Source organism: Chamaea fasciata, unplaced genomic scaffold (genome assembly GCF_029207755.1).
Source record: "Chamaea fasciata isolate MVZ Bird 193981 ecotype frontalis unplaced genomic scaffold, bChaFas1.0.hap1 SCAF_21, whole genome shotgun sequence".
Lineage (NCBI taxonomy): Eukaryota > Metazoa > Chordata > Aves > Passeriformes > Sylviidae > Chamaea > Chamaea fasciata.
Genome location: NW_027094106.1, coordinates 9,988,659 through 10,241,511, shown reverse-complemented (window position 1 = coordinate 10,241,511; position 252,853 = coordinate 9,988,659). Strand labels below are relative to the sequence as shown.

The 252,853-nt window shown below is 50.9% G+C and overlaps 2 protein-coding genes and 1 long non-coding RNA gene across 12 annotated transcripts; 1 reads left to right on the top strand and 2 right to left on the bottom strand.

Moving 5' to 3' along the window:
* The first annotated feature begins 12,380 nt into the window (after positions 1-12,380).
* MSI2 (musashi RNA binding protein 2) lies at positions 12,381-222,425 on the top strand. 10 transcript variants are annotated; one of them, XM_066202000.1, is made up of 15 exons: positions 12,381-12,489; positions 12,666-12,706; positions 12,835-12,916; positions 13,309-13,393; positions 17,586-17,627; positions 84,978-85,070; positions 136,986-137,034; positions 169,955-170,037; positions 175,518-175,632; positions 181,529-181,603; positions 181,975-182,046; positions 196,521-196,583; positions 213,395-213,549; positions 215,274-215,351; positions 217,540-222,425. In XM_066202000.1, exons 1-14 carry the CDS (start codon positions 12,428-12,430, stop codon positions 215,313-215,315), a joined length of 1,059 nt encoding a protein of 352 aa, XP_066058097.1. In that variant the 5' UTR covers positions 12,381-12,427; the 3' UTR covers positions 215,316-215,351; positions 217,540-222,425. The 10 variants fall into 10 exon arrangements, with proteins under 10 accessions (XP_066058097.1, XP_066058094.1, XP_066058095.1 ...); XM_066201997.1 differs by having other exon boundaries at positions 213,341-213,549; XM_066201998.1 differs by having other exon boundaries at positions 196,521-196,628.
* Positions 218,235-243,777, bottom strand: LOC136299961 (uncharacterized). The gene is made up of 3 exons (XR_010723603.1): positions 243,572-243,777; positions 231,996-232,361; positions 218,235-218,331 (listed from the first exon to the last, which is right to left on the bottom strand). It is a non-coding gene; the product is annotated as an uncharacterized lncRNA (long non-coding RNA).
* Positions 243,778-250,632: 6,855 nt separating this feature from the next.
* On the bottom strand, positions 250,633-252,688 carry MRPS23 (mitochondrial ribosomal protein S23). The gene is made up of 5 exons (XM_066202100.1): positions 252,586-252,688; positions 252,329-252,496; positions 251,741-251,818; positions 251,497-251,620; positions 250,633-251,014 (listed from the first exon to the last, which is right to left on the bottom strand). Exons 1-5 carry the CDS (start codon positions 252,636-252,638, stop codon positions 250,883-250,885), a joined length of 555 nt encoding a protein of 184 aa, XP_066058197.1. The 5' UTR covers positions 252,639-252,688; the 3' UTR covers positions 250,633-250,882.
* Between the last annotated feature and the right edge of the window lie 165 nt (positions 252,689-252,853).

The following is a 252,853-nucleotide window of genomic DNA, read 5'->3' as shown; positions in this document are numbered from 1 at the left end:
CACAGAAACATCTGCTGTCTCCCTGCGATCTCCACTTCCCTATTTCTTTGGAGAATTCCGTGGATCCCGGTGACCTTCTATTTTCCATGACATCCCAGCGTACGCAGCTGTTCCTCCTGCGTTCCCCCGATTCTCCATCTACCTCTTTTTTTTCCTATCAGCATCTCCAATGCATTTGGAATTTCAGCTCATCTGCTTATCAAATCAATATCTCGCCGTCGCCTCTGCGGGCTTTGCCCCCCGCTGCTGGGCTGCCTTCCCTCTGAGCACAGTGCATCCCCCAGCTCCTGCCTGGAGCCTGCGCTTTCCTCATTTAACAATTTAAAGTCCATTTTCTCTGGCTCTTTATTTCGATTGTGTTGTGCCCTTTGGCTGTCTGGGTCTGAGGCCCGTCAGTGCTGTGGCTCCTCCTGAGCAGCGACGTGCCGTGGGAGGGATGGAGGGATGGATGGAGGGATGGAGGGATGGATGGAGGGATGGATGATGTTGCCACTCAAGGTGATGTCGCTGCTGGTTGCCAATGACCAACTGAGCAAAGCTGGAGTGTGTGAGGAGAGGAGCTGTGCCGGGGCAGTGAAGGGGCTGGAGAAATACAGGCTCATCTGCTGATTTTGTGTGACCTTGTTGAAAGAGTGATGAACAGAGATACTTCAGGTTTTATTCTGTTCTGGCACCTTTTATTACTAGGACTTTACTCGTGTGCCTATTCTCTTAAAAAATATTAATTAACATCAGTTCTATAGCTGTTGCAAAATGACTAATAAAACTCTGGGATATGACAGGACCTTAAATCTCTGCTTTGTTCTCTGTCTGAAAAGTATGCATCCCAATTCTCCACCTTCCTCTTCTGTCTTGCTTGCATGGCAGGACCCCAGCCTGGCACTCCATGAGGCTGCAGCAAAATTAATTTTAAAAATATTAAAGCCACATGGATTTTTGTTATTTTAGTCACCTTCAACCCCTGTCTGTGTACATCTGAGCTAAGAATATCCTGTTTCTGAAAGGTTTTGCAGAAGTTTGGCACCTGGAAGGTGTGACAGAGGAGGGGGGAGCAGGTCAGGAGCTGGTGGAGGTAAGGAATCACACAATAACTTTATAGATGGATGGAAATGACACCATGTTTGCATCACAGCTTTTCCTCTTTCAGGGGTGTGTTTATGCAGAGCTGCGTTTTATACAGATCTGCTTTGCGTGTGGGTGCTTGTACCTAAGTAGGGCTGTGAAATCACGGATTAAGGGTTGTAGCCATCCAAAAGGAGGGATGTGGCAGTTGGAGTGGATAATGACTCCCTGATTGAGGAGGAGAAACGCTCCCATGGAGATGGGAAGCAGCGGGTTTGGTGAGGACTGAGCTCTGTATCCTCACCCAGGCAGAGCTGTCGGAGCATCACCAACAGCAATTCCTGTTCCCAGGGGACAAGGACAGGGCACCTTCCCCTGGGCTTTTGGCCCTGTACAGGGCGAGCTGCACAGGAGGGCACAGCAGCAACCTGGCTCCAACACGGGGGCTCAGCTGTTGGGCCAAGTGTGGATCTGGAATGGGCCAAACCAGAGCAAACGAGTGGGAATTGCATGGGGAATAAGTGTTAGAGGGAATAATCTGCATCACTTAACGCTCCAACGACTCTGAAATAATTGGCTGTTTCCTGGGCATATCCAGAAGAGCTAAAGTGTTCTCCCTGTTGCCTTTTGCCTGGTGATCTTCCAGAGACCTGATTGTCTGCCTCTCTCTCACCCATTACCTCCTGGGCCCCCCTCCCTCAAATTTCTCCCAGAGTTTGTATTTCCCCCCCAACAATGTCTCTGAAGAATCACGAATGTGTAATGTGTGTCCCAACGCTTGGATTTTAATAACGTGCAGCAACCCCCATCAGCACAGGCAATTTCACATTCAACACATTATTGCTATTTAAAGCGCCGAGGTATAAAAATGATTGGCAATCCAGCTCTGCCAGCCCGCGCCGCCGCTGCCAGATTGTGATTTTTAATATTGGCTGCTCTGCGCAGTCGTTCCCTCACCTTTGACTTGCAGATTTCCCAACGTCAAAATAGCAAAATCATTTTGGGTTGTACCAGGCACACTGCTCGCTGCTGAAAAGAAGCAATTATCATTAAATATCCCTCTGCCTGGATGTACACAGACACACCCGCACGGGCTGGGGCTGCTCCGTGCTTCCAGCCGAGTGTTTCCCCAGCTTTACAAATATCCTTTAGCTGAGCTGCTGCATTTTGGGGGTTGGGGGGCCACGGGCAGGCGGGATATTGCGTTGTCTCCCTGTTGTGGTTATGGAAGAGGGAGGACGCCTGGATTCGTCCCGGAGGGGCTGCTCCAGGAGGGCCGCTGATTTTCGTGTTCCCAGGGCTGTGACAGAAATCTCACACAGAGCCCAGAGGTGTTGGTTGTGTCAGGGCTGTTCCCATGAACGTGTTGCTCTGGGTTAATGTACAGCGTGAGTAAAGATTGGGCCTTTGAGAATTTCTGTTTGAGGAATCCTCACCCTGCCTACCTGGAGGTGACCAGAAATCAGCCCTTCTTAGGTGGAAACAAGACTGTCTTTACTGAGATAACGGCCCTGGAGAGTTCCCTGTGTGCCACACAAAACCCAGTGAGCACATGACAGGTGGGTAATTTCTCTTCTGCTGTTGCTTTCTGAGGTCCCTACTCCAGGCCCTGCTGCGGGGCGTCTGGAGGAAGGCAGGAGCACCCTCATCCTCAGCTGTGCTCGAGGAGCTGTGCAGGGAGCAGGACGCACAGCGGGCTCCCTGGGGCAGGCAGGGCAGCTCTGGGCTCACACCTCGGGCTCCCACAGCTGCTCAGCCCAGTGCTGACACCGGGAACAGCTGGGGGTGGGCACGAGGCTGGGATGAGGGATCGCAGGGGCTCACCACCACTGGGACGTCAAACAGGGGCCTTTCTCTCTTCTAAAAATACCTTTTCCCTCTTGCTCCCCACAGCAGTGGAGGAGATGGTGTGCCAAATCCACCTGCTCCAGGCAGCTTTTGGGGCAGGAAAGGGGAAATCTTTTGGGAGATCCTGGGGAAATCCTGGTGCCCGGTGCAGATGTGGAGTGAGCAAAGCCCTGGGCAAAGGCGGCCCCTGGAGCCCGGGAGCAGTGGCAGCACTTTGTCACCATATTTACACTTCCACTTGCCCAACATGAAGCGTTTGGCTCTCCTCCACTTGCGGAAGGGATTAGCTACTTCATAACATCTAGACAAGATAATCTCTCCAGTTTTGCCTGGAAGAAGTCCCTGACAAAGAGCAGCAACGCAACAATAATGCCAGATGAAGCAGTAATTGAGTTTGCCTTCTTATTACTTTCTCGGCTAAGTTTGTGTTGGTTTGAATTTTATTTTGTTGTTGTTGTTGGTACAGAACAGCAAAACACTGTCCCTGAGCTGATTCAGACCAGCAGAGTCTCATCTGTGGGGAACTGCAGCCACGCAAGGAGGTGAGCAGAGGGGAGGGGGAATGACCGCAAAAGGTTACGTGCGGTGTCAGTAACGTTACACGCTCCATCCTCACTGGAGCAGTGCTGCTCTGATGGTGCATCACAGGAACACCCCACGAGAGGCACAGAGCTTTAGTGCTGCATCAGTCCAAAATGGCCTCAGCCAGGAAGAACGCATCCAGCAGCCTCTGCCCACTCTGGCTAAGCATTTTTCAGTTTCCCCACGTCTTTCCTTCCCTTGAAAGAGCACCCTAGTATGAAACAGCAGGAAGAATAGCTGCTGGGCTCCTGAGGGCCTCCCGGCGTGGTTCCCCAATGATGCAGAGAGTTTCATTTGCAAAGGTGAAGCTGAAGTGCTCTCAAGTGCCAGCCAGGCAAATGTCACCTCCTGGAGCGCTGCTGGACCGTGGGCCAGGCACGGCTGCTGGCTCAGCCCAGACAGCCCCGGCTCAGCACCTGCTCCTGCAAAATTGGGCAAGCAATGGTGCATGCAGGAGACGTGTGCTGGTGCTGTGTTATCCCAGCAATATTTTAAGGATAACATAAGAGGCTGCTGTCAATCCTGGCCTCGAAGCAAAACACATCATCCTTGTTTCCTTTCTCTGCTCGCTAAGTGATAGCCATGTATATTTTTAAGGGGATTGTCCTTTGGATTCTTTTTATTTGTCACCCAGTATCAAAGCTCTAAAGGTCACATTTTTCAAGTTCTTTCCTTGGAGCTTCAAAGACTATACATTTACTTTAAACAAAAACTAAAAACCCAGCAATTTTAGAAAACCGCTCCACACCCAGGTTCTGGGGAAAGCTCTAAATATCACTGCCAAAGCCCAGTGCTCTCAGCTCAGCTGAAGAGCAGTTTGCTTTTGCTTCACTATAACCAGTCTGAAAGTGTATTTACACTTAGAAATTGCACGTTTGTAATTGTGCCCGTTCATAAGCAAGTAAGCGTGGAGTGCCCAGTTCTCATTTGAGGCAGTTAAATGTTTGGTCCTGCTCGCCCCATCTGCAGGCTCTGCACCACTCCCTCATCCCACGGGGACACCCAGGCTCCAGGTGGAGCAGGGAGGTCCAGGGATGTCCCCTCAGGGCCGTGGCAGGCACACAGCACGCACAGGCACCGGTGCCAGTCTGACCTGGCTGGGTGCCACCTCCAGGACGACACGTGCTGCCCAATCTGGCATCGAGGCACAGGGGAGGGAGATGGTGCCTGGCCCAGCCGAGAGCCTTCAGTGCGAAATTAACCCATCAGCGTAATTTGGGTAAGTCTGAAGTGGCAGAGCAACTTCATTACAGCGCAGTGCTCCATGTGGGATCCCAGCCTCTCTTCCTTCGGTGTCTGGAGCCTGGAAGCCACTTCTGCTGGGCTGTCAGCTGGGCCTCACGCAGATCTTCAAACAGTTCTCAGTGTGAGCATTAAGCAGGTGGATGAGGCTAGAAGGGAAATGAAGGACCCAAAGATCTGGATCCAGCTCAGGAAGAGCGAGGGGAGCATTGTTACAGACCTTGTCATCCAAAATCCCTTTTGGATCTTACTCTCCTGACAAAGCTTGTTGCAGTTATTTGCATAGCTTGATCTTGATATCAATGGAAACTCCAGCTGAATTTTGGCCAAGAAAGGACGGGTATGTCAGGGCCAGTTGCTTAATTATGTTTACAACTAAATTGCTGCAGTACATCTTCACTTCCTCGAAAGTGATTTTCCTCTGCTCTTTAATTTCATAGAACAATATGAAAGACATGAATCTTCATGAAACTCCTCTCCTAATGCAGCAGAGACTCCACAGTGTTTGCAGGCTTTGCTTTTCATCACAGGAGGTCCCAGGGGAGGTTCAAGGTAGGATCCTTGCCATCCCGGCTCAGCAATCACAGAAGGCCAAATAAATAAAGCAGGAAGTTGGCAAAGCCCTGATTCAGCAAAGGCAGAAGCACAAGTTCAGCATTAACCTCTGCTTAAAATGATTTGGTACAGAAGAGTTAATCTCGTGGCTGCCCAAAAGTCAGGCCAGGAATCCAGGGCCTTGACAGCTGGCACATCAGTGCTTTAAATCTAGTGGGAGAGGGTGCTTAAAGCTGAGGAATGCCTTAAATATGGGAAAAGCATTTTCCCTGGTAGGAGGCAGTAACTCAAAGAATGGTTTCCAGTCCACGGCCAGATGTAGCGGTCGGGCGTGATTTTGGCCAAGGCACTGATGCCCACACTGAGTGTGAGGCTGATGTTGGATGGCAGGGGATGGGTGATTCCAGAGGAGGCTGCCCGGCAGCTCCTCCTCACTCCCATCCCTCGCATGGGGAGGCTGGAGATCCCTGCGGGGACTGGAGGGGTGTCGGGGCAGCAGCTCAGGCAGGGGCTGCAGGGCTCCCCCTGCTCAGCAAGCACCGCCCTGGGGAAGGACTGCGCAGGATCGGGCTAAGGCTCCATGTGGGCCAAAATACCCACAGGGGAGGGATGCAGGGTCTGCCCTTTGGGGTGTCACTGGGCGCTGGGTGGGAGCAGAGCGAGGGAGAGGTGTGTTCGTGGTTTACCGTGTGACACAGCCCCGCAGGGGAGAGCGCGATGCTCTCCCAGCCCCGAACGCGCCCGACCCCGCGGGTGCCGCAGCCGGCAAAGCCCGGCTCCCTCCTCGCTCTGCGTGCTTATCTGATCTGCACCTCCGTAATGATGTGGTTCCAATTGAATTATGGCGCTTTAATGTAGTTACGGCTACATTTCCCAGGCACATTTCTCCCTGACGTACAATGCTGGAATTTAGGATGTGGCCAGAGGCTGTGTGGGACGCCTTGTCTCCCGGGCTTGCTGCAGCCTTGCCACGTGCTGCGCCAGGCCCTGGCCGGAAAGGCAAACTGAGGAGCTCGATCCACATCTGCTGCTGGAAAATCGGTGAATTACATGGAAAGCCAAGGAATGACATTGAAGGTGACAGCCCTGTGTGCAGGGAGTGAGGCTCCTGAACGTGGGCAGGCATGGCTGGACAACAGCCCCTGGCACGGCCAGCAGACCACAGCTGGGTCTGCCTTTGTCCTTGTTTTCCAGCTGCAGGAAAATACCTTCAAAGATCCATGGACAAAGGGGTGATCTTTAGCCAGTATATGTGGTAACGTGACTGTGAGGATTTTGTGCCCATTGAAGATCTGGGCTGAGATAGTCTAAAGCCTCATGGAAACGTTCTTGCTCGTGTGTCCTTTGATGTTACCTTAATGACCATGGAATTTGCTGTATCAGCAATAAGAATCAGTTGATTAACTGGAAAGAAGCAAACAAAGTAGTTAACTCTAAAGTCAGACAGGAAATGATGGGTTTGCCATTTCCATCATGCCATAGGTGCAGGAATGCCCAAACTTCAAAACGTGAGGGATCCCCACCATCTACAGAGAGGGAGCTTTGCTTATCAACCTCTCAGGGTGTTTTCATCAATTCTGATCTGCCTGTTGCTAATTTAGAGCGATGGTGTCCTCTGGGGAGTGACTTGTTTTTCCTACCCCTGATTCAGCTCCATACTTGAGAATTTTAAATGCATGTGCATATACAAATGAGTGTCTGTATTTATCCAGATCCTGCCAGCACACGTTTTGCAATAATTCTCCTTGGATGCTCTTGCTTTCTCCCGCAGTCGATTTTTTTGAATGACATGGAACTGATAATGGATGTGGTTTCAGTGTGATCGGGCTGACTCGTCTCATTCCACCTCTCCTGCTTTTGAGCAGGAATGTGAGGACTTGCTGTGTCTATTTTAGATTCCGTCATGAAAGGAATAATTGAGATTGAGATTCTTAGTCACTCAATGCGGAAGGTCAGGGAATTAATGCTGTGTTACACCAGACCATTCATTTACTGGGCCTCCTTTTTTTTTTCCCCTTAACTGTCTGTAGAGGAAAACAAATGTGGCTCAGAGAAGGTAAAGCATCTTCAACGCCGCACACAGGCCCAGCCTCTGATAATACACACTGTTTATCTTTATTTTGGGGGTGTTCCAGGGTAGTTTTATCATCATAATTGATTAGTGGCGACAGGGAGAAAAAAAATCCAGGAGTAACAGGAAGAAATGATTCCAGTGAATCCATTGACTCAGTGGTAGCATTGATCTACTTCTGGGAATTATTTATAGGAGAAGATTCATAGTTAATAATATTAGTTTGGACTTTGGGAGCAGTTTATCAGAGGCTCTTAAAGGCCTTTGGTAAAAATTAATCAGGGAGAGAAATAAGGTGGACAGCCTGGTTTTGGGAGAGGGAAGGAAGTGGGATTCTGGCCTAACTCTGTCCACCCCAGGGTGAGAGACCACACAAGGGTAACGTGGGGTGCTTGGATATGTCCAAACACAGGAAGGAGAGGCTGGATTTCCAGCTGCTGTATCAGACAACAGAGCCGGGGAAGTCTTTGGAAAATGCCCCACTAACCCCCTCCTTCAGGTGAAGCCAAGGTGCCCACAGGACAGTCACCCCCACCAGATCCAGCAGGGAGAGCTGCCCAGGCACAGCACAAACCCTCCTCTTCCCCTTCCTCTCCTTCCTGCTTTGTTTTTGGCTTTAGCTTAATTGATCTGGATCCTGCAATCCTACCCGCAGGAGGAATGACACATCTGAAAAAAGCAGGAGGATTTGTTTAAAGTGAGCTGCTTGGGTTTTTCTCTGTGTGTATATATAGAATTGCCTGGAAGTAGTAAATAGAATTAAACACTGTGGTTCTGAAAAACAAAATTCTCAGGGCTGTCTGTTGATTTCAAAGCTGATGAAAACAAAGCAGGCTTTGAAATCTTTCCTTGCAGAGCTTCCCCCTCCTCCCTTATCATATGAAAGATGGGCCTGATAATATTTGGGTTTTATTCTTCTTTTGAAACAGTTGAAAAAACGCTGTTTTCTCAGTTAAGATGAAAATCACGATGTTTTTAATAAGGTCAGTGTAATGTCTTCATTAGCAAATGCTGAAATAATCTGATGCAGATCTGGAACCTGACGGGGAAAAACTCCAGTGTCTACCCAAAATATAGAGCCACATTTGGACCAGGTGTGAACCAGTACTGCTTCCCTAAAATTACTGGTTCTGGGATAACCTATTCCTGTCTAGAGACTGGCTGCTGTGTTTTTAAGTAACTTCCTCCTGCGCAGCCAGACTCTGTGGCTTTTGTTGGTTTTCCAGCCTGGCCCTGGGCTGCTGTGAGCCCCAGGGCTGGGCAGTGCTCTCGGGCATTGGGTTTGGTGGTTTCCTCTCAGGTGATGGAGCAGGTGGAAACAGCGGGGTTGGCAACGTGGGAGGAGGCGTAGAGCTCACCACGAGGAAACACAGGTGACGTTAATGGATGGGCAGCCTCAAATGAAATCAAAAATACCCAACACACTAAGTCTGCACTCTGTTGAAATTTTGTCTACAAGTACCACAACCAAAGCTGCTGAGTGCTGTGCACTTAAAAGCCTGTCCTCTGTTGTGAATCCCAGGGACACACAGGAAGCCTTTGCCCAGCTTTTTGGAGATGTGGATGGTAGCTCGACAACCCTAACGGGTCTGACACCCCAGACCCTGAAGACATCTCTCCCATCCCCTGTGCTGTGTCTCCTCTGAGGCAGGGCTGGCACAGCCCCTCTCCTGCTGTGGTTCTGTGGGGTGCTGCAGGCACTGGGGTAACGCCCGAGGCAGATGCACCAACAAGACCAATTGTTTGCGCTGACATATTCTGCATTTTAAATGATCTTTGACTTCCTGGCAGCTCCCCAGCATATCACCCCCCGGAATTCTATCTAAATAATGTTTGTCAGGTGAAGCCACAGCTGGGCAGCAGGCAGGGCCCTGCTCCTCACTGGGGACCTCCGAAACCCACCGGCCGATCAATCTCCACAACCTGCTAAATGATAGATGGAATGTAATATAGGTCATTATTTCTTCCCTATGCATGAAAATGAATTATTCAGTAGATTTAGATCCTTTTTATTATGACACTGAATTTATAGAGCATACAAAGCATAAATGCAGATTTCTACAGCCCCAGATAGATGAACTCGTTCTGCAGGCAGTGTGAGGTGGATGCAGCCCCTTGGCATTGCTGCATGGCAAAGGTGGGATGTCCAAGGAACATGGCTACAGCCTGGGAGATTGGGACCTGCCACCTTCCTTACCAGGAACAGCATTCCTAATCCATGCCCAGCTGGTTTAGGAGCCCAAGATCTCATTGTTTCGGACGTCAGGCTCTCAGGACCACCTGAGGACATTTGGGGTCTTATAAATGCTGATCTTAACAAACTCTGCTCTGATATGAAACAGGAGTTGTAAAAATTGAAAGGAAATTGATGAGGCTCAAACCTGCCAATGGGAGCAGGTGCTACGTGAGTACGTGGACAAATGTGATTGTCCTGAATTCGTCTGTCCTGCGGAGCCACTGTGGAGGGTCTGGGCTGGTTTGAATCAGTAACTTTCCTTGTTATTGGACTAAATGCTCCAACTTTTAATTGTGCAGCTAGGGAGAACGTTATCCCTGGCTGGCGGTTACAGATGTCAGCTTTGCAGTTCATTAGCTACTTCCCAAATTCCGCTGGGATTTTTGATTTTTAGCAGGAACATTAGAGGTTGGAGAGGAGGAGAGCAGAGGGCAAGCCTGCAAACTCTCAGTGGGCTGGAGGAGAATCTGGGATTGGGGCTGGGTGCTGGTGGCTGCTGCCAAAGGAGCAGGACAGCAGGTCCTGGTTTATCACCTGTGGGCTACAGGTGCTGAGCATGTCCCCAGAGCATCCCTGGTACCATGGGTTTGGCTTCTGCTGTGACAGCAGAGTGCTGAGAAAGAGCAAAACCAACTGAGCAGATTGAAACTGGTCACCCCCCTGAACCCAGCCTCAGCTCTGGGGGAGGTGGAGAGAGAATGTACTGATAAAGTCTTCCCAAAGCCGTTTGACCTGTAACGTTTGCTGATGGAAGGGATAGCAGTGGAGATTTCCTTTTAATATATAGCAATCCAAATTTCTTTCTGAGCCATAAGCAGCTGCACTGAAGTTTCTTCTGTCCATCAGCAAAATCTGTCTTGTGCTTGTTCATTCTGGAACCCCTTTAAAATTCTGCACCGCTGCCAGGGAGATTAAAGGGGTAATATAACCCCAGGAACAGCTCTCCTGACTAGTAATTTCCCGGTGATTATTACAAGAAATAGCTAAGATCTAAAGGAGGCTAGAAGGGGGGAGAAAAAGACTGTTCTTTAATCCCCCCCATCCATTTCCTTTGCACATTGGTGCTGCTCACCCTGCTGGGGCAGGGCCAGGTCAGCCCCTTTTCCCTGCCCACTCTGGAGGAGCAGAGCCTGCCCCACTGCTGAGCCAGACCTCAGCACTTCATGGCAAAACCAACCAAATAAAGGGAATTACATCCCATTTTACAGTGGTCAGCATCGGGAGGAAGAGGTGTGTTTCTCCAGTGGGCCTGACCTCCCAGCCCTGCGCACGTCCACTCATTCCCACCCTGTTCATTAGTCCCTGCTGGGAAGTACATCCACATACTTCCCCCAGCCCCAGTGAGAACGTTATAATGACTTATCTGGAAATAGCTGGCAACCCCAAAACAGCTCTTGCAGTTTTGGCTGCTGAGCCGGGAGGCCTTTGGTTGGGAGGCACTCGGTGCTGGACAGGTGGAGGAACTCAAAATCCATGGATGTCTCTGAAAATGAAGGGGAGCATGGCTCAGTCCCAGTGGTCCACGCTCCCACCAGCCCTCCTTAATTTAGGCGAACATGATTGCTGTAGATAATTGCACCAATACCTGGCAGCCCCATGCCGCTCCTGCCTGATGCCAAGCACTGGCCGAACCCCGAGCGGGAGCTGCAGGAGCTGAGGGGGAGCGCTGGCTGGGCAGTGCCGGCGGGTCAGGGGTGCTGCTGGAGCCTCGGCGTGTGGGGATATCAGGACGCGGGAACACCGGCACGGGGGAGCAACAGGAAACAGGGACCCGGGGGCGCTGGAGCCCTGGAGCGCAAGGGCACTGGCATGTGGAGGAGCCGCAGGACATGGCGACGCAGGGGCAGGGGGGCTCTGGGGCGCGGGAGCTGCAGGAGCACCGGGCTGCGGCCCCTTTCTCCGAGCAGCCCCAGAAAGCTGCCGTTTAAACCCGGGCCGTTGGCAGCGTCCGGCCCGCGCCAACGGCCGCCTGAGTGCGACGCCCAGGCTTGGAGACGAGATGACAGCTCTCAGTATCGCCCCAATTCTTCTCGAGTCCCTCAAATTTTATTTTCCTCTCCTGGACACCCAGCAGGCACTTCCCTGCCTCTGGAATTCTCTCCTGACGCCCGCCTGGGCTGTGCGGTGAGTAGGGCAGGGCGGCCGGCGGGGAACAGCCAGTTTCAGCGCCTCGGTGGGGCCGGGGGGCCCCGGGGCAGGGTGTCCCTGGCCCGAGGGGACAGTCCCGGGTGTCACAGGCCCGAGGGGACAGTCCCGGGTGCCGCGGACCCAGGTGGACAAGCCTGGGGGGTGTCGTTGGCCCGGGGGGACAGTCGCGGGTGTCAGGGACCGGGGGGACAGTTGCGGATGTCCCTGGCCCGAGGGGACAGTCCCGGGGGGTGTCCGGACCCGAGGGGACAGTCTCCGCTGTCGCGGACACCCGTGAGGGCCGGAGGCGCGCGGGGCGGGGCGGGAGCTGCGCGGGGAGGGCGCGGGGAGGGCGCGGTGACGTCACGGTGACGCCACGGAGGGCCACGCGCCGGCGGAGGCCCCGCCCCGCGAGGGAGGGGCGGCATGGAGGGAGGGGAGGATGGCGGCGGGGGGAGGGAGCGCCGGCGCGGCGCTGAGCTAAGCCGATCCCACGTGTGACGGATCTGGCTGCTGCCCCAGCGCCTCTCCAGTGAGATCCTCCGGTAGCGGAGGGAGGAGGAGGAGGAGGAGGAGGAGGAGGAGGAGGGGGGAAGGGAAAAAGGGGCAAAGCAAGCGGAGCGAACCGAGCCGGAGCCGGGCCGGGGGGGGCGGGTTGGGCGGGCGGGGGGGGGTTCTCTAAGGGGCTCTCGCTCGGCGCGGCCATGGAGGCGGACGGGAGCCAGGCTACCTCGGGGAGCCCCGGAGAGGCGCAGCACGACCCCGGGTAAGTCGGCGGGGCGGCGGGGGCGCGGAGCGCGGCGGTGAGGGGCGGTCAGGCGGGCCCGCCCCGCTCCGCTCCGCGCCGCTCCGCTCCGCGCCCCTCCGCCCCGCCGGGAGCTGCCCCGTCAAAATGGCCGATCCCGCACCGGCGGTCAACTCCGCTCTGCTCTCTCCCTCCAGCAAGATGTTCATCGGCGGCCTCAGCTGGCAAACCTCACCAGGTAACCCCCGCCCGCCGCCCCCTCCCCACGCGTGTCCCGCCCCGCGTGGGCCGCGTCCCGCCGCGCCGGGCCCGGCCCGCGCCCCCCCAGCCCTGACCCTCCTCTCCCTCTCTGCTCTCTCTCCGCAGACAGCCTTAGAGACTATTTTAGCAAATTCGGAGAAATTAGGGAGTGTATGGTCATGCGGGACCCCACCACCAAGCGCTCCAGGTAAAACCGCCGCCCACCCCGCTCGGGCTGACAAACTTCGCGAGTTGCGGTCGGGGCGGGTGGACCCGCACCCCCCGATCCCACCCCAAAATCCCGGCCCCGCATCCCACCCCAGGCGCGGGGCGCTGCGGGAGGGCTCTCCCCGCCCGCATCCCTCCAGCCCGGAGCAGGAAACAAAGCGGCCGGTGGAGCCGGAGAGGGGCCGCGGGTCGGAGCCGGCCGCCCCCCGCACCCGGAGCCTTCGGGGGAGGGGAGGGGAGAGGAGAGGAGAGGAAGGAGGGGGACCCAGCGGTTTATTTTTATGACTTCTCCCTTTGGCTGTAATTCTCATCACCACCCCCCCCGTTCCCCCCCCCACCCCCCGCCATCCCCTCGCTCTTTGTCTCTCGCAGAGGCTTCGGGTTCGTTACGTTCGCGGATCCGGCGAGTGTAGACAAAGTCCTGGCTCAGCCGCACCACGAGCTGGACTCCAAGACGGTAGGTGCTGCGTGGGGCTGCCCGCCGCCCGCCCGCCTCGGCGGGGCCGCCCCGGCCGCTCCAGCCCCGCTCGGGCCGGTGCCGCGGGCGGTGTCAGGCTGTCATTGAACCGGCACCTTGCCTGGCTCCGCTTTTCCTTGAGATTTTTTTCCTAGACTCTGCCTTTTAACTTACCAAAAGCGGTAACTTACTTTCTTTTTTTTTTCCCTATTTTTTTTTTCCCCCGAAATCCTGAATTCGCCCATACCGACCGCTGGCTCCTCCCCCGGCCTTATATTTTATTGAGCGGTGACATTGAAAAAGCTGTGGAGTAAAATCCAACTTTTTTTTGGTGTTGGGCTGCGGCATGCTTTCTGCAGGGAACTTTGTGATTCTTTTGATTGATTATTTATGTATTGTTGAGCGCGTTTCAAGGTGCGAGTGACTTACTGTCAAGCGGTGAAAGCTGCTGCTCGTGTCATTTCCCAAAGTCATTTTTCGGAGAGGTCCCCTCACCTGTGATGGCAGGGCCCCTGCGAAATGCACGCGGTAATTTATGGGAAGCTCTGCAAGAGCTGGAGAGTGGATGTGGTAGAGAAGCACAAGTCCTAATGTGTTGTTTTTCCTCCAGAGCTTTTTGCTGCGCTCCGGCTCCTGTGCATAACATAAAGAAAAAAAATGCTTGTGAGATGCAGCCGATTTTTTTTTTCTTTTTTTAAATAAACATTACGTTTGTTTGGGATTTTTTTAAACAAAAATTCCAGACCTGAGTTTGCCCCCTGCCCCAATACGGTGTTTTCAGTGTTGGGTCAAACAAAAGGTGTGGGGCAAGTGCAGCTCTGGGCCCTGTTTTCTCCCCGTGGTCGAGGCCAAGCCAAAAGATGAAGTTTTGTGCCTCCTACTTGGTTGTAGTTTTCAACCTCGGCAAGGCTGGGAGGGGAGGGGGGAAGGACACTGGTAGAGGTCATCAGTGCTGCTGGCTCTGGAGGGGGCTGTGTTTTGGGAAGGGAAGGCTGGTGCTGGTGGAACTGTCTGCAGAGACGTTCTGCTGGGCAGATCCAGCGTGGTCCTCACTGCCACTGGGGTTTATAGGCTGTGTTCTGGGGCTTAAGGGTTTTATTTTAACCTGAGCCTGGTGTTAGGAGCAATCCTGTCTCGGTGCTGCAGCATCTCGTGGGTGCCTGTGTGTGCGAGATTATAGTTAAATGAAGAGAGGGAGAAGCAGGAAGCAAACGTGAGGATATGTTTTTTTAAAAACGTAATTTATATGGAAACAAAAAGCCTAAAGCTCTTGTAGAAGCAGGTGGAATCTAGTGTTTTAATTCGACCTACAGATTCTGCTGGGCTTGCCTGAACACGAAGCCCATGCTTTCACATGCCTTAATAATTTGATTTTAGGTTTAATCAGATATGGTAAGATAACTGATTCAGCCGTGCTCCTGAAATTAAACTCACCAGACTTTTCATGTACAGCTATATTCTCTATGTGTTTTTAAAGATAAATTTAGATAAGAAGAACAAAGGCAAACAGTATCTTGAACGAGAGTTTAAAAAAAAAAAAAATCATGGGAGGACACCCTGTCATATTTCTGACTATAATTAGGTCCTCCCCCAGCTTTTTTCTTGTATCACAGTCTAGTCCCTGCAATGTATTAATTTGCTCTTCTCTGGGGGAGGGGTGAAGAGCTTCACCAGGGCGAATCTGCCTGGGTTTTGGTTGTGTGATAATGACTGTATCAATCCAAATACAAAGCTGACCTTAGAATCAGTAACGCAGCTTACAGGTGAAGCACAGAGCCAGGCAGGTCCTTCCAGGCGTGTATTTGTAGAGTATTGTAGTAACTGTTGTGCAGTATAACAAGGCATTTGACTCTGTTTCAACGTTCAGCACAGGAGGCAGATCGGTTGGGTATTGGCATGGAAACGTCGCTCTTGTTTACAGTTACGTTAAAAGCTTTGTTTAGGTAATGGCCATTCATATCAGAAATAGTATTATAGTCATTTCCTAGAGGACTTGTAGATACAGTAAGTAGAATTGTACCTAACTAACTAATTTTTTTTTTTGGTAGAACTTTGATTTTTTTTTTTGTTTTGTTTTGTTTTTCCTTTTTGGTTGTTAAAAATAGTTGACAGGGTTATGCAAAAGGTATGGATTTGCCACGTTCATTGCCAGTGTTTGTCTTCAAAGGCTGAAGGTGTTTATCCAAAAGGTTTTGGGAAGGAAAATTCAGTTCTTTTAGAAAATCTGTCGCTGTGGTGCAAGGGACTCCATGCTCTTTGAACTGACCTTCAAAAATGAATGTGTTGCTTTGGAGTTTAATGTCTCTCCCAGCTTTTTACCAGCAGGACTTTGCAGTGATGTCCCTCTGGTGGGCCTGGTGTTCTTTGGTGGGAAAACTTGTAGTTTTGGAGCAAACATAGAAATGTGCACATTTTTCCACCTTTGGGTATTGCTGTGGAAAATCCGTACCTGTTGTATTTCCCCAGTAGACAAATGCCTAGTCAGTGCTGAATATATTTGTAGATAATGTTAATCTCTATGAAAAGGTTAGCTTTCTAGATAAATAATTTTACTTTTTATGCTTTTTGAACAATAAAGTGGCATGTAATCGCTCATTTCTCAGGTGTGTCCTAAAAAAAGATGCAATATTTGTATCTGATGGAGGCAAATCAGTTTATCAGTTGCACATCAAATGTCTGCGGCATTTCCCATTTTGACAAATTAATTGAGTAAAGCTGCTTTTTAGGAGAGGCCCGTGGTTATTTAGCAGTGACAGGAATATTTATCACTACAGGAATAACTATACCAAATGGAAACATCTCCTCTTCTTCATCAGGGTTTGCTAGGGGGAAGGAAACACAACAAAAGCCAAACCCAAACTCTGAAAGAAGCCTGTCCTTCTGAATATACCTAACACAGTCAGTTATTAGTGGCATCAGTTGGTTGTGCAGGCAGCACCGAAAGCAGTTGCAGGTTGCACAGTTCAGGTAGGATCTAGTACTTGAAAACATCCTTTTCCAGACCCTTTATGCAGAAGATGTCTGTGTGCAGGTGCTGCTGAGACCCAGAAGGGAAACCAGCAGCACACGGGCGTTTTACTGTGATTTAGGGGGGGCTGTTGTTAAGGGATCCGGTATTTTTGTTTACATCCAACCCTCTGCCTGCGTGCTCCCTCCAAACACCGCCGGGTGCCATTTCTTTGCGTCTGCGGTGGTGCCTTTTTGGTTTCTTGCAATTTTTGAATGGGAGAGAGGAGTCCCTTTTTAGAGATGACCCCTGGGGAAGTTGCGTGCGAGGTTGCAGAATTAGCATTTTGGAATGCAGAGGGGACGTGCTAATTCATGCAGCGCAAGGGGAGCCAACGCTGCATCTTTAAACAGGGCGGGGGGGTAAAGCAAGGATTTTTTTTTTTCTCCCCTGGTGACGTGCTTCATTCACGGATAGTTCAAGTAGCTCCTTAACGGGAAACCTTTTTTAGGAAGTTGTTTACTTCTGATTTCAGTGTATATTTCACACACATCAAACTCGTTTGTAACTTGCTCTCCTCCCTTCTCACCCCATCCCAGAAATGCCCCTTTGGAGTTTTCCATTGCTCACGTGTTTTCTTTGAAAGTGGGCAAATCAGATCAATTGGGCATATTATTATGAAGGAGACTTTAGTCCTTTGAATGTTTCAGTTTTAGTAATCGAAATGTGAATAATTTGACTTTGGCTTTGACTTTCCTTTTTTGTGTGGTGTTGCTTGTCAGTTAGCAAAACAAAGCAGAAAAAAAAAAGAAGTAAACCCAAACCCAAGTGCAGGAAGGGTCAGGTGTCGAAGCTACCAAGTTAAGATGTTGGTCAGGAACGTGCAACTCTTTCTGTGCAACCTCTAGGGGCTGGGGATCATCCTCAACATGCAGTTTTGGTGGTGGAGGCAGCACCCAGGCACTGATCCTGAGCTCCCTGAGCACCCATGGGGATTGCTGCCCAGAAGATGATGGAGGAGAAGTGCAGAAGAGATGTTTCCTTCCTCTCTTCCCATCTCCCTGCCAAACTCCCCAGACAAACCCAGACTGTGACCTATCGTTTCCAGAGTAGCTCTGGATGACCCGGTGTGCTGAATTACAAGCCTGAGAAATGAGGGATTAATAATTCAGTGATTTAAAATCAAAATAATGTAAACTGACAACCAAAGCTACCCTGTTGATTTCCCCCTTTCTTTTTCCCCAGATTGACCCTAAAGTTGCGTTTCCCCGACGAGCACAGCCCAAGGTAAGTAGGAGGATCGATAATAGGATTTCAGGCGCACAGAGGATCTTTGTTGCCAGGCCGTTCGGGTTTCAGCCGGGGGATTGGCGGTGAAAGCTTCTAAAGCCGAGTGCTGCTCTGGGGGGGTCAGTGCGTGGCCCTGGCCCCGGCGTGCTCCGCGGCCGGTGCCGGTTCTGCCGGAGCTGCGGTGGCCGCTCGGTGCAGCGGCGTGCTGCGTGCCTGGTGTTCGTGAAGAGTGTTTGGATTAAGTGCAGGCTTTGGGCTTGTTTTGAGCTGAGCTGTCAGTTCTGTGGTTGTGATGGATGGGGAGACATCTCTGCCTTTCATTGTTTGCAAGTTTTCTTTTGTGTGACTGAGGGATGTGTGCGGGGTTTGTGTGCGAGCCTCGGGTGGCGAGTTTGTGGTGAGGCTCCCAGCTCTGGGGGCCGCTGGCTGTTGTTCTGCGGGAGCAGGGGAGCAGTGAGGTGTGAGTGTCCAGCTGGTCAGGCTGGCCGGGGCAGTGGCCTGGCCGTGGTGTGGCCAGTCCTGGCGGTGGCACGGGGACACAGACGCCTCTGCCTGTGCGCTCCCTCCTGGTGCCACTGGGTGCCATTTCTCCTGGAGGAGCTGCCTGTGGAATACAAGTGCTTGTTGCTCTTTAGGTCCCGCCTAATGAAAACGAATCGCTTTCAAAGCCGTGTGAATTTTGAAAGCCAGAGGCTGAAGGAAAACTTTTGTAATTGACTTTCTAAATTTGTTTTGGAGAGTCTTATCGGAAAAACTTAATTTAACTGATGTATGGCACTTGTGTACACGCTTGTCTTCTTGGGTAACTTCAGTCTTCTGGTAAAAACGAGGAAAAGGCTGCAAAGTTGTAGATGCAAGTCAGTAAGGACAAGTGGTTTGAAGTTGGTGGTGGGAAGCTTACCTGACCAACTGCCTGAAGTGTTATTGCACACAGCTCCTCATGAAAGCAGGCAGTGTAACTGCGTGTGTTGAACCATGATGTTAAGTATCGCACAGAATTGGCATCTAGGAAAAACCCTGTGTCATTGAAAACCCCCCAGGCACAGCACAGGAGAGGTGCTGGGGAGTTCTTAAAAAGAAAAAAAAAAAAAAGAGACAGCCTACTTGCAGAATTTTAAACCAGACTAATGTAGGCAAATGTTTAGAGGTTCTTTTCTTCCTAGGACATATCTAATAACTAATTGGTGAATAATAGTGTGCCTGGCTTGCTTCTGCACTGAGCAAAGAGTTTATAGTGTGTGGGGCTTGTGGCTTCTGGATTATGTTGTTGGATTGAAGCCATCTGTAACATACAATTTAAAGTTACCAGAATTTTGATCCTGTGCTTGAGGTGCCTATCCCCCTTCCCAGTGCCTCTTAAAGGTTAACTTACATTTTAAACTGTCTTCAGTGCCAGTTTTCTGTTTTTCCAGCGTTATTTGGAGAAGTTTGTAATGCTTACAACAGAACTGTTAAGCTGTCCCATGTCATTCCTTCTCTAACAATTAAAAAAAACCAGGACATATTGTACATCGAGGATATTAGTGAGTTAAATTTTTGTGTTAAGGAATGCAAAATCAGGTCGTATTGACAAAGGGGATTTTGTTTTTCTGCACGCAGGGGGGATTTTTTTCCTTGGTTTTTGGTAACAGACATCTCTCAAGCGTGGGGCAAATGCTGGAATGGACGTTAAATTCCACTCTTAGCAGGAACTCGCTCTCTCTGGAGAGGTCAGCAGTGTTTGTTGCTGCTTTTTACACATTTGTCCTTTCTAAAGTGTTGGGATTTCTTCGGGGCACTTGAAAAAAATCTGAAGATTGAAAACAGCCTAATTTGAAGACTGAAGAAAATCAGATGCAATAAAGAGCAGATTTTACATCAATTATGATGTATTATTCTGGCAGGCATTTCATAATCTGAATATTTTGTTTTCTGTTTTTTTAATTAGATACTGAATTAAGGTTTGGGACTTCAGTTGTTCATTTATCCCAGTTGAATAGCGAATGTTCAGCGTTAAAATGTGACTGTACTTTAGTCTAATTAACTAGCTAATGCTTGGGTCTGTGGAGATTAATGGCATTTAATGAAATGTCTCTGTCTCTCTCTAGGTGCAAGAGGAGAATTGGGTTTTTGTTTTGTTTTACTTTTTTTCCTCGAGTAATCTTCCTTCTTGGTATGTTTAGCAGAGTGGGGATTTGTTTGGGGTTTTTTTTCTTTTCCTGTGGTTTTCGTGGCGGTGCTGGGGGCTGAGGTGGAGCAAGGCTGGGGGTGCATTCCCCATTCCCGTGCTTCTCTCCATCCATCCATCCATCCATCCATCCATCCATCCATCCATCCATCCATCGCTGTCCTGACCTCCGTGGGCACAGCTGAGCTTTGCTGTGCCTTTGCTGGTCCCTGTGGGGTCACCCTCACTTGTCCCTTCCCCTCCTGCCCTTGCCAACCCCAGCCCAGTAAAACCTTTCTTGGGGCCTTTTTAAACCCCATCTCCGTGGTTTGACACCTGTCTGGTGATGCAGATTGGCTCCTGAGCAAGCAGTGGCAGGTTGTAACAGCCCGGCATTCTTCCCTGATTTCCTTAGAATGACCCTGGCGGAAAATCCTCCTGATTGCCTCCAGTGGATTACCGGGATGTGTAATCCTGCTCTCCTCGGCAAGGCCAGCACGGCTTGAAGCCATTGTTTTAGGAAATTCGCTGCGGGGTTTGACTCGTTGGGGTTCTGGTGAATATATGTCTCCTTCCTCGGGGCTGCTGTTCCTCGATAAAAATCGGTCTTGCTTCCCAGTGCTGGGAGGCACTCTGTAACAGGAGATCATTTATAACTCTGCTCACTTAAAAAATCCTTTAAAACTCAGCAGTGATGGGGCAACCAGTAGCTGTGTACCCCCTTTTGAATATTGAAGACTACAATAATTTGATTTACTATTATACACAGCCTGCCATTTCTGATGTTACCTGCTCTGCTAGGTTGGAGAAGCCTTATCCAATTTAACACGTTCATTAGATATTTTCAACTGTAAGCAAGTTCTTCTCTCACGCCTCTGCCTCAGGGATTTATTCCAAAAACAAACCAAAACAAGCCTGAAGAGCAAAAGGACAGCAGCCTCGGTCAGTGAAGCAGCTCCTTGGCCATGAAAATGTCTTTGGTATAGGAATTGGATGCTTTGTTGTGCAGGGCCACGTATGAAACAGAGGCAGGTAGAACTTGAGCCAAAGTTTGCAGTTAGTGAGCTGCCCACAGAGATGTGTTTTGTGCTCAGGTTCCTCCAGGGTGGGCCTGAGGTGCTTGTTCTTCCTGCACTTACTGCAGGAGTTTGACACGTGTGGTTGGGAACGGCTGCCGGTGGCACAGGCTGTAGTGAGGTGTGTGGCATCTGTGGGCACTGTGGATGTGCCCTGCTGGCTGTGGTGTGCAGCCTTCCTGCAGTGACAAGGGCAGGGAGGTGCCAGCTGCTGCTGGAGCTGCTCCAGGGATCCCTGGCGTGGGCTGGCCCCGTGTGTCTGCTGTCCTGTCTGCTGGTGACCCTCAGTGCACGTGGCCGCTGCGTATTTTCATTTGGGCTCTGCTCTGCGTGGGTTGGGTGTAGGGCACTGGTGGCCATTTGGTCACCAAAGAGCAGGAGGACTTGATTTGGTGGGAGACGTACTTTGTCTCATAATGGGCCGGAGATGCAGGACACCGGTGGCTTTATTGGCCGTGTCGCTGTCACAGGTCGGTGCAGGACTGGCCTGGCCCCGCTGTGCCCCAGCTGGGTTTCCTGTCTGGCTGGGCACGCGGGCTCTGAGCAGTTGTGCACATCTGGTCCTTCTTCTTGGGCAAGAGGCAGTGTCAACAGCTCTCCTTTCTTGTGAGAAGCCGCTGGTTAAAGCCGTGTGAAGCTGCCTGTTCCAGAGCAGCAAATGGAGGGCATGCCCTTTCGGAATAACACCCAGGCTAACCTGGGATTTTTTTTTTTAAAGCTAACCGGTGGATTTGGATGTCTGATTCCAATTAAGTTAACTGTGGGTGGGGTGTCTGAGTCCCTTGGCTGTCTGATAAGCATCAGCCAGAGTAGCAGGGAGAGATTTTATTCCAGAGCAAATGATGGACCTTGAAAATCAAGAGCTGTTTGTTTTCTCCCCTGCTTCTGCCTGTAAATTCCTCCAGGTTAGTCCTACTACTTCCCATTTTATTTTAGATGTTAGGTAGACTTTGAAGTTGCTTTTTTTCTTTCTCTCAAAAGAATGTGAACTGCACACAGTAGCAGAACTCAGAATTCTTCCTTTCCTGCCACTCTTCCTTCCCCACCAGGCTGTAAAGAGCAGCAAGGTCAGACCTTTTCCCGATGATTTTTTAAATTCTTTTTAGATTCCTCTGCGTTTGCAGGTCTGAGTGGAGCAAGAGAGGATGTATTTCCTGCTCATGGCATCAGGCATGGATGTGATAACAATCGTGGTGTCGTGTGTGCAGAGTAGTGTGAAGCCCTTCCCAGATGGTGTGGGGCATTTCTTTGGGTGCTCCACAGCTGCTCTTTGGGTGTCCTGTTCAGCCAGCCTTGTCCAGGGCAAGCTGCTCCAAGAATTTGCTTCCCTCTGGCATTGGATGGTCCAGTGGAAAAGTTTCAGAGTCTGAGTCTTGGCTGATGAAGGCAGCTCCAGGCAGTGGAGGATGAGGGTTTGGAAAGGCCTTGTCTCTGGGCTGGGGTTTGTGCTCTCTGTCCTTGGATGTCACAGCCAGAGGAGAAGGGGCTGTGCAGGGCTTTCTGTGGAATGCAGTGGGTTCTGTCAGAAGCAAGAGCTGAGCTCGATTTTTGTAACTCTGTTGTTTTTTGGAGATGTAAACATTTATTTCTTCTCCCCAGTCACTCAGGTAGATTGTTCATGTTGTCCTGAATCCCCACAGACTGTCTTGTACTTGTTAAAATGTCTGTATTTCCATTCTCATTGCCTAAGGATGTCTTTCATGTTAAAAACAGTCCTGATGTACTTTCCTTCCCTTTGACATTGTGCTAACTAAAAATTAAAATTGGACAGTGTCTAACGTGGGATTTTTTAAAAAGGAGGTTCTACATTGCCTGTGTTTTCCCGTGTTGTTGGATTATTTTTAATGGCATCTACCAGGTGACTTTTGTGCACTTGCAAATGCCAGGAAAGGTTCCGAGGTGAGGAGGTCAGGGGAATGGAAGGAGAGCAGCATGCTAACACCCCTGTGCATCCCCCTCTGCTTCCAGATTGAGCACATCTCTGCAAAGTGCTGAGCCTTTATCAGCCCGGGGGTAGGTCTACTAATGACTGATCTAAAACCATCAAATTCATTTATTTGTCACTGCCAGTGACAGGCCAGTTAATGCTAATGGATTCTTTTTTTAGCCTGTTGACTCTGGTGATGGTCTCATAAATGTTGTGAAATCCAAAGCATTAAGGGAACTTGGAACTTATTTTTAGAGGAGAGCCACTGAAACAGGGCAAGGTGGGGTGTGTGCATCAAAGATGTATGTTGTGCTGGGAAGGAGAAAAGAACAATTCTAGTTCCTTAAGCTCTGCCTTGAGTCTTTGCTGTTCCTAAGAGTTATTTGACTTCTCAGTTGTATTTTAGTGTTCTCTTTAAAGACATTTTGGGTCATGCTATGAAGAGAAGCTGTAAATAGTCAGTCATCTTAGGGAAAAATGGCTTGTTTCAGAAAATGGTTCATCTCAGGGCCTGAATCTTCTCTGCCCCCATTGTGTGGAGGCACTTAAGCATATACTTAAGTTGGCATAAGCGTGTGGGTAAGTGCTTTGCTGAATCAGCATGGGCTCAAAGCACGTTATTAAGTGCTTTGTTCAACTGTGAAGCCTGTAGCAGAAAAAGATTAAAAGATTACTTTGTGTATTTGACAGTACTTTGTGTATGGTCAGTTCCATCACTTCTCCTTCAGAGAGGCAGTTTCATCTCTCTCATATTCCCCCTCCACTGGAGGATCTCACTCACAAGAAAATACTAATCTGCTGTTTCCTCAAAAAACTGATTACCAGATCAGTGTAGCATCAGACTTTAAGAAAAAAAAATCATTATTGAAGCTTAATTTAGTCTCTAGCCTTGAAATCACACATTCTGTTTGCCTTAGTCACTGGAATAGTTCTGTAAACTCTGTAAGTAGTGTTCAACGTGGCCTATGATTTTTATGATATTATTGCTGTAGAAATTGTGGTTTGCTGAGTAATTTGAAAGTTACTGTGAAACTTTGTAGTCAGGTCAGCATGCGGTATTAATAAGTTACTTCTAAACTTTGGCATTTTACTGCTCTCCTGTTGAAAGTATTTCTTCTGTTTTTTGAGTGCAGAGAAAATCTGAAGAATGTTGGGAAGTTGTTCTCCCCTGCTCAGTCATTCCCTGTGCTGGGACATCTGCAGCTGGATGTATTGTTGTGACTGAGTAGGCTTAAATTAAGATTGTACTTTGGGAACTTCGTATTATAAAGAAGGACCCTGCTAAGGCTTTTGCAATTCTGCACATGAGGAGTAGTCCCAGAGACCTCCGTGAGCTCAGTGAAATGCAGACAAGGCTCCTTAATATGTTGGTGAAGTGTCCGTGGCAGGAAGGGTGAAGGAAAAGAAGTATTGACAGCAGCAGAAAGCGTCCTTGCCTCTGCCCTGCCCTCCCCCAGCAAAGACTTGCATTAATTTCCCATTGACTCTGATGTACAATAGGGAAGAGGTTTCAAGCTGACTGAAGGGGCAAAGGTCCAAGAAAACTACTGTAGCAAGAACTGATGCAGAGTGACAGTAATGAGGTGGCCTGGCAGGTGGGAGGGAAAAATGGTGGGGTGGGGGAAAGAAACTAATATCTGGTGAATTAAGTAGTTCCCAGGGTTTGAAGTTGTTAAGTCCCCCGGGTTTTATTTTCCTTCATGTGTGCCACGCAGCTCTGAGGTGGGGCTGAGCAAAGCTCCTTGGCTGAGGACATGGGTCCTGGTGCAGCTCCAGTCCTCCTGGCTCAGGGCTGGCTCCCAGAGGGTACAGGATTCCTCTGAACTGCTCCCAAACCTGTGCTGTGCTGGTTCAGTCAGCGTTTTAGTATTCCTGCCTCGGAGCTCATCTTTACGTTGTTTCTGTGGGTCAGTGTTGCATCAAAGAGAAGGTGAGGAGCACAGGGTGAAGAAGTGTTTTGAAGTTTTGGTTTATTTAAAATAGGGACTGTGAAGTGCCAACAAGACTTGCGGCTTTCTGAGAGCTGGTGTGAAGAGAATGGCTGCTAGGTAGAGAGTCTGGGGAGGCTTTAACTGGTTGCTGGATAAACACTGGTCAGGAGCCTTCCCAAAGGGTTGTGTGGTGCGAAAAGAGGTTGCAAGGAGCTGGGCATTTGTCCTGAGTATCCGTGAATCCCACGGGGCTGGGAGCTGTTGCTCAAGTCAGGGGCCTGGTTTATGGCAAAAGCTTGCCAGCTGCAAGCCCTCAGCTCTGGCAGGTTTGGTGCTTGTTGCACTGCTGGAAGAAGGTGTTGCTGAGGGGGATGTTGCCAGGGATTCTTCTGCAGTGCTTGCTGAACGAGTGAAACTCCAGTTCTCCTTTTGGCTGTGTTATCAGTCATTTATAACTCTCATTTATGTTCAGAGCTGTGTTGGTGTGATTCCCTGCTCCAAGCTGTGTGCCGGGCTCCGTATGTACAAGGAGCATTTATCCTTTTGCCAAAGGTTTGCAAAGTGCTGTAAATGAGTGTAAAGATGTTTCTTTGCTGGTGAAATTCACCTTCTTCTGCTGTTGTATTTGGCAGACCTGCAGAGCCTATAGCAGCATGTTGTGTTCAGTGAATTCTGGGAGGGAACAGAAAACATTGACAAGAAATCCAAAGGTAATGCTGAGATGGGAAACACGATAGGAATTTTCTGAGGATGGAGGTATTGCCCCACTTTTCTGCCTGGGATTGCTACCAGCCGTTGTGTTGGGTGGTGTCAGGTCTTGTTCCCTGCCATGTCCTCAGGATCCCTGACACATCTCTGAGTACTGAGCAAGCCCTGAGACCACCACAGCAAGAAGTGTTGGCTTCTTGCAGCAGGAGCTCCCTCTCCTCAGAAAGTCTCTACTGTAAAGTGCTTGGGGTAGTTGTGATTGATTTGCACCAGACAGCTCATCTTCCTCCCCAGTCACTTTCTGTAGGTCAGCTCTGAGCCCCTGGCCCTGGACGGGTGAATGCACACCAGACATTTAACTGTACCCTCCTCGTACATTTCCTGATGAAAAAAACCCCTCATAAAACCTGCTGTGGAAATGTCCCCGGCCCTCTGTTGGCTGGGGTTGAGAGCTGAGGAGGCAGAGTCGCTGTTGGTCAGACTCCGGTGGCCTTGGCACGGCGTGTAGGAACCCAACTGAGGGCCTGCTGCTGATGCTGCCATCGGGCCTGGAGATGAAGGGTCAGAGGAAGAAGGGCAGCGGGGGATTATCCAAAGATCTGAGTGTGGCAGAGAGCGCAGCCGCTTCCTGGCACCCCGGTTTGGTGCCACAGTAAACGGCTGCCTCTGTCTGAAGGGGATGTTGGCAGCATCCCTGCGCGCTGGGGAGGAAGTGTGGGAGGGCAGAGCGGCACTGTACGCTGCCAGCTCTTCGTGTGACTTGTCTTCGAGGGGTTAAACTGTTTTTTTTTGTTGTTGTTTTTAACGACTTTTGACTGTAGAGTTTGTAAGGGAGGCGCTGACTGTCGTGGCAGCGCTCTGGTTCTGTGCTGAGGTTCCTGCTGTACCCCAGCACTTCCGAACTCCGGAGAGGGGAAGCAAGATAAGGATGCGAGGCCACAGCGTGTGAAAGGTCTCTGGTGGTGTGAATTATGGCTCATGCTGGTCTCATGGCCCCAGTTAGGGGAGCGGAGGGGGAAGTGTGCTGAGGTGCAGGTGTCCTGGAGGGCTGTGTCTGCAGATCGGCGTTGGTGGCTCTGACGCTTGGCCATGCCAGGTCCTGGCTGGCTCTTTGTGCCGTGCCCGCTCCTCTCTGGGGGGCCATCCGAGGAGCTGGGGCCTGGCTGCCGTGGTGCCTTGTCCTGTTTATCCAGGGATGGTGTCCTGATGTGTTTCCAGAGCTCTGGGGATGGGCTGCCCCAGCCTCCTGAGCCTCTGTCCCCGCTGTGCCTGCTGTGTCATCTCCTGCCCCAGCCCACCTGGGACCCCAGGGGTGGGTGGCAGTGAGAACCGCCTGCCACAGCACCTTTTGTGCTCTAAACTCCTGCCTCACCTCATCCCAGGAACTGGGACTGAAGCAGCAGGTTCTGTGTGTGACATGCCTGGCAGTTTATGTATGAGGAGGGAATTGTGATAGTTCCGTGTGATTTTTATTTTTTTCCCCTCTCTTTCATCTGGTCACATCCACTATGCCATTAATCTTCCCGGTCAGATACTATGATAGTTGAAAGTCTTCCACAGTTACGATTCCCCCAAAGTTTTGTGAGCATGGCTTTGATTTTGTTGTAGTCATAAGAAGTCAGTTTAGATTTCTGGACCTCTTTTTCTAGGTGTTTCCAGTGGATATTTTAGTGGAGTCATTTGTCTTCTGTCTCGATTAAGTATGAATATGCAGTAGGAAAAGAACAAAATATGGAGTAGAAAAAAATATTAAAACAATTCAGTTACCAGTCCAAAAGCCTTAGTGCTAAAGAGCCATGAAGAAGCTTTATTGGAACTATAATTGCAGACATAAGCAGTGATTATCTGTCTTCGTGCCTTTATAGTCCCCATCACTGTCATCTGAACGCATGAAGCTGATGATAGTGTGAGCAGAACATTGTTCAGCTGGTGCTGTGTAATCCTGATCTCTTGCAGTATGTGGAAAGTAACATGGAGAGTCAATTCATTTGAAAGCGATGGGGAGAGAAGCAGGTAGGAGAGGACAAGTATTGTTGCAGAACACCTCACTCATGAATCTTATTTCGTCCTGGTTGCAGCTGAAGGAGTGCAGGGGCAGGGTAAACTTCTTACATGGACACGGTTAGACAAAATTTTGCTGCCTCTTAATGTTCTTACAGGTCTTGGGCAGGTGCAGCCCTTCATCGCTGAAGAGTGCCTTGGTGTGTTTCCTTGAAATGCTTTAAATTGGCTCCAGCTGAGAGAAGGGCAGCAGCACCTGTTTGTCTTGCGTTCCTGAGAACTGGAGATTGTTGGATCAAGGCAGACAAACAGATGCTGCCAAGCACTTCTTCGAGGTGGAACAGAGATCAGAGAGCAGGTCCTGAATTTCTTGGCTGATTATTGGTGCTGGTTATGCAGGTGGAAATGTGCTGTGGGCTGTGAAGAGGCAGAGGGAGGAAGAGGAGATTTGGTGGTTGGGCAGCCGAGGCGGTGGAAGGAGCAGGGTGTGCAGAGTCTGGACTTTGCACTGCCTGAGAAGATTGGGCACAGGTGATCCGAGTTACCCCAGTCAAGGCAGTGCTGGGGCCCTGCTGGACAGGCAGAGTCTGGACCTTGCAGGGATTGGGGAGCCCAAGGTTGGGCACAGGTGATCCGAGTTACCCCAGTCAAGGCAGTGCTGGGGCCCTGCTGGACAGGCAGAGTCTGGACCTTGCAGGGATTGGGGAGCCCAAGGTTGGGCACAGGTGATCCGAGTTACCCCAGTCAAGGCAGTGCTGGGGCCCTGCTGGACCCTCCGGTCCGTTGCTCCCCTGCTGTGATGCTCGTTAGCAGGGTGTGTCCCTCACCTGATGCCAATTATCAGGGCCCAGTGTTGATTGCCATCACCTGCTCTGGGTGAGGGTAGTCACTGGAGGACTCATATAGGAGCCAGTAGTGCTGTGCTCTCCTTACCGACAGTCCACGGTGGTCTGGGGCTGCTTTGAGCCATGAAAAGGTAACGTTTTGGGGATGGATTTTAGGGTGGGGGGAGGCATTTGTTGAATGGGAGACTGGTTATGCATTTTTTGCCTTTTTTTTTTTCTTTTTCCCCTGAAATTTTGAGACAAAATACAGCTTTTTTAAAGGAAAATAGATGCAGGGGAGTCCAAAACTTGTAAGCCTGCTTTTTTACTCTTGCACTGAATTAGGACTAGGTGAAAACTAGACCTGATTGTGCATGTTTTTGATGGGCTTTTCTTCATTTCTTAGTGGTGATTGTCTTTGTTTCTGTTGGAGTAGCAGGTGTTATCCACTGATTTCTGTTAGAGCAGCTCAAAGCAAAGCTTCTAAGTTGCTTAATGCACTCTAAGGGCATTTTGAAAACAAGACCAGAAATCTGCTAGCAAAGTGTCTGGCTAGACAAAGAATAGGGAGTGCAGTTTTTGGAGGTGTGTGCCTGCATGTCCACTATATGAAAATAAAATGAGATGGTGATGGTTTGACAGTTTCTGGTCTTGAGCTGAGCGAGCTGTGAGTGAAAAAGTGATTCTTGGAAAAGTTTTGTTCAAAACGTTAGTTGATAGTCTGTGGTGGTATGTACATTCCTGGAGGCATCAGCATCCTACTTTCACGAAAGACTTGAGTGCTGAAATGGCTTAAACTGGTTTAAATATGGCCCTTGTTCTCATCTCACAGAGATGAGGTAAGTGATTGCCATCACCCTTGTTTTTTGCATGTGCAAAACAGAACGCTGCTCACGTGTTCAGCAGTACTTGAAACAGGGAGTCGCTGGTGCCTCAGAGCAGGGTTATTCCAAACCTGTTATGTGCTGGGGCCGCGCTTGGCTGGGCTGTGTGTTCCCAGGTGCTGGGGAGGAGGGGACCTGCGGGCCTTGGGGCGCTGAGGCGTCCTGGCTGGGCCCTGGGCAGTGCTGGGTGAGGAACTGCAGTCCCCACGAGGCGATGGGGCCGCGTGTGGAAATGGCCTGGGTGTTGCATCATTGGAGATGGAAGTGAGTCAGCCGTGAAACCCTCTGTAAGAAGGCTTTTGCAACCAGTACCGGCTTATTAGAAACAGTTGTTGAGGACAGGCCTGGCCTCGCCGGGCAGTTGAAGCATCTTAAGAATGGTGCAAGAGGTGCTCTGAGTCTGAGCAGGGCACGAGCAGACACAGGGGAAGGCTACAGAGTGTTTAAGATGGAGGGTGAGAGCCCAGAACAGACTGGGCACGGTGTCCGTGTGACATGTGCCTGGAGCTTCCAAACCTGTGGTGAGCTCTGGTGGCATGGGGTGACAAACGGGCCAGTCCCGGGCTCCTGGCTGGGCAGCAGGGCCAGTTCCAGGCTGGGCAGCAGGGCCAGTCCCAGGTTCCAGGCTGGGCGGCAGGGCCAGTTCCAGGCTGGGCGGCAGGGCCAGTTCCAGGCTGGGCAGGGCCAGTCCCGGGCTCCTGGCTGGGCAGCAGGGCCAGTTCCAGGCTGGGCAGGGCTAGTCCCGGGTTCCAGGCTGGGCAGCAGGGCCAGTCCCAGGCTGGGCAGCACCAGTCCCGGGTTCCAGGCTGGGCAGCAGGGCCAGTCCCGGGTTCCAGGCTGGGCGGCAGGGCCAGTTCCAGGGTGGGCAGGGCCAGTCCCGGGTTCCAGGCTGGGCGGCAGGGCCAGTTCCAGGCTGGGCGGCAGGGCCAGTCCTGGGTTCCTGGCTGGGCAGGGCCAGTCCCAGGCTGGGCAGGGCCAGTCCCAGGTTCCAGGCTGGGCGGCAGGGCCAGTCCCAGGCTGGGCAGGGCCAGTCCCAGGTTCCAGGCTGGGCGGCAGGGCCAGTCCCAGGCTGGGCAGGGCCAGTCCCAGGTTCCAGGCTGGGCGGCAGGGCCAGTTCCAGGCTGGGCAGGACCAGTCCCGGGTTCCAGGCTGGGCGGCAGGGCCAGTTCCAGGCTGGGCGGCAGGGCCAGTCCCAGGTTCCTGGCTGGGCAGCAGGGCCAGTTCCAGGCTGGGCAGGGCCAGTCCCAGGTTCCTGGCTGGGCAGCAGGGCCAGTTCCAGGCTGGGCAGGGCCAGTCCCGGGTTCCTGGCTGGGCAGCAGGGCCAGTCCCAGGCTGGGCAGGGCCAGTCCCAGGTTCCTGGCTGGGCAGCAGGGCCAGTTCCAGGCTGGGCAGGGCCAGTCCCGGGTTCCTGGCTGGGCAGCAGGGCCAGTTCCAGGCTGGGCGGCAGGGCCAGTTCCAGGCTGGGCGGCAGGGCCAGTCCCAGGTTCCTGGCTGGGCAGCAGGGCCAGTTCCAGGGTGGGCAGGGCCAGTCCCGGGTTCCTGGCTGGGCAGCAGGGCCAGTCCCAGGCTGGGCAGGGCCAGTCCCAGGTTCCTGGCTGGGCAGCAGGGCCAGTTCCAGGCTGGGCAGGGCCAGTCCCGGGTTCCTGGCTGGGCAGCAGGGCCAGTCCCAGGCTGGGCAGGGCCAGTCCCAGGTTCCTGGCTGGGCAGCAGGGCCAGTTCCAGGCTGGGCAGGGCCAGTCCCGGGTTCCTGGCTGGGCAGCAGGGCCAGTTCCAGGCTGGGCGGCAGGGCCAGTTCCAGGCTGGGCAGCAGGGCCAGTCCCAGGTTCCTGGCTGGGCAGCAGGGCCAGTTCCAGGGTGGGCAGGGCCAGTGCCGGGTTCCAGGCTGGGCGGCAGGGCCAGTTCCAGGCTGGGCAGGGCCAGTGCCGGGTTCCAGGCTGGGCGGCAGGGCCAGTTCCAGGCTGGGCAGGGCCAGTCCCAGGTTCCAGGCTGGGCGGCAGGGCCAGTTCCAGGCTGGGCAGGGCCAGTCCCAGGTTCCTGGCTGGGCAGCAGGGCCAGTTCCAGGGTGGGCAGGGCCAGTGCCGGGTTCCAGGCTGGGCGGCAGGGCCAGTCCCAGGCTGGGCAGCAGGGCCAGTCCCGGGTTCCAGGCTGGGCAGCAGGGCCAGTCCTGGGTTCCAGGCTGGGCAGGGCCAGTCCCGGGTTCCAGGCTGGGCAGGGCCGGTTCCAGGCTGGGCAGGGCCAGTCCTGGCCAGGCTCTGGTCTGTGGTTGCTCTGCTGGGAGCGCTGGGTGCTGCTGGGCCTTGGTCTCCTCTGGCAGCAGCGCTGCAGAAAGGAGGAGTATCATTGTGTTTTATTGTGGCTTCTAAGAAACGCAGCGTGTTTGTGCCTCGGGGAGCCCCAGGGGCTTTGTTTTTCACCGGGCCCCAGCTATTCTTCAGCAGAGCCTTCCTGGAGCGTGAGCCAGTTCTGCCCATTAGGGCCGAGAGACGGGCCTGACTGATTTGTGCTCCCTGCTGCATAATAAATCTGATACTAAAATTAGTGTTGGTCTCCCTAGGCCATAATTCTTGCTGAGATTATAGAGAATTGTGTGTGCAGAGAGGAACTGTGGTTGTGTGTGTTTGGGGTTTTTTTATAACCTTGAGTGTCCAATTTCCAGGTTTTTTACTTAACCCTCCCATCTTTTTCCCCCTTTCCTTTCTTTTGGGAAGTGCTTAGCCTTTCTGTGTATTTTGGCTATTTAAGCCTCTGTCACTGCAGGCAGATGAGTTCCTTGGGAGCTCTTCTGAAGGTTTTGTAATTGAGTCTTTTACCACGGCGACAGGATATTATTAACCTTCAGTAAAGCAATTTATTTCATACTCCTTTGTGGGGATAAGTCTTTTTTCCCCCAGGAAAATATGTATGTGGAAAGGGTTTTGCGTACAGAGGTAGCTGGACTTGCAGCAGTGATTATGATTTTAGAAAAATTAATAATTGACATGAAAAATAGGCAGTTTTGTTTGCATCAGTTTAAAAGAAACCTTTGATCCTGAATGATCCCACGCCTGACCAGTGTTTTATTTCCAAGAACAGACTTTTTGCCTGTTGGTGGCTTTGAAAAGAGGTTGTATTTCATTTTAGAGCTGTTGATATTTAGCCTGTGTGAGCAGTAAACCATTTTGTTGTCGTCTTTCAGATGGCCTTAAGAATGACCTGAGAGCTGGAGGGAGGAGTTCCTCACGGGGTCTCCCTCTGGGCATGGCCTTTGCCCTGAAATCAAATGCAGACTAGTCCAGAAGTCGTTAAAGATTGGATAGCTCCTAGAATAGCAATTTCCAGCCAGCGGGGGGATGCTGGATAAGTGGCCAGCCTGGCTGAATCCCTTGTGCTCTCTGCTGAGCGTGCTGACAAAGGCACTGCTCTGGGAATCGGGGAATTCCGGCTCGGGTGTCGCTGCAGCTCCCTGCACCCCGATTTTTATTTTAAAAAGAGCATCAGAATATTTCTTTCCGCGTGCCTAGTTGGACTTTTTACTTCAGTATTCTGTTAACTTAAAAGAATTAAATTAACAATGCGCTTGTCCTGCGGTTCTAGATACTTGAAAGCTCTGCGCTGTCACAGCGCTGCTTTCGAAGGAGCTCCCCGCACCTTGCAGTAGGAATGTGTTATTTTGGCAATTACGTTAGATGAAGTAGGGGTATTATTCCCACGTCATACAGCGGGGCTCGGATGAGAGGAGGAGTGCTTTGTCCAGGGCTTTGCGTTTATTGCCGCGCTCGAGTCTCTTGGCGCCGTGCGGAGGCTCTAATTGCAGAGTCATCACTTCCCCACACTCTCCAGCTGGATGCTGCTGCCTTGGAGGGAGATGGGAGTCCTGGGCGGGTGCCGTGTCCCCGGGACTTGTGGTGGCCTTCAGTAGGGCTGCACGGCCGCCTGACCCTCCTGTGCTCAGCCACCTGCTGCTCTGCTGTGTGTGCTGTGGTTTTGGGGCAAACTCCCGGTGCCTCTTTGGCGGTTCCATCCTTTTTCCATGGGATGGGCTTTTCCATCTGTGTTAGGAGGCTGCTCCTGTGGAGCTGGGGAGCGCTCACCTGCTGCACCTTGGGGCGCAGGCTGCCTGTGGCACGGTCTGCTGGCCCCAGGGTGGGCTCACCTGGGCGCACCGAGGTGGGTTCTCTGGGGTGTCCTGCTGGGAGCAGGTTCTGCTGAGGAATGTTGAGTGAAAGCCCTGGGTGCCTGTTGTCCTGTGGCCGTGCTTTGTGGGCTGTGCCTGCCCCTTCCTCTGAGCTCCTGGGTGTCACTGTGTTCTCTGGGGAGCAGTGAACTGAGACTTGTAAGAACACGGATAAACAGCACGGCCTTGCTTTTGTCCTGCAGCCTTCACGTGTCCCTGGCTGGCCGGGCAGGCGGTGATGGTGGCTACAACTCAGTAATATCCCATTAACGGTGCTGCGGGAGGGCCAAAGGGCTTCTCCAGAATGCGCTGGTGCCCGTTCCGTCAGTGCCTCTGCAGGGCCCGTGCTCAGCCCCGTGGGAAAGGGCCCTTGGCTGTGTGGTCCTTCAGCCTCCCCTAAAATTCCAGAGGCACGTTACACGCAAGAAAACGTTTTTGTTACGGAAAGACTTCCCGGTCCCTTCACATGCTGGTTTTGTAAAACTTTGCAGCTGGTAGATTTATTCTTAACTCTTCAACCAGAGAATCTTTCTATTTTAAAAATGCTTAAAATACATTTGCCCCCCCCTCCCCTTTTCTACTCTGTTGTTGCAAATGAGCCCCACAATCTGAATTTTTTTTTTTCTTTAAAGCTTCCCCACCAGAGATTTAATTAAAATATTGTGAAAGGCAGTCATTGAAAATGAGAAACCTTTTGAGTGGAAGGCACCCTGATTTCCCTCTGCAGAGCTTTTTGTCACCATAGAGATGAAAAGAGAAGCTCAAAATTGCACTTTCCCCTTGTGTGTTGCTACTGAGGGGCCGTGGCTGCAGGTAGCAGCTGCACCAAGATCAGCAGGGCTGGCTGGGGCTGAGGCTTTAACTCTTTGCAGGGCACAAGCACTGGGTCAGGATTTCCTTCCCCGCTGGCAGCATTTTCCTTAGTTTATTGTTCTGTTTTAATTTCCTGTACTTCAGGGCTGGAATTTATCTGGGTCTGTGAAGGGAAGGAGCGCAGAGGCCCATCCTTTTGTCTCCATAAAAGCATAACCCAGCACCTCTGAGCACAGCCTTGGGTCTGCTCCGAGCACTGCCAGTGTCCTGAGGTGTTTGGGCACTCAGGAAGGAATGGCGTTGGAATCCCACTCGGCCTTTTTAATTTTCTCTTTTTAAAATTTTTTTGGGCGTATAAGTCATAATTCCTCTTTAGGGTTCAAGCCTGTCTGATTCTCACATAAAATAGCTAAATGTTGGGCTTTTTTTTGGTTTTCTTTTTAAAATCAATGGGTTAATGGTTGTGGTTTTTTTTTTTTCCTTCCAGTAACCCCTCTGGAAGTTTAGGGATTACTAAATCAAAAATACATGCTGTGAGTGGTAAAACTGCTCTGCTACAGTTTCAAAGACAGTCCCACAAATTGAAGATTATTGGAGGGGACATGACACTGGGCAGTGTTACGCTTTTAATCATTTTAAAAACAAATTTTTCTCCCTAATCGAGTGAAGAGCAGGCTCAAGTGGATTCTTGGCACAAACATCTCAGACAAATGAAAGTAAAATGTATATTGAAGCTGTCTGCTGTTGTATATTTTATACCTTACCTGTCTTGGTGACTGATCTCAGATGGGTGCCATGGTTTAATCTTCAGCTGTTTGCCTGAGACCTGTTGTGTTTAAACTTTCAGATCGAAAGTGAACGTAACCCATGTAATGGCATTATTAACGGGGAGTAGTACTTAATTGTAAGTTCCAAATTAATGGTTTTAACTCTGAGACTAAATATACAGCTGTGTTCTTGTGTAACGTTACAAGACAAAATTAGATCAAGCATTTAAAAACAGAAGGGCCTCATCCAAACCCAGCGGGTGTCTTCCCAGGGGCTTCACCAGGCTTTTCCACCTGCAGCGAGGGTGCAGACCTGCAACCCCAGCAAAGTCACTAAAATGAGTGTGTGCCCTCCACAGTGGGCTGTTGACATCTGACTACCCGAGATACTCATGTATTTGAAGCAAAATAATAACATTACTTGTTTCTGTGGCGGTGGGGACTTGGTGGGGTTCAGCATGTACCTCATGGAAGCAATGCTGTTGTGTGTATCTGAGCTCCTGCGGGATTATATCTTAATTTTTAAATGAAACAGTGTTTGGGAGCTGGGCTTGGCTCTGATGCAATTTGTCCTTGTGCTTTCCTTGACTGTTGCTAATAAGAAGTGCTGGCCTAAATCAGCGCCTTGAAGAATCATCGATTTGCTAATTGCAGATAATCAAGTCCCTGCTCCCTGCTCACGCTGAGACCACTTTTGTTTCCTGCCATTCTGGCAGGATTCGGGCAGCGTCTCCCAGCCTCTGACGTAACCAGCAGCGTGGGTCTGGAGCACTCGTGGTGTTCATTCTCGGAGGTGACGAAGCTGTTGGTGCTCAGGCTTGATGGATGACGAGCTGTGATACCACCGACCTTTCTGGCCAGAATGAGCTGGGGGGCTGAGTTGGGGATGTTCAGAGAGCTGTGGTGGCCCAGCTTTGCAGTGCTCACAGGTTAGTGCACTCCTGGGCAGTGTCTGCTGACATCGTTCTCCTGAAATTGTTCTGAACATATGAGGTAGTTGCTTGTTATTTTAATTTTAATGTGCTTCCTCCCCCTCTGCGTTCAGCTGGACGGGGTGTTTCTGTGAACTGTAGACTGTGCAGAGTGTTTGAAATGAAGCAGGGGCTGATGGAAATTGGTGTCCCACGGTTATCCCAGTCAGGAGAGTTGAGGACAGGAGGCTGCTGCTCTGGTGGCTTCTCCCAAGCGTCCTGGCCTGTGGGCATGGCAGGTTGTGCATGGGTGCTCTGTGTTCTCTCCGTGTCCACTGGAGCCAGCCGTGCTTTGCCCATCAGGCCTTTTTTAGTCCCTGGCTGGATCAAGTCTCACTGAGGGCTGTGAGCTTTTCTGACGACTTCGTGTGGAACAGTAGTTTATCTCAGACCATGAAAAAACAGGAGGGAAGTAAGAGCCTTTCTGAGGAGGACCCCATTAGGTGATGGGCACTGTCCTTCCATAGGTGTTGGTCCTCTGGGTCAAGGAGAGCAGGGCAGACCTCTGAACGCCCCTCCTTGGCAGATGAGGAACTGGAGCATATTGCCTTGGCTGCAGCGTTTTGGCAAGGCGAGGAGGGTTTTTCATGTTGTCCGTGAGGCTGGGAGCTGTGGCTGTGTGCAGGGCAGGCTGTGCCTCAGAGCTGCGGACAGCTTTGCTTTGGCCAGCGCTGGCTGCAGGGATTTGCAGCAGGGATCGTGTTCAGAGGGCAGAGCCCAGCTGCCCCCAGCCCTGCCCCATGCTCTGTGTGTGGGCGGAATGCTGTGGGCTGTGCTGGTGCTGCAGAGGGGCTGGCAGTGCCCAGGTGTCACAGGGACACCGAGTTGTCCCAGCCTGGGGGGCTGCTGGAGCCGCTGTCAGCCCCGCTGCCGCTTTAAAGCCACACCAGAGGAGCAGATGATCACTGGACAGCTTAGGTTACATAATCTCTTTTGGGTTTAATGTCAGGCCTCCCTGAGCCCCATCCAGTGCCAGCTCCCAATCTGGCTCGTAATACTCCTGAATGTCCTTTTAATTTTTATTAATAGCTCTCTTACTGTAGTGTTCCCTCTGCCTGGCTTTGTGTGCTGTGCGTGCCTTGGAGTTCACCGCTCTGCCCTCCGAGGCATCCGCTGCCTGGGCTTCCTGCTCCTCCACCAGCCTGGAGCCATTCCCATGGGTTTGCTTTGCTAGTTCCAGAGGTATTTTTCAAAAAGTGTTGTGGGGAGGGAGGCAGGAGGACTGTCCAGGGTCATAGCCTGCGTGGAGTTGGCTCTTCTCCTTCATGAGCGAAGCTGGGGGCACAGAGCCTGGTCAGAACAGACCAGGACAGTGGTGATGAAGGTGAGACAGCAGAGACCACAAGCTCTGGTTCCACCTGGATGGGATTCTTCTCTTTGCAAGCACAGATTTGTTAACTGGACTAGCTTTTTTCCATGTTTAGCTTGTTCATGTCTAAATGAGCTGGTTTGTGGAGACAGAGCACCAGTGATTTGGGATGCTGAAGAGTTGTGTGTTTCAGAATACCAGTACCTTCTTCCTCATCCCTCGCTCCATAAGTAGGTGCCTCTGCAGGTATTCTCCACTCCTGGTAGGATTGGTGCTAATTCTGTGTGTGTCCCCGATGGTTGGTGTTTCTCTGAAAGCACTGATTGTTTGTTTAGTGTTTAAAAGAATGACATAATTAAAATATATGCAGAGGGGAGAAGGAGCTGTTATTTCACACCTGAGTCTAGGAATCGAACAGAAATCACAGATGTGGTTAAAGAGGACATGGTTCAGCAGCACCATCGAGGCTTTGGAATACTTCTGCATTCCCTGGGACAGCTTCCCTTACATTAGCCCCTCCGTGACATTCCGTGCCAGTTAAAAATTATTGCAGGGAAGATATTTAATGCATTGTGAACATCAGTGTGTTGTAGCAGCTGTTTAAAAAATGAATAATAAAGCCCTGAGGAGCAGAGTGCAGTACCCAGACTGCTCTGTGCGGCTGCTTTGGGACCATGCTGGACCAAGGCAGGATTCTGAGCTCCTGGAGTGTTTGACTCCCCCCCTTTGGTTTAATTTTACTACTTTAAATGATTTCTTTGCTGGGAGGGAGGCAGGAGGTAGGTAGCTGACGGGAGCAGGGTGGATCTGTTCACTTTCTTTGGAAACCTCAGTAACCATTGGCTCTGGCCACCTTCCACACCAGTAGCTGGTACTTCCTAAACTCATCCTGTAAGTAAACCATGGAGCAGAACTGATAACGCCATCATGATCTTGGCTGTGAGCCAAACCGTGCAAAATCCGGTAGCGTGTCTGAATGGCCAAATAAAGCCCAAAATAAATCACAAAGTGCTGGTGATACAGTCACTGCTGCTGTTTGCCACAGGGCTGGGTTGCAGTCTGTGATCCCTGGGTGAGTAAGTCTGTAGATTGTATTCAAAGATGGTGTGTGGCATAGCTGGAGTACCACAGCATCACTGCTGTGTAGCATCAAGGAGCAAGAATCCAGTACTATTGTTGTATTTTGCTTGTTTAATTTTATTTATTTACTTCTGTTTGTGTACTTTTTGGGCTGTGTCATTTTGCTAGTAGATCTGTGCAAAGGAGAGTCAAGACCAAGATGTGTGGGGAACATTAATTTTATTTTATCTATAAATATATGTATGAGCACACACATAATGGGTGCCAGAATCTCTTACATATTCGTGTTTGTTCAAGTGTACAAGAAATGTGATTGACACCGCTGAAAAGGGAGAGGGAAAACAAAATGAGTTATAGCTTTTGGTCCCTAAACTGCCATTTCTTAGTGTATCCTAGAAGAGCCTTCGCCCTAATGATGCTGAGCAATAAATAACACAGGGAAGAGTAATAGCTGCCTATGGTAGCAAATTATAGTTGATTTATTGCACATAATATATACAGGTGCAGCTAATTTAATTAAACACAAGACCTTTTAAATGCTGTAAAGACATCCCTCTCTAAAGCCAATCAGCACTGTGGGGCTGTAATAAGGCTTTAAGTGAAATAAGCAGCATTACAGGCACAGCTCTATTGGTCTGATCAGCCTCGCATGTGTTTGAGGGAGGGAGTATTTTTCCATAACCATTAAAGCCACTTTAAGTCAACTTATGCCATGACAAAGTCCAATTTAATGTACTGATGGAAGTTATCCCATTTCTGCCTCATCATGGAACAGCAGCTCCCATGAACCAGCATATGTAGCTTGTTATTTTCTTGGCCAACTGAGGGGTGCTGTGCAGGGGTGGAGGCTTGGATGGTGTGGGATCTCATCCTGGGGATGGGAACAAATAATAAACAAGAAGTCATGGCTCCCTGGAGCCTCTCTGCTTGCTAGTGGATTGTCTCCTATTCGTCCCTCATCTGAGATGGGGAAAAGGGGGCTGTGGAAGCTCATGTAGAAGAGCTTGGACATCACAGAGTTCTGAAAAAGGCTTGGGGGGGAAGGGGCATTATTAATGATCTCCCACTTCCAACCTGGGAATGCCACTCACTACATCAGGTTGCTCCGGACGCTGTCCAAGCTGGCCTGGAACATTTCCAGGGATGGGGCAGGCCCATCTTCTGTGGGCAACCTGTGCAGGGTGTCCCCACCCTCAAAGGGAAGGGTTCCTTTCCAGTGTCCCATCTAACCCTGCCTTCTGTCGGTGTGAAGCCACTGCCCCTTGTCCTGTCACTATAAGAAGTCCCTCTCCATCACACGGGTGAACGGGGCCGCACTCTGGGCTGCCTTGTCTGTGCGTTCACTTGTCTGGGGTTCTTGTCCCCGCTGCTCCTTTTTTTCAAGTCAGAAGTTGCAGTGGGTGTGTGTGTGTGTGTGTGCATAGAAACACACCTTGAGGCTGGCTCGGAGCTGCTCCCTGTGCTCCCTGCTGCTGTAATTTCCCCGGAGCAGGGCTGGTGCCTGCCCTGCAGTGCTGCCTCCCTCAGCTCATCACGATGCTGAGCTGAATCCCCACCCTGGGATAATGGGGGAGATGCTCTACGATACTTTGCCACCATTACTTGATTATTTGTGAAAGCGTAAAAGGCTCAAGTAGCTGATTGATTAATTTTTCTCCAAGTTTTTCTTCCCTCTGTTGCCTTCATTTGGAACATGTAATCAGGGAAGGAAGAGGCATTAAGAATAGATGGGTATGCATATGAATGCTTAATTTTTTTCTAATTCAGGCATTCATGTGGGCACATGTATCCCGCTGCACGCTGTGCTAAACAAACCTCTCCCAGCGCTTCTGGAGGCAGATGAGAGAGTTTGGTGTGGTTTTCTCCTTCAGTGCTGGAGTGTCTCTGCTCTGTTCCAGCGACTTGGGGAGCGTGAGGAGTGTCCCTGGGCAGGACTGGGGGTGGCTGCGTGCTAGGCCTGGTATCTCAGAGCACAAATCAAACATCTACTTGACCTTTTTATCCCTCAGCACCGGGAGGAAGGCCAGCAGCTCTGCCGTAAATCTGCCCGGTCCGTTTGCTCTGGTCCAACGCTCCGGTCTGTCGCAGTTGGGGCTTGCAGTTGTGGGTTTGAAAAGGTGTTTGTTGTCAGCAGCTGCTGGGGGAAGCGTGGAGGGAGGCAGGAGCATCCTGAGCTGGGGGAGGGAACCAGGACGTGGTTCCACAGGACGCTGAGTAGCTGCAGCCACCTGGTAACAGGTTTGGTGTAGAGGCTGTGCTCAGTGTCGGTGGAGAGTGAGTTGTCTGTGAGTTAAGGTGTAGTAGGAAGAGAAGCCCCAGATAGCTGCTTTGCAATTCGGCAAAATGAGTTATGATAATTATTTTTCCAAAATATGTAGAATTCCTAAGTAAAAGAAAACTAAACCAAAAGCAGCTTCCGTGTTGGTTGATGGGGTGGCTCCATCGAAGGAAAATCTTGGATTTCTTTTATTCCTTATTTTAAAACTCTTTTTTTGAGCAGTCCTGTCTCTGTCTGTGGGTGCTTTCTGGATGAAGATCTCCATGCCTCAGTTTCTTATCTGTTTAATGGATAGAGTAACAATTAATCTCACTTCTCAAGGATTCTGTCGTGAAGTGCTTTTGAGAAATCTGGCCTCAAATGTCACATTTGATAAGGCTGCTTGAGAGCTTCCATAAAAACTGCTTTTAATTCAAGTTATGTTTGATGATAAAATATTGCACAATAGATTGCTCCTTCTCCAGGCTCACTTTCTGTGTTAGGGTGTAGAAGGGAGCTGAGACCTTGGAACCAAAACTGGGGCAATTTTTGAAACCTGTAGTTTATTTAGTGGTTGGGGCAGAGGGGAGAAAATTGTCTGAACGTTGCCCTGAGAGCGAGAATGCTAACTTCATGTTTTAATTTCCTTTGGAAAAAAAAATAACACTCTGTTCTAAGTAGGTCCAGTATTTGCCCTTCTGTGCTGTACTAATTCTCTTCTTGTACTTGTAGTTCTGATTATGTTCCCTCAGCTGGTACTTCAGGAAACGTGTTTGTCTTTGAGCATGTCTGGTGACTCAGAGACACGTCTCCATAGCATCTGGTGAGCGTAATTGTCATTATTAATCTGCCCCATGCCAATCTGTCCTCGGAGCAGCAGTGGGAGGAAGGGAAGGTGCTGCATGACTGCTGTGCTCTGCAGAGATGGGGCTTGGGGGAAAGCTTGGCTGAGGGTCGTCTGCTTCCTGCCACTGCCTCCAGAACCATCGGAGGCTGCAGTCAGGGCCTCTGCTCAGCTGGGGCTCCCAAGGGAGAGTTCCTGGCTAAGGTGGAATCGCTGTCCTGTCCGCCAGCCCCTGTTCTAATTATGTAACGCTGCTATTTCCAAAGTTGTGGGTAAGTGTGTTGTAAGTTAATACCTGACTGGAGAGTTCAGGGATTCATTGGAACCAGATACAACTTGGCATTGTCTCCAGAGCTTTGTGCATTTTCCACTTTCAACGCAGTTGAATGAAGTCTCCCACAGTCAAGTTCCTTCTTCCCTCTCTGGCTTGTGTCAGGGCTCTGCTGCCCTGTGCCCTAACCACAAGGTGAGCAATACATTCGTTTTAAAATGATTTTTTTCTTGGGCCCAGATGCTCTCTGTCCTTACGGGAAGGCTCTAAATGCTCTTTCTGCTCTCCATCTTCAATACACTTCTTCTCTGTCTTCAGTAACTCTCTCTTCCCAAATAATTCAAATAATCACAGGCTTTTCCTTCATTCCTGTTATTAATCAAACTTGACTGCCTGCTTTTAGTGCCTTATTTTTTTTTTTTCTGATGTGGTGATTTTGGTTGTTGCTTCCATAACCGGATTTTGTTGCCTTTGGCTTCACAATAAACTGAGGAAATTAATAGTGTATGATTGAGAGCACATATTTTAAAATAAGTTACATGAGAAATAGATATTTTTTGTTACTATTAAAAATACCTTTTTTGTCAGTCCCTTTGTTTTGAGCAAAGGGCACACTCTGCTTTAACTATTTTATCATATGTGTGCTATTGTAATTTACATAAATGAATTTTAAATACAGTTATAAGCTGTGGGAAGATGTTATTGTCTCTGCACAATGAATGCGGAGATTTATGCTGTGCATACATCTTGTGTTAGATTAACATTTGTTCCCTCGTCTCTGTTGGATAGTGTCATGATGGAGCCTTGAAATCTTTACACAGGTACTTCTCATGCTTATTTAAAACAGCATTTGAATTCTTCTTTTTCCAGTCCATTCATTTCATGTAAATATGCCTTTGGATATTTGACTCAAATCTGATGACAGTGACAGAAATAATAAAACTTCTGTTAGGAGGGAGATGGGAGCTGCTGTTCTGCCTTCCCGCCCCCTAAGTATCAAACAGTTCCCATTTTTCCAGGATTTGTGTGTGTGGAATTCAAGCTCTTGAGCTGTTGCAGTGAAGTTGGTCCAGCCGTGTGCTTGGACTTGGGCTGGGACCTTCCTCACAGACATTTTCTGCAGTGTCTGTCTTTTGTCCAAGGCTGGTGACAGGCGCTGGTTGAGCTCCTGCCAGGATTATTACAGCCCTCAGCTGTAGTGCCTGTGACCTGGAAGGTGCTGGGTGTGCACATCCCTCTCTGGAAGGAAACCTATGGATGTGCTCCGAGTGTCCCGGGGGAGGTGATGGCAGGGTTGGGAACAGAATTACAGCAATTTGGATTGAGGACCTGCTCCCTTCCCACCCTTGCCAGTTCTTGCTTTTCCTCCGATGGAGAAACAATCTGAAAAAAGGCAGTTTGTAAATTCTGCAAATCCTTTTTCAAGGGGATGTGCTGGTGAAGCCAGGGTGGGGAAGCACACTGGGGAAGAGGGGTTTTTACCTCCTGGAGCTCTAGGCCTGGGCAGGAGGGCTGCACATGCCAGGATGAGTAAGAGAACCTTTGGAACACGTCTGGAGAGCGCAGCTATCGAGCTGGAGCAGGGCTGCTTGCTGACTTGCCAAATACAAGCCTCTGGTAAATGCTCTTGTGGGGGCACTTAGCCTGTGTGTTGTGGGGGAGGAGAATAACAATTTGACTTGGGGCTGGTGATTATTCTGTGGCTGTGGTTGAATTTCGCTCAGCTGTAGTGGTGTTTTGAGTTCTGGGGGCAATTACCAGCTCTTCTAGATGTCTCTTTATTTCCACAGCTTAAAAATGGCCTTTTGGGGCAGATCCACCTGAATGACGCGCCTTTCTTGGAGGCTGCCTCTTGAATCCTGACTGTCAAGAGTCAGATTTTACTGCTTCCCTGTCAAGCGAGGGCCTGTTGCCGGGAGCTGGGCTGGAATGTGTGCACAGGCACGCAGAGGGCCGTGGGGGATCCTCAGTCCCAGTCAGACATTCCCGTGCCGGAGCCCACGATGTGGGCGTGCGGAGCTGCCCAAGCCAGTGGCAGTGGTGGTGTTCGGTCACAGCTTTGCTTTTCCTGCCAGCTGCAGTCTGTTCCCGTTGTGATTTGAGGGCATTATACTTACCATAAATGTTTCTTCCCAAAATAAAAATTGAAACGAGGCGAGCAGAGCAGTGGGGCTGTGCCGGAGGGCTCGGTGGTGCCGCCTGGATCAGTGCTGGTCACCTCCTGGAGCCCAGAGCCCACAGGGGCTCCCGGTGCTGGCCACGGGCTGGGGACAAGCAGGCAGTGCCATGTCCGGCCCTGCCAGCAGCTCCTGCCCGTGGATGTCACGGGCTCGGCTGTCACCGTGTCCCCAGCACTGTCAGGGCTGGGGCGTGAGGGCTGGCCCGGGCTGAGCCCCTGGGTGTGCCAGAGGTTCTGTTTTCCACAGGGGCTGGGGCAGGGATGTGCAGGGAGCAGTCTCTGCTCCCTACAGCCTCAATTCTCTCTGCAGGCTCTGCCAGCCCTGCTTAGGGAGGGAGCAGTGTTCTGCAAAGCCATGGTTTTAGTCTTTCCAGCTGGTTTAGAAGGATGGGGGACAAGCAAGAGTAAAACTGCAGTTGGAAAAGGGGAAAACAACTACAAATAATCCACGTATTTTTTTGTTCTTGCTGTTTTTCTGTTTAAAAAGGAGTTCATTTGTTACAGGTGTGAGTAATGACTGGTTATCTGTGAAGCAAAATTTTTTGAGGAGGTTGTGGAAAATAGAAGATGTTTGTTTTCAAGGGGTGGGTTGTTCCTTTTTAAAAATCTTGGCTGAATGAATTCTGCTTCTAAAAATGCGTGTACATGTTTCAGTGAGGTTTGGGGTTTTTTTATTATTATTATCCAGTTGCTACAGTGAGAGTTTTTGATGCTTGAAGCTTGCATTGTTGCTCGCTCTCTCTCCCTGCTTTTGTTGTTGCCTCTCATGTCCAAGGAGTGCTCCAGTCTTAATTTCTTGCTTCTGGGCTGTTGTTAGCTTTCATGGGAAAGGTATGAATAATGCTTATTGTTAGGTAAATATAGGTGCTGTGTGGTTTTCCATGGCAACATGCTCACCTGGAGGTGGTTTCAGACCTCTGAGGACTCCCTGGAGGATTTGGCAAATGAATCTACGGGGAGATGTCCTGCTGGGCAGACGTGGTCAGGTGCTTGCGGTGTCCCTGTAGCCTGGCTGATGTCACCTCAGCCAGGGAAGTTATTCATTGGTGGTGTATGAGCTGCTGTGTTTTTTTCAGGTGGCTGTTACTCTTTCAGGGGTCGGCTCTCTGTGGTGTGGGCTGTCTGTTCCAGCTTTTTCTCAGATTAAGCCCTTTGCTCCCTGAGGCCCATGAAGGAAGGCAGCTCTGACAAGAAGTTTCTAGGCCAGAGTTGCAGCTATTTCCATACGACAGTGATGATTGAGCTGCTGAAGAGTAAGAGACCAGAGGAGTGTTGGTGCACTGATGGTCCCTGCCTCGACCTCCTGGAGTCATTACAAAAGCATGATGAAATAAATGTTTGGAGTCAGAAGCTTTATCTTAGGAGACAGGGATTGTTGAGCCTTGCCACAGAGGCACAGCACAGACTGGGAAGTCAGAGTTGGGATTGTTCATGGAACAGCAGCAAACCCCTGCCACGGGCAGGACACTTTGCACAGGAAGGTGGTTATTGCTGAGGTGGATGCTGTGAAGAAGAGATTAATCAGAGGGGGTTGGTTGGATTGAGAGACAGAGCTGCACGTGTGTGGTGCCTTTAATTTCCAAAGCAGTGTGCAGCCACTGAACCCCCCCCGGGAAATATCCCTGCCTGTTCCATGGATGTAGGAAACCAAGGCACAGAGCTGGCCAGGTGGGTGACACAGCCTGACAGTTGATGCTGGAGCTGTGTTTACAGGAGTGCCTGGTTTGGAAATCCAAGTTGAGTTAATTAGACTTCGTCATGATGGCTTGAGCTAATCAGCTGTGGTGGGCCTGCTGCAAACCATCCAGCGGTCTTTTGTTTTCTTTTCGGCTCTGTTAGTGACTGACAGCAGCACAATACTGTGAAGTTCAGGAGTAGTCAGACTGAAACCAAAGAGCTGCTTCTGCTCAGAAGTCACTGCTGCTGGAGCTTGAGACCAGTGCTGTGACTGAACTCAAACCACCTTCTCCCCCTCACCTGTAAATTCATGTTCCATAACATTATTCGCTAAAATTCCAACGTGGATAGTTGAAGCTGAAATGTTGTAATGCGCAGCAGAGCAGCTTGGGCATCCCCAGGTTGACCTTTCTTCCCTGTCTGATAGCTGAGGGAACGGCTGGGCCTTGAAGTCGATGCAGAAATCATATTTTGCAAGCTGTTTTTGAAGGATCCAGCTGGTGTTTCTGGCCAGCCTCACCCCTCCCTTGGGAGAAAACATGAGGTCATTCAGCCTCCATTTGCAAGGGCACTGAGCAGGGCAGAAGTCCGGGGTTATTTTAAGCTTTTACTGACCAGTGCAAGATTTTAGAAAATAAAAAATAGTCGTGTCCTGCTGCCTGCTACCTTCAACAGCCCATAGTCAAGGTTTTACATCGTCTGTGTGCGAGTTGCCACGCAGGAGGAAAAAAATCAGCCTGGGAGTAAGTTTGTGCAGCTCTGTATTTTTGGTAGGTGTTTTTATATCCTTGGGAAAGCTTGGCTGTGACAGCTGCGCGGGGTGATGCAGTGTAGTGACAGCTTTGGGTTGTGCTGAAACTCTGCCAGCGCAGGAGTGTTCTCCCTCTCGCTCAGAGCGCTGCCATGGGGTTTTGCGCGTGCTCATTTCTGGAGCTGTGTCAGGGCAGGGTCAGCCTGGAGATGCGGAATGCCTCCCGCCGAGGGTGCTGGGCGCTGCCCGAGGCTGCCGCGGCTCCAGGAGCCTTTGGACAGGGGTGCCCAGGCTCCGCTTTGCAGAGAGGACTGGGCTGTCGAAGGTGGGCCCGGGCACGGGGCAGCAGCCGGCGTCGGCGGGCAGCCCGCTGCGCGGGGCATCCAGGCTCTGCTCAGCTCCTCCTGCGCGAGCTGCGGCCTGTGCTGTGCCCTCCGGGTGACTCCAGTGCTTTCCTGGCTCCGTGTCTCCTCTGCCCTCCCCTGAGCTTCCTGGAGCAGGAGAGGAGGGACTCCTGCCCCGTCCCCACACCGTGCCTTACCCAGGGAAGGGCCCTGGCGTCCCCCGGACCTCTGTGGGTGCTCCTCTGTGTCATGAGGAGAACAAGGCTGCTGATGAAAGTGTCCTTAAATGCCTTTTGACACGCACGCGACTCACATTCCGCGTATCCCAGAGGAATACATTGTAGGCAGTTTAATCCGTAATGCAGGAAAATGGTAGGGAGTTCTAAAATATCGCAGTAAGGAGCTGCTGGCGTGTGGAGATGTTGGGATTGAGAGAAGTTGTATGTACTTGGATCCACATCTTTTTTTGTTTGTTTGGGCTTTGTTTGTTTGTTTGTTTTGGGGGGTTGTTTAGGACATTTCCTGATGGCATTTCGGTTTTTAGCAGAGCCTTGTTGATCCAGGAGTGGAAGTTAAAGGTTGAGAAGGGAATGTTTGCAATTAGCTACTTCCATGATAAACATATATATCATAGTGACTGATCTATCTATCATAATATGATTTCCATCACTTTGATGTATTTGGGCGATACTGAGGGGAGAGGGAAGCTTGCTTTCCCTGAAAAATGAATCTGAAGCACATATTGATGTTGTTTTCTGTCCTTCCAGTCTCCTCCCTGGCGGAGTGTAAAGTTTGTGAGGCAAAGTAGCTTTAATGCCATCACTGTCATTCCTTTGCGTCTTGAAACGTTGCTTGCAGCTGCCATCCTACAGATAAAAACTTGTTTCCTGAGCCAGCAGGACCGCTGTTGGAAGATCTGCTGCATTCCCTCTTCCCGGCACTGAGAAGTCCTCTTTCCCTGTGCCTGAGGGTCAGGAGCCCTTTGGGTGGCGGTTGTGGTTCCAGGCCCCTCGTGCTTTTGGCACAACCGAGTATTCCAGTGAGGGAGTCCCTCTGTGAGGGGGAAAGTGCACTTTGGCTTCCGGGAGGAGTTCCGCGGGGGAATGCTGGTGGTGCGGGGTGAGGGCCTGGCCTGGGTGCTGTGGTTACCTCCTAGACCCTCGTTTCAGAGCTGCTGATGTGATGGAGTGGCTGGATTCTGGAAGCTCAGCCTGTGGAGTTACAAATGTGCCCTGGTGTTGGAAGTTCAGAGAGTCTGAGCTGCATCTCCCCGAGGCGGGAGCGTGGCTGGGCAGCGCTGTGGGCAGGCAGCCCTGCAGCGTCCAAGAGCTGCCGCCGTGTGTGGGTGATGTTAAGCAAAGAACTCCTTCTCTGCTCGCTGTTTTTTATGGCTTTTCCCTTGTTTAAGAATGGACGCTTGAACCACGTGTTTTCTGAGATCCTGTTTTGCTGGGTGATCTGAACGTTTGCCAAAATCTAAACATGAGTGACCTTGGGATTTGGAGCAAGGATCCGGGAAGGACGAGGTCTCTGCTGAGATGCTGCCTGTGACTCTGTGCAGCAGGGAAGCTCTGCCGGAGCTCGGTGTCACACCAGCCTTGGCATCCTGCTCAGCTGCTTCAGGATGTGCCTCGATGCACGAGCCTGTGTAGTCCAAAGGAGGAAAGTTTGCCTCCTGGATCAGGAGGGGAATACTGTTGAACAAGTTGCAGCCTAAAGGACATCTCTTGTTAATGAAATTTGAAGGGAAGCTCTTACTGGAAGGAATCTCTTGATCTGGTTTTAATGAAATGTGAGGAGCGATGGAGTGTGTTCTCTAGCAGGGAGAGCTGGGTGGCAGGCCCAGGGAGAGCACTCTTTGAGGCCTCGGTGCAAACTCTCCTCTCTCTTGTTCCTGCCCATCTCCAGCCACCTCGGCAGTGTGTGGTTGTGCTGTTCTTGCTCCAGCCTTGTTTGCACAGCACCAGAGTCTCACCAGCAGAGCTGGTGCTCTGCCAGAACAGGGCTTCTGCACACATTGCTAACGGCGAGGAGACCCAGCCCTCCCCAGCGTGAAATGGAGGAGACTGAATCAAATCTTCCTCCCTGCCCCATAAAATGAATATTTTCTTTTCTGCCATGAGAACCTGGGTGATGTTTCTCTTGTGTCGACTTCTGTAAATCACGTCTGCACGAGCAGCGGTCTCCTCCTCTGCCATAGATAAGCCTTTGATCATTGGTTTTGCTTCTCAGCAAAGTGCCTCCGTTGCAGCAGGAGGGCGGCTGGCAGCAAAGGCTGATCGATACGGACTTTTTTTAAAACATTTCTAGTTTCAAAGATTAAATATTGTACTAGACTTTATGATTTGAGGTCACTTTAACCTCCTACCTCTGGGCTAAGAGAGCTCATCTGCCTCTCGTTTTTCAGGCTTTGTTACATATGTATTTGAAGCCATATGTAGAATAGTAAAAGCTTGTAGCTCTCTACTGGTAGCAGTTAAAAAAGGGAGGGAGCAGTGTGAGAGCCACGGGCTGTGTGACAGCTAATACTCCCCCAGCTTCTGATTGGAATTCAAAGTGGGTTTGCACCATTTGCCTTCTGTCTTATTTCCCCGCATTAGTGGTTAACCTCAGCAGGACACTCCCATATTATTGTTATTTTCTTGCAGGAAAATTGCCCAAAGAAAATGAAGTTCAAGTCATATCAGGCAGATATTTTTTCTAAGCCCGTATGGGGAATTCCTTCTGAATGGGGCGCTCCTGGGGAAGGAGAGAGGCACAAGCCTTATTTAAGACAAGTCAATCAGGAGAACTGTCTCCTCCCACAACCTGCCAAGGCTGGGAGATGTGATGGTGAAAGAGGTTGATACTTGTCCTCCTTTTCCTTTTGCACATCTCCTGGTGACATTAGCCAGAGGAGATAAGTAAAGACTATTAATTCTGGTGCCACTGAAGCGAGCCTGAGATGTGAGGAGACCCTGGCACTGCAAACTCAAGCTGCCTCTCTTCCTCTCTTCACTTTCTCAGTAGAATAATCTGCCTCCTTGAAATTCTTCCTCTACGTCTTTTCTTTCTGGTTGTTTGGTTTCTCATTAAAGCAGTGGTTGTGTTTTGCTTTGGGGATGATTGTGTAGCTCTGATCATGCTGCATCCGATACGTTTATTCACTTTGGAAAGCAAGTGGGATCCTTTAGGATTAAAAGCCTGCATGAATGAATGGGATTTTCTGGTTTTGTGCATGTGTGTATACTTGTGTGTGTAATCTGGTCTATTTTTGTGCTTTGGTTTTTTACCGTGCGTTCAGGATGGTTTCAGGCTTTTTCTGAGGGGCATTTCAGAGAGCGAGGCTGATGCTGGGGGTGAGCTGCAGGTCTGTGCCCTGGTCCCTCTCCAGGGGGTGTTTAGCATTCCAGCAGCAGGCTGTTGTGGCTGAGTGTTTCCAGCCAAACCTGGAATGCTGCTCAGAAGTGCAGGTGGTTTGTATTGATAGGTATTTCCATTACTCTTAAGCTGGATTCTGATTTCAGCAGTCGGGTCTCCATGTCCTGAATTGGTTTTGGTGATGGAAATGCTTACTAGAAAAAGTGATTTGCCGTGCACTTCTCTACCCCCTAAAGGAACGTTGTCAAGAATTGCAGGGGAAGATTAAACACTTAGTCTTGCTCTCCTAATCTGAATTGTTCTGTGAAAGCTTAATTTAAAGAGTATGCTCCTGATCCAAATTTGCTGCTCCCCACTGGCGCTCAGCTCCGAGAGCGTATCTATAACACACAGGATGGTGAGGGGGAGGCATTTTAACCTCTGCCAAGATGAAAACACAACAGTTGGGAGAGGCACAATGTAATGGTAAATATTTTATTGACATGTTCCAAACATATTGGATGTAAATTTAAACACTATCTGAGATTTGTTAAGCTTCCTTGTTTGAATTTTTTACGTTCCCGTAAATCGCGGTTCATTAATTGGCTGTAAAGTAACGAACATCTGAGGCAGTGCCTTGCCAGCAAGGGAGCCTGTGTTAGACGTGGTGGGTGGTGGCAGCCCCCTGCCACGGCAGAGCCCCTCAGAGCAGCCCTGCTGTGTGCTCAGTCACACCTTGGGAGGCCCTGGCACGGGCACAGAGGGCTTGGAAACCCTCTTGGCTCCATTCCTCTCCGAAAGGCAGGGGAGATAAACCCACGCTGTGTGAGTGACGGGTCAGGAGGTGCAGAACGGGATTTTCTGGCTGCTGAAGGGGTGTTGGGGTCTCCAGAGAAATGGCAAGTCCTGTGTAGACTTAATAAAGATAGTAAATCCTTTAAAACTGTTATCTTCAGGTGTTGCCACCATCTTGTTTCCCTTACTAGTTAGTCCTGATGGGGCTACTGGTCTTGGGCAATCTCATCTTGCAAGATGATACCAACACCAAGCCCTTGATAAGGACTGAGGTGGAATTGTCCCTCTGTGGCTCTGGAAACCTGAGTGTTTGCCCAAAAAGCAAAGAGTAGAAAAAATAGGATCATCGGGTCTTTAGCTTGCTGTAAATGTTGCACTGAAATGGGATTTTATTGAGATGCATCCCACTGGCTTTTATCAGCACCCTCATAAATTGAAGGTTCTTCATTAGATGTGCAATAAAAGATTTTACTCTCGTAACATTCTGAAAATGTTTCTGTTACCTACCCTTGGCTGTCGACTTTCTAATGGCGATCAGTAAAAAGAAAAATAAATCCGGTTTTGGGTATACAGTTTGTCTCCAAAAGGTTGTACAGCATTTATTTCGGTGCAGTTCTTCTAAAATTCCTTTGCTGGAGTATTTTGAGGCTCGTTTTGATTTTCAGTCTAGCTAATTAGATTTCTGGGGCTCAGAGGACTTGGCTGACTCTGTCTTTGATGCTGTGAGGAGTCCAGAGACAATGATGAGGTGTGTATTTCAGCTGTTAGCTGCAGAGCTTTGCAGGAACCAGTGACTCAGAAGCTTTGGCTTTCCGTCCAGAGGTGGCCTGGTTGTAGGTGTTGCTCTGCTGAGTTTGTTGCAGTGTTAGGGTGGGATATGTGTTCCTTTCATAGACTTTCCAGGAGTCAAACCTTCCATTCAGGTCTAGGGTTGAGAAAGCAGCTTTTAAAAAACAAACAGAATGGGCTTATCTGCTTTAGTGGGTCTCCCTTTTTGGGACCTCGAAGTAACTGAGTCGTTACTAAATTTTTTTGAAAGATGCATCTTCAGAAATTAGCAGCTTGGTCATGTGAATAAATTACTGGCAGTGGAGGTGCCTTAAGGTGGTGCAGCGCATCCCCGCTGTGGTGAACACGTGCACACACAGGGCTGTGGTTGTTAAACCAGCCCCTGCTGCAGCCACACCTTCCACATACCGAATCCACAGACTTGTCCGTCACCTGCACAGCAAGACTTGAAGGATTAAGACTTGAGCAAGGCTTCTGGGAGGATGTTTACAGCCTGGAACACCTGTTCCGGTTCAGATTTGGGTGCTGCCTGGTGAAACGTGAATTTTCTGATGTTTATTGAATTGTTGCAGGCAGGAAACGTGTATGAACGTGTCTCTTACCCTTCATTTAGTAGCATCTCATGCATGGAGGTGCTTAGTGATACCCATTTGCTCAGAGTTTACTCTGGAGCTTTTTTTGGGCGAATGTTTTGGAGCCTTGCCCTCCCCTCTGCTGTTGCTCTTCACCTGCCCTCCCTTGGTTCGTTTTCCCTGTTATCTCTCATTAGATGGGCTGCTGGATTAGATGTTAATGATTACAGGCTCCAGCTCTGCCTGCTGGAAGGAGGACTTGTGGGTAATCACAGGAGAACAAAGCTGTTAAACTTGCCAATAGCCATAGGAAATGTTGCTTGGAAGGAAGCAGGAAACAAGGCATCTATTATTATTATTTTACCTACAACCTTGATGAGAAGTCTGTGTATCCTGCAGAGATCTTCTCCTCTGTACCCACCTGGGATCTTACAGGGTCCTGTTGAGGACACGAGTCCATGCACTGACATCCAGGAGTGTGGATCCCAGCCAGATCTGTGGCTCAGCAAAGAAAACCACTTACAAAATTCTGTTGCGGAGGATGAAGGGAAGGATCAAAGGAGCCAACCTTTTGTCATCTTGTAACAAGCAAAGCACTCTCGTCAAACGTTAGTTATGGAAATGTCCCTTTTGCAGAAGGAAGAGTGGTCCTCCCAGCATTGTGTGTTGGATCTGTGCTTGACCTCAACACAGCAAGTCTTCTTACCCATGGACTTCTATTCCACCTGCATCTGCTTTAATCTTGCCTTAGCTCCCCTGGCTCAAGTGGTGTGTGCAGATGTGCCAGTGCAGATGTGATGGGACTTGAAGAGAGTTGCCAGAATAGCTGAGCAATGCCTTTTTTTTTTTTTTTCTCATTTTGCCATTTTAATCTTGGTTAAACCTCTTAGTCAGAGGGTGATTTCCATTTCATCTTGAGTTTTGTTGGGCTTCCGTGCTCATTTCAAGCTATAGCTTGCCTCCTTAAATTTCTGATGTAACCCCTGTTCCTGCATTGCCCATGGCTGCAAGGAGCCATACCTACTCCTGGGTGTATAAATATTTTCTATTTTTTGTCTTCATTTGTCAGACGTTTGTGTTTGGTATGAGCAGGAATGGAAAAGTTTATGCTTGTTTCAGGGGGAAGGCAACAAATGTTTATCTGAATGATCAAAGCAGAATTTATGAGGAAATACAATGGAAACTATTCCTGGCTGTTTAGAAGCTGATGTACAGGGGTGAGCCAAGAGGAACAGAAATGAGAAGAAAAAGTGAACTGAGTACACTCAAGTCAGACTTCTCCTGGGCCTGAACTGCAGTGTGTTCCCACGAAGCAAATGCTTTTTCTTCACACGTATTTAATACTCGCTGTGGATTTGCGATGTGTAACAAAGGACTGGGAAGAGCAGTGGCTCTGCTTGTTGTGAAGTGCTACCTCAGTGAAGCCACAGAAAATGGTATTTTTATCCTGAAACATTTCTGAAACACCTAGTATTATCTGGCTGCTTTCCGCCTCCCTCCTCACCTGGCCTGGCTGTTGCCCAGGGTGTGCTGCAGGGTCAGAGCAAACGCGGCTCTCCCAGGCCAGGTCTGGGGCCATGGTTGCCCTGCTGCATTCCAGGCTAAGGAGCCTCAACTTGTGTTCTCAGGCCTCCATTTTGTGTCTCATCCAAAGCCTGCTCTTCCTGGGGTGAGGACAGCGTGCCCAGCCCGCTTGACCAGGCTGTGGTCACTGCAGCCAGGCTGCAGATCTCGTTAGGGTGACTCTAATGAGCTGTGACAGCCTGACGAGTTCAGGCAGCGGCTGCTGGAGGGGAGCCGGGGCTGGACCAAGCAGGGGCTCCAGCATTTGTGTTACCTGGCCTCAGCAAATGGCTTTCAGCACTTCAAAACACGACAGCCAGGCTGGGGGACTGATGGGGGACACACTTGCCAGGAAGTTGGAGTAAGTGTGCTGGTACCGCAAACCCGTGACTGAACCCGATTCTTTCAGGTGGGTGACCTGTATCCTGGGTGCTCCTCCTGTGCTGGCGTCCCCAGGTGGTTCTGTGCAGCCTCACACACACTGGGGTGTCTCCCTTTCCCTGCCAGCCCGTTTGGAATGACTTCTCATCTGCAGGAGGTTATCTCTGCAGGTCCTGGTGGCTTCCTGCCTTGGCTTTGGCAGTCCGAGGCCTCTCCTTCAGAGGACACTGAGGCCTCTGGATCGCTCTGAGTTATTCCCGAGGAAAACCAGCTGTGTGTGCGTGGCTCATTTGGTAACAAACCCCGTGATGTCTCACTGCTGTTTGTTTCACTGAGAGTTAGGATCTGTCCCCTTGAGGCAGCTTTCTCCCGTCTAGTTGACGTGCCTTTGGGGCCCAAGGTGGGGCAGCCTCTGCACTGCGGGATGGGCTTTAATGTGCGTTTCACTGGGGGGTGTCTCTCTCTGCTTTCTCCAGTAGTCTTCCTGCAAGTTCTTAATTTTGTTCATTAGTCCTGTGGATACGGATACTCCCCTGTTTGCCCTAGGCAGGATCACTTAGGGAATAGTTTCTCTCTTATTCCTTGCAATGGCAGCTTCAGGCTGTTGCTGAACCTTCGTTCTTTAGATGGAAATCAATGCAGTTAATGTCATGCCAGCTAAAGCTATGCTGATACTAGAGGACTGTGTGCTTGAAAATTGCAAGTCTTTGGAGTTCAGAGACTTTTGTTGCTTTCTTCAAATTCTGACTTGGTTTAGGCTCCTCTCAGTGAACAAAATGGGTGGTTGTATCTATCCATAGTCCTTGTGTCTCAGAAAAACCAGGTTCCAAGAGTTGCATCTGTGATGAGGCTGCTCTGAACTGGTGAATCTGGCAGCATGTGTCTGCTTTTCTGCTCACAGAGGTGATGGGGAGAGGATTGTCCTGGTTTAGAAGTGCTTTCAGAGACAGCAGTCTTCAGAAGGTGTGGGAGATGGGAAGGTGCTGGTTCAGCTTCTCAGAGAGGTAAACTGAGCTGTGGCACTGTGACTTGGGCAGAGCTGCCAGGGGCCATCCAGGGTTGGCCTCTGAGGCTCAAACAGGCTGCTGTGTTTATATTAACATATATTTAGAATGCCTTCCTTGAAGAGGGTTCTCCAGGCTGTCTGCCGTGGATTTATACTGCAGGTCTCAAATGCGAGCTGGGTGACTCCTCTTTGGAGTTTTTTAGTTCTTTTTGGAGTTCTGTGATGCATCTTGGTTACCAAGTCTGAAGTTCTTTATTTTGCCAGTAACCGAGTACTAAACAACCGTCTCCTGCCGCAAAGGGAAGGAGCCACATCTCTGCTGAAAGCCTTCTTTGGGGCTGGACTGTGTGTGTAGCATTAAAGTCAGGTTGCACATGGCACGGTGTTAAGTTTTTTCCCACTCTAGTTGCCACAGGTTGTGTTTTAAAAGGAATGTTCCATTGCCTGCTCACAGCAGTAGGATTCATTGAAGCCTGTTCCTTCCATTTCAGCCGTGGGTTTAGGCAAGGCTGTGAGACTGGTAAGGCTTTGTCTTGTCTGCTTGTCCTGCCAGTGTTGAGAGCATCTCCTGGAGCCCACCCGTCACTGTGCTCTGTGCAGCCTGGGGGAAGAGCTCTCCCCAAAGGAAACAGTGGAGGAGTAGCCACTGGGAGTAAAGAAAAGGGATAAAACTTGCCAGCTGAGTTATGTTACTGGCTTGCCCTCCGCCTCCTCTGGAGGAGTTGTTTGTTAACAAAGGTGCTCGCAGCTTGGGGAGTGCACCATAATCCTTACAAGTCATTTAAAGCAGTGTAGGCAGTTAAAGATTAATTTTGCATGCAGTGACCTCTTTATTTTTAACTGCTTTGCCTCCTGCATCCTCAGAAATAACAAACAAATGCTCCAAACGTACCAACCCCCTTGGAAGACAATGATTTCATTGTGGCTGTGAACATGACATACATTACATAAATATTGGTGCTTACATGCCTGCTGATTCTTTGTCCTTGGATGCCGAGTCTTCCAGCCCCGCTGGTCATGTTTCGTAAGAGCTGGGGAGGAAGCACAGCAGTGCAAGACACTGACGTTAGTGCTTGGTCCAGGCTCCTTTCCTAGCTCAGGCTGCTTTGCAAGGTGGATATTTTTCAATTAATGTGATGAGGCTGGTTTTATCTGTCACTTCTGTTGAGCGGGGCACAGCTGCTGTGGCACTCGTGTGCGTTTATCTTGAGCTTTGAGGTGTGTCTTTCTGCGGGTTATTGCAGGATGCAGAAGGGCTTTACACGCACAGTTCAGGCCCTGTGGCATCTCTGGAAGAGGAGCAGCAGGGCCTGATCCCTGTGAAGGCAAGGGAACGATGCACAGAGCACTTGTCCCTGCAGCACACTGTGAAGTGTGTTGGGTTCTGCCCTTCTCCCACGTGGGGCCACTCAGGGCAGCGCAGTCCTCCCACAGCCACGCTGCTCTTTTAGCTCCATGGTGGTGTTTTGTGCGAAGGAGCTGCAAGTCCCAGTTTTCAAACCCTGCTGATGGCTGGTGCTAGAAGTAGTTTTAATTTCCTGAGGGCTACATATAACTCCAGTGGAGCTACGAGTTGCTCTCTGCTTGTTTCTGTAGCTACGCCACACTTGCTTGCAGAGAATGAAATCTAAATCTCTACATGATCTAACAGTAGTTTCCTAAAATATGAACAAAATCAAAGAATGAGGAATGTGTGTTGTTCAGAGCAGCTTGAGAAGCTGAAATACTGACTGAAGGAGCTGAGAGAAAACAAAGTAGGGGGTTTATGGGGTTTTTCTCAATTGTTTAATGTGTTAAATGAATCTTTGTAGCAGAGCCTTTTAAATTAACTGAAAGTAATTGCGTATATGTGCTCCTGTAATTGTGAGGTCACTGCCTGGGTACAGGCAGCAGAGAGGATGGTTTTGGTTCAGTGTCTCAGTGCTTGGATCAAAGGTACTTCATCAGGCGGAGGCTGTGTGAGAGAGAAGTGACGTGTAACCTGCACAAGGAGCCCGGGTGGGAGCAGAGCACGGTCAGCTTGTTTAACCTTTGGATGCCTCTTGCCTCAATGGCCCTTGGATACTGCCACTTCATGGAAAAAGTTCTAAATATAGTACTTGTTTGTTGTTGGATAATGACTTTAGAGGGTGGATGCTGGGGTTTCCAGCTCCTCGCAGGGCCTAAGCTGTGCATGAGCAGGATACTGGAAATGAGACCATTAATGCGTCCAGTAATACTGCTGAGCACTGATGCAACTCGTTGATCTATTTGTAGAATATTCTCTTGATAGTCTGTTTGTAAAAAAAACCAAACAAACCAAACAAACTCCCTGTGATTAAACCTGAGGGTCATTTTTAACCCATTTTGTTGACTTTTCATTCCTGTCTTTACCTGGTGTGGTCAGCTGCCAGGCATAGGTGCTGTTCATAGGTCAGCTTGTAAAGGGGATAAGATTGATAAGATTTTGAAGGTAAATAGATTGGGCAGGAAATGTTTTGGGATAGAGATCAACAAGATCATCTTTCTCTGGAAGAGGGAGAGATGAAATCCAGGGAAAGGTGAAGACATTTGCCTGGGGACCCCCAGGAGGTCAGTGGTGAAACTGGGTTCTGAAACTCTTATCAGTCCTTTAACTAAGATGTCATCCTTTACTGGAAGTCCAGAAACCCTCTTTGTTTTAACCACCAGCGAGTGAATCTGCTTCCTTTGTGGCTCTGTTTCCCCAGAGCTTTTACCTCAGAAGACCCTAACATCTTGAACAATTTCCCCGTGCAATGCTTGCTTCATTGCTGTTTCATTTCACTAACTTTCGCTTGAAAATCAGATGCTTCCCTATCTTTTCTTTTTACTTCCTTGTACAGCTTTTCCCTGTTGCTGCAGCTCATTAAATCCTGCAGCTGTGTGTTATTTAACATCATAAAGTGGTTAGAGATATCATTCATATAAAAGGATCCAAAATGAATGTGCATTGTAATTCCAGTCTCGAGGTAGCAAACTTCTCTCCGGAGTTGTGACTTAACTTACGGCTTTGTAAGAGCTTTTACTTGCCTTTATTTAGCTCTTTTCTGATTCCTAATGATTTGTGTGTAGGTAAATATATTTATAATGCAGTTATTAAGCAATCTGTATAATTATGTACACCAATCTAGGTATGAAGGTTGCTGGAAGCGTCAGTTCTCTCTCCTGCCCCGAGTTCAGGTGCTGAGTGCACTGCTGCCCGCTGGCGCCGCGCCACGTGTGCGCCCTGACCTGTGGTCACAGGGCTCCTGTTCTGCTGAAAACTCCTGCAAATAAAGCCGTGTACCAAACCCTCCGGGGAGGCAGGTCTGCCCGTGCCAGGGGCCAACCTCCCAGGAAGAGGAGAAGGTGGCAGAGCTTTGCTTTGCAGTGATTTGGTGATGAGAACCTTGCTGGCGTGTGGCGCGGGGGTTTGTCGCAGCCGTGGTGGCAGCTCTGCCGTATTGGTGTTCATGGCTCGTGGGTGGAATGGAGCTGGCCCTCGCCTCTGCTTTCTTCTTCTTTTGTTTTTCCAAAGCAGGTTCCCTAGCATTTCTGTGCCTGCCTTTTCGGTTCTGGAGGTCTTGTATTTCCTCTCCAGGAACGTGGTGAGACTTGATGGCTGTCAGTCACACAGGAAACCAGGGCTGATAGGATCTGCTCTGCCTCGGTCTGATTTTCTGGATGGTTTTGTGTGTGTTTGTGTGGTTAGTTGTTGTGTGGGCTCTGCTGCTTGTTTGTTGTTTTTAAATCCAAGCGCTCGTTTTGGGGCCTAATTGCCATTGTTTGTGTGTGCATTCTGGATCTGTGTCGGGGGGTTTGGTGGCTGTGCAGAGCCTTTCTGTGAGCAGGAGCGCTCCTCTCTGCGGGGATAGCCGGGCTTGCGGTGTGCCCTGCTCCTGGGGAGTGCAGCTTTCCTGGCTCCTGGCAGGATGGCAAACCCTCTGCTGCCTCCCATGCTGCTTCCCCCGTGGGCTCTGGCCGTGGTTGCGGCTGGGCGTGTAGGAGCCCGTGTGTGCTTCCAGGGCAGCGGGAGCTGGGGGTGCGGAGTGTGTCCCACGGCGTGCTCCGCTCCCCTGGCGCTGCTGTGGAACGTGTGCCTGCCTGTCTCCACGAGGCTGGTTTGCAGCCCCTGGCCTGACACCCTCAGCTGTGGGCCGCGGGACGTGGATCTCCCTCCCCAGCTCCACCATGCGTGTGCCAGCGCTGGGCTGTGGCCGTGCCTTGCGCAGTGGCAGCAGGATGCCTTTAGGACTGTCCTTGTGCCTCGTCTAGTAATGCCTCTTCACATACTCCCTTGAATAATCATTAAAAGCATTTTCTCTTTTTTTTTTTCCCCCCCTCTCTTTTTTTTTAATCATCCTGGCCAAAGCAAATAGGATAAGGAATTAGAGCAAGCTGAGGCTGGTATAATATACTAAACTATGACTCTAACAGCAATTAACGCAGAGGAATGAACATTTACAGTGCCCTGCAGTTATCCTTACTGCTCAGTGGTAAACTGAAATAAGCCTGGTGTCTATGGGCTCGCTAGACCAACTGCCATTTTTATTACATTACAGGGATTATTGCTCATTTTTCCTTCCATTTTCAGGCTTCTCTCAGGCTCCCCTCCTTCCCCCTAATAGTGACCCCAAAAGAACAAGTGCTATACTTAGTGCAGCTGATGCTTGCCACAGTTGAGGGTGTGGAGTCTCCCTCAGTGGAGATATTCCAGGCCGGTCTGGCTGCAGCCCTGTGCTCTGGGACGGCCCTGGCTGGGCAGGGAGGTGGAACCAGGGGAGCTCCTGTGGTCCCTTCCAGCCTGACCTCTTCTGGGATCCCAGGACTCTGTCCTTTTGCAAAGGGACTGGTTGTACCCTGCTGCTCCCACACCTTTGCCTTGGGCTCTTGAGCTCGTAGCAAGTTCTGGGCAGAAACTGAACTAAGAAGAGCTTGCTGGGGAGGTTGGTTTGGTGGTGGACACACGACAGCCCCGAGCTGTTCGTGCTCCCCAAATGGAGGTTTACCACGTCCTCGCCACTTGAGTGAGGAGAGGGGAGAGAGCCTGAGCTACAGCAGCTTGCTGCACATGTATAGTATTGGTGTATGGAGAACATCTGTGTGAAATACACGCTTGGGGCAAGAGAAAGAGTGTGTAATGTAAGAAAATACTGTTGCTTAATACAGTTTTTGCTTGGAGGCTACAGTCAGCACATGCTGTAATACTTCTTGCTCGTGTGATACAGTAGCAGCGTGACGCTTCAGATTTATTACTTTTGGTTTCTCTTTAAAGAAATCTTGAATCTGGAATCAGAAGAATGCTTTTTTTTTTGTCTTGAGCCACAGAAGGGAAAATGTTTCAAAATGTCATAAATCAAAAATATATTAAAGGCCAACAAACCAGATGAAAACTCTTTTGGAAGATTGTATATAATACTTGGCAGAAGAGTCTAATGCGCTGTGGTTTTTGGCTGAGTTTAGAAATGTGAAATACTCTAGGGTCCTTCTCCTTGAAGTGAGCTATTTTTATGTATTTTATCTGTCTATATATTAGAACAAGACCAGAGGTGGTTGTGTGTGTGATTTATGTTAAGTATATTTAATGCATTATATAAATTCAATTGCACTTTGATATAGAACGTTCAATTACAAAATGATTTCTGTAGTGCAAGCACTCACTGGATACCTTGATCATAGCCAACAAATTCTGTATCCTTGTTGACTGCAGGGCTGGCAATATGGCATTTTTTATGTCGACTCCGTTTCTCTCAGCTCCACATACTCGCAGTCTTCACAACAGGTGTGTTGCTCTGTGTGTGTGTGTGTGTGTGCTCTCTTTTCCTGATAACCCAGAGGTGCACCGGGAACCCCAGGGAAGCTGAGGTTCACCTGCAGCTGCCACGGATGGAAGCATTCAGCCCTGGTGGGTCTGAACGAGCTGCCTTGGCGTGTGTTTGCTCTGGAGTGAGCTTTAATGGCACGTTCCTTCCCCTTTTGGCCGTGCTCAGGTTGGGCTCTGTGGTTGTGCTCAGCGTAACCGAGGTGCAGCGCAGAGGACGTGGTGTGGGGCGATCTCTTGAAGCCGCCGCTTCCTCCCCCGGAGCTTGGCCTCGTGCCGCGGATTTCGAGGAGGTTTCTGGCGTTTCAGCAAGGACAGCCACCCTCGAGACTCTGCTCCTTGGCTTTTAATCTGGGCAGGCTGTTCCAAGTCAGAAGTTTGTACAGCCCTTTCTCCTGCCGGGATTCTGGTACCAGCGCTGGCCCGTGACGCGCGTGCTGCATGGATGGGTTGTTCCCTTTTTCTCCCCGAGCGGAGGCTGCGGGTTTTTAGGGATGAGCTTCAGATCCTCACTCCCTGGTCATGTCAGCGATTGCACACCTAAACACAGCTGCACTCTTAGGGCTCAGGTCATCTTACAGAGATCTACAAATCCCCAGTTTAAAAAAACCCACATTTTTTTTGTGTAGAGTTCCTTGCAAGGCCCGTGTAGGTACCAGCAGGCTGCTGGGAGGGCTCGCTGGAAATAGCAGAGGCTTCTCTTAAACCCCTTGGGGTCAGCGTGGCTGCTAGAGGCAAGTGAGGGCTGAGCCCACACCTGACCGGCAGGCTCTGAGCCCTTCCCTGGCTGCTCCCAGTGGTAAAAAAAGCCACACAAAACCCTGCAGCTCTTCACAGCCCCTTCCCTTGCTGCTGAAACTCTCCCCTCGGTGCGGCGATGCTCATAATGCTCCCGAGTTTTGCTGTTTGCAGTGGGGACGTAACAACTCAAAGCTACATGTAAACAGCTTTGTTGGCTACTTTTCCTTTCCTTGCTTATATTGTACACCTTAAATGTGCTATTTCTTTTGGCATAATGGCAAAATCACTGCTTATGGGAACCGCGGTAGATAATACAAAAAGCTCTTTGAAAAGAGCTTTATCAGAGTACAAAGTACTTGGAATTGAAAGCCCCTAGAGGGTTGCTTTATTTTCCCCCTTCATTCAAACTTGTAGTGGTGCAGGATCGAGATACATCATGCCCTATTTTCAGCTGATTTGCATGTTAGAGAGAACGGAGTAATTGGTGTTTAACCAGAACAAAAGAGGATCTGTTTGCTAAAAGAAAAAGAATTCTTGAAGTAGACCCTAATACATATACTGCCTTTGTCTCTCCTCTCATTAAGAATTGAATAGGATGGCCTAGTAATTAGAATGTGGAAGGCATTGCTTTGGTGTTGATGCTTTTTGAGCTAATTGGTTTGAAAATTATATTTGATGTAGCTCTAAGGGATGTTGGCACAACACCTTCTTGGGACAGGGACATCCTGTACTCCCGTTTCGCTGCAGAAATGGGTGCTTTGAGGCAGGGTTTTGTCTTCTGGTTTGGTTCTTTAAAATTTTATTTATTAAACCCATATTTGCCTTCCCAACTGAGCACACAGGATGCATTGTCACATGTAAATAATTCTCCTCTCGCTGGTATGAAAACCTTGAAATGACCTTGGAAAGAGCTCAGCTCTCCTTTCCCAAATAAGTGCGTAGTGCAGCCTTTAGTAGAGTTTTGAGCTGAACTGGGTTTGGATTTCTGCCCTTCTGCATTCTTGGAACGGTTTTGTTGTTGTTGCTTGTTTGGTTGGCTTTTTGTTTCATTTTTGTTTTGACAAAAAGATTAAAGCAAATGTTGTTCTTGAGCAAACTGAAAGAAGACAGGTCTGGAATTGTGCAGGAGGCTTTCTGTGGTCAGTGTTCGTGCTGGTCTTCAGCCCCATCCCTGGTGGTGAGGACATGGGGCTTGGGGAGGGTGATTGTTGCCTCCCTGGATCCTTCCCTGCATCCTGAAATTGAGTTGCCTTGGTGTGAAAACTCGTTAAGTTAGAAACATTTTTGGTGTCTCTTGAGTTGCCAGAGGGAGCTTTGCTTTGGACAAGCCTTTGGAATGGTGTCCCCTGTGCAGGCCCTGGATTTTGGGTGTGTTGGGGGTACCGGGGAACTGAGAGCAGGGAAGTGCATCTCTCACACGGAGACATACATAGGAGTCAGCTAAAGAGAACCTAAGGGTGTTTTATTTGCTAATGCTGTTGTTCTGCGGAACAAATTGAAGTCTCAAGCCTGTTGTTGGTTCTCTGCAGAGTCCTACACAATCATCTTAATAAAGTATTGCACTGTGGAGGAGTCATTGTGTTACGGGGATGAAATGAGCTTCTAAAATTTCCCCCAAGGTTTCAGTGATAAAAAGAACAGTTTTAAAAACGACTTTAGGTTCTGGGGAGTATGTATTTAGCAGCGTATTTGTAATTTAGATGGATTCAGTCTTGCAGTGAGCTGCAGCGTGTTTTCTTTCCTTTCCAGGGGTGTCTTTTCTCCCTTCCCGTGGTGGGTGGGCACGTGCCTGCCCTTCCTCGGTGGTTTTGTTTGGCTGCTCACCAGGGTGTGCGAGTCAGTGCCGAGTTTGGTCCTGCTTTAACATCTGTGTGTTTATTGTACTGCGGCTTCGGGGCCCTTTGGTGTCGGGAGGCTGCGGCTTTAGATTGCCTGGGTATCTGAATGTCTTAGATGTCTTGTCTTGAGATATCAGTAAGTGGCACTAGACAGTGTCAAACCCAGGGTGGTGGCCACAGTGTCCCAGTGAGGCCCAGGGGTGGCACTGACGTTAGGATGATTTCCCTAACCCAGACTCAAAGGTGCTGGATGCTGCTGGGCTCCTGCCTCTGCTCCCTCCCACCTGGGCATTGATATCTTCACCAAACTTCCATCGTTCCCCTTCCCGCATTCTCCGTGTTTTAAAGTGGCCCTGGAAGGCAAAAGGTTTAAAAGGGGTTAAATAAACTGAAAAACCTGCAGTGTGTTTCCGCTCAGAGTTGAAACAAGATGTTGTGGATTGACTCAAAATGAAATTTTTCTTTTTTTTTTTTTTTTTTTTTTTCCCTTTTAAGTTTTGCCAAAATGAAAACATGTTTGTTTAATCATAGGCAAATTCGTCCTTCTGGTTTTTTGGTTCTGTTTTGTTTTCAGTTTAGCCAGCAAATTGAGAAATGAAACTGTTCTGCCAGCACTGCTTCCAGTTCAGATTGCTCTGAGGAGCTGGGTGAATCTCCCCCCTGCACACTTTATCTAGGAACCATCAGAATTTCTCTGATTAATACCTTGGAAATTATAAATTAACCATATGGAACTACTTCAGTTGAAGTAACTTGTATGTTCTGAGGATAGCTAATCCCCTTAAAGCGTGGTTTTAATGACCAGTTTGTTTTCACCTGAGGTCATTAATGCTCTAAACCCAGCTGTTAACTGCACCGAAGAGGTTTTTCCTGCCCAGGGAGCAGTGCTGCTGGGCACCCCGTTTAATGGGCCAGTAATGCTTTATTTCTGCCCTACCTTCCGGACATACTGGCTGTTTTTAATGGCCGTGTTGGAAAAAACCTGTGTATTTTCTGCCTGCTAAGGACTGATCTTGCAGCCAGCCGGGGGGAGCGGCGTGGGGGATGCAGGGCACTGGGGCAGGGGTGTGAGCGTGTAAAAAGTGCAAGTATGAGCCTGCAAAGCCATTGCCTTGGGCACATGGGGAGAGGAGGGGTGCACAGCCCACTGCCTGCTCCCGTGGCTCTGCCAGACTGGGAATCGTAAAGTCATTAGGAATATTAAAACTTCAGACAATGGGCTGTAGTAATTCTCCTGCTCCTTCTGCTTAATTTTTGTGCTAATTTATTGCTCCTCTCTGTTCCTACTTCTGTCACCTAAATGCAAATGCCCTGGCAGCCTGCTTTATGGATAACACTTAAAAAATAATGGTGCAATAATGAGTGGTGAATTGCAGCAGAGATCCTGCTGAAGTGCCTGCAATATTCGCATTAATTCCAAATGAATTAATTGCAGTTAATACTATTGTATTTAAAAGCTGTCAGAAGCCATAACAATGATTAGGGTGTAATAAGCAAAATGTTATTTCAGAGCAGCATCAACGTGTTTTAAAATAGCTGTTAGATGGTGTTAAAGTGTGTCTGACCTAATGACCATCCGCAGCAGCAGCTTTTGTGCGAAGCCAGTCAGAGCAGATGAATCAGAGGCATCTGAGGAATGAGGGGCCCTAAACCCATTCATTTTTCCCCTTGATTGGGAGCAAAGGGATTCTTTGCCCCAGTGCTGTAGGTAAGAGCAGAGGTAGGATGAAGGAGGGATTTTATCTGGCAGGGCTGTGGGTCCGGTTGATCTCTGCTGCTGGACCTCATCTGTCACCAGGGGCTGGTTCCAGGGGAGGGTGGGAACAGGTTGTGTGTGGCTGTGAGAGAACACAGCTTTAGCGGTTATTTCCAATCCAAGTTGGTGCTGTGGCAAATAGATTTATTATTCAGTAGTTCATACTTGTAAAGTAAAAAGCATTCCAGAGCCTTTTGCTTGAGTCCTTGGTGAGGCCGGAACTTCCTTCAGTTTAACCGCTTGTATTTGTATTTTAGTTCTTAGTGTCTGGCTTTGAGGAGCTCTACACCTGCAGTTTGTCTGCTGATAGTGGAAAGCACAGAATATAATCTGGCAGATGAAGACAGCTGCATTCTGTTCATCTCAACCATGAGTTCTGCTTGACGATTTCTAGATACAGTTTCCATCTGACACAAAGGCAGGGACTAATTCTGGCATGTGTGGGACGGATAAGATTTCAGACCAGATCTTTCTTCAAAAAAAAGGAAGAAAAACCCCTTGATGTGTTACATAGTGCAGTAATAAGTTTCCAGGTTCTTTAATTAGATCTGTACTTTAGCTGACTTAGCTGCATGTCTCAATACACAAACGATTTATAAACGGGGAAAAAAAGTACGTGTTAATCTTGACTGAGTGATACTCTTTGCACTGTTTGTATTACATACCCTACAGCATTCAGTCTTTAACATGGAATCGGACCTAATTTCTTAAAAGAAATTACAGAGCTTTACAGCTGTATTATTCACAGCTTTTTATTGATGTAGGTTTGTACGTGTGTTTACATTTATATGTAAATGTAATTATTTAGTGAGGATTCGCAGTCAGCGAGGCCCTCTCTTTCCATTTCGTGTGTTGCTAGTCATTTGCAAATTCATTTTAGTGTAGGTCAGAAATTATGGTTACTGTTATATTTAATGCATGAGGTATCCAGGATTCACCGTTTCCTTGGACAGCCCTTCTGCTCCAAATCTCACCTGATTTCTTTCAAAAGCTGCAAAGATTCATCAGAGTCTCTCCTGCTCCGTGGCATTTTGGAAGCCGTGTGCTGGTGCTGAAATCTGGTCTGTGGAACCTGTTGAACCATAGCTGAGTCTCTGTGTAATGGATGAACTGACGGTGGGGACTTTTGGAGTGACATCAGGTGAGCTCTGGGTGCTGGGCAGGGCTGTGGCTGCCGCATCAGAGAGCCCAGCTGAGCTCAGTGTGCTGCTCACCTTCAGCCTGTGCCAGTGTCACTCCTGGCCTTGGTCCACCAGCTGCTCCAGGAACGGGCAGAACAGCTCTGCTTCCTCCCTTCTCTCTAGTTAGAATAGAGCTTGGGGCCTGAGGGTATCCTGGCTCCCTCTTGTAATTGCATCATTCCCACTATTAACTAAAGAGAGCAGATTCTTTTTTTAATAAAAGCTTCCTCACATGCGTTCTGGAGTGTTGTTTTAGTTTGCAGCTACTCGCGTTGGAATGCATCCAGACTCCAAGTCCTTATGTTTCCTCCTCGTCCCCAAACTCTCTTCTGGGTAATTTGCATTTCAGCACTGCTCAGTTGTACTTTGCTCAGTTTGAGGGAGGGAAGGGCCGGGCAGCAGCATATGCTGATTTGCATATGCTAATTGTGACGTGGATGCTTTGCTTCCTTCTGGCAGCCAGACCAGGATATTTTTTGTTTTAATATCCTGTTGGTTTAAGGTGAGAGGTAAATCAGAGCTTGTTCTGCTTGATTTACAGCTGGAAATCTTGATTTGAGGTTTGGTGGTAAAAGTCTGAGATGCTTGGAGGATGTGATCAAAACTCAGGGAGGTGAAGGGCAGGACTTAAGAGTTGTTGCAAAACCTTAGGGAAACAAACTGTGGTTGGCTCACGGGGAATAGTAAAGGAAGGGAAGAAGCACTACAGGGCAGTGCTGGGTAGCAGCTCGTGTCATTTGATGCTTCAGCCTTCAGCAGACCACATCTGCAGCCCTCTGCTGCACGGGGTCAGATTCCCCGGGTTTGGTTTGGTGAAAAGGTGCAAGTTCCCAATGTCAGATCATGCTCATTAGTCTTCCGTGATTTTTAACAAAATCAAGATAGGAGGGGGAGGAGAGATTTTGGGAGGGGAGATGAATAAAGCTTCCCCTGAAAAGGTGTTCCCTGATTAGCTTTGAATTTGGGGATTCCTTCCTAGAGCTCGTGGGGTGTCAGGGAGAGCTGGCAATCGGCACAGAATAAAGCAGAAATGCACACAAAATGTGGCAGAAAAGGCTGAACGTGTCACTGGTAATTGCACTGTTACTCTCAACAAACAAACTGGCTGTGCTGGCTGGATTTACGTCCAGGATCCTCAGAGCAGCAAAAAGGTTTTGTGTGCTCTGACTCATGAAGCTGATTTTAAAGAAAATGGGCATTTTTAAATCCTATTTTCCTTCCATTTTCAGCCTCCTTTGATGAAGACACTTGAAACACCTTTTTAACTCTACGTTTTAAATGCTTTTTTATAGCCATGAAATATACCCTTCTGTGGTTTTCAGGTCTTTTTAATTTTTAAAAGCCCTCCTTATTGCTGCTGCATAAGGAGAAATTTTTAGATGATGGGGAGAAGCAAATGTGACGTTCTGTTCCGTATTAAAAGTTAATTTAGGGCAGAACTGCAGACCGAGAAAAGTGTCTTTTCTTTTCCTATACCTCCTTGTAATGTAATTGACCCCTAATACCTCTGCAAGATCTGGCGCTCAGACAGGGAACCAGCTGCCCAGGGGCACGGTGTGAACACAGCGGGAGGAATTGGCCCGACTGGAATCAAACTCGTGATATTTTAAGGGTTTTAAAGCATGTTACAGCATGTTTTTCCTGAAGCGGGGCTGCTGGTTACCAGGTTTGGGCAGCAGTGAGGTGATGTAGGCTGCCCGGGAGGGCAGAGCAGGAAGGTGTCGGGTCCAGAGGGGTGAGCTGGGCGCCAGCCCAGATCCACATTCCAAGTCTGGCCCTGGGGAGTGTCGCTGAAGGGCAGAGCTCAGTGCCCGGGGTGAGCCCTGAGCTGGTTTGTGGGCAGGAATACCTCGGTCCCGTGCCGGCTCTGGCCACACCAGATTATTGAGAATGACGAGTTAATTCAGATTGTGGTCATGGAAACAGGGTTTCCCCAGGACAGCTCTTGTCGTGGCTGCAGCTGATGTGAGCCTTTGATACCTTCTCCTCTGGAGAGAAGAGGTTTGTGTAAACAGACAGGTGGGAGAGACACAGGTGGGTCACAGCCTTGTAGAAGACAAAATACAACTTTGTGTGAAGCAGAACCTCTCTCAAGTCCTTCTGGAGCCTGAGGCAGCCACAGGCATCCTCCATCCCTCGGAGCCTGGGGACGGAGCCACGTCCTGGCACTGAATCAGCCGAGTGCTCCTCATCAGAGGTGGCAACTGGAGGGTTGCTACTGGGGCTTAATTATGCAATTGTAATTTTCGGTAAAATGCATCATAAAACCTATTTGTGCCTTATATTGGCATGGAAGAGTTACTCCAGCCTCGCTGGCTCTAGAATGCCCACTTTAGGAAATTGCCTAAATCTGTATTTTTCTTGGAGCAATGCTAGTCAGCCCCACAAGTTGCTAATAAATATTTCATAACCTTCTGTGAAGGATTATGAAAATAATTTGAATATCTAAATGACTGGCTCTGCTTGGCCTAAGCAGAGCCCAGAAGCAGGCTCTTGTTTATTTCTCTGACCTGTCTTGGTTTGCCATTGGATTTCCCAAAATTTGAGCCCCTACATAAACACTGCCTTGTTCTTACTGGCTTTGAATTTCTTTTGCCGTTAAATCTGATTTATATTTTTTTAGCTCTAGTGGGTAAAATAGTTTTGTACTCCAACACCACTTAGAGTGAAGGATTTAAAAATATCTCACACGCATTGATTTAGCACAAACTACTTCATCAGGGTTGAGGAACCGCTTTGCACTATTTCACAGTTGGAAGGGTGGGAGGAGAACCCGTTTCCACCTGCCTCAATCCGTGCAGTTTTTATCTGTCCCGTACAACAAAAGAGAAATCAGAAGGGGAAGAGAGAGGGAGGGTGAGGTACTTGGGGGGATCCGGCAGCCTGGCTCCTCCTCACCCTGAGGTTTCTCACGGCACCAAGTTGGATGCTTGATGATATTTGTAGCCTTTTAGGGCTCTTCACTCCGCTAATTTGACATCATTGAAGTTGTATTTCCCCAACTGTGCTGTGGGCTAAAGCGAGAATGACAGCTTGCTTGTTATTTGTGCGTGCAATATTTATGTATGCAAATGACTGGTGTGTTTGCCTTTATCCCTCCCTATAAATACAAGAGATGTATACAAATATAATGAGGAGGTACAGGAAGCTCGTTTTGTTGAAGCAAAACGTGGCACATTAAGCCGTCATGCCCTGACACTTGTTCCGTGCTGGAAGACAAAAAGGGAAGCGTCTGGCTTTTGTTGGGAGACGTGGAAGTTGCTGCTGCTTTCCATGTCGGGTATTATGGCTTCAGCACGCCGGAATCATTGGGGTTTTTATTACTATTATTTTTCCTTGTGGTGAAGACTGAGAAAAAGACAAAGACTAAAAATAAAACCCATAATTTTTGATACAACTGTGGAAACATGGTTAGTTCTAACACAGCAGGTGGCTAAGGGACTCGATCGGCAGAAACCAGCAGTGCTTTCAGTGCAATCAAAGTTAAGTGCAGAAATTTAATTAAATGGTAGCAAGGCTGGCAGAAACTTTGTAAAGCAGCAGTGCATTGTCAAATCTAACAATTATTCCAAGGAACACAATCCACAGATGGCGTCTAATTGATAAATTAAGGTTCTGGTGCCTGATTCCGCTTACTCCTAAAGGTTCACTTTTCTTAAACAAAACCTTAAAAATTTAAGGCTGCATCACTGTTCTGAAAACATAACAAGCTGGGCTGGGTTTTTGGCTTGAGAAAAGCACGCTTTGTGTTCAACGGAGGAGGCGTGTGGCTTCTGTTTTCCTTGTGTGACTCTCGTTCCAGGGAGGATGTGGTGTGTTGCTGGTAAGGTGCTGACCTGGAATCTCAGGTATTTAGACCTCCCGGAGCTCCTGGGACAGGTAGTCCCACAGTCTCTGCCAGCTTTCGCAACCTTTCCCCTTTGCCTGTCTGCCCCTTGAGGCTTCTGTCGGCTTTTGGGCATCGTTATCAGCAGATGCAAACCCTTCAGAGCTCCATACCCTGCCTGACACGTCCTGTCCAGTGCTGGGCTGGTGACCTTGGAGGGCCAGGCCTGGGGGTGGCTCAGATCTCAGTGTGGGGTCACGTTGCTCATCCTTTGGAAGGGGTCCTGGGCTGCTCCCGTTTCCCCCTGGCCTGGGTGTTGGTGTGAGGGGACCCAGAGTGTATCTGCCAGGTCCTGCAGCCGCCCCAGAGGAGCTCCAGGTGACATCCTGGATGCCTGTAGAGTTTAGTAAAACAAACAAACAGGCTTTATTTTCACTCTTTCTGAACTCCAGATGTATCAGGGATGTTTTGTCTCTGTGTGTTTCTGATTTCCATGTGTAAATATAGTTCACTTCCCAGGGTTTAGCGCAGCACTTCAGAGAAGGGGCAGGAAAGATTGAATCCAGCTCTTCAAATACACTTGGCATGTTGTCCTCTAGCGCTGGAGAGGGTCTTTTCCCCTAAGCTAGTGGCACTTTCCCTCCCAGTGTAGTGTTTTGAACAAGGATGGGAGTTGAAAGGGCGTCAGAGCACATAATAGCTGTGTGGAGTATGGAGATACACACACACACACCTGTGTGCACAATGCGTGTTTATCCCTTGCTGAAAAAGGAAGAAAATTGTTGGCCTTCCAATTCAGTGTTTTCCTCTTTCTTTAGGCAATTTTAGAAGATGGATGCAAGAGGGAAATGATCGTTTCATTGTATTTGTCGTAAACCCGGGGCACAGATGCCCTAATTGCTCTTGTGAGTTTTTATGTGTGTTTTTTGGCATTGCCCTCGTGGTAGTAAATTCTCCATTAGCTGGGTTCTCTGTGACAGAGCTGAGGCCCTTCTGAGCAGTGGAGCTGAATCAGTGCTTGTTATTTTTGGTTACTAACAGTATACTTGAATTCAGGAACTCGCCTTCCCCCTTTCTCCCCTCCTGTGCCTAAATATATCCCACCAGTCAATCAGCACTGGCAGGCATCAATGCTATGGCTGTCAGATCGAGTTAGCTGTGGAGAGCCAGAGCTACTGGCTTGGGTTTTGGGCTTGAAAATGTATTCAAATAGTGGCATTGTCATTTGACTTGCAAATAAGTATAGTCTGGTAATGGGGCCCTTGTATGGAAAGAATGATGCAGCACTTCAGACAAATGTATGGCTTCTTCCCATGAAGCAGATCAGCAATCATACGATCCACGCTGGTGTTTATGGCTGCACGCTCAGCGAACACAGACATTTCTGAATTTTCATTGATGGAGGATTTGTAGTTTTTAATGGAACAAAGAAAAAACACCGGGAATCAAAGAAATGCTAATGCCTTCCTGAGAAACTTAGACAACATTTGGTTTAGAGGCAAATCTGCTCTGGTTGGCATTTTCCCTCTTAATTCCTCTCCCCTTATCTGGGCTTGTTGGGTGGTTGGTTGCTGGAGAGCAACACTTAAGTGAACGCGTTATCTTTGTCGCTGCTCCTTCCCAAAGCGAAGGGACTGGCCTTTGGTGACGGCATAGCGATTGCCACAGCAACCAGGCAGGATGTCACAGATTCACAAGTGTGATTTTACATTCAGAACAGCAGCAGGAGCAGATGGATATTGGAAACAAAGTCCCCGCCCCCTCCCTGCGCCTCCTTGCACTCCTTTGGAAAGCAGCGGCAGCCCTGCTCAGCAGAGCTCTTTGTGGCTGCTCCTGCCTGACTTCCACCGGAGTGCCGGGGTGCGCTGCCGCTGTCCTCTGTGTGGCTTTGGGGCTCATGGAGGGAGAACGAGCTCACTGGGGAACTCGGGCTCGGCCTCAGCCTGGGTGTTGTTTCGGTAACTTTGTCAGTGGCTGTTGCGTTCGATCTTTGAGCGCTGGACGCAGCGGGACGAGCACAGGCAGCCTCGCCCTGGGGAGGCAGACGCGTTTGGGAGCCACGGCGCACAGAAGTTGGTTGTAACACCCACCCACCGTGTGGGCAACAGCCCCGGGAACATATGCTCAGTCTGTTTTCCCAAAAAAGACAATATTGGAAACAGATGCAGGGAGGGTTTTGCGCTCAGTAAAATTCGAGGTCGGGGCCTCTGGTTTGAAGCACAGGGATCTCATTCAGCATCCCGTCTCTGGGCAGGCTGCAGAGTCACCCCGGGGCGGGCACGCAGCAGCTACGGGGGCTGCAGGAGAACCCCGAACTCCACAGTAACCCCGTCGCTTCCCTGTGAGCCTGGCTGGTGTCCTGGTACTGCAGGGCAAGTCCCTGGGTCCTGGTCGGGGTGCCAGAGCCTTGCGGGGGCCGGGGCACCTCTGGCTGTGCCCCCAGGGCCCGGCCAGGTGAACGTGGGACCTGCCTGCGCTGCCTCCTGTGTTTCTGCAGAGCCCTGAGCAGACCCTTCGGCCGGACTGCCGCAAACTCTTGGGGCTCCTGTGTGTTACGGCCACTTGGGTGCCGATTTGATTGAGGAACAAAACTGAGAGCCCGGGAGCACGGATGACCTGCCCAGATCTCCTCAGACACTCCTTATTCTGGTGAAGATCGTAGGCTTCGGTCTAGTGGGCCGAGGCACTCTGAAATTATGCTCAAGTTTAAAGTTTCAAAGGAGTTAGGTGTCAAATTTGCACTGACTTAGATTTCACTAAGAGCAGAGTATCTATTTTTGTCTTGCAGCAATAGGGTTGCAGACCAAGATCCCCTTGTATTTTTATTTTATTTGACTTTGAAAACACCAGCTGTGATCCTCTACACAGTTACTGGTATGAAGCACATGAAATTTTAATTAGCTTGGGTGAAGGGAAGGGAAATTCTGGTAATTGATTTAATATAGAAATGCCCCTCTGCTTTCTTTGGTTTATGTGCTGGAAAGATTGTGTTAGAAATTTTCCAGTTACAGGGGAGATTTAAATGCATTTTTAGGACTGTCTTGAAATCAAAAAGTGAAGTGCCTCTAAACTATTGAGATGAAAGGTGCTATTGATATTTCACTATTTCTGATAAAAGTAGATGATATCATTACTGTTATTTCTGTTATTTTTACCATTAGCGTCTTAATGGAACCAGTGAGTGCTGCAGAGGGAACAAAGGAGCATTAGTGCTGTATGCCCAGGCTGATCAGACCGTGCTGGTGTCACTGTGGTCGCGGGAGATCACAGGAATTTCCCTTGGCTGGGGCTCCCATCTCTGCTTTTCCCTGACCTGTGCCCGTGCTCTCTGCTCACCTGTCAGGTCCCGAAAGCCTGCAGGCAGATCCTCCTGCTCAGGGGCACGTGCCCAGGCGGCAGCTGGCCGTGTCTCTGCAGGTGCCGTATCCCAGAGGCCAGGCTTGTGTCTCAGTTCTCTGCTCACCTGTTCAGAGCTTTTGGCCTTTCCTTCTGCCCCTGCAATAATTTCTGGTTTTCTTCTCTGCGTTCTTTTGTGCTTCTTACTGAAACCCTGAAAGAGAAAATCCCTCCGAGCTCTCCCGGTAGCTCAGTGGGAAGTGCAGTGACGCTGAGATTGATACCTGCCCGGCCTGGGAGAGGCTCTTGGTGCTGGGAACGATCTCGGGGCTCCCCCAGTATTTCACAGACACGCACTGAAAAGCGTCTTTATTCAGTTTGACTGTTGCTATTATGTGGCGAGGCATTCAATAAAAGTTGTGATTTATGAGATGTGTGTGGCCGTTGTTGTTTTTTGCTCTGTCATCTATCAGGGAGAGAAAAGCCAGGCCTGATAATTCTTGGCACTTGGTTTTTTCAGTTAAGAATGTCAGCTGTCAGGCTGTCAGGAGAAGTTATTTCTCTGGGTTTTTTTGGGGTTTTTTTTGAAATAGGCAGAGATCCTGCTTCATACTGTGCTGGGTTGATAAGGGAGTGCTTTCTGTGCTGCTGAAAAGTGTGTCCCATGGTAAGGCCCTTGGTGTGTGCCCACTTAAACTTCAGTGCTTTGTGTTTTCAGTGTGTGACAGCACTTGATTGCTTAATATACAAATGCATTCACTTTCGGTTTTTGTAGCTTCTATGTGGTTTTTTTTTTCTCCTCCTCTCCCTTTCTCTCTTCCTGAATGGAATGGGGTTTTTTTTTCCCCTTCTCTGTGACTAGGTATTTAAAAAGTGCTCTTTTGCAAAATATGTGCACATTAGATAATCTGGTGTTGCATAAAAGCTCTTTCATATTTTGGGGGCTTCATGCATGCATAAACCAGGCCTAATTGAAGATAGAGGCTGTTTGTCACGAATGTGAATATAAGGATAGGGGACAGAGGGGAAGAATTATGTTAAATACCGGAGTGCTGTGGTTTTTTTTCTCTTTTCCTTATTAGTTATTTGCAAAAATGTATCGAAAAGTCATTTTGATGCAGTGCACAATAGTATCACAAACTTGTGCTTTGCATCCTAAGTGTCTGGTTAGAGCACAGTTAGAAGCTGAAATCATTCCTCCATTAGTCCCTGGAGTCCTGTATAAGTCTTTAACTCTCAGCATGTGGTCTGTAATTTAACAGTGGATGAAGGATTGCTGAGCTGCAGCTGTGCGGAGAACCTCAAATTTCCCAATCTGCAGCCTCTCTCCCCTTGCTCCTGCAGAGGACCCATCCAACCCCTGGCACAGCTGGCAGCGTGGTTGCCTCCAGGGCAGGACTCTGGAGCTGGCAGACTCTGGTGGGTAGGAAATCACTGTCAGAGGAGGCAGGAAAGGTCTCTGGTGGCCACGCAGCTCTCGGGTGCTGGGACGTGGTCCTGGCTGCAGGTGCATCTTGTGGAGATCTTGTTTTGGTGAGTCAGTCTCCATGGAAAAGGAAAACATTTCCTACGTGTAATTGAGTCTGGACAGCTCACTCACGTGCTTTACATGGTGTTGAGGGTGCGAGGCTGAAGAGGTGGGATGAAAGGTCGGACTGTTAACCTGCGTGAGCTGTTCTGCTGTACAGCACCGTGGGTGTGCCTTGCAGATGGTTCGTAGGTTCCTACAAATATCGTAGTCCTGTGTGTGTCTCTGTTCAAGTCAAGGCACAGGGCTTCTAGACTTCAATTAAAATTTCCAGTGTAGTTACAGATCTTGCAGCTCTCGGGAGGAACAAAATCTCCAGGTAGGCAGCAGTGGGGGCAGGCTGAGGTGGGTTTGTTCCTGCAGTGGCGGCGGCAGCCCTGGCTCTGGAAGGGCCCTGCTGGCAGAGGTGCTGCTGCTCCCTGCACGGCTCAGCCCCGTGCGTCGGGCAGGAGGCAGATGTTAACGCTGCTCGCATTTGGCTGGAGTCACGCTGCACAAGTGCCTGTTCATGGGAAGTTGTCCCAGCTTTTCACATCCTGCCAGACCTGGAAATCCAGTCATCTCAGCGACTTGGCCTTTTTATGTGACATTTTTGGCAGTGTTGTAATGATCTCGGTACTTGAAAGTCTGTGAGTGTATTGAGCTGTGATAGGCTTTGGTACTGGCAGTGTTCTTGTGCTGGGGAAGATGGGGAAGGAGTGTATATCCAGGCAAATGTTTATTTTCAGTAACACCATTATTATTGGAGACCTGTTGGCATTATAGATCAGGTAAGAATGAGTCCCTCCATCGCAGCTGCCGTTGCTCTGTGAGCCAGTCCAGCACCTGCACAGCCCTTCTGAGCTGCTCACCTTGAACAGGGAGCGTGGTGGGGCATCCTGAGGATCACCTGGTGGTGTTCACAGAGCTTGGCTGTGCCTGCTGGGGCTGGGAGTGGGCTCCCAACGTGTGCCCCAGGCTGGCATGGGCTCAGTTCCCTCTTGTTTGGATGAGTCCCTGAGCTGCTGCGGGCAGCCCAAGCCTGTGGTGACAGTGCTGGTTGTCCTGGCACAGCTGCCTGTGGGAAAGGAGCACGAGAGGTGGCCTGTTGGGGTGGACAGGTCAGCCTGAACCCACCAAGGTGTTTCTCAGGGTTTCCTTCCCCCCTGGCTGCTGCGTGTGTCCTGCCCCCAAACACGAGGCACAGACACATCCGTTCTCGCAGAACCTCCTGCCAAGTGCTCGGGTTTACAGTGTTAACAGCTTTAAATAAATTCTTCCTGGAGATAACTGATTTATTAGGCTGCTGGCCTTCTGAAGGCAAAGCTAGTCACAATTAACAAACAAAGCAGCGTGAGGCAGTTATCATTGGGGGTAATAAATCTTTTGATGTTGGGTATGACTGGCTGATGGGCTTGGAGAGCAAAACTCCACTTCAGACAAAGTGTGTCTTCAGCACGGGGCAGTGGCAGGGACTGACGTGACACGTGAATGGTTCCGTTTGTGTGCCCAGGTGTGTGTTGGAGGGACCATGGCGTGTGCTGGGCAGGGGCAGCTGTGCCCGTGTCCCTCGTGGCCCCATTGCTGGTGTCAGCGTGTGGGCAGCACCTTGGGCTGTGCTTCCTTCACACTGCGGTGGTTTCAGTGTGTCTGCACTCCTTGCTCTCAGCAGGACCTACAGGTGCAGAAACCAGTGGTGTGTCAGCTTCAGATGGCAGGAGAAGGGCCCCGTGTCGTGATCCAGCTCCTCTTTCAGCCTGCCACCCCTCTCTGCCTCTCGGTTTTGGTGGTACGTGGCTGAGAAATGAGCCCTCCAAGTTCTGCTCGGTGGATGTTGTTGTTCCCGGGTGGCTTCTCTGTTTGAATAAACACTTGGTCCCAGACCTGTTGGCGTGGTTTCCAGCGCTGGGGAGATATTTCTTGCCGGGTTTGTAAAAATGATCTAAATGGATCCGACATTGTGGCCATAAAACATCTGTAACATTACACATTTAGTTATGTTACTAGAGACTTGAGTTCATTTTGATGGGCAGTATTTTATCTGCTGCTTTTCCCCTTCTGAAAGCAAAGCTTTCTGTAGAGGAGGATTTATAGAAATATATTTCTAGCACAAAAAAAGTCATGCACATTAAGATGTTGGAGTAAAGGAGAAATAATGTCTTTTTTTGGAGACCTTGGCTGATTTATCTCTTGCTTGGTAGTTTGATATGGCCTTCCTAGCTAGGAACAATATTTTTTTTTATTCTTCCTTTAATAACAATAATGTCAGTAACAATGTCTTGCACTATTCCAGCTTCTTCAAATCAGACTTTCAGCAGGTTAGGCATTTAATGAGTGAAGCCTCACAGGCTGCATTGGGCTGTGGGGATATATTTCTGTTCTTTTTGTGGAAATCAAGGCACACAGCACTCGGTTGTGCAACGCACTCAACCTAATGAGGCTTCCCCAAATGCTGCGAGTTCAAATGTGTGCTTAAATGCTGAGCCCTGCAGTCTCCAGCTGAGCTTCTCCCAAGACTCTTTGATACATCACTGCTGTGGAGACTGAAATGACTTGCCCTGTGGTCACTGAGTGAGTAAACATCACACAAGGGAGACAAGCTCTTGGAGCTGTGAGGTGCTGCCTTCCTTTGGAAAAAGTATGGATGTTTTTCTCTTGCCTCGCTTCCGCTCTTCATTTGTGGTGCAGCTCCTCAAGGGCCCTTTTATTCCCAGTCAAGGGTTATTTGATCTGCTTTAGAGTGACAACCATGTTGGTTTAATAATGGCTGGTGGGTTCCCTCCCTGGCTAAGGGAAGCATCTCCCCTTTGTGAGCTGGAGGTGGGAGCGCTGCAATTCCTGTAATTCACCAGCCCATTTGTGTGTGGGGGCAAGAGGATAAAAGCAAACACAGCGTTTCATAAAGCCGTGAAAGCGTTTCAGCGGCAGCAATAGGCAAATCTGGGCGTTTTGCAAGATTTCAGTGGCCTGGCATCAGAGGGAAAGCTCACCCTTGTGCAAAGGCAGGCAGTGCCTTGCAGCTCCACGGGCTTGACTCAGCAGATGCAGTCAAACCTGCTCATCAGTAACTGATTGCCATGTGCAGCTAGAGTATGTAGATGAAATTAATCAAGGCTAAGGGTTAAAGTTTCCATTTGTTCTTTTCAGAGAAATCATCTGGAGTATGTTGGGAAGGAGGTAAATTGCTTCACACATTTCTTATCCCTTCCTGTGAATTTGTCTTGTTTTAGCAGATTATCTAGAATCTTAACAGAGCTCTCGTCGCTGATTTGACAGGGTTATCATGAAAAATTAGTTGATGCTAACTTAGAAGCATTTAAATTATGTCATGCTCTCTGCACTGTAGAGGCAATAAATTTCTTAGAACTGGCCTCAGTGTTTGGAGCTGGAAGAATTTACAAACTCTGGCAGAATCCTTTTTGTCTCCAGTTCAGGCTGTGTTGTTGGATTTTGTTGAACACTGAGTTAAAGGACTCTGAGCTTGCAGGAGCCTTTTGTCACTCGTCCTGGGGCAGGCTGGAGATGTCAGCAGGTCTGTCCTGGCCCAGCTTCTGCTCCTGTGCACAGGAACGTGCCTGTCACTGCCGTCCTGCACGCCCCTCCTGGCTCTGGGGGAGCAGGGACAGCCAGGGCCCTTCTCCTTGTGTTGTTCCAGCTTAAAAAATAAGGGCTTGGGCTGTGTTTTGGGGAGCTGATTAGCCTGCTTCCCCACTTCGGTCCATGCTGCTTCACCTGTAGAGCCACACCACAGACCGACCTTGGACGTGCCCTTGGGAACGTTGGCTGTCACAGTTGTATGTCCTGTTGGAGGACAAAGGTTTTCTGGGGGTGCCACAAGGTGTTTCCTTTGAGAAGATGCTACAACACAGGTGAGGAATTGATGAGATGGTAATGGCCAGGTAATCTGTGTTCCCACTGAGCACTGCTGCCACCGCTTCCAGAGGGAGGTCCCTGGGCAGAATGCATCTCCCCCTTCCTTCCCTCCCACTTCTCCCTCCCTCCCTCCCTCCCTCTCTCTGCCTGCACAAGATGAAGTTTTGCCAGTAGTCTGTAGATTTAGGACCAGAGGCTTAATTGCTTCCCACTGGGGCCTTTGTCCCTCATTACTTGGGCATTTTAAAAATCCCCCCTCCCAAGTCACATTGGGCAGTGCTCTCCATTTGTGGCCCCGAGATGTATTAATTTAAAAATAATTATCTTCGTTTAAGGTTATTAATGCAGATTTTGAGCACTGCTGAACAGTAGTCAGGCAGGCAGGTTGGATAAGTTGTCTGCACTCAGTGAATATTTAGAGTTACCTTCCTACCACACCATGTTGGAGGAGCTGAAGCAACCCAGGGAATCTAAATGGGTTTGCTCTGCTCCCCTGCTCTTGCCTGTGCTTCTGTAACCTGTAAAAGAGTTAACTGGAGCACAGGAGGTGGGAGCAGCCCTCAGGGATGTGATCTAACTGGTTATAGTGAGGCTGTGGGGCCGGCAGCTATTCCTGGGCTCTGGAGGGGGGCAGATCTGGCTCTGCTGAATTTTACTGTACCTTTTGATACGAAGCTCGAAGGCAGATTTTGCTCGAAAGGCCTGCTGAGCTCTCACAGCTGGGGCTAATTTTCAGGCTTGGATCTCCCTTGCAGGGAGCTGCGTGTAGTGGTGCAGGTAAAGGGGGTGCTGTGCCTGGAGAGCCGAGGGGGCTGGATGGGATGCTCCTGCCTGGACAGCAAACCCTCCTTTAGGGATCAGCCCCTTCCTGAGGGGTGCCTGTGGCCCATGACGGGCTGCCGTCACCTAACTCTACCTGTGGGTGGGCGATGAGAGGCTGCTCCTCCAAACCAGGGAGTTAAATCCGGTAGCAGTTGGGAAGACTGACCAGGGAGGGCTTTACCTGGCCCCTGGCCAGGCTTGCTCGTGAAACTCCAAGGATGGCTTTGGCAATTGCTGCCAGTTCAGTCTGTCTTGGAAAAATCAGTTTGTGCGTTCTGCCTCCTGCTGATGCCACAGCCATCGAGGGAAGGAAATGCGCCGCCCGCCAAAGCCCACCCTCCCAGCAGGAAGAGCGGAACCCAAGGCAGCCAAGACCCAGGAATACAGCGGGGACCAGGTTAACAGTTCAGTTTCTGAGCAGGTTGGGAGAGTATAACCCTTGTGTATTTTCCCAGGAATCGGGGGAACCGATTTGCCCCGCTGGGAATGTGTGCCGGTTGTTTGGATTAAAGAGCTCTTTCATTCCCGCGTACCTTCCAGAGCTCGAGCGCTTCTCCCAGGATGACATGAGCTTACACAGGGGTCAGGCACAAGGTATTTGCACTGTTTAAGTCTTGCAGAAATCCTGATTTGAATCCTCGAGCGTGTTGTACGTGGCACGTAAAGCCGCGCTGCCTTTGCGTGGGATTGTGCTGCCGTGGCTCCCGGAGCCGTCCTGGGATGTTTGCTGTGGAGCCCGGGCTCAGCACGGCTCCCCCATCACCTGTCAGCTGCACAGAAATACCTGGAGACAGGGTGGTTCTGGGGTGTTCCCTGTGAGCAGAGAGAGGTTGGCAGCTTTCACTGAGCGCCGCCTTTTTCATCGCATTTCAGTGGAGTTTTTAATAGCTTTTTGGAACTTCCTAGGAGGATCCCAGAGGCAAAAAGCTAAAAAAACCTGGAGAATTCTTACGGTGTGTGCTCTGCCAAGGAAGCCTGGCTGTTCTGTTAACAAGATCACTTCCCCTGTTACATGAATTATTGTTGTTTTTAATTAGAAGTAATGCTGTAGTTAGAACGTACAGCACAATGGGGTATAAAATGCAGTTCAGCACAGATACCAAAGCTGGTTTTTCCAATTATAAACCTATTTAGGAGGTGGATACACTAGAAATGATGGAATGCCAAACTGCAGATGAGGTGAGCAGGCTGGGATACACGTGCACCCCTGCACACGCCGTTGTACGAGAGAGAGGAGTGCTCTGGAAAATGGTTACATATGCATAATTAGCTTAATCTGAAATTAATGCTAATTTCAGCAATTTGCGATGCAGATTCACTATTAGTACTCCAGTCCACTTCCACCATATTGAGAAGTTGAGGATGCAAAGCCTTGATGAGTTCCACACTAGAGTGTGCCAGAACCGGGTTCAGGCACAGGTTTCCGGGGGGTTCCTCGAGCCCCGTGTGTTGGGTCTGTGTCTCTGTCCCCTGCTTTGGGATTTTATGTGGATTTTACTTCCCAGCGTGGCCTGCCAGTGGCACACTCGGCTCCTCTCTGTGCCGGCTGGGTGTCAGCACTCATCCTTTCCAACCTCACCATCCTGAGCCAGGAGCTCTGCACTAAAACTGGAGGCAGGGGGGCAGCTAAAAGGCTCCATAAAGAATGGGTGGGAAATGATACTAAAGGCCACTGCCCTGAAGTTAAATGTGTAACTGTTGACAGGGCCTTGACTCGCCTAGAAGGAACGGTGGATACTTACTGCTTGAGATTTTTGAAATTCTGGGAATCCTGCAAAACGTTTCATGAGCTTGAAATCTTCTTGTTCATTTTCACTAGTCAGGATAATAAGATAGTTTTGGTGGGGAGGGAAGAACCACAAGAGGAGGATGAACAGCGTTTCTGTTGGGAGTGTGAGGGATGTTCAGGGGCTCGGAGCTGGAGCCCCCAGCTCTGCAAAACCCCATTCCTTCATTTCATCCGGGTAGGCTGGGTTTAGCTCACATTTGTGTTGACGTGTTTGAGTGGGACAAGACTTCTGTTCCCAGAGACTGCATCTTCATCCTGTTGTTCAGAGGAGATTTACCTGATCCGCCCCAAACTGCTCTAATTACAACCACAGCCTTGCACAAAATGGCATGAACTCAGCAGACTTGCCTGGCTAGGGCAGGGAAGGTTTTCTTCCTGCTCCTGCACCTCCACAAGTGTTTGCTCAATTTCAGAACACAAAGGCGATTATATTTTTCAAAAGCCAAGCCAGTAAAGAGAATGTAACCTTGAATGCCTCCTCGCAGGAGTAGTCACATGTGTTTTGATTAACTCGGCACCGGCACCGTGTACAAACAGAGCAGTTCTGTGATGCTCACAATTAATGGGCCTCACACCAGCCTCGGATCTGCAGCCAGACAGAGACACCTTCAGTACACAAACCCTCCAAATCCATCGTGCTGCCACGGTTTGCAGAGCCCTGCAGCAGCCAGGGGTGGATATATCACCCTGCAAATGAAATCCAAAGACACGGAGCTGCGAGTATTGTGGTTTCAGAGTGACCCAGACCTCCTGGAGTCGTTAATAAAACATGGGCTTGTGATTGATTCACACAAATCGCTCCCTCTTACCCAAAGGTTCCACCCGGGGGAGGGCGGCTGGGGCTGCTGGCACAGGATCCAAACCCACCTGTGCCTCGGTGACCCCATCGCTGGGGGGTGGCCCCGCTGTGAGCAACCTCCAGAAGGCAGATTCTGAATTTGCTCCCAGGAAAAGGTGAAGATCCTCGGCGGCTTTGGCTGGGGGAGCTCCAGACTGGCCGAGCGTGCCCCGAGTGTCGGGGCCGTGTGTCCCGTGCCCTGCTCTGCTCCCAGAGCCACGTGCTCTGCACTTCTCCCTGGGGAAGCCGTGCCCTGTCTCATCTCTTTGACTGCTGGGCAGGGATGTGCAGGCTGGAGCAGAGTCAGAGGCTGTTTCCAGCTGGTCCCAGGCCCACGCGCCATCCAAGGGCCGCAGAGTGGTGAGGGCACGCCAGCGCGGGCAGGTGTGGGGAGCAGCTCACCTGGCAGGGTGATGGGGAAGGAAAGGGGTGATGGCAGCTCCTGGGCAGGGGCTGAGCCCCAGCTGGGCGTGGTGACCTTCGTGGCTCTGTGGTGAGGGGGACGGGCTGCTCCTGCTGCCCGTGCCCCTCGCGCCCCGCGGCCGCATCCCCCGGCTGCCGGGCTGCTGGCCTTGGCCAGGTGAGGCCGCGGTGCCACAGGTGGAGGGGAGGCAGCAGATCCGCTGCTGAGGCGCCGCAGGGCCGGCTCGGGCTGTGCCTTCTCTCTTCTGCTGCCGGGGGAGTGTGGTACCGAAGCGATTGAACCGTCTCCTCAGGGAAACGTGGATTGGAAAAGCAGACTTAATTTTGTGCTTCGCTTTGGTACCAAAGAGCTGATTTCTGAAACCATTTCCCAGCTCGCAACACATCTCTCGGCATTAAAATGTTGTGAATTTGCTTGTCATTACCAATATTTTCTTTGACTGAAGCTTTTGAAACAAAGTGGTCTCTTTTTTTTTTTCCCCTGTAACCTTCAATCTTGCTTCTAAAAGCGGTACCTTGCTTTTTCTTTCTTTCTTGGTCAAATATAAAAATGATAATAATTTGAAATACTGCTTTAGAATAATTGCTTTCCTCCCTCTTTTGTATGACAACAGAAGCTTGGCCTGATCTTAAATCAGATGCTGGCAGGCAGAGGGCTCTTGACAGCCCTGCAGAATCCTTTAGTTACAAGTCGGCTTTAGCCAATTCTTTATTTGTAAATGACAATTTTCTACAGAAAAATATATGCTTGGGCTTCAATTTCGGGGCCCTAGATTGCAGCCAGGAAAAAATAATTGAATTTTTACACTTTTTTTTTTTTTCCCCTCCTCTCTTTTTCTTCCCAACTTAAAAAACCAACTCTGAAGAGAAAAAGTGAGGCTGTGTAAGGTGTGCCTGGAGCTGATTGAGGGGAATAGCTGCCCTGGCCGGTGTGCACGGCTGTGGGGACAGGAGTGATGGTGAATTTGTTCTGTGCCGGGAGGATTTGGGGCTGCCCCAATGCGTCCAGTGCCTCAGCCCCGCGGAGGCTTTGCCCGTGGGCGTGCTGTGACGGGGCGACCCTCGGTGTGGAGCAGCTCTGGGCTCTCCCCATGACCCCAGCAGCCTCATAAAAGGCATCCTCGGAGGCTTTGGTGGAAAAACAAGGAAGCGATCAAACCTGCAGGCAGCAGGCTCGCTCGCTGTGCCTCTGCCGGGCCGTGTTGAAGCAGGCAGGTCCTGGCTCTGGAGCTGGGGGCGCTTTTCCCTTCAGTCTCTGGAAGGTGGCGGCTGCCCCCAGTTTCCAGAGAAGGCTCCTTTCAGCGCCCGGGGTTGTTGCAGAGGTGTTTGTTGGTTTCCTGACCTGGGCACTGTTGACTCAGACATCTCTCCGTGGTGGGTTGGCTGCTGCTGAGCTGCGTCCAGCTGCAGGGCCGCGGGCTGCTCTGAGCCCTCCCCAGCCCCGTGGAGAGTGTCCTGGATCTGCCTTGGGTCGTGGTGGCCCACGGGGACCAGGAGGTTTGGGATCAGCCCGCCGAAGGCACCGTGGGGTTTGTGTCCCTGGGCTGATCCTGCAGGTCAAGGATGATGGGTTCTGCTGTGCTGCCTTCTCTCCAGGGGATCCTTGTGGGGCCAAACTCGGGCACAGCTGGGGCAGCAGGAGGAGCTGGGTGCTCCGCTGGCCTCCGGGAGCGGCGATGGGCTCCTGGAGGGGCTGATCCAGCCCTGGCCATGGTGATTCCCTGAGCACGGGCTGTGGTAGCTCCAGGATGCTGCCTCGGCAGCTCTGGCTGTCTTTCATCATTTGATTATTTTAAAAGTAACTGTGCAAGTTCCTTTTAAACTGACCCGTGGAAACTTAATAACACATCACTTCGATTTGATGTAATTGCCTTTCGCCTGCCAAAGAGCGTTCAGCCTGTCTGTAGGGAAAGGAGGGGCAAAGGCGCCTCTGTTTTGAGACAGTAGCTATGAAGATACAGTGCTTGGACTGCTTTTTCACTTATATTTGCATTGAGAAGCACAATAAAAATCATTTATTAAAAAAAAATATCCGGGGGCTAGAGTTGTTATTGAGAGCCTTTACTCAGCCATCTCTCAAACAAAAACAAAACAAGACAGAGAAAGAAGCATCTAATCAAATCGAATTGAAATTGCTTTTTGTAAAGAAGTATTCTCATTATCTGGGTTAGGGATGGGATCTGAAAAATATTTCTTTTTTCCACATGTTGTTTGAAATAATCTGGTTAAACCATATGCTTGTCTTGTAATTTCTTACAGATGGTCACAAGAACAAAGAAAATATTTGTAGGTGGATTATCAGCTAATACAGTAGTGGAAGATGTGAAGCAATACTTTGAACAGTTTGGCAAGGTAAGTTCTGCCCAAGTGAGCACTACATAGTTGTTCTTTCTTCCCTTTCTTTTTTAAGTGTGTTCTGAAAAACAAAAGTGCATTGAGGACTGAGCTCAAAGGAGGGCCAAGTTTTTGCTTTTCCATGTCATTTCTTGAGGCCTAAGGGATTTCTTTTCTGTTTGTTGCTTGTGTGAAGTACAACATTGCCAACACTGTTTACTTCCAGTAAAGAAAAAAAGCATCACTGGGAGGTGAATCTGTGTCTGTTCAGGAAGAGTCTGACCCTTAGCTGAATGATTACACAGTTGTCTTCTCCATAAAATCAGCCTTCTGTTAGCCCCGATTCCAGTGGCAAAAAGGGCAGATAGACGTATTGGAGAGCTCATTAATTTGTGAAAATGCCTGGAGGAACCACGTGAAAAGCAAGAGTAATGTGGAAGTCACTAGAATATCCACTTAATTGCTTACTAGAAAATCCTTCTGCAAGTATGTGTAGAACGCTGGCATCTTTGGGGTAAAAAACAAAACAGCACAACAAAAAAACCCAACCCCACAGCAAAAAGCCCTCACCAAAGCCCCAAGGCAAACAAGTTCATGCAGAGAAGGAGATCTGAACCTTGCCAGAGTAGTCTTTGCTGTGATGTCACAGCTCAAACCCCACTGCTCAGGCTCTCAGGGGCTCAGTGACACTGACTTCCCTGGAGCTCCCTGGATCCCCACGGCTTCTGGACACTCGTTCAGGAGTGCCCCGGGTGACGAGGTCACGGAGCTGCCTGCTCTGAGAGCAGTTCGTGGTACCACCTTGTGCCAGCCCCACTGTCCACGGGACTCCAGCTCCATGGATTCCAGCCTCACAGCTCCATTCCTGTCCTTTAGAGTGCGGCAATTGATGTTTTAGATGCGAGATTGCGTGAGGACGCAGCAGGGTATCCCAGAGCAAAGCAGCTCCCGGTCCTTGGAGTTAGTTTATGTTTCTTTTATCTGCCCTGAAAAGCCTGAGCCAGGCAGGATTTTGTTGAGGGCTGAGGAGGCAAGTTTATAAATGGTTCCTGTGCTGAATTGATAGTTGTTTTGCAAACCAGTCATTTTATTTTCAATAATAATCTTCGATTCCGGCAGGATGTTTACAGCCTGCTGAGCCTTTTATTAAAGGATTACATGAGCTTTTGGATGTTTTTTCTGTAGTTACTTCTAATTGCAGAACTCCACTAACCTGTATTTTTCAAGTTAATAATAGTTTCAATATAAGTGCTTTGCATATTGTCTGGATGTTGTCTTAATATAGTCTTTTTAATTTCACCATCTGGTAGTTTCATGCTTGCAATTTTACAGTCCCTGAGAATGCAGCAGCCAGGCTGTGTCTGGGGAGTGACTGGGGATTCGGGACGCTTTGGTTCTGCTTTCATGCTCTGCCATTCTTGAGACAGCTTAGCAGAGGTTTGCCTTCCCAAAGGCAGTACTTTGGAAAAAATCAAGTGGGTTTGTTGTTGTTGGGGTTTTTTTGGGTTTTTTTGTTTTTTTTTTTTCCCCCAAATGTTTTAATTTTGCAGTCTAAAAAATATAAGAAGCTGAAAATTGCACGAGTTGGGATTAAGATGGGAGCCCATTCCCGTGGTCAGCACAGCTGGGGTTGTCCCACTGAGGCTGCATGTCCAGACACTAGAGCTGAGCTCCTGCGGAGTCAGGCTTGCAGGGCTTGGTCCCTGTCACTGCAGGTGTCCTGTTCCACAGTCCCCTCTTCCAGCTTGAGAAGAGTTTGGTGAAGTTGGTGGTGTTTCTGCAGCAGAGGCTGCTTGGCTGTGTGCTGACCCCGCCTTGGTGCAGGTGTTTGGGTTCTCCCCACAGCACTGTTCTTTATCAGCTGGCACAGTTTGGTTTTGGGGTGTTCTGAGGCTCTGGTTGTCAGGAGGTGGTTATTGACCCTTGGTGCAGGGTCAGCTAAGTTAGAAGGCTTGTTAACATGCTGTGGACAGTGGGATACCGTGTTCAGGTATAGGACTGGTGCTGCAGGACCTTGCAGGAGTCAATCCTTCTGCATTCCCCTTTCCCTGCCCCTCCAGGACTTCCTTGCTGAGATCCAGCCCTCTGAGGCAGGGCCTGTCCTCGGCACACATTTCCATCTCCGTGCAAACAGTGATCCGCATCGATCGGCCAGCTCTGCCTTTGCTTAGAGCTTGCTTAAAATAAAGCAAATTGCATTACATAATTAATGTGTGAGGAGCCACCCATGTTTGATAAGAGCATCTCAGGTGATTTGCTCTTTGAAATTCTGAGCTTATTTATCGGCATGGAAAAAATTGCTTACAGACCTCTGCGATTCCTGCAATCCTGTTGGTACTCGCTGTGGAGAGGAGCTTTGCGGCCGGGGAGGTTTTTTTGGGGACTGGAGGCAGCTCTCAGAGCGCAGGATGTGGGGACAGCAGCCACCAGCTTTGGGGCCAGGCGGGCTCGCTCGTGTCACTGGAGTTGGCAGGAAAGAGGTGAAGTGTTGAATTTGAAACTGCAGCTTTTGGAAAAGTCAATGCCAGAACCTTTGTCTCCAAGAAAAGGAAAAGTAAACCCACCAGTGAAGATGCCTGATGATACAGCACCAAAGTGGGTGGTAATGATAATTCCTGAAACTTAGCTTGTGAAATTTCTCATAGTGAATGTTTTTTCTTTCTGAGAAAGCCCAGGAGCCCCAGATTCCCTTCTGGGAAGGTGGGCATCCTTAGCTGCCTGAAGTTGTGGAGGAAAAGGGGGAAGAATGGCCTGAGCGAAGCCAAAAGCCAACACAGAGCGAGCACAGAGCAGAGGAAGGAGCAGCCTTGTGACTGCCTAGGGCTGCTGAGGCTGGTCCTGTGCACCTGCAGTTGTAGGGCTCCCCAGAAAGGCTGAGTGGGGTCTGGGGGATGAGGAGGGGAAGGATTCTCCTTCCAGTCCTTTCAGGGAGCAGAATCCTTGGAGGACATGAAGGGGCTAAGCTGGGAAAATACCAAACTAAGCCATAAACATTGGCCATCAGAAGAGGAAGGGAAAAAAGCCACAGTGTTACTCCTGATCCTGACAGTCTAATGCAGTTGTTTGTGGGATCCTCTCCTATTTCAGTCAGAGATGTTTCAGACATTCTTACAAACAAAATAAATTCGCTGCCCGTGTTGACCCGTCTGGGCTCTGAGCATCAGCCTCGTGCTGGCTGCGAAAAGCTGCTGAGGCCAGGCTTTAAAAGAATTCAGATGAGAAGTGTTCGAGCTGAGGAGATCCAGGGGGATGCAGAGGGGCTGGCATTCCTGCCCTCCGGGGAGGCCGTGGTACTGCCGTGCTGGGGCTGCACATCTGCCTCTTTCCTGGCTCTCTGGAGGGGTAGGAAGTGTGGAGCTCTGAGACTGGGGCGTGTTGGAGCATCGAAGGCATCAGGCAGCATTCAAAAAAGGAGAAAACCACAACAGGCTCCTCAAGCCTTGCCTGGAGTCCTGTGAGCAGCAGAGGAAAGCTCTGAGCGCTGCTGAGCTGCACTTGTGAGGACCTGCAGGTCCTGCACCCGAGGCTGCAGCAGTGGCCCCGAGGGCGGGGAGGGCTCCAGGTGTTCCCAGGGAGGGCTCCAGGTGTTCCAGGTGCTGCTCCCTGCGCAGAGCAGCTCCTGTGGGAGCAGCCCAGGCCTTCGCCTGCACCTTGCAATTACACTTCACATGGCCAACTGTGTAATTAGTTTGGAAGACTTATGCCTAGTCATTGGTTTATCCTAATCGGCTTTGGCTTTTCCCAACAACAAAGTGAGCTTATTTTCCTAAGCTGAAACAACTCTGCTCCCTTTGTTCCTCTCTTTTATTGTCTCATTCCTTTCATTCTGTTTTACTGCCAAAGTTTTGTTTCATTAGGCCTACAAGTCATTTCCAATCCAGTGGGCTGCTACAATGAGGCCTTTATAACTCCGCTGCCCTGGTTCCCATGTCCCTTCTGGTCCAGAGCCAGGACTTGCTGTTTGACACGGGATTTTAACCCTTTGGCTGCCCCAGCTGCTGGTTCCCCTTGGTGGGGCTGAGGCAGGCGGAGCCCCGATGAGCTCCGGGATCTCGTGATTGCGTGCGGCCGTTAATTGATCGGATCACGGGCTCCAGGTAACGGGTTCGGGCCCAGTCATGGCCGCAGAATTCCCAGCAAAAACCTCCTCACCGTAATGAGTCCTGGTGGGAACAGTCCTTGGAATGAAAAGGCCGCTGTGTCCTTCCAGCAGGGCGGGAACGGGGTTCTGCTGAAGGTGTGTTCCAGTTGTCCTGAGCTGTTAGATCAGCACGTGTAGGACTGTTCCTGTAGAAAACCCATGTTTTCTGCTCTAGGAGAGAACACAAATTTAAATTTATCCTTTGTTTTTTGAACCAGAGTGCTGATGTCTGGAGGAGATGTGTGAAGTAGTGTTTTGAACAGACAATACTTTTCCATATTGCTGTTTCAGACTGCTGGAGGAGCAGGCAGTGCCGGTGGTGGTGGCCCCAGATGTTTTATTTTCAGTCTGAGAGCGTTGGCTCTTCCATTGCCCTTTCACAGTAATCCTAAAGTGACTTTCAGGGAAGGGGGCGCTCTGGCACTTGTTTTTTGTTTTAAATTTCCAGATGGAATTGGACCAGACCAGCATGCTTTCATTTTGTTTTCTGTTCTGGCTTGCTACGAGGTCCCTCAGACCTATCCTAGGCATGTTCCAGCTTCACTTGGAATATGTTGTTTCCTCAGGAATGGCTTTTAAGAGTTGGAAATTTTGAGACAAGACAGGATTTCTGAATTACCTCTGTGGGTTTGAAATGTTTCGTACAGTCACTTGTTATTTCCTGTGAGACGCAGAACAGACCAGTGGAATAATAATAATAGTAATATCTGGGTTCTGAGTTGGTTTTTTATTCTGTGTAACTGTTGAGACTTTGAAAACATGTAGTTCTCTCATGTGTTCCTTCCGTAGCCTGACCTGGTGTCTGATGTCAGGTAAGAGAGAGCAGGCGCCTTCTCACACCTGTGCTGGCTCCAGCACCACCTCCACAGCCCCGTGGTGCTGCCTCACGAGGAGCTGAGGCTGGAAGCTGTGAACAGCAAAAATGAGAATTTCCTCCTTTGGTTGGCCCATGCCCTGCATATAACATGGACCCTGGTGCAAATAAACAACCAGTTTAACCTTTTTTGAAAGAATAACCTTTGTAACGAAGTGCCCGTGCTTTCTCCGTGTAAGTGCGTCAGGAGGGAAGGAGGTGGGATCCGCACGGAGGATTTCAGCCTGATCGGGTGGTTTACATCAGTCGCTCCCTCTGCTCTCCTCCCTGACAGCTGTGAAAATATAAATCAGGAAAAACGGGAGAGAAAACTCCTCCTTGTTTGGCCAGGCTGTCTGGGTGGGAATGAGTTAATGCACTGCTGTGGTATTAAGCACTCCAGCGGTTTACTTTTCCCCGAGACCTCGAGTATGGCCTCTGAAGATGTTTTTACAATAAAGTTGTTAGCATGAGAAAAGGTGGTTTTCTCACCATGGGTTCATTTTGGGGGGATTTGGAAGTCTGCATGGAGCTGGGGCTAAGGCCAGAGTCAGGAGGTGCAAGGAATTCTGCTTGTATGAAATTGAAAGCTCAGTTCATTTAGCCTTGGCAGAGAGTTTGAATTGTATTGTCACCTCAGTTGGACATTGATATGTAGATTTAACGGTCAATAGGAGACATGGATGGGCTGTCCTTAAAGCATTTGCTTTGCAGAAAAGTCATTTTTCAGTTTGACAGGTTACCAGCCTTTCACGTTTCTCAGCGCTGTATTTCCCTGTTCAGTACATGGGAATTGGTTATGTTTTATGAAATGAAGGGACAAGTCTGGACTCTTATTTACGTTGTAGTCTCTAATAGCCAGAGTTCCCAAAACATTTGTAATGTGCAGTAAAGCAGAGAACGTGATGGATTTTTTTTTACCCACTGCTGCCCTCAGCGTTCCCTTCCAGGGTAACGCCAAGCTCAGAGCTCGTCCCGTTCTTGTTTCTAAGTTATCTGCGTGCACCTTGGCGGAAGCTGCTTAATTTGGGTCGCCTCATCTCCCTAAAACAGAACCAGCAATAAACAAACACGTCATTGTTTGCAGCTCCCGATGAGTTTGGGACAGGGAAAGCAGAGTTTTTGGGGGCTGTTCTGTTTCAGGAGCAGCATCCACCTCCTCCACACCGCTGCCTCTGCCCTGTGCTCGTGCTCTAAAATTCCCCTGCTTCCACATTTCCACGTTATGTCCAGAATGTGCCAAAGGATAATGAATGTTCCTTTAAATTTTAGCTTTGGCATGTGACGAGGGATCTGGGATATAAGGGTCCCTCATGGCCTAAAGCACTTTTTATTATTTCTTCTCCCTCCCACACATGCCTGATTTATTATTTTTTTTTTTTTAAACAAACTGAGAAACTTGATCGTTGCTTGAAAAGCAGCCACTGTGTTCATCCTGCCAGTGAGAAGCTGTACACAGGAAGTCAGTTTTTAGGTGGTCTGTAATAAGCCACATGCTTTGTGGAAGTGGTTTTGTTATAAATTAGATGTTGGTTTCTACCTGGGTTTTATGAAAAGAGGAAATGTTAAGGCGGGATTTGTGGGCACGAAGGCGGTATCGGAGCCCAGCAGAAGTTTGAAGTACAGTTTTATTTCCTTTTCTCCTCTGGTTGATGAGGTGCTGAGGAGCCTTTGTGCTGTAGCAGTGCAGCCTGTGGGAGATGAGTGAAATCAATCATTACTCCGGGGCTGTGTTTGGGGAGAGAAAAGTTACATCAAAATCCTCAGGTTTCCTCCTTCGACATGCGTGTGAATTTTTTTGTGTGTGTCTTTGTGTCAGTTTTACAACGGAGCCAAACCCCTGGAAATTACCTATATCCTTTCTGAGACCCCAGAGAAGTAAATTTTGGTTTTCACCCCTGCTTTTATTTCTTACAAATGCAATAGGCTACGTAAAAATCCCTAACAAATTGAGTTAATCCTGTTTGGTAACATCTTTACGTTATCCCTGGAGCGTTCTTGGATTCAGCCCCAGTGAGTGGGGTTGTACAACTTCCCTGGAAAGAGGAGATTTGGGTCTGCAGTGCTTGGTGGCATCTCTGAGCCCCGTTTGGGCCCATGGGTCTGGCTGGGCTGAGAGCAGAAGTGGTGGTGTTAATCCCCAGCCCTGGGAACCAGGTAAAATACCTGATGGACATTTTCAATATCTGCTGTGAAATTGCATCAGATTCCACTTTGGCACTTGTGTGGAAGCGCAGCCTCCCGGGCGCTCCAGGAGTTATTTATAGGTGTGGGTGCTGCTCCTGCCATCCCTCCAGGGCACTGCTGCTCTTGGAGGAGCTGCAGCTGAGGGGCCCCAAGCTCAGCTTTGGGAAAACCCGTTTTAGCACTGGTTCTCTAATGAAAAACCAGCAGCAGTGATTGAAACTCGCAGGTTTGGGGAGGCTCGTGGCCCCGGTGAGCTGGTTAAAACATAATTGCTTGGAGAGTCAGCATTTGATCAGTGCCATCATCCCCCGTGACGGGCACGCCAGCACTGATGGGGTGGGAGACGTGAGCGTGGTTGAAATGCAGCTCCAAGTCTGGGCCGCAAAGAAAAGCGCCCAGGAGGAGCTTGCCGGGAATTGTTCCAAATGTGGGGAAGAGCACACGTTACTGGGAGCAGGTGTAATAATGCTTTTTCCACCTGGAGATGAATGGCCATATTGATCACTCCTAGAGGGGAAATATCTGAGTTTTGCTCACACGTGGAAAATTGAAGTGAGACCAGTTTAATTAAACTGAAGTTAATTCTGCAGGGGTGGAATGTGAAATTCATTTGGTGTCCATGATACACATGTCTCTCTCTGTTAGGAACACTTAATATATTATTCTCTGGGGGGAATTAAAAGTGCCTGCACATGTTTGGGTAGAAAGGGAGTGGTGGCCAAGCACAAATCACATCATCCTATCAATAATTACCATTCCTGGTGATACCCGCCAGCCCAGGGAGGGAGAGAAGGGTACAGTATATGTCTGTATAAATATAACTGCGGGAACGGGGACAAGGGCAAAGTAGCTCAGATGAAGAGCCAATTAAGATAATCTAAGCGGAGTGAGGATTAACTGCCTCTTAATCTGAAGGGTACCCAAAATGCATGTGGCCAGTTTAGATCAGACAGGTGTTCGGGACCCCCGCGGGCTTTGGGGTGAGCAGGAATGAACACGGAGTGTCCTCACGGTGCTGTTGGAGTGGTTCCGTGTGGCACAGAAGGAGCCTCTGTGCTGAGGTGTCACCACCGTGGAAGTTTGGAGGAGTATTGGATACGTCATAAAGAAATGATTGCAGGTATAAGGGGAGTTAACACCTTGTAGTTTTTCTTTCCCAGAAAGAGGAAAGCACTCGTAACTCTGTCAGCGAAGGAGCTGCTCTGTGTTCCCTGTTAAAAAACAGTTTAAAAAGGCATTTTATTTAACCATTTAGCCCTTGTTCCGTTTGCTGCTGCTGCTCCAGGTGAGGCACTTGCAATATATGTGCTGGGGAAAGGGGGCACATCTGCCCCCGTGCTCCTGGAGACTGATCTTAACTTCCAGCAAACAGGATCGCGGGCAGGACTCCACTTGGAGCATCCCTTTATTCTGCTGCTGGCCTGGCAGGGTGTGCTGGGGTGTGTTACCTGAAGTGAGGGCTGTCAGCTCCTGCTGGCTGTTTGTTGGGATCAGGGGCTGTGCCCAGACCCTGTTTTGGGACAGGAGGTGCCCAGACCCTGTTTTTGGGACAGGGGGTGCCCAGACCCTGTTTTTGGGGACAGGGGCTGCCCCAACCCTGTTTTTGGGACAGGGGCTGCCCCGACCCCCCCGGCTGTGCCCCGTTTGCAGGACAGTCACCCTGTGAGCCCTGGCTCTGCAGATGAAGGTGCCTGTGTTGAATCTCTCACTCTGCTGAGTGGTTTAGCGAGTTCAGATCCGTGCCATGTTAATTGTCAGGACTGGGAGGGTGGGAGCAGATTTCACCGGGGGCAGTGGAAGAGATCCAATGAATTTCCACTCTGTTTCACTGCTTGGCAAACCAGCACTTACTGTCACTTTGCATAAATAGGTTTATTTCAGAGGGTCAGCCGGCACCACTCCCCCCTTCCCCTGCCGGCCCACCCTCCCCTGAAGGAGAGGAGGCCGAGGAGCATTTAATTTCCCCAGCAGCAGGTGCTTGTCATCCATCTGAAGAAAGCTGCCAACATCTGGTGCAATTGCCTCGGCGAACGCAGTAACAAGGCGCCTGCAGTTCAAACGCAGAGAGAGCATTGCCTCTTTAATGATAACAAGCTGTTGGCTTCCCCTCTGAGATGAATTCATCTCACAGATGTTTGTCTAGTTTTGGCAATCTTATCACTATAGCTTTGGTGATTATGCTCAACTGGAGACTATTACTATAAAAGAAGTTTGAACTTGTTCCATTTTTGCATTATTTATTTATTTAGCCATTTATTTCTCTGCTTTCTGGATATAATTTGTATCAACAACTGTACTGTTGGTCCCATTACCCACGTACCCTCACGATTTGTGTTGCATCTGCTGAACAGTAGCTCGCTACTTGACTCCCACCGCTGGCAAATGTCTTTCAGCCACGCTGACGTTTTTAACATTCCCCATCAACAGCTTTGTGGTTTGAACCCTCTATTTAACACTACATTTTCTGGGATTACTTGGCGCTCGCTCTGTCTGTTCTCTCTAATAACTGCAATATACTCACTGTTTCTGCAGAGCGTGAGGCGCCAAGAATATTCTGGATATTCTGTTTGGACGGCAGCGCTCTGGTGACCTTGGCAGGGCTTTGTAATGACAACTCACGACCGTCTTCATTGTTGGATCTTAAACATTTCCAGCCTCAGCGTGATCCTACGGAACGTGGGGACCTGCAGGCTGAGGGCTCCAGAGCCTGTTTGCTCTTGTTTGCTTTTCTAACATGCCTGGGTTTTTTGTTTTTTTTTTTTGAGGAGACAATTTCTCCCCAAACGTGTGGAATTTAATTCTGGTAAATAGGATTTATTTTTGGAAACGTGCTTGTGAATAGGTGACTCATGCCTGAATGAAGATGTGTCACTGTTGGTGGGGACACCACGTATATAATTTCTTGGGCTATAAATAGATGCCAGTCCAAGTACTGGTGACATGGTGATGCTTCACACCGACTCGTTAGCTCAGCCTGGCTGCTGAGGAGAGTGTTTAGAGTGTCAGTCTCTCCTGCTGGAGCAACAATTTCTGCTGATGCTTATGGAATAACATCAATAGATTTGTGAAATCCTGGGAGTACTTTAATTGGCACAAGCACGTTCCCCTGCTGCCGTCATGGGGTGTACTCGTGTTTCTTCTCTCGTTGCGGAGGTGGAGAAAGGGAGTTTTGGGGTGTTGGGGTGCTTGTCAGAAGCCAAGGGTACCACCTGCAGGGTCCTGAGACTCAGAAACTGGGTTTGCTTGTTTGTTTCTATTCCTGAGCAGCCTTTGAGCTGCACTCACAGGATCAGAGCTCGCTCCTATTTTCAGATGCTGGAAGTAGCAGTTCCTTGTTCCCGTTGTTGATGCTAAACTGCGGTTCCATGTTGTTGGTGTTTGCTCAACACCACTTACCCACCAACACAGCACATATGGTTTAATGGCTGTCTTTTTTTCTGCTTCTGCTGTAGTTACAGTATTATTAAAAATCCATTAAATTTTGATGTACATCATAAAGTATGTGCTCCTGTGAATGCGAGCCCAGATAATTATTTCTGATGAATAAACCAAAAGGACAAGTATGTAAGAAGTTCATCCTGCAGCTTTCAATTTTCATTATATACATCTCCTGCAGGGGCAATCGTTGTGATGTTGCAGCTGGTTATTTCCGAGGCCTGCCTCTCCCCGGAGAGGGTTGATGACAGTGCAAACTTGAACTTGCACAAGTGCCAGTGGTTTTGTGGGCATATTTGTAGATAAATGGTTAAGCAGGAGAGGTAACCCTCGGGAAGGCGGAGGGCGTGAAGAGACTGCAACACAGCAGCCACTTTCTCCGTGTTGGTTCATTGTGCCTGGGCTTTGTGGAATCTCAGAAAGTAACCTAATTATTTCTCATTAAAGTAACCCAGAAATGGAGCAACAAGCAAGGTGTCATTGCTAAAACACCACCAGGAAGCTGGGCAAACTCTTCCCGGTGTCCAGGGTCTGAAGCAGGCAAGGGAATCATTAAAAATAATGCATTATAGTGTCCATAAAGTTTCCTGCAATATATAATAGCCCACAGGGGCCTCACCTAGTTTTCTGTATATGATCTGGTTACAGCATCTCATTAACTTTCCCATAACACCAAATATACTTCTCTTGAACACCCCCTTCAGGCTTCACAGGTTTTGCCAAGTATTTCCTAATAAGCAGGAACTTCAGTGTTTCTCATGCTTGCCTTTTATCCCCACTGGGCTGAAGAAGTGGTTGGCCTCTCTGCTGCCCCTTTAATTTCCTATTCCTGAACGCTCTGGGCAAGCCCAGCTCTGGCAGGATCCACTTCTCTCACTGAGAAGATTTCCCTCAGTTTTCCCAATTCTGGTTTTAAGAGTTGCCCCTGCTATTTCTTCTGTTTAAGAGCATGTCTGCACCGGGGGATCAGTCTTGGTACAGCACATGAACTCTTGCAGAACCCTTGGTCTTGGAGGCAGCACGCAGCTATCCCAAATGAGAAAGCCAAATAAGTCCTGGAGAGATCCCACCAAATCCTTTGAACCTGTGGTTTCTTTGCGCTTGGATCTTAGGGCCAAAGGTGCCTTGATGGGCTGTGTGTGGTGACCTGGTTGCTTCCAGCCCTGGAAAGGCTCCTTCAGGGCTGGGCACTGCTGCAGCTTTAGCTGAGCTCAGGGAGATTGGTCCTGGGGGAGATGATGTTTTCAGCTGGCGTGGCCTCAGATGAGCTCAGGGATAAAGGGAGGGATGGAGTTATGCCTCTGCTGGGTTTAGGAGTTCAGCTCTGCAGACGTGGCACTGATTTGCTGTGTTATTTTGGTCTTATTCAGGTCTCTGTCCAAAATCTGGGACTAATAGTGTGGCTTTCCTCTTGCTGCTGTAACTGCAGGCTGTTCCGAGGGGGCTGAGCTGGCTGCGTGCAGCACCTTGCAGCGACCTTGATCAAAGTCACAGTGCTGCTGCGAGACCAAATGATGACAAATAAATTCACCTTCATACAGTTTAGTCTAGCTGGCTTTGTTCCTTCAGCCCTGCTCCTCCCTGCAAAGGGTTCTGTTTACTTTCCCTGAAATGGAAGAGGCCCTGCTACACAGTCCTCTTTCAAAAATAAACCTCTGAAAAGGAAAACAAAAGAGAAGGAACAAAAATCAGACATTGTCCGATTATACAGAGCAGATCCTGGTTCTGAGTTCCAGGCAGCTGGAGCCAGAGGTTTGTTTAAGTGTAACACAAATTCTACCATTTTTGGATGGTTAGAAACTCTCTGCCTCTCCCTCCTGTACTTTCAGAAAACAATCGAAAAAGAGAACTGCCCATCCTGTCAAAAAGAAGAGCTGCAGAGATTCAACACCCGGGATGGCAAAAGCAAATGAAGGGCCAAAACCATTTCCCACCTTCGTGCTCTGCCTCCCTGAGAGTGGCCTGGAAGCTGCGGGCTCTTTGTGCCAGCCAGGCTTAAATGCCTTGCTGGCATCAGCAGATGCATCTTTAGCAGTTTGCAGTCATGTTTCTGAAGTAAATAAGCACTAAACGTTGGTTGTTCCCACCCTCAGAGGGCTGGGAGGGGTAACTGGAAACCTCTGTAATGCCAGAACTGCACTGTGTTCATCAATAATTAGGATACGGGCTCCTGGTGGGAAGTAAGTTTTGTGCTTAGTTGACTTGCAGGTCGTGTTTTTCATTTCTTTGCTGTTTGAGTGGAGAGGTTTATATACTATTCCTTGACCTAAAAACTTCCTCTGTAAAAGGCACAGAAGGTGCAGGCTGAGATAATGCATCTTTTGGGACTGGAGGCTCACTTCTGACCTCTGTTTACACTGTGCAAATCAAACTGGGCTAGGGCTGTGCAAACAGGCCAGGGCAGCTCGAGCACTGGGGGCCATTCAGCCCTGCCATGGTGGTGATGCTGGGTGAAAATGCTGCTGCCTGGTGCAGTTTTGCCTTGGCCTTCGGGGATCAGGGAAGGGCTCAAAAGGTAAAAGAATTAGAGGTCACTGGAGTTGGTTTGCACACCAAGCGTGGGAGTGAATGTGGTCCAGGTGTAGCTGTGCTTATCTACACAAGCTGTGAGTTGGACACCTGGTTTTGAACAGTGTGGGCTGGGAGAGGCATCTTGAGGAAGAAATTCTTCCCTGTGAGCATGGGGGAGGCCCTGGCACAGGGTGCCCAGAGCCGCTGTGGCTGCCCCTGCATCCCTGGCAGTGTCCCAGGCCAGGTTGGACAGGCTTGGTAGGCAGTGTCCCTGCCCATGGCAGGGAGTGGAACAGGATGCTCAAGGTTCTTTCCAGCCCAAACCATCCCAAGGTTCTGTCTCAGCTGAGCGAAGGGTCTGACTGTGCTCTTCCATGTGCCATTCCCTGGCTCCTGTGGCCTCCCAGGCAGGTGGGAGTGTTGGTGCTGGCAGCCACAGCCCCATCAGCGTGTGCAGCCTCCAGGTGCAGTTGTGTGTGCCACAGCCCGGGCAGGAATCCCTTCCCTTGCTCAGAGTGCTGCTGAAATATTAATGCAGAACAAATCTTGCAGTTTAAACCGAACATCAGACGGAGGAGGGAGCGGTGGGGTGTGATGCTCGCCGTGGTTTGTACGGGGAGATGTGCCTCCACTGCTGCTGGATCCTCCTGGCACAGTGCCCTGAGCCAGGTGGGCAGGAGGAGGATCTGTACCAACCGGGTCCTCTTCAGTGCTGCAAGTTTGGCTCCTTAATCCTCCCCAGCTCCTGGGAACTAAGGTGAAATGAGAAAAGGGGCATCGTCTGTGACTGATGGGGAGGGTACTTGGAAAAACTTAACTGCTCCTGGGACTTTCTCACGAAGACTGTTTTAAATCAGTTATTTTTCCCAGATGGTAAATCTAGTAGACTTCCTTAGCAGCCTGGTGATAATAATACTACTTATATAGCACTTTACATATTCCAAGTGCTATCCAAAAAGCTGATCTGTCTTGTCTTCTGCAGTGATGTGTAGTTAAACTTGAAGGATATTGGCCTGAATTTGTAGTTGTTTATCAGCCATCCATCTGTGGGTGAATTTACTTTTCTGATGGCTTGTACCATGCGAGCAAACTCGTTTCTCCTGTGGATCTTGACATTAATTCCAGTTTTTCATCTTGGTAGTGGAGATGATCTTTAAGCAGAGCAGAGAAGAAAGATGTCTTTCTGGCTATTGCACTGCAGGAAAGATGAGCACAGCTTTGGAGAAATATTTCAGCCTGTATAATGTATAAATGAAAGTAGGCCCTGAGGAGGAGTGTGGGTTTTCCCCGGGGAATGACCTGGCTGCCATGTGGCACATGAATGGCCATTGCCTCTCTTACATAATCTCCCCAAGGCTTTGCTGTTCTTTAAAGGTGTTTCCAGGGAGCGTTTGGCGCTGGCAGAGGGAACAGGTTTGCACACCTGCCTGCAATTAAGGAGCTTGTTTTCATTCCCCTTGGTGGTTTATGGCAGTCCCAGGGACAGTCTGTGCCCTGTGGAATTGTCCCTCAGCCAGGTGTGTGGTGCTGGAGGCTGAAGCCTCCACACCCAGCGCTGTGTCCCCTGCTTGGTGTCACCTCGGGCAGGTGGGAACCGAGCAGAGCCGAGGGCTGGCGCGGGCTGGATGTGGAATGGGGAGGCTCAGGGGCTGGGTAGAGGCTTGTGGGAGACTGGAGGAAGGAAAATATCCTCCGTGAAAGGGGCCAGGGAGAGAGCCAAGTTCCTCGAAAGAGGACCTTGCAAGGAACGCGCAGATGACATGAAAAAGTAATTAAAAGGAAAGCCCTAATGGGACGTTAGGGGGAGATGCAGCTGGAACTTGAATAAGCAAATGTAAAGAGGGAATTAAGTTTGTAAGCTTTCCTCCGAGGAGCTGCTGGGGAAAACAGGGCAACAGCTTCTGCTGATGTAAATCAGCGTTGAGCCCGCTGCCGAAGAGCTCCAGCCTGTGAGCGTGGCTCGTTTGATATTTGTTAGTCCTAAACCTGGAAAACACACGGGAAGGAGGCTGTGGTGTTCCGCAGAGGTGACGTGAAGGACGCAATTCCAAAGTGAAGGATATCGACTACAAAAACAAAGGGAAACTGTCGGTAATGTGGTTTGCCTGGGGCAAATTGGTAGTTTGCGATAAGTAATATTAATTTAAGTGTATAATGCTTTAAATTCTTTGGATAATTTAATCTGTGTGATTTTAAAGAAATGATTTATCGGCTCTGATCTTGAATAAAAATAAAATAAACCAAATGAAACAAAACCCTTCAATTAATATTAGCACTTTCACTCTGGAGAGTAATACGCAGCAGAGACGTTTATTTTTAGCTGTGAAGAATTTGCATGTGTGTTTCCAGATGTGTTCTCAGACTTGGTGCTGCTTAAAATTCAGCTACCACAGTACGTAGATCCCAATTTTCTTTTCCATAGCAGTCTCTGCCACCGTGGATGTAATTTTTTTCCTTTTTTTTTTTTTTTTTTCCTTCTTTTTCCTCTTTTTTCTCTTTTCTCCCAGCAGAGGTGGGTGGAGGGGGGTGTGATGATTAAGGCAGCCGGTAAGTCTCTTAGCTTCCTCTGAACTTTACTCCCTCTGCCAGGAGTGACCTATTTAGACGAGGCCCTTTGATGCAGTTGGGGAGGTCAGGTGAGGTCAGAGCACTGGCCGTGCCAGAAATCCCACAGATGCAGGAAGCCAGGGACTCGTGGAGGATGCGGGTTGAACAGGCAGTCGTTTCAGCGCGCTCCCTCTCTGCGTGCGCGTTTGTTCTCTCTCTGAATCCCTGGAACACAGAGGGCCGGGTGCTCTGCAGTGCAGAGAGCGGCCGGAACGCCCCTGCGCTCGTGGGCAGCCACAGGATCCTCGTGGCAGGGCCGGCAGGGGCCTGGGGCTGGATTCCCTCTGCTCCGCTCTGGGATCGCTCAGCAGATGCAGATGGCAACCCTGCCTCCCCAGCTCCTCCTTCCCCGCGTCCTCGCAGCCTCCCAACAAGGGGCTGCGCAGATGTGTGAGATCCTCCAGCCTCTTTAATTCCTCTAATTGCCGTGTGGAAGAAAGGGAAGGAGGAAGACTGCTCCTCTCAGCTCGGTTGTCCCAAAGTAAAATCCCAGCTGAGCAGCTTAAAATAGATGGTCAGCTGGTTGTGAGGGCCGGAACTAGCCCCGGGAGCATGGCATCTGTCTCCCAGGAATGCTGCCTGGTCGTCAGGCTGGATAGATTAGGACCAGAAGGGTGTTTGTGTGGGATGGGGAGCAGGCCGGGACGTCGGCGAGGCTGGCGTGCTCCTGTCCTCCGGCAGCCGCCGGGGAATGGATAACGCGGCGATCGCGGACAGCGCAGGTCACGGCGTGGCTGTGCCCGTGCTGCTGCTGCTGCTGCCCAGGGCTGCCCTGCCGGGCCACTTGCAGTGGCACATCTAATAACTGATCCAGCTTAAAAAGGGGGAGAAAAAGAGATTATGCCAACGATACCAGCACGATGACCAAGTCTGTTCTACCTTCTGTGCTTTCCTCCCGCGGCCGGGCTGGGTCCAACGGCAGCGCTGCTTCTCCTCGGGTGCAGCACAAAACAGATTTTTCTAGTGGCTGAATTTAATCACTTAGATGCAGAACACTGATAGACTGAATCAATTTAATTCCTATTGCTCATGACTGGGAGGGGAGAGAGGGGAGGAGGAAGGTCATAACAATTTAGCAAACAACTTGGCTTAAAAACACAACCGATAGGTCATCAGTGTTGGTTTTCTTTGGGTTGGGGTGTTCTGGGGTTTTTTCTAAACCTGCCCGGGCCAAGAAACATGGGAGCCTTGGGAAGAGGGGGAACACTGTGTCGTGCAAGGTGGGACAGGTCATTTATTGGTGTGTGAAGTCTGAAGTGCTGGAGCTGCCACGGAGCTGTGGGATCGGCTCCATCAGCGAGGAATGTGGATGCTCCCCCCTCTTTTTTTTTGAGGGAGCTGCTGGAAAAGGCGTCTCGTAGTTGGGCTGTGAATGTCTGGAATGGCGCGTGGTGTCTGAGCATTTGTTTGCTTCAGAGCATCTCGGTGCTGGGCTGTGGGGTGCCTGGGTGGTGCCAGAGCTCTTTGGGAGGCTCCAGTTACCTGCTGAGGCGCAGTCCTGCTCGCAGAACAGAGGGATTTAATTGGAAACGGAGCAGTCTGAGTCTCCTTGTGACACAGGATCCTGCCGCTCCTCGGGTCTGTTGCACTTAAAATTGTGCCCCTTCCATACGAAGCCCAAAGGGCTGGCAGTGCTCTTCTGCTGCCATTTCCAAGGGGGTTGGCTCTGCAGAGCATGGGCTGTGCAGGTTCTGTACAGCCCCTCCCTGGTGCTTCTGGCCTCTGTTGCAGTTTCAGTGGTCCCAGGAGATCAAGCTCCTGTGAAGAGGTGCCCAGGACTGGCCTGGCTAAGCTGTCGATGTCACATTCATCCTTAACAAGCGTCCAGGCGTCCCAAGAGAAATCCCAGACCCCTCAGCCAAGTGCCAGCCCTGGGTGTTGTTGGAGAAGGATCTTGAACGGTTTCTCACGCTGCGGGACGTGGGTGACACTGTCACCTCCCGGGGGACACCGTGTGAGCGATGCTGCGCCGTGCTTTGCAGGGCTCCCCGTGGGTGCCAGGGCCTCCTGAGGTGCCCTCCAGCTGGACAGGCAGAGCAGCACGGCCCTCACCCCACTGCTGCCATCCCCAGCGAGGCACACAGCAGTGCTGCAGCAGTGAAAGCAAACTTGGCCAGCCTGACGGCAAACTTGGTCGCCTGCCACAGCCATTGGCCCATATGCACAGTGGTAAATAAAAGCTGGAGTTGAATTCCTTTCAAGTTTTATATAATGTTCGCTACAATATGGAGCAGGGGGGGGGGAATCCCTCTTCTGAGTAGTTGTACCAAAACACAAACCTGAACTTGTCTTCTGTCAGGGGCTGTGCGGCCGGGCAGTGACAACGTTAACAGAGAATTGTGGAGTTCGTCGCAGCCTCCCTGCTGCCCCAGCGCTGCCCCGAGCTGCCCTTTGGCTGGTCTTCAGTGGGAGGCTGGTGGCACGGCAGGAGATGGCAGAGGAGAGCAGCCCCAGCACCCAGGCAGTTCCCTGGGAGCTGTTGGCTGCCTGCTGGGCTCTGGCTGGAGCCTGGCGCTGCGTGCGCAGCTGGGCAAGGACGTGAACCAGAGCAATGACAGAGGGAGCAGGAGGGGAGGAAGTTCAGCTGCGCTAAGCGATGGTCAACTTAAAAATAGACCCGTCTATTTATAGCCTTGGCAGCCCTCTGCCCCCCCGAGTGCTCCAGCCTGTCTGCAGCCACATCTCAGAGACACACGCAGATATTTATACACACACACACGCAGTGGTGGGCAGAGGGGACCCTCCTGCCTGCCCTGGGGCTGGCACACGGCGCACGGACCCCCAGGCTGTCGGGGAGCCTTTTCCCTTCCTGCCTGTGCTGTGGAATGCCCAGCTCGTGGGTGGGTGCCACCGCTTCCCTTACAAACCCCTGCTCAGAAAATACCTGCTCCTAGTTAAAACTTAATCAAATTGAATCTTAATTATATGGGGCCCCAGGACAAAGTTACGATTTTTTAATATACATTTGAAGAAGAAAAAAAGGGAAGGAAGTGTGTCTAGGGACTGTTTCCTTTGAGATTGTCTGTCCAGCACTGAGGACTTTACTGTTCGTTATCTGCATGTCTATATTCAGTTTAATTCTGTGACCTATCAGGTCACAGATATTTTTGGTTTTCACTTGTACAGCCCCTTGCATGTTCAGGCCTGACCCTGTAACTGGTGTTTCTGCAGTGGAAATAATCAGCAGAATAGATAAGCTGTGATGGATGGCACTGTTGGCCAGAAAAGCCAGCACCTCTGGGAATAGCAGTGGTTTTAGAAGGTTCCTGTGGCTGTTCTGGGACTGGGATGTCAGAGTGGTACTGCTCCAGCCTTTGGCAAATCCTGACTCTTCCTCAATATATTTGTACCTCAAGGCCCCTTTGCCTGAACTAGACATGAAATTTAGTAAGAGTTTGTGAGGGAGTTTCTTGTACTTGAAATGAAACCAGCTGATTTTATTCCAGGGAGCATATTGAGGGAGATTAATGTCTCTCTATAAACAATGCCTGTAAGGGCAGTTGTGGGTTCTTTTTGGGCTTGGTTTTCTTTTAATGGAAGACCGATTCTATTTTAATGTTTCGACTTTGGGCTTCCAGTTCAGACTCGAAAGCCGAAGCTGCTCTTGCCCTCAGTCGTATGCACTTAAGGGTGGAATTTCTGCTTTAGTTTTCAATCTCTTGTGCTTTTGTCATTTTTTTTTATCACAACCTTATGTGTTCTTTAAACAGTTTTTTATTTAATCATTTATTCTTTTAAGTGGGCTTAATTGTATAAAGATTATCATGCATAAAGAGACGTCTATAATTAGAAGGGGGGATTGGTGCTGTTAGACAGTGTTTTAGTGGGGAAAATTACAGTGTTCATAAACTGTTTGGAGAATGGAGGCAGCATATATTAACACTCAACAGGTTTTATGTAATCCTAAGAGAGGATTGACTCTTGCTCACTTGGATGAGTTTTAAGCCCTTCTCCAAGCTTAGTGCTCCCTTCTCTTCCTTCTCTTTCTCCTGGTGCAGAAGTGGAAACAGCCCTGTAATCTGCTTTTCCTTTTTCCTTGAAAGCAGGAATTACTAACAGTAATTGACAGTTTTGTGTTGGTTGGGCTGTGAAGAGATTCGCCTTTGGCTACTCCTCTGCCCTGACTCTGCTGCCCCTCGCTTGTGCCCGGGGGGGACCTGGCACTGTTCAGATGGACGTGCCCTTGGGACTGTCCAGGTGATTTCCAGCTCCAGGGATTCAGCTGTGGGATGCACTCAAGGTGGTTTAAAGCATCCTGGGATCCTTCTACACCGAGTTCTGCCCAGCTCTCCTGGAAAGAGCACGTCACCACTGCTCCTCTTCTTACTGGGGCCTCCTGTTACAGTGTGGTTGCATGAACCTACGGATAAACACACAAAGCTCTTGTGGTGGTGCTCCATTCCAGGTAGGGAATTGATTGGGAAGAATTCCTCCGCACATCATTTGTGAGCTGAAATGGGCAGGGGAAGCCAGTGTGCCATGGCTTGGCAGCCTGCCTGCAGTCCCTGGATTGTCAGAATTTCTTCTCCCTCCATCTCCTCCCCTTCCCCATTGAAATGACATGGCCACAGGGGACCATTGATTTCTGCTCTCCACATTGTTAATGAAAAATTCCTTGTTGGCTCCTGGTTCTCTAAATCCTTTGAGACAGCTGCAGCAGCTCAGATACTTCAGGAGCAAACATGCCAGGCCGGGAGACGTACGACTTAGTGAACTTTAAAGGGACAAAAGGGTCAGCTTTGGTTGGCCATAAACCCCAGCGAGGCTCTTACCCGTGGGATTATTGCATTTTCTGTAGCCAGTTTGCTGTGCATATTTTGATAACTCAGTACACAGTTTCCATCTCCGATGGCATACGAGATTTATCGTGCTTCTTAATGCTTAATAATTGTGTTTTGAAGTCCAGTGTCAGCTGAACAAGAGCCATGAGTCTCAGTGATGCTAAATAAAGCCTTCTCACGGTTTCTCAGGACTCCACATGCGGTCCTCCTTTCCTTCCCGTTGCCAAGTTCAAGCCATTAATTTTGAAGGAAGGGAAGTATTACTTTTAGATCACCTTGTAATGCTTTGTTGCCGCATTTTACGTTCCTGGACAGCGCGGTAGTGGAACGCTCTCCCTTTATGAAGTGCAGGGTGCAGATGGCAACTCATTAAAACTTTAGTGATAATCACCCTTCCTATGGAATTACCACTTAAATCTGGTTAGTGGAGGAGGAGGAGCAGTGTCACAGAAGCATGCTGCTTCTGGGTGATTTAAAAGCATATGGGATTGAGTGTTTTATGTGTGCCCCTTGTCGGGAGCCCTCAGAGCAGATTGCCAGAATTGTTGAGCAGTTACAGTTTAATGGAGGTACAGGAGCTTTTGCTCTTGATCCCTTTGACAGTTAAGCTGTCGTCTCCAAGTGCATTTGGAAAAAAAAAAAAAAAAAGTCTTTTGAATGCAGCTTTTTTTTGCAGAACAAACTGGAGGCAAGAACAAGTATGTGAGGCAGCTGGTGAGGAGCTTTTTGGTCATTTCAAGGTTGGGAAGCATTCTTTGGGGAGTGATGCATCATTGTTACATGGCCTCAAAGCAAAAAAGGTACTTGCTTGTTTGTCCTCACTTGTGCAGATGGTAAGAGGAATGGTCCCAAGGGCCAGCTGAGAGCTTGGAAGTGCCTGGCAGTTAGAAAAAATATCTGGATTCAAGTCTCAACACTGTCACAGGTTTTACTTTGGGAGTAAAGTCGCTTAGTCTCCGTCTTGGTTTCCCACCTGTGGAATCTGGCTGAAGTGTCACTGCCTTCACTGTAGCAAAGCGTTGGAGATCATGAAGTGTTTGGATGTGAGCAGGACTGAATATTAACTGTGAGTAGAGAGGGGGTCTTAGCATGTGTTTTGTCGTGGAGCTGTTGAGGGTAACTGGGGAGCTCCTGATTTCCAGAGGCAGGTAACGACGTCTCCTCTTCCAGGCAGCTGCAGCCAGGTAAAGAGGGTACCAACAGATTTCAGCCTAGAGGTGTCTGTCTAAAAAGCTCCCCAAATAAACCACCTTGCCTGGGTAGCTCAGATGCAGGAGGGATGGGGGATTGTTTCTCACTGTTCTGAGGACTCATGTCCCCTGTCTGTGTCTGCCTTTCCATGAATCTCCCTGGAGGGCAGCCAGCGCCTGGGCTGTGCTCGCCGCTCCTGCTGCTGGCTCTGTGGGGTGAGCCACCAGCCAGAATTTGGCCACTGATTCCTCTGAGTCACATCTGTCTCGTCTTCCTAAAGCAAACAGAGCAGCTTTCCTGCCTTTTTGGTGCTGCTGAGCCCAGGTCTGTTCCCTGCTTGGCTCCCGCCACGCTGTCCTGGCTGTGCCTCGGAGCAGCGCTGCCCAAAGGCTCGCACCTTGCGTGCCAGGGAAATGGGATGCCTGGGAGGGAAAAACAAAATGTTTCCAACAGTGTCCTGCCTTCAATCACTGTTAGGTGGGAAAACCTTGATGTAGGGTGGGACACAGCAAGATCTCTTAAATGTGGCCCTTCCTCCTCATTAAAGCTGTGTTTGAGTTGATAATTGTGTGTTTAGTGCGTTTTAATAAATTCCTGATTCTGTCCTTACACCCAGCAGGGCCTGACTGGGGCTCAGTCCCTGCCATGGCCCTCAGCCCCTTGCTGGGGGATGGATTTAAGTGCCTTTAGGTGCTTTTTGCTCCTAGTTCATTTTTTGCCTCTGTTTTGGCAGTCACACCCTCGCAGCCGGAACGCGTCCTGGCGGTGCTGAGGTGGACGAGGGACAGCAGAGGGGCAGCCACACTCTCTGGCATCACTGCAGGGCTGTCCTGAGGGTCTGAGAGGAGCTTTGGCCTGCCCAGACCTCTCCTCTGGCCATGGGCTGGACCAGGACGTGGAGCTGGTGGGTCAGGGCTGCCCATGAGGGACAGGCTCCCCTTGCTCTGGGATCAGCCTGTTTGCCCTGTGCTCACACTTCAGCCTTTCTGCTTTGGGTTTTACAGCTGCCTTTTCAAAAGCAGACCAAGGCCTTTTTTTCTCTCATCTCCTCTTTAACAGCCACTTGAGCTGTTGGGAGACACTGGGCACATGTTTACTGGTAAAGTGTTTCCCTCTGCACGGCTCGGTAGAGTTACTTGGAAGTACTTGAAAATAACTGACTGTAGCTCACCTCATCTCCCCTCTGCCCCTCATAGCTCACACAACGTGGCAAATTTTACATTCAGCGCCCTAAAATTTAAATGCACATCCTATATCTGTGGGTTCTTGAGGGACCCCAGCTGTGAGGAGCACTGCTGGGTGTTGACTGCTCAGCATCATGCGGACCTGGGTGAACCAAATGGACAACGAGGGGTTTCTGGTTTGTATATTCACATGCAGCACAGTGAGGGAACAAAGAACCCACCCTCCTGGAAGGGTTTCATCTTTTGAACAAGGCACATAAACAAAAAGAAAAACCGCCACACTAAGATTTGTGTGCATTTGTTCCAGTACAAACACACGTGTTCTTCTGCAGCAGCTGTGGCTGAGGAGCTGCACTGGGCTGCTGTGTGCATGCTGGAAGTACTTAGTTCTGCTTTACTGCTACCCCTACCCCCCTGAAAAAACAACAACAACAACAACAACAAAAAGATAAAAGAACATCTGCTAATGCATAACTCAGAACAAAAAAGCTGCAGAGGGAGGGCCACTGGCTTGGCTGCTGCTGAACTCGGTGAGAAGTTCAGGGGAGCACCTCCTCCCAGCCAGTGTGCTCGTGGCCCTGCATGCTAGGGTTTATACATGGTGGTGGTTTCTGTGTCATGATAGCACGGGCAGATTAATTTTGGATACAAATCCGTAACAGCTCGTGATGCTGGAATATGGTGTCTCTGTTGCCAATTGCTATTTTTGGTGGAAGCAAACCCTGAGGCCTTTGCAGTGCTGCTGTCTGTTGAGACTCTGCTGTCTGCAGAGGGGAAATGGGGCTTGCAGCAGCTCCGTGAGGAAAGGGATTCTTCTCTCTGATGTAACGGAAAACTTCAAAGTCAGGGGTTTGGACCAGTGGTTGCAGTACTTTGCTGTTAAGTTCCTTTTGGTCTCCTCATCTTTTTAAGTGCATTTGGCTCCCAGGTGCACAGATGGGGGGGAGTGGGAGTGGTTCAGAGACCCCCCCCCTGCTTTGGGGTGCTTGCTCCAGCAAAGGTTTCTCTGTGAAATGCTGGTCTTGGAATGTGTCCAGGAATGCACTGAGGATTGTAAGCACAGCGTTTTGTTTGGTTTTGTGAAGGAAGCTCAGTTTACCTTGAATTGTTTTGTGCATATTTCCAACTGATGCAGTTTATTTTCTTGCCAGTGGCTGCCTGTGCTGGGAGTGCAGGAAGCTGGGAATGTGGCAGGCTGGATGCTTCCCTGTCCTCGGCCAGAGCAAGACCTGCCTTCTCTGCCTTCTCCCAACACCTTGCACACAGCTGGTCCCCAGAAGTAGGCTGTTCAATGCCTGGCTGCTAATTGCTTTTGAAATCATCACTTTAAAGCTCTTGGTGGGGGACTTTTGATTTTTATGAGGCTTTTTCGTGGAGAGCAAGAAACTTTGATGTAATTTGAGTGTGTTGGTGCCAGGTACTGGGCAGTGCCAGGTGCTCCTGTTCGCTCCCATGTACCCAGAGCTGCCTGTTCCCACTGCCCAGTTGTATTTGTAGCGTCTTTCTCGGTGGTCTTTGTGGATTCAGCTGGCCGGGGATGGGTGGGAGCAGGCTCCATGGAGGGCTCCTGTGTCACTGTTCCTTGTCCCCCAGGTGACCAGGGTAAATAGACACACAACATGTTATTTATGCGTTCAGTAATTGCCTGTTCTTTTGCATTCCCATGTTCCAGCTCTTAACTGTGTTTCAGTGATTTGTTCTCCTTGCCTGGAAATGAAAATTCCTGTTAGCTGTTCTTCTAGGAATTGTTTTCTCCCTCTTCCTGGTGACAGTGCAGAAGCTGCTGGAGGCTGATACCTCCAGAGAAAGTGTGGCTGTTTCCAGATGCTTCAGCCCCTGCAGCATCCTGCAGGGAGTTCTTTGGTTTCTGCTGGGGCTGTGCAGGCCCAGCTTTTATTTTTACCTGACAGAATTCTGCAGGACGCTTCCCAAGTGCCGGGAGCCGGTGCCAGCAGCCCCAGTTCTGCTGCCTTTCCTGGTGGAAGGGTTTGGGTCTGAGTTCCACTGGCTGCTCGCTCCTGCTCCAGCGTTACTGGAGAGAAGGGCTGGCACAGGAATAACGGATGTTTCACGGTGAAGGTGAAGCTTGCAAGTACCCCGTGTGCATGTAGCTGCGGCTGTCGTTTATTCGTCTATCAAGAGGGTTTGTTTTCCCAAATAACCCTCTGAATTATTCTGTGTAATTAACTCATGAACTTATTTAAAATGATAACGGGGTAGGGAGGAGGAGAGGCAGCGTTGTGGAGCTTAGCAGACCGATAGGATTGCATCACTTTTCCCCACTGATCGCAAGGTCGTCTCCAACAGCTGTTCCAGCGTAATTACCCAGCCCGGGCTCCATGCTTGGAACAATTGAAAAATTACAGGGGTCACTGGCTCGGTGTCTTAAATTTTAATAAGTACATAAAAACAAAGTGCTGAGTTATTAAAAATTAATCCCGCTAAGCGGTTGTTTAGGCTTTTTTGGAGATGGGAAGCCTTGAGGGTGTCCATTTGTCCACCGGGGCCGGAGCAGCGCGGGTGGTTATCTCTCCGGCCCGCGCCGCTCTCCGGCTGCACTTTAATGGGAATGTTAAGTTTGATTATTAATTTAATCAAGGTCGTATTTTGTTTATGCAGAAGTAGAATGAACTGTGGCCCTCAGTAATCCTTTCTCTCCTCGCTAGCTCAGCCTTTGTAATTCCTGTAAGCTGCTCACAGGCGCGGAGTTGGGATATTCACGCAGCCAAGTGGATATTGTGCAAGTGTTGATTATCGCGCGCGGCTCCGGCTCCTCCTAAGCACAGAGATGTTCTATTAACACGGAACCTAAATCTGCCAGCATTAACATTATAAGCCTAATTTCTTTTCCCCCTCCTTTTGGGGCTTTGAATCCTGGTTATAAAACTTGGATCAGAGCTGAGAGCACGGCGAGGGAGCGCGTTCTTCAAAGAGCGCTTGGCCGCGGCGCTGCTGCGGGTGCGCGTTCGGGAGCTCCTGCTCGGGTTCTGCAGCGCTGTGTGTGTGCACAGCCATGAGAACTTGCCACAAAAGAAAGTTGAAACCCTTCCCTGGCCCACCTGGCATTGTTTTCCGAGGCAATTCAATATAAAGGGCACGCAAAGCAGGGAGGATAGGCTGAGCCTGGGGGTGGGCTTTGGAATGAGACGTTTATTTCCTTAAGTTGTGTGCAGGAATTTGTAAAGGAATCCAGTAGGAATATTTACTTTTATTTAAACATAAATAAAGAAGATGCAGGCTATGTGGTGCCCCAGGGATAGCTAGAGAAAATCATGAGAGGCATTAGATGTAATCTGAATTTTCAGATAGCTGTAGAATAGGATATTGGATCTTCTTCCTCCATCCCAAGCTCAGGCCCTTGAGTTAGCCAAGGTTATTGCTGGCCAGCTTTCCAGCCTGCATAATGGGGCATTTTTTATAAAGCAGGTCTAAAACTTTGCTGAAAAAGTGCAAACTTGGGGGACCTTTTGGCTAAGCTGCCCCTTGGAGGAGGAGAGCTCTGGAGAGAGGGGCATCCTCAGGCTGGGGCTGAACTTCACAGCCCCGCTCCGCTCCCTCCCAGCGTGACCTTGAGCTGCTGAAATCCACAGCCAGGAATATTAAGATTAAAGTGATGCTGATTTTCTGTAATTCACTGGGCTGTAATTTATGGCTGTAACTCGCAGCTGAGCAGTGACCATGTGAGTCTGCTGAGAGCCAAATGGCAGGGTGCCACAGGCAGCCCCCGTGCCCCCCTCCTTCCCTACACCCCAAAGAAACAGTGGTGAGTTTTTCTCCCCTCCTCAGTGAGGACTAGAGGGCAGGGCTGCTGTTAGCATACAGGCCTTGGGGTGCTGGAGGGGTGGTTGCATCCCTCTGGAGCAGTGCTGCTCCCTCAGCCCCCTGCACGGAGCTGCCTTGCGCTGTCTCCCCTTGTGTGAGCTGCGAGGGTGAAAGAATAGCACGAGCCTTGTTAGGATGTTTTTAGGTAACGTTTGCTCAGCTGCGAGACGGCAAAAGATCTTTCAGAGTCTGTTAGGCAGCCAGTGCTATGGAATCTTAAGGTTGATTTGAAAAATTGGCACCTAATGGTTTGCAACTGGAATAAATTTCCAGAAATTGGACGGGGGAGAGAAACTTCTGCCCGTGCGTGCGGCGTGGCGAGCCCCCGCAGCAGCGAGGGGCCGGCGCTCCCTCCCAGCACTGCCCAGGATTTTTCCCTTCTAATTAGGGGATGCGAAGAGTTCAGATCGGCTTCTATTCATTGCTGTTTTGACAGAGTTGTTTGATGAGGAGAGGGCTGCTGGGGAGAGACTCTCCTCCTGCCTGGAGTCTGCTTCTCCCCTTTCCTCCTCCTGCCGTGTTTTGTAAAGGCCAAAGCCTGAGAACCCCTGAAAAATTAATGGAGCCTCAGTAGGTGCTTTGCACCCGCTGCTCCCCCCTCTCGGCACCTACTGCCGCTCCCTGCTGAACAATCCGCAGGAGAGCAGCTCCCAGCAGCTGCTCTTTTGTCTGCAAAGCTGACCCAGAGCGGTGTGGGGTGCCCTCGGTCGCCCCGACCGCCGGCTTCGCTCTCGGAGCCGCTGCGCCGCGATGCTGCAAATGTCAGGGCAGCTGTGTCCCCATCCCGCTCCCCGGGTGCCGCCAGCCCGCCCCAAACCTCATCAGCGAGCTGCTGAATAATTGAAGGAGTTGCCTCAGAGGAGCTGGGCACAGGGGAAAGGTCTCTGCCTTCAGAAAACATGAAAAAGTCTCTCGTTTTGGTGTTTGAAATATTCAGAGGGATCCTGGAGGGTTCTGAACCCGTAAGCACCTGCTTTTTTGTCATTGTAGAAAAGCCCTCGGTGGTTTTCATCATCATTATGCAATTTCCAGTTAGCTGGTGCTTGTTTTCCAGGCTGGATTTAGCAGGAGAGACGTTGGAAGGCTTAGTTCTTAGGTTGGACCTGGCTGCATAAGTCATCTCTTCTCCTCCTGTCTCCTGAGGTCTCAGGCTCTTCCTCCAGGACAGGGAGACACTTGCTTCCCTGTCCAGGTTTGGTGCCTGGCTGAGGGTGCTGAAGTCTTTTCCTTGAGGACCTCAAACATTCCTGGTTTGCTGTGGCGATGACTTGTCTGCTGCAGAGAGCCCCCAGAAGGGCAGGAGCCCGAGCCTGAGGGCTGCGCCGTGTTCACCTTCCTGTGCCCTGCGCAGCTGGGACGGGGCTGTGCTCCTGCATCTCCTGGGCTTCCCTGCCCTCCGGGACTCCCAGAGAAGGTCAAAGGCCTCCCTTTTTCCCGAAGTAGGTCGGGGTTGTTTTTATTCCCTTTGTTGATGGAACACCGCCCCTCCTCAAGGAAAAAACAAAATAAAGTGAGAAGTCTCCTCCATTTGGCGGTGTGTAAAGGCTTTTTAAAGCTAAACAAGAAAACCAATTATTTTTCTAACTGCTTTACTCCTTCAAATCTTTCACTGTAATGGAGATTTAGAATCCATCACTGTTTAGCTATTATTTCTGTGTAAAGAGTCATGGCCTATTGCACCAAGCAAACAGTCAATTTTTTCCATTATACTTGGCTGCAAATAACAAGGGTATGGAATAAATGACCCATTTTGGAGCAGATTTCTCGCCATGTGGTGCCTGTGTCCCTGGAGGAGGGCAGGGAAGGGTTAAGGCATTCCTGGGTGTTCTCTCCATTGGTGGGAGCGGCCACAGGCAGGGCCAGGGCCACCGCTCCCCCATGTCCCCAAGTGCCACCTCCACACGTCTGTGCCAGTGCCTGACAACCCCCCTGGTGGAGAAGATTTTCTTAATATCCAAACCTAAACCTGCCCTGGCAGTGCTTGTGGTCAGAACCTTTCCTAGAGGCGCTGGAGGCAGCGTGTGCAGGGTCCCTTGGGAGCAGGCAGGGATCAGGAGGGTGGTCCTTCAGTCTCCTGGTGCTTGTCTGACTTTTATTTAAATGCAGGAGGCTCGCAGGCGGGTGTGTGTTGTGTGAAAGTGTACTGCACAAACATGTAGCCAGCAGCTGCTTTTTTAAAATTAAACAGACACTTGAGGTTAAAAAATCCCCAAGTTCAATGTAAACTTCCTTCTGTGCTATTAAGTTTGGCTCACATCCAGAAACTCGATGATTTTATTTTATGTCATTGAGCCTGTTTGTTTACGTTTTGCGTTTCATTCACATTTCACTGCCAGGGGAGCAGCTCTTGCGTTGGAGCTTTCCGAGGGGAGGGCCCGGTGCGAAGACCAAAGCTGGCTTTGATTTGGTGACTTCCCGTCCGTTTGAAGGCATCTCAGTGGAAGCGGCGTCCGCGGCAGCTCTGCGGGGCTGGGCAGTGACCGGGGCTGTCCGGGGCACTGGCTGCGTCCCGCTGCCGCGGGCTCTGGAGCGGCATCCTCGGCGCAGAGGAGGATCCAGCTGTCTCGCGGGAGCAGCTGGAAATGACAGTGAAGGCTGAAACAGGAAAGTGTGATAAATTAATGGACTAAAACACCGTGAGGGACTCGTTAAAAGAAATAGCTTTAGGAGAAGCTGTGAGGAGGATCGGAGTGTGAAGGGGAACGAGCTCTGCCACAGGCACGGGTGTTTCTGGGAAAGAAGGGGAAGGGCTGGTGCCTTTACACAGTCTGGTCATTAGGAGAAATTGATCCTAATGGGGAAGTTACGGCTTTTTAGATGGTTGAGAGAAAAGGGAGGAAGCTGGAAGAGTTGATTTAGGCTAGCGGGAGAGGGGTGGTGCCTCTCTGAGTGTCTTGGGGTTCAGCACCTGCAGAGAATTATTTCACTGAGGAGCAGAAACAACAGGGGAAACAGAGGAAGTAAGATTAATAGATTTAGCCTGGAGGTTGAAATTAGGTTTAAGACTATCAGTAAGTGAAAGGAATAGCATAGGCTGTTGCTTAAGACAGTGAAGGTCTATAAGACACAGGATGTCCCTTCCAGTGCCATATTCCCAGGATTTTCACGCTCATATTTCATTCCTCTTCTACAGTGTTTGACTTGCATGACTAAGTAAAGACTTCTTCCTTTCTCCTTCCTCCTCCCCCCCCGCTCTCTTTCTTTTAAAGCTATTTTTTATATAGCCTGTTCCCAACTGAGGCTTTTATTGAGAAACAAATGCTTCTGGTTAGCTTCTGTGTGGAATCTGTCCAGCTTTAAACCATTGCCATGAGCAAAATCCATTGACAGAAAAAATCAAAACAAACATTCCCCAAGATGGGGCACTTCTTTAAAGGGAAGGAATTTTTATATATTTAGGTGTGTATGTAATAGCTGCACGTCCACGGCGCACAGAGACATTCCAGGCAGTGCCCTGGGGCTGTGGCCGTGTCCGAGGTTACATAAAGCCCAGCTGGCTGCAGGGAGCCGGGGAAGTACCTTGGTTGGGAACGGGGAAATGGTGTGTGGGGTCGGTGTGGTTTGCAGTTCCGGAGGGGCAGGAATGCCCCCCTCCCAGGGACGGTGCACACAGGGCCCCCTGGTTTGCTGGGGAGCTCTGAGGGGCACGGCTGGCAAACAGGCTTTGGAGTTTGGAGTTCTTTGGTGATCTGGGGTTTGGTTTTGTTTGTTCCTTCCTTCCCTCAGCTGCCGTAGCTCAGGGGAGCACAATTTGAGTGAAATCTCCTGGGTAGTTGTGTCCTTCTCGTGCAAGCCTCTGTTCCTCTCTCTTCCCTTCCCTTCCCTTTGGGCAAGAGCTTGTTCCAGCTTCCCTTCCACGCTGCGGGCCCGGCAGCGCCTGCAGCCCCACCTTTGCTCACAGCATCCTGTACCAGAGCAGGGGGAGCACTGCATGGTCTCTGTTTCATCGGCCACATGTTGTTTTGTGCTCTCACTGACCTTGACCAAAGCCAGGTGCTCGGGAGGCAGAGCCCAGCTCAGCCTGTCCCCTGGCAGTGCTGTGGGCTCTGCTCCACCGTGGCCCTGGGGAGGATCTGCCCCTGGCAGAGGAGCTGGGGCTGTGGCAGGGCTGGGGTCCCCAAGGGGTGCCAACAACTAAGGGAAGGCCGAGGAGAACCTCCTCTGGTTTGTGAACTTCTCGTCTGCCAAAGCTGAGTGCTGGACAGCTGCTTTCTGCTGCTGCTGCTCTCCTCTCGCCCAGCTCTTTTTTTAATTCCAGAACAACAGATTGAGGGGCTTGGTTTGTTCTTGTTCTTGCTTTTGTTTTTCCAAGGCACTGAACGTGTTTTAGACAAACATAATGAAACAACTTAGGAAAATAAAAGGAATGGAAATAACCTCATATAAAGTGGCAGAGGAGAACCACTCTTGGCATCATCAGCTGCGCTCACGATGAGGCACAAACTATCTCAGCATGTCAAAGACACTGAAATCTGCTTCGTCTGAGAAGCCCTTTGTGGAGGCAGCACTGCAGAGCAGCTGCTGCTGGTGGGGTACAAAGAGGCTGTGGTGACTCCTGGTTTGGTCTGGTGTCTTGCAGGATGGTTCTGGCCAGAACTTTCTTATTGTTTCCGACCTGTTGGACTTCTAATCCGTCCTTTTAAAGAGTGCTGGGTGTAAAGAAGCAACAATTAAAACCCCAGAGCCCACACCAGCCTCCCACCTCACTGTTGAGTTCCTTCACTGAACTGTTGGAAGAACTGGGCTCTGCAGGTGGCTTTGTCCTGCTTTGATTTCCAGAGCAGTGGTACCTCTGGAACACTGGCTTTGGGAAAGCTTGTCTGTGTGGATGTGGGGGCTTTGGGAGGAGGATCATTTTCTGATCTGCCTAGAGAAACCACTGTCTTTTATCATGGTTATTGCTGGGGAGTCTTAATGAACTAAAGACCTCCTGTCACAGGAGTCCTTAGCAAGATGTTTGTATTTTTTTTTAAAGGGAAGAAAATTGTTTCTTCCCTTTTTTATTAAACAGTAATGCAGGTTCAGACTGCGTTCTGGTGAGTCTTTAATTGGCACAAAAGGGCAGTTTAGCTTCATCTTAAGGAAGAGTTGTCAAACAAGCTGGAATTGTTTGGCGCTCAGAAACACGCTGAGCAATAGGCCGTGATTTGCATCTTCTCAAACATCACATAGTGCTGGAAGTTACTTCATTGGCATGAAACGAGCCTCTAATGAAGACACTTCTCGAACGCTGATGCTGCCCCTGCAAGAAATAGATTTCTTGTCAGAAACCTAATTTCTGGGCTGGAGAAGGCAGATTTAACTCCCTGTGCGTTGTGGCTGCGTGAGGTGCCAGCTGGAGGAGCTGACTTGGCAGGAAGATGTTCGTGGAGCGGGGACAGATTGGGCCAGACCGGAATGTGCTCTGTGTTCAGACAGCCCAGGCCTGTGGCATGTCCCTCCCTTTCCCCATCCCCTGCATCTCCGAAGATTATAAACCCCCAGATCTTGTTTTGATCAGCATGCGGATGTTCTGGAGCATCTTGAATTGAATCAAAGCAGCAAGAAATTGGTTTTTGCCAAGAAGCTTCTTAAATGAAAGAATTCCATTATGTAATTTATTTTTTTTTTAAATCCATGTAGTAATTCCTTTAAATTCTGCTGTGTGTCTCTTGTATAACATTGTGGTTTGGGCCATTACTGGAGCATATTTCATTAACAATGTTATTTTACTTCCTGAGTGTTTTCTGGGGTTCCTTCTCCTGGCTGGGAGCTGGTGCTGTGCTGTGCCGCAGACCCTGGTGTGGGTCAGTGATGCTCAGGAGGGGCAGGTGTGGTGTTGGATGGACTGTTCCATGCACACCCAGGGGCTGGAGGTTCTCCCAGGTGGAACTGGCAGCCCTGAGGGTCCGGGGTGCTCCTGTGCCCCACCAACCTCACACTGCTGGCCAGGAACGGGGCTGTGTCCTTGTGTGCCGAGCTTTTTGCCTGCGGGGATCAAACGCACTAGGAATTAAACTGGAAACCCTCTCTGAGATTCTCTTTGTTCAGAGAGAAGAGCACGAAGCAGAAGGCTTGTGCTGCGGCTGTAGGAGGTTTCTCCTGCAGGAATGGACTGAGGGGGCAGGAGGACACTGGCGTGGGCTGTGCTGTCCCCTGGAGAGGAGGGAGCTGCTGGGGGCTCTGCAGGCTGAGCAGCCCTGTCAGGGTGACGGTGCCACCACCAGCCCTGTCAGGGTGATGGTGCCACCACCAGCCCTGTCAGGGTGACGGTGCCACCACCAGCCCTGTCAGGGTGACGGTGCCACCACCAGCCCTGTCAGGGTGACAGTGATGTTGACCAGCACTGGGGCTGATGGCAGAGCCCTGCTCAGTGCAAACCCTTCAGAAAGCGGCAGTTCTCCACCCGGCTGTTAGTTTAACCTTTTGTTCCGATCCCTGCTGTGGCACTCAGCATTTGGGGCGGCCCAGGAGGACAGGGCAGTGCTGCTCTGTCTGCAGGCCAGCCCAGCAGTGGCAGTGTGGGGTGGGAGGGCGAGGAGGACGAGGGCTGAGGAGCCAGGGGGCCGAGGTCTGGTGGGCCCTGATGGCAGCCCGCTCTCCTCCACGCTGCCTGTGAGCACCGGGCCCTCCTGGAGTGATTGCCCGGGCAATCCCCCTTTTCCTGGGGGTTCCTTTTCCACCCTGCTGAGGGATCTCATCAGAGCCCTGCTGCCAGCACGGGGCCGGGTGGGGAGTTGGCCCCACAGACCCGGGGCAGCCCCTCCTGCAGCCCCAGAGTCCGGCCTGGCCTTGGGCACTGCCAGGGACCCAGGGGCAGCCACGGCTTCTGCCAGGGCCTGCCCGCCCTGCCAGGGAAGGATTTCTTCTCAGTATGGGACCGAACCGTGCCCTGCTGTTTGTGGAGTGCTCAGGAGTGTCCGTGGCGCGTGCTGTGCTCCCGTCACCCCGCTGAGTTCCCGTGGCTGTGTTTTTGGCTGGCAGTGGGGTGTCTGTGACAGCCCGAGCCCTGCTGCCCGCTGCCAAGAGCGCCCCGTGGTCCGGGGGGATTGGGGCTTTAGCTGCAAGGAGACAGCTTGTAGGTCTCGGCTTTCATTTTGTTGTTGTTATTGTTGTTTTCCAAATTCCCTTCCAATCCTTCTGCTCTCCTCACATCCTTTTTATGTTGTTCAGAAGACGGGGAAGGAGTTGTATTGTGAGCGTGGTCAGGTCAAACTCCTCACTTTTATCTCTGCTCTCTGGTAGGTGATGGGCATTTGGGGAATAAAACACTAAAAACAGGGTTTAACCAGCCTTTGTTTGCTATTGTCCAGCTGGGCTTGAGACAGCAACAGAAATGGGAACAATAAACAGGGAGAGGAAGGAGAGATTTTAAACAGAACTGTGCTTTTTCTTCCGATTCCGGCGTTCCTGGAATCTGACACATTTTGCTTTTTACTCCCAACTGTATCAGTAAAAACAACACACAAGCGAGGTATGTTTGGTGCAGCTCAGCACAGTTCTGGCTTTTGCTAAGTTTTTTTGTGCATTTATCTCCATCTCTGTGTTTGTGGAGGGTATCTGTGTGTTCTGAGAGTGCTGAAAAAGAAATAATTACATTTCATGACTATCCTGCCTCGCGTTGATGGATTTAGCCCACAGCGCCCGGTAGTCCCTTGGCCCATAGTGCTTGCCACGGGCCTTTGGGATCACCATGCTGGAAGGGGCTCCGGAGCTGAGCTTCCTCCTATCTCAGGCAGCCTCACCCTGTGGCTTTTCCAAAGCCCCTGGAGTACTCTGAGGTGATGTTGGCTTTTCTTACCCTCCCTCGGACTGTTGAGAGCTTGTTTGACACCTTCCTTGTGTGATGGACAGGATCTCGCCAGATTTATCCTCTCATTTTCTCGGTGGCTGTTTTATATCCACTCAGTTCACTTGCAGCTCTGTGGGAACGTGGGACGCCTTTGTTGAAAATCCCGTCTCCACGAGTCAGGCAGCAAACGCCAGTCTCCCTTTTTTTCTCCTTGGCGCTGGCTCAGTCTGTGCTCACCACGGTGTGAGAGGTTTGCAGGTTGGTTTATTGGTTTAATATTCTTTGTAAGGATGTTTGCAGAAGGCTTTGCTGTCTCTGGTCGCTGTTGGGAATTTTTTCTACTCAGTTGTCGTTTTGTCTTCTATGTTTTTGGGGGCTGGTTTCTCAGTCCCTGCTCCAGCCCTGTTTTCCTTACAGCTGGTGACTGCTTTTTACAGCTGATGAAAAAATGAGGGAGCCTGGCAGAGAGCAGCGTTGATGGGCCGGTTTTGTTACGCTAAACAGCTTTTACTCTGTTACATGTTGTACTCTCCCGTTTGAACCCTTCTCCACACCAGCTTTAGTCTCTTGTTTTGCTCCTCTGGAGCATCCCTGCGGGTCACGGAGGGAATGGCCCGGGATTGCAGCCGCAGGGTCCTGCCCCCTTTGCCCACATTATAAAATCCTGTGTAATGAAGGAGAATTTCCTCCCTGGTTTTGTTTCAAATCATAAGTACCAAGTAAGTAATGTTGTGCTCTCCCCTTCTTTCATCTGTTCTTTTTTTTTTTTTTTAAATCCAGTCTCCAGGTGACTTGCCTGTTGGATGCCTGTGGACTCTTGGGGGGTGTTGTTTGTGCTGGCACCACAGGCCATGCCCTGCTGTGCTGCAGGGCACCAGGCACTTGGGAGGAGTTTTTGGGAGGTGCAGGTGAGGCCGGGCTCTGAGGGAAGGTTTGCCTCCCCCCCTCCTCTCTGGGCTGCATACCCACCCGCCCTGGGGGAAGTTATCTTTGAAAATCTCCGCCTCCTTCAGAAAGGCTGATTTGAATAGCTGCACTGCTCTTAATTTCTAAACCTCGGGAGGAGCTCTCCAGTAGGAATAGAGCCTGGAAAACAAAGCAATCAAAGGAAAGCTGTCCTGCTCTCTGGGCATGTTTGGTTAGCAGTGTCTCGGGGGATGCTCAGCGAGTTCTCCTGGCAGCCTGTGAGGGTGGGAAGTTGCACCCGCAGCATCTCCAGCCCCTCTGCGTTGAAAGAGTTGAAATGCTCTGACTGCAGCTGCTAATTTTGTTACTTGGTGTGAACTTTCTACTGTTCGAATATTTGATTTTCACTTTTTAGGGTTTTTTTGTGTGTGTGATGTGTCTCCAGTGGAGATACCCATCCTGCACACAACAACAGCAGCCCAACCCATTCCACCCAAGTAAATAACTCTGGAAGTAAATCTCTTGTCATACTGCCTTTATAAATACCTTTTTAGGTTGAGGATGAGTGACAAGACGTGGCTGAGGCACTGGAAGGGCATCTCTGATAGGGGTGGAGGAGCCTTTTCAGATCTGTTTTATACCTGCTTGTCATTGCAGCCGTAGGAGCTGCGCTGCCCTTCACTGGCTGCGGGTCTTAAAATGACAGCTGGGAGATTGAAGATGGAGATACTTCTGCGTGCTGCCTGGGGCTTCCTTGTTTGGGCCTGGATCACTGGGAAGGAGGAGAGGAAGGGGGGCTGGCACTGCCCAGTGCAGGGGACCAGGGCACAGCCCCCAGGGAGCACAGGAGCTGGCACATGAGGGCACACGAGGCTGCACACCCTCGCCCCAGAGCAGGACTCCGGATACGCTTATTAGATTTTCAAATGTTATTTAGCTTGATTGCAGCCTTTATACAAAAGGAGTTAAGACATGGGTATAGAAGATAATAGAACAATAAATTGCAAGTCAGGTTCTTATGAAATCAGTAAATGATTCATTTAGCAGTTGTGTGTGTGCTAATTCCGTGTTGCTATGGTACCTCGGGGTGGAGCAGGGAGGTCAGCCTGCGAAGCGGGGAGCTTTGGGGGGACAGGGAGTGTGGCACACAGCCTTCAGCGGGATGAGAAATTGCCTCTTTATCTGCTGTTGTCCAGGGAGAGCCAGAACAAGCCACTGAAAGAGGTGTTTCACACCAGGTAGCGGGTTTTGGAATTAGACCAAAAATCGCACGTTTCAGTCTTGGAATGTGATTAAGTGTGCTTTGTCTTTGTGCCATCTCTGCTCGGCCTCCCCCTGGAGACAGACAGATCCCAGCTTTGGGGCTGCCTCCCTGGTGTAGGGGAAGGTGGAAATGAGATGATCTTGCACCCCAAACCACTTTGTGGTTCCATGGTCCTGTGATCCTGCCTCTGCTATTGCTGGGGCCAGCGAGAGCTGCCTGTGGAAAATGGATTTTTGTCCAGCTCCTACTTTCAAGGGGACGTGGTTTTCTCTTGGCAGAGCTGGCACCAGCAGTGGTGGGTGGCCAGGCAGGTACTGACCAGTGTGTGATGTCCGTGAGGACAAAGTGAAACACCTAAATTAAATATGTGGCCAAGACTCTTTCATTCCAGACCCAGTATTTTTGGGAAGTGTGAGTCTTCCGAGCTATCTCGGGTACAGCAGCCGAGGAAGACAGGATTTATAAAGTGAATGTGTCTTGAGTGTTTCCCAGAAAACTGGGAGGAAGGAGAGCAAACCCCCCGAGTCTCCCAGTCCAGGTGTGTTCAGGCAGGGAGTGAGGGCTCCAGGCTGCCACTGTGCCTCTCCCCACCACCTCTGTGCTCCAAATAAGTTCCAGGCATCTCTACACCACTGAAGCAAATCTGGCAGACTTCGGTACAAATGACCTGTGAGGCTGCATTACCCAGAGGGAAACAACAACTCTCCCACAGCTGTGGTACCTGCTCTGCTCTGCCTGGTTAATTGAGCCCACTGTGGGTGTTCAGGAGCGTGGGTAGCTGATTTTATTCCTGGGGACACTAAACGCATGGAACTTGTGCATGTGGGGGAATGTTTGTGGTCTTTTTGCACTGGGCAGTCCTCAGCCTTGCTGCTGGCCCACGTGCTAAGTGCTGCTGCACTCAGGTAAGGAGATAATGATCACATCATTAAGACACTACTAAAGCTGGCATTACTTGTTAGGTCAACATATCGATCTTGACATTACGCTGCAAGATTTTTTTTATAGATAATGCCTGTCCATCCTGCCTCTTGCTCCAGGAGGAGGAAAGAAGAGGGAGAGAGGAAATGCAAAACTGGAAGTGTCTTGACACAGATCTTTCCCCCAGAATAAAAGCACTTTGCTCCTTAAAAGATTTCTTGTGCTGTGGAGACTCCAGCCTTGTTGCTGCTGATGGGATTACTGGCAGATTTCCTTTAAGTCCATAGAAATCCCGAGGTGGTTGCTGGGCTCCGGGCAGATGACTTGGTCATTCTAAAAACAGAACCTCCTTTAGCCGGGTGTGTTTGGGTGCCCAGCGCCTTGCTGGAGGCAGATGGGTTGGAGGGAGGCTGACCTGACCTACGCTGGGGTTTGGCCCCAGTTCCTCATGGCCATCCACCAGCCAATGTCCCCTCAGTTCACTCTCCAGATGACCTCCCTGGGATGGTTCAGCTTTCCTTCCCAGCTCGGTAGATATTTGCATTGTACCCATCCTGTGAGCAGATTAGGAATCTTGGAAATGCCTTTCCTATCTCCCTGCAGAATAAAACACCTCTCACTTTTTAATAAATTCTTGTCTCGTTATCTTTTCTGTATTGAAGCTGTCCAAGCCAGTTTTTCTCATTTCATTGGGCTCTTTATATTGTGCTACTTAAAGACAATTTATAAAAATAGCAGCAATTTTGCTTTATATATGTATGTGTGTGTGTGTTTGCTATCACTAAAGCTTTATTTGGTATTTTAATCTGGGCTTACTGACTGTACTTTGAAGGACTTACGAATCAAAAGTGATACTTCCAAAAATGCGTGATGTTTTCTAGTCCCTGACTTGCAGAGAAGCAGCACTTACACCAGTGCTGAGCTGGTTCACTATCCCTCTAAATATATTTCATTAAGAACATAAGTCCATATGGTGTGTTAGGGAGAAGGGGAGTGCAGAGCAGAACCTGTGTCTGCCAAAGAAAACTGTTTTGATCTAATGTTGAGCATAGTACAACTTTGGGGGGAAAAAAATAAACATTGTCAGATGGGTCCTGCCAAATTTCATGATTTATCAAGAGTTTCAGGCTGTTCAGTGGAATTTTTTTTTCTTCTGACTACTCCAGTTTCTGGAGTCTTGTGATTTACACAAGACTGTTCATTTTCATTTTGCGAGCGTGTTGTAGGAAACACCCTCAAAACATGGAACCAGGAAGCTGCAGTGTCAGCAGGTTAATGAATACTTTGCTGTATTATATTGAAGGTCTGGTAGGTTTTTAGTGCCTCTTGTAGTTTGGGAATGGTGAGCTGTGGAACTTCAGGGTCCGAGTGAAAGAGGAACTGGGAGAAGGTAACTTTTTTAGGGTGTTTGGTGCATGGGATTTTCCAGGGTAAACCCATCAGACCTTTTCTCCCATTCCCTTGGAGCTTCACTGCTTTCACGTGCTGCTTCTGAGGCTCCCAGTAACACCACTGGTGAGCTTTGAGCTTACTGCACTGAAGTAAATTTTAAGGAATAAGACGGGGGGATTGCAGTGGAAAATGAGCTGAGGATGAGGATGAGGAGGAGTCCAAGGGCCGGTGTCCTCCAGCCGAACGGCAAGGTTAAAATCTGGCTGCTCCAGCCTGCTGTGGATCTGGGTGTGACATCAGCACTGTGGCCGTACTTATGGGAGGGGATAAATCTAATTTCTAGTGTACTTAAAAGCGGGTTAGCAAAAGCACAAGCAAAATACCGTAGAGGACATTTTTTACCTCAGCCTTGTCGGGTGCAACAGAGCCTTCCACTTTCTCTTAAATCCATTTCCCAGCTTGCAGCCACCACTTGGAAATGCCCAATTACAAATCTGCGAGTCTTTCCCTTGCTTGTTTCCAGGTTATTTTTCTTTCTTTCCTTTTCTTCCCCCCCCCTTTTTTTTTCCCTTTGCCTATTTTAAGCCTTGGCTCCAAAATGAATGCTCCGCTTCCCACAGTCCTTCATCACGCAATGTTTTCAGCAGACACTCAAGAATTAAACATGTACAATTTCCATAATACTGATTATCCCTGTTTAAGTGCTGTTTTAGAGGGTATTAATTTCTGTTGCAGTAGCAGCCGCAGCACTTAGCACCACCAGCCCAGTTTTCCCTCTGTGCCTTAGGCTCGGCTTTGGCGTGAGCTGGGATTTGGCTGGAATTGCTCTCCACTGCTCTCAGCCCCTATTTTGGTGAGAAGGGAGGGAGGCAGAGCCATCCTGGAGAGGAGCTGGTGCTGGGCTGGAGGAAGGCTGCCTCTGTCACTTCTGATATTTTCTGGTTTTTTGTATTGCGGAAACACAAAGCACAATTAGAATACAGTTATATATCCTCATCGTTATTAAAGCTTGGATTAACATGACATAAAGTTTTGTCTGGGGAGCCTTTTGCTATGGCTCAGGGAGCATTTTTGTGTGACAGTAATAGGCTACAGTTAATATACTTGAATGATACCAGAATCTGTGTAATAAGACAGAACAAAGAGGGTTTATTTGAAGCTGAATTACAAAGGTGGAATTATCATTGTGAACAATCCACCAAGATCGCAGCTTAATTATTGTATCTGGCAATATTTCGGCGAAATAATGTGGAGTCGGGGAAGCAAAGTTAAAAAGCCTCTCTCCCATCTCAGAAGGGCATCTTGTCAGTCAGGAGGGATTGATGTGTGGACCTGTCACCTCATTCTTAACACCCAAATCCTCTCTTTGCCCGTTTTTGCCGTTTGTTTGATTTACCGAGCCTGTTTGCCGTGATTCAAGAGGCTCTTGTCACGTTTCTAGGAGAGATTCATCACTGGGACATAATCCATTCAAATAGCTTTTGGGCGAGAAATAAAAAGTGTTTGAAGGCGAGAGGTTTCAAACAAACCCTTCAAAGGCAGCTGTTGGGCCCTGTGGAGAGGGAGGAGGGAGAGTGGGATTGTTCTCCAGGGCCTGGGGAGAGCAAGGAGTGAAAAGGTGGGAGCTTCCCGCAGGAACAGTTTGGAGGGAGGCAGAACCTGGGAAATGGGGAGTCTGGACTAGACAGGAGAGAAGACACGTGTCCCGTGCATGTGGCCACCACAGGTTGAACACACATGGAAGTGGCACCTTCGGAAAACTTGGGGCCATTTTCACGTTGTGAAGCATTATTCAACCCTCCTGTGTTTGTGCAGACAGTCCTCCCTCTCTGCCTTTGCCTTGAATGCTTGTTACACAGATAATAAGAGCGGGGGAGTCGGATTCTTTTTTAAATTTTCATTTATAAACTAAAGAACATTACTTCTTTCTCACAGAAATCACTTCGGTGGTGTCGGGAGCTGCAGGCGGTTGAATTGACTTCAACAACAAAAAACCCCTCTCACGAGAGAAAACCCTTGTTTTCTCTTCAGCAGGCTTTAAAAGAGGAGCGCTGTGGTTCCAGAATCCCGGCTTCGGTGATTACCCTGTAATCCCCGTGCCGTCCAGGGGTAATTAAAAATTGCAGCTGAACCTTGGTTCCAGATGCCTGGGTGAGGCTCTGTCAGGCTGATGAGATTTGGCGTTGTTGACACGTGTAAAAACTCAATTTAGCCAGCAGTGCCCGTCGTTGGGTCCCTCTCCAAACAGGATGATGGAGAGCGGGTGCACGCACCTCCGAGGGCTGGGGAGGGCAGGGGGGAGAGGAGCTGTGCCCAGCACAGCAGCACCACTAATTGCTTTCTTTTTAATATTATATTCAGCCTTAATAGCCTGCTCTCCTGGAGGATTGCCTTTCCCAGCATTTCTAATGGCTCGCTCCAGAGCCTGACCGGAGAGTGGGAAGGGGTGGAGCTGCAGGGAAGAGAATCAAGGTGGTACATTAAAATCCCATCCCGGTGTTGCTGTCTGAGTGGCCCGATTGAGCTGGGCTGGAGGGGCCAGGCTGCAGGGAGTGTCCCCAGGTCCGGAGTGATGCCAGTGGCCTTTCGAGTCCCGTGCTCCCCGTTCCGTAAACCGGGACGGCGGGGCAGCGGCGCCGATTGCAGCCACAGTTAACATAATGATGATTTCTGCCCTCAACAGGCTTAAAAGAATCATTCCCTCAAGTGCTTTGGGCTCCTGCCCTCTCATCAGGACTGACTGGGGTATTTTTAAGAGGTAAAGAGGAACCTGAAAAGCCCTGAGCAGCAGAAATCAGAGCAAGTGCTTCGTGTTGGTTATTTCTCCTCTCGAACTCGCTGTGGTGTGGGTGGTGCAGGGATGTCTGAGCCGGGGGAAATCCACAGCCCAGGCTCCGGCTGTCGCATAGCTCTGCTCTGTCCGGGCGGGTTCTGAAAGCGAAGCCAGGGACTTGTCCTCCCCCGTTCTTATCATTAATTTGTGGCAGTGGGAGAATCACTCGCGCTTCCTGCGCGTGGGCGCTGTGAGTGCCGGAGCGAGCAGCCTGTCTGTGTGGGGGACTCTGCTCCAGCAGCCTCAAAGGCGTTTCTAGGAAGTGGTGTCGGTGTGATGAGTTGGGTGAGAGCGCAGTTCTCTGACCCCTCACCCCGGCTGCAGCTGCGCGGCGGGGGGAGGATGTGGAGTGTTCTGCACAGGCAGAGCTGCTCCAGCCACCATCCTCCACCTGCTGCAAAGCCGGGGTTGGAGGGTGGCCTTGGACCCCCAGGCCAAAAAAACGGCACCTTCTTGAGCGCAGCATCGTCGCCACTTGTCACAGCAAGGCTCTGGTTTGCAAATGGTTTCTCCGTAAATTAAAACAGCCCTAAATGTGGAGAGATAAGCTGTGTTTGATTTGGGGTGGAAAAACAAGGGAGGACAGTTCTGTTTAGAACAAACAGCCCTGGAAAAATATTCCTTAATATGCAAGTCAGTATATGAAAAGAACAATAAAAGGAAAAAGGATCCAGCAGGAAATAAAATGAAACTTTTTTTCATTACAGTCAAAGAGAACTTAGATGAGTTTTCCTTTGCTAATAAACTGCAGTTTGATTCTGCAGCTGAGCCTTTAGCTGGAGCTGGCTGTGGCAATTGTTCATCTTTTTTTTTTTTTTTTCAAATCTGGGCAATAAAAAAGCCCTTCATGCATCAGGAAGCCTCGTAATGCAATCCTTGTCTTATCTTCACACTTATTCAGCAGGTATTTACGAAAGGGCAGCAGGAAGCTCTTTAAACCCGATCCTGTTACTTTGCTCAGGATGTCTCTTAATCAGATCTGTGTCCCTGAGCCTGGCCTGCCCTGGGACTCTGCTGCAAAGGCATCTGTGAAAACAGCCTGGCTTTCTTGTGAGTAGAGCTTTTCTCGGTGTTCTCAGTAGCAGGGAAGGCCCTGAGCTGCGGTTGTGTGTGTGGCTTCAGGGCACTCAGTGGGAGCCCACAGGTTATTCGTGGCATCCCGGGATGGTCTGAGTGCGGAGGGGCATTAAAGCTCATCCAGTGCCACCTGCTGCCGTGGCAGGGACACCTCCCCCTGCCCCAGGCTGCTCCAAGCCCCGTGTCCATCCTGGCCTGGGACACTGCCAGGGGTCCAGGGGCAGCCACAGCTGCTCTGGGCACCCTGTGCCTCCCCACCCTCAAAGGGAGGAATTTCTTCCTAATATCCCGTCTAAACCTACTCTGATCACCTTGGTGGCCTCCTCTGGACTTGGGTGCTGTGGCTGCAGGAGGGAGGCTGGTGCTGAACCGGTGCTGTGGTGAAATGAAACGACACCTTCCCTCTGGCTGCAGGCGGGAAGGAGGAGCCGTGTTCAGATCTGGCTTTCCAGGCAGGGGTGCTGCTGAAGCCCATCGGGGAGGAGGCTGCCCCTCCCTGGCACTTGCAGGCTCAGCTCCAGCCAGGCCTGGTGGGCAGCACCTCCGAAGTATTGTTTGGAGAAGAAAACAGATTGCAACTTTGCAGCGCTAATATGCAAACGAGCACTGTGAAGGGAGGAAGAATTATTTCTGCTGACGGTGCCTAATGTTCCGTGAAAGTAAAATCACCGACGCCTGGCACCTGGCTGCCTGGAATGCTGAAGGAGCAATGTTCCAGCGATGATGCTGCCGGAGGGGAGGGGAGGAGAGGGGTCCTGCCCTGCCCCACGGCACCCCTGGGCAGTTCCCTGGCCTGAGAGCACCTGCGGGAGGAAAGGAACTCAACTCCTTTGAGCTTTGGTCCTGTCGACTCTTGTGGTGTTGGATCTGTGTAAGCTTCAGCTGAGTGATGCTGTTGCATGGAGCTCTCAGCCTTTGCTTTCCAAAGAGCAGAAGTTCTCCAGCCTTTCAGCATCCGGAGCTTAAACCTGTAAAGCCCAACAGCTCCAGTGTGAGCCCCAAAAGAATAGTTTAAATTTATTGTGCGTGCATTTGAAAAGCACCCTTTGTGTGGGTTTGCTGTGTGTTTTCATCTGGTGGTCACTCCTTCAGGCAGGTGGGGAGGGCACGTGGAGCGGGCTGATGGAGCTCGGGTTCTTCATTCAGTGGTGGATCCCACAAGAAAACACTTGGCAGAAGTTCTTCTGTTCTTGGGGAAGTCGGTAGAAAACAGCGCACAGTGTGTGCACAGTGCAGGGAGATGGAGGCCTCAATAAAAGATGGAGAAGGATGAGTGTGGGAGGGGGATCCCCTGATGCCAGCAGGGAAGCAAAGGCAGAGTTCCAGGATGGTGCTTGGCTCTGGGGCCACGTGTAGGTCACTAAAACGCCTGTAATTCAGTTTCCCTTCTAGTCCCACCCTCTTCCTTCTCTGTTGGATGGGTAAAACACAAGGATGTTTTGAGGCAGGGTGAATTAAGTGTTTGTAAGGGAACCTGGATCCTCTCCAGCAGATGTTTGGAACAGGATTCTGTTCTTGCCTCTCTGGGGAAGGGCGGTAGCGGGAGCTCCGTGATTTAACCCCGGTTTCAGATTGAATGACTGGTTTTAGCTGCTGTGGCTCCTCTGTCTGTGGCCGGGTCACTCTGTGTGTGTGTGTGTGTGTTACACTGATGGGTACAAAACGTGTCATTGTAGGAGCCCTTGATTAACTTAGAGGACATGTGCCGTCTGTGTCACCGTCCCGAGCTGTTTCAGGCACGTAGGAAGCCCTGGATGGTGGCACTCTGGGACCTGCTGCTGTCCCTAGAGACACTGGGGCCGTGAGCCTGTGGGCAGTGCCACACCCCTGCCCGTGGTTCCCGGCAGGACACTGCTGTTCTGCAGTGGAATCTGAAGTCTGTGGTGCAGGTCTCCATCGGTGAGGGGCTCTGGCAGCACCTGGCGGGTTGTTCACGCCGTCCTTGGGGGTTTGTGTGTCCGTGGTGACCTCGAGGAGCGGAGTCTCAGGTCCTTGCTGCAGGGTGTTGGAGTGTACCCCCCATACCCTGTTCCCCCAGGATCCCAGGGCACTGGGCTGCGGCTGGACATTCCTTCCCTGTGGCACTGCTGGCCTGGGAGAGGGGCAGGAGCAGAGGCACAGGGACGTCCCTCCGGCTCCGGCGCGCTCTCGCTGCCGGCTCCTGACTCTCTAAATCCATCTCAGAAATGCACCACTGGAACCTATTTTCCCGTCAGGCTGAGGAGACCCAGGGGAGGGCAGCCTGTGCTGCGGGCAGGGATCGTTCTGGACAATTAGACCTGGCTGCGGGACTTGATTGCAGAGTCACCCCTGCCCGGGCTGGGCTCTGACGAGGCAGCTTCTCTGTTCCCTAAAAGCACGGCAGCGAACGCGTGCCCTGCAGCTGGGAGAGGGCAGCTCTGCCTCTCTGTGTTGTCTTCAGCTTGATTTCCGTGGTGAAACGATGGCCTCCCTGGAGTAGCTGGTGGTTCAGGTAACTGGGAGAGGAGGGACACCTGCCTGTGTCTGAAGGAGTGATGAGCTGCTCCCAGGGTGGTTTGGTCAGTGTCCCATTTTCATGCAGCGACCTCCCTGGATGCGTGGGTGTCTCCTCCCCTCTGGAGAGATGTCCTGGGAGTTTATCCACTCCCAGCCGTTCTGCTGCTGGAGAGGTTATTACCTTATGCCACTGGCCTGCCTTCTTTCCCTTCCTCTTCTCACCACCTTCTCTGCTGCAGCCCCAGAGGCTGAAGAAAGAACTGGTTTTACGTTTCTGAGTCGTTCATTGCTTTGGTGGGGTTTTTTACAAGAACCTGTGTTCCCTGTCGGTGTTGTTAGCTCAGGTGCTGGAAATCTGGGGAGCACAAGGGAAGCACTCAGTCAAGACAGCAGGTAAAGGAACACTCCAAGAGTCCTCACACAGTTTTTAACTCGATGGGAGCTTTGCTTTCATCAATACTCCATGTTATTAATGCCAGAGAAGGAATTAATGAGAAATCGTCTATGAAGTCATGTTTAATTTGTCCTGCTGTGGAAAGCTGTTTTTTTCTGGAGAGCATTAGTCATTCTTACATCCCCCTTGGTAGAGTAAGCGTTGAGTAACGTGCTCATGTTTTGCAGGAGCATTTTAAAGCCCAACAGTAGCCACAGTGCTTTTTGGCAAGTGTTGGGGATGCTCTTTGCCATGTCACGGCTGGTGAGCGAGCCCTGAGATTAACGTGATTGAATGACTGTTTTAATTTCAGCCCTGATGGAGCAAAATTAGTTACAATGATATGTGTGTGTTGAATAAAATTGTAGTTTTATTAGCTATAATTGCTGAAGAAGACTTTTTAAAGCCTTGACTGCTGGGGGGAAAAATTGCTAGCACTGGAATTTGTGCTTGCACAGTATGGCATTGATTGTTATCGTGGTGCATAATCTGTCAGCCCGCAGTTGGGAAGTTGTCACCAGGGCACACTGGGGAGGGCTCAGCCAGGGACCTCACCCTGAGCCCCCAGCACCCCAGGGAGCACAGCCCACATGGTGCCTGCTCCACAGAGGAGATGATGCCCTCACCGGGGAGCTGAGGGCCAGGGCTGCCTCGGGAAGCTGGAGCAGCACTCCCAGCCTGGAGGTCCCCCTTTGCTCCCTGGGGTCAGCAGGGTGGGGTGGTGGCAGAGGGACCAGCCACGCTCTGGGGTTGGGTCTGGTGTGGTCATCCGTGCTGGGACACTGCAGAAGGAACCTGGGGGATGGTCAGGGGGGCTTGGGCAGGAGACCGAGCTGTGCTGGGAGGAGGGGAGCGTGTGCCGCAGAAAGAGGGGGGGATAATTTGTTTCTTTGTTTAATTCTGTTGTAATCAAGCCCAGAGGCCTGGTGTGGGGGAGCCGTTTCAAATTGTCTGCCATGCAATAGACATTTGTCTTAATTTATGTGGGGGGAGGTTGTAAATCTGCAGGAGCGCGTTGCCGACGCTTGGATTTCACATGCGCATTTAAAATAACAGCACCTGACAGTTCACTGGCAGCTAAGAGCTTTTTCTGCCTCAGAAAACAAAATATTGGAGGAGTTGTGCAGTGTGGATAAATAATTTGAGGAATTAGGCCAGAATATCCAGCACATTTTTCTTAGAAGAGCAGAAGAGGTGATAGACCTGTAAAGTTCACGAGTTGGGGATGGAGGGAGGAGAGGCACAACCGAACTGTGTGGGGCTGGAGGTTGTCCCTCAGGAATTCCTTCCCTCCCCAGACCCGGCTGGAATTGCCACTGTGATCCATCCCAGGTGCAATGCCGTTTGTCTGCCCTCATTCTGCTTTACCTTGAAGGGATGGAGAACATGGTGCCAGATCTGCTTGGGAGTGTGGAAAACAACCCCTCCACCCCAGGGAGCAGGGGAACACCTCAGCCTGCCCTGGATGTGTTGGAAACTCAGGGTTTGGATCAGGAAAAGCATTCCTGGGCTGGACGAGGAGGCGTAAAGGCTCCTGTGTGTCCCTTCAGTGTAGTTATGGTGGTTTCATTGTGGAAGTTTTACTCAGTGAGTAAACTAAACTCCAGTGGAGGAACGAGAACATGGAGGTGTGGGGTGGTGGTGGGTGTTGCTCCTGTGCACACAGGCACCTTGTACAGGAAGATTGGCCTCACAAGGATGGTCCATGGGCACCTCTTGGGTCTCTGTCCATGCAGGCATCATGTGGATGGAGAGATGCAGGGTGAGGCTTAAAGTTTTCCAGAAGAAAAAAAAAAAAAAGGTTTGGTCCTTCCACTTTCGGTGGCAGCACAGTGCTCCAGTTTCTGCAGCATCACCCTCCAGATTCTTCTGGAACCACTGCTGGGTTCTGCCTGGTGGTTACAGTGTGAGTGACTGTGGGCTGTGCTGGGTCTGATCAGCTCCTGCTGCCTGCTGGAAAAGAGGGGTTGAAAATCCCAGAGAGGAAAGTAGGAGGAAAGACTGGAGAATACTGTGTGTTCTTGTGCTGGGCTAGATCACTTGCATTAAATTCAGAGACTTTCTGAGTACAATTAATAGTCATTTTATTTAGGTCACCCTGGTTTTGTTGCTTTAAATGTATGCCTCCATTAAAGTGGAAGAAAATCAAATAAATTTATCTCCGTGGAGCCTTTTGTGAACTGGTTGGGCATATTTTAAATAACCCTGGGAACTGTTAGGATTATTAAAGCCTTTGGCTCCTCCAGGTTTTTTTTCTTTCCTCCTATTCTCCCCTATTCCTCCTTCCAGGCAGTGAGTAATGAAGTGGTAGAGCCCTTCCTTTTCTCAGAGCCCCAAGTGGATTGGAAAAAAAAAGAAGTTAAATAAACTGAAGCCCATTAGTTAGGCTTTATGTAAGAAACTGGGTCTGCATTGGCTGTATGGATGGGCTCTGCTGGGACAGGGGAGTCTGGGGGCCTTAAGTGACCATTTGTAACCAGTGTCCACTGGCAAGTCTTTGTTTTCTTCTTTTTTTTTTCTAGTTACCCTGAGACTGTTCATTTTGTAACTCGCACTTGATGCTGAGAATGAGTCGGGATTATTCAGCTGCTTTAAGCCTCCCTGTCGAGCCTGCTGGTGTCTGGGTGCCCTGGGTGGAGGTGGCTCAGCCTCCCGCTCCTGTGCTGGGGCATCCAGGGCTTCCCTGGGGGCTGAGGCGTGGTGGGTGATGGCCGAGCCTTGCAGGTGGCAATTCCACCTTCCAGTCCTGCTTCTAACCCTGCAGAGACCTTCCTTGCCTTTTTATGCAGAGTGTGAGCGGCGTGGTTTTGAGCTGAGGCCTGGAAAACTTGCAGTTGAGCATCTTTAAAGCACTGGGCGAGCAGGGGGCTGGAGGAGAGGGTTAACTCGGGCAGTCACAGCCCCTGAACGCGCTCGAGTTTCGGCTGTGGGTTGGGTTTGTTTTTTTTCCCTTCCCCTGAAACAGGGATCAATTTGCTTACTACAGGGTTTACTGGCGGTTACCTTGACTGTGTCCCTTATTTCTCCTTGATGAAAACTTGAACAAGCCGCTTGTGTTTGCTTCACAGAGAACCGTGAGAAACGGGCTGTGTGTGTGAGGCAGCGTGGTTTGCTCATTCTATTCAGCCCTTTGTATATTCAAATTCTTCTAGTTGGAGTTCTTGCTGTTCTGCCAGATTTCCATACCATTGATGGGTTTTCTGCATTAATAAGTTTCTCTCCCCCCTCCCTCCCATACCCTCGCCACCTTTTTGCAACTGGTGAAAAGTTTTTCTAAGCGCGCTGCCCTCTCCATATTGATTTTCTTCTCCTGCTTGTCTCACCAGCTCTTAGATGTTTTATTTTGCAAAGCGTTAATAGAATTTTCCTTTTGCCACTGCACTTTATCTATTCAGGAGGTTTCAAGAAGTCTCATTGTGTCACCGGACTATGGAGGAAAGAGGCTATTCTTCTGCTACAATGGCTGCCCTAAAAAATAACGCAGGGTGGGGTAAGCACAGAAAGGGCAGAGACGGAGATAAAATGTTCTGACCTTAGGAAAGAGAAAAGATAACCAATTAGACATTGTTGAAAGGGCACCAGCTGGCTCAAAGAACACCCCACTGATGATTTTTTCTTCAAGGCATACTTGGGCCGTGTCTGAACTCGGCTGCAGAGACGCTCCCCCCGTGCAGGTTTCATATGTGGACTGTCAGGGCTGACCCTTTTTCAGGGAGCTGCTGCCCGGCCCTGATCCCAGCAGTTGGTGCTGTTGGAAGGGGGGCAGCTCCGGGGTGCCTGTGCTCCTCGGGGCCCCAGGAAACCTCCCTCCTGGATTAGCCCCTGCAGCCTGTGCTTGTTACTGCTAATAGGGATTTATTTGCATAAAAAAGATTCCTGCCAAGATCATCATTCCAGCTTGGTACACATGGCACAGAGCCGTGTTTGCCCAGAGGATGGTGTTGTGTTGGACAGGTGGGAGAAGGGAAGGGAACCGCAGAGCCCAGTGTGACCAGGGGCTGCACCCAGAGCCCCTCACCCCTGCAGTGCTGCGTGGTGCCAGGACCAGCCCCTGCTCTGCCCTGGCAGCTCCGGGAGGAGCACGATGAGGCTGCGCAGGAGGTTCAGGGCTGTGCTGCTGCTGCTGCCAGCAGTGGCTGAGACGTGGCCATGCTGGAGCATCTCTTCTCTCCCCAACCAGCACAGCAGCCCAGTAATGTCCTTGCAGGAGGAGGTGTCGTTTTGGCAGGGCAGTGTGGGTCCAGCCTGGAGAGCCTGCACGCAGGGCTGGGGGACAGGGACCTCCCTGGGCTGCTGGGTCTGTGCTCCTGCACATCCAGGAGCTCTGGGGGCTCTGGAGTGGGATTGGAGGGAGAAAAGTTCCACATTAAACCTTTTCAGCAGGGATTGAGTGGGGACAGGGTGGCTGGTGCAGGGACCAAGCTGCGATGCCCCAGGAAACAGCAGCAGGTGCAATGTGTAATTTTTGGTTCCAGTGAGGCCAAGACCTGTGAGAATGAAAAATAAAGATTGCTGAGCAAACATAACCCTGGAGCAGAGATAAGCGGCGTGCAGGGCGAAGGGCAGCCGGGTCCTTATCTGCCTCCTGGTATTGCTCATCCTGGTGAGTTTTCCCCCTTGGAGGGAAGACAGACAGCAGGACAAACGGCTCCGTGCTTAATGCACTTTGGGTTTTTCAGTGCATCAGCGTCTTGAGGGCTCAGTCAAGATGGGGATCAGGAGACCTGCAGTTCTGCACTGTCTCAGGCCATTGCTAGCACTTCCTGCAAACCGTTTTGGCTAAAAAAGTTAACAACAACTTAAGCAGAGACAGGTTTTCAGAGGAATTTTAGGTGTCATGTAAGGTTTTGCTGCACTGTATTTTTTTACAGTCTCCTGGAACATATTTCAGTCCTTCAGAACCTCAGGGAGGTTCAACTTGTGTTTTCACCACCTTCCCAAACTCTTTCTCCCCAGCCAAGGCTGAGAAGTTTTTCACAGACATAGGCTGGATGTTTCTCTGTTGCCTTACGAGGACATTTGGGGGGACAGGTGGACCCTTTGGGGGCACTGTGCGAGATGAGGAGAGCGTGGAACTGCGTTGTAAATCACTGAGCTAAAACAAATGATTTCTAGAAAGCCAGAGTACAAACCCAAGGAAGTACAGAAAAATTACTGGTGGAAAAAAAAATCCAAAAACCTCAAACAAACAGACAAAAAAATCCCAAAGCCACACCCCAGACAAGAAGTGGAGTCCTTTAGAGGATAAAACCTTTTCTTTGAAGTTCTTCTCCCTTCCTGCAACACCTTCTGTAATTCAGTGTCACAGGTTTTCATCACCCCTGAGTTTACTACAGGGAATTATTGCAGGTCTGTAATTCCATCTCAGAGCTCGGCCAGGACGTGTCCAGGGGCACACAGGACCCACCTGCCCCCGCTCCTGCAGTCTCAGAACAACGGCTCAAGGTGTGACGATGCTGGCAAATCAACCCCAGCACAACATCCTTGTGCAATAAGTGCAAAATTTTAGGTGTGGCTGCACAGATTAAATGGAGGTGGAATAAATCATGCAAATCCTAATGAAAGTTGAAAGCAATTTGGTTGCACTTCAATACGTTTCATCAGTCATCTCTCTTCTGAAGTGGAAATGCCGAGCCTGATGCGAATTAAACCTTCTCCCTCCTCCCTCTCCCCTCTTTCCTCCAGCTTTTCAAAAGCCCTTTTGAAAACCTCTGAATACCTTTCTTGGCTGACCAGATTTTACCCTGCTCATACCTCTTTTAACCTAATTCTCAGCCAAGACAGTGACTCTAGTTTGGAGAAGTCGGGCTTGATTTGCACCCAGACTTCCTCCCTTGGCCCTTCCTGGTCTCCGCACAAAAGGGAGATGAGGCATGGCCAGGGATGGATGTGAAGTGGAAGAGCTGCTGAGATATTTGGCTGTTTGGGGCCAACACTTTCACTGGTCACTTCTCCGCCTCAGGATCAGATGTCAGACAGGGCAGGGAGGTGGAAAGCAGCAGGTTTCCGAAAGGAGAGGCTGCCTCTGGCCAAACCCAAGGAGTTGTGCTCCATGCAGGCTGCTCCTGCCCGTGTCCCCCGTCCCTGGTGTGTGTCTGAGTTGCCAGCGTGTGTTAAAGCACAACTCTCCCCTCTTTGTCTTGCAGGTAGAGGATGCCATGCTAATGTTCGACAAGACGACCAACAGGCATAGAGGTAAGAGGGGTTGGGAGCTCTGACCTCACGGTGTGTGGCAGCTTCTGCAAGGGGGAGCAAAAACCAGGTTCAGCGAGATGTGCCGGTGCTGAATCCACGGCACTAAATCCTCTGTCCTGCAGGTAGCAGAGGAGGGGCTGGTTGGCATGGAATGCCCCGTGCCCGTGGATTTTGCTGTTCGAAGTGACTCTCCTGGGCAGTGTGATGACCTTTCTTTGGGAGGAGCATTGTCAGGCTCCCTGGAGAGGAAATCCCGTGGAGCTGGGTGTGCTGAGGCTGCTGGGAAGCCCTGGGTTTGTACCGAGGTGGCTGGCATCAGTTAAGCTGGGCATAAGTGCAGTTAAGCTGAAATACCAGGAAATGAAGGTGCTAAACCCTCCACTGGGATTGCAGGTGTGCTGGAGTTGCGGAGCTGAGTGAGGGCTGCTCGTCCTCCTGTGGTGGTAGCTCAGAATGGGCAGGATCTCCCGGGGAGGAATTTCCCTGCACATATTTCAGTGGAGAGACACGGTTTCATCGTTGCCCAGCTCTGTGAAAGGAGCTGAGGGTTACTTTCTGTGTTACGGCCGTTCCTCTCAGTGGAAATCAACGGTGCTGCTGTGTCTCTTGGGGAGCTGGGGCCGTTCCTGCTGCACTCCTGAGCCCTGGCAGCACTGCACTCTGCTGGGACAGAGGCTGCCCTGGGGACAGCACGGCACGAAATCCATCCCCATCCCCACGGCCCCGTTCCCTGCCCTGCCATGGGGATGGGATGGGATGGGATGGGATGGGATGGGATGGGATGGGATGGGATGGGATGGGATGGGATGGGATGGGATGGGATGGGATGGGATGGGGATGGGGATGGGATGGGGTGGGATGGGGTGGGATGGGATGGGATGGGGATGGGGATGGGATGGGGATGGATTTCGTGCCGTGGTTTGGCACGTGGCTCCTTCCCCCGTGCCACGGCTGCTGGTGGCTCCAGCCCCTGACTTGATGTGGTGGCTGTCTCAGGCACGGAGGTGTTGGCTACTCTGAGGTTTGAGGAGGCTGCCAGCGGTGGGAAGGAGCCTGTGCCCATCCAGGCTGGGAGCCCCGGGAAGGGAAGAGGGGAGCAGCCGTCTCCACCGCCCTTCATCTCGCGCAGGGTCACGGAGCGGAGCCGGCGGGTCTGAGCCGCTCGCTGCTCTGGTGTTGGCTCTAACAGGGGACTCAGGGGGAGCAGAGGCTCCGGGTGAGTCAGGCAAGCCTCCCGGACTGCAGTGCCTCCCTCTCCCTCCAGCAGCTCCCTCCCAGGCGCTGATTCCTCTCCCAGGGCAGGGGCTCTAGTGCCCTGGAAAGCTCAGCAGCAGTGAGCAGGACTGGCTCAGCAGGATCAGCTCCTCCGAGCCAGGGAGGCTGTGTGAGCAGCCAGTGCCCCTTCCCTTTGTAACAGGGACCTGTTCGAAGCTCTTACTTAAGTTGAAAAGTTCAAGCCCTGACAACTTTCTTTTACATCCAGGGGGTTTTCCACCCTTCTCCAGGCAGTGACCCTTAAATGGGCCATAAATCCTCCTCTCCATTCAGGATCTTGGCACGTTGTTTGTTGCATTTGAAAGCTGCCTGACTGGGGCTTTGGTGCTGGGCACAAGGTGGGGGCAGCTGGGGCGGGGAGAGCTGGGGGGCTCTGCTCCCAGCGGGGTGTGTGCTCAGCAGATTTGGCCTCTGACACGGGGGAGGTCGTCTCCGTTGGCTGAAATGTCCCAAATCCCGGGGCTGGGCTCCCCCCTGTGCTGCAGTGAGCTCTGTCCCTGCCCTCCGAGCCCTCTGTGGTGTGCGCACCGTGTGCCTGCCCTGCCCGGGCTCTGCAGGGCCAAGAGAGCGGAGCGGTGCCTGTGAGCCCTTCCTGCGGGATGCCTGTCTGGTGTCCCTCAAGGTGACCCCTGCCGTGTCCCCTGCCGTGGCTCTGTGCTGCTGTAAGCACTTCCCCAGGCAGGAGGGCCCAGCCAGGGTTGGTGCCTGTGCTCTGCGAGTGCTGAGCTCGGCTCCTGCAGCCCTGGGTCAGCGTTTCTGCGCTCTTTGGGGAGCCTGCGGGTTTGAGCCTGGGTAATGAGCCCCGCGGGGTGGATTCCTTGTCCAAAAACATCTTTTCACTGACTTACCAGGAGTAAAGGTCTGCTGGAGATGAGGGCTGCAGCTCTGGGGGGCACCTTATTTGCCATGAAGTCTTCTGGGTTTTCCAGAAAGGGCTTTTTCCCCACTCTGTGTGTTGAAGACGAGAGGCAACAGGTCATCCTTTCTTTTCCCCCCGGGAATTCTGTGAATTTATTTCGTCGGCTAATTTTGTTAATAGCTTGTTTTTCGTACATGCAAGCCGTGACATTTTGCTCCACATTAGCATCCCGGTGTAAGCTGCTGGATGGGATCTAAGTGGAGAGGAACTGACAGCCCCAAAGGACCAAAAGCAGGCTCCGAATGCCACGGGGTGGAGGTGATGTTACCCCCGAAGCTCCCCTGTGCTCCCTGGAGTCAGACTGCAGCCGGGTCTGTCGCTCTGGGGACAGGTTGGGCTGGAGTCCCTCTCCTGGTGAAGGAAGGAGTTCTCTGGCACACACAGAGTCCGCTCTGTTTGGGAGGCTGTATCCCAGGGAACAGGCTGGACCAAGGACAGGGAACGCTGCTGGGCGAAGGGCAGTGCTGCTCGTTTGTTGGGATTAGCCAAAATTCCTGCCAGCCTGTGCCCAGGGGCTGCACAGCTGCCAAAGGGCAGGGAGGGCTGAGCTCCGGGCCCTTGCCCCCGCCAAGCGCAGGTGGAAGGAAAAATCAAGTGTAAAAGGCAGAGTAAGAATCCTCTTCATCTTCACACTTGAATCTCTCCAGCCTTTTGTGGGATTTTTTCCTGCTCCGTGCAGGTAGCTGGTGCTAATCAGCCTAATGAACTGGCTCAGGGCTGTGGTGATGAAGTGAGTTCTGCCGCCTCGGCCGCCGATAAAATCACCCCAGATTTTACAAATTGTGACACTCTGATTGTGTTGGAAGCGTGTTTAAAATGCAGTAGCGTGCAGCAACAGTGTTAATGGCAATTCTTAAAACCACTTGTGGGTTGCAATCTGTATCTTCACATTAGCCACGGGAAAGAGAAATGGCAGATAAAATATCCGCTGTGGTTTGCTGCCGTTAGTCTATGCCTGGAATAATCATCGTGGGCATGGGAAGGGAAAAGGATTAAAATTCACTCCCTACTGCTAGAAGGCGAGATAAATTTCCTTGCAAGAAAATGGAGAGGCTTTGTTGACATAGTTCTGGCACGTGTGCGTTGCTCCTGTGAGTGTGTAAAGCCTGCACCAGCGCTGCTGGGCGGAAATGCTGGGATTGAACCCGGCGGAGGGAGAGGGGTTTTCAAACTGCTCCCCCTGGCTTGAGAACCCCACCCAAAATAAAACTTCGTGCCTGGCGTGGAGCACTTCGCCTCTGTGGTGGACTTGGAGGTCTTTTCCAACCTTAATGATTCTGTGATTCTATAACCTTAAAAATGCCATCAGGCCAGTCATGCTGTGCCTCTGTGGGAGTATTTTAATGTCCAGCTATTCCTGGATGTTCTCTAAGGAAAATAAGGCTCGGCTCTTCCATTTCATGCTGATGTGTTTAGCCATCTTAAAGGCAGGCTGCAAAATCTGGGTTTAATTGGAGTGGTTATTTTTTGGTGTATTGTAGGCAAGACAGCCCCTAGAATCACTGGGATGTCTCCTTCCAAGGGTTCTTCCGGCTGTGACAGTGGGCACACAAAGAACCAGTGCTTGATAAACAGATATCCCTGGATCAGCTTGTTTAGGTGCCTTTTTTTCTTTTTTCTTTTTCTTTTTTTTTTTTTTTGGAAAGAAATAATTTTTCTCTATTTATTATTCTGTATTCTCTATTTCTGTATTACTGTATTCCTGCAGTCTTCTAAAACCACACATGAAAGTTCTCCCACCATTCTGGCAGATCACTTCTGTCACTTTCTTCACTGCCTAAAATTTCATAGAGCTGAAAATTACTGGGTCAATCTTGAAAGGATTCAGTAATTGGAAAGAAAGAATGAAAAAAATGAGGGTGGTGTTATTTTGTTACCCTTGCAAAGTGCAGATAAAATCTGGAGTTCAGCATTAGTTATTGATCTTTGGGGGTGTAGGGAGCCTGGCAGGATGATGATGTCCTTCTAACTTCATTATGGAGAGGAGCTCCAGGAAGCATTTCAATGTGCTGGGGTGGGGGCCGTGCCCTTGGGCTGTGCTCCCGCAGACAGGGAGGGTTTGTTGTCTCCGGCAAAGCTGAGAGAAGCACTGGACACAGCAAGGCTGCATGAGGAGGAAGAGGGAGGGAGGGACAGTTGCATCAGTGGAGGGTGCAGGAGTGGGCTGTCCTGAGCTGATCCCAGCGTGAGGGAGAGGTAAGCCAGGAGAAGGAGGTGCAGTGGCTCCTTATCCCAGTGGGATGCTCGTGGTCCCAGCCCCGGGTGGTCCCTTCCCAGCCTGTGCTTGTCCCCTGGGTGCCTGCAGCCTTCAGCCACTCCAGCAGCTGTGCAGGACCTGCATCACAACAGCCCCATGGCCTGGACTCACAAAAAGTTTAGGATTTTGAGTGAGTGAATCCCCCGAGCTGTAACTGCAGGTGTTGAGTGTAATACTCTGTGTTTTTCAAAGCCGTCCAGCCCCCAGAGTTATTTTCATATCAATGAACCCTCTTGCACAGCTAAGGATGGCAGCAGAGAGAGGAGGGAAGTGACAGCGTGTGGTTTGGACTCCTTTAATCTTAAAACTAAACAAAGTTAAAGCGAGGCAGGCTGTCTGTGGGATCCAGACAACATCCTACAGGTTAGGCATTAAAACATCTCCAAAATCGTCCCACCAAACCACACCCCAGGACACGGGCTCTCCCATCCTTCCCACAGCTCTGCTCTCCAGGGGGACGGTGAGGGTCCAGCTTCATGTCTGTGCAGTGTCCTTCCAGCAGGTTTCAGTGCCTGAAAGTAATTGTCGGGGTGGAAGCAGTTGGCATAATGGTTGTGTTTATTGGGAGCGTCAGGAGTGATGCTGTTAGACAGGTATCAGCTGTGCCTCGGCGAAGGAGGCTTTTCTGGGGGAAAAAAATAACCTTTTGTGTTCTGTCCTGCTGCCAAAACCTCAGTTCTGGAGCTGATCTCTGAAGTTATAATTGACATTTTTATAGATGAGATATAAATATAATTGAGTCACTGCAATTATTTGTTTATCACCATCTCCCTCGGGTCAAGCAAGGTCATGTGCATTTAAAAGTACATCCCCAGGCGGTTTTGAGAAAAGAGTAGTTAAAATATATAGAAGTAATTGCCTAATTTGGTCATTTTGAGCGTAGCCTTTCTTGGCAGCAGCCTGGCTATAGCACCGAGTATCCTTAGAACTGCTTGAGGGAGCCTTGCCTCAGCTCACACACTGTGATTTTTAGGAGGACGGGGCTGAGGGAGAGCTGCTCCAGCAGGTTTGACCCCCAGATTTGGGGAAAGCGTCCACGGACACGGCGATGATGCTTTTTTAAAACATAAAGTGCTTTAAGGGCTTTGGATGAAAAGTGTGACATAAGCTATAAATGGAGGCAGTGTTATTGTTATTGCTTTCCGAGATGAGACGGGCTTTTATTCCCCTGTCAGCTGTATCACTTCAGAAATGGGACTCCAGAGAGTGCGGCTGTTCTGCGGGAAGCGCCGGCTCCACGCCGCTCCCTCCCCATGAAATCCATCCCAGGGACCTGGCAACGGAGAGGTTTAACCCTTGCTGACAGAGCTGAGCAGCGTTTATCTTCTCCAGGGGAGCAGTAGCTGCACACGGGGGGTTTGGAGAGATTTTTAAGCAAATATTTGCTTCTAAAACTTCACGTGAGGGCTGCGAAGATTCATTAGTTAATATTATTTACCATTTACACACCTATCAGTGAGCACCATCAGTCACACCTGTCTGTTTGGATTGCAGCAGTGACATGTGCCATGTTAATATTTTATATGTGTGTGTTTTTTAATATTACATCCCCGCTTATAAATATTCATTCCTTAAACACATTAACGGCTGCGACGCTGCAGAGCAGCCCTGACATCTCTGCTCCGTGTCACCAGCTCTCCTCCAGGCTGGGGGATCCAGAGTGGGGGCTCAGCAGCGTGAGGAGAGCTGCTCTGCTCTCTGGGCTGGGGGCCACTCCCCAGCTTCCCCATTTGGCACCAGTTTGTCCCAGTTGGGCCCTTACCAGGTGCTGGGGACTGTGAGTGTCCCCGTGGGGCAGTGCCATGCCCATGGCTCGCCCAGCTCTGCCCTGCTCCTCGCTTCGGTGTTAACAAACACCAAACAAAACCGAAAAGCTGCCGATTCTTGGATCCATCTCCCTTGTCTTTTCATTTCCTGGCCGGTGCCTGTCGCTGCCGCGTCGGGGCACCTGACGTGAGGTGTGAAAATGAACGGAGTCAGGGCGGCGTGAGCCCCGCGTCCCACCAGGCTCCAGGTGGGAACAGCACGTCCGGCTCCTGGCCACGCTCTTCCAGGCGATTATGGAACGTCTCGGGTGGTTACAGCCACGCTGCCCCTGGCCTCACGCTGGATAATGCCACCTGAGGCTTGCGGTAATTGCCCGGCTCTGTGCTGCCTGTCAGACCTTATTGCTTAATTTTATACCTGTAATGAAAATTCCGTCCAGAGCAGTGAGCAGCTGCCCTGGCTGGGGTGCACCCCAGGAGGAGATGTCTGTGCATGCTTCCTCTGAGGTGGGGGAGAGGCTCCACTTGCAGCAGCACTCAGGAAAGGGGCTGGCATTTTTATTTTCTTGTTTTCTTCTATTCTTTAATTTTCTTGTTCAGCAAATAAACTGCAATAGTAACAGTAATTAGTAATAGGGAAGAGAAGTCCCTCCAGCCTCCAGTAAAGGCTGCAAACTCAGCCCAGCAATTAGTTTGGAACCTGTGATATCAGAGACTTTACATTAAATACCAACTTTAAAGCACATTGTAAAGGACAGTCAGGTTGTACACTCATTTGTATCTTGTTTTCACGGCCAGCATGGGGGAAGAAATCCCTTCATGCCCTGTGCCCAGGAGAGCCCTGTGCAGCCTGACCTTTCTGACTGGGTTTATCCAGGATCCTTTCCAGCAGCCTTGTACAAGTTGAGGAGGTGGTGGCCGAAGGGCTCAGTCCCTTCAGCTGAACTTCCTGGGGTGCAGTAAGGGATGGTTTGTGAGGCTCATACCTCGGGTGGGAAAGCAGAGGCACAGAGACGGGAGAGGACAGTGCTGCTCTTGCAGGTGCCTGTGGTGTCCGGGGCAGCACCACGAGCAGGGGCAGGAGCAGGACATTTCCTGTGGAACTGTGATTCATGGTCTCTGGCTTGAAGTGAAAAATCTTCATTCACTTAGTCCTGAAATGCATCGATAACAGCGCAGCTAAGCCACACTTGTACTGGAGAGGGCAGAGGAAAATCAGCACAGCCTGTCTGGTCTCTGCAAGGTTCTTCAGGAAATGTAAAGCGAGGGTTGTGCAAATATTTCTGAAGTTTCCTAAGTGATGATCACAGCTCTGTCACACTTGCAGGGGGTGAGCTTGTGTTAGAGACACCACGTCGTGTGCCCGGCTGAGGCTGCCTTGAGGAGTGAGGTCATTTAGTACGAGCTCAGTTTGCCTTCTCACTGTCACTGCCAAGCAGCCAGCTTGAGTGACAGAGAAATTAGCACAAATCCTGATGATCTCTGAGCAGAAAGAAACCCTAAAAGCCACGAGTAAGTTCTTGCTTATGAATCTACCCAGCTGATGAAACCCAGCCCCTTTTGCTTCCCGAATGCGGGAGCCAAGTGATTAGCAGGGAGCGCTCTGAGCCTTGTGGGATTGTTTGGAAATGTTAATTGAGGAAAGGCCAGAAACAGGAGGAGAACAAAATGCAACATTTCCATAGACGGGCAGTCTGCATACAACAGGCAGAATGAAAATCAGCGTGGTGACCTTGAGAAAAGAGGCAGCTCCTCGCAGCGTGCCCAAAAATGTGATGTGAAAACAGGGAGAGACGCTGCCTCGCTCCCTCCCTGGTGTGTTGGCTCCTTCTCCCCGTGGATCACAGGGAGCAGACTGGGCGAGAACTCTCCAACGTGCACGGGGGGAGCTTTTGTTTTTCACACACCTGTGCTTTCTGTTGGAGGGGTTTGATTATGAACCTTTTGGAGCCCTTGCAGTGAAGATGAGGAGGATGCTGCAGCAGAGGGGCTGGTTTGTCACCCCGCAGTGAGTGGCCCCTGTCAGCTCCTGAAGCCTTCAATTGTACAAGGTCACTGCCATATGTAACAGCCTCCTGGTGATCTGTATGAACAGATAACACATCCCCTATCCCCTAAACCTTGAGATTCAGCAGAAACAGAGGTTACACGGATGATGCTGGTAACAAAGCTCTCCCCCCTGAGCCGCCGTCAGAGCACGCTCCACCACTTGCTCTCCCCATCCTCACATCCCTGGCTGTGGTTCTGTTCCTGGACGTTGAAGTGTTGAGAATTTGGGGGAGGGATGCTGATGCAAGCTGTAGGTGCACCTGGGCAGGTACCTGAACACGTGCTCAAGTGTGTGTCCCTCCCTGGGGAGCAGCAATTGCTGTTTGGGTTGTTTGTGCAAGGCAGGAGCTCCAAACGACTCTGCTGCCGAAAGAGGACTTGTCAGGGGGGTAGAAATGGAAGATTTCTTTAATTAGTTTGATTAAATGTCCTGGCTTAGAGTGATTTTGCTTATCCTGTATGTTTTTTGAATGTATAAGCTGAAGTAAGAACATCTGGCACTTTTTTCACCGGATCCGATAGAATAAGTTGAAAAACGGCTTCTTTCAGAAACCTGCAGGTCGGCACATTTGGGTTGTGGGTTTTATCTTTTTAATTTATTGAGTGTTTTCTGGACCAGAAAACTACCTTCAGCCAGAGTAGTAATTCACAGCTTGCTCCCCATTTTAAAACACCTTCCCAGTTCTAAGAGCTTCCTGAAATTCTCTGCTGTGGGAGGAGATGAGGAGTGAACAGATCCAGTACCATTAACCCTGCTCAGCGCTGCCGTGAGCGGTCCCAAACCCCTTTTCAGCTCTGTGGAGGATGGAGTCCCCCATTGTCCCAGGTCAGATGTGGGAATGGGAACGCCGGGCATGGATCCAGGCTGGGTCTGCGGCTCACACTTCGGCCACAGAACCAGCTCTCCATATTAACTCTCACTGGGACCACTGCCAGCCCCAGTGTCAGTCAGGTGGGAGTTGAGGGGTTGGCTTCAGTCACAGCAATGCCCTGGTGATGGAAATCTTCCTCCTTACCCCTTGCAGGAGTCACACATGAACACGTGTGTTCCACAGAGCCCTGGAAATCAGGGCAGGATCCGCAGGGAAAAGCCTGGCAGGAGAATTTGCTTCGTTGTGGCAACAAAACTCCCCTGTCAGCTCGCAGGGAGTTCGGATGAGCTAAAATCACTTTAAGTCTTGGTAGGGGCTTGGCTTTTGCCATTTCTGTTCCCGTTCTAGCAGCTCTGCTCCTCCTCACCTTAAACCCAAACTAATAAGGAGGTTAAAATATTTGCTTTCGTGCTGCCTGGATGCAATAGGAGGAAAACAGAAAAAATCAGACCACGGATTTGTTTCCTGTTCCCCTGCTCCTGGTGGTATCCCACAGGTTTTCCATGGCCCTTTGGCCTCATTTTGTTCCATCCCTGCCCCTGTGGTTCAGGAGGGTTTGGGAGCAGCAGGAGGGTGGGTGGGAGCTGGAGATGGGCTGCAAACCTGCCTGGCCGCCCGGGGAAGGAGCAGCTGCAGAGGGAAGATGGGAGCAGCTGTGGGTATGAAATTAGTCATTCTATGAAGAAATGGATTTGATAAATAATAAAACAGTGGTATTAACAACAGATGCTTTCCAGGTCAGATGACTTTGATAAAAGCACCCAACAGCCGTGGGTAATGGTATGAAAAATATGTATCTATATTTATAGATCTATTTATATGGAAAGGCATATAAATAAGTGTGTGTGTATATGCTCTCTGTAAATGTACCTGACATTTTATTTCTGGTTTAAAATGACGGTGGAAGTGTCGCTGCTCCCGTTCCTCACAGGCTTTGAGACTTGTCAAGAAAACCTGAAATTTGATCAATTCCCCGAACCCGGAGCTCCCTCCCCTCCTCTCCACAGCACAGGCTCCATTTGTTTTTATTTCATACCTTTTCATTTTGATAACTGTTTTGATTTGTAAAATACTACGCCTTATACAATGTTTCCTTTATGATGATGTAGTGTGCTCTTCTTATCTTTCACCTTAAATCTTTGATAAGAGCATTTTAAAAATGAAATTGCTACCTGGCACCATTACACGCTCCTGGCTGCCTGCCAGCAAAGACGGAGCTGCTGGAGGAGAGAGGAGAGGAGAGAGGCTCTGGAGAGCCTTCCCGAGGAGAGCTGGGGCTGGGCTGGGATGGAGGAGGCCGAGGAAGGGGAGGAAGCAGGGCAGGGCTGAGCCCTGCTGGCACTGGGAACGCGGTGGCCTGGGCAGCACCACAGCTTTGCAGGGTCAGTGCCGGCCCTGTTCCTGCCATGAGCATTCCCCTCTCGTCCCTCCCTTCCAAATTCCAAATTGCGTGTTCATCCCATGAGTGCCCTCACAACCACGCTGGGGGCAGAGGAAGCCTGCAGGGGTCGCTTGATTTTCCCCTGGAAGCTGTCAGGCTGAACTTTGGGAATGAGATGTTTTGGTAGGGTAACCCGGCACTGCTGGAGTTTCCAGCACGTCCGGGTAATTGGAATGTTTCTGGCTAACTGTTGGTTGTGCCGCGGGATGTGATTTATCGGGGGAGGCATCAGCAGTGGGAATATCGGTAAATAGAACTGTCTGACGTGGCAGGTCATTTTTATTTTAATGTGGTAGATTTAATGAACTCTGGTTGTTAGAATTCACGGCAGTGGTGGAATGCATCCATCCCCCTCCTGATGACATTGGTTACTGCTCTGTCCTTCGTTAGTGCCGTTGTTGTGGCAGGAGAACTCAGCTCTTCCCTCGCATTCCCAAAGTGCCGGGGGCTGCCTGATAAATCGTTGCCTTTTACATTCAATACTAGTAGCAATAAACATAGATGAAAACTTCCCCAAGTAGTACAAGCATTATAAATTATTATTTATTGAATCTCACGAAAGGGTGTTTGCAGAGGCTGGTGAGTGTTCTCCAGGTGCTGGGGACGTGGCTGTGGCCATTCCTGCCCTGGCACTTTCCTGGGACTTTGGGGGCTTGGAGAGCATCGAGGCCAGAGCCACGAGCAGCCCCCATGTCTGCTGTCAGGTGATTTAATAGCATTTGTGTCCAGCCTAACCCAATCTACCTCACCTCGCTGAGAAGAGGAAAAAAAAAATAATCCTGCATCAAAATTACTGCTTTTGGAACTGTCTTGTCTCTTTTGAGTAGGAACTGGAGACAACTAGACAAGCTTCAATGGAAGCGAATAAAGAAACGTTACTTTGTGAACACAATCTTCTGGTACCAGTCACTTCTCAACAGCCATTCAATCAAAATGCTAATGGCAGAGGCAACAAGGGAGCGAGGTTATTGTAATCCTAATTGATAGGCTGCGGGGATGGGGTTTGATAAGTGCTGTTGAAGGGATGTTTTTGAAATATGATTCCCTTTAATTACAATGATACTAATAAAAACTGAACAAATGATTTAATGATAGTTTTCTAGGTAACGGCCCGAAGGTTTTTGTTCCAGTTATTTTGGAAGTTGTTTTTTGTTTGGGTTTTTTTTTTTTTCTTTTTTGAACCAGAAATTATGGAAATCACCTTAAAAATGAAGCCGTAGTGGCAGGTAGTGACTTTATCTCGACTTGCGTGGCTACTTTGCATCAGAATTAATACTGTCACATCTGAGGCTCTTGAAGAAGAAATCCAGTCATTTATTTATACAATAGACTTTGCTGAAAGCCCACAGTTGAAGCCACGTTGCATGCGGGAGCGCATTTACTATCTAATGCTTATAATAATTAGGATCAATTATGCCAGCGAAGATTTGAAAATACATTTTGAGGGAGGGGCCGAGGGACATTTGCGGGGGTTTTACAGCACAGCAGGAGCACGGGTTGGATGGTGTGAATGGAGATCCTTGGCATTCAGTAACGGGAAGCTCCAGCCTTTCCCAGGGCAGCAGCGTTTTCCGTGTCCCCTGGCGGGTGGGAGAGCTGTGCCAGCGCTCCGTGTTCTGTGACTTGCATCTTGCCTCTGGAAATAGGAGCACAACGAGAAAGGGGAGATCTGTCACTGACAGGCAGCCTCTGTCTCAGCTAATTTTTGGTGATTTAATTGATAACAAAACAAATAATTTGGCGGGGGGAGTTGTTTTTTGCTGTTGTTGGTGTGGGCAGGGGCTCCTGGGACGGGGAGGATGCTCTCTCCTGCCTTTCAATTTGTCAAGCTCTCTCTCAAAGATCTGCCAGAGAAGAAAGGGTAATTAATAGGCTTGAAGTCATTTCCGATGTGTCAGTATTTCTGCCTTGCTTCCAAGTGATAATGTTCGCTGGCTCTGGGCCTCCGGGGAGCCTTCCATCTTATTAACTTGTCTAGGAGAAACAGTGAGTGGGGACAGCTTGGGCCAGTGGGTGACATGAAATAAGGATTTGTGCTGCAGCGAGCTGTAAACACGGGGGCCAGCTGAGTAAAAAGTGGAAAGGAAAAACAAAAATAAAGGAAGAAAAACATATTAAAAAGGCCACCGGTCGCAAGTGCAGCTGATGGAGGGGGAGATGTGCTTTATTTAGGGCAGCCTGTCCTCGGCGCCTAGAGCTGGATATTGTGCTGCGTCACCCATGGCCAACTTGAGCAGTACCAAGGCTGGGTCCTGGTTCTGTCTGGGTCCCTCTGAGTCACCTGTGATCCAGCGTGTGGCCTCTGCTGCTGGAAAAACCTCGTGTCAGACGGGCTCTGGGGGCGTTTCGTTTTAACCAGAGGTGACCGTGGAGATCTGGGGCTGTCCCGTGTGTTGGGCCCATCCCGCTGAGCCCTGCCTGGAGCCGCCGCGCCGAGCAGCTGCGGAGCCAGCAGTGGCTTTGGGATGCTCGGGACAAACAGCAAAGGGACCCGTTTGTCACACGCCGAGGACCAGGGCCACGTCCTCATCACCCTGCTCTTTGCCAGCTCTGTTGGCAGCTCTGCAGCGTTTCCCGGCCGCGTTTGGGACCTTCAGTGTGACACTCGGGCGTGGAGGCGCCTTCGTTGTCAGAGGAGCCGCGGGGATTGAGCAGTCCTGCGCCCTGCGCAGAGCTGGGACACGGGGACACCTGCACAGCACCCGGGGCAGCAGGGACAGGGCCCTGGGGAGGGAGCAGTGCTGTGCCGTGTCATCCGAGTGCGGAGACGGGGGAGACACCCCCTCCTCCCTCGTGGTTCCAAAGCTGCTCCTTGGAGCCCCTGGAGTCCTCCCTCACCTGGGGGAGGTGTGTGTGTGTCCGGGGTGCTGCAGGAGGGGCTCAGACCCCGGGCACAGCAGAGCCCTCGGTGGGCGCTGCCCCAGCCGGGCTCCTTCAGGACTGCCCGCTCCGGCCAGGGGAGAAATCAGCTGGTTGTGGTGGGACCTGCTTTGGCTGTGCGGGGCTCCCAGCTGCCTTTGCCTTGGAAAAGCTGGGATTCAGGCTGGAAAGGGGCAGAGCGACGAGGGGGTGTCTGGGTGCAGCCAGCCCAGCCCGGCCCTGCTGAGCACCACCAGAGCTCTGACCTTCACGGCAGAGCTGCCCCCACATCACCGGGGTGCTGCAGCTGCAGTTTGACCTCCTCTGCTTTTCTTGGCTTGGTTTCCCATTCTCCCGCACCGCACAAGCGTGGCAGCGGCTCCGTGAGCCGTTCAGGAGGCCCCGGTGGGTCGGGGCCGGGCCCGCCGCGGGCGAGCTGTGCCTGGGGACTGCTCCTTCCCCTTGTGATCCTCTGAAGTGGCAAACCTCGAGGTTTGGGTCACTGCGAAGGAGCAGCATGTGTGTCACGTATCGACAGGTTTTTGTTCCTTCTCTTTCCTGAGCTCTCCCCGGTTGGTCAAGCTCACTTCTCCCGTTCCAGGGAAGTTATTATTGCTAAACACCTCTGGCGGCCTCTTGGCGAAGTGTGAGGTGGCCACAGTGAAAAAAACAAGGAAGGCACCTCAAAGTTCTTCAGTGATTAAGCCACTGAACTGGCAAGTTCTTCTCTTCCGCTGCAGAGCATGTTTCTGCCCAATGGAGCTCCCCTTGCAAGCACTTATTAGGGAAGCTCTGGTATAATCTAATTAAAATTTGGTTTAATATTCTGTGAAAATGAAAACTGAATCCTCTCTGCTCGAAAGAATGACCGTGCATGTATTAGTCCTCTGTTTTGTTGTTGTTGTTGGCTTATTCAAATATTAACACTGCCTGCACGCTCGGAGTGATGGTTTGTGTCCATTAACGGGGCTTAATTCCCAAATTTAATGATGAGTGATACACAGGAGTTGGTGAAAGCTGCTTGCTGGATATTTTTTATTATGTTTTTTATGCTAATGTTCCTTCCTGGAGGTAAATAAGAGTAGGGGATGCTGGGCAACATTATTACTGTGAAATTAAAATAAAGTCTCATTATTTGAGGATGGAATTTAGTGGCTGAAGGTTTACTCTTCATCTGCAGCTTCATTCTGAATTCTTCCACCTAATTACCTGCTGATTAGTTGAGGACAGGCATTGCTCACCTTGGCCTTGAGCATCAGGTTATCTCCTGGGCAGGGTGTTGGGGTGGATGTATTTGGTGCATGTGAAGAAGGTACTGACCTCCAAAAAATAGGCAACAGCAACTTCCCTGCATTTTCTGGTCAGACTTAACTCTTCTTTAGGGAAAAGCTTTTTTGGGAGGAAAAAAATACAGAATTTAAAGCTGGATTTCAGCTTAAAAACACCCAAACCCTTTATTTTCTTGCATTGAAGAGGGGAAAATTGCCAGAATGTCAGAAAACCTCCAGCTGTCGGAATGTTTTCTTCCCTTTCCTCACCTGTCTTTCTGAACTTGATTTTAAACGCGGAAATATCTCTGTCCCTGATCTGCTGAAGGTTCCCATCAGTGACCAGCAGAAGGGCTGCTCTGATGTGTGTCTCCTGCGGGCAGAAGATAACTTTAAAAAGCTCCGTGTTCATCTGGAGAAGGCAGAGTGGGAGGCAGGAGCCACGGGGTGGATCACCAGAAACTTTCTCTGCACAGCGAGCAGGGATGGGAGGATCTGCCAGGAAAACGTGTCAGGAAAATCCCCTCAGAGCAGGTGTGGGGATTGCAAAGTCTCCGGGTGGTATTCCCAACGCGGGCAGGGCAGGCAAAGCCAGCACACCCCTTCCACCAGACCCTGCTCCCTCCTCCTCCTCGAGGACAGGACAGAGTGCGGCTGTGCCAGGCTGGAGGGACCGTAACCAGTGCTCTGTTGTGATGGCAACTCGAGAAACAAGGGCTGTGTGGAGTGTTTGCAAGGAGAGCCCTTACTCCTGGGAGTTCAAAGGGAAGGTGCTCAAAACCACGGGGAGGCTTGGCAGGGAGAGCAGCCTGGCTGCGCCCGCGGTCGGCGTGGCAGCCACAGGCTTGTGGTGTGTCCACCCTCTGGCTGAGAGCACAGAACCACCCAGCAAGGAGCCCACAGGCCCTGGGCTCAGTGGGGTTTGTGCCATGACGCCCCTGGTTTGCACTGTCCCCCCAGCCCCGTGCTGGGGCTCTGCCCGCGGGTGACCACCGAGGCCCTGGATTCACCAGGCTGGGGGGGCTCTGGCTGTGTGGCGCTGGCATCAGCTGGGGTGGAGGGATGTTGGAATGATCCCAACAGTCAGGAGCTGGTTTCATACCAGTTTCCTGGCTCAGGCAGCTGATCAGAGATGGTCTTGGCCTGGCTGGAGCAGTGGCCATGCAGGCACCTCTGGGGGGCTGCATTATTTCCCAGTCCCTTTGCACTCCGTGGCAAAGGATGAATCGTCCGTCCTGGGATAGATGGGTGGAACGTGGTGTCGGGCTGGTGTCAGCCTCACCAGGCTGAAACCACAGGGACATCATGGAGCAGATCAAAACATTAAATCTTTAAAGCCATATGTTCGATGTGTCGCATCACAAGGGCTTTCCAGCCCTGCTGATAACCATCAGCTGCACGTTATCTGGGCTTCCTCGCCCCTACATTTCTGACAAGCTGATAAACTTTGAGCTGGATGAGAACCAAGTGTGCCACGTTGGTGATGTCTGGCGTGGGGCTGGAATAGCCTGCCCGGGGGCTGATGACGGAGCAGGACCTGCTGTTCCAGAGGATTCTCAGCACCTCTGCTCCAGGTCCTGTGTCCAGGGGTGGTGGGCTCCCGGTGCTGCAGTGATCCTGCCAGGCAGCCACCGTGGCCAGCGGGAGCAGATAAATACCAGAGAGCTTTAGCGTTTCAGGAGTGGGATGCCTCGCTTCACTTAGCATTTTAATCTCTTCCAGCACTAGGTTGGAATAAGCACTTTTTTAGTGTGTGGTGATTTATTTTGTTAAAAACCAAGAGCATTATTCATAATTACGCAGTTTTATGAGAGTATCCATAGCAGTGTTCTTCCTGTGGTTGGCTGTGGGAGCTGGAATAATATTTAAACAAGAGCCCTGGGGAAAGGACACGCTCACATTCGGCGCAGGGCTCAGCCGATTGAACTGGTGTATAATTACCTCTATTCAGCACCACTGCTCCAGTTATCAGCCGGCGTCAGGGGGAAGGCCGGCGCTCCAAAATGACACAGCTTGTTAGAGAACATCAAACTTTTTTTAATACAGTTAATGATCCTGGGCTATAAATAGCCTGTTCCTGGTGACTGGCACTGAGGGTTTGTGCTGAGCTCCGCGGTGCTGCAGTTTGTTGGGTTTTCTTCCCTCCTCCCACGGTTACTGGAGGTCCTTCCACCCAAATGCTTTACGGACTGGGTAAATAGACCCTTTCTGGGTTGGGAGGTGAAGGTCCTGCCAAGCAGGAGTTTTCCTGAGGTTGTGTAGGAGGCGGGAGTCCAGCAGCTTCATCCTCATGGTCCTTTGGACTCTTGCCCCCCACCGTGGACCAGGATGGGGATGGCTCTTCTGGGGCTCCCCACCTCTCCCATGCCACTGAAGAATCCTCTGGGAATGGCCAAGTCACAGTTTTTGGCAAGACAGGCAGGTTTTGTATATGCTGTGCCCCAGAAGTTTCCTTTGTCCTCTCTCCAGTTAACTGGGCTACAGTCCTGCATGGACTTCAGGTTCCTGCAGGAGAGTTTGGAGATGGGACTCTCTGCCTTTGGTGGCAGCTGCAGCCCAAGACCTTGAAACAAGAAGGACTTGGTCCGAAGGAGCCCTTGTCCTGGCAGCGCCCTGCTCTGACCCAGTAAATCCCTGAGCAAGTTCAAATCTGCTGAGGGGAATTGTCTGCAGGAAGCCTGGCCAGAGCATTTCTCTGTGCTCGGGCTGCGTCACGAGCAGTTCCTGCTCCCCGGGAGTGCACAGGTCCCTGTAGGTTGCTTTACCCTTTACAAAACGGGATTTGAACCAGCCAAGAAGTCCGAGAGTGGCACGTGAAAGCTGGGAGTGCCACAGACACGCTGAGCCAGTCGCTGGAGGCAGCGTGTGAGGCTGGGACGGGACATCAGGCTGAGCTCTAGAGGGTTTCTAGTCAGCAACACTGCGGAGCTGTCCCGGCAAGATAATGCCCAAACGCTGCGCTGGCTGCTGAACTTCAGCAGTGACGGAGCGGCCGCGGTGAGGCTCTGCCACGGCTTTGTTCTGCCTGCCTGCAGGGACCACGGGAAAAGGTCATCGCACACACGCTGCTCCTCCGCGGAGAGCTCTTTGTGTGCTCGGAAAGCGGGGCAGCAAAGGGGACTCTGATGGAATTCTCCCCCCATGCCTTCCCCGTGCCAGGCTCAGCTCCGCAGCTGCTCCGTGCTGGATCCGTGGCCTTGGCTGGTTTGGTGTGGCTGGGGATGGAGCCGGAGGCCCGGGCACCGTGAGAACACCCCGGGGAATGCTCAGGGTGTGTAATTAGTTCCCCGTTCCCTCTGCCTGTGACTGCTGCTCCTGGCGCTTTTGTTTTTAAGGATAAAGATTTCCGCGTTTTCCCCGATGGTTTGAGCAAAGGTTGAGCGTGGGGGGGGGAATCCATAAAACAATGTCACCAAACCACGGGGAGGAGAGGGAAGCTTTAATAAAGCTTTGCTGGGCCTGTGCACCTGGGAATCGGGCTGGGATGGATTGGAGCAGGAAGGAGGCGCTGGAGAAGGTCACCTCTGAAGGCGGCAGATGACAGAGCAGCGTGGCTGCGCCTCTGGGGGAGCTTTGGCAGGAACCCGTCCGTGCCCTGGGTGTGTGTCCGTCCCACCCTCCAGCAGGTGATTCCCTGGCATCCTGGGGCTGGCCGGAGCTGAGGAAGGTGCTCGTGCTTGGGTGGGACAGGGATAGATGAAAGGGAGAAAATTTCAAGGGAGCCATTCGCAGCAGGGAGTGACTCGGCTGTAGCTGTCACAAAAAGTGAGAAGACAGCGGTGAGGCACTCAGTGAAAACAAATCATGGATTTTGGATGGCTCAGCAGAGAAAGTCCCTCTCTTCTTACCTTATCCGTCTGCGCCTGATCTGCAAAAGTGGCTGCAAAGGAAGGGAAGCACCTGCTGTACCTGAGGAGCGTCGGGAAGCCTATTTTAGATGTGATACTTTAAAATTTAGATGTCATTATTAGCAAAGGGCTCTGGGTTTTGTGCTTGTCTCAGCCTTGTTTTCTGTCTCCTTTCCCGGCAGATCCCTTTTACAGAGCTGCTCTGCTCTGTGTGGTCCCTATTAAAAGTTTCCTTTCCCAGGGTGATTCTGCTCCTTTGTTGCATCTGGTTCTTGCACACTTTATACTATCAAACAGCAAAACTGCTTTTATTGATGCAGCAAAGAACAATGGGATTTCTCCAACAGTGCTCCCAAAATAACACTCATTGCTTTTTTTAATATTGCTGGCTTCCAGCAGTGGAAAAAAAATGATTAAGATCTGCTAGGTTTACTCTGGTCACTTCAATGGGAGATTGGTAATATCAACAAACGACTCCATAAACGGATTATCTGCTGTGCGCTGGCAGGGCTGAGGCACTGTGCTGCTGCCCTGCCCGTGCTCCTTGGGTGAGACAGGCAGCAGGGAGAGCAGAAACATCCCCAGTTTCCCGGAGGGTTGGGCAGAGCTGCGGGTGCTGGGCTCGTGGAGATGTTGGGATAAGCGTGTCTGCCATATAAAAACCAGCTATGCCGTATTAAAAACGTGATATATGCATTTTAACGGCTGCTGTCAGCCTTGGCCCCTGGACGTATGTAAAATCTGATCACTCCTGACTATCTGGAGCTATTACTGTGGAAGCAAATCTGTTTGCCCTGTTTCTGGGGAGGAGTGTGGAGCTTGGAATGAATGCTGGGGCCGGGAGCATCCCTGGTGTTAGTGAGGAGACACTGGGATGCTGCGAGGCAGTGGATGGGGGTCTGAGCAACCTGCTCTAGTGGAGGTGTTCCTGCCCGTGGCAGGAGGCTGGAATGGGAAAAGCTTCGAGGTCCTTCCCAACCCATTCTGTGATTCTGTGGTACCTCACTTCACCTGTGGTCCTGGACAAAAGTCAGATATCAAGCTGACATTAAAAAGGGTGTTTTCCCCCAGCTCATGTACTTCTATCAGAGCTTTCCTGGGAACACTCACCCAAGCAGTTTCAACTTCCTTCCTTGTTCCCATGCACAGGGGGGAAAGCTGGGTCAGCATTTGCGGGGATGTTTGAAGCTATATCTCACACCCTCGGTGGTGGTGGGAGCTGGTTTCCAGGAATAGCTGAGCAAATACTTTGCTCTTTACATGTGTATCCAGAGGAACAACTGGTGCGTGCATTCAAAGCATCTGTCCTGGCCAGGCTCTCTCCCTCACAGCAGTCTGCATTGTTTGCTTAGGCAAATCCTGATACGGTGCGTGAGCAGCGGGGATGGAGTCCTGGCCAAGGATATTAATAATGTCCAGGAATGTTGTGTGCTGCCTGAAGTTTTAGCCTGGAGGGGTCATACTGCACAGCTAAAGGGGATTAGCTTAACCTGAGGCTAAGCTGCTCATTTTTGCTGGTATTTCCCTTGACCCTAGTCAATTATTTCAATTCCTTGAATAGTATTTTTGTTGTTTGGTGCCTGGTTTGTTATTCCTTTGCATTGTGATAAATGGAGCGAGCAGGGCAGCAGAGGGTCCGTGCTCTCCTTCCCAGGCAGGGCTGGCAGTGCCTTGGGATGCAGCCCGGGGAGGGTGAGATCCGTGCAGGCTGCAGAGCTGCAGGAAAGCGTGTCGGCGGGTTGTGGGTGCAGCAGCAGCGTTTCACCTGGGCGGGGAATGCAAATCCAGCAGCTAAAGCACAGTGAGGAGAGACATGAATGAGGGTGGGGGGCTTTCTGCACTCCGTGGGGGAGTACACCTGTAGAATGTGCCCTCATGTCCTCGTTCACCTGAGCATTTGGCTTGGTGGCTCCTGCAGTGCTTCCCCACAGCGGTGCCAGGGCTGTGCCAGTCTCCCACTGGCAGCTCCAGTGGGGAGGGAAGGAGTGTCTCTGCCTGGGGACTGCAGTGACAGCTGCCAGCAGTGTCACCAGCTCCCCTCCTGGAGCCTGGGCTGGAGCCTTGGCCTCTCACCTGCCCATTTATCTTGGCTGGTGCTCGCGTGTTAATGAGAGAACGACACCTGCACGCTCCCAGCAAAGTGCCCTTCACTCCGCCTCCCATCCTCTGCAGTGTGCAGGGAGGACTCTGTAACCTCTGCTGGCAGCCTGGAGCCCAGGGCTGCGTGTGTTTTGGGGGGGCTCTGTCCCCCCAGCCCTGAGCTGTCTCTCTGCTGCTGCTGCTGCTGCTGCAGGATGCAGGTAGGCAGGAGTCACCTTGAGCGCGGCCGTTCAGCTGCCGGAAACGTTTTCCCCCTGCAAAGTCAGTTCTGGAGATGCATCGTTTCTCTGGGGGCACCTCTGGCAGCTGCTGCACCCCGGAATCCACCGTGGGGGGGTTGCATTTCGGCAGCACAAACGGGGAAGGTTCTGGGCTTGGCAGGTGCTTGGAGGGGAGCAGCAGCAGGGGCAGGTTTTGGCCTCGTTCCTCCGCCACGGAGCTGCCTCGTGCTTCTCCTCCACTTGCTGAAATCAAGCAGAAATCCCTGTCGGTGCAATCCCTTTCCGTCTGGGGGGAGGGATGGGCTGCAGGGACACAGCAGCTCAGGAGGCAGCGGGGCAGGAGTGAGCCCTGGCCCTGTCACCAGCCAGGGGACTGATTCCCAGTGCCTTTTGGTGGCAGGTGTTCTGTGGCAGAGCCTGAAACTGGACCATTGCTGAGCTGTGGCACAAATGGGCCTGGGTGGGGGCAAGCTGGGGGTCTGCCCCTCCCAGCCTCCCCATGTAAGGCACCCACAGCTGCCCCATTGCAGGTGGGCACACACTGTCCCCCCTCTTTGTCACAGGAAAGACAACTTTGAGCTCTCGGTTGCAGAAGAGACAGCTCTGGGAAAGAATACTTGCACTTTTTAAATAACCTATTTCTATAATTGAAGGATTTCAGATTTCTTTTGTAGGAGCAAGCGCCTGCTTAAACATGGAGACAAATACAACCAATAATATGTACTTGAAATTTAATGCAGGCTAATTCATTTTGGCACAGTCCCAGATATGCTGATTAAATGGCCTGTGAAGTGCTACAATATCTTGATAATGTACATTCCACATTTGATTATATAATCAATTATGTTGCACCTAATAACATTTAAAATTAGTGGAAAAACTGTGAGCAGATTGTATCAGGTGCAGAGCGGGTCTTGGGCAGCTTTAAAAGAACTTCTGCCAGCATACACTGCGAAGGAGCAGGCGTAGATGGATCTTCAAATACTATTCTTCAGGAAACCAGAGACTTGATAAAATTTCTGTTAATTTAGTGACTTGTTTTGGAATAAAATAAGCTGTCTGCTGCTCCCCTGGTTTGCTGCTGGGAAAGGGACTAATATTTTCTATCAAGAGATGACCTTGCACCACGTGTTTACAAGAGCCCTGGTGATGTTGGCAGTAATTCTGCGGTGGCTTTAGCCCCTGGGCCAGACCTGTGGGGCTTTTCCTGCACCCACCAGTGGGAACCAGAGCTCCCCTTCGCTGGCTCTTCCCTGCCTGGGGAGCCTGAGTGTTCATTGCTGGGGACAGCCAGTTCCTCCATCATAGGAGACATTTTATTGTGCTGCGGATTCCAGCTGCGGGCACTCACTGCTCCAGAGGGATTCCCCACCTGGGTGATGACTGTGATGAGTAGGGAGCCCGGAGCTGGCACCCTGGAGCAGCCAGGATCATTTGGGAAAGTCATTGTCATTCCATTTTTGGAAAAGTGAGTGTTTTTTGGGTGACTGGCAATGGCAGGTTAGGGGGAATTTGGCCTGGGTTTTATGGCCCTCCAGTAGAAGAGGGTTGATGGGAAACAAATGTGTTATGGCCCCAGACAAGCTGTTACTCCATTTTTTGTCCTGTTTAAAGCAGCACTATCAACCAGTTGGAATATAGGCTTGGAGTATCGCAGGGAGTAATCTAATTAGTATGAAGTCAATTCACTAGTTCCTTTTGTATCTCGTGATTAAATAAGTGGGAAAATGGCTTGAAAATTAGGTGCTAGAACAACCCAATTACATTTCTGTAGCTTTTTGTATTCAATTTCATAAACAATTTTGCTCTTCGCTGGTTAATCAGTGAATGCCTTTTTCCAGTTTGAAAAGCACTTTTGAAATTATAATGCAATTAAATTGTGTGTGGATGTTCTGGCATAGCGAGCGTGAGGGCTGGGGGCCTGGCAGCCAGCCACGCTCTACCTTGACAGTAATGAGTTCCTGAGCTGGCAGCTTGCTGGTGTCATTCATAATATTGTCCACGCTGGGATGCAGCGAGAGGCAGGCTGCTGGGATGCTGTGAGAGGCTCTGCTCGCTCCCAGCCGGGGCGGCCGGGACGCGGTGCCGGATCCCGGGCAGAGCCGCCGCCTCGGCGCTGGCAGGGGCTCAGCCAGCACATCACACGTGCCAGCACTCACTGGAGTTCATCACGGAGCTGTAGAGCAGCTGCCTGTGTGCTTTGGGCTTTGCCTTTTATTTCCCCTCTTTTTCTCTTTTCCTTCCAAACGAGGCTTTGCAAGAGTGGAGGTTGGCGAGGGATGTAGGGGGGGATTAAGTGTTTTCCTGGGGACACGTAGGAGAACGCCTCAGTGTCCTGTTACCAGAGAATCACAGGATGGTTTGGGATGGAAGGGGCCTTAAAGCTCATCCAGTGAGAGTGTCTCAGCGCTTGCTTTTTGTGCAGTGTTAGTCTTGTGTCCAGCCTGCTCGGGGTGAGTGGGAGCTCAGGTCATCCTCCTGGGGAAGGGTGACCAAGCCTGCGGGATCCCGGGATTTACGGCCCTGCAGCACGAGGGGAGAGGCAGAAAGCTGTGTTAAGAGAAAAAGAAATAGTGTTGGAAATAATGACTTGCTTGGCAGGTTTTAACAAGTTCAGTAATGGTATTAGGTGCCCTTGGCTCAAGATAGTAACCTCCTCTTAAATGATCATTACCTGGCTAATAAAGAGCTCCGAGCGGGTCATTACAGCTTAATTTAGACGTAGCATCCTGTTTGGTTTGCACAGCGTGGCCATCCCTCAAGTTGTTGAATCTATTGCCTGGCTAGGGGGTTGGGATATGGGGTTGCTTGGGTTTTCACATGGGGACTCTCCCCCAGCCGTCCAGGACACGGGTGACCCTTCCCAGCCTCGGCTGGGGAGGAGGAGCTGGTCTCAGCACGGAGTGACCACGGGCAGGCAGGAGGATGTGCAGGGGCGAGGGTCCAGCCTCATGCCCCCCACACTGTCCCAGCCTCTGCTCCCTCCTGGTGAGCCCTTGCGCTTCTCTCGCCCCATAAGCGGCAAATAATTACCACAGCCAACCCCCACACATTATTAATATTTGGAAGACATCTCTTTGATAAGCCCGTCTTTTCGGCCAATTTCCTATTTCTTCGGAAAGCAAAGCATCTTTCCTCCCAATTTCGTAAATCTGTTGTTAAAGGGAAGAAAAGGAAATGGAAAAAAAGAATTCCCCCCCCTCCAAAGCCTGACACCAGGCTGGGTTCTGCGCCGCCTTTGTCAGCCCTGGATGGAATTATGCATCATGAATAAAAACTGCTGTCAACATGCATTGGGTTCGAAACATTAGAGCATATGGTATGTGATTATCTGTATTGTCAAATGCAATAAAGTGAATTTGGATATAATAAAAAACGTAATATTTTAGAAATTTGGTAATAAACTGTGGAAGAATTGACAGGCAGAGAGTATCTGATGCCTGTGGGCAAACAGATAAAGATGGCAGGACGTGGCACTCGGTGGCTGAGGCAGCATCAGGGGCTTGGTTTTCTGTCGGGAGCCTGAGTGGGCTGACGGGCACCCAGGGTGGTGGCCTTTGTCCCTGCCTGGCTGCCAAAATCTGGAGCTCTCACTAATGAATAGACAGAAGCACAAGGTTCCCGTTCTGGTTGTAGGTGGATTAATTGGATTTTATGAATACTTGGGGTGTTCTTCTCTGATAGCAAAAAGAAACCTGTTGGAGTCTGCTGTATTCTCCCACCCAGCAGCATTCCCAGCATTTCCAGACTGTTGACTCCTTATGAAGCTGGGAAATCTGTACCTGAGTAACAGTGAGAGCAGCGAAGGGCTGTGAGGGTGGGGCTGCCCCCAAATACTGAGGAAAGAGAAAGAGGTGGAGGTAATTTTCTCCTGAGTATCTCCCATTCCAGCCTGATGCTTTAATTCCTGAGCTGCTGACAAATCTGTGCCCGTTGAGATGTGGATGTCCTCAACAGAGGGAAGCTGAACTGGGAACAAACTTCAGGGCCTCCTGTGTAGAAAATTCTGGTGGAAAGGTGCAGATCTATCACACGTACCTGCAATTTTTCTTAGGTCACCGCTAATGCCTCTAAATGATCTGTGAGCACATTAATCGTTTCTGTTAATTAACAATATGATAAAAGTGGCATTTAGTAAGCTCTGCGTAGTGTGCGTCTCAGTCATTATGTACTCAGTGCTTTGGTTTGATTTCAGAGCGTTAATAAAATAAAATTTTAATGAAGATTTGTTGTTATGAAAAATTTATTACCAGCTCAGGTGCTGCTGACACGAGCATGGTCTGTGACATGCACCGGGGTCCCTGGGTGCTCCTGCCACTGCCGGGGCTTTGCCTGGGACCCCATCCCAGCCCTGACTGGTGCCCTTGGAACCTGGAAACCCTTGCTCAGCATGGCTCATTTGAGAGGGGGACAAGTCCCTGTAGTCTTCATCCTCCCCTCAGGAAAATCCCTCCCCGGAGGCGGTTTGGGTGGATTTTGCCCTGTTCGGGAGGACAGCTGCCACGTGGCTGCTCACCCCAAGGTGTGTTTGCCCGTTTCTGGGCAGTTCTCACTTTGGAAATGCCAGGCAGCCCGTGGCAGGATGGAGCGAGGAGCCTGAACCTTGCAGCCTTCCCAGACAAAAGCAGAGGAGGATGGTGCTGGTGCCCTTTGTCCAGCTGTGCGCTGACCGCCGCTCTCCCGCCACGCCTCAGAGCGGGGCTGGGCTCGCTTACCTGCTCATTTAATTTTGAGAATTCACTCTCCTGTCCTGGAGAATATTCTGACACTTCAAATAGCTGCCTGTGTGTGCCAGGAGAACCTGTGTTCCATACCCGAGGTGTACGTTAACACGCAGTGGATGTGCGGGCACACCGTGTCTTGGTGGGTGTCGGTCCCAGCAGCAGGGCTGGAGAGCACATGCTACAGTTAAATGAGGATATTTTCCAGCCTGGACCTCAGGTTTTAACCTCCTCCTTCCCCTTCCATCTGCTGGTGCATCCCTCTCCTGGTGGTAGCCACAGGGATGAGGTGAGATCCTGTTCACCTTGGAGCAGGTGGTCACCGAACCCCTCCGTGGAGATCAGGAGGTGAAATCTGAGATGCGTGTCTCAGATTATGGCTGTGTTCTCTGAGCGTGCAGAGTTGCTCCTTTGGAAACCAGAACCTCTCTTCCCGTGTGTTTGCAGCACAGGAAATTGGAATAATAGGAAATAACAGCTTTTGTCAGCTTTCATCCTGGACAGTTTTTGGCTCTAACAAGCTGAGTTGCAGTTTGAAAATTTGGAGGAAGGGACAAGGAAGTGAGGGGGGAAGGAATGTGGGATGCAGACCACAGGGAATATTTAAGTGATTTCTCCAAAGACACAACATGAGGAGGTGGCAAAGTCAGGGCTGAGTTTTCAAGTCCTGGCTGTTGGGTTCTGGGGCTGAGGGATGAATGGCTCTTCCCTGACACAGGATTAAACCCCCAGATCCCCATTCCCAGACTCTGGGAGTAAGGACTTGTTGTGCCTTCACAGACAGGAGTTAAAAACATCCATGGTTCACTGTCTGGGTGATTAAAATGTCCTGTCCTCTCTGCTCGCTGTGCTCTGTTCATCCACAAAGACAGGACTTGGTGACGGGGATCACAGGGCTTGGTTTGACATCCCCCTCTCCACCCCCACTGCAAGTTTATTACTATTATTATTATTTTTATTTTTATAAGGCGACTTGGCAGGCTGGGAGCTTACTAAGGAACTTTTTCCTCTCTGATTACAAGGGATGTGTGAATAAAGTAGAACAGTATTGATTCACACCAATCTATGCATCGACTGTGTGGGAGCCACTTGCAATTCCCAGCAGCACCGGAAAGCTTTGCAACAGGGAGAAATATGACCAGGCAAGTTGAGAAAATAAATTAAACTAGTGTCAACTTTTCTTGTTTCTTCCCTCATTATTAATGGATGGAATGGGGCTCGTTTATCAAGAAGAGGAAAAATTAATTGACACGGGCTTTAATGTTATTATGCCTTGCTTGTCTGGTCACATTTCTTCATTTTTAATTTTTTTTTCTTTCTTACTTTTGAAAGGCATTTTATTACCTTTCACAGGACCAGCTGCCAAAAGTATGGGTATAAACAGGAAAGCAGGTGCATAAATAATACCCCAGCAGGACTGGACTTCCCTGCGTGTCAGAGCTTGAGTAGCTCAGATGTGAGGAGCGGAGCAGACACGGGTCAGGTCCAGAGCCCTGACACGCAGGGGGAGCATTGCCTGAGCTGATGTTTCCTCCTGATGCTGCTGGGAGCTGCAGAGGGTGTCAGGCTGGATTTGCCCATCTGTCAGCACAGCTCCATGGGCAGCTGCCAGAGCCAGGGGGGCCGGGGACCCCAGGGACTCAGCCCAGCACTGAGTGGGTGGGAGTCAGGAGCAGGATGGTTCTGTGGAGCTCTCTGTGTGGGGGGAGGACTGATCCTGCACTGATGGGTGACTGTGGGGTGTTCCTGCACTGACTGACAGGTGACTGTGGGGTGTTCCTGCACTGACAGGTGACTGTGGGGTGATCCTGCACTGACAGGTGACTGTGGGGTGTTCCTGCACTGACTGACAGGTGACTGTGGGGTGATCCTGCACTGACAGGTGACTGTGGGGTGATCCTGCACTGACGGGTGACTGTGGGGTGATCCTGCACTGATGGGTGACTGTGGGGTGATCCTGCACTGACAGGTGACTGTGGGGTGATCCTGCACTGACTGACAGGTGACTGTGGGGTGTTCCTGCACTGACAGGTGACTGTGGGGTGATCCTGCACTGACAGGTGACTGTGGGGTGATCCTGCACTGACAGGTGACTGTGGGGTGTTCCTGCACTGACTGACAGGTGACTGTGGGGTGTTCCTGCACTGACAGGTGACTGTGGGGTGATCCTGCACTGACAGGTGACTGTGGGGTGATCCTGCACTGACTGACAGGTGACTGTGGGGTGATCCTGCACTGACAGGTGACTGTGGGGTGTTCCTGCACTGACTGACAGGTGACTGTGGGGTGATCCTGCACTGACGGGTGACTGTGGGGTGATCCTGCACTGACTGACAGGTGACTGTGGGGTGTTCCTGCACTGACAGGTGACTGTGGGGTGATCCTGCACTGACAGGTGACTGTGGGGTGATCCTGCACTGACGGGTGACTGTGGGGTGATCCTGCACTGACGGGTGACTGTGGGGTGTTCCTGCACTGACAGGTGACTGTGGGGTGATCCTGCACTGACAGGTGACTGTGGGGTGATCCTGCACTGACAGGTGACTGTGGGGTGATCCTGCACTGACAGGTGACTGTGGGGTGATCCTGCACTGACTGACAGGTGACTGTGGGGTGATCCTGCACTGACTGACAGGTGACTGTGGGGTGTTCCTGCACTGACAGGTGACTGTGGGGTGATCCTGCACTGACAGGTGACTGTGGGGTGATCCTGCACTGACTGACAGGTGACTGTGGGGTGATCCTGCACTGACAGGTGACTGTGGGGTGATCCTGCACTGATGGGTGACTGTGGGGTGACCCTGCACTGACAGGTGACTGTAGGGTGATCCTGCACTGATGGGTGACTGTGGGGTGTTCCTGCACTGACAGGTGACTGTGGGGTGTTCCTGCACTGACAGGTGACTGTGGGGTGATCCTGCACTGACTGACAGGTGACTGTGGGGTGATCCTGCACTGACAGGTGACTGTGGGGTGATCCTGCACTGACGGGTGACTGTGGGGTGATCCTGCACTGACTGACAGGTGACTGTGGGGTGATTCTTGCTGAGCAGCAGGAGCCAGGTTTAAGCAGAGCCGTGTTGGTGTGACAGGGGCTGTGTAAATCTCCTCCTTTGTCCTCTCCCTGCTCTTGTCTCCTGCCCTTGTTCTTTGGGATTGCTGTGCAGGACAAAAGAGCCTTGGTGATCCCCTGGTTCGCAGAATATCTTCAGGAGCTCTCTGGTTGCTGCAAGTGCAGGACAAGGCTGTCCCTGCTGCAGGGACCCTCAGTCTCCCCCACAGTGTGGGCACAGCTCGGGCAGAGGCAGCACAGCAGATGAGATTGAGTGACTTGCTCCGCATCATCAAGTGACCTCCGGACAGCTTGGGACTTCAAACCGGCTCGAGCTGCAGTGCCTTCACCCAGCAGAGCATCTTTCAGGTGGCTGGAGAGCCCCTGGGAGCTGTGCCTGCCTGGTGAGCTGGGTTTGGCTCAGGCAGCAGGAGCTGATGGAGGTGCTGGTACCTGAGGCTGGGTCCTGCTCTGCCCATCAGAGCCCTCCAGGGTTAACCCCAGCATTAGCCCGGGTTTAACCTCTGTGGCGTGGGCTGCAATCACCTTGTTTTGCTTGTTGTGAGGCGAGCAGAGGTTGGACAGCGAGACCTTTACCCGGGTAAGCCGCTTTTGTGTAATTGTGCCAGCAGTGACGTCCTCAGTGTGCAGCCACAGCTGTGACACGGATCACTGTGCAGCCAGGCCTGGGGCTGTGGGAGTGCTGCTGCCAGCCAGGGAAAGGAGATGGAGTTCATAGCCGTGGTGCCGTCATCTCAGCTATATTTTACCAAGTTTGACGTAAAAACTCTCAAGTGATGACAGAAGCGTGAAATGTAGTTGGTTAGAGTGTGAAAAAAACCAAAGCACAGAACACGGGAGCCCTGACATTTGGTGTCTTCAGTCTGGCTTCTTAATAGTATTTATGGCTTCTGACTGTTCTTCTACAGTATTCTAATATTTTTATAGTTTCAGTCCTTTTGTCTGAACAATGTTTGTCTTATTTCTGGAATACCGTGGCAGAACATGCTGAGCTGACTCTGTGGAGCCACCTTCCCACAGGCCTGGGCAGCTTTGGTGGCTGAACAAGGCTTGGGATCAAAGGAGGTTTTTCACAGAATCCCAGAGTCATTGGGGTTGGGAAAGACCTCCAGGGTCACTGAATACAGCCTGTGCCTGATGCTCACCTTGTCCCCAGCCCAGAGCACTGAGTGCCACATCCAGGCCTTCCTTGGACACCTGCAGGGATGGAGACTCCAAACCGCCCTGGGCAGCCCCTTCCAACCCTTTCCATGAAGAAATTCTTCCTGAATTCTTCTCCTTTCTGGTGTCACGTTGTGGTGCAGGATGTGTCCTGCACCATTGGATGGGTGTCGGGGCTGGCATCGTTTTGGTGCCTGTTGGTGCCCCCTAACCAGCAGGTGAATGGAGTGGGCTGACTCCCTTCTCAGCAGATGAATGGAGTGGAATAACTCCTCATTCCCAGTGGATACCAGAGGAGGGTTTTTCACCTAAAGGTCGTGGATACATGTCTCAGCTTCCTTTAGTGCTGGTGCTTGGCTCAGAGCCTCTCGTTTGGGGCATCTGTTTGCCTCTTACTTTATTTTTCTCCCTCTTCTTTGTCTTTTCTTTTACAGAAAAGATTATTCAAATGAATATTCAGTTTTATTCATTTGAATAAAAAACCCAACCATTTGACTCTGTTAAATGCTTATCTCTTAAATAGAGCTTGTTAGCTTCCAATAATAGCTTCATTCAGAAGGATGCAGTATAATTTCATTTTAAAACGTGTGCTCCTTGACAACCGGAATCCTATTTCTGTCACCGTTTTCAACAGCCGCCTTTGTTTTGGGTTAATCTTTTCCATACACTTCCCGAGAACCATTTTTTTGTTGACTCTTAGTACCTCTCAGAAGAAATAATTGTCTATTTAGCCCAGGAAGGTTTCTGAGAGTTTTGGTAATTTAAATATGAGCGTGTATTCATTATGGGAACTAATAAGACCGTGCGTGCGGGGGGATCTTTGTGTGGGTGCAGTTGTTAAAAGTTGGAATCTGATAGCCAAAAAGTGAAGCAGGAAAAGAATCACAGAATGCCTTGGGTTGGATGGAGCCATAAGCTGCCCATTCCATCCCCAACCATGGGCAGGGACACTTTCCACCACCCCAGGGTGCTCCAAGCCCCATCCAGCCTGGCCTGGGACACTTCCAGGGATGCAGGCACAGCCACAGCTGCTCTGGGCACCCTGTGCCAGGGCCTGCCCACCCTCCCAGGGAGGAATTTTGGTGCCTGCGTGCCTGCAGGTGGAAATGCTCTGGTTGCTCCCACTGGGTTTGAGGTGCTGGGCATTGCAGAGGTCTCGACCCCTGGTTTTGCTCTCCTTTTCCTCTCCAGGCCAGCCTGACCAAGTGCCACAGATCTTCCAGAAACCTGCAAACGCCTGTTAACACCTACGGATTGTTATTTTATTGTTACAAAATCTGGAAATGCAGAAAGCTGGGTGGCCATCTGATTTAATCAGACAAATAATTTCTTGATAAACCTGTGCTTAAGCCATATGGAGTGGGATGAAAATGGGGAATTTGTTCAGACACGTAATGACTGCAGCAGCTTCCTCGTGGTGTTCGAATATTAGGGCTAATCTCCTAAATTCCCTCTCCCCTCCATCCTGGCACCAAGACCTGACACGAGTTGAAAGAGAAATCCTCAACTGCAGCACTCGCTAATGAGCTGTTAATGATGAAGATGTTGGTGGTGCTCAAACAATTAATGACTTGTAGCCCCAGCCCGGCCATCTCATCGCTCGGCCCGGCCACACTTTGCTCCCAGCTCTGGGATTCCTGGGATGCCAGATTGAGGCAGTTAACCACAAAAATCTCAGGTTTAACTGCAGGTCTGTTTGAGGTAGATTTAAATGGGGTAATTTAGAAGGCAAATGAAAGACGTGAGTTATGGAAAAAAAATTCAAGCTGGTGCCTGCTCTAAGTGCGGAGCAGAGCGGTGCTGTGAGCCTGCTGTGCTGTGCTGTGCCTTGGAGGAGGGCTGGAACCCGTTCCTGGTGATCTTCCCCCAGTGAGAGGGTCTGAAGTGGAAAGGGAGCATTCCCCATGGGCACAGGTACCCAAAGAGCTGCCGGCAGCTGCTCAGACCTCACCTGGAAATGCCCTTCTCAGCCAGAGGTGAGGCTGGGGCTGTCCCTGCTCCAGCACGTGTGGCTCAGCCTCGTGCAGTTCTCCAGCAGTTTCCAGTTCGGGGGATGGAGTTCATCCTCTTACTGGATTCTTCAGGTTTCATTAGCATAATTGGTGTGGATGTTGACTCGTGGAGCCTTCTCCAACACACGACTTCGGGGTTTTTCTCATTAGCCCGAGGTGGTGTGGTTGAGGCAGGAGCAGGGAGCGCGGTGTGTAGCTGTGGTGGGCTGCCAGATTCCTTCGGTGCAGCCCCAGCCGAGCAGGCAGTGTACAGCCACAGGCAGGCAGCAGGCATCAAACAGCCTCAACCAGCCCAAATCCTCGGCCCTTTGAAGCGGCAGTGGAGAAGAGAGGAGCTATTAGATCAGAGGCCTTGAATGGAATGGGTTCCTGGAGGCCTCAGGATGTCCTGATGAGGTATTAGAGGAAGTAATTCAGGAAGAAAGGGACAAATAACCACCTCCGGAGCAGGGCTGACCCGGCACGCTGCAGAGCACACGGAAACGCAAAGTGCCGCTCTGTGTTTGGGAAGCTTTGGGGTTTTTCTCCTTGCCAGGGGTAAATGAGGAATCATCCTCTGTCTTCCCAGGTTTTTATGGTTTTTGGGTCGTGTAATGAGTCAGCTCTAATGGAGAAGTCCCGTGGAATTAAACGAGAGATGAAATCAATATGGTTCCATAGAAATATAATTGGGTTTTGTAGAGATTGCTCTTAAAAACCTATAAGGTGTAAAAGAAAATACGGCCTTATTGTAGTTTCCGAGCCATCATGTAACTGGGGTGTAACTATCCATTAAATTCTGCAGGATGGATCAAAAAATCCATAAGGAGGTTTTAATTCTCCATTAAATCCTATGGAAGAGCTGGGACAGAACCGTATTAATTTTCCCTGAGACAATGCTTCTTCCCTCCATTAGGCTGCAATAAGCTCAGGAGCAGCTCCATAGGCAGCAGTTGTCGTCACACGTGCGCGTTGTTACGGAGGTTTTCCAAAGTCCCAATGGCTAAATAATGCTTTATGAAAATCAAATTGTTACACCTAACTAATGTTTTCCTTAACCCCCCCCCCCCTTTCCCTTTTTTGTATCTTTATTGAATAGGATTTGGCTTCGTAACTTTCGAGAACGAAGACGTGGTGGAAAAAGTCTGTGAGATTCATTTCCACGAAATCAATAATAAAATGGTGAGTGCTGGTGCTCCGCGCCGAGAGCTCTGACCCGGGTGTGCCCCGTGCCCAGGGATGGGGCACACCCCTCTGCGAGGGTGCTGAGCCTGCCCCAGCCCCTGCTCTGTCCCCCACAGGCTCAGGGCGGCTTCTGGTGTGAAGCCCCAGGGCTTGGGGAGGGTGTGAGTTCAGCTTCTCCAGCAGAGCACCCAGCTGAGGCTCCCCCTCAGTGCCAGGCAGGTCCCAGGTTGTGGGTTGCCCTGAGCCAGATGAAAAGGGGCGTTTGTATTTCAATTGCTGCGGTAACTTTGATATTTTCAGCTAAAATATTCTTTTTCCCTTTGTCAAAACATCCTTTGCTTCTCAAATGTGTATTCAGATATGCATTGTATACTGGTCTGATATGTGTTCACAGACTTTAAATTTAATAATAGAGCTTTTAGTGTGGATAAGATCAAAGCAATCTCCTTGGCATATGCTGGAGGCCCGATTCAATATTTGACTTGCTAATTTTTCCCAGGGCACTGAAATAATATTCCTCATGTTGTTCCTCCCTGCAATATGCATCCGAAATAAAAGTGAGGGTCCCCTTGGCCAAATGTGGGGTGGTGGGGCAGGGCTGGGGCAGTGCTCCTGGTCCTGTGGGAAGTCTCTTGCTCCACTTCAGATGGATGCAGTGGACTTGGCCTCTGCCTGTCCCGTTGCCCCCAGCCCCTCCTGCACTGGGGTCTCCTGCCTGTCCCCACAGAGCCTCACCTGAGTGCCTGTGGGGTGGGGAGAGCCTCATTCCCTTTATAGTTTCTAAATGCTGTTAATCCGCCTTTAAAACAGAAGAGCAGAACAAACCCCAACCAGCCCCACACACCAGACCCAAGGACAAATTAGAAATGCTCGGGATGTAAATTTAGGGATTGGCAGGTGGGAGGGAAGAGCTCCCCTCCAGGATTTTCCTGCCCACAGCAGGAGAGCACACTCCACAGGTTTGTTTATTCCCCACAAGAGGCTTTTCTCTGGAGCAGGGCTCAGGATTGTCCTGGGGGGAGCAGCAGGTGCTGGTGTGCCCCAGGCAGGGACAATGTTTCATCCCTGGATCTGCACCCATGAGCTGGAAAAGCCTCACCTGGCTCTTGGCATCTCCTGGGAGGGGAGGAATAGCGTAGAGCTCTTGGGGAGGATTTCTTCCCAGGTGGAAGGCTGCACAGGAAGGCAGCAGGGAGCACGGAGGATGGGACAGGGTGAAAACACTCAGGGAACATCACAAAGAGCAAGAGAAACCGTTTTGGGTGTTGGTGTTTGTTGCTGGGTAATTAGAGTATCCCCTTCCCACTCCTGGGCCCACTCAGTGCCCCCTCCAGGTGCCACCATCTCTGAGCGTTCTCTTCTCGTCACTCCCTCAGCAGGGATTCCGACAGCAGCCCATGAGCCAGGGGATGAGACATGATCCTGTCTTGGGACTGACTCACGGCCCTGCTGATGTGTCTGCAGCTGAACCCCGGCCCCTGCGGGGGCCAGGAGCCGTGTGTGCGTGTGCCAGGGAGCTGGGGGTGACACAGCGGGCCTGGGGCAGGGCTGGGGTCATGTCCCCCTGTGTCCCTGAGCCGCGCAGGGGACCGGCTCTCGCAGCCCCAGCCCGAGGCCGTGGGGTTTGCAGCGCCTCGGTGAGCTGGGACTGGGACACTGTCCTCATCCAGGGATGCCCCCATCCCTGTCCTCATCCCTGTCCCCATCCCTGCCCGCTTCCATGTCCCCATCCCTGTCCCCATCCCTGCTCTTATCCCTGTCCTCATCCTGCCCACATCCCTGTCCCATCCCTGCCCCTGTCCTCATCCTCACAAAATCCCTGTCCCCATCCCTGCCTGCTCCCCTGTCCCCATCCCTGTCCCCATCCCTGCCTGCTCCCCTGTCCCCATCCCTGTGTGTATCCCTGTCCCCATCCCTGTCCCCATCCCTGTCCCCATCCCTGCCTGCTCCCCTGTCCCCATCCCTGTCCCCATCCCTGCCTGCTCCCCTGTCCCCATCCCTATGTGTATCCCTGTCCCCATCCTGTCCCCATCCCTGTCCCTATCCCTGTCCCCATCCCTGTCCCCATCCCTGTCCCCATCCTGTCCCCATCCCTGTCCCCATCCCTGCCTGCTCCCCTGTCCCCATCCCTATGTGTATCCCTGTCCCCATCCTGTCCCCATCCCTGTCCCCATCCCTGTCCCCATCCCTGTCCCTATCCCTGTCCCCATCCCTGTCCCCATCCTGTCCCCATCCTGTCCCATCCCCAGCTCTGTGGGCTCGGGCTGGCCCTGAGCTGGCTCCCGCTCCTCTCCTGGACTCTGTGCTTTCCCCAAACCCGGGGCCAAGCAGAGGGCAGCGGGGTGGCTGCTCCCCAGCCTATTCCCGGCTCCAGCCTCCCTGCGGGCTATTTTTAGCTCATCCATTCTGCTTCTGTTGCCATCCGTAAAACTCAGAATGTCAAATGTAATACTAAACGAGCGGTAGGACAGTGAAAAGAAAATGCCAGCGAGGTATTTAACAAATGGAAGTTGGAATTTACGTGGGAGGCCAGAGATGCTCCAAACATTGCAGGGGGACAATAAACCCAAACGAGCTGTCCTGGGATTATTGTTCCTCTGACAGGAGCAGGCTGATTTGCAGAGAGGCGTCTGTTTTTCTAAAAAAAGTAAAAGTAGCTGGAAAGGAAACGTGATGGAGTAATTATTTTCCCTTAGATCCCACTGTGGTGGAGTCACTGACATCCTGGGTACAGAGAGGGGTGATGAGCTGGAGTCAAGGTCTCCTGTCAGGCTCTCGAGCAGCTGACAGAAATGTTGGGCTGCTCTAGAACAGGCTGGGACGCTGCCCAGCACCTGTGGCTCTTGCTCCCTCTCAGGGTGGGATTCTGCAGGTTTTGTGGGCCTTGGGCACGTGCAGGGATGGGGCAGGCACGGCTTCTCTGTGCCTGGGCCTGTTCCAGACCCTTTAACTCCAAGCCCCGGCCATTGATCAGGAATGTGGGAAATCGACAGACCCACGACTCAATGCATTTTTTAAAATCAGCTTAAAACCTCTCTGCTGCTGCCTGCTGTGGCCTGCCACGGTGTGAGTGACGCGCTGTCCCCAAGGTGATGGGAGCCCACCAGGCTGCAAATCACACGTTGCTGGCCCAACAAAGTCTCCTTGTCTTTGAGTGGCTCAATGGGGGTTTGTACATTGTGGACATTGCACGTTCTGCTTTCCTCAAAATAGCCCTGGTTTTCCCTGGAAAGCTGTTAACCAGGGGTTTGTGAGACATCCTGGGCTGAGAGCTGACAGCCTGGTTTGTTGTGCTGGGTATAAGAGGCTTTTCACTCGCAGCTCAGCCCTCCTGGGTTCCCGTGACTGAGACTGCTCCGCTTGACCCAGGAGTACCCCAGTGTAAGGTTAATTCTCCCAACTAGACTAAACAAAAATAGTGAATTTTAGTTTCCCTGCCTTTTTTTTTTTTTCTTTCCTTTTTTCCTTTTTGCCTCAGAGTTAAACCTTTCTTTGTTGGGCTGCTGGAAGTGTAGTACATCCTCGTACGAGGAGGTGGAAAAAATCTGGAAATTATTAAGATGCCCAGCGACGCTGAATTGAAAGTTTGAGTGAGGTCCAGATGTGTGTACAAAGCCCCTTATCAGGCAGCTCTCGGGGGCAATTCAGTATGGAGCTGAGCCCTGACTCATAAATCCATATCCGTTTCCTCTTGGAGAAGCCCCATTGCGTGTCCTGTCACGTGTGACATCCCTGCTGCCTCCAGGGTTTTTTCCCTTGAGGTAACTGTGGCTTTGGAATGGTTCTGGCCATCTCCATCCTCCCGTTCCCTGTAAGGGCAGGGCTGGATTCTGGCAGAAGAGCAGCCAGGCCCCTTTTCTTTCCTTTCTGCTTTTGCTGTTGATGGAGGGGCGCCACCCAAGCCTCCAGTGTTTCCACTGTTGTGGTGCTTCCCTCCTGTTCTGACGCTGTCCCAGTCTGCTGATGGGATGGTGCATGGGCAGCTTCCCAGAGCACCTCGCGGTGTGACACTGCTGCCTGGCAGTGTGACAGTCCCCTGGGGCTGAGCTGGCAGGGCTGGGCTCCCTCAGTCTCTTCCCCAGGACAGCAGAGCAGGGCCACGCTCCCAGTCCCGTATCCCACGTGTCATCCCTGCTGTGGAGAGAGTCTGGATAACAGAGAATCTTCCTGCCCTCCATATGGGGTATATTTGTTTACAGAGGCTTAGGAATTACTTTTCTTTCCTACTGGTGACTTTTCCTTCCCCTTTAATCCCGGTTTAAACCCTTCAGCAGCTCACTGCCGTTCGCTTTGTATCCCCGTGTGCTGTGGAAATCAGAAGTGGTGCCAGGCTCACAGAAAGCAGCGGTGGGCTGGGTTATGGTTGCAGAAGCTAATTACCAGGTTATTGTTTCTAACGGTGCTAATCCAAACTTCATTTCCCAGTTAATTGTCCGTCCATCCAGGCTGGATGGGTTTTATCATCCCGACTGCCTGGGGTGTAACCAATGCTGCCGCGACACCGGGAGCAGTGGCCCCCCCAAAGGATGTGGCTGTGAAATGAAGTGACAGGGCACACTCGTGGTGCTCCCCCCGTCATTCCACTGGAGGAATCTTCTGGGCAAACTCCTGTCAAATGACAAAGTTGGAGGCACAAAGGCTCAAACCTGTGGGTTCAGCCTGCAGCCCGTGCAGTGCTGGCTGCACCGCTGCACATCACCCTCCTGCTCAGAGAGTGCGCTGAGCCCTGGAGCCGCAGGAATGGGTTGGGATAACCCCAGTTAGCTTCAAACCAGCTGACTGGGGCAGCACCAGTGCCTAGGGGAGTGCAGGAGCTCTCTGCTGGGGGTGAGATTACAGTACCTGAGCAAGAAGCCGTGGAGAAGTGCTGTATTTCTCCTTTTTCCTTGGGAGAAAGAGGCTGGCTGGGGGTCCTGGTTGTCCCGCTGGCAGCAGGGCTGGGCTGCTGTCTCCCAGGGCATTGGTAGAATTGCCACGTGGTTCCAGTGGCGTTGAGCAACTTCCAAAGGCGGCAGGAGTAACTGAAAGTGAAAGAATGCAGATCCTTTATTAATAGGGTTTACAGAAATTTTCTGCTGGGTAGAAATATTGATTCTTTATTCCTATTTTAAAAGGAGCTTTTTGTAATGATCACTGGGAGTCGTTCTGTGTTATCGATTGCAGTGGAGCTGTGCTGGAGCCCTCCCTCCATTCATCCCGCTCTCACAAGTGCCAGGTTCCCTTTCAGGAACACAGAACTTCTTAAATCAGCACTTCTGTCATCTTCGGGGGGCTGCAGTGGGTGGTTAAAGAGACACACACGTTTGCTCTTTCCAGCGTGGTTACGCTGTTCTGGAAGTTCACCTTTGAGCGGGAGGAGGTGTGGGGAGGCAGAGGCTAAAAATAAACCTCCCCCCCCCCTTAAGTAGATCAGTTCTGCATTTGACATTTACATGGAATTCATTTGCATCTCATTTGTACGTGTTTCTGCTCAATAGGTAGAATGTAAGAAAGCACAACCTAAAGAAGTGATGTTTCCACCAGGGACGAGAGGAAGGGCACGTGGATTGCCGTACACCATGGACGCTTTTATGCTAGGGATGGGAATGTTGGGTAAGTGCCACAGCCACCACTCCAGAGCCCCTGCTGTCTCCCTCATCTCCAAACCCTTAAGCCACAGGGGTGAGCAAATCCCTGCACCTGTGTGGGTGCCAGGCTGAAAGTTTAGCAGGGGTGGAGTGAAGAAAATAATCCTGTCTGTGGTAAATGATTAACTCCCCCCACCCCAGCCCCGCCACCCCACCCCCCCCCCAGCCTGGAATATAAAAAATTTGCATTTAAATGGATGTTTTAAATAGGCTGTTTTACTCTTACTGGCAAAAATAGAATGATGAAAGATGCAGTGTGTTCATTCTGACTAAAAATGATCTCTCCCCTTTTTTAGAGGAATTGAGTCACACATTATTCCCCTTCTTTTAAAGGTAGCTTTGACAGTTCAGCACAGATAATTGAAAATCTTGCTGGTTCTTAAATGGCATGGATGGAGGAAGTGGGGGGGATACGTAACAGGACAGGTCGCAACAATAATTACAAGTTTCAAGGAGATGGAATGGTATTTTAGTCCTGAGTATTGTGTCCAGAAAATACTAATTAAATGGGATAAATGATATTTAATGGCAAATTCCTATTTGTGCGCGAGGTCTATTTAGTTATAATTGGCTCTCATTTGTTTCTGCCTAGATAATTCTTTCTAAATAATGTGACAACCCCAGAAACTCTGTCCTCCGCCAAAATGCTGCTTATCCATTGCCAGTGTTTTTTGTAAAACACCACATATTTTAAACTTTCTGCTCCCTTTGTATCCCCGGGCTTCCCCTCAGTTATCACCTCCTGTGTCCATGAAGCATTTGGGAATGGGAGGGCAATCCAGAGATGTCCCCAGGCAGCAGTGAGCCTTTCCCAGGCCAGTGGCCCCCTTTAGGATGCTTTGACTTCCCTGTCCTGGGTTTAGATGATCCCAGAAGCTGAACACAAAGCCCAGCCTTGGGATTTGAGTTGCCCCAAGCTCTGCTGAGCAGATTCAGGGGCTGCCTGAGATGCTGGAGGACCCCCAGAGCCCCTGGGGTGGGCGCCAGGTCAGAGGACTCAGTTCCTGCGAGGATCAGGCTGTTACACTGAGGTGTCTGACACCAGGCACTGCTTGATTTGATAGGGAAAACTTGCTGCCATGTTTGCTTTATCTCTGAATTAATAGTACTTCTGTTCGTGTGGCTGGAGCGATCCATTTCTGGGATGTGTAATCAGGTTATTTCAGCTGATCATCTGTTTTGCTGTCCCCACGCTCCACTGCCACCCTGCCCCATAGTGTTTGGAAATCACATTTTATGCTTAAAATATTTATCTTGCTCTAGTCAGTCCGTGATTTCGTTACCTGTGTGCTCCCAGGGTTCCTGAGCCAATGTACTTGATTCCTGCTGTTTCTCTTCCTGTTCCACCTGTGCTGCCCGAGGTTGGGGTGGTGAGGTGGAGTGTGGAGGTGTCTGTGCCACGGTGCTGGCCTGTCCTGCTGCCTGCAGGAGGAGACAGTGCAGGACACCCTGGGAAGCCAGAAAGATCCATGGCATCATCCTCCACCGTATGGCCTCAGCCCTTTCTCTTCCAGCTGGGCACAGAGTGAATGGAGCTGGATCCACCCCCGTGTCCTGAAGGGAAAATTCAGCCCCTGGGTGCAGCGTGAGTCTGTTCCCACTGGGACTGTCTCTCTGGAAAAGGATCATCTCAAAGAGTGGGAATTAAGGAAAGAAGCCCTCAGTGAGTGGAACTGCACAGAGCTGGGGCACCTGTTGGACCTGTTGGTCCTGCTGCAGCGGGGGGCCTGGGTCACCCTGGCCAGTGCAGCTCCAGCCAGTCCTGCCCTGCTCTCCGTGCATTTCACATCGGGGGGACTGGCTGAGCATTAGTGATTGATCCATGCTGAAGGCCAGATGCTTCATTATCCACTCGAGCTGGTTTTTCATCTTCCAAGTTCCTGCTTGCTACCGTGGCACCGTGTTAAATAATTAAGTGCTAAACAAGGAAATTGCAGCACGGGAGAGCAGAGCTGCTGCATGGCCATCAGAAACCCCGTTTCAAAGGCTGCAGGGCCCATCCCTACGGGAAGAGGGGCATAATTAACCCATCAAATGATCAGACACAGAGTTCCATCGCTGCCGCTGCCGAGCGTTGCGTGGGGTCTCACGAGGCCAGGTCAGGTCTGCCCTGTGACTTCTGTTCCGTGCCCGACTGGACTGAGCCAGAGCGACTGGGGGTGCCCTGGAAGGATTTTTATACCTGTTTCCAGGAGCCCTTGCTCAAGGTCACCTTCTCCAGCTGCTGTTCCTGGGCAGAGGAGGGAATCGGAGGAACAAACGCACGAGACAACCCAAAGGAAGGAGCGGGGAGCGACTCCCTCCAAAGCTATTAAGGAAGTTGGTCTTTTTCATTAATCACAGCCTCCCCAAGGAGCCTGCAGCAGCCAGGGTCTAAAGGTGCGCAGGCAGCCGCTTCTGTGATGATTTGGTTGATTGGAGTAAAATTAAAGTGTTCTGGAAGGATTTTTTGACTCGGAGAGCGTGGGCAGGCCGAGCCTTCTGCCAGGACGGCTGCTGGGCTGTCTGGGGCTCAGGCTGCTGGTGGGACATGCAGGGAGAGCAGGAGCTTTAATGAGGAACCTCTGTGCACAAGAAGTGGGGCAGACTCGGTCCCACTGATCTCCCTGTCAGCCCAGCCAGCAGGAAGAGCTGCTCCCCAGCCCCTTGGGTGCTCGGGAACAGGCCCTGTGTGCCCCCCTCTGTGGCTGAGTGGGAGCAGTTTGGTGGCCAAGAAAACTCTGTTCCGTGTACCTGGAGCCTCACACTGGTGTGCAGAGCAGGAGCCCTGTCGCCCAAGGGCGTGTGGGTGTCACAGCACTGCCCCAGAGCTTTTTGCGCTCTGTTCAGGTCTGTGCCTGAAAACTTGTAAAGAAGAGAGCGACAGGAAGAGGAGAGGGTTTCTGCCTCCCCTCTCATCTGAAGCTGCTCTCTGTCTCTGGGGCGCTGCAGTCACGACAGCGGCGGCACACAGCTCTGGAGGTGACTCTGCGCTGCCTGCCTTGAGCTGGGGCTGGCAGCACTCGCTTCTCCTGGTGGTGGGCATCATCCTGGTGTTCAGTGTTAAAATTGGGCTCCTTTTAGCTTGCAAACCCCTCCAGAGATGGAAGCCCTCAGCCCCCAGGCTCACACCCCGTAGTGCCGGAGCGATGAGTGGTGGGAACACGGATTTGGGAAAGTCTCTGGCAGGGCTCTGTGTTCCTGCACACGCTCAGTCTAGGTAGGCTGAGCTCATGCATAAAGGAAGCTTGTGCCCTTCAAAGAAAGTCACTCCTTTTTCCACCAGACACTGTTCAGTGGAGTAGCAGCTGCAACTCAGAGCAACGTTTGGAGACAGCAGCTTCCTTGCATTTCCTGGAGCATTTGAAGGAATTTTGCATGGGTCCCCTGGCTCCTGTGTGCTCAGCGTTCCCACGTATTGACCATGAGCTTTTGTCTACCCCATCAGCAAATTTTAGAGTAAAAAGACATTTCCACAGCCTGGACAGGAGCTGGGTGGAAGCAGTGTTGTGAAAGTGGTTTGGCTGCTGGTTTGAGTTCTGCTTCCATGGACAGGAGAGTCTTCCCTTGAAGGAGGTGATCCAGTCAAAACTCGGATTTTTGGTTTGCCTACAAGGGATTGGTCACTCCCCAGGACGACCAAGGCAAATCAGCTTCTGGGTGCCCGTGCAGGATGAGGATGGCACCTGATGGGAGCGTTGGGTCGGTCAGCTTGGCCATCACTTGGCCTGGTGAAGCATCCACGTGGGCGTGGTGTTCAACACCATTGATATTCAGCCAGGCAATGTCCCCAAGAGGATCAGGCTTCGAGTCATTAGAGCAGAGCTGGGCACTGCAGCAGTAAATGAAGAGGAAAATTGAAGTAATGTTGTATTATAAATTTATGATTTCATCTGCCTGACTTTGAGAGCGCTGAGTGCTGGCGGTGCCAGCAGAGCCCCCGGGCAGCTTGGCTGGTGCTGTGAGTGTGAGGCACAGGCAGGTTTGGCCAGGGACAGCAGGGCTGCCCTGGGGTCAGGGCCAAGACCATTCCAGGGCAGGCAGCAGAGGAGGTGACATCCAAACCGCTGCGGGCAGCTGCCATCCCCCACCGTGCCGATCTGGCTGGGGCCACAGGTAGCACACCTGCAGAGCTCAGGTGCTGCCCAGCACCTCAGTCCCTGTGCCCTGACAGTTGTGAGCTGACAGATCTGCTTCAGAATTGCCCGAATCGGAGTCAGCTGAATTCTTCCTCTTGGCAAGGAGAGAGGGGCTGCAGTCGGACACCGCAGAGCGATTTTTTAGTGGCGTTAATGGCGCTACTTACTTAGCAAACAATCCATTTATCAATAGTGTTGTTAAAAAAAAAAAAAAAGGAAGGAAAAAAGGTTTGTAAAGCTTAACTGTGAAAGATCTGATTTAATGACAGAGGTGATTAATTTCTAAGGGAATCCAGCTGTTGAGCTGTGAAAGGAGGGCTAAGCAGTGTGCACGTATCGCTGAGCGCCGCGTGCTGTCCGGGCGTCGCGGGGCTGCCACTGCTTAATCCCATCATCAGAATTCATCCAAGCATTTTTATCTTCCAGTTTTAGATTATGATTAATAGTACACTGCATGTATATATAAATCTGATCGGAAATGGAGGGACTTGCTGCAGCAGGAGAACAGCCGGGTGATGGATGAGTGTATTAAAGGATAAATAAAAGCAGAGATAGGAGCCCCCCAGAAGAGCCATTCGCCTGCTGAGCGTGTTCTTGGGCTCCAGCCCAGCAGCTGCTGAGATTCCCTCTGACTTCAGGCAGCAGGAGAAAACTTGCCCTGATGGTTTCTTGGTTTGGAGAGGCCTGGGCTGACGCCGAGGCTCAGTGGGGACGGTCTGTAGCGTCCAGTGGAACTGCACGGGGTGGTGCCTGTTACTGGGAAAACTGAGCGAGGAAATACTGAGGATCCATGTGAGGTTAGAATTTTAGGAAACCCCCTGAGTGTACAGGACACCTTGGGACATTCTGTCCGACACCTCTGACGTGCAGGTCAGAGCAAATAGCCACTGTGGGAGCAGAGGGAAGGGCTGTGGGGAAGTTAAAACCGGGGTGCCACAGCCTGTGACCCCATGGCTGCTGCCAGCCCGCGCTCGGCCAGGGATCAGCGGGACATCCAGCACATTCCCAGACAGGAGAGTGAGGCCAGCCCTTTGTGCCTTCACGGAGGTGTTTTTATTCACGAAATGCCCTCAAGTGAGTTTTTCTCCTAATAAACCTCCCAGAGCTGCCCGAGGTCAGCCATTCTGCCTCAGAAGGGGCTTTTGGAAGCACCTCGCATAGCTTCCTTTTACTTTCCTGAAAAATTAAAAGCTCTTTGACTCCCTGGCTCGTTGCTGCTGCTGCCTCCAGCTCTTTGATGTGTTAACTGTTGTCCTTCACACTCCCGGGATAAAGAATTACTACTACCTTAATCTCCAACTGTCAATAGCTCTGAAGCAAAGTACATTCATTGTAAGCTCTCCAAATGTCAGAGCAAACCCGTGTTATGTGTTTAGCCTTAGCATTTGGCATTTACTCTTGCAGCTAACAAGTATGCACAGTCCTTGGGCTCCAGACACCAAAGTGCATGTTAATTACCGGAGTGACAGGGCTCCTGCTCGGAGCTGGGCCAGCGCCGCCAGCTCGAGATGTTTCTATTCAGGATAATGATGAAACCTCTCTGCAGTTTGGCATGAGCAGAATAAATCTGGGTTTTTAAAACCTTCCGTAAAATTAGGTCTCACCCATCCTCCCTGTCGTTGTGCATTGTGTTAAAAAAACAAACAAACAAACAAAAAAACCCTTCAAAATAACCCTTCATTAATTCTCAAACTTCTCTCTGTTTTGTTTTGTTTTTTTTTTTTCTACATTTCTGTGATCAAGGTTACCCGAATTTTGTTGCAACATATGGCCGAGGATATCCTGGATTTGCCCCAAGTTACAGTTATCAGTTCCCAGGTACGTACGTCTCATTTGCAGATTTGCTTCGTTTCCCCTCTTTCCTTCTTTTTTTTTTTTCTTTTGGTTTTTTTGGTGGGTTTTTTTTTCCTTTATTTTAAGTCCGTAGCTGCAAGCTGAGACAGGCAAGTCTGCAGGGAGCATCTCACACAACAGCAGTATGGTGTTTTTTTTATTTTTTACTATTTTAAAATAGACCTTTATAGCGACATCTTTTCAACACATCTTTTTTTTTTTTTTTTTCCTAGTGTATAAATTGGTACTGGTTATTTGAAAACAAACTTCTTAAATTAAAAAAAAAACAAACATAAAAGCAAGAGAGATCACTGGAGAGCTGTTACCCTCCCTTTGATGGGTTTTTCCTTTCATAGATACTGTAGAGCTACACACAGACACGCACACGCACACAGGGACCCGCACACTCCTTCCCGTGCTGGCCTGTGGTAAGTGAATTTCACTTGTGGAGTGCAAAGTCCCACCTTGCTGTGTTCCGTGCTGGCCTCTGGGGGTTCCCTGCCAGCAGCCGAGTGCAGCCCCGTGGGGATGCTGGATTTTTGGGTGGGGTGCCCTGCTCCAGCCCTGTGTGGATGCTGGGGATTGGTGTTGGTTCGGGGGGCTCAGCGGGCTCAGGGAAGATCAGCTGATGGAAGCAGAGAATAGAATGGTTTGGGCTGGAAGGGACCCTCCAAGGTCCAACCCCTGCAGCGAGCAGGAGCTCCTTCCACTAGGTCAGGTTGCTGAGAGCCCCGTCCAACCTGGCCCTGAACACTCCAGAGGTGGGGCAGCCAGCAAAGCCCATCCAAAACCTTTGCCCTTTCCAGCACATCCCGCGGTGGGACTGCCACCACACCGGTCACAGAGTTTCCTTTCAGCCCAGGGTTTTCCCAGACAAAGCGGTGGCTTTGCTCTGTTTGTGGCTGAAGCCCCACCCGGCCACCCCGGCGAGGAGACCCCTGAATTCCTGAGCAGCCTCCTCACAAGGGTCCTGTGCTCCTCAGGGCTCACAGCGCAGGGTGGGAGCTTGGGCTGACAGGGACACCCAGTAACGCTCCTGCAGTGAGCGGGAGGGGCGGGAGGAGAACCAGCATCTCACAGGGAAGTTCTCTAGGATGGGTGAGGATGTGGACAGTGCTTGGCTACACCTGGGCCAAACGTGGAGCCTTGTGTCCAGCCCTCGGTCATTCAGATGAGACCCTGCTTTGGAATGATACGGATTGTTGTCATCTGTAGGATAGGCGGTGTCCTTGTGATGGGGTTGTTGTGCAGCTGTTTTTTGCAGGGCTGATAACACCGAGGGGAGCAGCGCTGTGAGGGTTTGTTTATTTGAATTCACAAATGCCAGGGCTCCTCTGAAAGCTGAGCCACCTCTTCCCACCTCTGGTACATTTTCCCACCTGGACCAGGCCAGGTCTGAAAGAACTGGGGTGTCAGGCAGACAGCAGAGCTGCTGGGGTGACATGGTGCTGGTGGGGACAAGGCACCCAGATCCAGGTGACACCAGCTCTGGTTCCCCTGGAACCAGCGGGACAGTCCGGTCTGGCAGGATTGCAGCCAGGGGTTGGAGGTGAGGAGGAGGCTTCAGCAGGTGTTTGTTTGTGTGTTGTCTCATGCTCTGACTCCTCACAGTTCCATGTACCAGCTGATTCATACGGAGGCACTGAAGGAGAGACGCCTTTGATAGGTTTAATGATGGGAATCGGCAGAGCTTAGATGAGTTTAATTATTAACGTGTCTAATGCAAATGTGTTTGCTCACTGACAGCAAAGGCACCCTTTGACTCGACCCCTCCTTAGATGTATTTTTATCAAGGGCCTGTTTTTATCAAAGCAGGACTTCCAGTTACTGCCGGGTTATTTTCAGCCTCCTGCAGAGATGGAATATGGAAAATAAAATCCAGGTGGATTGTCCCCACCAGAAAGCCGTGGGGCCCAGGGGAGCCAGGCAGCTCCAGGAGATGCTCAGGGTCCTGTCTCACCTTGTTGAGTTCCCCTGCCCCAAAGCTCTGTCCCTGCTCCCCTCCCGCTCGGATCAGTTGCTCCTTAGCAGCAATCAGAAGCTTTCCAGAGTTGTTGGGGGTTTCTCAGGTGATCTGGGGCTCTGGTCTCCCAACCCGCCGGAGCACGGGGGGCACGGGAGCGTCCTGGCTGGAGGTGCGGTGTGAGGAATGGTCCAGCGGCAGGATGTCCCCCGTGCAGGAGCAGGAGGTGTTTGGGGCAGAGCCCAGTGCCCCAGAGCACAGCTTGGCACCAGGGAGCCTGTCAGGAGAGGGCAGGAGTCAGTTGTCAGGTGTTCAGTGTCAGCGTCGTGATCTGGAGGGAGAAGTACGCGGCTGTTCCTCAGGAGCATCCCGGGTCCGAGAGCTTCCCCTGCCCCGATGCAGTGGTGGTGCAGCCTCAGGACAAATACACGGAAAGATGTCCAGTCCCACTCTGGGCTGCTCTCAGCAGCTGTGCAGTGCTGTGCTGCCCTGGGCGGGGTGGCCGGGCTGGGGTCACCCCCCGGGGCTGTCACAGGCACTGTCCCTGCTCAGGTTGTGCCGCCCAGTTGCTATTTCAGTAAATCAGGGCCAGGAAGAGGAGTTCCTTTCTGGTTGAACTGTCCTGATGGTTTTTCCTGTTGTCCAAGTGAATGAGGTACAAATGCCAGGACCCAGCTGTTTGCATTCCCGTTCCCTTGTGGCCCCTCAGGGGCTGTCCCATGTCCTCTCCCACGTCCTCTCCCACATCTTTTCCTGTGGCATGGGACAGCTCCTGGCCCCAGGGGCAAGACACACAACCCTTTGGCAACTGCTCTATCTCCTCCCATCCCGTTGTTCCTCCCAGCCCTTCCTCATGCAGTACATTGCCTCTTTTCTTTTTATTTTAATTGCAATCACTCCCTTTCTGTGTCTCTTCTTTTTTTTTTTTTTTATTTCTGGGACTTATCTTTTCAGTTTAATCTATTAATTTCTGTTCTTATTTCACTTTGCAGACTATTTGCCGATTTCACAAGACATAATTTTTATCAACTAGTTCTTAAAGATGCATAACAAATTAATCGGGGTTTACTACAGTGCTAATGAGAGAGAGACAGAGAAAGCCTGGGTGGTCCATGTTTAATATCAATGTCCACTGAAAAATTGCTGCTCTTACTGGCTGGTTTGATTGACTGGACTTTTTATTTTATTTTTATTTTTTTTAAAGGCTCCATATCCTCACTGCTTTGAGTTTGCTTTTTTATTTTTTTTTTTAATTTTTTTTTTTTCCTCTGCTTTGTTATGAGTTTTTAATGCCCACTTGGAATGTAACTCACAAGGATGGGGTCAGGGGCGTTCCGGAGGCATGACTTCTCACAAACTTTTTAGAAATGGTTTTATCAAGGAAGCAAGAAGGACGATTGGGTTGATTTGGTCTCACAGACAGCCCCACAGAGAGTGACTGGCGCTTTTTAACGTGGTGACGTCCAGCAGTAGCACAAATCCCACCCAGGGTGGAGCGAGTCGGGAGACTCCTGTCCCTGGGACCCTTGGCAGCGCAGGGCGGTGTGACCCCGCGGTGTCACAGCCCCACACGTGTCCCATCCCCTTCCCTCTGGCCTGGGGGCTCTTTGGGAGCTGCCACCATCACACCAGGTGAGGTGTCACCAAGAGAGGGGCTCAGGCAGCTGCTGCTCCCCACAGCAGTTCCTGCTCCCGGAGCCAGTGGGGCTTGGAGCAGCCTGGGACAGTGGAAGGCGTCCCTGCCATGGCAGGGGTGGCACTGGATGGGCTTTAAGGTCCCTTCCAACTCAAACCGTTCTGGGTTTCTCTGATTCTTTGATCCCAGCTCTGACCAGCGATGGTCCTGCACACTCCCTGCAGCTGCTTCTCCTTCCAAACTTTGCTTGCAAATCGTGGGCAGATTTCCTAAATTTCTGGCCAGGCTTTCCCTGCTTAAGCTGCATCACACTGCGCCTCTTCATCTCCACCCAAATGGCAGGAGAGCTGCAAACCTCCACCCATTGGCTCTAACAAGACCAGATTCTGGACTTTGGGGTAGAAAACACACCTTCTGATTCAATTCTGCTCTTCTTGAGGTGTTGCTACCCGTTGGATAAGTTTGTGAGAAGTACGTTGCATGCTTACAGTAGAACTGTAATGCATTTTAATGTTTGTTAATCCACTTGTTTAAAATGTTGGTGTCAAAGGCTCTACGATCCATGGCTGTGCTGTTCATTTCATTAAAGATGCTTGATGTAATACTTGGGTAGTTTTCTTTTGACTTTTCTGCAGGCAATAGCTTTTTTTAATCTGTATGGCTTCTTATTATTTTGTTTGGGGTTTTTTGCTATGAATTGCTTTGCTTTTGTGAACTTGTCTTAGTGTGCATGATTTGCAAACATTTCAGCTGTTGTGAATTTTCTCATTTTTTGTAAATAGTCCATCTGTTCTTTTCTTTTTTTTTCTTTTTTTTTTTTTCTTTTTTCTTTTTTTTTCTTTTTATGACTTTTTTCCTGTAAGTAACTGAGGTAGAAAATAATAATAAATTGTTTACAACGGATCTGCTGTGTTGCTGCTCTCTTAGCTTGCAATTTTAATCTTTTGGTTTGGACGGCCCAAATAACCAGTACCAATGACAGTTGAATAAAAGAATAAAACAACCATCACTCAGAGCGTGTGACCCACTGTTTGAAGAACCTGCAGAGGAGCAGTTACATGTGAGCTGTGTTTACAGCAGAGATTACACCCCAAAAAAAAAGACAAAATGCACTCGTAACTGGTGGGAGAAGAAATTGCAGCATCCCCACTGCTCCTCCACCACTGTGGTGGGATGTTCCTGCTCTGTCTTTATCCCAGTTGTATTTTCTCCTATCATCACCTGAGTGTTTGGGGATTGTCGAAGTTTCATAGAAGCCTTCAGGTTAGAAATTTAAATTATTTATTTTAATTAAGGGTTTGTTTGCTTGTATGTTTGTTAAAGCTTATTAAAACCTTTGTATATGGTGAGAGGTGAGAAAAGCAAATATTTTCACAAACTTTGCAGAGCTCAGGGAAATATATTTGCTTATTAATACTGGTGCTGCAGAGGCCACCAGCTCAGCCTTGGGTCATGCTCCTGCAGTGCCTGGGGCAGTGGAAATGCAACACAAGGTGGTTCAAAGTCTCAAACTGATGGGGTTTGTTATTATGAGGGCATGTAAACCAACTTTCTGTTGAGCTTAATTCAGTTTCTTTCCTGGTGCCAGTCCCACGGTGTTCACCCATCAGTGCTGGGCAGGGAGGTTATCCTGTGTAGGAGGTAAGAACTAGAAAACAGGAATTTTCCAGGTGAGGAGAAGGAACTGGTGGCAAAGATAAGGGGAATTACTGTGTTATGCTTAAGGCTTCTTTGTCGTAGTGTCTTGAGAGGAGGAGGAGGAGAGGGAAGGAGGTTCCTGTGTCTGGGGTTTAGGACACCCCAGTGCAAGTCCTGTTGCACAGGTTCCCCTGGTTAATAACCTGGAAGGGGGTGTGCAGTGGGGATGGAAAATGGTGTGGTTGCAGCATCCCAAAAAGCCAGCCATTGCCTCTGTGCCTTGTGCAGTGGTGTAAAGCACCCAGCCTGGGGCATATGGTGCTGCGCTGACCCCAGGACACGTGCCCCTGCACTGGAGCACCCAACTTCCTACTCTGCTGAGGTGAAGTGATTTTAAAGAGCTGCCTGCACATGGCTTCTGTGCCCACAGGGAGTGATGAAGTCTGTATTAATAGGGGTCAGCTCTGTAAAGCACTCTTCAAGCACTGTTACACAAGTGTAAGGCTTGTAGAACATTTACTAATGGGAGCAAAGTTTGTCTGGTCGTGATACTGGTATGATCAAACGTAACGCTCAGAAAAGGAGGACCTGGTGGCAGCTGCAGAATAGGAGGAGGAAATGTAAAACCTACTTTAAATTGTTCAGTTAGTTAAGCCTTGTAACAGCAAGAGACGTGGAACAAAGCTGGAGGTTTTTCTCACTCTTTTGTCTAACTCTTTCTTAACTGCTTAAATCTGCCCGGCTCTGCCCTGCACTGCATGCCTTGTTTCCACCTAAACACATCACTGCATCTGCATGGCATCACTGGTTTACAGAGTGCATTTGGGATCTGTTGGAGCCACCTGAGTTACCTCTTCCCATCTCTCCGTTTCAGCCTCCGCCCCTGAAAACAGAGACTTTAGACTGGACCTGGTTTAACATTAAATTTTTGGGTGTTTTGCTGAGGAGGGGCCGTTCCATTGCAGGCACATCCCTGGAGGGAGGAGCAGCTGGAACTGCAGACAGCAAACTGAGAAATTAATATAGCAGAGCCCGTAAATCTCCAGCCAGAAGGTTCTCCTTCAAGTTCTGCTTAGACGATTGTGTTTTGATGCAGGAAAAAATGGTCTCTAGGGCTGTTCCCTGAGTCCGAGCAGAGCTGAAGCACCTTTGCCCTTTAGGCACAGTTTTTCTGAGAAAGGCTGTGGTTTTTTGATGTTGCAGAGAATTGTATGAAAGGCCTTTTTCAGCTTCTGTTTCCCCCTACCCCTTAAAATAATCTCATTGTTAGATTTAAGGTGAGATTTTCCAGAGGAGCTGTTGCTCTGTGTTGATGGTCCAGCTCCCAGCGCTGGCAGTGGCAGCAGAGTGTGGCCAGTGGAAGTGGAGCCTGTCCCCCTTTTCCTGCCTCATCCTCTCAGTGTGAGGGAGGCTGCTCTGGAGGTTTAAATAAATATCTTGTCTGGCTGAGGCCCAAAACTGCCCAGGTCCTTCATTAGGTTTTTCTCCACTTATAACTTGAATAACTGAGAAATACGAACATCTTGAACGCTGAACTTGAACGCTGATTGTCCTGTTCTTGGCTGCTCACTGATCTGTGCCTGGTGTTACAGGCTTTAAAACTGGAGGTTCATTGCCCTGAAAATGAGTGATCCTGAAGGGGCAGAGAGGAGAGAAAAGGAAAAAGCATCCAAACGTGCTGGTGTCTGTAGAGGGTTTGTGTTTTGGGGTGATGCTGCAGCTCCAGAGCGATGGTTTCAGCTGTGAACAGGCCACAGCTGCAGTGACCAGGAGGGTTAATGAGAGCAATTTCTCACAAGAGTAAAGAGGCGTAACACAAACACTGGTGTGTGGAGGAAAACATGGCTAACCCTGCAGGAGGAGGAGTGTGGTCTGGGAATGCCCATCCTGCTCCAAGGAATTTTCTGTGTCCGAGCCAGCCAGAGCACGATGGCTCCCCTGCCTTCCTGCCTTGTGCCCCACTGCAGACAATTCTTAACAAATTGGAGCTGGGATTGCAAAGAACTGGACAAGATCGGTCTGCTTCTAGCACAGAAACCTTCAGATGTGAATGTTTTAGCATTAGGCTTTCCAGCTGGCCATTGAGGAGCTCCCACATCCTGCCTTGCCCAGGAGCAGTGATGGTAGTTGCTGCAGCAATGCTTTGAAGGTTTCCGGGCTCAGCATCCCAACCCTCTCCTGTGACCTCTTTCATAATTAGGATTATGGGATGCCCAGTGGCAGTTCCCCCAGCGAGGCACTGGGAAGGTCCCTGTCTGTGATGGCTGTGCTGGGTGAGCTGCACATGAGTGCTGAAGAGTTCCCCACCCTCTGATAACCTTGCCCTGTGATTTACTGCCTTCTCTTTTATGAAGTTGCCTCTTTGTGTTGAATTTTTCCAGCTTCGGCCTCCAGACACGAGTTCTTTTTATGCCTTTGTTCATCATCAAGGACCTGTCTTTAAATAATACTTACCCAGGTAGTTTAGATCATTCATAAAAATGGAGACAAGCAGCTTAACCAAATAGCTCATTTTCTTTACCATCGGAGCAGCGGAAATGAGGCTTGAAGCAAATCAGTGCCACGTTGCTGAGCTCCAAATAGGAGCCTTAATGTGGTTCCATCTAACCTGCCCTTGTTCATCCAGCAGCAGGTGACTGAAACGCAGGAATTCAGAGCTCTGTGCTGCAAGGCAGCGTGGGGCCAGTGAGCTCCTGGGTGTTCCTGCCCCTGCAGCCGTCGCTCCCTTTGTACTTACCTTGTTGATGAAAAATCTGCGGTGGATGCTTGGCTTTGGCCTTAAAAAGGAGCTGTAGTGAGTCCAAGGGAGGACACCAGGGTATGAAAGGGATGGAGCACTTCTCCTGCAAGGAAAGGCTGAGAGGATTGGAATTATTCATCCTGGAGAAGAGCAGGCTTCAGGGGAGCCTACAGGAAAGATGGAGATACTATTAACAAGGGCCTGGAGGGACAGGACAAAGAGGAATGACTTCAGACTGCCAGAGGTCTGGGTTAGGTTGGATATTGGATGTTGATAACCTAAATCGGCTGCCAGCTTTTGCTTCTTGGCTTGTGGTTTTTTGAATAAATAGGGTTTTTTAGAACAAACCCTTTCCCTTTGAGAAGTTTCCCAGTTTTCAGCATAGTGAAATAACTGCGAAAGGGTTATTGCACTTGAAATGCCACAGAATGATAGTTTGGAGACAAACAAGGCTTTGTCTCACTGATGCATAAAGTAATTACTGGGCAGAAATGCACCATTCTCATCCTAAAAGCCACGGCCTGAGAGTCCCAATAGCTGAAAAATGGGTCATTTACTGTACATAAAGTGGAAGTGCCAAATTTTAAATGAACTATATTTGGGATTTATAGTTTTGTTGGAATTCCAGGATGGGAATATTTGCTCATCGTAACATCCATCGGCAAACAGACATAGGCCTCGTGCAGGCTGTGCCCTGGATGCTGCAGGGGCTCTGGGATGAGGGTCCACGATGCACGGTTGAAATTTCCTAATTTGCTGGAAGAGATTTTAACAGGGTTGAGGTAACACAGTGGGAAAAAAACAAAGGGAAGCACTTAAGGGGCTGTTGCAGTGCAGGGCTTGGAGAAGCTAAAAGTGTTAACGGAATTGATCAAAACCTTAGGAGAGTAGTGTCCTGTTTCCCTGGAGCTCTGCCCCGCTGTGCCGGGTCCTGTTCACCAGCTGTGGTGGGGATGGCACTATCCCACCTCTTCACAGGCAGACCAGGGTCGCTGGGAAGCTCAGGACGTTCCACGCGGGGCTGGTTGCTGCCCCACGTTCCCATGGACTTTGAAAAACACTTCAGAGTCTGCGGTCAAATCCCAAGGAATTAATTGCTACTAAACCGTGGTAATGAGCTGTGTATGATGTGGTAGAACCCCGATCTTTGATCGGTTGTAGGGAACAGTTGATTTCTCTGGGTGTATGTTCTTCTCTTAAATATTCAGCACTGAGTTGTTCATCTAAAGCTTGGAGTAGTAGGAGGTTTTTTTTCTATCTCATTCGTGTTTCCTTATGGAAAGGGAGGGGGAGTGTGAGACAGAGAGCCTGGAAGATGAAGGTTTTAAACATAAAGGGATTGTTTTGGGACGGAGCTTTCCCTTGTGTGTGTTCACCATTAAAGACGACATTTTTGCCCGGTAAATTGGACCCACGCCTGCCTGCCTTCAAAAAAAAACTGCCAGGCTCTTCTGCTTCATGGTTTTGAGTCTCTGATACTTTTGAAATGAAGCCTAAAGATCCTCCAAAGAGGATAACACAGCCTAATGGAAAGAATAATGCAAGCGAGAACCCATCTGAAATGACAGCTGTGAGCCTGGTGCAGCTTTTCGGGCTGATCAAAGCTCTGGGATCGCCGCTTGAAAAGAGGGATCAGCCCCTGGGAGTGCCCTTTGGAAAAGGGGGATCAGCCCCTGGGAGTGCCCTTTGGAAAAGGGGGAGCAGCTCCTGGGAGTGCCCTTTGGAAAAGGGGGATCAGGCCCTGGGAGTGCCCTTTGGAAAAGGGGGAGCAGCTCCTGGGAGTGCCCTTTGGAAAGGGGGGATCAGGCCCTGGGAGTGCCCTTTGGAAAAGGGGGAGCAGCCCCTGGGAGTGCCCTCTGGAAAAGGGGGATCAGGCCCTGGGAGTGCCCTCTGGAAAAGGGGGATCAGCCCCTGGGAGTGCCCTTTGGAAAAGGGGGAGCAGCTCCTGGGAGTGCCCTTTGGAAAAGGGGGAGCAGCCCCTGGGAGTGCCCTCTGGAAAAGGGGGAGCAGCTCCTGGGAGTGCCCTTTGGAAAAGGGGGAGCAGCCCCTGGGAGTGCCCTCTGGAAAAGGGGGAGCAGCTCCTGGGAGTGCCCTTTGGAAAAGGGGGATCAGCCCCTGGGAGTGCCCTCTGGAAAAGGGGGAGCAGTTCCTGGGAGTGCCCTTTGGAAAAGGGGGAGCAGCCCCTGGGAGTGCCCTCTGGAAAAGGGGGAGCAGCTCCTGGGAGTGCCCTTTGGAAAAGGGGGATCAGGCCCTGGGAGTGCCCTTTGGAAAAGGGGGAGCAGCTCCTGGGAGTGCCCTCTGGAAAAGGGGGAGCAGCCCCTGGGAGTGCCCTTTGGAAAGGGGGGAGCAGCCCCTGGGAGTGCCCTTTGGAAAAGGGGGAGCAGCCCCTGGGAGTGCCCTTTGGAAAAGGGGGATCAGGCCCTGGGAGTGCCCTTTGGAAAGGGGGGAGCAGCCCCCCAGCTCCTCTCCCTGCTCAGCCTGCACATGAATTCATGTTCCAGCCTTTGCACTTTTTTCCTGAGAGATGAAGTGACCTTCCAGAAGGGCCAAGGTTCAGGTCAGCGCACTGGGGACCACCAGGAGTGTAAGGATTGAAGTGTTGGGGGCTGAAGGAGCCTCTGGGCTCGATGCCCTGAGCACAGGGACCCCCAAAACGCCCTGCACAGACCAGTCAGTCTACTGCTCGTGTCTGAACACTCCAAACACCCCATGAACACGGAGCGAGGGGGTTGCTTCCTAGGTGCAGTTTCATGGTGGCTTTTCTTTAATTCTCCGTGCCTGTTCCACGATTTTGGCTAATTTCTGAAGTCAGGTGGTGATTTGAGCATCTCAGCTTGCATTTTCTTGTTTTAAATCCCTGTGCTCATTGCTGAAGTCTGAACATGTGACCTCGGGTGCCTGAGTGCTTTGGCCATTAAAGCAGAGGAAATTCTTTGCACGATTTTTTTTTGATGTTAGAACTAATTTCATGATCTTTGTGCCCTTTTTTGGGGTTGATTCCTTTTGTCTGACTGGTTGTAGAGGATGGGGTTGTGTTTACTTTGAGGATGCAAGATTTTGGGGTCTTCAAAGGCTGATCAGAGCAGGGCTGAAGGAGTCGGTGATTTCTCTTAGAGCCAGAGCTGCAGGAGGAGGATCCTGGCAGCAGGAAGGGGTGAATGGTTCTTGGGTTATTCCCTTGTGGTTGCCTGGTAGCCAAGCCCAGGCTGGAGGGCAGCAGAACTCGGTGGTTTAAGAAGGGATGGTCCCACCACAGCAGGAGATGGAGCAGGGCAGAGCTCTGGTGAGCCCCTGAAGCCCATGTGAAGACTGGCCCTGCTCAGGCAGCGTCGTGCTTGCCAGATTTGTTCACAAAGCCCCTGGAAAATCTGCTCAACCCTGGGCTCCCACTGCAATGCCCAGAGCAAGACAATGGGGCTGTGTGCTCCAGCCCAGACCTGCTGCTCATCCTGTGATCCCCCTTCTGCCAAACTCACCTGTGCCTTGGAGAGACAACAGCCGTGGACTGAATCTGGGACCTCAGGGCAAAGAATTTAACCCAGATCTGTCCATCTTCCCTCAACTGCTTCACTGTTTCAAGTGAAACTATTGATGCAGGAAGCAGGAAAATTTATCTGTGAAAAATTGCACTTGGAACGCTGGTTTTGGCTCATTCTGAGCAACGAGAGAGCATGAAATTGCTGTGAATCCTCAGGGCTTTCCTGGACAGCGTGTGAGCCCAGTGCAAAACGTTTATTGTGAAATACCTTCTAATTGCAGTGCCTAAAGTGGGCCCTGCTGGCCTTTGCAGTGCCTCTGGGCTTTGTTTGCTCTGGGCAGCTGGGAGCAGTGGGCACACAAAGCACAGGGGTCATTTGAGCAGGAATCGGTGCCTTAATCAAGCTCCAGGAATGAATTGATCTCTCCCTCCACCCTTTGGATTTTCCAGGTGACTTCAGAAGGCTCAGAAGGAGTGGGGCTGGTGCTGGCCGTGCTCCTGATTGTCCAGGGTGGGATCCAGAGATGCTGCCATCAATGCTCCCCTTGGCTTCAAGACGCTGTTGTCCAGGCACCCATTCCTGGCACCCAGTTACCTTCAAGCTGCCTGTTAGAAATGAACTGGGAGGCTGGGAGCCCCTTGGCAGCTGGCACAGGGAGCACAGGGCCTGCTGGCACCCCACAGCCCTCTGTGGTCCTGGGGGTCCCCCACAGCAGCAGTCCCCAATGCCGTTGCTGTCTCCTGGAGGTGCCTGCACTTGCCAGGCTTTGCTGAGGGAAAACAGTGGCACTGGGCCACTGTCCTCACACTCTGCTGGCTGCAAGTTCTCCTTGTCCCCTGCTCCAGCTCCTTGTCCCGGTGCCCCGTGCTGGGGTCCCCATCAGGCAGAGAGGGATGGTGTCAGCTGCCCGTCTCTGCTGAGGGGGTCAGGAGCAAAGAGCCACAGAGGCACCGGAGTGAGGTGGCACAGTGCTGGGAGGTCACGCAGCCTCGGTGGCTCGAGGGTCAGGAGCAAAGAGCCACAGAGGCACCAGAGTGAGGTGGCACAGTGCTGGGAGGTCACGCAGCCTCGGTGGCTCGAGGGTCAGGAGCAAAGAGCCACAGAGGCACCGGAGTGAGGTGGCACAGTGCTGGGAGGTCACGCAGCATCGGTGGCTCGACAGCAGTGACAGGGAAGCTGTTCCCAGCTGAGGCAGCCGGGGACACGGTGCCTGGCAAAGGGCATTTTAGCAGGGAATCGATGGCTTTCAGTAGGTTGGATTGATCGGGGGATCCTCCAGTGATGGAGCCGTCCTGTGAGTGTGTCAGTGAGGAGGCTTTTGCCAATGGTGGTGATCAATCCCTGTTTCCATCTCCTGCTCCCGGAGCCCGTGCCGCGGCCGCTCCGCCTGCGGCGTTCCCGCACGGAAGCAGCCATCACACTTGAGCGGTTTGGAGTGCCATGGAGCAGGGATGCTTTTATCTCACAGTTGGGATAAAAGCTTTCTTCAGGGGCGGAGGGATTAATTTTTCACACATCTGTCCACTGGAATGCAATAAAGGAGCCTTTGTTCAGGCTCTTGCCGTGGAGCGCCTTCCCCACCCTTGTTATTTCACTCTCCTTTTGCATGGCAAAACTTTTTGTCCTGCATTTCAAATAGATCCTGAGCGTCCCTGGCAGCTGAACAAGAGAAACAAACTTTCCAGCCCTGTTTTTTGTGCTGTTCCCAGGGGATGCTTGGTGATTTGAAGGGTATTTGATTGGTTTTGGCAGAGGCGTTTTATTCCGCAGCTTTTTTATGGAAAATCCACGGCTCCTCCGATCCCGTAGGGATGGTGTAGGGAGCCCCTGGAGCCTCCAAATGAGAGATCTGCGGGCAGCCAGCTGGTGGTGGAGGTGCCATGGGAACGCTGAGGACACTGCTCTTGGGCCGTGCGCCGTGGTGGGCGGGGGGGACAGGGGACTGTGCCAGCTCTGCTCCTGCCTGAGCCGCAGGGGGAGGGCCCGGAGCTTGGCCCTGCGTGAAAGTGAAGCCCCAGAGCCTCAGCCCTTGTCCTGCAGATGCCTTCCTTGCTCTTTGGAGGTTGGTTTTACTCTTAACACCAAAGTCTTCCCACTCCAGCCCTAATCACGTGTCGGGTGACCCGCTCAGGGCTGATGGCTCCATCACCAGCCAGAGGGAGTTTAGCATTCAGGTTCAGCACTGGTTTTAGCATCCCCCAGTCTGGATGTGCTTCCCCCCACACCCCACTGCACAGAGGCTGTGGCAGTTAGCAGCAGACAGGTTCAGCAGGAGGACCAGGGTTGGCTGTACGGTGCTGGTGTCTGTGCACGGGGAGCACCAGCCTGGGGATCCTCTGCGTACATTTACCTGTGCTGTTTTTTTTTCCCCCCCAACAGCCCTATTACCATATTTAAATGCAAGTATGTCCTTTTTTGATCGATGTTTTAAGTAGCTTCAAGTTATTCTAGCCTAGTTCTCTGCTCCTTGCCCTGGTAGCTGAGCTGTAGCTGAGCCATAGTGCTGAAGGTAGTGGGCTGTAGTGTGCTGGGTTCTCTGGGCTCGCTCTCTCGCTCTCAGGCTCACTCTTCTCTTTCTCAGTGCCTCAGTTGTTCTCCTGTGGTTCCTCAGCCTTGCAAAGCAGCTGTGATTGTGGTCCTGGTGCCTGCTCAAGGACCAGGTTCCATCGTGGTGGCCACCCTGGGCTTGTCCTGTCAGGTGGCAGGAGCAGTTGGAGCTCCCAGAGACCAGGAACCTCCCTGGAATCATTGACTTTGGGGTTCTTGCTGATTGCCTGGACTTTGCCATTGCCCTCTTAAAATACTTGTATTGAAAGTCAGAGTCTCTGGCAGTTCTTTTGAATATTAATTAAGTAACTCTGCAATCTTGCTGGCAGCATTCCATTCCTCTGCGAGGGCTCGGCTCCCTGGAGCAGGGAGGATGTCATAGAGCTCCTTGATCTGCGGCTGGTTTGCTTTCAAGAGCTTTTTCCTTTCTTTCTTTCTTTCTTTTTTAAACCACATTCCATTGAATTTTTTCTGCTTGATCCCAGCAAATTTGTGATCTTGACACGAGGACCTCCTCATATTTTCCATTACTGCTTTGTCTATGGACCAGCACGTTATTATCACTTGCAAATAAGCCCGGAGGAGAATTCCCTGGTTGTTTGCGGAGCGGGCTGACCCCGCTCCTGCGGGAGCGTGGAGGCACGAGCCGAGTGCTGCAGGCTCTGCCTCCAGCCTGTCCTCCTCGGCTCCACGGCGTGCCATGGCCAGCAGCCCCGTTCCTCCCGTGCCAAGGGGATTTGTGCTGGCAGGGACCCCTGGCAGCGGGCAGCTGGCCAGGGCTGGGCTGTTCCCAGGCACGGCGGCACAGAGGATGGCGAGCTCCGGATCCCTGTGCCCCGCAGAGACTCGTGGTACCCGCTGGCTTCTGTCTTTACCCTTCTCCTTTTCTCCACGGCCAGGTTTCCCAGCAGCGGCTTACGGACCAGTAGCAGCGGCAGCCGTGGCGGCAGCAAGAGGATCAGGTAGGGGGGCCCGTGGAAGAGCAAACCCTCAGAGTGCAGGGTCAGGTAAAAGCTCTGTCGGTATTCTGTGTGGCTGCAGCTCTCCATCATTTCTCTGATTTTCCTCACACTTAATCCTGGGGACCTGAAAACAAACAAACCATCAAAAAAAAAAAGAGAAAGAAATTAGAGAAAAAATAAGTAATCAATCCCAACCCAAACCCAAACTACAAGCAGAGGCCACGGGGGCTGGAGCACCTGCAGGAGATTGGCGTGAGAACTGCCTAAACCAGGGTAGATATTCCAATTTGTTTCTTTCTTTATTCCTTTATTGCGTTGGTTTCTTTATTTCTTTGGTTTAAATTCGAGGCTCTAAAAGACACCCCCGAAAAGATAAATTTGTGTTTTCAGAAAAAAAGTTTTGTTTTCTCACAGGAAGCTGGGGTTGGGTTGAGGGGGTGGCAGCAGCTCTGGGTGCTCCCGCCGTGCCCGGAGCCGCTGTCACCTTCTCCACCACGGCCAGCACGGGGCACCCCCGTGGTGAGGGGCCGTGTCCCTTGGGATGGCATCACTTGTGCCATTGGCACCAGCACACGGCTGGCAGTTCACCATCCCTGCCTGCTCCGGCCCCACTGCTTCCATGAGGAACGACAAAGCTTTTCTTCTGTCCTTCTGAAAACTTTTTACTTCTCTTTTTTTTTTCTTTTTTATCCCCTTAAGGGAAACAAACCGTTGCCAATTGCCGTTACTGCCTTCGGTTTAAATTCTGCCGAACACGTGAATCAGCGCTTTGCTCAGGTGGCAGAGTTCAGAGCAGCCCTCAGTGAGCCGTGGGGCTCCCAAAGCAGGTCGGGCTGGAGCCGCTGCCGGGCTGGAGCCGCTGCCAGCCCCGTGTCCTGTGTCCCGGTCAGAGGACTCGGGGCTGGCAGCACCTCCCAGCCCTCTCCTGGCTGAGCTGGGGGCTCGCACAGGCTTTCCAGGCAGTGCCCGTGGTTAACGAGGCTCTTCCCGAAAAGCCCCGACTGCTTTTGTGAGGGAGTAGGAGGTGGGCGCAGGCCCAGGTGTGTCTCGAGAGAGAGCCTGATGCCATGGAGGCCAAAGAAAGACACCAGGAGAACTCCGTTCCATGCAAACTGGCACTGCTTGCAGGCTACAAAGGACTCTCTGTACCAGTTCCATCCTGTGGCATGTAGAGAGCGCCTAAGGGGTGACTTGCCAGCCTGGTTGTGGGGATCCCCCAACTCCCAGCTTCTCCTACTGCCCCGGCACAGAGGGGGAAAAACAAACCCAAAGAGGAAAAAAAAAAAACAAAACAAAAACCCAAACCCAAACAAAACCCAAGATTGCTTTTGCAAATGCTTCCAGGAGAACAGACCTCATTGTTTCTGCCTCTTCCTCATGTTTTGCCCTTCAGGTTTTGTTTTACGTGCAAACAGACCTGGTGAGTTGCCCCTTAGCAAGGCACAGAGGGTTTGGCTGGATTAACGTTGCTTCCCTGATTATTATTATTATTATTTTTTTTTTTAATCTGAGTGCTTTTGGTGCCCATTACAACTGAACTGAGCATTGATCAATTCTGTGCCTGAAAATCATTTGTCTTTGATTTGAGTGTTTTTTGGTTTCTCTTTTGTTGGGTTTTCTGATTTGTTTTTTCGGTTCTTTTGTTTTTTGATTTGAACTTGCAATACGAAACTAAATCTAACCCTAAATTAACAACACCCTTTCTGGCAAGTTTAAAGAGCAGTATGGTGTTTGGAAATGTCTTTTCAAGCCTCAAAATTGCCTGCGTGCACAAAACTGGCAAAAACCCCCAAAACTGAATCCAAAGAGCCCCCGTCCCCAGCCCCGAGGTCTCAAGGAGGAAGGTGGGTTTGTCACCGGCCCTGCTCACATCTGCACCAAGCCGTGGTCCGGGAATGGGGGGGTTCTGTAGAGTCATCTCCATCCAGAGCTGGTTTTGGAAGGGACATCCTGGGTTTGCCACTCCATCAGCAATGGTAGTGAATTGTATCCAGGAGCAGTGGAGTCCGATCGATCTTGCGCTGCAGTGTACGGGCCCGATTCATTACAAGAAAAAATGGCTGGGGTTTTTTTCCTTCTTTCCTGTTCAGTTGGGTTTTTGTTTTTCCTTCACAAATTCGCACGGCCCTCCTTCACGCGTGCCTGGTCCAAAGCACAGAGCACAGCACGGCTGGCCCTAACTGGCCCCTTTCTGCCAGGAAATGGGAAAGAGCTGGGAAACACCCGGGCAGGCGCTTCCCACCACCCCCAGCTCACTGGGAGAGCTCAGCCCAGGGCTGCTGGAGCGGCCCCAGCACAGAGCAAGCATTGTCCAGGAGGTTCCTGGAAAGCATTGATGACGATCCATGTCATCAATGTCCCCATCACTGCTGCCTCTTCAGCAGCTCTCCGGCCCCGTCCCGCCGGCTCTTCCCCACCTTCCTGGCATCGGTGCCAGCACGGAGACTGAGCACCCACAGAGAGCATCCACCTTCAGCTGCGTGTCTTGGTCTCCCCAGGAAGCTGCAGCCCTCTCACTCCAGGCCCCTGGGCGCTGACCGCCTTGGTTTGTCCCTGGGGTGACATTCCTCCTCTTGGGACACCTGCACGTTTGCTGAGTCAGCAGGGAGCCTGCTGGGGGCAGGTGGCTGCTCGGGGCCTCCACCCTGCCCTCACCCCTTCTTTTTCTATGGCAGCTATGCCACCAGCTGACCTTGCTAGATAAACAGGTTCTTCTGTGTCACAGCAGGTCTGTCCTACAAGCAGCAGAAAGGGACGTGTCCCTGTCCCCGTGCTCAGCGCCACCGTAAATTGACGTCCCGCGTCGCTGCTCGCGTGCCGGCAGGGTGAGCGCGGCGGTGCTGCTCGTCATAAATCACGTCCCCAGTCGACATCCCAGTGATGAGGTGATAGCCGAGGTCCTTCGAGCAGACAGAGGTCTGGCCACATCCATTCGCTCCGGGTGGGGCTGCGCTGCCGAATCCCTCCACTGGTTTTGACAACCTCACCCATTCTTGTATTTTTTTAATGAATTGGGACCTGAGCCACGGAAAACGAGCAAAGTTAAAAGTCTGAATGCTGCAAACTCCTCCTAGACAACTTCACTATCAGTGTCACGTTTCTTTTGAATCCACCTGACATATTTTACGTGTAAAACATTTTTGTCGTGTAAATGCTTTTTTTAAAATACAGTCATGGGGAGGGGGGGCACATTTTTCTCTTGCATTTGACATGGGAGGGGTTCATCTGGCAGGAGAGCGAGGCGAGGAAAATTTGGCAGGAGAGGGTTTTCGTTCCTTCCTCTTTGGTTCATTGACAAGCCTGAGATTTTTCCAGTCCCCAACCTGTTGCTGCCAACCATTCCTCCCTGAGGACTGGAGACAAAAGCCATAAGGCCACACTAATCCAGCCCTGTCCCCGCTCCCTCGGGCAGGCTTTGCCCGCCGAGCCGGCCGGCGGCACTCGGCGCAGTGGGACGGCGCAGTGCCACGGCGCCAGGGGCTGCTCCCCACCCCAACCCCTGGCACATCTGGATTTTGGGCCCCAGTCCCGGCTTGCCAGTGCTGCCTTTGAGCCCTGCTCCCCAACAACCCCTTACTGGACTTTATACTTGCCAGCTATAACAAATCTCGTAACGTGAGCTACTGACCTTGATGGTGAGTGTGAGCAGTTATGTTTTGTTGTTTTCTCTCTTGCTTGGTTGGGGCTGCTGTGAGAGAGGGTGTCTCTGAGGCAAACTTTCCGGCCTCTCTTACACTCGGACGTGCACACCTCCTCTCAAACACTCTTCTGAGCGCTCTCAGCGGGAAGGTTTGTCCACACCTATTAATCCTCTCTCAGTGTCCAGCTTCTTGTTAGTAGCAGCTGGTTGCATGTTTTTTGCTTGTTCGGACGAAACGGTTCAAGAAACGACTCATATCAACTCTTGAGAAATGTCTCTATTTTTTTGTACACTTTCTTTCTTTTGATGTTTTTTATTAATTTCCCTTACTTAAAAAACAAAACACCTGTCGTCCCGTAAAACATTTCACATCTCCCCTTGCCTGTTCTTAGAGTGTATGTATCTGTGGGACTGAACTAAATGCATGCACTGTAGTAGTCGTACTGGTAGCAGTAGATGTAGTTGTAGAACATGCATTGTCGAGTTGATATTACAGGCACCATCAACGCGAACGAGCGTGGCAGATAAAAAGCAGAGCCTTGGTCTGATTGAAAGCGTAGGGATAACACAGCAGAGAGCTGCTGATGGCTTGGATCCATAGAGCCCTATTCGTTAAATCCCATTATCTGGAAGTTTAAATTGAAGCCGGCTGTAGGCAACCTACACCCTCCATACAAGAACCCGCACATGCTGTGATGCTGATAGTAAAACTGACCTTATTTTTTTCTTTTTTCAAATTAACCCCCCCTAGGATTTGAAACACTGACTACAATAACTGTAATTCTCTTATTTTTATTTTGTATCCAAAAGAACTTAGGGTATTTTTCAAATCATTTTACAATCATGGTTTCTCCATCAGCCTGTTACTCGTCCATATTAGCCCATAGACTCATTCCTTGGCGGTCGTAGACCAGATGTGCCACACGCAAATCACTCCATTTGGGAATCCAAATAATTCCGTGTCTGTGAGGCGGCTCCCCGCTGCCTGTCCTGAGCCACCAAACGATTGTTTGTAGGTCATAAACCTTAAATCTTATTATGCAACAGAGACTCCGAGCTAGTGATGGGTCGTACTCATTGCCATGTCACCCAGCTTAAGGGAACATTTTTAAATGAAGATTGAACATTTCATAAATATCAGCATGAGGAGTTCGAGGCGAGTTCATCCTCTCTGCCACGAGCCAGCAGTGGCTTTGCTTCTCCTGCCTGGGTTTCTGTGCTGAACTTGGAAAATGCGGAGACGGCGCCGCAGTCAGTAAATTCAACAGATGGTAATTGAGATCCCGAATTAGGCTTTGGTTTATTTGTTTCGTTTGCTGCTTGTCAGAAAACCTCCTGATGGGAGCAGAAAAGCTCCTCTGTGGTGTGGTCACCCCTCCCCTCCTCCCCACGCCCTGGCCATCCCCAAAACCAGCTGTGCTGGGTGGGAGAATCTCCCTGCTCTGCTCATTAATGCACATAAGGCAGCAAGGGCTTTCAGAGGAAATAAAACATCCAGGATGGGCTTTCCAGTGTAATTAAGGATTTGTATCTGCTCCTAACCTCTAATAGAGCATTGAGTAAATCAAGCAAACAAGCACTGAGGCTGACACGGTGCAAGGTGAGCTGAGCTGCCCCTGGTGCTGCCAGGGAGCTGGACCCTCGTGTGCCGAGGCAGGGCTGAGGTTCCCTTGGGATCTCAGTCTTCAGGGAAATGGGGAACCCGCCGTTCGATGCGCACGATGAAGTGAGCAGTGTGCCTGAAAGTCAGCACAGTGATGAGTTGCGTGGGGTTGAGGAAGCCTTGCCTGACACTTTAATCTGCTCATAGTTTAGCAAAATCATGGCCATAAAAGGGGGGCCAGTGGTTGGTGTGTGTGTGAGAGGGGAGAGGCGCTGCCACGGGCTCATGGAGATGTCGGGAGGAGATTTCAAAGATCCAGCCATGAACCAGTTTGGGATTTCTGTGGCCTGCTGGGAGGACTCCCTTGTGGCACGGTGGCTCTGGTGGAATTGCTGTCCCTTTTTTATTCTCCGCTATAAAAGTACATAAAGTTTAATCCGGGCTATGTAATCTCAAAAGCCAGAACCTAACAAGTGGCCCACTTGGGAGCAGCAAGGGCTGGAATTTCTCACTCCACTGGAACCGCCAGTAATTATGTGACAGAGCCTGGCGGGTGATGCATTGGGAAATTAATGGCTGCGTTGGATTTTATCCTTTGCTTATCTCCCTGGCAGAGGCAGCGTGTGCTGGGGGCACGGTGGGTGGCCAGGCAGGGACCCGACACTGCGGGGCCTTCGGGGAGGGGTGGGAGCAAGGAAAATCATCCTGGTTTGAGCAGGGATTCCATCGGCCAGGCCCGGCACGGAGCAGCCCCGGATGGTGAATGCGCTCTGGAGGAGCCACTCCACATTCCCATGGGTGGTTTTGGCCTTGTTACTGACAATACTGGGAGCCCTGCAGTTACTTGTCTGTCTGTTACCCCAAATTAAAAAATAATAATAATAATGAAAGGGGCATCATTTCTGTCTGGCTCAGGGTTTTGCTCCAGGATAGGAATCGCACGGGTCCTTCTCAGAGCAGGCTCCAGGCAGAAGAAACCCTGTGTCTTGTTTTACTGTAGGATGCCACTTTTGAATCTTTCTTGATCCATGAGGGACTGAGCTTCTTCCTGCAGTGCCAGGGAGAAGAATCAGTAGATATGAAACAATTTGGTGCTGCTGCTGCTCGACCTTGGCCACAGCGGCCGGTGTTTGACAGGGCGCTGGGCTGAAGTCTATTGAGGTTAAAATACATCAGCTTTAATCAATAATTTTGTAATAGGAAATCTTGTGCGCTTGATAAATCATCTCCAGTGCAATTAGTGACCACCTCTGAAGTGCAGTTGAAGTTAATCTGTAGCGAATTTAGCGGGTAACTTTTAATAGTCTTTTCCACCGGGAGAATTATTTTCCACGGGAAAATGCTCCTCAGAATGCTCATCCAGAGCTGTTTAATTTAGGAGGAAATTCTTCTCTCTGAGGGTGGCGAGGCATAAGTTGCCCAGAGAAGCTGTGGTTGCCCCATCCCTGGAAGTGTCCAGGGACTTGGAGCAGCCTGAGACAGAGGAAGGTGTCCCTGCACGTGGCAGGGGCTTGGAACAACTTTGGCACCCTCCAAAGCCCTGCCACAGCCAATTATCCATGTTTTGCTCCCTTTCTCCCAGCAGAAGCTGGGGGACAGAACTGTTGGTGGCTGTAGTTAGACTTTGCTCCCCTCAAGATGCAGACAAGCTGTTGCAGAGTTTGAAGTGGGGTCTCAGCACATGCTCTCCAGTGCATGAGATCTTTGAGCTCAGGATGGGATCTCGTGCGTTTTAATCCCTAAACAGGTAAAATTCTGCCAGAGCTGAGGGTAGCTCGTCTCTCCAGCAGCAGTTGCAGGCTGTTACCCATTAGTGGAACAACTGCTAACTGTGAGGCAGTGTACATTGGACTGACACACTACTGTCAGTATTTTCATGCTGATTCTCTCCCCAAATGCTTTAAAAGTAAATACATAATTACAGTGATGTTTTTTCTCCCTCTCTTCTTTCTGAAATAGAAAGCTGCCAGAGGAGCAGAGTAGTTTTTCCTTGCAGCAGATGTTGGTGTGCATCTGGGTCCGTGTGAGCTCGAGAAGCACGGTGGGTTTTGAGTTGCCAGAGAATGCAAAATGGGTCTGCAGGTATATAAACCTGAGCTGTTTAAAAATAATAAACTCACACGGCTGGGGTCTTTGTGAGCATTCCCTGATGGTTCAAAGAGGCCAGAACTCTGTGCCCTGACGAGGCGCTGGGGTGCCAGCTGCCCACAGTGTGGCTGGTGCCACCAGCTCTCCCCCAGGCACCGTGTGCCGGGCAGCAGCTTGCCTGGTGCAGACCCTCCTGCAGGAGGGGATGGCTGCACAGGGCTCGGGGTTTCCAGGCTGGATGCCTCTTCTGTTACCTGGATAAGCCCCCTGTGCTCCTGAGCATCCCCCAGCCCGTGGGTCCATCAGCAGCAGGAATGTGCCCCCCAGGCAAGGCCCTCCTGCTGCTATGACTTGAATTATGCAGCAAAACAAAGACCCGTTTTCGGTTTAATTTTCCTCCTGTATTGTCTGTTATTGTACAAAAGGCTTCAATTTCAAATTACAGGAGTGATAGCCAGTTAATGTGGTACAGTGGGAGGCCGGAGTTGCTGTTGCTATGGCAATGGAGTTCGGCTCATTTGTTTTGTAGATGAGTAATTACTACGCAATTAGAGTAGGCTAAAAATAAAGGGGCCTTTTGTTCCCTCTTACTCATTAATATTAATAAAAGACCTGTCCTGGCTGTGGTAAACAATTAATGCAGATGTGGTTTCCCATGGTAAAATTAACAGCAGCTTTCATGCTCCTTGGCGTGAGGTGAAGGCGTCGGCATCACCTGCCTCAGCTCTTCCTTCATTTTAAATGGAAAAATGTTACAGAGGGGTCTGCGATATCCCAGCATCTGAGCTTTAGCTCTTATTTGCCAGTTGGATGGGTGGTAATAAGTGTTAAAGCTTCGTGTGCAGGCACAGACAGCAGGAGCAGCGCTGGGGTCGGCGCCTGCGACACAGCGAGCGCCCGCAGCCCGCCGAGGGCTCCGCCAGGAACCCGGCAGCAGCAGTTCCTGATGCAGACAGCTCCTCATTCGTCCCCCTTGGATCAGTGCCTGGGCTGGAGCAGGAAACTTGCCCGAAAACCTGAGCACAGGCGAAGGACAAGCGTGGTGCTGCTGAAATGACTCCAGCACGGCACGTTGCAAACACGGATTGACGAAAAGGAGTTTAAGGAACAGTCCCAAGCATTCGGTGTGAAGTAAAAAGATGACAGTACACTTAGCCTGGATATTAGGAAGAAATTCTTCCCTGGGAGTGTGGGGAGGCCCTGGCACAGGGTGCCCAGAGCAGCTGTGGCTGCCCCTGGATCCCTGGCAGTGTCCCAGGCCAGGTTGGACAGGGCTTGGAGCAGCCTGGGACAGTGGGAGGTTTCCCTGCCCATGGCAAGGAATGGGACTGGATGTGTGGATTTATCTGCCCCTTTGCTTTTATTTGTGAGTTCCACCAGAGCTGGTGAACATCCTGTGCCTGCAGGGAGGGACAGTGGAGCAGCTGGGACTCGGGCAGAGGCTGATGAGTGGTCACCTGCTCCCTGCATCATCCCTGGGGTGCTCAGCACCCCTGGAAAGCACCGTCAGGAGCGCAGGACCTCTCCAAAGGGCCAACACCCCAGCCCAGAACCCTGAACCCTCTGCTGGGGGGGCTGTGGGTGCACGGAGCCGCGTCCCTCCCAAACTGTTTAACTAATGGAGGGAATCGTAGCAGAGCCTTTGTAAGGTCGACATTTGTTTGTTGTTAAGGATCTAATTAGAAACATGAGAGGAAGCTGAATGGCTGCTTGCTCGGCTAATTAGCGACATGCACGAAGACCACTTTGAACTTCAAGGACACAAAGCTATTAGCGCTTACATCAAAAATGGATTAAACTTCTGTGCTTTTATAATGATTAAAGATGAGCCGCTCGAGAGGAAATCCTTTTGTAAGGCTGTGACAAGAGCTGGCTCCCTGACTGCAGCTCCTACAAGCGGAGCTTTGTGTGGCCCCCGTGTCGCGCTCGGCCCCGCGCGAGTGACACCACCGACGCACGCTGTGGAAAATGGGATTAGGCAATAAATATTGATCGTTGGCAAAAAAAAATTACAGCCGAGCTGCAAAGTGCAGTTATTTGTCCTGCTGCATAACTGCAGGAATTAGAACGGCTGGGCTTGAGCGCGCTGGATTTTGTGTCTTGTCTTGTGCAGATTGGTGCACATCAGTATCTTCCAGATGTGGCGGATGCCTTGGGTGTGTTAGGTGCAGTACTTAGCAGAAGCAGGGGCTCACGTGCAGCAGCGAGTTTGTAAAACACCCGCACCAGGTGAATTTTTATCATGCCTAAGCTTGTGGAAGCTGCCCAGCTCTTGCTCCTGGCTCATCTCAGGTAGTCCAGCAGTTGGTTTGTGTCGTGCTGCGGCTGGAGGAGCAGCGTGGCAGGAGGACCCTGAGGCTGCAGCAGGAGCAGTTGCCACAGGATCCCAGGTGCCATTATCACCCCCGTCTTGCCCAGCTCCAGGAAGGTGGGCAGCACTCAGCCCTCCCTCCTGGTTCCCACTCACTTCCAGCTGTAATTGCCGAGCGGAGCCAGCTCACCACCCACTGCTTGCTGTCATTACCCTGCGATATTTTGATGTGTGAAGCCGTTTCCGAAGGGGCTGCAGAGGCAGAACAACCTTTGAAAGTGTGACTGCAGCTAGAAAATAACGTACAAATAGTACCTTGTTAGGGCAGATCTCGGTGTGTCTCAGCCTCATCACCACTTATTTTGCTGATGAGCCCGACAAGTTGTTGTATTTCCCTTTTTCCCTGCAGGGCCAGTGTAGCTGCAGGGGAGGGATAACCTGGGGCAGCCCGGCTGCTCCCCATTATGGAACGTGTCGAGGTGACAGGGAAGGCACAGCACCCGCGTTTGATTTCCCAGTCAGGACTGAGCCAGCTGTCATCTGTAGCTCTTCACACTTGCAGAGGAGCCGCATCTGGCACAGGGTTCTTAGAGAGAGAGTTTCCTTTTCAAGTCTGCTTGGGAAGAGCAGGAGCAGAGGGAGGCAGGTCCCCATGAGAGATGTACAACATGGCAGCTCTCATCGTGACGCCGGCGTTATTTGTTTTTCTGGTTTGTCTCCCACTTTCTCTTCCAGCGAGTTGGGAGCTGTTTGTACCTTGTTATTCTCCAGAATATCTGTGTGTTTCCAGCTCATTATTTCGGAGACGTTTGTGAGCTGGAGCATTGATCCGAGTTCGAGGTGGGCCACACGCTGCCTCCGACAGAAACCACGCTCTGTAAAAGCTCAGACACAAGGAAGCGATGCTTCCAGTGGCACAACCTGACCACAAATGAAGGGGTTTGGAGCTCTGTGAGGTGATTGCTGTAGGAAAAAAGAGCCTGAATATGAGCTTTTATTTCTCAGTGCTGTGCCAGTGCACTCCTGCAGCCTGAATAGGCCACTGAGAACCAGGAGCACCGATGTCTTATTTCAGACTGGCATTAATTTGTACATCCAGTCCCGGGTAAATGACATTCTGGTTGTTAGCAGCTCTGAAAAGCAAGGTACAAACTCCATTAACTTCAGCCCTGACTGCACAAAGAATTAGCTTCGGCCAAGCGATCTGTAACATGGGTGCAATGCTGCTAATTATATTTATAAGGCTCTGAGCACTAATGATGTAAGATTTGCATGCTGAAGTTGCGCTGGTTATTTAAAGTATCAGCGTCACACGGTGGGTGCTGCTCTGTTAGTCATGCATGTGACAACGTGGCCATTAGTGCCACGCTCTGGGACCCTCGGCGTCCCCAAGGGAGGTGGGATTGTCCCCACACCGCTCACTGTGGTTTTGCTCTGTGTCCTCTGCAGCAGTTGTGCTTGGGTGGTTGCAGAGGCTGGAATGCTTGGGAACAGGTGACACTCCTCCTGTGACAGTCTTCTCTTAAAATCCAGCAGTAAATGGAGCCAAGTGACTCAAATTCATGAATTCATAGAATCCTAGAGCGGGTTGGGCTGGAAGGAACCTCAAAGACTGTCTGGTCTGACCCCATGTCGTGGGCAGGGACACTTTCCACTACACCAGGTTGCTCCAACCTGGCTTAGAAATGAAATGCCACCAGGCTGTGGGGCGGTCCCCTGTGCCAGCTGGGCTGCTCCGTGCCCTGCCCAGTGCCCCCGTGCCCTGCCTGCTCCCATCCCTGTTTCAGCATTTGATGTTATTACATCGTTTACTCCTTCGAGCTGGAAGATGATGTTTGCAGCATGTTCTATGAATTTTTCATAAAGATAGAAAAACAGACTAATCTTGTGAGCTTTGAGTCTTGGTGGTGGGTAATGGCTTTGATTTAAAGCATTTTGTCTTAATGATAGTTATATTGAAAATTTCCTGCTGCTTTCAAGCACGTTTAGTTATTATCGTAAACATTGATGGTAGAAAAGCCTGCCAAATTGTGCGTGGCTGTTTATGGCAGATGAGAGAGTCATCCAGAAATTAGAGCGCTGGATCAACAAGTTGTGAAGAAACCTGTTTGTACAGGAATCCAGCCTGAGGCCAGTGGGACAGGGCAGGAACAAGGAGGGTCTTGAAGGAGAAGAGGGCTGGAGATGACCAGCTCCAGTTGTAGGATATGCTTGACAGCAGATGAAAAATGAATTTCTGATGAGAGTCATAGAATCAGTTACGTTGGAAAAGACTTCTAGAATCAGTGAATCTTACTTTAACCCCACACTGCCAAGCTCCAGTGTCCCTGCAGAGCTGCTCACCCGCGTGCATGGCTGCCCAGGGACAAGGAATATCCTGCCTCTGCCCTAAGAGGAAACTTAGTGAATTGTGGTGGTTTCTTTCCCTCATGAGGATTTCCTCACCTGTGCACTGTGGCAGGGAAGGCAGACACACATTCTGCACTGTTCCTCACCTGGATTTTTTAAAAATTTTTAAAATACTCATGTTTGTTATGAGTCCCCTGCAAAGGTGTTTAAGTCCTTGGGTTTTGGTGCTGTAGGAGAGGGCAGGGTGTCACCGAGGCTCCATGTGGGCAGTGTGCAGGGAACAATGATTCCCATGCAGTGTCTGTCTTAGTCCTCTGTCCAGATTACCCCTGGCTTGTTTCCTTCGAAATACAGTATATTTTAGTGGTGCCTAAGTGGGCTTGTTGTCATCAGGTCTCATCTACTAGTCCCTAAGGGCCTGACTGTCATCCCAGTGCCGTGTGAGCTCCTCTTGTAGGACAGTGATGTCAAAATCCTCACGTTTCTTCTCCTTTTCCCGTCCTCCTTCCCTCCATCATTCCTGGCTGAGTTTATTTGGGTGGGATTCCAGCCTCCAGCCTGTCGTGCTTTGCCCAGGCCCAGCGGCGTTCGGGTCCTCGTTAGCGTAACGCTGCTCGTAAGGCAAATGTCAGCAGGAATCCTGACTTAGAAATTTCTCAAGAGTTCATCGAGGGAGAGTTTATCTTTCAGCAATGACCTTTCTTGTTGAACACGGATTAAGGTGTGAGCAGGGTCTGTGTGAGCGTGGCAGTTTGCAGGAGGAGGCTCCAGATGCACATCCCTGCCCTCCTGCCCCTCCCTCAGCCTGGGCTGCCAGGCTGCTCTGGGTTCCAGCTCTTGGCTCCTTGACATAAATCACTTGGCTGAACGTGGAGAAGCATCTCACATGCATGTTAAATGGGGATAAAGGCTCTCTGCTGAAGGATGGGTTGGTGATAAAGCCTCCCTGCCTGAAGAGGTCCAGCTCTTGCTGTGCCAGCGCTGCACAGCAGCTCCCAACTCCACCGGCGCCAGTGTTGGCATTAAAAAAAGCCTGCTGGGGCTGCTTTATGAACCCACACTTTCTATATCATTCTGCGTCCCTCCTCACTTTCCCTCACTGCTTTTCAGTGCTCCCCAAGCCGCTGTGACACTGAGCAGAGTAAGCCTGAGTCTCCCCAAAGCCTGTCCCTCTGGCCCGCAGGCAAACGTTCGCCTGCTGATCAAAATTCACTGGCTCAGAGTCTTTTCTGTAAGAAAAACCACAACAAATTCTTAGTGAAGCAAGCAAGACATTTACCTGCCCCGTTCCATGACTGCCAGAGCTCCTGGCTGCTGGCCCTTGATCTCCATCGGCGCAGGAAGGAGCTTCTGTAGCCCAGAGGAGGGAGGATCACTGGGGCCGAAGATAAAAGGTGGTTGGCTCTGACTTAGAGGCACATCTAATCTTTCCCACATCTCTCCTGACCTTGATCTATCACAGGGCTTCCTGGGGAAGCTTGGGACTGTGAATTTTGCATAGAGGAAGCCTTTGAGCTGGAGGTGCTCAGGCACAGTCTCGGAGCTGTGAAGTTGCCCAGGGTAGCTTCCTGTACAGTTGGCTGGGAAATGGGAGCTGAAGTGGTCCTAAACCTGTGCTGCCAGCACTTCCTGAGTGCTGGCGATTCTTGGAAGGAGAGAAGGTGGCCCTGCCAACCCTCAGTCAGTGCTGAATCAGTCTGATGGATCCAGAGCCAGGGGATTCGGGGTCAGCTCAGCCCAAGCCTCTGCTGGGACCAGGCAGGGGGTGAGGCTTCGCTCCTGGTCCTGGCATCAGGTCACCGTCAGTGCTTCGCTCTCCTCCATGGGCAGCACAATCCCCTGACAGTTTTTCAGCATCAAGCTTCCAAACATCTGCCCCAATTCCTGTTCTTGCCGTGGGATGTTGGTGGCATGGAGAAAGCCTCCAATTCCTTCCAGCCTGCAAGGAATTAGTGTCTGCGTTCTGCCATTCCCACAGTTCACAGCAGCCTTGGACAGCTTCTGACAACCTCCAATATGAGGAGTTTCATCATAAGGACACAGGTTTCCAAAAAGTATGAACTTTTCTTAGTGATGCGGTCTCTGGAGTCTAGGGGATTGCAGGCGTTTTTCCTTCCTCCTTTTAGTCTCAGGCTACTCCAGGTCTGTGTAAAACAAACTTGTTTCCAGGTGATTCTTGCCGGCACACATCAGGATTTGCGTGTTGGGGAAGATGTTCAGGGTCCCTTTGCTGTTGTGATGGTAAAGGTGCCTCACCTGAGCTCATGGAGGAAGACAAATACTTAGCAACTAACCATGGCTGAGCAAGTCATTAAAATACGGCTTTCTGAGGCTGCTGAGCTCAGAATTCTGGGAGCTTTCCGTTGCATTTATAGGGTCTGGAACGAAGTGTTGGCTCTGGAAAAGCTTCCAGCTTTTTCTGTGGAGTTTTTCAGACACCACATGGAGAGTTGCCAGGGCATCTCAGCCTCCTCACAGCACTTCCCAGGCGGTGGAGCAGCCTTTGGCGTGCCCGTTTTCCCTCCTGTGAGCAGTGTTGGAGTGTTGAACCCCTGGTCGGTAGATGAAAAATTACCTTTTCATTACCTACCTGAATAACCCATTGCCAGCTCTTCTGCAGGTGTGAAAGCCTTACTGCCAGTGCGAAGAGATGCAAATGAGAGTGGCCGAGGTGGGGTGTGGGCTGTGGGGGCACAGAGAGTCTCTCTGGTTCCTCACTTGGTTGTTCTGGAGGTTTCTGGTGCTGCTGTGGGATTTGCAGGAGTATTTTACTAACAGGATGCTCGTGGCCGTGCCATGCCCTGTTGTTGCTTGGGGCGGCCAACTGGGTTTTCTGTGTGACTTGGCAGGAAAATACACATCCATTTTATTGAACCGAAGGGAAGAAAAGGGGGGGAAAGTGCTGGCTCCTAGTAATAAAGGGCTTTGGAACATCTCAGCTGGATATTTTTCTTCACGAGCGAGAAGGCCAAATGTTATCTTGACATTTAATCTTTAATAATAAAAAAAGGCTCTTTGTTTGCCAGCGAAGTCCAAAATCTGTTTACTCTCTCATGCCTTATTTCTTTTAACTTACTAGCTTAGATGTCCTACTTACCCTCCCCTGCTACCAGTTCAGGGCTGTGGTGAATCACTTGTTGTCCAGAGCTGACTTCCCCTGTCACCACAGAGCCACCAGCTGCCGGGTTTACTTCTCTTGACCTGATCATTCATTCGAGAGCTGGGGAGCCCTTGGGTGGGCAGTGCAGGGGAGGGGGCCAGGGCAGGCGAGGTGCAGCCTGTGCCCACCACAGCACTTTGGTGAGAGCAGGGGGCTGGCTCCAGGCTGCTCTCCAGGCTCGGGAGAACCCTGTGGTCACTCCACGCGGCTCCGTGGGCAAAGGTCGCTCCAGGCCACCGGAGTTCGTAATTCTAATGTTTAGTGAAGATCGTGGGAAGTTGGCAGCCAGAGGAAAAGGCTGAAGTAGCCTTGGGGCAGCCTGGGAGGGCGGGATGGAGGTGAGGGGGTCTGGGGCAGCCTGTGCTCTTGGGCCCACGGCCGGCCCCTTGGCCGTCGTGTCGTGGCTCTGCCCACGGTGGGGACGCGGTGGGGACGCAGTGGGGACACGGTGGGTGTGGGCAGACCAGGCTCCCTGTGCCCCCCCGGGACCTTGCAGGGACCACCCAGGTGTAGCTCCAGCTTCCCGCAGCCATCTCCATCCAGCTCCTCCCAGTCCGCTGACTTTTCTTTCGCATTGAAACTCCTTCCTCATAAATTCTACATCCAAGAGCAGCCGTGAGAAGTGCCAGAAGCCTGATCATCTAACATGCTTTAATATCTAAATTTCTTCTTCAGTATCATTCTTATTTACATTGTTTTTCTTTCTCAAAAAAAAAAAAAAAAAAAAAGAAATTAAGGGAGGAAAAAAATTAAATTTTCTTTTACTTCCACGTTAGGAGGTGAGTTGTCATCCACCCTCTGGAATTCTTTTTTGCTTTTGATCTTTATTTATTTGTTTAATTTTGGTTGATGTCCCAAGCATGGTTTTGGAGACGAAGGTACGTCTTCGCTCTCCAAATCAAAAGGAAAAAAAAAAAAAAACTAAATAAAACAACACTCTCCTTGGTCATATTTAAAAGAGAAAAATCCAAACTGTTCCATTCCATATCATTTAAAGAAAAAAAAATCAAATACTGAACTATTTCTACAGCTTACTGATCTAAAAGGGCGGGTTTTTTCCAAAAGTATCGAATGGATCCAAAAACCGATTTTCCTAGACGTGATTCAAGTTATTTGCTGTCAACATTTTAATATCAATATTACCACAATGTGTAGTCTCAAACTAGTTCCTTTGTAGTTTGCATGGGATGTGAATGCTGTCTCGGCGTGCCCAGACCTAGAGAACTTGTTACTACTGCATGAGCATCAAGTCAGATGTTGAAAAATACCTATTATATTTTGTGATAATTTGGTGAAAATGAGCACCTCCAGTCTCTGGTTGCAGTAGTGTGTTGAATGATTGTTCTTTTTTTTTTTCTTTTCTTTTTTTTTTTCTTTTCTTTTTTTTTTCTTTTTTTTTTTATATATATCCATATATATATTTTTGGAGCTCTAAGCTTCGTAGTAGTCCGGGCTGACTCTTCTCCAGTACTTGCTCTCCTCTCGCATGGCCTTGGTTAAGTGTTAGAATTTGGGCCTAGGCTGTTTATTCTGGTGTTTGGCTTTTGTAATACCGGTGCATGCCCGGCGTCTGGCCTCATACCCAGCTTTATTCTCTGCACACCAGTCTTGAATAGCTACAGTGCTCAACCGAATTTTGGCGCACCCGCTTCCCCGGCAGGCTCCAACCCAGCGCGGCCCGGAGGCTTCCCCGGGGCCAACAGCCCCGGGCCCGTCGCGGATCTCTACGGCACGGCCAGCCAGGACTCCGGCGTGGGTAACTACATAAGTGCTGCCAGCCCGCAGCCGGGCTCCGGCTTCGGACACGGCATCGCCGTAAGTACCCCGGCCTGGCTCGGGGGGCTCCTTGCCGCTGCGGGGTGTGGGAGGGGGTTTGGCGATGGTGGTGGTGGTGGTGGTGGTGGTCCCGCGGCCAGCGCGGCGTCTCGCTGATGGAACCTGCGACGCACGGCTCTGTGGAGTAATCAGTAATTATCAGGATATTCCAGCTGGAATTGCTAAGGTTGGGAAAAAACCTCCAAAGTAATCCAACCTTGGGGCAATCGCCACCTTGTGGACCAGACCATACCTAAATGGCCACATTTCCAGGCGTGGTGACCCCTTCACCGCCCCGTCCAGTGATTAATCACTCTTACACCAAAGAGATTTTTTTCCTAATACCCAACCTGAACATCTCTTGGTGCACATACTCCTTTTTGGAGCCGTCTGCAGCCAGGCATGGCTTGTCTCAAAGGGCAGTATTTAATAAAAATGGGATTTAAATCCCTGCTGGTCCATATGGGCTTTATATCAGCCCAGCTACCCCTCCTGGCTGATGCACGCTTTGGCAGGCAGACGACCAGTCCCTGCTCCCACCAAAGCAGCAAAATTAGCTCATTAATTTGGCTGGTGGGACGCCCAGGACATGTCCTGCTCCCCTTCACCTGTTTGCTGACCTTTGGGGCCACTGGCAGCCCCCGAGAGGCGCGGGTTCTGAGCGAGGGGCCGCGCTGGCCGTGGGGTGACCGGGAGGTGCCTCCCAACGGTGGCTCTGCCGTGGCACTAATGAGGGCTCAGATTGGCTTAACAAGGCTGCACGTGGCTGTGTCACCTGTGTGTGAGCATGAATGGGGCTGGCCTCCGCCCCGCTGGCACCCCCAGCACCCACTGACCCGGGGGCTCCTGCCCTTTTTGGGGCACAGGCAGGAGCTGGGTTTTATCTCCTGGATGATGAGGAAGTGCAGAGGCTCCCCCAGAGGTCCCTCAGACCGAGAGGAGAACTTCACTCCCTGATGGAATTGGATGGGGGGAGCGGGAGTGTAGTGCAGACAAAGTTACCCAAATTGTTATTTTTACTGCCAGAAAGACAAATAAACCTTCTGCCTCGGTTTGTGCCCGTGTGCTCAGTTGCCATCCCGGGCCTGCCCCTCCCGTGGTCACACCATGGGCTCGACAATCCCTGTGGATCAATTCTAGCACAAACGTGGAATATTACTGCTCTGCAAGGAGCGACATCAGTTCAGACTGCCACCTCTCACCACTTACAACACCTCTTATTTCCATTTTTCACCTAAAAACCTGTTTGTGCTTGAAAACTCGGGCACTTTGGTCTCAGCAACGTCCTGATTTTTCAAGTGATAGGACACCAGGTCCAAGCCTGGGTCTCCAGATTTGTCTGCACTAACACTTCCCAAAGAACTATTTTATAATTGACTTGCAGATTGGCAGCCTCTTAATTCCCCCAATAACTGCAAAGAATCCCATAGCTTTTATTAGATATATATTTATTTAACACTCTCCATTTACTAACCCTGGTTTAAAAATAAAAAAAAAGGGAGAACCCTAAAGCTTATTTTCTGCACCTGGGGGAATGAGAAGATGATGGTCTTGGAAAGGTGACCATAGGGTTGAGCACTCCTGGTGACCAGAACAGCTCTCGGAAATCCCTATTCATGCTGGCAACACAGTCTTTCAAGTCCTTTGATAATTTCTTGGCAAAATTAATAATCAGCTGTTCCCATGTATAGAGACTGATGAACTTAACAATTGTACAATTTTAGGGACCTTTGATTGCAACGGCTTTTACAAATGGATACCATTGAAACGTTACACATGGTTGGTTGCCATCTCACTTGGAGGTATTACAGTATATCCCATTTGTACTTTGTGCTGAACTACCATCTCCCCTATATTTACTTTAAGTGAACAATTTTTTTTTATCTTCATTTCGTCTTTCCTTGGCCTTTAATCATTCCTTTCTGTGATTTGAGTTACTCAAATCAACCTCACGGGCTGGAAACTGGAAGACAGATCCAAAGCTAAACCCCCCCAAAAGTAATTTGTTCATCTTCAGGATGCTTCATGCAGTAATTTGAAGAGGCAAAAAACCCAGAAAGCTGTGGGGAATCACCCCCAGTGCCAGCAGCCAGAATCCCAGTGGGGTCAGAGGTCTGCTCCCAGAGCACTGGTTTAAAAATAGCTGAGCCCCACTGCTTTAGTACTGAGAAACCATCATTCTTAATTAAGTGCTGTACCAAATATTACAGCTAAAAGATAACATTGTAACTTGTAACCATAGAGCAATTATCAAGATTAAAAAAAAAAAAATTAAACCTGAGCAAATTAAATTAAAGGCATTACCTGAGCACCACAGCCCTGGATCGCTGCCAGTTTCCTACCCTTTGAACTAAGCTCGAGTTAATTAAATGTTTAATTTTTATTTTTTATTATTATTTGGCCTTTGGCATATTCATCTTTGCAAACAAATACTCTTAACACTCGGAATGGAACAGATTAGAAAATGCAATGAAAAGCAGAAGTTATCCCAATTAAATGGCACGGGTTCGCCTCCAGAGCTCCGAGCCCGGACAGGCAGGGGCCATGGATGTGACAGATTTTATTTCCCTGCCTCTTGCCCACCACTGCATGAGCAGTGTCCCATCATTTACGTTCAAAAATCAGTCTGTGAAATCAGAATTAAAGTTAGTCAAGAGGCTGGGAACTGTGGAAAACGTTCGGACACTTTAAACTACATAAAAACAGATTGATACCTAAATGCTAGTGGATAAAAGGGGTTTCTGTTTACTCTCCATCTCCACATACACCCCCAAGATTACCTGAAATTGTTCTGTCGATTGATTTTGCTCCACCGAGGAGTGTTTTTTATGGGAAAAGGAGAAAAAAAAAAAAAAGTGCCATAAGCACTCTTGCTTAATCCCAGCTATTACTTGCACCTCGCGGCGTCCGTTGGCCGATCAATTTGTCAGGATCCCTCCCGTTTCCTGGGCCGTCAGCCTTTGGAATAGCGAGGTGGTACCCGGGGCCAGCTGGAGCCCGAGCAGCACATCATCACTCAGGCTAATAACGCGCGCTGGCGGCGGCCGCGCCAGATTGATGGGCTGTAATCACTCCTCACTCAGCACAGCCCATCACTGCAGCCATCACTTGCTGGCCAGCGTTGAGGCTCAAACCGTGAACGACTTAAAAACAAAGTGCTTTTAATGTTGCTCATTACTAATTAAAATGGATTTTGAGAGGAGGAAATGAGCCTTATTATTAATTCCTCAAGGAACGCGGAGTTTGAAACTGCTCCGGGCAGCGGCTGGTCCTGGCATCCCCGGGGCAGGATTTGGCTGAGCCGCAGGTTCCCGGGGCAGGGATCAGTCCCCACATCCCTGCAGGATGCTGCTGGGACCTCACCCCGGGCTCAGCCATTTGGGGATGGGTTTTGGAGGTCATCCCAAAAGGACCAGGGAGCATTGCCTGGCCGGCCCTGCGAGCGGCTGCCTGCAGAGCCAGTGCCCGAAATATTTCTGTCTCTTTTATACATTATATATCTCAGCTTTAAGCACTGGCAGGGACGGAGCATTGGAGGCTGAAGCTCCAGTGTCAAATCAATCCTGGCTCCCTCGGTGTGCCCAGGTAGAACTTGTCATCTTCCAGGTACTTCAGAGAAAGCTCGTTTTACCGAAACCGTGTGAATTGACGGTGTAACAGATGCCTGAGGAACCGTTTCTGCCCTGGCCGTACATCAACTCACATTTTGCTGTTCCTAAACCAGCCCAGCCCTCAGCAAAGCCCCCAGTCCAGGCTTAGCTGGGATGGAGCTGGAAATAAGAGCAGGGAATCCATGAGACCCCCTCCCTTGGGGGCTGTCCTGGGAGCACCTCGGCATTCCAGCCAGTCCCTCGGGGTGGATCAGGGCAGGCTGTGGCTGCACAGTGTTTGCAAACACTTTGGGTTTGTTTTTTTTTTGTTAAAAATCCTAATTGACCTCAATTAACTGTCCCTCCTCTCCGTGTCCGTGTCCACCTTCTCCCCACGCAGAGTCTCTCTGGATGTCCGGGCAAGACAGGGCGAAGTTTCTGAAGGGGCCCACGGTTGGGTGATCTCATCAGACTTTGAGCACTACATCATCATCACCATCACCATCATCATCATCACCGCCAACGCAAACTGGAGGTGGCACTCGAAGGACTTGGGTTGTTTAAAAAAAAAAAAAAACAAAAAAAATCTCTTTCATCATCTCATGAATCTGCTGTACTATAAAAACAACAGCTTTTAAAAGTATGTATATAAAACCCATTTCTTGTTCGTTTTATTTTCTCGATGGGTTCCCCCCCCAGCCCTCTTTTTAAGCCTCTCCAAACCCACATCTTTTCGTAGCCTTTTTGACATAGTCTCGTAGCCACGTAGTCGGAATTCTTTGTGTATGTAGCGAGAGCCTAACCATAGTGTAACTGTTATATTACGGGGTTTCTTTTCTTGCTTTTCTTTCCCTCCTCCTCCTCCTCCTCCTCCTCCCTCCTTCTGTTTAATGTAGTTATTGTTGCTTAAAGGATGCTGAGATGGTGACAGGAGCCTCGGGCACGGGGGGCTGGCAGGGCACGGGGAGGGGGGAGCAACAGGTTCTCTGGCCCTTCTTTTCCTTTGTGGCGTCTTGGTTACTCTGATTCTCTCTCTATTTTCGGCAATAAGGCGAGGGCGACAAACTTTTTGCGCGTCCTTTTTTTCTATATAAGTGCTTTTTTTTTTTCTTTTTTTTTTTGGTCGTCGTTGTCGTTGAAAAGAGGTGATATAAGGTTGTTTGTTTGTTTTTTTTTTTTGAAATCGCGAGTTCTGAAAAAAAAAAAGAGAAAAAATAATAATTAATAATAATAATAATAAAACGCTGTAAATACGATTCCATTAACTACATAGAAACTATTAAGAAAGAGAAAATACAAACCTATTTTTGTGATGGAGTCAGCCTAAGGCGGTTTCTCTAGGAAAAAGGATGGCAAAAGACAAGGAAGTTGTAGCCTTTCGGAGCGGCTGCCGGCGCTGGCCGGGGGGTTGTGCTGCTGTGGGACCCTCCCAGTTCAGACCAGCAGCCTCGCTCTCAGACGTGCACAGCTTACAAAGGAACAGGCTAGTGGTATTTTTATTTTAATTTAAAACCTGCTTTTCCCAAAACTGATCTAAAAGCTACGATTTTTTTTCCTACTTAATGCATTTACGGTTCAAAGCACACCTTTATTTTGGTTTTAGGTGTTTGGTTTGGTTTTGGTTTTTTTTTTTTAAGTCATTGTTTTAAACTCGATCAACTTGCTGTCCAGTCATTTCAGCTGCTCTGGGCCCCCGTGTGGGCAGAGCAGTGTCCAGCTTGCATGGTTTACTTTATTATCCATCACTTTCTGTATTATCAAATTAGAAAGCAACTTTGGTTGGTTTTGATTTCTTTTTTTTTTTTTTTTTTTTTCTTTTTTTTTTTTTTTGGGAATACCTCAGTGCTTACAAGTTTCACCCTAGAAGCAACGGAAGATTTTAATTTATTGTAGTTGTAAACAGAATTTAAAAGAAATAAAGTATAAAACATCATTGCACTGTGACTGGTAGGGGAAAAACTGACAGTTTCCTATTTGCACATGTTTAATATTTGGCTGTTATATATATGGTCCTCTGTTGGGGGAGGAAACTTATGAAGGATATTTTTTAATTTAATTTTTTTAATATTGGTAAATAGGCCTGCAACAGCAAACTAGAAGTACAACATGGTAGGTGGCATTAAGAACATACTGTAGTGTGGATATATTTCTTCTTTTTTTAACGTAATATTGACAAGTTTTATTAATATTTTTTTAAATTGTTACGTTTATAAATTTGGTACTTTAGGTACAGCCAGTATAAGACACTGAATGCGACATTTGTTAAAAAGAGCTGCTGCACTCCTATTTTTGTAAATTTTACTAACAAGTAGACTAACGTAGACATTCAATAGACAAGGTAGAGCAAGGCATCTTTAACAAAACAAGGCACCATACTGCTAACTGAAAGGAGAAACCTTGTTTTTCTTGTTTTTAAAAAAAAAAAAATCATGCTTTTTATGTAATATTTTAGGTTTTTTTCTTATTTCAGAACAACCAGGTTTAAGCAAAATGCTGGACGCTTTTTAAATATTGAGACTTGATCAAGTAATAAAAGAAATAAAACCGAATTCTTTAAAAAATAAAAAGGTAAAAAAAAAAAAAAAAAAAAACTACTACGAACCAAATTCCCTGCGATTCAGTGTGCCGTCAGGGAATTTTTTATTGCTATTTTGTCAATGTTGATGATGTACTGTACTACCAGTTGGTTTTCCTCTCCATTCCCTGTCACCTCATAGAATATTCTTTGTTGATCATTGTTGTATGTTAATAGTGTATAAAATGGCTTATCTTGTAAGAGTGCTGTCCTGATGGTAGTGTAGTGAATTTCCCCCCCCTCTTTCTCTCTTCCTCTTCTAGTACATATTGGTAGGTGTATCGTAATTAAGGTTAAAAATTTAGATGTAGTTATTCAGATTTAGGACCAGTAAGGATAGAACTTTCTCTTATTTAAAAAAAAAAAATGCTAATAATTTTGGGAAGGTTTTCCTTTTTTTTGTTTTTTTTTCCTTCTCTTTTTTCTTTCTGTGCTTTTTCTTTTTTTTTCCCTCTCGTTTATCATTTTTCTTTTGTTGATCTGATGCGGTTTCAACTAACCAAAGGTCTCACAATGTTAAAAATGCTGGCAAACTCTTAAGGCATTTGTAGATCCCCACCCTTGACTTTGGAAAGGGGATGTGCCATACTACCTTAAATGCTAATGCTAGATATGCAAAACTGGATTTTTTTAATTTATTTTTTAAAAGAGGGAGGCACGGTATATTAAAACGATTTTACTAAGAGAAAAAAAAAAAAACATATTTTTTTAAGAATGCTCAGAAGAAATTGCTAATCTGTGTGAATATGTTTTAGATGTTTATATACCTTTTGAGAAGTCCCAGTGGCCCATAGCACAAATGTCGTGGAATCCAAGATGTTTTGATGTGGCTACCTAGACTAAGGTTCACGTTAGTCCCCCACTCATCTAGAAATCAATTTTGAAGGATTTTTTTTTTTTTTTTTCTCCTTCGTTCGTTTGGGGGTTTTTTGTAAATTTTTCAGCACAGAGGTTCAGCTCCACCTTTGTTTTACTCAAGCCCAGGGAGAGGAGGATGGTGGAACCATGGACCGGTTTGGGTTGGAAGGGACCCTAAAGGCCGTCCAGGGGCAGCCCTGCCATGGCAGTGACACCTCCACTGTCCCCGGGGGCTCCAGCCCCAGTGTCCGGCCTGGCCTGGGACACTCCAGGGACAGAGAGTCCACAGCCTCTCCACACCCTCCCTGCCCTTGGCCTTCCCGGGATGACCATCACCAGGGATGTCCACCACCGCGCTGGCTGAGCTGGGCAGGGCCGTGTCCCAAACCACACCGGGGACATTTCCGAGGAGCCACAAGTGCTTGGGACCCTCCCCCTTCTAATAACCCGAGTCCTTTGTGATCGGCTTGATTAATGCAAAGCCTGATCTGTCCTTTGGGGTTTTTGTTTTTTCTTACACTTCATAAATGTTCATTTTGAGTTGAATTTGTAGCTTGGACTTTAAGGTAGCATGGCTCTCTTTGCTGTAAGTTGATTTTTTTTTTTTTTTCCATTGTACAGCAGCGTCTGCTGGTGAATGTCACACATCTTGCTAGGCTTAGTTAAACCATTGGGTAATTGTGGGTGATAACGACCTGAAAGGTGTTGGGATTTCTTTTCTTCCCCGCTTTCATCTGTAGTGTGAATGAGGGCTAGCGACTCCAGCCACACGTCCCTTCCTGTTTCGTTTCTGCCATTCACTCAATGCAACATAATCAATAATAAAGCAATATAGTTTACTACATTTTTACTGAAGGCCAGCCATGGTTCTGTATGATATTGCATATGAAAAACTGTTTACAAAAACAAAAAAAAAAAAAAGAAAAAAAAAGAAAAAAAAAAGAAAACAACACTAACTCATAGCTGTCTTTTATGCTATGGCGATGTCTCTTGGGTGGAATCTTCTGAATTCTTTTTTTTAGTGGTTTGGTTTGTTTTTTTAAAAGCGACATAGCTGAGAGAGAAGGGAGAGCTGAGGTTTTAGTGTGAGAAGAGACAGGATGCATGGAAGACACACCGGCAGATCCCGGTCTGCACACAGACACTGTAGAGTTTCCTACGTACAGAATCCAGTCGACCCCGTGCGAACACTACGTGAGGAGATTCTGTAAGCTAAAGCAATACTTTAATACTGTAATAAAATTACCAAAAAAAAAATAAAAATAATAATAAAAAATAATAATTTTTTAAAAGAGGAAAGAAAATAATAAAAAAAAAGTAGTTTGAGAAAAGCAAATCCTCGTGGTCGGGTGTCGGCCCCCCCTCCCTCCCCAGCAGTCTGACTGTGTTGTGTGGAGAGCTCGGTGTCCGAGCAGGGCCTGGGGGTCAGTGGGGTCCCCCCGGACCCCCCCAGGCCCCCCGGGCCCGTCTGTCGCGTGGCCGTCGTAGGTAGAGCACCCCCGTCATCCTCTGTCGTACGAGCTCTGAACTCCCATCAGTACTAGGATGCAAGTGAGCATTTCAGGTGGTCATAAATGTACCTAAATAAACTATGGCACAGTGGCAGGCCTAGCCCTTCCTTTTATACTTTAGTATGAACTGATGAGAACTTTGGTAGTGACTTTTTTTTTATATATATACATATATATATGTATCTATATATATCAAGCATCTTTCAGGTCTCTGTGTATGGCTTTCTGAAGCCCTGTTGTAAAATACTATGTGGATGGGGGTCTCTCACATCACAGATGTGGAAAGTATAATTTTATATTTGTATTTTCAAATAAATAAGTTTGTGAAAGGTTTCCATCCTCTACTGTGGTCCAGAAATCAATGTGTTTGTCTGACGAAAAAATACAATAAACTGTTTTGAACAGATCCGTGGAGTCCATTTCATTGGGGGCGGGGGAAATACTTATTCCTGTGGGGTGAGATCAGCCCCATCACCCCCAAACTCATCACCTTGTTGTCCCTCCTGCTCCCACAGGGTGGGCAGCACGTCCTGTCCCCCTGCCCAGTGTCCCAAGGCTGGTCCCTCATCCTGTGCCCTGCCGGGCACATCTTTGGCATCAGCAGCACTCATCCTGTTTCCAGGAGGGGCACTGGGTGGCCGAGTGTTTGCAATCCTGCTGGATAAATTCCCAGTCCCCCAGAGCGTCGCTGTGTGCTTTCCTCAGCGGAGTGACGGCTCTCTCTGCCTTCTCACCCTCTCTCAGCTCAGATATTCCGCCAGAGGCCGTTTCCCTTCGGCGCTTGGCCTGGAGCGGAGCCAGCTTCCCCCCAGCCCTCCTTTAAGGTTGTCAACATTCCAGGATGAGCCAGGTTCCTTTCCTGGGGAGATCAGGCTGAGGGAATTGGGCAGGGACGGAGGGGATGCTCCAGCCCCAGCAGCACCTACAAAACTTCCCACTCCCCCGGTCCCTCCGGGGCATCCGTCCCCTCGGGGGTCCCGGTGAAGGTCAGCGCACCGCAGGATGCAGGACGGGCTCTCTGGAAAGCAGTCAACACATCAAGCCCTTAATGGGATTGATGATTAGTGGAGCACCGAGGGGAAAATTAGATTAGAAAAACAAATGAAAATAATTTCGGAAGTCATGTTTGTTCGGGGTGGAAGGAGCTTCCACTGCGAGGGCTGCAGGAAACGATTTGACTGCAATCCAGAAGAAAAGGAGCGCGGGTCTGGAGTACATTAGTGTGGTGGGAGGCCGGGAATAGCAGCCACTTAACCCTGTCATTCAGCAAACATTAGTGAATTATGAGTGTATTATACGTGGGTGATGTGTTTTGTGCAAAGCCCGCGGGCCTGCTGTAGCAGCGCTGAAATGGGAGTGGGGGTCGGTGTCAAAATGTAAATTTTTATACCAGCTCTGGAATAAAAATAAGATTTTGTGTTCGCCTCCCAGCTACTGAAATCAAATTGCAGCCGAAATCAGAGTTGTAAAATAAGCAAAAATTTCCCTTCCCTGTCAAATTAGTGCCCCAATAAAGAAAACAAGGGAGATGAATGTGATTTACTTCCTCTCCCTCCTGTCATGAACATTCATGGCCGGGCTGTAAGGACGAGCTGCGGGAGGCCCCTGGGGCCAGTGGGGTTGTGCAGTGGGGTCTTCGGGCACCCAGCCCCTGCTGTGGCACCCATGGGGCAGGCGAGCCCCTGCCACATCCCATCCTGTGCCCCTAATCCTGCAGCTCTGACGTACCCCAAGCCACAGGTGGCTGTCCCAAAATCTCGGAGTAAATCCCGGGTTTGTTAACGTGCTTGGAGGACTTGAGCACCCTCCGCTCTTCGGCAGAGCCGCGCATCCTCCGCCGCGCATCTCGAGGCTGCAGTTCAGCAGCAGAAACCAAGCCAGCATTTATTAATTACGAGCTTAAGCTCTCTCCCTTTCACGGCTATTTACGAGGGCCGCCTCATTGCTAAAACAGAATAATAAAACAGAGGGGTTTAAAGCTCATTTGTTCCGCTGGGTACCAGTCCCTGCGGTGGCACGAGCCCGGATGCCACCCAACCTGAGAGCGCTGAAACCCTGGTGGCGATGGAACCCACCCCGAAAAAAACCCCACTCCTCTTTACCGTTCTGCCTTCCATTATATCAGATGCCGTAAGAAATGAGCAATTCCAGCAGCTCCGCACGGCGAGGGCTGCGCTTTGCAGCCGGTCACGAGGTGGTGGCAGCGCCTGGCTAAGGAGAGACACTTGTAATTCATTAGCGCTTCGCAAAGGGCACCGGTACTTGACTCCGTTTGTGCATTAGGCAAAGGCTGATTCCTGCTATTTACCTCCACGGCAACGGCTGGAATTAGCACGGAGCAGCTCCCGCGGGCCGGGCTGCCTGCATCCGCCGCTCTGCAGGGCAAACAGAGCTGATCGGAGAACCATGGAATGGTCTGGGTTGGAAATAACCTTAAAAACCATCCAAGTTCCACCTCCTGCCGCAGGCAGGGACACTCTGCACTATCCCAGGTTGCTCCAAAACTCATCCAACCTGGCCTTGAGCACTTCCAGCTTCCCTGGGCACCCTGTGCCAGGGCCTCTCCACCCTCACAAGGAAGAATTCCTTCCCCGTATCCGATCTAAATCTGCCTTCCTTCAGCTTGAAGACATTCTCCTTGTCCTATCATTGCACTTGTGAAACTAAAATCTCTTTCCAGCATGAGCGGGAGAACCCAGTCCTCACTATATCCCACGGTGGCAGCGATCCCAGGTGCCCAGCCTGAGCTTCCCAGCATTAACAACTCAGCGCTGGCAGGGTCAGGGCTGCCGAAACTCGGGCACATTCCCACCCGCTGCTGCGTTTCTGGCAGCCCTGGGGCCAGCCGAGGTCCCGGGGACAGTGTCCAGCCCGCAGCCTGCTGCTGCCACTGATGGCTGTGACACACGCGGTGGCACCGGCCCCAGGAGCGGCTGAGAGGAGCCCGCGCACCGCTCCCGCTCGCTAGTAATTACTGATTAAAAACTAGTTAAAAAGCCAATGAAGGCTGAAACGTGCATTAACCGGGTGACCCCGCCTGGCGCCAGCCGCGGAGAGAAGGGAGCGGGGCCGGAATCAGTGTCTCCATCGCTTGGTGACACCCAGCAGGGATCTGTCACCTCCCGCATCCACAGAGCACCAGTTCTGCTGCGACATAAACATCGGCAAGAATAAAAAAGCAGGAGAAAGTCCCTGCTTTTTTCTTTTCTATGCTCACAGCGCATTTTGGCCACCAAAAAAAAAAACTGCTCAGGATTTATACAGGGCTTTACCTCTTCAAAGCGGCAGTTTCTTCCTCTCAGCCCCTTTCATCCAGACATCCAAAGTGCTTCCTTTCCTATCGGTCCTTTCACAGCCTTTTGACGGGTGGGGAATTCCTCTTTTTTAACCTTGAAAAAGCGAGCCTGGCTGGGCTGTGAGCTCCAAACGCTCCTGACTGGAGGTGGAGCCGAAGCCAGGTGCCATCCCTGTCCCTGTCCTGCTTTGCCCCAGCAGCACCTGAGTTACACGGCCTAAGCTGGGATGCTGAAGGGGGATGAGCAACAGGAGGGGTGCAGCACCCAGGGCCGGGCTCAGCATCACCTCCCGGGCCCGGAGCCGCCGGTACCGCCCCGCCGGTGCCGCTGGAGCATCATCGCTAACCCGCACACGGCGGCCCCAAGGACACGGCGGCCGAGCTGTCAATATTGATAGTCGTGACACTGTGTAAATGCAACCTCCCCGCTCCGTGCTGCGCCGGGCCCATCGATCCAACAGCCCGGGAGCGGGGATGGCAGAGGGATGGACACGGGGAGGTCAGCGGGGAGGACATGGGGAGGTCAGCGGGATGGACACGGGGAGGTCAGAGGGATGGACACGGGGAGGTCAGCGGGGAGGACACGGGGAGGTCAGCGGGGAGGACACGGGGAGGTCAGCGGGGAGGACACGGGGAGGTCAGCGGGATGGACACGGGGAGGTCAGCGGGGAGGACACGGGGAGGTCAGCGGGGAGGACACGGGGAGGTCAGCGGGATGGACACGGGGAGGTCAGCGGGGAGGACACGGGGATGGCAGAGGGATGGACACGGGGATGGCAGAGGGATGGACACGGGGAGGTCAGCGGGGAGGACACGGGGAGGTCAGCGGGGAGGACACGGGGATGGCAGAGGGATGGACACGGGGAGGTCAGCGGGATGGACACGGGGATGGCAGAGGGATGGACACGGGGAGGTCAGCGGGGAGGACACGGGGATGGCAGAGGGATGGACACGGGGAGGTCAGCGGGATGGACACGGGGATGGCAGAGGGATGGACACGGGGAGGTCAGCGGGATGGACACGGGGATGGCAGAGGGATGGACACGGGGAGGTCAGTGGGGAGGACACGGGGAGGTCAGCGGGATGGACACGGGGAGGTCAGCGGGATGGACACGGGGATGGCAGAGGGATGGACACGGGGAGGTCAGCGGGGAGGACACGGGGATGGCAGAGGGATGGACACGGGGAGGTCAGCGGGGTGGACACGGGGAGGTCAGCAGGGTGGACACGGGGAGGTCAGCGGGGTGGACACGGGGATGGCAGAGGGATGGACACGGGGATGGCAGAGGGATGGACACAGGGAGGTCAGCGGGGTGGACACGGGGAGGTCAGCGGGGAGGACACGGGGAGGTCAGAGGGGAGGACACGGGGAGGTCAGTGGGATGGACACGGGGAGGTCAGCGGGGAGGACACGGGGAGGTCAGCGGGATGGACACAGGGAGGTCAGCTGGGAGGACACGGGGAGGTCAGCGGGATGGACACGGGAAGGTCAGAGGGGAGGACACGGGGAGGTCAGTGGGATGGACACGGGAAGGTCAGCGGGGAGGACACGGGGAGGTCAGTGGGATGGACACGGGGATGGCAGAGGGATGGACATGGGGAGGTCAGCGGGGAGGACACGGGGATGGCAGAGGGATGGACACGGGGAGGTCAGCAGGATGGACACGGGGATGGCAGAGGGGTGGACACGGGGAGGTCAGTGGGGAGGACACGGGGAGGTCAGTGGGGAGGACACGGGGAGGTCAGCAGGGAGGACACGGGGATGGCAGAGGGATGGACACGGGGAGGTCAGCGGGGTGGACATGGGGAGGTCAGTGGGATGGACACGGGGAGGTCAGCGGGGAGGACACGGGGAGGTCAGCGGGATGAACAGGGGAATGTCAGTGGGGTGGACACGGGAAGGTCAGAGGGGAGGACAGGAGAAGGTCACACCCGGCAGGACACGGGAGGTCACGGCGCATCCCGGCCCGGCACAGCCGAGCCTCCGGGGGCCCCGGGCCCCGCACACCCTGCGCGCTGCGGTTCCATCCCGCACGGTAAAAACGAGGCTCCGGTGCCACCCGGAGCGAGGGGGAGGCGGTGGCGGTGCCCCAGCCCGAGCCCCGGGGCCGCTCGAACAATGCTCTGCCATTAGCAATCAGAATATCCGCGCGGCCGCTCATAGAAAATCAAGAGGCAAAATAATTGAGTCAATAGCGCTGCCAAAGGATTGCTCCTTCAGCCCCATTCTTGTGCTAACAATCCTCCAGCAGGGCTGAGGATTCAAAAGCTTGGAGAATCAAAAAGGAATTGATTTGATTCAGAGCTTCAGCCCGGGCTGTATTTAACACATCATTTTTTGCTTGCTCTACATAGAATAGAAACTGTTTGAAGGCAGAGGGGCTGGGGGAGAGAGACAAGGGAGCGGAAAGCACAGGAGCAGCAGAATATTCTGGATTTGCTGCTTCTCCAAGAGCGGTTGGACCCACAGTGGACCCCTGACAGACCCTGGGGACCCACAAAGAGACACCCCAGGGCTCCGAGTCCCCTGAACGAACCCGCCCAAAAAGGGTGGGATTCCCAAATTCCCAGCGGGAGCACAAACTCCCCGCAGGCTGTGCCAGCACTCCCTTTCTGCTCCCCTCCAAACCACCCTCTCCGGGATCCTGCAGCATCCCAGGGAGCTCCTTGCTCCCAGAAAAACTCCCAGGGTAAAACCTCCTTGCACTGGGAAGTCTCTGTCAATCATCTGCTTTTTGGCAAACACCCATTTTTTCACGTTTTCGTGAAATACACATTTTCATGATATCTGTAATAATTTCTGGGAGCCTTTCTTGCCCTTCCTGCTTTTTATGTGTCAAAGGGTCAGAAAAATCCTCATCCAGCTCCAGCATCCCGCCAATGAAGACAAACCGGAAAATGCAGAATTTCCCCAGATTCCATTAAACAACGTGAGGGCAATGACCACTGGGAGAGGATGAGCAACAAGAACAACCCCACAGTCCCCTCCAAGGCTGCTCTGCAAACCACACATTAAAACACCAGCAACACCGAGGCACCTCAGAACACCCCGACTCAAACACTTGCAGAAAAATCCCAATTAACTGCGGAATAAAACCCACTACAAAAACCAGTGCCAAGAACATCCCAGCAAAGCCATTTCTCTGCTCATTGTGAGGCACATGAAGTTCTTTTAAACACTTTTGGGTCGTTATACCCCTCACGGAGCCCAGCTGGTGGCTGCTGACACAGCGGGGACCCCCAGACCCCCACCCAGGCAGCTGATCTGATGTGTTGATGAGCAAGTCATGTCGCTGTAATAAGGAGTGTTTATTTGAATAATAAGGTCAGGGAGTTAAGTAGTTGGTATTCCACTCGTAGGAAGCAGTTTGCACAGTGTCACTAATAATTAAAGGGTTTTTTTTTGACTAATCTAGTTGCTCTTCCTAAATATACTCCACTCTGTTCAAGAAACTCATCAAAGCAGCGAAGTGATCTTCGAGGTTATTAATCTCCTTTGCTCCACAGCTGGAGCAAATTTATTTGCTTGAATTAGCATGTAATAAACTTATAATAAAGCTGCCATATCCCTCGCTTTAGAGGTATAGTTTGTGTAATGGGTAGTTAAATCTAGGTAATGTAGCCGTGGGCTTTGGGCTCGGGGAAAAGGGGAAAGGAAAAACCCAACAGAGTGCTGTGTTATCCCCAGCACAGGCCTTCAGTGGGATTTCTCCCAGGCCAGGAGAAGTCAAACTTTTTGGAGCCCGGTGGGTCAGATATTGAGCAGAAATTCCTCCCTGGGAGGGTGGGGAGGCCCTGGCTCAGGTGCCCAGGGAAGCCGTGGCTGCCCCTGGATTCCTGCAAGTGTCCCAGGCCAGGTTGGACAGGGCTTTGGAGCAGCCTGGGACAGCGGCAGGTGTCCCTGCCATGGCAGAGGGGTAGAAATGGATGATCTTTAAGGTTCCATCCAACCCAAACCATGCCATGATTCTGTGACTGCCATCAGCAGCCCCTCTGCCATCCTCAGACCACCAGGAACAGCTGGTTTGTTTAACAGATCTCACAATACACCTAAAGAGGGGGCCCCACACACCAGTGGGTACCTTCCCTGGCCACCAAAGGACGATTAGTCCCAAAAATCACCCTCAGGGCTGCCCAGGAGGGGTGAAACCCCAGCCCCACTCTGTGCAGAGACCCAGTGGAGCAGCACTGGACACCCAGGAGCTGCCAACACCAGCAGCATCCACAGGTTTGGGATATTTCAAATAGGGCTGAGCTTGGCTCAGGGTGTCCAAGAGAGAGGAATAATTTGCACCAGTTCACAAAGCTGAGCCTTTCTAGGCTGCAGTTTCCCAGGAATAATAAATCCTCTCCCTTCCCCTTCCCGTGGAGCACTCCCAGCAGCACGGCTGGGAATGGGCAGATGGAGACGGATGTGGCAGAAAGCAAAGTTCAGCTGCACAGGGAGGACTGGCCCCCACCTCCTCCCCAGAGGTTATTATTCACAGAGCCCGGGTAGTAAATAATTTTTTTCCCACTCTCCATTTCAGCTCTTTTCTGTTCCTGCTCTGCGCCGGAGCAGGGCCTGGGCATTAGCCAGAGGTGTCAGAGGTGTTAGACAAGGTATTAAGGAGGTGTCAATGGTGAAATAGCTGGGATTACAGTAAAGTCTAAATAAGGTGTAAAATAAAACCAAAGGTGATAAAGTCGTTGATAAGAAAAGCTGGAGAAAAATAGGAGTGCAATTATTTTTCATCCTGCTTGTTCACTCTCACAGTGCATTATCTATGGCTTTGCAAAGACTTAAGTGAGATTTTTTTTTTTTTTCCCCCCTAGTCTGTGGTATTTTCTGCAGGCAGCACCGCAGCTCCACGGCCCTTGCGGGGCAGGGGAACATCCAGCACCTCCACACAAACCCACACCTGCCCGGGAGATGCTCCTTCCTCCTCCTCCATCCTTGCGCATCCTTCCTGGGGAAGAGGAGGCGCTGGTGGGGTCCCCGCCGGGCTGTCAAACGCAGCTGTCACGGGGCAGGGACTCACCTTCCCCGGCAAGAGCCCATCAATCACCCCGACAGCCCCTAATCAGGCGGACGGAGCTCGGCGGAGGATGGAGAGAGCTCCAGCTCCCCCTCCCCGGCAAAACCGTGCGAGGAGGGGGAAAAAAAAAAAAAATAATGCAAGAAATTACACCGGATGGCAAATCAACAAATTATCTCTGATTACTATCCGGGTCTCCCAGCCTCCTCTTCCTCGTGCTCATCAGCTCTGTCTGCTGAGCCGTCCTGCCCCTGCAGGGCTCATTCCTGCCTGCAGCCCCCACGGGCAGCACCCCGGGGCTGCGGGGGGAACCTGCCGGGACCCCCTCGGCAGCTGGAAGCTCAGGGGGACACCCAGAAGGAGGGAGGTGCCTTTTCAGCAGCCAAAACTCTGCGAGGATGCAATGGCAGAGCTCTGCCTGGATTCCCTGGCTCTGGGCTCTGAATCTAGTGGCCCTTTCTGCCAGGCACAAACCAAAATGAGGGGTTTTTCCCAGAAAAAAAAAAATACAGGGGAATAATTCTGGTGAAGAGGGGGAAAAAAAAAAAGTTATTTAAAAGCACGTTCATCTGCAATTCTCCCAGTGCTGTGAAGGGTTATTAACTGATTGGATTTCATCACATCCCACTTCGCTGCTGCAGAGGCTGATTGTCCCGTATTTGCATTTCTCTTGGACAAGCAGCAATCCTGGCCCCCACGGTGGGCACAAGGCCATGCCCCCTGGGATGGCAGCGGGAGCTCAGCCCCATCCCGTCAGGATTAAACCACCAGGAACAGCTCTCTCAGCACCCCCGGGGGCCGTGGTCACCCAGGAGCACCTTCCCCCTCGCTCAGAGCCAGGAGCAGGGAAGCAGCGCCATTTCAGATGTGAACTTTCCAGGGTTAATTTGTTTTGGTTCTTCCAAACGGCACGGAGCTGCCAGGCAGGCTGACATCACCCGGGAAGGCTTTGAAAGAAATGGATGAACACCAGCAGCAGATGGATGTGCTGGCCAAGAGCAGCCCGGGCGAGCTCAGGTACACGAGCGTGGTGTTCCTTCCCTGCTTATCATCCTCATTAATAATGTCTTTGCTCCAAACCCATTTCCATCACCGAGGCTTTGCAGGAAGGACCCCGGCACAGCTCAGCCGCTGCCTCAACCTTCTCGCAGAACAAGCAGCACAGTAAGGGAGATTAAAACCCATCAGAAACCAAGGGGCTGTGCTTGGGCAGAGTGCTGAGGGGGTGGCAATGCCAAGGTCCCAGGCAGGGGGACAGGCTGGATCCCAGGAGCTCCCAGAGCTGGGTCTGGGGGCCTCACGCACAGCTCTCATCACTGAACATCACCTGGGCTGGGTTCCTGCTCTGATGGGAGCATCCCAAAGCCGAACCCTGGGGCTGCAAGCCCAGCCCCAGCAGCTCCTGCTCCAGTCCCAGCTCCAGGGGAGACGAGATCACACACGTGATAAACCTGCATGTCGCTCTGCTCATCCATCAAAGCCTGCCTCCTTCTCCATCCCCAGACCTAGGGATGGGAACTGCGCACGGGCAGGCTCAGGTGCCAGCTGGGCAGGGACAAACCCAGCCCATTCCCACCCCGGCCATCGCCATCCTCTCACCTGGGAAGCACGAGTCCTGTAGAGTGAGGCCAGTGGGAAAAGCATCTCCTCCCCTTCCAGGGCAGTGGGAAAAGCATCTCCTCCCCTTCCAGGGCAGTGGGAAAAGCATCTCCTCCTCTTCCAGGCCAGTGGGAAAAGCATCTTGTCCTCTTCCAGGCCAGTGGGAAAAGCATCTCCTCCCTTCCAGGGCAGTGGGAAAAGCATCTCGTCCTCTTCCAGGGCAGCAGAGATGCGCTGCAAGTGCTGATGACAAACTTTGGGGTGGTGTAAAGCCCACAGAGATGTCACAGCTCCTGTCCCCAGCATCCCCATGGACGCTGCCTTCATCACTCAGCTCTGCCAACTTGGTTTCTTGGGCAAGAAGCGCTGGAAAAAACCAGAAGTTAGTGTTTAAGAGGCCAGTCAGCGCCTTGTTTGTCCAGGTTTGTATCAGCCAGGCCTCAGCCAGGCCATGGGAAGGGCTCTGTGGCAGCGCAGTGCCAGCCCGGCGGGGTGTGACCACCGCCGGCCGGGGTTGTCACCCAGCACGTCCCCAGCCCGACACAGGCACAGGCAGAGGGAAGCAGAGGTTTTAAGTGGCTGATTTACATAGTAATCTGCACGGGGAGAGGTGTTCGGGGCACTCAGCCTTCATCAGAACACTTGTCATATTTGTGCTTCCATTTGAAGGGGGAGGAGAAGGGAAACGAGTCCTTGGGGCTCTGCACGTGTTTGTTTTGGTGTGAAAGCAGGGACGTGCTGCAGAAAATCAGAGCCAGGATCCCATCCACAGGGAGCCCAGCCCAGTCCCACTGCTGCCTGTGCCATCCGGGGTCTGGAGCTGAGCAGAAAATCACCAACATTAAAGTTTCAATAAAATCTCTGGTGCCACTGCATGGTTGCAGGGCTGGAGGCTGAAGTCTCACCTATGGGTGCCCCAGCTCCTCACCAACACCTCACCCACGGATTTAGCAAAGCATTCCCACTTTCATTTTTTCCTTTGATGTAAAAACTTTCATGTTTACGAACAAATCTGTCACTACCGTATGCTGTGCTCCTTCTCCATACATGAAACAGGCTGCTTTCAGGCTGCTTAATTAGAATCGAGCAAAGTCTGAGTAGAACAATTAGATAATGGGGAGGAAGGGAAATCTTTACCCCCATATGAGCAATGACAGGAGTTCCCTTCTCCTCACAAGGGCTGCAGAGACTGGCTGGATTGAGGGTCAGTTCTGTGGCTGCCTCGAGAGAAAAGCTCAATTGTTTTTTACACAGCCAGGTGCAGGGGAGCTCTGGCTGCACCCCTGGACACTCAGTTTCCATGGATCCAGCATTTCCAGCTCCAGCCCGGGGCCCAGCCTGTGGTGATTGCTGCCTCCAGCACCTGAGCCAAGGCAGAGCAGCAGTTCCAGCCCTGCCAGCTCCCATCAGCACAGCCAGGGCCACCAGCAAGCCACCGAACCAGCGACTTCACCCGTCCCTCTTGTGCCTGCAGAGCATCCCAGCCTGCTCTGGGAGAGGAGCAGGTGACAGCCGGAATTTGGGGCAGGGAGGAGACACCCCAGCCTGGCTCCTGAGGGTGGGGATGGCAGTGTCCCCAGGCGGGCAAGGGACACAACCTGGGGGTCTGCAGAGTTTCTGTTAAAATTCACCCAGTTTGAACATCAGAGACTCACAGAATGGTTTGGGTTGGGAGGGACCTTGAAGATCATCTCATTCCCCCCCACGGGCAGGGACACTTCCCACTAGACCAGGTTGCTCAGAGCTCCATCCAGCCTGGTCTTGAACACTTCCAGCTCCAATCCTGGTGTCCCTAAATAGATCTGCACCACTGCCTGTCCTGCAGGGGCACGTGGAGGGTGCTGCCCCCCAGCCTGGAGCACACAGGCAGGCCCAACACAGAGCGAGGAACAACCAGGATGCCCTGGACACACCACAAGTCTCCCTTCCCAAAAAACACGTCAGCTCCTGGACCACAGCAAAGCACCAAAAAGCCCCCAAAGAGCTGCAGCCCATCACCGCCAGCTGCCTGAGCCCATCAGGCCAGCCTGGCACCGAGGGAGCAGCCGGGGTGATTAATATTGAACATCAACAAACAAAACAATTGAAAAGTCAACAGTTTAGGGGAAGAGGGGGCTGCCACAGCCCCGCGGTCCCGAGGATTAGTTTAAATGTGCAAAATGCCATCTCTCTAAATAATCAAACTCCACTGCTGCGACTCGGAAATTGCCACCCACGGCTAAAGCTCCAATTTTAAACGCATCCTCAAGTCAATCTTTGTAAATTCCACATTAAATATTGATCAGCCCCAGAGAGGGCTGGTGCTGCGTGTTTAGCATAGAAGTGCCAAGTTCAAACAGTGGTGGCTGGGAAGGGGAGTTTGCCCGGATCCCAGCCCAGGGCACAGCAGTGGCTCTGCACCAGGAGCCAGGGACATCTCCAGGGGGAGGGAGGGATCACCAGGGTGGCACAGCTTGGTGCTGCCACATCCCACCTGGGGGCACATCCCAGGGAACCTGCCTGGCTGAGCAGCACGTGGAAACACACAGAGGAGGACAAGGAAGCATCCCCACTGAGGGACCCAAAGCACCAAAAGGAATATTTAAAGATGACACAGCAAGGGAGGAGACAAGCACTGGTGCTTCCCCTTCTAAAGACACCAGCTCCAACCGTACTCCACGGCAGCAAAGAGTGCATGCCCAAGAGATTCAAGGTACAGCATCAGGGTTGGTCTGGTTCCCAAATTCACACCGTCACTGGAGGGCTCCGAGCGGGAGGTGTGAACCACCAACATCCCCACAGATCCCACTGGGAAGGGGTTTGAGGAAAACATGATTGTTGGGCAACCATCCCTTCTATTTCCAAATCCTCGAACATTGTGCATGTGTGTATATATATATATGTGTGCCTGGAGTATTATGAAATCATACTTGAAACCCAGATTCCAACTCCATTTCCCAACCACTCGTATAAAATTTTCATTACAGATTGCTGCCCTGCAGTGGAATCAGAGGGCAACTTTATTAGAGGCTGCCTGGCAGCAGGAGAATGAGCCAGTCAACAGCTCCAGATATTCCTCTGCAAGATATGGCAGAGTGCTGGAAACGGAACAGATTATATAAAAAAGAAAAAGTAATTCAGAGCAATTTCTAGTAAAGAGTCAAAGAACCATATAATTCAACATTTATATAGACAAGGCTTCAAGGGAACTCTTAAAAAAAAAAATAAAGGAGGACGAGGTAACGGTAAAACAACTCCGGTTTGATTTTTCCTCTTCTTTAAATTTCTTTTTTAACCTGCCCTGTTGGTTTGTGCCACCCTTGGCTCTGGCAGCACCTGCAGGGCCAATTCCAGCTCCCAGTGCCTGCCTGGCTGCTGCTGCCTCCCCCTCTCCCCACCTGAGCCAAGGGCAGCTCCTGCTTTTCCTAACAAACCCACCAGCCAAGCATTGTCCTGGTGTACAAGCCAGGGACGATCTTCCCCAAATGTGCGCACATGCAATTTTCCCCTTCCTCCTCCTCCTGCCTGGCTCACTTTTGGTGCTATAAAAAGAGCAGAGGAGAAGACAATCCTTTTTCCCCGTGATTAATTAGGGCGGGAGCGGGCCCGGGGCGCCGGGACCTGCAGCATTTCCAAGGTGCTGCAGCTGCAGCCGGCCCCGTGACTCTCCCCCGCCGTCGTTTGTCATCTCCTGACACTGATAAAGAGCTGCTCCAGCGCCGTGCCTTTGCGAGGGAACATATCCATATCAAAGCTGCTTGGATCATCCTTTTGCAAAACTATCTGCTGCATTTTTCTGGCCTAGTTTCCCTCCCGATCTCCAGCTCCTGTTCTTTCCCCTCCGTGAGCCCCTGCAGCAGCAGAAGCAGCAGCACCCCAGCCTGCCCCAGCTCCCGAGGCTGAAGGCTCCTGGGGAGAAAAGGAGTCACTCTGCTTCCACCTGGTCCAGCCTGGGGTCTCTGCAGAGCCAGACTGCCTGGGTGCACCAGCCAAAAACACTTCTGCCGCCAAGGATGCCCGCGGTGGGATGAAAATGTTTCTGCCTCACTCTCAGGCAGCACCTGACAGGGCACAGAGCTCCTGGGATGTGGGGATGGAGGTGCCACAAGGCTGTACCTGGAGCTGCAGCTGAAAACGGCACCTAATCCTCAATATCGCCTCGGGTCGCAGTGTGTGGAGGGGAAAAGCAAACACTCACCTCCCCGGAGGTGCATCACAGCTACAGGAGCAACTTTGTGCAGCCAGAGCATGAGCAGAGCACTGAGAGCCATGGGGGAAACCATCTCCTGCCTTTCCAAGAGAGCAAATCCCACCTGGACCACCCAGCAACCAACGACAAGGAATAACAACAAGGAACGGCTGCTTTTTTTTTTTTTAAAATCCAGAGATGCTTTTCTCTCTGTGATGGCACTTCGAGAAGAGCTTAATGAACAGCATCTCCTTGGTTCTGAGAGGCACAGGCGGGCCCGATAACACCACTGATTCATTAGCATCCCATCCTGTCTGCAGCCCCCGTATTCCCCAGCCATATGGCCAGCACGGTGTGCTTCCAAAATCTGGGACATCTACAAAGGCTTTATCACCAGCAGCCATCACGCTGGAGTAGCCTGTGGTTACATGGAGATGGGGAACATCTTATTTCAGGATCTGCTGGGTGTGGAGGAACACGGCGTGGACGGGGGGGGGACGACAAGGTGACTTTGTGGGACGTCAGCGTCCCTCCTGCTGCAGGCAGGGTTTTAATCAGGATCACCCTGAGCAAAGCACGTCTCCAGAGTGGGTGCACACCTCCAGCAGGGACGTGCTGCCTGCCCAGGTGGGAGCCACAGCATCTGCTTTTATCTCCCACCAGATAAATTCCCCACGAGAGTGAGCAGAGCTCCCAGGGACCTCAGCCAGCCATGGAAAACAGAGTGCTTCTCCCCAGCCCCACCAGCAGCAACATCTGGGCATGGCATTAGGTGGCCAGAAATAGATGTTCGGTGACCCAAAATAGACATTGAGACACCATATGCAGCCTCTGAGAGCAGCAATCGGCACAGGAGGCTCCTGGCTCTCACCGAGGCACCAGGGGGAAGGAGCCCCCAAAAATAAGTGGGGGGAACAGCAGCGCCCCGAGGTGCCAGCAGCCCCTGGGGGGTTTTGTGGGCCTCGGTGGAGGAGCAGGGAATTTGCAGTGGTGCATTTGGACCAGCCCAAAGAGCTGCTGGCCCAGGGATGAGTCCTTGGAGACCCCAGGTGGCATCTCCCACCCCTCCTGAGACCTGCTCCTCCTCTCCCAGCACCGTCAGGAGCTCCCAGCATCTCACCCGTGTTTCCTAACGAGCCAAAAACTCCTCGCTGACCTCCAGCTCTGCCTGCAACTCCGTGGGACCCAGCGGGAGGGTCCGTGCTCCCTCTGCATTCACCAGCCTGTGTCAGCAGTTTGTTATGCAGCCCTGTGGGTTCTTTAGTTTAAAAATAAAAAAGAGAAAAGAGGCGTTTTCAAAGCTTTAATGGCTTTGAAAACAACACGGAGAGTTCTCTTTACTGCGGGAGAGGTTAATGATCTCCCTCTGCTACAGAACCAAACTGGACATCATAATAAATAACCATAATAAGATATAAAGTATCACCCGGAGCCTTTCAGCGCACGGAGCGGGTAGGAGTTGGGATGCATTCCCATTATTCAGACTAACTGCCAGGTGGGAAACGTTCAGAGTGAAGGCAGTCAATTAAAAAAAAGAAAAGCGTTACTTAAACAGAGAGGGGCTGGATCTTATCCCGCCTGCCACGACCCTGTCACGGTGCCACCACAGCCCACGGTGGGCCTGAGCTCCAAGGGACACACTCACAGTGACTGCCAGCAGGTGCGGCAGACACAGAACCAGGGAATGGGATGGGCTGGGAGGGACCATAAAGCTCATCTTGCTCCAACAGCCCTGTCAGGGACAGGGACACCTCTCACTGGAACAAGGCCCATCCCTGGTTGGGTTCAGAGCCCAGGAACCCCCTGCTCACCCCACAGCTGCTCTGCCCCATCCCTGGTTGGGTTCAGAGCCCAGGAACCCCCTGCTCACCCCACAGCTGCTCTGCCCCATCCCTGGTTGGGTTCACAGAGCCCAGGAACCCCCTGCTCACCCCACAGCTGCTCTGCCCCATCCCTGGTTGGGTTCAGAGCCCAGGAACCCCCTGCTCACCCCACAGCCCCATCTGCCCCATCCCTGGTTGGGTTCACAGAGCCCAGGAACCCCCTGCTCACCCCACAGCTGCTCTGCCCCATCCCAGAAGAAATGTTTCACTCTTCCCAGAGCCTGCCATGACTCCATGAGTCCCAGGATGCCCAGGGGGACCCAGACAGCGAAACCTCCATCAGAAACACCAGCAGGGCAGTGACACGACCTTACAAACCCCGGGACAAGGCGGGGTGACAGGGCAGCTGCCCCCTGCCCTGTGCGGGGAGCGGGAGAGATCCATCACAGCCTCGGGAGGAGCCCCCGGAGCGGGGCCGGGCAGGGGAGGGCTCGGAGTCGGTCTCACAGGGCATTAATCACCTTTCCTGAGGCTCTGCAGCCTGGACAGACCTATTAATCAGCGGCGTATCAGCCCTCCAGGCCCCTTTGTGTGGGTCCCTTCCCATCACAGCCAGATAAGATTATCAGTGACGAGCGAGACACCCATTGAGGAACACCTGACTGGAAGAATGGGATTTTATTTTACTTTTTTATTTATCCCCCTGTCTCAAAGATGAGCTGTTTCTTGTCTTGTCAAACCACATCCTTTTCTTGAAAGAACCAGCTTTAAGAATCCAATTTGTCAAGCTGGACAATCATTTGAGAATCCATAAAAAGCCTCGGTGACTTTATCAAAAAAAAAAAAAAAATCAGAAGGTTTTAAATGGTAACTGAAAGGGATTTGAAAATAGGTTGAGTGGCCTACATCAATTAATCTTCAGAGAGCCGGGGCTTTGTGAAGCTAGAGTGGCAGAGAAGTGTCAAAAACTAGTTACTGGGCTTGAGGAGATGGAAGTTATCGATATTTCTCCTCTCCTTTTTCCCTTTTCCTCTTTCTCTGACTCTTCAGAGCACAGCGAGGCAACATCCCCCTGCCACAGGGCTCTGCAGAGCTGGGTGGTCGAGCCAAGAAGGGGCAGGTGGTCAGGGCCACCCTTCCCTGGTGACATTTTCCCACCAATTGCTGCCAGCGCCAGCCAAGGAGGGCCAGATGTGCCCTGCCACCAGGGCTCTGAGTCTGTCCCTGTCACACGGGCACGGGGACAGCCCCGGGCACAGCCACCAGACACTGCTGGCACACACAGGTGGCTCAGGAGTCCCGAGGCAGACAATTCCGTGCTTTGGAATCTGCTGCTGAATGATTTCTAGCCCAGGGTGAAGCCTGGGCAAGCTGAGGACCCAAAAAAAAAAAGCTGTTTTCATGAACACGGACCTCAGGATGGGCTGGGAGCAGAAGGGGCTCGGGGTATCTTCCCCTGGGATGGGGAGGGGACAGAAACCACGGTGGCACCTGAGCATCCCCAGCTCCATCACCAGCCACTGGGGAGGGAGGAGAGGAGGGCAGGAAGGGATAAATGCACTCAGCTCAGCCTCGGGGCCCCGACACGAGCCCTGGGGGCTGGCAGGGTGAAATGGAGAAGCCGGGAAACGAGGGATTTGCCCGGGCAGAGGCAGCCCTGGAACGGGGGTGGATGGATGGATGGATCTCCCCACCCGCCTAACCAGGAGTGGGACAAAACAGATCCCCAGGGAGCAGCCCCGAGGGGACACCTGGATGGAAACCACGGGCTGGACTATTTACCAGGCAAATAAAGAGCTCGGGAGGAATCCAAACGCTGAAAAGGGAAGGGCCACGCCACCGCCGCGCTCCGGGATGTGAGGGGCTCCAGATGGCTCCGCGCTTTAGTGCAATAAAAAATTTAATCTGACAGCCAAGTGTGGGGCTGGAGAATAATAATAAGACAAATAATTTCCTTAAAAAAACCCGAAAGGAACCTAACAGCTCAAAGATATCTTCATTTGCTGCAAAGAACAGAGACCATCAGTTATTTACTGCGGTTGGGAGCACATTCACGAGCTCTCAAACGGTGTTTTGTTGCAGAAGCATTATATAAGGACACTTTCCTCAACCGGGGGAAATAGATCTGACTTGGAACTCGGCCAGAAGGGCCGCAAGTTCGGGCTCTGAAGCGAAGGTGATAACTTTACCAATTAAATATGGATGTGATTTTTCCCCCCCCCCTCTCCTTCCCTGGAATACTTTTGCACTGCCATTAGGTGATGATATAAAGACACAGGCCTCCTGGTGCAGCTTAATTGCTCCTATATAGAAAAATGATGAGCTCGGTTGCGCTGCACAAGGGCTGCTGTGGCTACTTGCTGCCTTTATTAATAGGTGATAGCGACGTGTGTTTAATTCTTCTGCCCAAGGAAAAACAGGGAGACAGCAAAGCCCTGCTCAGCAAACACCTCAGCACTCCCTAAACTGCTCCACTGAACAGCGAGGGGCTGAGCAGAGAGTTTATATTTAATCGCACACTTAAAGTGTTTTGCTGAGTTGATGCTCGGTGCAGGGGAGACAGGATGCACTCCCAATTAAGTGATCTTTTATTCCCCTATCCTTGTATTTTTCCTTTTTATTGATACACAGCTCAGATAATCCTGTGCTTTGCAATCAGCTGCTGAATGATTTCTAGCCCAGGGTGAAGCCTAGGCAAGCTGAGGACCAAAAAAAAGCTGGTTTAATGATCATGGACCTCAGAATGGGCTGAGAGCAGAAGGGGCTCTGGGATATCTTCCCCTGGGATGGAGAGGAGGCAGAAATCACCTTCAGCAGACAGGGATGAGCAGGGACACCTCGCTTAGAGGCGAGCAGGAGGGAGTTCTGCAGGGCAGAACATGAGGAGCTGGAAAGGTGGCCAGAGAATGCTGCCTGATATCTAATATATTAACGTCATTGTTATCATAGAATCATGGAATGGTTTGGGTTGAAAAGGGACCTTAAAGGTCATCCAGTGCCACCCCTGGCACGGGCAGGGACAACTTCCACTGTCCCAGGCTGCTCCAAGCCCTGTCCAGCCTGGCTTTGGACACTCACAGATCTGGGGCAGCCACAGCTGCTCTGGGCAGCCTGTGCCAGCGTCTCCCCACCCTCACGGGGAGAATCCCTTCCTAATATCCATTTATTACTATTATTATTCAGCCTTTGGGAAAGCAGTATTTACTACTGCAGGTTTCCAGTCTTTACTTCCTCTGCAGCCACTCAGTCCCTCCTAAAACTCCACATTTTCCTCTGCTTTCTAACAGTCTCTCTAGGAAGATGTTGCGGTTTGTTTGGGGTTTGGTTTTTTTTTAAGGGACTGAGTCTCTCGCAGAAGTAATTGGGGAGCCACCCTCCCATGTGCAGGAAAAGCAGGGGCTGCAGGGGATTTGCATTTGCTCCTGCCGAGGTTCTGAAGGTTGAGTTTCATCCCGCAGAAGCTGCGGTGGGCGCGGGGGGAGCGGAGCAGCGGGGAGAGGCCGCCGCGAAATTGATGGCAACAGAAAAAGCCGGAGGTACAAATGGCTTGAGAAAAGGCGTGATGAGATGTGACTGCCCTGGGTGCTGGGACCGGAGAGAGCAAAATGGGAAAAGACCACCTGGACGACGAGAAAATGCTTCTGATTGCTCGGGGGAAAAAAAACGGAGTTAAAGATCATTGGAACGGACAAGGCAATCTGGCGGCGGCGGGATTGATTCCAGGGCGAGCCGGGGCGGGGGCTGCACCCCCGGGATGCCGGAGAGGAGCATCCTCGGCCGGGGGGGCACAAGGCTCCTCCTGCCACGGCAGCCCCAGCCCTGCCCTCCACAAACCACAAAACTCAGCCCCAGTTCAGCGCTGGGGGAACGGGCGCCTCCCTGCCCAGCACGAGCCGACCAGAGCAATTTGGGGAAGCGCAATTCAGGGGTCACACAAGTTTTTTGGGTGGGACAGGCCCCCGCATCTCCCCCAGTCCGAGGACCTCGAGGCCGGGTGATGCTCTGTGCGCCCCGGGAGTTGGCGTGCCCCGGGCTGCGGAGTCACGCTGCCGGAGGTTTTCTAAAGGTTATGCAAAGGTTACCAGCCGATTGACGTGCCGGAGCGGCACCGGCTCTGTTCGCCTCATTTCCAAACCCGAAGGCCACCGGGCAGCTCCCCCCGCACATCTGCACTGATGATCCCTCCGTCCTGCAGCGCATTCCAGCGCTGGGGTGAGGGCAGAGATGGAGATAACAGTAATGATGTATCCATTTCCTCTACCTTGGGCGTTTTTAAGCCATCTCATCTCAGAAATGAGCCAATTCCAGCGGTTTTTGGTTTTTCTTTTGCACGATAACCTGTTGGGCCCTCTCAGCCACGGGCAGATGGTGGGGCTGTATTCACACATCACCTCGTGCAGCACCAGGCAGGGCTGGGACCCCACCACTGCTCCGTTTCAAGGTCACAGAATCACTGAATGGTTTGGGTTGAAAGGGACATTAAAGATCATCGAGTTCCAACCCTCTGGGAGCACCTGGATTCCTCCCTGGAAGGGAGGAAGGAAGGTCACAGACTGACCCAGCTTTCCCTCACTGATCTGCCTGACACCCTCCGAACTCCTGGGACTCCAGAGGGGAGGCAGAGCCCCAGGAAGATGATTTTGTTTGCTCTGCGTGCTGAGCAAACCTGCAGCAGGTTCTGGGGCCCAGCCTCCAGCTGTGGGATGACACCGAGCGCAGCACAGGCAGAGAGGGACCCTTGCAAAACAGGCACAAGACGCATTTCTTCAAATGTCCCTTCTCATGTCATTAATTATGTCTCGGGCTACTAACCACAAGCAAATTAGGATGATTTCCTTCCCAGCACCACGAGCCTGAGGTTTGCTATTCCCTTTCTCCCAGGTCTTCCATTAGCCTTTATAGATGATTTCCCTGTCAGGCTTCCCATGCTCCCTCACAGCCTCCCGGCATTCCAATCCACCCTTATTGCAACTCCAAGTGCTCCACTAATTCCTCTCCTCGTGTTGCAATTTCACGTTCCCAAATATTGGGTGTAATGGCAGCAGCGCTCCTGCCGCTGCCTCCAAATTAAATGAGCCGGGAGGAAAAACATTCCGAGACGTTTCCAGCCCAGCCTTCGTGGTTTGAAGGGCGTTTTAAAGACAGGGAACAAAACCTGGCTCCTGAGGATGCTCACCAGGATTTAACCACCAGGAATTGCAAACGGGGGTTGGAGCAGAGCAAAGAAAGGGGTTAGGAAGATGGGACTTACTTTTCCAACCCTCCCACAGAGCAGGGCTGGTCACCTTGGCTGTATTTTTGGGGTCTGGAGAAAATAAAAAGCCATCAGCATCAAAAGGTGGGCTCAAGTGGTCTTTTTAACCCAAAGAATTGCAAAATCAAGCGTATTTTTTTAAAAGCTGCTGTTCTGGAGAGCCCCTCGATAAAGGCACAAGGAAAGCACCTGGGGAAGAGGCTGTGGCACGACAGAAATTCCCCCCGGGGCCCCCCATGCGCCCACCCGGCCCCACAGTGCCAGGAAGGAAAACAAACAGCGGCAGAAAGCAGAAAACTTTTTGTCTCTCCGCTGTTAATTATGATCTTACTTTGCACGAAGGAGCTGTCATTCAGGCGCCGGTAATGGATCGTTTCTATTTCAATTCTCCCTCCACCCTATTATCTTTTATAAAATTCCGCCAGGCCGGTGATGGATTGATAAGGGCCGGTCCCGCCGGGAGCTCGGCATGGCTCTCACGCACACCCAGCTCCTGGATCTTTTTAAATATTTCAGTTGTTTGAGATCTTTATTTCACATTTCGATTTCCTGTAGTACAGTAAATTTATCTTAGTCACCCAGTCAAGTTCTCTCCCAGCCTCTTATCTTCTCCTCTCTGTACAGCTGAAGGCCCCTACACTATCAGCGCTGCCGATAAACCCGGCCCTGGCAAGCCTCAGACCGCGCTGAGCCCGGCCCAGAGGAGACCTTGGAAGCCCCACGGTGGCCACCAGCTGGAAGTTCAGTGCTCAGACCCCGCCAAGGCATCTCCAGGTCGGCTGGAAAAGCGGCTGGGGCACAGTGGGGCCAAGGGCAGCCGCTCCCGCAAGGAAAATCCCAGCGGGGACCACCCGGGATGTCCCCAAGGGAGGGGACTGTGGCAGCCAGGAGCCGTGCCGTGCTCCCAGGCCGGCAGGCAGAGGTCATCAACACAGGGATGTGTTTTCCCTCCAGCAAAGCACAGAATTTTAAACATCTCCACAGCGAGGAGCAGAGAGAGCATCGCACGCTGCCACGGGAAACGCGCCCCAACAGCGCTGTCCGGCCGGGGGAGGAGATGGGAGCCGTCAAACGGAAATAAAAATGGAAAAAAAACCCCAAACCAACCCCAGCCAACAGGTAAACCCGAGTCACCTTCTCGCTGCTCTGCCGCTGGCAGCGCCGAGCGCGATCAGGCAGCACCACCTGGTGCCACCGCGCCGGGAGCGGCACCGGGAGCCGGGAAACCGGGAGACCTGTGCCCGGGAAAGGTGGAGAACCAGAGAACCGGGAGACCTGTGCCCGGGAAAGGTGGAGAACCAGAGAACCGGGAGACCTGTGCCCGGGAAAGGTGGAGAACCAGAGAACCGGGAAACCTGTGCCCGGGAAAGGTGGAGAACCAGAGAACCGGGAGACCTGTGCCCGGGAAAGGTGGAGAACCAGAGAACCGGGAGACCTGTGCCCGGGAAAGGTGGAGAAACCGCCGGGAAACCTGTGCCCGGGAAAGGTGGAGAACCAGAGAACCGGGAAACCTGTGCCCGGGAAAGGTGGGATTCGACCCACCCAGACAATGATTTTTTTCACACGCCCCAGTGGATGCTCCGGATGGTTGGGAGAGGCAGCACAGCTCTGCTGCCTCACTCCAAGCACCAACGCTGCTTTGGGAGCCTCCCCGCCCCTCCTGCCAGCATCCAGGAGCTCCAGGGAATCCACAAATGGGTGTCGTGGCAAGACACGGGGCTCGGGCCCACTCCTCTGCCCCAGGATCAAACCCAGCAGCAGGGCACCCAATAAAGGCATCTGCAGGAAGGTGATTTATCTGTAGGGGAAAGCCATGGAAATTCCCAAACCCTCTTAAAATATCCGTTTCCTGGCTCGAAACCATCAGTAAGTTGCCAGCTGGGGAATGCATTTGTCTGCTCCCCTCTGTGTATTTTCTGCTTTTCATTATAATTTGCTAAATAATACATTACAGTGAGTTATTTATCACACTCAGCCGTCTCACAATGCCTCCTCCATGCCGGGGAATTTCACCCATAAATCACACACACAAATATGGTTTAACACTGCACCCAGCACCCTCCACCTGCCCCAGGCAGCTCCCAGGCTCTGCTGAGAGCCACGCGGGGAGAAAGGACAGCCAGCCCAGGGAAAAGGGGACAGCTCCAGCCCTGGGGAGTGACCAGAGAGGCACAGCAGGGACACCCCAGGCCTCCTCCCGGTGTCTGTGAGCGAGGAGCTTGGCCAGCTCCAGGTTGTCACTGCTGGGAAATGAGACAGGGACAGTGCTCATCTCCAGACCCAGCAGGAATGAGAGGAAAAAAATTATGATTCTTCCTTTCCAAGCTGCTGTACCCCTCCCTTTGAAACAAACTGGTTTGCAAATATGGATTAACTTAACTTTACACCATCCATCTTAAATCAACAGTATCTGGGCCCACGGATTGGGAAATCATGGCATGGAAGGGAAAATATTTAAAAAAAAAAAAAAAGAAAAAAAAAGGCAGAACTAGGAACAAAACCCTCTCTATGTGCTTTAACTACAAAATCATCTTTCCTCATTAGCAGCTAATCAGAACTACCAGAGGGGAAGAGATTACAGACAGGGCGGAGAGGGGAGTAACTCACAGAAATACAGACATCAGAACAGATTTTCATTTATTTACTCGTTCATCACAGTGAGTCACGAGCTCCGGGTTCATGAGTCTGCATTAGCCTTGCAGGATTTTGGGATGCAATCTCCAAAATCTCCAAAGTGAACAGGTCACAGGCACGTGCCATCTCAGGAAGGAGAAAATCAGCAGTTTGGGGTTGGTCTGATATTGCTTTGCCTGTTGGATTATAAGAAACCACTAATCTTCCCTCGCCAGCCTCCTAATCTCTCCTGGAGCCCAGATGCCTTATCTGAGACTGCCTCAGTGGAGGGCAGCCCGCGCTGCCTGGCACTGGGATGGATTCCAGGGCTCTGGGAGCCAGGGAATGGCAGCCAGGGGTGCCCTGCGCTGTCCCAGCCAGTGGGGCTGCCCCTGGAGCCAGGCTGGGAGCAGGGTGGGGAAGGGCAGCACCAATGTCACACTTTGGGTCTTCGTTCCTCAGCTGAGCAGCTCCAGAACGAGCCAGGCACCCCGTGCCAGGGCTGAGCCCCTGCAGCCTTTCTGCTCCTCCAAACACCTCTGGGCACACTCAACTCACCTCTCTGTGTTCAGGCACCAAAATTAACCACCAGCAGTTCAAGGGCTTTTTTCCCAAAAATTATTTGCAAGAAGCCAAGAGTTGTATTTACTCCAGGCAGGGAAATGTCTAATTTCAAGCTTCCCTTTCTCTCCTTAGTTCATCCCAGCTCTCCAGAAGCGAGGAGAGACTCCCACACCTGACCACCAGCCGCAGACACTGCCCTGGGCTGTCCCCAGGGGGGACACAGGTCACAGCAGCCCCGGGATGTCCCAGCAGCTCTACCTGCACAGAACATTTCCTCCAGCATTCCCAGCCCTGCTCACAAGCCCACGCTGCGAAACGAGAAACATGTTTTTAAATAAGAGGAGGAAATGGTGTCTTTGTGTCAGGCAAGTGGAAGAAATCCAGGACCAAGAGACTGCAGAGCCTTTCCACTTCAGACAGCAGGTGCTCTCCAAGATGTGGTTATGGCAACAAAATAAATGATGGATAATTGCTTTTGTGACAACTTGCCAATTAAATTAGACTCAGCAGAATAACATAATGACAATTTGTTATGCTCTGGTGGGCACTAACACACCAATCATAATTAAATGCTATGACTGAAATAGAATGCTGCTGTACACAGGAATATATAACCCCAATTCCCTCCCAGTGAAACATTATAGGTTCAGACTTGATTTCAATTTCTGGAGGATAATAGCATTAGCGCACATCAGAATGAGCTTGCAATATGCAGAGAGGCAGCAGCAGCACAGGGACAGACAGAGCCAAGGGCAGCTGAGGCACCAGGCTCCTGCAGGGACCCCCCAGCAGCGCTGGTGCTCCAGGCTGGAAGCAGTGGGGGACATCCCAAACTCCCAAAGCACGGCCGAGTCCAGGGAGATTTCACATTCCTGCCTCAGTGGAATGACCCACACTGTGGGAGTGACCCGGCCCAGGGGAGCCAGAGCTCATTGGGATGGGCCCACAGGAGTTCCCTCCCTGCGGGACACCACACAGCCTGCCCTTCCTGGAATGATGGTCAAAATGCTCATTAAACACACTGCTGTGCCCCAGGGTGAGCTCAGCCCACAGCTGGGATCCCTCAGGGGCTCAGCCCCGCCAGCTGACCCGGCCAAACCAGCCGTGGCTGCCATCCCTGGGTCAGCACTGACCAACGAGGGGGTCGGGGCTGCCAGCACTTCCCATTTACTGGTAAAACACTTCTTCAGCCACTGCTGAGCTCAGCCTGCTGCTCTCACTGCTTTGCTCTGACCCTCCTGCTGCTCCTGCCCTGCATCCTACACATCCCAGAACTCTCAGGCCAGGAATTACTGTGCCGTGGACACCGCTGGTGCTGCAGAAGCAAAACACTGCAAAGAGCAGCAAACCCAACTCGTTAAAAAGCCCCAGTTTCGAAACAGGACCTGGCAGGAAGCAGAACCGACACCGCCCAGGCTTGGCAAAGCAGGAGCCACCCCTGTGCCACCCCCTCTCCAGTGTGGAGACACAGCACATCAGGGCCAGCACCCTGCTCTGATCCCACATCCATCTTCCTAACAGACGCAGAATTCTGGAATATTCCAAAGCTCAGAACAGGGCAGGTTTGAGGAGCAAACGCACGTGTGCCGGCAGGCTCGGGCAGAGGCAAATCCCAGAGGATTCCACGGAGCAGCAATGCCAACAATTTTATATCTTATTTGGAGCTGTGTTCCTTAAAGCCCTTATTATCTGCCTCGGTGAAGCTTGGCATTGGCAAGGTCACATCACCTGTTTTTCCAGCAAAGCTGATGAATTATTTTGGCTGCTCCAGACATTAGACCTGATCCTATTAAATCCTTAGCTCCCCTGCCCTCAACACATACCAGCGGATAATCCACAGCCCAGGAACACGTGAAGGGGCTGAGCAGGGCTCTGGGAGCAGCTGCCTGAGAGTTAAAACAGCGCCCAAGCTCAGAGCCCGGCTCTGCAGCCCTGACCTGTGGGACTGGAGGTGTTCGTCCCAGCAGGACACCTCCTGCACTGGGGCACTGCTTGGGAAAACATCCAAGGAATGCTGCATCACCCCTGAGAGATTCCTCCAGTCACCCCCTGCACCAGTGTGCCCGCACTCTGCTGCGGGGCAGGCAGCTCTGCACACCCCCAAACTTCCAGGTGAACCCCCCATTTTTAGGAACTGTCCTTGGAAAACCTTCAGCCTGGCTGGCAGAGCTGTGGAAGGCGTCACTGCCCACACTCGTCTCCCCTTTGAAGGCTCGAGAATGAAGGTTCTCTGGGCATTTACTGTCCCCTAAAACAGCCCGGCAAGCGGCGACAAGAGCCGCCACAGCAGCACCGGCCCCGCGGGAGGAAGGTCGGGAATCCAGCCCAGGAACTCCCGTCGGAAATTCAGCCCACAGGGGCTGCGGGATGGCCAGGCAGCCCCCGAGGCTCTCCCCCAGGGCCCGCAGGAGCTGTCCTTGGGACAGGGGCACAGCCCTGGAACTCCCGGGAGCATCCCTCGCCTTCCCCAGGGCAGGAATCCCCGCACGCCGGGGCTCCCCATCACCGCAACTCCCCCGGGGAAGCCGCGGCGGCTTTTGAAATATTTTCCGGTGCAAACTCAGCCTTGGCCCCGGGCTGCGGGAGGAGCCCGGCGGGGCTCGGAGGGGCCGCGGCCGCCGCCCGGTGCCGGGAGCGCGGAGCGCGGCTCCCACCTAGCGGGGAGCGCCGGGGGACCGGGCCCCGCTCAGAGCTCCTCCGGCTCGGAGCGCTCCCAGCACTTCTCCATCATCCACAGCCCGCCCCGGGGCCGGCTCTGCCCCGGCAGCTTCCAGCAGAGAATTCCCACATCCACACCCCGGCAGGACTGCTGCTCTCCCTCCTCTACACCGGAACGCAGGGTCCGCACACATTCCCAGGCTCTCCCGCATGTTTGGCCACTTACCTGCCCGGGAACAACGCGGGGCGCAGGGCGCCGAGGCACAAACTGCTCGTGCAGGGCTCGGGAGCACACCCTCACCCTCCAAATCCAAGGATTTCTGCCCTTCCCAAGGCGTGGTTTCAGTCTCCGGACACGAGGCAATCAGCCCGTACCACCCTCACCTGTGGCCATCACTGCGGCCGCGGTAATTAACGACCTGCAGCTGATCACCATCAACTTCCCACATGTTGGAGGGGAGGAAAAGGCCCCGGGGGGTGTCCAGGCCACCCCCAGGTCACAGCTGTGCCCGAGGGAAAACCCGAGGGCAAATCCAAGGGCTCCAGGTGAGCCCACTTAGGAAAGTTGGTTCAGCTGGGAGGGATCTGCCCTCTGTGACCTCCTCCAACAGAAAATAAAACCAATTCCAATTTTCTGCTCACCTGCTCTGCACAGCAACTAGTTCAGGGCTCTGGGATGGCTCTAAATTCGGTATGTATTGTTGGATCAGTGCTAAAGCAGAGGGATTTTTGCTCTTTGTAACAAAACCCCGCGCTCCTCTGCAGCTACAAGAGCAGGACTGGGAATAAAGTTTGACCTTCCAAGGATAACTGAGTGATTCTGCTGCAATCACAGCACTACCAGGAGTGAAGCAAGGCACAGAAACCAAACCACGGGCGTTTTTACACCCTGCTTTCCACTGCCTCTGAGCTTTCCTGCACCACACACAGCAGCAGCAGCACTAAACCGGGCAGGGAGGGAGAGATCAGACATCATTTACACCTGTTAGTGGCAGACTGGTATTTAAAAGGAAAACAAATGAAAGAAGAATACAAAAAAAAAAAAAAAAAATCACAAAGAAAAAGAAAAAAGACAAAACAAACCGTTTGTTTTTCACACAGCCCAAGCCAAAACCTTTAATGAAAGACCAGCCAAGCCACTGGATTTGCAGGCACAGGAAGAACTCCCTCCTAATCCCAGCAAAATTGGTTGTTATTTTTTTTTTTCCATGTCACATTTCCAGTGACTGTTTCCTGAGCAGCATCACCTTTCTCTCAGCAAAAACAGCTGGAACATCCCATTTCCACACTTCAAAGGTGACCAATTCCACCAGGAGTCACTAAAAAATTGCAAACTCCCAATTCTCTGGCCCTGCCACACCTCACCGTGCTCTGAATTCAGGCAAACGTGGAGTGGGAAGAGCACATTCCAGCACTTCTAAAAATAGCACCTTTCCTCAATCAGCTATAAAAAGATGACACTTCAAACAGCTGCTGGAACACATCAAACAGGATCTGCCACTCCCCCAGCAGGAAAGAGCCTCGCTGCTGCAATCCAGACACCTGAACAGGCACAACTCCCAGCTTTTACAGAAAATGTTTTAATTCTCCACTTTTACACTCGGCATTTTCCAGCTGGATTTCAGAAAACAGTTGCGAATCCTAAAAAAAAAAAAAATTAAGATTCTCTGTGATTTTATCAGTGTGGAGCTGGACAGAGGGGAACACGTGTGACACGGACAAGGCTGGAGGGCAGCAGGATGCTGTTCCCCCAGGGAAATGTCCCACAGGAGGGCTGCAGGCTGGCAGCTGACACAGCCCAGGGCTCTCAGGAGGGACTGGGACTCTCCTGCTGTGTCCCAGCCAGCTCCTGCCTGTCCTTCCTCTTCTCCTGCAGCTCCTCCAGCACAGAGTGCAGCTGCAGGGCAGCCTCCCTGGCTCCAGCACCCTGCTGCTCCACCTGCAGAGAAAGGACAGAAAAAAATCACATGAAACAGGGTGGAAAAAGGCTGATTGAGGAGAGCCACAGCCCTCTGAGTGCCCAAAGAAAGTTTATTCCATGCTGGGATTGTTGTGGAGGCACAGGAGGGTGGCACCAGGGCAGGACATCCCCAGAGGGGCTGCTGACCTCCAGGTGAGAAATGGAAAATTTCAAAACACAACAACAAATGTACAGAGTTCCAAATGCTTTAGACAGACACACCATGCACTGTTGGAATGATTACTCATTTTCATCAGCATAAAAACACCTTTTCTGACCCACAAGTCCCTTAACCATGGCCAAGAGGAAAAGTTTCTCTGCACAGCAAAGACGTTTTCAGATCATCACGTGTGTGACTGCTTTGCTGAGGATTTAATTCAGATCAACTCAGCATTCAAGGCCTGGGAGTGGAGTTTCCTCAATCCACCAGCCAAGTAACCCTGTGAATATTCAATACTCACCTTATCCACTCCTCTTCTCTGTAAAATGATCCCACTGGCTAAAAGGGCCTTTCCTGTTTCTTCAAACAACTTCTCCTCTTCGATTTTCCCTCCTTCCTTCAGTTCATTGTATTTCTCCACAAACCTGGGTTGCAAAGTTGCTTTTTCACACTCACAAACAATGCTCTGGTTCCCAGAAGGAAGGGGAGGAAGGGGCAGCCTCAGGAACATTCCCGGTTTCATTATTAATTCATTATCACCTCACCTCTGGCAAGTAGATTTGAAGTTCAGCTGTGTCAGGTTGAAAGGTCTGGGGCCATTGCCATAAACTCTGTAAAACCTCCTGCACAGGAAAGGAAACAGTTTAGATTTTGGAGGAAACAGACAACAGCAGAGTCAGTTCATTCAGGCTGCAATAATTCACATCATTATTTCTCCTGTTCACAGTAATGAACACCTGGAGTGTCCCAGGCCAGCCTGGGATGGGGTTTGGATCCCCTGGGGCAGTGGGGGTGTCCCTGCCATGGCTGGGGGGCCCTGGATGGGATTTAAGGTCCCTTCCAACTCAAACCAGTCCGGGATTCTACAGAGGTTCGTTCCAGCTTTTGTAATTGTATTGATAAATTCGAGTAAATCACCCCCATCGCCGGGGCAGGGCAGGTCTGGAGCTCCCTCCCAGGGGTTCAGCCCCGCCCGGAGCTCTGCGCCGGGATCTGCCCCTTAAACCCGACATAAACACGGGGAACGGCATAAACCCCAAAACCCACAAAATAAGAGGCAAAAGCCGGCGGGGGCTTTAGGAGCAGCCCGGGAGGGATCACGAACGCCTTAGGGCGCCCCGGGCCGCACTCACGCCCTCACGGTGTCCTCCCGGTAGAGCACGGCGCCCACGGGGTCCCGCGCCTTCCCGCGGCGCGGCCGCGGCACGCGGTACACGGGCTCCCGCAGCGGGGGGAACGCGGCGTACACGTCCAGCCACAGCGGCTTCTCCAGCAGCCCCATGCGCACCAGGTTCCGCGCCCTGCGGGGGACAAGCGGGGGCTCAGCGGGCCGCGCTCACCGGAGAACCGGGAACCCCCCGGGCCCGGCTGAACCCCCGCCCCGCCGCACCGGTGGTACACGGTCCCGATCTTGTGCGTGCGGCTCCCGGCCACGACGGCCATGGCGGCGCCGGCACGGTGCTGCCCCACACGGAACCGGAAACGGAACCGGAACGGAACAGGAACCGGAGCGGCCGCCAGGGCAAGCAGCCGAGTGCCGAGCGCCGGCGGGAGAAAGTGGCCAGGCAGCGTCAGCCGATGGCCGAGCGGCGGCGCAGCCGGATCGCCCCCATCGGTATCGCGGTCGCCCCCGGCGCTGTCGCGACAGACGCGACCCG

Coding starts and splice junctions, on each gene's coding strand:
- MSI2 (XM_066201996.1), top strand. CDS start 12,428: ATGGAGGCGGACGGGAGCCAGGCTACCTCGGGGAGCCCCGGAGAGGCG. Junction 12,490..12,665: donor GAGGCGCAGCACGACCCCGG/GTAAGTCGGCGG, acceptor CTCTCCCTCCAG/CAAGATGTTCATCGGCGGCC. Junction 85,071..136,985: donor ACTTTGAACAGTTTGGCAAG/GTAAGTTCTGCC, acceptor TTTGTCTTGCAG/GTAGAGGATGCCATGCTAAT.
- MRPS23 (XM_066202100.1), bottom strand. CDS start 252,638: ATGGCCGTCGTGGCCGGGAGCCGCACGCACAAGATCGGGACCGTGTAC. Junction 252,497..252,585: donor ATCGGGACCGTGTACCACCG/GTGCGGCGGGGC, acceptor TGTCCCCCGCAG/GGCGCGGAACCTGGTGCGCA. Junction 251,015..251,496: donor AGAGAAGAGGAGTGGATAAG/GTGAGTATTGAA, acceptor CTTTCTCTGCAG/GTGGAGCAGCAGGGTGCTGG.